Source organism: Vidua chalybeata, chromosome 3, assembly GCF_026979565.1.
Source record: "Vidua chalybeata isolate OUT-0048 chromosome 3, bVidCha1 merged haplotype, whole genome shotgun sequence".
In the NCBI taxonomy this organism is placed as follows: Eukaryota; Metazoa; Chordata; class Aves; order Passeriformes; family Viduidae; genus Vidua; species Vidua chalybeata.
In genome coordinates this window covers 52,639,652-52,845,959 of record NC_071532.1, presented here as the reverse complement: position 1 = coordinate 52,845,959, position 206,308 = coordinate 52,639,652, and the positions used below count along the sequence as shown (strand labels likewise).

General features: G+C 38.9%; 3 protein-coding genes and 1 long non-coding RNA gene across 20 annotated transcripts; 3 read left to right on the top strand and 1 right to left on the bottom strand.

Moving 5' to 3' along the window:
• Positions 1-1,591: 1,591 nt before the first annotated feature.
• On the bottom strand, positions 1,592-26,530 carry SERAC1 (serine active site containing 1). 8 transcript variants are annotated; one of them, XM_053937824.1, is made up of 18 exons: positions 26,492-26,514; positions 25,906-26,182; positions 24,160-24,251; positions 22,773-22,809; positions 22,316-22,452; positions 21,897-21,986; positions 20,871-21,002; positions 19,187-19,308; positions 17,013-17,141; positions 15,548-15,661; positions 14,100-14,262; positions 11,800-11,950; positions 10,862-11,003; positions 9,981-10,081; positions 6,917-7,014; positions 6,192-6,374; positions 5,686-5,829; positions 1,592-3,821 (listed from the first exon to the last, which is right to left on the bottom strand). In XM_053937824.1, the coding sequence occupies exons 2-18, from the start codon at positions 25,917-25,919 to the stop codon at positions 3,691-3,693; spliced, it is 1,980 nt and encodes a 659-aa protein (XP_053793799.1). In that variant the 5' UTR covers positions 25,920-26,182; positions 26,492-26,514; the 3' UTR covers positions 1,592-3,690. The 8 variants fall into 8 exon arrangements, with proteins under 8 accessions (XP_053793799.1, XP_053793801.1, XP_053793800.1 ...); XM_053937826.1 differs by having other exon boundaries at positions 25,925-26,182; XM_053937825.1 differs by lacking the exon at positions 25,906-26,182 and having other exon boundaries at positions 26,492-26,530.
• Positions 26,531-26,605: 75 nt separating this feature from the next.
• On the top strand, positions 26,606-32,747 carry GTF2H5 (general transcription factor IIH subunit 5). Of its 2 annotated transcripts, none has more exons than XM_053937833.1 (3): positions 26,606-26,699; positions 27,615-27,710; positions 30,688-32,747. In XM_053937833.1, exons 2-3 carry the CDS (start codon positions 27,676-27,678, stop codon positions 30,866-30,868), a joined length of 216 nt encoding a protein of 71 aa, XP_053793808.1. In that variant the 5' UTR covers positions 26,606-26,699; positions 27,615-27,675; the 3' UTR covers positions 30,869-32,747. The 2 variants fall into 2 exon arrangements, with proteins under 2 accessions (XP_053793808.1, XP_053793809.1); XM_053937834.1 differs by having other exon boundaries at positions 26,679-26,748.
• Positions 32,748-36,688: 3,941 nt separating this feature from the next.
• On the top strand, positions 36,689-42,729 carry LOC128785362 (uncharacterized). Its single transcript, XR_008429853.1, has 4 exons — positions 36,689-37,146; positions 40,643-40,729; positions 41,472-41,575; positions 41,825-42,729. It is a non-coding gene; the product is annotated as an uncharacterized LOC128785362 (long non-coding RNA).
• Positions 42,730-45,642: 2,913 nt separating this feature from the next.
• On the top strand, positions 45,643-192,265 carry TULP4 (TUB like protein 4). 9 transcript variants are annotated; one of them, XM_053937815.1, is made up of 17 exons: positions 45,643-46,701; positions 47,885-47,962; positions 48,681-48,705; positions 73,405-75,698; positions 144,197-144,325; positions 144,634-144,795; positions 160,650-160,830; positions 163,318-163,452; positions 167,792-167,958; positions 176,789-177,013; positions 179,500-179,734; positions 180,226-180,370; positions 181,240-181,387; positions 182,641-182,734; positions 184,072-184,215; positions 187,421-190,005; positions 191,741-192,265. In XM_053937815.1, the coding sequence occupies exons 4-17, from the start codon at positions 75,447-75,449 to the stop codon at positions 191,855-191,857; spliced, it is 4,719 nt and encodes a 1,572-aa protein (XP_053793790.1). In that variant the 5' UTR covers positions 45,643-46,701; positions 47,885-47,962; positions 48,681-48,705; positions 73,405-75,446; the 3' UTR covers positions 191,858-192,265. The 9 variants fall into 9 exon arrangements, with proteins under 9 accessions (XP_053793790.1, XP_053793787.1, XP_053793789.1 ...); XM_053937812.1 differs by having other exon boundaries at positions 48,633-48,705; XM_053937819.1 differs by lacking the exons at positions 45,643-46,701; positions 47,885-47,962; positions 48,681-48,705 and adding exons at positions 62,910-62,949; positions 64,625-64,768; positions 65,603-65,775 and having other exon boundaries at positions 181,243-181,387.
• Positions 192,266-206,308: the final 14,043 nt, after the last annotated feature.

Below are 206,308 nucleotides of genomic sequence, written 5' to 3'. Positions count from 1 at the left end.
CTCGTGTCTGTGGCAAGCTGCCCGCTGAAGGATGAATCCCGGCAGTTCGCTGGTTTATGCTATCGGTGACAGGAGATATTGCTCAGTCGCAGCAAATCAAGGGAAGGGGACAGACAGTCCAGCTGAAAAGGTTACAGCACAGAATGAGGAATCTCCTGTCTCAATAAATTACCTTCCACACTGGTGCCCAATGTCCCAGCCAAGTGTTTTTTCAGAGGCAGGAGCTTGTGACCTGCATGTGATCTGGTTCTAGTTTCAATGGTCAGAGGAAGCAAAACAGAGCCAGACTTGCTCCATGTTTAGGAAATTACTACAGACAATTCAGACTGCAGGAAGCAGTGATTCTTTCCTTCTCATCTGGGATTAAGCCAGGCCCCACTATGTGAAAAGAGGCCAAGTAACCTGAACCCTTATTACCTGATGTCCATAACCAGGGAACCCACAGCACAGCTCTGTTCTCAGCTCTGCTGCCCATCCTCATTGGGACATAATCAATGGAAATCAGTGTCCTCAGGGACAGCTATCAGTCTTCAGGGACATATAATGAGTTGTAGGGAGTGGTTATCCTGTGACATTCTTCAGTCATGAACCTAGCAATGGCAAAAATTGTTGATGGCAGCTGTAAAGCCAGGTATGAATGATTTACCAGACACAAGTGTCTGCTGCTTTAATATGAGAGACTTTGGCAAGACACCACTTGAGTTTGCCCAGTATTGCAGCTTCAAGTTGCAGTAGGCACCCTGGTGGCTCTGCTGCATTCGTGTTTGGGGTGGGTAAGTGGTTCTCCTTGGTAAAGCAACTGCCTGATTAGCTTTTTTAGGGGGGTTACCACTGAAACAAAGAAAGAAAACCAAAACATTGGTTAGAATTTTCACTCTGAAAAAACAACATTTTTGCTTTTCCCTTTTCATCCAGAATTGGCATTTTCACCAGATGGAAAATTTCTCATTTCCAGCCAGCTACTCCGGCTGGCACCAGGAAGCACAAATCACAGCAGAAGCCAGTTCACAGCACTGTAATCACTGCAATTGGTGACTACACACCTACGTGGTGGCTGTTGTTGCTAGAAACACCAACACCAGACTGCTGGACAACAAGGGCAAGAGGACTGACCAACTCCTTTCAGGCCTCCCTTCCTGTCTCACCATTTCCTCTTGGATGCCACAATGCAGATGAAACATCATCTCCTCAGACAACTCACACACAACCTGCCTGCCACACCTGCAGCTGAGTCACTGGATGGGATTAAAAGAGTACTTTGAGACCTGAGAATTTACACAAAGACATTACTCTCAATTAATGTGACAGCAGGAAGCATAAAAGCATCCAATTCCTGATGGGAAGCAGACATGAATGCTGGGCCACAGACCTGCTGGCCCTCAAACTCATGTCTGCACATGCTTTAGAAGACACTGCTGCAAACTCCAAAAGCACAACTGACAAACTGCTCAGTTTGGCAAAACATGCCTGACCAGCCACCCCCCCAGCACAGTGCCACTTACCCAAGTGAAGGGTAATGTTACATTCTCCCAGCACAAGAGTAACTAAAAAATATGCAGATCTTTAACAAAAATGAACATGGTCCAGAATATTCAGCTGGCAGATCAAGAACCTTTAATACACAATGTGGCATATCCAAGACATTTTTAGATCACATTTTATTACTATATTCAAAGAAAATAAAGCCCAAACCCCCAAACCCAACAACCCCCACCAAATATTAGTTTTAGAAGTTACACATATATAAATACAGTTACAAAAAGGAGAACATTGCCTTAAGAATTCCAGTTACAAAACATAGATGCATTTACTAAGATTAATATTTAATGTCACTGATCTGAATCTGTGCAAGCCAAGGGAGTCTACTAAAACCAATAGATTTAGTCACATGAAACAAGCATTCAGCTATTAGAAGTCTTGTCTATTCACCATGAATTCCACATACTCTACTTTGTGAATACAAAGTATACTAATATATTTACACTCTGAAGTCTAAACCACAGTGTAAAAAATATAAAGCTCTTCAGAAATTGGGACATTTCTGTTACATTTTCTATACAAAATACTGCCATGCAGTGTTATTACCTACATTTCAGTTAGGGGGGGAAATGCTCTTTTTGCCAGTGTAGTGCTATACAGTCTCTGTACTGCTGTTGTGAATTCTACTTTGCAGTTCCCTCAATTTCCAGAAGTGTATTTTGAGCTGCTTTCAGGACCTGGCAGGACTGCAGTGCCCACAGAACCAAGCCCATGCAGAACTGCAAGGTGCATCCCACCTCCTTGGCAGCTTTCACAGCCATCATTTGAAGGGCAGCAAAACTGGATCCATCTCACAGGAGTAATATGAGGAGACACCTCAAGTCTGTCATCAATATAGACCTTATTTAACAAATGGTCAGCAAAGGCAGTACAGCTTTACACAGCCTATGTTTGTTTTCAGAGAGGGATGCAGGTAAAGAAAGGGAGTAAAGAGACCACAATAACATGAGACAGCTTTTAACCACAGTGCGAATTATCTAAGACTTAAAACAGTGACTATGCACTGCCATTCTTTTATCTAAAAATACTGATTTTTCATCAGTACTGTTACGGTATCCTAAACATAAACACAAATAAGACACTGCTGGTTTTCCCTGTATCTACACCAACAGATATATTTGAGCCCCAGAAAACCAAAACATTTGTGGTAATTCCCAGTGAGGCCTTATAATCACCTGATTTTCTTCCTGCTTTTTTCTACCTCAGCTCCAAACTCTAAGCATTAGCTTTCTTGTCAGGGCCTACATTTGTTGTGCTCCACCTGCGCATTTTCAATGCTCTTCTTTAAATCAGCTACAGAAAAGTTTCTGTATGAGTAACACAAGCCAGGGATTTGAATGTACTAACTTTTTGGAGTGTCCCAAGAGCAAAGCAGAAGAGCTGAGCTCATCAAACACATCTTCAATGTGAACAAGCACAGAACTGCCCTGTCTGACCAGATACACACTGTCCTAAGGAAAGCAGCCTCACAAGTTGCTAAGATTAGAGGGAAATGTACAAGATGAATATTTCTTTCCTTTTGTTTTCATTAATACAAACAGACTAAAACAATTTTCTAAGCAAGGCAAACTACCAACCTGTCTCTTTCTCATGCAGAAAAACAGATGCTGTGTCTGCTGACCAATCTGGGTGATCTATTAAATGAAAAGGCAAATGACAAAACCTCCTAAAATTGGGCCACTAGACCAAAATGCTACCTTCATTCACTTGAGTATTAATTTTTCAGGCTCCAGTCAGGTGACCCTAACATGGACAGTAAACCAAAACTTTGCAGCAGCCACATGCTGCTTCTCCCCTTTGACCCAACAAATAACCACCTCATTTAATTGTTTATAATCCTGTCTATAAGACTTTATCTCAGGTGTATATTTACCTGCTTTCAAGGCAAGCTTGGTTTTTTTTTTTTTGCTAAAAGAAGATAACCTGGGCACGCACTTTCTTTTTGCCAAGTTTGTATTTGTTTTGAATGTATTTTGAGAAATAAATTGGACAGGTGTCTAAAATTCAAGATGTACAGGAAATTATTCAGCAGCAGATACTATTGACACAGCACCCTTGTAATTCTGCAGATCCCCTAGCAAAGGTTAGGAGAAGTTTCTGTGTTACACCAAACACAGGACACAAGCAGGAAAGGATGGCAAAACCTCAGTCTCACAGTTCTTGGGCTAAAACATCCTGAATGAACTTCAGTGTACGTTGATACAGGAAAGCATCCTTCTTCTTTGGCTTGCAGATATTTAGATGATTAACATCCACTGGAATAAGGTCTCCAATTCCTATGTCTGGGAAAGGAAAAAAAAAGAAAACTACCAGAGTTCGTAAGATGACCTAGACTCAAAATAACATCTTGCACTAGCAATTTCTCTCTCAAAAGTAACTTCTATCTTCAGTAAAACTCTTTGTTCATCATTATTTTTTCATGTGCTAAAAGCATCAGTACACACAGTTATAGCCTCATAGAGCTTTGTGTTGCCACAAAACCCACACTGACACACTACACCATTAGGTCAGAGTTCTACTGTCTTTGTTTGAAATACACAAATGTACATTTCTCCATACAGACAACTTTGCTGAAACAAAACTTCATTTACTGATAGCACAGTCCTGACTGAGGTTTAAGCATTGATAGGACCAGGGATGTAGTTTAATGCATAGTAACTTGAAACTGATCACCCATATTCCTTACACAAATACTTTGACATGGACATTAAAATTTGGACTACAATGAACCTGAAATATGCTGCAAATCACTATGCACATTTCCAGACAAATGAAATATTTACATTGCTTAATTGTAGAATAAAAATATTCCATTTTCAGCTACTGATTTTGGGCACACTACAGCATTTATTCTTTATTGACAGCCATCACTACTAACTTTCCAGTTAGGATGCTGTGACTGCCACATTCCAGTTTATTGTCTATGCACTCATCATCTAGAGAAATCCTCCATTTTGCTTTGACTTCTGTATCTTTAACCAGGTAAAATTTTATAAGAGCAGGATGAAGCTCCACTTTCATGAGACCAAGCAGACATGCAAGAAACAGGGAGCTGCCTGCTTGTCAGCCTGTGTTTTGAACAGAGTGGCCTGATACTGAACTGCCACGTGCCCTCTAAAGGTTTTCAAGAGCGCTCATGTGCTGCACTAGGTGTCATCCCTAGAAGAGGTGAGACACACCACAAAATTACAAGTGCACAGTGCTCATTTGGGCTCTGTTATTTAGCCCTCTTTTTAACCTTATTTTGCTAAACAATAGCAAAAAAGGTCCAGTTTTTGGGTCCTTGTCAATAAAACTGCATCAGCAACATTTTTGCAAAACACTGCTGCTCAAGAGGACATACTGTAAAAAACCTGCTAAATAGTGATTCAGAAAAACAGGGATGTATACCTTTTTCAGAGTATCTAACCTTGCATTCAAACTAGTGGATTTAGCTGGTGGTAAACCTGGTCTAAAACCTAACAAAGCAATGGTTTAGGACTTTACAGATACCTTGGGCAGTGCAGAAGAAAGACTGAAAATATAAGACATAAAACAGTTTAAAAAAAAAGGAGAAAAAAAAAAAGCAAGGGAAAAAATTGCCTGGCTTCCCCTTCTCCTAAAAAAAGGCAAAAAGATGGAGGGAACTCTTTAGGAGGCAAACTCTATTGCTGGAATTCATGAGATGTGGAAAGTAAAGGATCCTTAACACTGAAAACCAGCTTTGTGACTTTCTCCTTCCATTACAGTTGACTAATTTTCTTTCTTAGTTTTTTAAAGGAGAACATAGCTGGAATTTGCAGAAGCATCTGAAACACTATGCAGCCTACCTGTACAAAGATAAACCACAACTAGTCATAATTCCAAAGGAAAGACTCCAACATTAGACCAGGGTCTATCCTGCTTTTTTAACAAACGTTACTCTCATTTTGAAAAATCAAAACAAAGAACTGCTATTCTAAGATCTAAATGTAGATCTTCTGATCTCAGCAGGGATGCTCAGTCAAAACTTTAAACCAAACCCCCAGAATGTAATAGACTTATTTTTCTAGGTTTTTAACCATAATATTTATAACCTTTTCTTGTTATTGATGTTTACATCAATATATATCAAATTATATCAATATATATAAAATTAAATAAATTAAATGGCTATTTCTCACTTACCTGCTGACTCCACAGGTACAACATGTAGTTTTAGCATGCTGCCTATGTGTGTTGGTAGGGTTTCTGCAAAACTCAGCACTGAAAATTTCTTGTCTTTGGCAAAAGACAAGAAGTCATCATTCAGCTCTTTAAGGGCAGGAGAATCTGAGAAAGAGCAACATAATTTTTGTAGTGTTATAAGATTATAGCATTTTTCTGGCAAGACTACATTGCTAGAGATGTTTTCATTACTATGACAGTAAAAGGTATAGCATTTTGTTTGTAATCCCTTCTACCAACTAGCATATGCAACAATTTCTTCTGACTCTCCCTTTTCCCCTCACCTCTGCAATCAAATGAAACAGCTACTCAGAATTACTTGCAATAATTCAATACACAACCCAAAACATAAAAAGGAGGTTTGTTGTTTTTCCCCAGCTTTCTCTGACAGCACCATGAAAAAACCCAAAGCAGCAAGAACAGATTAGCAGAGCTCCTGTTGCTAGATGGTAGCAAAGTGAACATACCCTTGCTGAGCTCTTTAACCTCCACAGACGGGAAGAGGAGATATCTGGCATTTATAGAATATTCAGCCAGCTGGGAACCATGGTGAGGTACGCTATAAAATACAATTCCTCTGGTGTTGTTTACAATTTTATCCATTTCTGGATTCTTGGAAGCATCCACCAGCATCTTTTTGACTAGAAGACCTGGCAACAGAAGCTGAATTAATGCAGGGATTTAAATCACTGGGAAATAATGACCATGCTATATTAACCATGAAACAACTAACCATATTCTTGCCTTGGTTGATTAGTCCTTATACTGTCAAATATGTAAGATTAACTTGAAAAAATCCCAAATCACGCTTGAGGAGGCATCAATACAAAATGTCAATGAATGATGCAAATCCAATTTTGATTTGTGTTATGTATTGCTAATGACATTTACTATATGCCTGATCATGGAGAAAATTTTGCCTCTGGATTTCCATTTACATGAATTTCAACTCATTGAGTTTTTAAATCAACACAGTAAGAACAAATAGCAATAACAATCCTTTCAAAATGTATATTCTATTAAATATGATCCATTAAGAAAGAAAGAAATCTGGTTTTCATTTTTAGGTTTTTGCCAATTTTTAAACTAAACTATTCTGAATAATTGTATTTCTACCTGAATTTGGTTAATGGCTTATTCTGAAATCTTTAATGCAAATAAATGCTTTATATCAAACAGGCAACATACTTACCACCCATACTATGGGATACCCACACCAGAGGTCTGTCTCCAATCCCAGCAGCTTTGAGCTTGTCAAGCAGCTCACTGCTCCTGAAAGCAATAGACTTCCTGCAAAGAAAAAACAAACACAAGCATAATGGAGCGTGACAGGTTAAAAGGCAATGTTAAAACACAATGAATTTCAGTGCTGTACATTTATGAAAGTGAATTAGGTAAATAAATAATTATTTAATTATTGTTTCTACATTGAAAAAAGTCAAGAACTTCTGTAAGGATCACTTCACAAGGACAATGGGAATTGAGCTAAATTCAGTTTCTTGCTCTTGCTAGAAAGTCCTAGTTTAATTTTGCTCAGCAAACATTTCTATTTTCTTGACAAGTTGTTTTATGGAGTTTTAAATAGTTTCATTTACACATTGTAGTAAAACAGTTGTTATTCTATGAAAGCAACATCAACACATAATGAACTTTACACCCTGCAACATGAACAAACCTCATACACTTCGCTAAACAATGCTCAAAAAGTGAAGCAATGCACAGAAATTTAAAACCTAAGTGCATGATCAACCAATATATTTAAAAAAATCACAGCTAATGTCAGTTACACTTGCCAGACAATCTCCAAATGCTTTGTACTGGAACAGTATGAAAGCACAATAATCTCCATTTTATAAATTAGAAGCCTGAGCTCTGGAAAGGATAAGCTAGACATTAAAGTTTGAAAATGAATTTGTGGTAGAACCAAAACAAAACCAATGCCGATGCCCAATCCAAGCTTGAAAGCGCAACACTTGCACTGTACTTTGTTCCTTGCAGTGTAACAAGAATCAAACAAAGGCCCTTGGGCAATGAAAACATCAGGATACGGGGGCAACCACTGTGCAAAATAATTCAGTTCATCTCTATTGGTCTCAGCATTCTCACTAGAAATTGCTTTATAACACATATGAAAAGAATAATCAAATCTGTCTTTTCAGTTGAACACTACACTCTAGGCTAGCAGAGAGACACAAAAATTCACTTTTGAAACAGTGAATGAGACTGTACATTTAAGAGCAAACATAAGGTTGTTTTTTTACTGCAACCTCATTGTCCCTGCTAGTTAAAAATATCTTCAATATATTTCATTTATTATTAACCATATAAAACTATAAAATTATCAAATATTATGCTTGGGTGATCATAAATAGCAGGTAATGTAATTTTCCATTTTGTAATGAAAAGGATGTTATCTTTGGGAAAGAAAAAGGAAATATATGTTTACTTCTTTTAACATACTTACTCCAGACAGACACATGAAGAGTTTTCTTAGAATCATTGAATCATTTATGTTTAAAAGACCTGTAAGATCATGGAGTCCAACTGTTAGCCAAAGGTGGACAGCCAAGTCCACCACAAACCCATGTCCCTAAGAGCCTTATCTGTCTGTCTTTATACTATCTTCAAGGATCGGGACTCAACCACTTCCCTAGGCAACCTCTTCCAGGGCTTGATGATGCTTTTAGTGAAGAATTTCTTCCTAATACCCAATCTAAACCTCCCCTGGTGCAATTTAAAGCCAATTCCAGACTTCTTGGACCTGCACAGGTAACCACCTACATGCTCCTTACTGTAATTTTTCTGCCTAATTTCAAATAGGCACATTAACAGTCATGTGTTCCTCATTTTCTCCCTGCTTACATGTTTTCCTTAATGCAGTAATTGCACTGATCTTTCATATAGCCAGAGAGAGGAGGGAATGAACAGGTACCAACTTCTTGGTCTATTATTCCTGTTGAATGTTTTTTTCTTCCCTGCACAAAAAAACGTAATTAATTTTCAGATTCTGGACCTGTAAGCAGCCATGCACATGCCCCTGCTACAGTACACAAGTTTAATTTACAGTACTAGTTACATGCTTAAATATCTGCATAAATGTTTCAAGGATTCAGATTTAAAGATCACTGAAACTAATAACCAAATTCTATTCAAGACAAAAAACTTTTACAGGCTCAAAGTGTTTTTATTTTTCAACATGTTTGGTAGTAGCATCTTCCTCTGACCTACCCTGTTCAAGGTTAGTAAAAACAGCATTCCATTCCTCTAGCAAGGGCAATTACACTCTGATTGAATCAGATAGTTATTGTATTTTACCATCAAAGTAACATTTTTTGAATAACAGTATGTTTGTATCAGAAATAGGACTAGGGAAGGCATGGGTGAGGCTGCACCTCGAGTCTTGTGTTCAGTTTTGGGCCCCTCACTACAACAAAGACATTGAGGCTCTACATGGGGTCCAGAGAAGGGCAATGGAGCCAGTGAAGGTCTGGAGCACAAGTCCTGTGAGGAGAGTCTGAGGGAACTGGGATTGATTAGCCTGGAGAAAAGGAGGCCAAGGGAAGAACTTACCACTCTCTACAACCACCTGAGAGTGCAGTTGGGTGGGGGTCAGCCTCTTCTCCCAGGGCACCAGTGACAGGGACAAGAGATAATAGGGAAGGTTTAGGTTGGATATCAGGAAAAATGTCTTCATCAAAAGGGTTGTGATGCTCTGAAACAGGCTTCCCAGGAAGTGGTTGAGCTTTTAAAAGGCATGTGGATGTGGCACTTAGGAACATTGTTTTGTGGTAGCCTTGGCAGTGCTGGGTTAATGATTGTACTTGATCTTCTGAAGGGTCTTTTCCAACCTAAATGATTCTATGAAAATATATGCTTCATTTTATCAGGAATATAAAGACACAGTACAGTAATTTTTTTTTTGCTGTGCTTATGAAGCATTATTATGTCACTTTAAAAAAGACACCCCGTAAGATATAAAGTTGGTGTTGTATTTTCATTAACTAATAGCATAACTTAGTGTCTCCCTTAACATGAGGCAAAACAGATTGTAAGAATTCATGAAATTGCCACATGTAGCTATCCATGAGGCTAAAAACTTCAGCATACCATGACTATACTTAATATTTTTCCTAATTTGATTTTTCAAAGCAACAGGAAAAGTTAAATTGACTCTTTCACACTAGGTGATCCCAAGGATCAGCTTTACAGGTCTGTGTCCTACCCCCTCTCCAAATTGCAGATGCTGCATTTGTTACCTGTGAGCCTCAACAGGACATTTTGCTTTCCAGTCACTCAAATGGGTGTCATACTCCACAGATATGATTCTAAGGGAAGGACAGTCTGAAGCAAGCCATGTCTAAATTAAAGAAAAGCAAAACCAAAGGAGCTTATAATTTATGTACTTAAACTCTTGAAAGTAATGGAGAAAAGATGTTACTATGGGGACAGTATCAAGCAAGACTTTTGCTCTTCAGTTAATCCCCAAATTTATGTTACACCTGGATTATCATTCTTTTATCACATGCTGAACTCTAGATTGTTTCTGAGCCACAAAGCAGGCAAAGAATGAGGATTCATCTCTAACTCGTGCATGCCTGGCTCCCTCTCCTGGGTGAAACAAGTTACTAAGATTACCAACAGGACTGATCAGCTCAAGTTTCAGAGAGATACTTTAGTGGCTATACCAATGTGAGTTTGCTTGGAGCAGTAATTACTTATTCACCAACAATATTTAAATAGCAATCTGAACAAAGTAAGGTACTCAGACACCAAGGTAAGAAAGGGAACTTAATTTAAAATGTTATTCTATAAATCTTTTCCTCAGCAATAACATTCCATTAAAAAAAAGAAAAGGAAGAGAAAGCATAAGGAAAGCAGCCATTACCTTCTCTTTCACTAGCATGTGAATGATGTTGAGAACATAAAACTAAGCAGGGATTTTTCCTTGCAAGAACAACAAACAAGTCATTAACAAAAATTTAACATTAGGAACTTGAAAACTGCCACTTGTATAACAAACTACAAGAAATTGACTTAAAAAAAGACATCTGCCAGACAGTGTCCTTCTAGATGCTCAGGACAGCTGTCATGAATGAGAAAGCAGCAGCCACATGTGAAAACGTTACTGTCTTTTTACCTTTGGCCAGCACTGACTGTAGTCCTCTTCCCCCTCTGAGGCCTTTTTATCCCAACGCCGGTCAACATCTTGCTGTCGCCAGGTTTTAAATGCTGCTCCCAAAAGACCGTGAACGAAAAGGATGTCTGCTCTGATAGGCTGGCTGATCAACCAAAAGGAAATTTTAAGAGATACGTAGTACGTGTTCTTTTAACAAATTGGAACTTTTAACCTAAGGGATGCCAAAATGCTTTTTTTAACATTACATGTGACTTCTCACCTTATGGCCAACGTTTCATGATATTTCAAAGAGCATACTCAGATAAAAACAAAAACTAGGGAACCACACAAAAGAAAGATAAAATGAGGTATGGAAGGTTCCCACCTCACAAATTGTAATTTTCTATAATGAAAAACACCTTTCCCACCAGCTACTGTACATGTGGCATGGTAGCTCCAGCCTTATCAACACATTAGATCTTCACTGTAACCAGAGTAACACCAATGACCCAGGGAATACTTGCTGCTGACACCCACACTGGAGACTGCTTTAGTCCCAGACATACAATCACTATTACTGAGGATGAAAATTTACTGCATCTTAGGCCAACATGTGCTGTTGCCAATAGAATAATTACAAGGCACTGTATCCCAAGAAAAAGTGCAAAGGTTAAACAGTTGCAACCCACACAAAACAGTAATTAATTTCATGTTTTGTGTTCAGATTTTCCATGCATTACAGTAATACTCTATCCACACCTAGGGACTGCTTCAACCACTTCTACCTGTTCTTCTACTTGAGAATCTAAATTCAGTCTTTTCAATCCACTGAAGAACAGGAGGGGCAAGGTAACATCAGTACAGCAGCACTCTGATGCCAATTCTTCCAAAGTTTTGTAACAGAACAGCAGAACAAGTAACTCTAAGTACAGCATGTACAATGACTCCTTCTACTTTACCTGCTACGATATTGTGGATGTAACACATAAACACCATCTGGATATTTTTCTTTCACCATGTCCCTGTCTAGATTAGCCAAAGCTCTGGATGCATGAGAAGACTGAATGATGTGTGGGGATTTCATTACTTCAGCAAGTACAGAAACCCAACCTACATTGAGAAAAGGGGCAGGTCAACTAATAGAAACATCATCTGAACAAGAGAATTCAGAAACATCAACCATCAAACCATACATCTGAAAATAGATGTTAAAACTTAAGAATGACAACATCAAAATAAATTATTTCAATCTACTCTTTACCTCAGGAAAGTCAAGGCTAGCTAAGTGGAATCTCCTAAATTCAAAAATTTAGATGTATTTTACTACTCTTCATCTTATGATCTGAAGGAGAACCCCTTCTCAGGAGAAAAAGAAAGTGTATCAGCAGGTCAGTACAGCTGTAGCAAGAACAGACCTCAGATCTCTTTTTGCAGGTAAAGTGCCAGGAAGATGGAGTCAATGAAGCTTAAAGCATAAGAAAGGCATAGAAAACAACCTACAAGAGTAACGGTAGGTAAAAAAATTGATGCTTGCTGTGAAAGTACAATAATTTCTAATTTTAAAATCCAGCGTAATAAAAACTCTTAATGTGACTAAAATATCTTTGCCATTCTAAAATTTGTATACTATTTATACATAAGACAATTAAACTGGATACAATCCTCAATAAAATTTTAAGTCAAAGATACTATTACTTACTTACAAACACTTTATGATACTCTGCCTAAGGTGTAAAATTTTCTCAAACATGGATGGGAATTGTTATAGACTACTGAGAAATGTAAAGGAATATCTTTTATATCCTGATAAATCCTGTTGCTAGCAAAAACAGCCTATAAATCACAGTTACATAACAGTCAAGTCCATAAATAAAACCTGGGAATTTACTTCATGAGCATTGTCTCAAAACCATGTACATTATGTTGCTACTAGAACAGTCAGTAAACTGCTAATTCAAAATCATTTACGGTAGACTGAGGAAAAGAAAAAATTGACATTAAAGTTTTGCCTTAAATTAACAAAACTACTAGACCTTTGAGGATTGTAATCTTTATTTAAGAATAATGAATTTAAATTATGTTTCTAAGCAGAATATATGCTGACCATTGTGAAAGTTGTACTTAAGAAGAATACTACCTAAAGTCTACTTTCAGTTCTCCAAACACGGTGGAAGACTGCCAAGATAGTCTGACTAAAACTGGTTTTGTCTCTGATTTCGCATTTCTCTTAAATGAGTCAAGATGAAGAGTCAAAAATAACTGTTCAGAATCAAAATAAGTGTTCTGCCCCCAGAGACCCTACCACAGCTACTACACAGTTCATTACTGTTTTTCTTCTTGTGCTAGCAATTTTTGCAAGAAAAAGAGCTTTAGAAGTTCCTTCTTCTTATGCATCATCCAGCAATAAAAGAGAAGCTTTATCAACTCTGGACTAGCAGTATCCAACTGCTCATCTCTGGAGTTTGATTCACTGTCTAAAATTCCTTTTGTACTGAGAGCTCTGTCCCAGGGAGCTGCTGGCTCTCCTGTTTCCATCCCTTCTTCTACATGTATGGTTTCAACAATTATTAAAATTCAAGAATGGTGCCAGAGCCCAGGACAAAGGCCTTTATGTCCAGCTGCCTTTCTTCAGAAGTGAGCAGTATGAAAGCTGCAGACCAATACAAGAATAGAGCAATAAAGGGACAATTACACAGTTCTGATTCTAGTCTATACTCTTGGATTTTCTGCAGTCAACTGTTTCCATTTGTAGAACTTTATGGATTTTTCATTTCATGAATTTGTCTCACCACTCTTTGAAGCTTTGTGAGTCTTCAACTACCATAATGTTTTGTGACAAGTTTTATTTTGGTCATACAATATATGGAAAATACTATTTATTTGTTCTGTCTCTTTATAATTTAATGTACAAGAACCTTTGGTCTTGCAATACAACAAACAGCAGATAACCATTCCCTCTTTGCCTTCTCTATGCCAGTGAAGAGAATTTAATAAATCTCCATTGTATTCTCTTTCAGTTGCCTTTTCCATGCTAAGTGTCTTAGTCGAGTTATTTGTTCTTCATATCACAGCCATTGCAAATTTTTTATCACCCTCACCATCTTTTCCTGTGCCTTTGCTACTTCTGTATAAAAATGCACTCTGTATTTAACATCAGCTTGGATTTACAGAACTGCATATTGACATTTTCTATTTATTTATTTTATCTATCTGAAACTTTTGGAGTAGATATCTACCACTGAGACAGCTTTCTGTTTACCTGCACGTACTATGGATGAGTGAAGACGTTCATCCAAAGCCATGTTCCCAATAATGCGGATTATGTTCCTCTGTATCTTTGCTGAATCTTTACGTAGCTGGTATATCCTCTGCAGCAGCTGGAGGCCTCCTTTAGCTTCAATTTTATCACAGTGAGACGAAATCTGGCATTACAAAGTAAATTACAGTGACAATAAATAGACATTCTGCAAAAGGTTTTTTAGACACTGTTAATTCATAAATTAGGGAGTTTTAAGAAGCAGGTATAACACAGCCCTTGTTGCAAAGAAATTACATTAATCTAGAATTTATTATGCTATATTTGAAGAGGAAATAATGTTTTAATATGCAAAATGCATAATTCCTATGAATTGACAACTTGAAAATCTTTGAGTACCACCTCTCTACCCTTCTTCATGTCTGAGAGAGATGAAATGATCTCCACTTGGCATGATCAAATTTCAACTCAAGTTCGAGAGTCTGAACAGGTCAATTGTCTGCATTTGCTAAAGCACTATCTCAACCACAGCCACTTGTTCATCACCCAAAATGCAACCATTATAATTCCTTCTCTTCAAAATGAAAAAGTTTTTTACATTCCAAATAGTACAGCTATCATTACTGATCCTAAGGGCAACAATTTAGTCCAGATGAATATGCAGAGTAGCTTTGGAATTGCTGATATCCTCAAGCCTGTGGCTTTCAACAGGCATTTGGAATGAGTAGAGTCACAACCTGCTTAAACTGAAAATCTAGAAAATAACAAATTCTAGACTAAGTCAGTATTTCTATGAATATGGAAGATGTGAAAAGAATACCAGGAAGCCGCACTTTATCCATCCCAACTATCAGTAACCATTTAGCATTCTCAACACTGTTTTTCAGTGTTCTAGGCTTCTGAACAATTAAAGTTACAGAAGAATGTACCAATAGGAAACAAGAAGCATCACTGTTATAAAATGTCTTCCATACTCTTCATCTGTGTCTGCAAAAATCAGACTGGTCCCAGGAAGGTCACTGTATTAGCTGCTTGCTGTGCAATATTCTGCCCAAAGAATACCTTTGTTTATGGGTAAAGTTTGCATTCTGTTCTGGTTTCTGAGTAGAGTGAATTCATGACACTATTTTGCTTCATGAAAACCTGGCATTAGAGCCTCAGAGCTGCCCTTTTACTTTTTCAAAGATAAACACAGGTATAGTACAGGGGAACTTGTAAGGGTGAATTAGAAACAACAATGAAACTTAAATACTCTTCCTCATGAGAAAAAAACCCTACTTTGTTACAGGAATGTGTTCATTTCACACCCATCTCAGTTGTTCAAACATTCTTACAGAAGGACAAAGGGGTAGGAGACAGGGAAATGGCAACTCCTTCCCAATACATGAGAGTGCATCAGAAAGGAATGTCTATAAACGTAGCTTTTTAGTTACAGTTTAAAGACAAATTACCTTAGAATGCTGTACTAAAGCCTGTAAGCAAAAGAGTTCCACTGTCTCTGAAGGGATTTTACTCAATGTGTCACAATATGGAAGTCCATTTCCTCCAAAACACCATAAGCCTCCCTGAAATGAAAAACCATAAAAATAGTAACACATTTCAAATGGCTACATAAAAAAAGGATTTCTAATCTAGAATGTTAAGTGCGTAATGATCTATAGAAATTGCTTTAAAGAGTGCACAGCATGCATGCACTTCTCAAAACGTACAAATTACACAACAGTACATCCTAAAAGTATTTACTATTTTTAACTGGAAATATTAACTAGATTTTCAGTGTGTAGTCTCCTTAGTCTATTAACTTCAAAACATACAATAAAGGGGGGAACATCTAGTATTTTCATTTTGTTAATGAATGTCATCTTTTAAGATCATTGCTTAAGCATAAAAAAAGCAAGAATCAGCGTAACTCTAGACTTGCAAAACTTAGAAGAGGAGGAAGAAAGGTCTTCAATATGTGGCACAGCCTCAGAAGACCAGTCTCTCAATCACGCAGCAGAAAGACCAACATAACCTCAATAAAAATCAAAATACTTCCAAGTGTGGTGTCTTACCAAAGCTCCCTTTGTAGCACGAGCTCTGGCTGTGAAAACAGTAAAGGAGTAATAGTGTAAAAATAGCACACATAACTCTGTCATAGAAAATAAAGAGTTATTGCACTCTGGAAACTCTAAATGAAGACTGACAAGCATTGTTATTAAAATGACATTCATTTTTCTTATTGCATCTTATAAAAAATAACAATCACTGATTAAGGAAGTCAGAACTTTTAAACAACAAAATGGAAAATTCACAAGCGGGAGTGGATGCAACTGACATAAATATTACTTTTAAACAATAATGACACTTTAAATGACATTCCTAAAGCCACTTAGGAAGTTGTTGCACAGACACAGTTGGAGAATTCCTAGATCCAGGTCCAAACAGACCATAGACTACTACAATTCTGGCTTGGTAAAAGGGACCTATTTCAAAGAGGCACTTCCATGTGATGTAACAAAGTTTACTATTTAAGGTGTGCTAACAACCTACCATTTTACTAGATACTTAAGAGAGATTTAATAATCTCATCAGTGAAAGAACATTCAAACAACAGTAAGATGAAATGTGAGAAATCATTTTATGAGCAGTACAAGGGGAAGGAATGTTTTGGACAGAGTGTTGAAATGCCTGCCTAATGGGAAAGCTTGTAAGATACTTTAGCTGCACCTTTCAACTAGCATAGCTGGGAAATATAAACAAGCTTTCATGCAGACAGACTGTATTTGCAAGAGATTTTGCTCATGTTCTACAATCACTAAATGTCTGTATTCCTCTTCCTCTTACAATGATAAAAAATATGGAAAAATATTTGTATCTTTGAGCTCTGCAGGAACAAAGGACCCAAACAGTTCTGTTCTGCAGATGGAAACTCACCCTTTGTGCAGCAAGAGTCTGGCTACTTTCACGTAATGCAAGAGATGTGAAGTACTGGACACATGGATCAAGACCAGTCTGTGGTAAAGATACCAATAACAAGCGAAGTTCATCTTCTATGGGATAGTCCTGTGAGAAGTAAGCACAAACAGCTTTTGGGTTATTTTGTTCAAAGCATGAAGCAAAATGCAGAAGAGAGAAATATTTGAAATAATGGAATCCGTCATACTAGTGAGGACATAAAATATGAACCTTGAACTCAAGTGCTCTGCAACTTCAGTCCAATAGTTTTATCTGTAAGGATTTTGGAAACTGATAATTACAAAACCACCAAATAACTGATAAAAAGCAAGCTTTACACTTCGTATTTTGGTGACATTATTCTAATGGTTCCAAAGAGCAGAAGAAAAACCAGTTCCTCTTGACAGAGGAAACTTAAAAGTTCACCCATAACTACATAGAAATTTTCATAGAATCATAAAATACTCAGAGCTGCAAGTGACCCACAAGGACCATAGAAGTCCAACTCCTGGTCCTGCACAAGACCACCCCAAGAATCACACCATTTGCCTGAGAGCATTGTCCAAAAGCTGCTTGAATTGTGTCAGGCTTGGGTCCAGGACCCTGGGGAGCCTGTTCCAGTGCTCAGCTACCCTCTGGGTGAAGAACTTTTCCTGATATCCAACCTAAACTTCCCCTGAAAGAGCTTCAGGCCATTCCCTCAGGTCCTGTCACTGGCCACCAGAGTGAAGAGATCAGTGTCTGCCTCTCAGCTTCCCCTCATGAGGAAGTTGTGGCTGCAATGGTCTCCCCTCAGTCTCCTCCAGGCTGAACAGACAAGTGATCTCAGCCACTCCTCATGTGGTTTCCCCTCAAGGCACTCCACCATCTTTGTTGCTCTTCTTTGGACACTCTCTAATAATCTAGTATCTTCCTTATACTGTAGTGCCCAAAACTGCACACAGTGCTCAAGGCAAGGCCACACCAGTGCAGAGCAGAGTGGGACAATCACCTTCCTCATCCACCAACTTGTGATGCTGTGCTTTTGGTGCTGCTCCATTAAAACAAATGCATAAATTACTAGTAAAAAATAAAGACTTTTTTTAATGTTTGGTCTGAAAAATTAATACAAGTATTCATTTAACAATCCATATACTGATTGTTAGAGTCAAAGTAGTTTTCTTCCCCCACCGTCATTGAACTTGCTGTTATTCTAATTCTTTGATAAAATCAGAGATGGAGACTTTTTTGCCTAGAGTTGCCACAATGATTTGCTTCAATTTCCTAAGCAGCAACTCTTAGCTTCAATCACCTAGCAATCATACTGCTGTAAAAATATATCCACAACCATATACTGGTGTAACCTAGTATTTAAGGACTGACAGGTACAGATCCACTATCACATAATGTTACAAAGGCAAGGAAGCAAAAACTGAGAATATCACAGCCAATCAAAGGTGATATTCAGAATTCTGTTGGTTAAGATACACAGGTATTTTCTGTGGGCCTTCTGGCCCTCTTCATTCTATTAGCATTTCAAAACACCTTGAATATTATACTTCATATGCCAGTTCTCTTTATTGAAGAAGCTGATGACATGACTCCTCAGACCATCATATATATAACATATACACACACATTTAAGATGTGTTTAGTTTAAAATTAACTTAAAAATAAAATAAGGCCAAATTTATCCAATAAGGATCTGCTGGCACCCAAAAGCTGGCAGTGAAGAAGTGAGCCTACAGCAGAGCACCACAGTACTACTGAGGAGGCAAAGACCTCCAGGAGCATGCCTTGTGTGTAGGATTCTTTCAGTGTCAATAAGGCAATCCAGGATAATTTCTTCACATTGCCTGCTGGATAGAGACAAGCAGTGTGTCTGTCCGACTGGTAACTGGCTCAGCTTCACTGCTTGTAAATATGTCATGTGGACATACAGTCCAAGAATAATAATTGATCAATACTTCCAACCTTATTTCTTTCCATCATGCCACTCCCTAATGCAGATACACCCCAATGGTGTATCACATATTACAGTTTTGTATTTTGGTATTTCGCTACTATTCAGTTACTTTAGAAGAACTTCACTTTCAACAAAAGTTAACAACAAAAGTAGTAAAAAAGAAGTAAGCAACTAAGAATCATCTAATACCTACTTTTCCTGTACTTACAGTCTTTATTTTTGGCAATGGTGGCGGAGGCAGGAAAAAGCGAAGGTCAACATCTTTGGATCGAGCCAAACCTATAGCAGTCCTTTGATCACAGGTTTGAGCAACTGTGACATACTGATAATCTGTTGTACAAGAATTTCAATGTTAGAGTTAAAACTAACCTTAAATACTTAATTTTGTTTTAAATGTAGTTTGTGACCTACTTTGTAAATATACTTGAAAAGAAGAACCATCTCTCTGCAGTCTACCTAGAAAAACTCTTTGATTTTCTAACCACAAATTCTAGAAGTTAAAAACTGCAGATGTTAGACCAGTACTACACTGAGCTGAAATACACCTGGGCACTAACTGTTCATTATAGGCCAGTTTGATAATTCAATGGCAAACTGAAGGAAAAGAAAATAAAACCTTGAGGCAGATCAACACTGTTTTCTACAAAAATTTGCTTATACTCCTGTTACTGTTATACAATTCTAGAACAAAACTGACAAGCCATTTAAAAGATACTTTTCACAGTCATAGATTGGCAACACTTTTCCTTTGGTGGAGGTGATTTATACCTGCAAACCGAACTCACTGGAGCTGAACACTTTGGTCGTAGCTGAACACTTTGTCCTAGTTGTGAAAAATTAGCACATACTTTGAGTCCTAAACTTTCTTGACTTGGTTTTGAAGCACCAGGCTTAAAAGAAGACTGTTTTCCTCATGAGACAGTTGGCAAGAATAATTAGTGCTTGTGAAATGTCCAACTGACTACAACAATGAGCACTACAGAGAAAGGGAGATAACAAAAGGCAACTAAATTTCTGATACTGGACATCTTGTGCTCCGAAATCACCTGCTAACAGTATTCATCTACAAAGGACAAAGCTCAGTTTTGGTACATCCTAGCTTTCAAACATTTTCAAACACAGTTTGCTGGTGTAAATTCTCAGTGGAAATTATTTAGAATTTTAAAAAGGCTATTTGAAACAAGATAAATCCCATGGTGTGGAATTGCGCTGGAAAAGTGAAAGATCCACAAGTGACTAGAATTACCAAAATTAGAGTCCAGAATAGAATGCCACCTAGTTTATGTAGCCTGGTGATAGAGGGGAGAGGAGGAAACACAAATATACATACACACCCCCTTTACTTGGGGTTTCAAGGATATTTGCTCCTAAAGCAAGAGGGAAAACTCATTACTATTAAATAATAACTAGGACAAAAAATGGCTTACAGATAATGCTTGCACGTACAAGCCCTCTACCTCTGGTTTGTCATTACTACCTATCAGCTCCTAAACAATTTTTATTAACTTAACCACAACCTCAAACTCGCTCTACAGAGGCTTATAAAAAAATCACTGCCAAAACTTGTGACTGCATTAGCAATCCCAACAGAAAACCTAAGGAACTAAAGCGCATGAACTGCTCTCCGCAGCACAGCAATGGTTACAATCCTCTGGTGGGGAAACAGAGAGAGGCCTGCACTGCAGACACTCGCACTGTGTCAGGGAAAGACATTAGGAAATAACAGCTACTTGAAATGTAAATAATTCTCCCATGTTTTAGACCAAGTTTCAGAGCATATTTATACTTCTTGCAGCTGCTAGCTTTTCGTCATACTATCAGCAGACTTGGAACAGCTAACTGAGATTCTGTGGAATTTCTGGGACAAATTAGGCTACATCAGCATACATTACCATGCCAGTGACTGTTGCTTGCCAGGTCTTGTACAGCCTGCAGCCGGACTGCTTTGTCTTCTGACTGACTTCTCTTTAAGAGAAGCCATAAGGCACACTCATGATCTTCACCATCAAAGGTACTGAATTGTTCTTTGACCAGGAAACAAATGAAATCAAAGTTATTCTTAATGAGCATTTTAACCAGCCACATTTCTATCTGTGGAGTGAGGAAATATGTAGTTTTTTTAATACTTGAATATTACTTGTTTAAGTAATTCAGAGTGTAAGACTTTAACCTTAAATTAGTACAATGAACAAAGACAGAATGACATCAGTAAAATGCTGAGCCTAAAATGGTGAGTTTGTCTCATTTTAGTGGCACCAAGTTTATATTTCATGTATCTATGTGACACACACAACCCCTGGCTGGCACTTACCAACCAGAATTACCAGTAGGAACTGCAAATTATTAACAACACTTGAGGCTCTGATCTTGAAGAATTAGTTTCATAAGATGACAGTGGAGATGCACATTGCTATAATCATTTAACAGAGAGTTAAATGAGAATAGACAGTATGCTTCAGGAGCCCAGTTTCTGATACAAATGGAAATTCTTGTTTCAAATTACTTGAAAAAGCAGCAACACTGATCCAAAAAACTGTACTGCTTTCAGTTAATACTGTCAATTTTGATGAAAGCATACATACTTTTCTAAAATGAGACTTTGAGAGTATTTCATCCCACAAACACCTTTTTTACACAAAAATTATACCAAATATTAACTTGATATCTTAACTTATAAATCTCTTCTGGAACAAGTTAAAATCTAACCGTCAAATCTTCTCTTAACCATCACTTTCATTTATTTTAAGAAAAGAAATTGTTCCAATACACAGAAAATAGACAGTTGACTGATAATCCATTGTTTCAAGAACAAAAGAACATGCTAACTTTGTAAGAAAAAATGTTTTATTTCCTAATTGCCCTACTTCTTACTGTTAAAAATCAATAATCATAAATAAAGTCCTGCTTTCAATACCTACCATTAAAAGGCCTCCGGAAGATTTTAGCTTCTGTTTCTAGAATTCTCCTCACTGCTTTATGGATTTCTTTTCTGGCTTTGTATGTAACCCCTACGAGAGTATTTTTATATTACTGGAAGTCTGAAAGACAGTTCCCTCACCTCACTTCTTGCAAAAATATTGAAAAAGAAATACACACACACACACATATATATAGATATTATATAAAGAGAATTGTCTGATATACAGAGAACTATGTATAGAAAGAACTATCTTGAAAAAAACCCCAAACTAGTCAGAAGCTTAAAATAAATTTGGTGACATTTCTTGGTAACAGACCTCAGGAAATACAACTTTACTTGTTATATAAGGGTGACTTCCAGAAACATTCTATTCTCTTAAAATTCTGTTTTTAGAACTCATACAATTATGCATCTTACCTTGATATTCACTTGGACTTAGAGAAGCTGTACGTACGTATACATAGGATTTAAGTTTTTCTTGATGTAGAGCTTGAGTATCAATTTGCAGTAACTTATTTAAGGACAGGACTTCATATGTAATGAATACAAAGCCTCTTTAAAGAAAAGAAAAGCTGCATATGAATATCAACTAAAACAATTTAATAAAAAAATAACAATCACATTGGCATAAATCATTTTACAAAATATATAAGTCTGTAGATTATTTTGATTTAGCAAAGTAGAGAAAAGGCTATAAACTACTTGAAATAAGTTAAAACTACCAGAAATTGTGCTTCAAGACTATCATATTCTATCACTACTATATTCTACCATGTCTAACATCCCATAATATTATCACATTTTCAAAAGATACACATATCAAAATTTTAACTGTATCCATAAGTTACATATATGCTCATTAGTTACAACTTACCCTAGTATAAGTGATCCAGTTACCTTTGCAATTTTTCCTTGAAAAAATCAAAACCAAATGTCAAACAAAGTTGTATGCATGACCTCAATATAAACATAGTTACCATTTGATTATCAGACAATAAGAATACCAACCATTAAGAACAAGCTTTAAAAAAAATATCTATTGCTCTCTAGCTTTTAAGAAATTATTAACCAAAATTTACAACTGGAGAAAACATTACTTGATTCAGATTTCCTGCTCTCCTGAGCAAGATGATAAAACATGTACCCTGCCAGTGCTATTTACTTTGAATATTGCTACCTCTCACTTGCATGCACTGCTCAGCTACCAGAATCAACAGTAAACTTTCTCTGCCTGTAACACTAGCAGTGATTTGGAACTCGAAATAATTGTAAGGAGTTAACTTTTTCTTACATGTTGCAGCTATTTCTTCAATGTATATTATTACATACAGAACTATGCATACTTTCTGAGAAGTACTGCAGTCTCCATAAGCAAACACATTAAAAAAAAATTCAATTTAATCTAATTTATAAAGCAAACAGATAATAAATACATGCTACTTGCAACAATTTGCCTGTTAAACAAAATTGTTCCTTCCAGATTTCAGCTATTTTGTATCTACAAAGTTGATCTGATTATCTGGATATAAGGATCTCTATACAGAGAAACTCTTATCATTACCAGCAGCAGCAAACCCAATGTAACACATCTCACCTATCATGAACATTTCTTTTCCTCAGCATGAATTGGGAGATTTGCCCCACAACCACTGCTACCAGCTTCCATCTTTGTGAGGCCATAAGAATTTTGCATGCAGACAAGAGGCAGCAGCTACATGTTGAAGAAATAACTGGCAGAGAAGTTTGAAAAAGAAAAAAAAATGCAATGCTTCCTGTAGAGCAGAAATTGAAATATCCTATCTTTAATGCCCAGAAATAAATTTCAGAATTGTAAGAATTGTCATTATATGCCAAAGACACCAAAGAAAACAGAAACTAAGCAGAGCTTGAAGTAAACAAGGAAAAAGAAATAATAAAAACAAGCTTTATTCGCTGTTTATGAATGTAACTATTTCATGGCTCTAGAGATTAAAAAAAAAATATCAGAATACAAGTGAAGTTGAAGATAGTTTAAGGAGATCACATTTAGTTAGGGAAAGACCCTCATCTAGCATTTGTATCTGTTCCTAGATAATCTGCTGGTGTCATATTACATATCACTATGCAAAGCAAGGTCAGAAGCAGAGAGCAGGGACAAACAGAAGCTTTTAATCACTAAGCATTCAAGGGCTTAAAAACTTCAGTATCATTTAATTATTCACGGTGTCATGTCATTCCTTTTTATTAACACTTCAGATCAATACATAATGAACTGTACTTACTGATATCATTCCAGGGTAGGTGTTTTTTTGTGGCTGGACCAGAAGTTCCAATTTTTCTGTAGCAAAATACACAGTAAGCAGCCACTGACATTCTGCATATTGAGGGGGAAAGAAAAAAAGTAATGACAGATTAGAGAATTACAGCAGAAATCCTGTAGCATTTTTTCCTGTCTTTTTACAGCAAAGGTCATGATGGCAAAGGTCACAATAAACCATGTTTGTGTCATTTCGCTCCATATAAAGCACTCCGACTAAAGAACTCTATAAATTTCTCAATTTATGGGCTGAATTCTCAATTTATGGGCTGAATTTAGGTTATGAGAAAAGCTTAAAGCAATTTTTTAATCAATTATGTTACTGTTGATTTTAGTGACTAAGTATGTCCAATTAACTTCTCTGCTTCTAAGTTTCCTTTCCTACTTTTTAGTCACTCTTCCCTAAATACCAGATATGGTCCTATCTCCACCAAGACATTACTCAGTATGACATGGGCTTTAATACAACTCAGTAACCAACCCCTTTTAAAAGTTCATCATTTATTGTGTTGGCAAGTAAATCTTTTATTTTGACTAACAAGACTTAAAGAACTACTACATAAAAACAAACACTTTTTGCATACAGTGCAGAAGTAACATGAAACTCCTATCTTCTAAGTGAAATTTTAATGTCTGCATTGGTGCAATTATACTAATTGAAATATTGAGTTAATGTGTTTATAGGGGTGTAAAAACACACCAGTATCTCTCACATACTAATCAAATTACTGTCAAATTAGGTCTCTGTTACCACAATCACAATTAACTCAAAATTATAAGATGTCACATGTGTAAACCTGATGTTGAAATATGGAAGCCTGATAGTCTCCTTGAATTTAAGGTAAACTCTGCCGACCAGGAAAAGTGTTTATATCAGTTTTATCATCAGTGTCCAACATCTCTGAACAAGGGGACTCTTTTTAACATGTCTTCCCTCTTATTTCCCAAAAAGTTTTGATTTTTCCCTTCTCTCTTGTTTGTGTCTGGGATATTTTTGAAAAACATCAGCATTACCCCAGCACTGTCAAAATCACTGCAGACTGCTTTTTGATTTCTGTCATTTCAACCTTGTTTATCCATTCACTTCAACAGAGTACAACACACTGTGAAACACTTTTAAGATTTTGATCATCAGTCCTCTAGGACACCTCTCCCACCTCCAAACTCCCTGTCTCATGTCAGTTCCTTTACTAGCTTGGTTCACAGAATCACAGTACTCACATTTACTCTTCTCTCTAACCACAATCTGAAATAAACATGTGGTCCAGTGACAGCAGGTGCCACAATTACTAAAATTTAAAACATGCACCTGCAAACACAGGAGGCTAAAGTGAGCAGGAGCCAGGAGCTCCTGTTCATGTCCAAGCGCAAGCATCAAATCATCAAATGTTAAGGGTCTGGAATGGACCTTAACGATCATCTAATCCCAACACGCCTGCCATGGGCAGGGGAACCTCCCACCAGGCCATGCTGCTCACGGCCTTTTCCAGCCTGGCCTTGAACACTTCCAAGGCTGGGGCACCCACAACCTTCCTGAGCAATCTGTTCCAGTGTCTCACTACCTGCACGGTCAAGAATTTCTTAAAAAACACCTAAACTAAATGTCTCCCCTTTCCGTTTGCACCCATTACTCCTTGTCCTATACTACAATTCCCGATTAAGTGCCCCTCTCTGACTTCTCTGTAGGACCCTTCAGACACTGGAATGTTACCGTGGAGTCTCCATGCAACCTTCTCTTCTCTAGGCTGAACTGCCCCAACTTCCTCGCTCTGCTTTCACAGGGGAAGTGCTCCAGCCCTCTTATCAACTCCGTGGCCCTTCTCTAGACTTGCTCCAGCAGCTCCATGTCCTTCTGATGTTGGGGAGCCCATGTGAGGTCTCACCGGAGCGGAGGAGAGGGGCAGAATCGCCGCCCTGGACCCGCTGCCAGCTTCAGCCGGTTGCTCCCGGGGCTGCGAGCGCGCACTGCCGGCTCACGCTGAGCTATGCTTAGGCACATACAAATATAATGCATTTCGCACCGTTTCACAGCTGGCCCAGGCAGCACCGGGGTGCGGTCCCCACCTACCCGCCCCGCGACTGCGCAACTGGGGCGTATTAAAAAAAAAAAAAGACAAAAAAAAAAAACCACCGCAAACCCAACTTCAAGCAATGCAACACGTAAACGGGCAAGGAGCCAGGCTGGGGTGGCTCTGTGCCTCTTTCCAACGGGGAGGAACAGCGCAGCCTGAGCCCCGGCCCGCCCGTCCAGCGCCGCCCGCCATCCCCGCGCCCCCAGCCCGGGCCGCCGCTCCCACCTTCCGCCTGCGCCGCCGCTCCCTGCGGCGGCCCCCGCGCGCCGCGTGACGCCATCGCGCCGCCGGCCGCCCCGGCCAATCCGCGGGCGCTGCCGGGGGTCGGCGTGCGCGTGCGCGGGCGAGGCACTTCCGCCGGCAGGGAAGCGACAGGGGGGAAGGGCGGCTGTGAGGGATCGGAGCCCGGGGGAGCCCTCTGTGTGCGGCGGAGGTGAGGGACCGGACCGGAGCCCCTGGGAACCTCTCTGTGCAAGGCGGAGGTGACGGGCAGCCGGGAAGGGAGGGTTCGGATCCCTTGGGAACCCCTCTGAGCAAGGCGGAGGTGAAGGGCAGGACGGGCCAGCAACTCCCCTGGGGAGTAGGGTTGTCGTAAACAGTCTTTGCGTTAAACCGAGGCGTTGTTTATTTAGATTTGTGTGTTGGGGGTGTGTGGGGCGTGTTGTGCTTTCAGATTTCCTGTGATCGCCAGTGCTGTTATAGATGATAATATAATACTGACTTTCACATTTATAGATTAGCTTTTTGCATCACAGGTATTTTGATACGGTACAATTTATACTTACTTTTAACTGCTTTTGTATAATATGACCTGTCAGTTTATGTATGCACTGTATAGTTCATATGAATGTGAATAGTGTGATAAATATATTATATTGTAAGCTTTAGCAAACTGTTAAAATAGAGACTAAAATGCTTCAATGTAGCTGACTCAGGGAATGGTGTAAAACAATTATTTTATTTCTTACATCTGTGGACTGGCATCTCCAAGTGATAACAGTGACAGAAAACAGAGCATAAGCGTCCGGGAAGGATTTATCGATTCTGTGCTATCAGGAAGTGTGAAACAACAGGGTAGAACTAAAGAAAGAAATAAAATATATGGACCTAATCTACAGAATGTCCTGCAGACAAGTCAGAGGTTAAAACTAAACAAGAGAAACATCAAAATCTCAAAGGGATGTTTGAATAATGTATAAACTAAGGAATACGCATGTAACACCAGCAGTGTAACTGTATATAGAGAACAGAGGTTCCAGAGGCTACCTCCATGCTCTGGAAACTTGTCCTTCTTTTATCCTTTATTAAACTTCTAAAAATTCTAAAGAGCGAACTCTGTTTTTCACAGTGTGATCCAAAGCAGGGGTTGCTCTTGCTGACGCTTCAGCGTTCATAAGGGAGCTGGGAAGATGGTGAATGTTCTGAAAGGTGTTCTGGTTGAGTGGTGAGTAATAGCATTTACTGCCTCTCCTTGTGTCAAAGACTCTGTTTCTTTAGACGTGGAACTAATCTAAGTAACTGAAGAGTCCAGACAAAAGGAAGTATTGTGGGGAAGGGTAGTGCTGAACAAGCAGAGAAAAATGCGGCCTTTGGGGGAAGAAAAAGAAGGCAATTTAGGATAATCTTAATGCCAAAGTCCCATTTTTCTGTTCAAGAGACTATTTTCCACTTATGCCTAAGCCCTTTAAAGAAAAGAAAACTGCATATGAATGTGGGGTAAAAAATACGATGGTGAAGAAGTTAGCAATCACATAGTTATAAAAATCCAGGTTTTTTTCAAAATATATAATAGTCTGCAGATCATTTTAATTTAGCAAAGTAGAGAAAAGGATGTAAAACACTTAAAATGAGCATTAACTATGAGAAATTATGCTTCAAAGCCATATTCTACCATGTCTAATGGTCCCCTAATATTGTCTCATTTTTTTGAAAGGTTTACAAGTTAAAATTTTAGCTGTATATGTAAGTTATCTGTATGCTTGTTAGGTACAACTTACCCTAGTATGAGCGATCCAGTTACCTTGGCAATTTTTCCTTGAAAATATTAGATGCTCCCTCTTGTTCTTTGTATTGCTTGCAAACAGAGTTTCTTGCTGTTGTTGTTTGTGAACCAAGTGTTTCTCTACTGATTTTTAAGGGAGACAAGGTAATCTTTCATTTCTCCTTTCCTGTTTTAATTTCATTTAATCAGCTCTAGACTGAATTTGGTGCAAGGCTAACGTGGTTCTGTTTGTAGATCATATTCGAAAGGAGTGTGCTTGGAGTTGGTAAATGTCAGCTTTTGGTGTAGGTGCAATGTACCTGTTTTCATATAATCTCATCTTTGGACTGAGACTCAGGCCTCCGGCTACCTCCAAAATTAAAGGAAGCATCACTCAAGATTTGTGGGGTCATTGTATAGCATTATATGATGTGTGAGATTTGTGCTGTTGTCATGGTTTGACACTGGTGCAATGCTAGCATCTCTATGAAAATGTATTTTCCTTAAATAAATGCTGTGAGATGTTATCAGGGACACAGCAGAGCAGGCCCAAGCTTAATAACAAAGGAAAAAAACTTTATTAAACTACTACTAATACAGAAAACACATAAACTAAATTTAGGATGAAGACCTTTTAAAACTACCCCTCCTCCTCCCAATTCCAAAAACACCCAGCCATGAAACATCACCCGGGATTCTTGATCAAATTACCACCCTTTAAGTAATCTATGCTTAAACTATCAAGGGAGAGAGAAGTCTCTCTTGCACCACAGGCCCCCCAGGAAACACAGCTGCCCCCTGTGTTTCCCTGTCACACATGGCAACCGCCCGGAAGAAAAATCTGCCAGTGTGACACTCTCCTTTCTATGTCACAGTGCTCTCACCACCGTGCATGGACAGACTGCTCGTAGGGCTCCTTTAAGGATGCTTTGCCACGGACCCAAAGATACAACAGTTCAGTTTCTCATCCTGGGACTACAGTCCCCCCTATTTTCCCCTGGGGCCGAGGGGTCTAAAAACAGGACTCATCTTCTTCCCGAAGACAGAGGGTATCACCATTCCCTCTTCAGCTCTTTTCGTTTCTCGCCATTCTTGTGCTGTTCGAAGCTGAAACAGGTCTCCCTGGGTCACCACTGCATCCCCTTAAAATGCAGTCTCTATTGCAGGAGATTTTGGTTCAGTCTATGGCTAACAAGAAGAGTCCAGCTAAAAGCTACTTCATCATCTCCTTCCACCTAAATATTTCTTCTTCTAACATCTCAGGTCCCGGACTATCTCTCTTCTACTACAAATCAAGAAGGAGTAATACTTTTAAAAAAGCTCTCATTCTTTCGAAAGGGTTAAAAGTTCAAACTCCCTGGACGGCCGATATCTCAGTCTGGCGTTCCGCCTCTCACGCTGGTTATTCCCCCCCCTTCTCCTTCTCCTCTGCCGGCAGATTTCCAGGTGCCGCCAGGCTCTCCGTCTCTTTCCCACATGGGGGGGGGGGGCAAAGGCATCTCCGCTTCTCTCCACCCTTCCGTCCACAGGAGCTGGCTGGGTTCCAGACCCTCAGCCCCCTCGGCTTACCTGGACAAGGCCGCGTGGCTTCCCCTCCCCCACCCAGCCTAAGGCTGGGCAGGGGGGGAGTCTGCACTCTCTGACGACCGGAACCAAAAAAGAGAGTTCTCCTGGGAGTTCTTGCTTTTAACCCCCTGTGTTCTCAGAGGCGTGTCCATACTTTCAGTAGTCACTCCAGGTGCTAATATCCAAACTTGACCACTGATTGGTTTGACCCAACTTCCAACTTCCTAGAAAAAATTCACTTCCATGTCAAACCACGACAGCTGTACACTTAATCTCTTAATATGTTTGCAATCTATAACTGCACAAAAGCAGTTCCATACTCCCAAAATGTTTTCTTCTAAACAATCTAAATTTTATTTAGAGGGTGATATCATGACTGTTCTGTTAGAGTGTGAGAAATGTACAATTCGTATATGAGTGCTCTTTCTCTGTGCTATACTACTTCAAGTGAGATCTGTGTTCTCCTATCTTTTGGTTATCCTTATGCTTTAAGGAAACATGTTTTTATGAGGCTATTGCTGAAATCAGAAATGTAAGTTCAGTCTTGCCTTATTAAGGGTTGGACTTTTGAGTCTTAGTTTTGGTTTGGGTGTTTTTGAATGTGCTTTAGCAGCAGCAGGAGCAAACGGAAACTTCTCTGCTAATCAAGCAGCTGGTTCTACTCATTAGACTTTATTACCATTTTATTTTTGTCTCTATAGTAACCAAAACTACTTGGAAAAAAATCAACTTTTGCTAAAGCTTCACAGACTGTATTTAAGTTGTGAAAATTAATTTTAGTTTTCTAAACCCTTTGGGAATGTCCTTGAATGATGTTTCTTTTGTTTGCATCTATAACTGTGAGGTGGAGCCTGATGTGTATTTGTCTCTACAGTGATCCGGCAATGAAGCAGTTTCTGCTCTACTTGGATGAATCAAATGCTTTGGGAAAGAAGTTCATCATACAAGACCTGGATGAAACTCATGTCTTTGTGTTAGCTGAGTTGGTCAACTTCCTCCAGGAGAGAGTGGGCGAGTTAATGGACCAGAACTCGTTTCCTATTACTCAGAAGTGAGACAAACCAGAGAAATGAGATTACTGCAAGCTTTGGAACAGTGAATTTCAGTAGTTTGGGTTGTTACTGTTTTAATAGATAACACTGTGGCATGTAAGTTCTACATAGAAGTGGCTACTGTAGAAAATGGATCATTTTCATAGACAAAATAGTCTGGAATTGGATTTTGTTTCTCATTTTGAAAGAATGTGGTGTCTTTATTAAAAGACTTAAAATTACACACTTGAGGAGTTCCCTTGAGAATTTTTGATGCATGCTCTCTGGTTTTCCTTTAGGTTTTTATCTTGCAAGATGATATGACCCAAAAAATAGAGTAGTGTTTCTGTCTTGGAATGCTGTATGAGGTCCTCTGTGGATGTGTTGTGTTCCTGTGTGTGATTCAATCTGATTATATTTCTATCTGACTGATAGAAAGAAAAGAACGTCTGTTGAAGAATGATCTGTGCTTGATGGAACATCTCTAAATTGGAGGCATGGTCAGATACTGTTCTAACGGGATGGCAGGATGAGAGTTGGTCTGTTTTGTTGTGTTGTTTGAGGTTGGGAGTGTTGGGGTTTTTTTGTTAAAACATGTTACAAATGCCCCATACTACTTGCCTACTTTTACCAAGGCTGTGCTTTCTGAGTTGTTCTGAGTTTGGGGAGAGGTGGTGGGAATTTGGAGGGATGTGGAAGGATTGGGACAACAAAATCTATTGCCCTAGACCATTGTAAACTAAAGGGGTGACAGAAATGGGAGACCAGTCCTATAGATATAATTGCTTGTATTTTTTCACTGAAGCCAATAGTCACAATAAGTTATGTGATCAGACTCCCAGGCTCTACCTAACAATCAAGAAAGCTGGGTTTGGATTTTTGGTTATGGAGGGATTTTTTTCAGCTTAGTTCTTTTTCCCATATTGTCTTTTGCTCCAAAGAAAAAAGCTTTGTATTGTCATGGTTTGATTGTTTGGGTTTCTTTGCACTGTATTTGTAACTTTAGCTCAGACACTGGCTTAGTTTTCAGACCTACTCATGTACATCAGATAGATGCCACCATTTTATCTTTGAGAAAAAGAAGTGTAAAGAGAAAGGCTTTTATAAGGAACAGTTTTCCTTACTGACTCTCCCACTACTGCTTGTTTTCTCTTGTCCAGTAGATAGCAGATTAATTGGTAGGTTTGTCCTTGTTTTTTGTTCAGATTGTTTTTTGGTTTGTGTTTTTTTCCTCAGAAGAAGGAATCTTCAGGAGAAAGTTTCACTAGATGTTTTTAATCAAAAAGCTGTCCAGAGAAAGTTCTGTAGAATTGTGTATATTCAGGCTCATGTGGATGAGCAAATAGACCTGTAAAATTTATCTTCATGACATTTCTGGTACCTTCCCTTTTCTCCAACTGTATAGAACAATGAGTTTGGGTCTAAATTGTTTAATCTCTTTCTTTCACAAGTGGGTGCTTCCCTGGTCATGTAGATTAAGAACCAGCTACATGTCTTTACCTGAAATAAGAAGTTTAAATCTTATTTATAAATGGTTTATGGTTTTTTATCTCTTTCTTAAGATTGATCTCAAGAGACTGATCAAACACTGACCTCATAACTTATTTTGTGGAAGATTATTGGGTGCTCATTTAATGGAGAAATAATCAGTAGTTTTAACATGGCATTATAGCTTAGTACAATTTATTTAGAAGTGTGTGTTTCCTTTCTTTGGAATCCTAGTTTATTTTCCATCTAGATTCTGCTGAAAGGTAAATCATCCATCACTCTCTTCAAATTACAGCATTTGAAAAGTCATGTTTGGAATTCCACATGTTAAGCTTCTCTGTATATCGCATGCCTAGTGCTCCATTTCTATTGTGACTTTCCTTTTCAGTCTATAATAAACTTCTTGCAGTTCTTGTCTTTTTCTCCTGGTTAACTGTACAGCTTTGCTGCTGTCTTCCCTTTATTTCAGCTTATATTTACAATTGATAAATGGCTTATGTTATACAGAGGGATAAAAGTAACCAAACTGAATAAACTAAACAGTTGGGTGTGCATTCTTATATTCTCTGCTCACAATTTGGATTTTTTTGAGCACACAAGTTAATGGACTTTTAACTTCTAAACCTGTCAATACTATTATTCCTTCCTGTACCCTAACAAGGCATAACCAATTATGTGCTGGAAGAATAAACAAAAGATGTAAAGATCTAAGTTGGTATCATCATATGTAGTCTAAGGAGCTGAGTTTACTGTAGTTCCTAGAGAAAAAGGATCTTGAATCAGGTAGTATGGTGAAGGCAATCCAATGAGGAAACTTTTAGAAATTGAGTATGTGTATGATTTTAAAAAGCAAACAAACAAAAAACCCAATCTAGGGTTTCTGTGATTTGAATAAACTTGGACTTCTGAAAGGTTTTGATTGTTTTTAAATGCATGTAGTCCTAGAACTTACATGCTTCAACAACAACAAAAATATTTGCCCAGATGGGAGAAAAGTAGATACTAGTGTTAAAAATATCTATACATTTTGAGATAATCAGCATTTACACTTGCAGATTTTAAATGTTTGTGCTGATTTTCATTCAGGTGTGAAATATTGGTGAGTACAGCTTGGAATGAAACAGTGCATTAAAGATACATTTTTTAAAGGCTGGAAACACTTGAGAATAAAACCAGTAGGAGATCTGTTGAAATATATCCATGCTTTGATAATAGAGTTGATAGGGTGAAAAGATCAGCTCTCACTGAATTTGGAATATTATATGTTAATTTAATGTTTGTATCCATAACTATTATGTTCACTTTTTTGCTAGTAGCTATCAAAGAACTACAGTCTTCTCGGGTCCTGCTTGAGCAGCAAAAATAGAGCTTGAATGACAGACTTGTTGCTGATTGTAAAAGCCCCAAATTTTATCTTGAAGGGCTTTCACTGCTCACTTTTTGCTTTCAGTTTGAGTTGAAAGTATTTTGTGTACTGGAAGAAAAGTATGATAGGACAATTACATAAAAGACATTTACTTCAACTTCATTTATTACTTGCTACTTATTTATACTTTGATCTAAATAAGATTGCAAGTTCACTTGTTAGCATTTTGTGATGTAAACAGTTGTTCTTGTGTAGTTATTGTAACTTGAACATGCTCGTAAATTCTTTTGTTAACACATGCAGAAGCTAAAGAGTTGTATTTGATAGAAGGATGAGACAGATCTCTAAAGCAAGGTAAGAGAATTTGAATAACTCAAACAACATGTTATATGGGAAGAGAGGGATGGAAACTGAAAATGATACTTCCTAGTGAAATAAAGCAATGACATTTCATTTTTATTGAAGATTATACTATTGGACATTTGGTTTTTTTATTTGAAACCTCAGATTTTTTAAAAAAAAATTGTTTATTAATGGCCTTCAGAGAAAGTTGTGTAAAAAGCAAGTAAGTCTAAATGCTGTCACGTATTTAAATAGTGTTATAAATTGTGGGATAAGCTAATTTTGGAGAGGGGGTTATTTTAGCAGGGGGGTTGGCAGCACAATGGGTATGACCCTGATTTGTCATTACAGATGGGGGTTGTAATGACTTGGTTTGCTTGTGACCAATGCCTGAGTCCCTCTTCCTTCTCTCTGGTACAACAACTAGCCCAGGAAGAGTAATTGTCCAGTACAGTAAAGGAGGAAATAACCAACAATCACTAGGGAGAATGGATGTGTCCTCTAGAAAGAAAATAGAGATTGCTGTTGAAAAAAAAAAAAAAATAGAGAATGCTTTAGGAAATTCTACCGTTTTACCTGAGAGAACTAGACTGAGTGGATTTGATTCTGTAGCTAAACTGCCTGTGTTTCACAAAAAAAAGTAGGCATCTGAATCCATTTGAATAATAGTGGTTTTGTTTATTTGTTCAATGTACTTATAATGATAATTGGGGGACTTGGGGGGGTTATCTTTGATTTTTGTTTTTTGTTGCTTAATGGTGAGAGCTAAATGGCTGTCTGATGTGCTGTACTAAACCTCCTCCAAGTGCTGTTATACGTTAAGAAATCCTGTTTTACTGTCGTTCCAGGTTTATAGGGTACATTCAAAATCATATCCTCTGATTCCCTCTTTTTTTTTTTTCCTAATGTGCCATAACAACAGATTTTACAGTTGTTTGTTACTCAGCTCTGCAGGGCCACCTCATGTGTGTGAGAACAATCCAGAGAACATGTATTTTATGCATTAATAGGATTGTTTACTGTGAGCTGAAGTAAACAAGATTGTTTACTGTGAATTAAAGATAATGGTATTTCATGGTGTCATAAAAATTACTTATATTTAACCTTTCTTAGTTGGCTTCTTCACCATAAAAGTTCAGTCAGCCCCTAGGCTGACATTACAAAAGTAGGCCACTAAAAATCATATATAAATGTGTATACATACATATATATATATCTATATCTGGATATGTATTTAACCACTCTTTAATCTTATAAACCAACACAGTCTGAGAGGTATATTTTGCTCTTAAAGTCAGACAGTAGGCCATTGAAAACAACAGTAAGCTTTCGTAATAGATTTTTTTTTTTTTTTTTTGCAGCTCCAAATTTCATATAAATTTCCACAATGAGTCCTTGATTATCCCAAAAATGATCCTATTGAAGCTGGTGGTGGTTACTGTGAAATGAGTGCATTGCTCAGTATGTTAGAATTGGGTGTTTGTTCTGTAATATAGACTGCGGTAAGGCCTATATGTGCTATACAAAATCAAGGATTCAAAATAAGTTGAAGTTCACAGTGATGGAAGAAAAATTTCTTCCTAAATTGAGTCATTATCCATGGGTTTATGACCTAGCAGCTAATCAGAAATGTAAACAATAGGATATCTGATATAAATTTGATGTAGATCTGGATTTTTGGGTTTTTTTGTGGGGTTTTTTTCCCTGAAATGTGGAATATAAGTAATGTTTTTACCCATCTTTGTTTCATATAAAAGATTTTCAGGACTGAAGAGCTGACAGTTTGAAAGCAGACCAGTAAGGGGAGCTCTTGCCAATATTTTAAGCTCGTTAAAAGGAATTGTTGCAGCCTGGGCAATGGTGGGTCAGAAACTTACCGTGCTTTGGACCATCAGATATGCTTTCAGCTAGAGATGAACATTCTGCTTCAAAGTGTCCTGCTAAAAAGATACTCACTGTTGGAGATTTTGAAATATTTTTAGTTCAGAAATTTCTTAGCTGTTTAGGTATCCAGTGTTTTCTCCCACAGCCGTGTTACATTAAAATGATGAGTCTGAAATGTGGTCTTGTCATCAGATGTTACTGGTAGGTCTGTGTATCTCCACACCATGAGCCTGCTTTAGAAGTTGCTCTATATTAAGTTACATAATTTTTAATGAGTGTAAATCAAAATAAGTCATTATTAATAAGGGGTAAGATTTATTATTTTTTTCCTCTTTATTTCCTCATAATACAAAATGCATGTGGTTGTAGGGTACCTGTTCTCAACTCACGTGCATCATACTGTGTAGAAGACCATACAACATTCAATCTTACTGTATTTCAGTCTGCACTGGGGATTTCTGCATTTTTCTCCTCACAGTGTTGCTTATAATGCATGGAAGTGAGACATGCAGAAAGTTTATTCCCTCCTTGGCCCCCAGATAAGTAGCTTTATTGGTTTACACATATGTAATGGTAAAATTCAGTATGTTCCCTAACCAAACAAAAAACTACAATACCTACCAATTAAGTTTTAATATGAGAGGCAACCCCCCCTAGGTCTGTGAATATTAGGGATTGTATTTTTCATATAGACTGAAAAACTAATTTTCTCACTTCTGATTGCTTAGCACTAAAAAGATTAAGACTACTAGAAGCAGACCATAAAATTGCTGCCCAGTGAAAAAAATTCGAAGTGGAAATTTTAGAGCATTAGTGCTAACTTTTAGCTTTTTGTGCTTGAGCAATTCTAGGTATTGGTAACAAGAAGTGTAAGGTTCCTGGAAGAAGTCTTAAGACTCATAATACCAATGCAGGAATGTGCTTGAACACACCAAAGAAAACCCATACAACACCAAAATGGACAGATGATTGATTAGCCACATAACTAGCCCCTCAGGAAAGAAACAGCAAAATTTCTGGATGACTACAGACTGAAGGAGTTGACTGTCAGAGCTGTACAGCTGTTCATTTTTCTATTACAGAAAAGATGGCCCCAGCTGTAAATGGCAGGGTGTGCAGAGCAATGGGTACCCTTGCAGCTGTGAAGATGTCACTTGCAGATGAGATAGTGTTGCCTGTTTCTGCAGTGTTTGCATAGCTCATACACTGTCAGCAGAGAGAGGTACGCACGCCAAGCAAATTGTCTCTCACCATTTCATGTGCTGTGCTCCTGATGTATCAAAGCTAGAGGGGTGAGATGGGAGGGCAAAAGAGAAAAAAGGCAGGAAAGAGGAGGAAGAGTATTTTAGGTTTGTAACTATTCTTTCCTGTTAATTCTGAAATTGAACAAGATCAGAAGGAGCATAAGGATCAAACAATTTACTTGCAATTACCTAGATCTTAATTGGCTTACAAAAGGCTCTGTGTTTATCCAACCAGAGACCAAACTTTCTTAATATGACACCTACTATTCATTTGCTCTGTCCTGAATAGGACCACTTTTCTCTGTGGAATTATAGTGTAGTTTTACTTCCTCTTAATCTCTTAATTCTCCTACACTGGCAACATTATTATGTATAAGACATGTTTTTTATGTGTGTCATATCATTAGATATACGGGTATTCCAAAAGCTAGAGTTTCAGCTGAAGTGAGTAACTCTGGAATAATGATGGCCTTCTGAATCATCAACCAGATATGAAAGAAAAATTTCTCTTCAGCTGTAAAATTAAGCATGCTTCCTATATTTGATTTTACTTCTGGTCTAAACAAAGACTAATTTTATCTTTTAATATTAGGGAAGTTATAAAATCAGTATAAAACTGAAGAAAAAAGAAGCCTGGTTTATTAATGAATATTTGAATTCAATATTGTTAAGCACAGCCACATCAAGGCCAATGTAATGAAGGACTGTGACAGCTTTTAGTGTTGGTCAGGTTGCCTTTTGGGCAGAGGGAGCTGCAAATAGCATTTGAGAAGAGCCCTAGAGGAGGGATGAGGAGTGGGCAAAGCTAAGCATCTGACCAAATCTGTCAGGAGGACTAGGGAACCTGAAGTCTTGGAATCAGTAAATGTTTCCCCTTTTGGTTTTGAGTAGGGTTTTTAAAAGCTATTTCTGCCTGTTTAGCCTGCTGTGTTACAGCAGGAACCAGAAGGAGCTGTAGAGAGTGGGAAGGAACAATTCTGAGGGTGGATGTGTTTCAGAAGGTGGTTTCTAAAGTATTTTGCTGCAAGTATGAAAAACTAGACCAAATTGAGACTGTCTTTTCAATGTGCAGTTATTCTAGCTCATTTTTTATTGTACTATAAAACAAAGAAACTGTGAAGGTCCAACAAAAAAATTTGTTCGACTTGGTAGCTATGAGAAGCAATCCACTACACTCTAAATTTGAAACAGTGAAGGAAGCTTTCATGTAATGCATTTTTTTCTTTGTCATTGTACTTACATGATTATCATAACCAAAGTGAGTCACAAAAATTTAGAGAAGACTGTGAATATAGTCTACCTGGACTTTAGTAAAGCCTTTGACACCATTTCTCACTGCATTCTCCTGGAGAAACTGGCTGCTCATGGTTTGGCCTGGTGCTGTTTGCTGGGTAAAAATCTGGCTGGATGGCCAGGCCCAAGGAGAGGTGGTGAATGGTGCTGCATCCAACTGGTGACCCATCACTTGTGGTGTTCCTCCAGGCTGAGTACTGGGGTCAGTCCTGTTTAACAACTTTATCAATGGTCTGGACAAGGGGATTCAGGGCACTTTCAATCAGTTTGCAGGTGACACCAAGGTAGGTGGGTGTGTTGATCTGCTGGAGGGCAGGAAGGCTCTGCAGAGGGATCTGGACAGGTTGGACCGGTGGGCTGAGGCCAGTGGTGTGAGGTTCAATAAGGCCGAGTGCTGGGTCCTGCCCTTGGGTCATAACAACCCCAGGCAGTGCTACAGGCTGGGGAAGAGTGGCTGGAAAGTGGCCTGGCAGAAAAGGACCTGGGGGCGCTGGTCAACAGCAGCTGTGCCCAGATGGCCAATGGAATCCTGGCCTGGATCAGCAATAGCGTGGCCAGCAGGAGCAGGGCAGGGATTGTCCCCCTGTACTCGGCACTGGTGAGGCTGCGCCTCGAGTGCTGTGGTCAGTTCTGGGCCCCTCACTACAGGAAAGATATTGAACCACAGGAATGAGTCCAAAGAAGGGCAACAGAACTGGTGAAGGATTGGAGCACAAGTCTTACAAGGAGCAGCTGTGGGAGCTGGGGGTGTTTAGCCTGGAGGAAAAAAGGCTCAGGGGAGACCTTATCAGAGAGACCTGCAGCAACCTGAAAGGAGGTTGCGGTGGGCTGGGGGTTGGTCTCTTTTCCCAAGTAACAAGTGATAAGAAGAAATGGGCTCCAGTTTTGCCAGGGGAAGTTTAGGTTGGATATTAGGAAAAATTTCTTCACCAAAAGGTTGGTCAGGCATTGGAACAGGATGCCCAGGGAAGTGGTGGAATCACCAGCTCTGGAAGTGTTCAAATGGCGTGTGGATGTGGCACTTGGGTATATGGTCTTATGGATACCATGGCAGTACTGGGTTAACAGCTGGACTTGGTGATCTTAGAGGTCTTTTCCAACCTTAATGATTCTATGATTCTACAGCATGCTTACTCTGCTAGAGAAAGAGACCTTTCCTTGCCCAACAATATTTCTTAAGATTTAGGGAGGAAAGGGATTTTGCAGTCCTTACACTGAGTGGCATTACTATAAAGGGGGGATCTCAAGGAGGAACAAACATAGAAAATTGAGTGCTAATAAGGATAACCAGACCTTTCACATCTATAATTTATTTTTGTGTCCTTCTAACACTAGGATTAAAAGGATCAGTGAAATCTCTAATCAGGTATTCATGAAAGTGAGGGGTGTTTCTTAAATAATTTTGTTTGGACACAGAGCTTCTTTCTATCATTGTATTATATTTTGCTAAAACCATTAAAAATGCAAAAAGTCATCATATTCTTGCAGTGTATTTTTCTATTCTTAAGTCTAGGTTGAAATGTGTTTTTTTCCCAGTGGAATAAATGAGCTTAAATATTTAGTCATGTTCCTCTATAGAACTACCCACAATAATGCAGGCATTATGCTGTAATTATACTGGGTTTAATTTGTTGGGTTTTTTTGTTTGGGTGTTTTTGTTTGTTTGTTTGTTTTTTTAAGAATTAACATTTGATTTTGCAACAGTCTCTGTATTTGTCATATCTTCTAAATGGAAGGTGATAGTAGAGAGTACACTAATTTGGGACTCTGGTGCTAAACTGTGCTTAAGACCTTGAATATTTTGGTGGCTTTTCTCTTATTATTTCACATTTTTCAAGATTTTTCTCTTTATTTTTGTATTTAAATTTTATCTCCATTGAATTTGGTTGGGGGGGGGCAGGGGGAAGAAAAGGATTGCTTAAGCTTTGCTGTACTGTCCTTTTACTTAAGCTGCTCATGAGACCACACTTGGAAATAAGAGGTTTTGAAGAAAATATGTATGGTATGAGTCTCTGTAGATTTAAGCTGAAAAAATATATAAATTTGTATCTTGGCCATTAAGGCACTTGTCTGAAAAGCCTAGGGACCTTGCAAGTATTTCTGCCAGCTGCTATTTGTTTTAATATTCTAATGTGCTCTTTGCTGAGAAAGTTATATTAATTGATCTTTTTTATATTGTAGACATATTCAAAAGGCTCACTTTGAACTAGGGTTTCATAATGCTAAACTGCTTGTGAAGTGCACAGAAAGGGAGCCTAACCTGATGCAGTAAGTGAAATAAGCAAAATTGCTCTGTTTAATAGCGTAACACACAGATAGAAATGTCTATTTCTCCTGGCCCTCCTTAGTACCCATTTCAAGTTTAATTTACCATTCTTCAATGTAATTGATCACTACTGTGATCTGTCTGGACCAGCACACTATTTTTCATATTCCAGAGCTCTCTTTGAAATTCTGGGAGTATTAGCTTCTTTCATGATGTCATCAAATACCTTATAGGTATTCTCTTGCTGACTGACAGGTGCAGATTTTTTTTCTCTTTTCTCTTGATGCCTTCAGTTTAAAATTTTCAAGTCCTTCAATTCATGACTTTGTGCTTTCATATTTAATCCTATTCTTTTTAGTGGTCTGCTTCTGGGAGTCATCCATTATTTTCTGAATTATGTACCTGTTTTTAGTCTAGACTGTATTGTTGACCCTCAGATTTGTGTGATTGGCACATTTTATTAGCACACTCATATTTTTGTTCTAAGGTCACCTAACAAAAATATTAGAAAGGACAGTATCATGATTAATTCTTCAGGGACTCCATTAATTGTATCTCCTCAGTCTGTTTTCTTTGGAGCACCATTCACTGCTACACGTAACTAGTTCTGATCCCTTGCTATCTGTACTAATCTTCATCTCTATAGTTATTATCTTGTGTGGCATAATTTGAAATACCATATTAAAAAAAAAAACAAAACAAAACAAAAAACAACCCACACATGAATATATTTCCCTTGTTTAGCATTGTAGTGGTTTGATCTCGGCTGGATGCCAGGACTCACCAAAGCCATTCTATCACATCCCTCCACAACTGGACACGGGACAGAAAAGAGTTCATGGGCGGAGGTAAGGACAGAGAGAGATTACTCACCAAATACTGTCACAGCCAAGTCAGACTTGAATTAGAGATATTAATTGAATTTTTTACTAACAAAATCAGAGCAGGATAATGAGAAGTAAAATAAGACTTTAAAAACACCTTTCCCCCCACCCTTCCTTCCTTCCCAGCTCCACCTCCTCCCCCTCAGTGGTGCAGGGAGACAGGGAATAGGGGTTCTGGTCAGTTCATCACCATATGTTTCTGCCACTGCTCAGGGAGAAGAGTCCTCCCCCTGCTCCAGTGTGGGGTCCCTCCCACAGGAGACAGCTCTCCATAAACTTCTCCAGTGTGAGTCCATCCCACGGGCAACAGTCCTCCCCACACTCTAGCAATGTGGGTCACTCTTCCATGTGGTTTGGTCCTGCAGGCACAGCCTGCTCCAGCCTGGGTTCCCCACAGGGTTGCAAATCCTACCAGGAATCCTGTTCTAGTGTCAGCTTCTCTCTGAAGGGCTGCAGGTCTTATTTTCCCTGTTCAGGTCTTGAAGAAGGGGGGCAAAATATATGTGGAAGGTTGGACCTGTTTCCACAACAAAAATGAGGCAGGAGGAACCTGGAGTGAACAGCCAGGCAACTGGAGGGTTTGATCAATCCTCCTTCAGCCTGGCTATTCCCTCAGCTACAGAGGAAACTCTTGCTCTCTAGGGCAATCTGCCTAGGTAAGCTGTTTATCCTTTTTCTGATGTGTTCCTCTGTGGTGGAGGAAAATTCAGGGTGAGGTACATCAAAAGGAAATGCCTTTTGGAGTCAGCTGAAGGAGTGGATATATTTGCGTGTCAAAAAAGGGAGCAACTTAGCATATGAAACTCTCTAATGCATTAAAAATGGGACAGTCATTCATGCTGTAAATCCAGACGGAGGTGAAGGAGGAAAGTAGAATAATGGAGGCATCTACAAAAGTAGCTTTTGCATTGCAAGACATTTCAGTACCTATTCTAAGTTCTGTGAGGTAGTGTTCTGCAAGGTGAATTCTATGTGCCTGCTTTGTTTTTTTTTTTCACCACCTATAAAGGAAATTTTTCTGTTTCTTTTAATTTAGGATATTTTGGCAATTCTCTGCTTCCCTTTATTTCCAGAAGGACCAAAAAACTGGAGTGAAATAAAGACATACCTTAATTTTAGTTTTTGGCTTCTTGATTCTATAGCATACGTAGATGAATTGAGCTTGTTGAACTCAAAGGTATTGATAAGTTTTTATAACAGTCAGACTTGTGTGGATTTAATCACATGCCAACACTAAACACTTTTTTGCTCACCTGCTAATGATTACACCTTAAAGATGCAAGCACTTTTTTGTTGTTGTTTGTGTAGAAATAGGTAACTGATTTTTGTTATTCTATAGTTATCTGGATTTAGTAGATCTGCATCTTAAATGAAACTGTCTTTAGGATGGGATTAGTTATGAAGAGCTGCATTCCAAATGATACTTAAAAAAACCCAAGCAAACCAAAAAACCAAACCCCAAACCAACAAACAAAAAAGTTCCATGTTAAACTAATGGATTCAAGAGGATCTTAATGATTACATTTGATTTTTCAGGTGTACTTTCCCTTTCTCATGAATCATATGAAAAACTTCTATTATTAAATAACCAACCACCTGTGGCTTTACATTTAATGAGATTATAATTAATTAAGATATAGAGAACTATTGGCTCATCAGTTCTGGGAACACAAAGCCCATGGCATTCACAGTTCTGTTCTTTGCAGTGCTAATGTTGATTGGATTTGGAAGGCAACAAAGTCCTGTGCTTTGTTTTCTGTCCCAAGATACCCAAGTTGTATAAGTGAGCATGAACAAAGTGAGCTTGTGAAAGGTGAAGAAATTATGAAAACTGAAATGAAATAGGAAGAAAGTGTCTACAATAAGGAAAAAAAAAAAAAAAAAAGATAAAAGAGTATGAATATTTTACCCGGCAAAAAAAATATGAGATGTGCTACTGGGCAGAACAAGGAAGGTAAGTTGAAGATTCTTTTCTCATAGTTTTTGAAATTAAAAACAAAAAGACATTAAAAATTTTTTGCACAGTTGCTTGTAGACAAATGGGATTTATCATCTGCCTTTGTGATGGTCATTACTAGTGTTTTTTAATGGTGTCTGCCTTTCAAAATAAAGGAAATATTACAAGAAAGTCCTTCTGAAAAAGAGGCCAGCCTTTGGTTCCTTAGAGGGGAATAGGGGACTAATGGACTACAGAAATGGACAGATACTAAAGTAGCTGCTTCCTCTCACAGCTGGGTAAAATGAAGAAGCATAGGCCTGGTTATGATTGAAACAGAGCTGAGTTCCTTCTGAAAGAACATGTCTATTTGCCTTTGACCTTAAATTCACAGTATTCCAATAACAAAAATTAACTTACAAACTTTTCTGTGCAGTTACTTGACTGATCTATATTATCCTGTCAAATTGGCTAAGTAACTAAGTTTTTCTTTAGGTCAGTAATACCAAGAACTGAGAAGAACCAAAGCATTCGAACAAAGAAACAAACAATCAAAAAACCAAATTAAACAAAAATAACCGGGGTTCTTAGGCTTTGCAATAAAATTAACAATGATGCAGGAGATTACGATTTTAATAACATAACTTTAGGTTAATGTTTCTATTAATTTGTACTGCTGAAGTTGCATTAAATGTTGCAGTTGGATTATTTACATGTTTATACTGTTAGCACCATAATCAAATGAACTGGTACTTTAGGTCAGATTTAGTAGACTGGAGGAGGAAGGGATGAGTGGGTTAGTGAAGGAAAAGATTGTCTATTTCCTTTGGGTTTTATATGTTTTGTACATATCTTCAAAAATATTGTGAAGTGTGAATTAAGTATGCTTTAAAATGCTTCATTATCCTGGAGAAGTACCTTTAGTCATAGTAAAAAAATGTTCAAAAAAGTACAAAGTAGTTTCACAAACCTGATGCAACACAGTAGCAGTATTTTCCCAAGTGTGATCTCCTGTTGCATTTATAGAGCAACAGCGTCCCATAGGCAAGTTACAAGACTATGTTCTGTTGCTATAAACAGTAGAGATTTTAACTTCTATTTCCACTTTGGAAGATAAGGCCTTGTCTCACCTGTAAGGATACCCCTAGATATCCACTCACTCGGATTATGGACTTCATCTGAGATTGCTGTAGCTTCCCTTCTGCACATGGAGGAATGCTGTAATCTATCCCCGCATGGAAAAAGATCTTAATTCACACATGCAGATGAAAAAGATGGGGACTTGTTCCTCTGTTGCAAGGTTTAAACACCTGAAGTATCTGATTCTAATTCCTGAGACTCTTGTGCATCTGTGTAAATTTATTTTTGGAAGACAAATGTGTTTTGTTGATAGAGTGAGATGGAATAAACATCTTCCCATGTATTTTCCTTCACTCCTCAACACACAACAGGGTGCAGAATGGATGGGATTCCTGAAAGGTATCAGTCATGGTCATGGTGTGTAGAGGCTGGTGAGCAACTACCAAACAGATTTCTCTTGTGATTATGAACCAGCCACAACTTCTAATGCAGCTCAGAAGGGACTCGAGGGCAACACTCTTGCACGACAGTTAATGTGCCTGGGGTGAAGAGGACAGGATTACCAAGGCAATTAAAGCTGCAGTGGTGTTTTGCAAACCTCTCTGATTTTTTTCTTTCCTACCTAAATTTATTTCTTATGATGGCCAGTAAACTAGGAATTGAGCTAAGACACAGACCAGATAGCTGAAGTCAGACACAAGGATTGAGTGAACAGTGGTTTGAACTATTCTGGCTCCTCAAAATTTTCTACTGAAATATGTGAAATATAAGCCTACCAGTGGTGGTGATGGCTGTCTTGTGAAGATATCCAGTGGGCAATTCAGGGAAGAACCTGTTCTTCACGGCTCACCATAACAACTCTGTAATGCACCCAGAAATGGACAGCTTTAATTTATTTAGCTATAGGATCTTTTAAGAGGTGTCCCAGGGTTTAGCTGTGTAGTGTAACTGAAAATCTTCAGTAAAAAGCAATTTTTTTCCTAAATGAGAATTTTATTAACAGACAAAATGTATACCCAGCTCTCACACATTATCTCAAGCTTCAGTCTTTCAGATTTTTGCACATGTAGCAGGTCCTCTGGCACAAAGTTTGGCCCTTTCTTGCTACAGGTTGTAAAATAAAATGCTTATGGAGCTTTGGGCAATGCTGTGAAAAATATTTACTGTTTCAGTTTCTGAAATGGTCTGTAAGTTTTGGTTACTTAAGCCAGCAGGGGGTAGGGCTTTTTCACTTCCTGCTCCCCATGTACTATTCGTTGGATGGCATTTCTAGAGCTGATAATTGCAGTTTGCTCGAGGTTTCCTTAAATTACTGAGTGCCTCACACCTTTTATGTTCAGGCATTTTGTTACTCCTTTCTGAAGAAAGTGAATGTGCATTGAATGTGATACCAGAAGACAGCGTCAGAGTTTGCTTTTACCTAGGCTCTCCCAGGTCTTGTAGCGTTGGTATCTCTGGATTGTATCCTGAATTTCCAAGTTTGAAGGATAAAGGCATTCCTTCCGACAAGACACCCCCTTGACCCATTACTGTAAGCATTATTTTCTGGGAGCAAAGGTTACGCTTAGCATGGAACATTGGTCAGCACAGTTAATTTTCGCTCGCTGTGGCATTTGGTGTGAGACAAAATGCAGGAATACAGCGCGTGTTATTCTTGCGGGGAGGAGTGTGAAGTACACGATGAGGCTCGATGCCCCAGATATTGGCACCAACTTACTTTCCTTCTTTCTCAGCCCTGGAGGCAGGAGGGGCAAGCTCGCTCTCAGCGCTTTGCTGTCACATCACGCCCACTATTGTGATTTCTGCTCCAGCGGGCGGTGAGGGGCTGGCGGGGCACAGGGACGTGCTGGCGACTGTTTCCCCCAGAAACGAACTGTCAGACAAGCTGTCCCCACGCCTCGCTGCGCTGTGTCCCGGCCACGGGCCAGCCCCGCGTCCCGGCGGGGCCCATCCCGGCCCATCCCGGCCCATCCCGGCGGGGGCGGAGCCGGGCCGGGGCAGGGCGGCGGTCACGTGGCGGGGTCACGTGGCGGGCGAGCCGGGCCCAGCCGCCGCCGCCGCCGCTCCGGGAGCGGTGAGAGACGGAGCCGGGAGGGCGGGCAGGGAAGGAGGGAGGGGAACAGGGAGCGGGAGGGAGGGAGCCCGCGGGCGCGAGTGGCCGCCGCCCGCTCCGCTGCTGCGCCGAGGTGAGTGCGGGAGGTGGGGCGGCATGGGCCGGGCGCTGTGCGGGGCCGCGGGAGGCTCCGGGGCTGTTTTCCTTTTGTTCCGGTGGGCGCCGGCCGCCGACAGGGCGGTCCCTCTCCCTGGGGGCGGTGGGGTCCCGGTGCGCCGCCGGGACGTGCGCGTCCGCCGTGTGCCGCGAGCCGCGTCCTTCCCGCGGCGGTTCCCCCGCGCCCGGCGGGCACCGGCCGGGATGAGCCTTCGGAACGCGGGCGGGAGGCTGCCTGGAGCCCCCGTCCTACGCGCACACCTGCGGCTTCGGGCCGTGGGGCGGGGGTGGTGCCCGCCCTCCCCCGGAGGTCCGGGAGCGGCCGGGGGGTCCGGGAGCCCCGGGCGGCGGCGGGGAGGGAAGCGCTGGCTCCGGCATCACCTGTGACTCTCCGTGCACCGCCCGTAGCGCTGCCATTTGTAAATATTTTTGTCTTTTTCTTCTATATTTTTCCCCTTCCCGCTACGTTCCCCCCGTGCCCCCGCCTTAGCGGGGTTGGGGGTGGCGGGGGGCGCACGGTTCGGAGTCGTGCCCCGCGATGTGCAGAGATCCGCCTCAGGAGCGCAACTCCTTCGCATTCTTTGTGTTGTGTCTTCTCGTCGTGCCTTTCATTAAGCGTCTGTGTGCGAACGTGTTCCAGCACCTTGGCTTCCTAAAGGTTTTCGGAAAAGTGCAGGAATCGTTTACCGGTTCAGTGCTTAAATTTGACTGAGATATTAGAGCAGGCGATTAAAACCAGCTGTATGGGGTGAGATCAAAGGTCTGTCTTGTTTGGATTGCCGTTTCTGCAAGTGGCACATAGCAGATGCTTAGGAAACACCATAACAACAGGGTGAGCGTGCTGTGATTCTTTGGGAAACCAGCCAGGCCTCCAGCAATTTGAGGTTAAGGGATTGCCTGAGTCAAATCTGATGTTATTGTATTTAAGAGTCCTTTTTTGCCCGTGGCTTAGATATACATGTTTTTCAAATGAGAACTAAACAAAGGCCTTTTAATAGAAAATGTTTGTCTTAAAAAAAATATAATTGCAGTCATATTATTGTCATAGGTAGTTTCATTTTGCCAGGATTAAATTTGCCTGTCCAAGGATTACTGATTCATGAGCAACGTCCTGTGTTTTGAATAGGTAAGGGGTATTTGCAATGGATATTTTCTATACTTATGAAAACTGTAAATAAAAAAAAATGTTTCTTAATGTTTGTTTTTGCAAATAATTTGCAAACTTTAAATCCTAAAGTAACTGTTTAATAAAATGAAGTCTAGTAAGAGCTGTGTCAAAATAGCAAGTGTTTTACCATAATACAATATTGACAGCTTTGGAGATGATCATATGAACCACTAACATTTAACTGTTTATACTTAAGCTTAAACTTAAATTGTTGTCTCATTGTGTCAAGATTTCTGGTAAAATTATATTGAGGATACCATCACAGATTTTTCCACAATAGCAAAATCATGATGATCCCCAGGGATGCTAGCTGTCAGCTTGATCCTGTAATCCTAATTCAAGAAATAGCTTCACGCCAGCAGTTCCTAACCTGATTGCTCTTATAAGGAACATTTGCGCGAGTGGGCCTCATTTTTCACAGGCAGTGGGAATGTCAGGCAAAGTAGAGCTATTTCAAAAAACTGCATATTCCCCCACGCCCCCAATGGAATTTTGTAAGAAGGTCATTAGCAGTTTCTTGGGGGCTGAAAGGAGGTAGTGGGTTGATAGTATATATAGATAGCTATTTATAAGATTAAAAATAGCTTAGAAAACTGACAGCTATAACTGTTATGAATTATTTTCATAGAAAGACAATTTATTTTTTTGTGCATTGCATCACTGCTTCTGACAACAGACTGGATTTATCACCTCGTCAACAGGTATTTATTGTAAAACCCTTAACACATTCATTATTCTATGAAAATCCTACTCATGTTGAACTATACTGAGCCCGTGGTGGACAGTTTAAAATATTCATTATATTTCCTTCAGTAAGGCAATGAATAGATTTAAATGGTTCTGTTGTGAACTTGCACCAAGAAAGCTGTTGTCATGCAGCTGATTCATTTTTATCACAAAAAATTGATTCAGCTGAACTTTCAAATAAAATCAGTTTTGTTTATAGCTAGCCTTTAGAAAAAGTTGTACTTGTTTTATGTAGTTATTAAGCATACTTATAATACACAGCTTTTAGCACTGCTTTTCATTAGTAGGTCTCAAAGCACCTTGCAAAAGAATTGTGTAATTATTCCCTTCTTATCTTAGGGTAATTATTATCATGTAATCTAGTGCTCATAAAGAGATCATTGTCTGCTGTGATTGCTATAAGGAGCTCTAATAGTAAAATCAGACCTTTTGATTTAATTCTTTTTTTTTTTTTACAATAAAACCGCAACAAACTCGTCTTTCTGTTTCTGTTATTCATTTAATGAGGACTGAGGTAATTTCATACCATACCTTCCATGCCAGTGTTGGGAGCTAAGCCTATGCTTTATAGAGGACAGACTTCTCTTCCTAATGTCAGAAGAAACCTTGCTGAAGGCTTAACTATATTCATTGATGAGTTAAAAAATGCTTCAGGACAGTTCCTATTAAGGTGATCCAGGTACTCATGGTGCACATCTCTAGTTCAGTCACCAGGGAGCTTGACTGCTCAGAGAGTTTGTCTGTATGTCTCTTGATATCGATCAGGATTTTTAAAAAGTGTGTGTGAACGAGTGAGTTACATGGCCAGCATCCTCATATCTTAGGTGTTTTGCTTCATTTCTACTATGGTAGAGTTGGTAGAAATGGTACAGAATATTTCATTTTTTAGAGTCACTATCAGTGTCTCATTTTTGTAATGCATCTGGTGGCAGAAAAACTTCTGATGTGCAATACACGTCTTTAAGTTGTTTTCCAACTCTCTCTCAGTTGGGATGTGCAGTTGTTTATTACTAATTACATTATTAGTGCATTTTCATAGTTACTTAGAACTTGAGGTCTTATGATGGGTGGATAGTTGGCAAAATAGAACAAAAAGTTGGTGTTTTTTAAAAATTCAAGATAATATATTAGGTCATTGTCATTTAGGGATAAAATACAAATTAGGAAATGTATGGTATATTTGATAATGGAAATATTGTAATTATGGTGTACTATATGCTAAATAATATGGGAACTGTCTTCCTAGACAGTGTAATGCTATCAAGAAACAGAAGCTTGTATAACTTAGATCTATGTCATAAACCTTTTATTAAAGAGAACGAAGGCTTAGCCACTGTAATAAAATGTTTGTCAGAAGTTGGGCAGGTGTGGACAGTGATTTCAGTTGGCTCTCTGTAGAAACAATGTGTTCTTGTTGGCAGACTTGCATCTAGATTTCACTTAGATTTGTGTGGTTTTGGATTATTTGGAAAAAGGTCCAAGAGGAAATGTTTTGAGAAGTCCAGTTTCAAGAAACTGCCTGTTGCTGTGCTCATTGTTTTTGTGACTCTTGTTTTGATCCATGTTTTTATTACTTGATCCATTGTTTCTCTGTTGTGTAATTTTTATTAATGCCTTGTCTACATCATTGTACAGTATTTAAAACTTTAGTATCTTTTAAATGGTTCACAATAATAGCTTTTACTTTGTGCTCGCACCCATGAAAGGCCTCAGAAATACTCTGCTTTGTGCCATATCCTTGATAGCTATAAGATATCAGATCTGGTCTGGAGAACGTCCCACTGGAAAGCTGGGCTGTGTACTGTGGAGGTCCTTTGATGCCTTCTGCATAGTTTGAGAGCTAACAGACCCAGCTGGTAGTCATACACTTTCCTGGTGCCCTGGGTTTGAACAGTCTCCTACATACTTGTCTAGTGCAAAATACTCTTTGCAAAACATTAGCTTGAAGGCTGACTCTCCCATTAGAATAGAAAGATCTAGCATTTCTCAATACTCTCATCAATCCATCCTATCAGTTCCTCCTCTGCTTTGTATGTGCCATGGAATAGATTCCTCTCCTTTGAAAACACTCTTTTCATTAAATATTTGTTGAAGCAAATATCTAGCAGCTGAACTGTTTTCTAAATAAAATCCTCGTACATCTCTTGTTTCACTAGTTTGAACAATAAATTTCAAAGGTGGCCGAATCCATGCATATAGCCATTTAAAGAGTATTGGTGCAAGAGAATTACCAGTGGTCTCTGGCACCACTTAAGCAGACAAAAGACATGAAGAGGAGCCATAAATGTTGGACACAATATGCAAGAAAAGAATCCGTCTGCATGTATAGCAAGAATATGATAGAAGAGCAGTATTTTTGAAGATAAGTAGCAAGTAAAGTTATTGGGAAAAGCAAAGGTTGACTGCCTGCTGTGATTGTGATGGATCACAGTCCACAGGAGACTCTTTAGTTGGAGAAAGACCATAACTAACAAAATTCTTGAATGAGGGAGAAAGCACTCTCACTTTTATTCTCTTTTGGATGCAGTATCTAATACAATGTGAACCTTGGTCTTCTGAGCATGCAAGCATTAGTAGCAATGTTATTGCTGTCTCTGCTTTATAAAGAACAGATCTCTCTAATGGAATGGTGGGATGACTTTTATTAAATCCTTTCAGTTGTAAATAACTGAAAAATAAAACATAACCCTAGAGATCTTCCTATCTAAAATCTGATTAAAATACACAGAAGGTAGATTGACTAACACAATTCCTGTCTTGCAGATCATGGAGGGTATGGATAATAGTTACTGTTGTATAAAAATAGAAAGAAATGTTACTCATAAAGCTATTTTAAGTATTAAGCAAAAGTTTTAAGGGGGAGTGAATTCAGCTAAGGAAGGAGGAAGAGTTGCATACTAGTGGTGTCTTCCCCAACTCTCACGAGTCATGTAAGTATATTAAGAACTGTTACTATATAAATATCTTGGCTGCCATACAAGTGCCCTACATAGTGTTTGGAAATGAGGGACTTGAGCAGTGTAGGTGTTGAACCAGCTTTAGATATTGTACCTTCTTTTTTTCCTAGGCACAAAAATACGGACCTATGAATGGCATATCAGCTCAGACTAGAGGTGTTTCTACATCAGTATCTTGTTTTTAACAGTGAATGACAGCAGATGCTCAGGGCAGAGTATGATAGGGTGTACAAATAGCTGGATGTCTGAAGGGAAGTGTGACTGGGCTCTAGCAGGGTGCAGTTTAGGGGTCTGTGGGCAGATGGTATTTAATCATTTGGGTTTTAATAGTTGTGGTGAATTTATGCCATCTTTTTTTTGAACCCTTGATAGCTTTAGCATCTGCAGTATCCTGTGACACAAGAATGGCAAAAGATTAACATGTCCATTTTTAGGTTGTCTGTTTCCAGCTTAAGAATTACAATCCTCCACGCCTTTAATTTGCTTGATGTAAAACCCTGTTATTTTTAATTTGTAAAATTTGATAAGAAACTTCTATGGATAAAGTTGAGTGCTTGATGAGAACATTCCATGAGAACACATGGAATGTCAGGCCTTGTATGCAAACTCCTGTTTACTGTGAAATATAAAGAACTGACTCTTCATAAAAGTTCTTTTCACTTTGAGTCCATTCATCTTAACATGGAACCTGAGAAATGCTTATAGCAAGTTTTGCTATTAACAATGTATCTTTTTGTAAAGACTGTGGACTTCCTATATACTGTATATGAATTCTATCTCTAGAAACATTTTGAGCATAAAAAGTTGGCCTGTGGAAAGTAATTGCCAAGTTTATAAGATTGAAGAAAGTTTTGATTGAGGTTTTAGAAGAGCTTTCTGTAGTTGCATAGTAAAAGACTGGTATTATATCCAGTTCCAGTAGTTGTTAAAAAAAAAAAAAAAAAGACATTCCTGAATAATTTGGAAACAGAACAATATGTAAATGAAATGGCTCTTTCCTATGGTCAGTACAGGAACTTTCACTTAATCTGTAAAGAAATAATGATGTAAGTCAAATGGGTTTGATTTGCATTTCCTGGCTTGGATTGGGCTGGAGTCTCTTGAGGACTTTTCTAGTTTGATGTGGACTTATCCCTGGTTAGGATTTCTGCTTCCTTCTCTTATCTGGTAGGGTTTGTTGGAAGATCTTTAATGATGTTTCATGCTTAAGGTTTGATGCTTTATGGCACATATATATATGTATTTATTTTTTAAATTTGTCATCAGAAAATGAGGCTACAGCTTCCATTGTCCAGTAAGTGTTTATGGATTCAATTGGGTATAGCAATTAAAGTGTTTGAATTCTAGGAGAGAATTAAATAAATTAATTTGTATTTTATATTGACGTGGGAAGCTATGCAGTGAAAATCTGCTAACTTGCATGAATGATCAAGGGATAAAATTAAACCAGCTCATGTTACAGGTATGCAGTTTGGAACCATTTGCTGTTTTTCCAAAGTGGAGATGAATATATAAAATAGATTAAAAATAGATTAGAACAGTGGGGGAAGGCATATGGTTCTTCTGAAGATACCTGTATGAAGTCTTATTGTGAATTGTAACAGAGCCTTATGAGCAGGAATTAGTCTGTTTCTCTCAATAGACAAAGCTTTGATGCAGCAATAGGGTTCTATTAAAAGCAAATACAAATCATAGGATTAAGTCCTCTTTCTCTGAGTTACAGACCTTTTAGAAGTGGATTCCTTCCAGATTTTGCCAGCCCACTGAGGAGACATTGTCCTCCTTTACACCAGTAGAATAACCCTGTGGAACACGTATTAAATCCAACAAAATTTATTTTCTGGTGTTGCAAAGAGAATTTTTGAATTTGAAAGTCTGTTCACTGGACCTGTAATAAGATTGAGGAAAGTATACTATATAAAAAAGTATCATTTGAGCTCAGTACTTGTGCTAGGAGTGTGCCTGTACAGTATTAGTCCCTCCTCCCAGAACCCTCAGGGGCTCATGCTGGGTTAAGTGCAGTGGCAGCATCTTCTGAAAAACACCTCAGCCTGCATGCTGCAGGTCTGATTAGAAAGGTGCTGGTATGCTCTTCTACAGAGGAGATGGGCATGGAGAGAAGACAAAAGTAAACCAGCAAAGATTAGGTATACTCTTGCATATCATCCACATATTATCACAAGAACTGTATATTATATACTTTGCAGTAGCAAATAGCTGACTGTGTCTTTTAGGAAAACTTATTCTATCAAAAAATACCCATATCCAATGGATGAATAACAATCCGTGGATGACAGAGAGATGGTGAAGGTGCAGGGGCAGGGGTGAAATGAAGCAGTATGAGAATTTAATAACCATATTGACTCTTAGGGAGGATTCACTATGACTTTTTAAAGAAAGGATTTTAGACACTGGCGGCTGTGGCTTTTGCATGGTATCTTTTAAATCCTATTAAGGAGTTATAGAGGACTTTGTTTGTTTCCTTAGTTGTTATGAATTAGAAGTCAGTAACAGAAACCCCCCCACAAACTAGTACTTACTTTTATTAATAAAGGAGTTGGAAATTGCTCTTTTTTTCAAGGATTTAAATGAGAAACCACTGAAGAAAGAGTGATGTTGTAGCCTGGGATTTGAGGAAGAGGATGTATAGAAAATTCTTACAATACAGTTTCTCTTTCAGTACTGTATTGGTCTGTTTTGCAGTCATTAATTCAGAAAGCAGATAACCTGAATGGTAGTTGCTCTGGGCTAAAAGTGACCATTAATGCTGCAAGATCTCATAAAAGATAGTCTCCTATTTCCATGAGATGCAACAGTAAAGTCTTTTGTCTCTGTCATAGCAAGTTTATGTTCCAAAGGTTGGATAGTTGTCTTCCCCTTCTCCCTTTGGAGTTTGCTTTAAATACTTCTGGTGGCTTGGAGAGAAAATATCTGTGATTTGATTGTCTGGTGCTGTGGTGCCAGAACAAGCTCTTGCAGTTTTAAAATAGTATTACTTGTTAAAGCTCCAGAAATACTAGGAAAACTTCGTTCCCTGCTTTGGATTTGAATTTGTGTCCATCCTTATTATCCAAAGATGCCAGGGAAACCATGAAATAGCCACCATTTGTTTAATAAAAATTCTCTTAAAACAATCAAATGACCTTTGCATGGGAAATGATAAAATCTTTATAGTGCCTTCAGAAGGAGATTTGCTATTTTTGCTATTTTTTGTTAAAAAAGATACAATGGGACAGATACACTGTGAGGATTTGGATCATAGTGATTTGCCTCCAGCGGCATTGTCACAGCTTTGACAAATATCATGCCCAATGTCTGAGTGTCCATAGTGATGTGCAACTGTCTGTTTTCACTTACATTTACTTGTGCTTTGTTTTGTTGGTGTGGAGACATAATATCTCGGGCTTTCTGAGCCTAGCACTTGCTCAAGTTGTGAATAACTTTTCTGCCTTGGAGTATCCTAAGAGATTTGGGTTGTTGCCTTCTTCACTGGCAGGACTAGTGTGGAAGGACTGAATGGAAAATCCTTAAGTGCTGACATTGCTCAGTTTTGTTTCTGTTTTGATTGTCTTTAATGACATCTTTAAGTGCACCCATCCACGTGTGGGGCGATAACACTTGATAAGAATAGGCTTGAGGTCATGTAGGTTTAATGGAGAAAGCACTGGAGAACCTACTAAGGAGTTCATGAGTTCTTTCAGTTTGTGCTCTTAATTAGGCTGTGAGCTTGGGGCATGTGGGGTGTATTGTTTATGTGTATTTTCATTTCTTTGTTTGTTATGGTTTTGATTTAAATTGTCTTTCAATGTTTAGGGCACTTTCTTCCAGTCTTTCTGGTTAAGAGTTAGGACCATATTTCCTGAATGTTGGTATTGTTACTCTTTGCCTTCACTGAAATTCACAATTTTGTGATTTTGTGGAATGCCAGGCAAGAGACTGCATTTTGTTACTCCTTCCTGATTTCCTCTACATCTTTATAGCAAATGTGATGAGGAGAGAAATCTTGGGGGTTTCTTTTGTTTAGTTTTAAAACTCCTCATTCTGTTAGCTGATCTAAAAACCTACCTGGAAAATTACTCCAATTTAAGAATAAATAACAATTGCATGCAGGCATACTTGGCTGCACAGCAAGATCTATTTTTAGAGAAGGTTTCTGCCCTGTTTTTTCTTCATTTCAGATTCAGAGTTTTACGTTCATTTGAGACATCCTAAGGAATTTTGGCTTATTTTCCAGTCCTTCATAATAGATAAATGCATGCATCCTCTGGATCAGATTTCAGAATTGTTTTTGTAAGGGAAGCCATGCTTATCTTCAGATAACCTCAGGTATTCCAGTAATTCCTAAGGGTGTGTTTGAGGTTCTGCCTCAGCTTGTTTGGTGTTTACTTGTGGGTCTTGTGGTTGGAAAGGTGAAGTAGGTTGTAGGAGGCTGCTGGCATGTGAGTACAGCAACTTAAAAAGCAATTGCATCCTCATGCAGATGGGTGTTCTGATGAAATGATGATTTAGAAAGAAACCAAAGCCATCTTATGACAGTCTAAAGTAACACCTATTTTTTTTTTTTTTTGCACTAGTTGATTATTACAGCAGCAGACTAGGAGACAGAACTCCTGTATTTCTCTCTCAATTCTACCATAAGCTTTATTGCCTTGAGATGCTTAAATTGTTCTTTACTTAGCAGTATAATGGGAATAATCTTATTTTACTACTTTTCTTAGAATCACTGACACTAGTGGAGCACTCCTAGGACACTGGATAAAGGATTCAAAATATCAGGGTCATGTTAAAAGAAATCGTGGTGTAGTTCGAATAGAGCCAAATGTTCACTCAACTGAAGATGACTAGTCCAGGTACACCTTAAGCTAAAAAGGTTGCAGAAAAGAGAGGGGCCTGAAATGGGGCAGGTGAAACTATAGATACTGTTATGCAACTCCTTGTTTCCTGGTGTTCTTGTTGATTCTTGAGACTGTGAACTCTTGGCTTATCACTTAATGTCTGTAAACCATCAGAACAATGCTGCTAAAGTTACAATACTTCAAAAATATGACTAATAATGGCAAAAGTGCAGTGGATGAGGTACTCAGATAGGGTATGTATTTGAACCTATCCAGTAAAGTACACTTGTATTGAAAAATTCCTCCACGTTTTTGTAGCAGACAGTGAATCACAGGGTCCACAGTGTTGCTTAGAGTACTGTGTGTTGGGAGTTTTGGGAGTTAGCAATGACAAGTCTTTATCACTCATTCATTGGTAAGGGTGTATTTGTGAAAAAAGGTTAGTGCATTTTATTCACCCCTATGTAATAGAAAACATTTCTGTGGAGTGTTCAGCTTTATTCATAGAGACACTTTTTGGCTGCAGATATTTATGTAAGGTTGTGGGAGTTTTCATTTTCACAGTCCTTTAGCAATGTTTGTATTTACTCAAGCAGTACAAATAAAGCAGGGATGCTCTTTTGTTGGAAAGTCTTAGCCTACCTGTTTGGGATTGTTTCTGGAGAACAGACTGCTAATTTGTTACAATTTTCTTTAATAGTTAACTCAGCTATTATGCCCCAGATTTATTTTTGGACAGTGTAGTATACAATATGCAAAATATAATTTATCGATGTCAATGTTAAGACGAAAAGGAAGCATTAGGGTTATGTAGTCTGAAGTTCCACACAGCACTGTCTTTGGATTATATATGAAGATGAGTGCTTACATTAAACTGGTGTTCTTTTCAGAGGCAGTAAGATGTAAATTCATAATACAGGTATGAGGCTTGCTCTTACACAGTCCACTGTTAATAGGCCGGCTGTTTTCTTGTATCTGGATATAGGTAGAGACCTTGTGAAGAAGAGAATTGTACTAGAGGCAAATATAAAATTACTTGGGTCACACAGAGGAGTAGGAAAAGTCAATAAGGTCCTTTTCTGTGGTTTATGGGTATTTAGGTGCAAATGTTTATTCAGAAATTCACATGAACAAATGAAACATGCCATGAAAAATGCAATGAACGAAATCACATTCTTTTGCATAATTTTCTTTGCTGTGTTTCTTAAGTTGTGATGCGAAGCTTCCTGTGTGTCTCACCTTGAGCTACTTGTTAGTTCGCATGTCTTGTTCACCTATCCTTTTTTCTTTCTTTTTTGAGGGACTTATTCTTTGTGTCTGCAGGTTTGCTTATATTCTTTGAGTAACTGAGTAAAGTCAGGGATCTCTCAGGGATTTAAATTCATCAGAAGATGATAGCACTGTCATTTTTCTTCCTTTTTCCCTCTGCATTTTTGAGTTGTTCTTTCAGGACAGGCTCCTGTGGCTATGTGAATGATAGTGTGCACAGATCCTCAAAGTGAAACTGTTAAGGTTTTTGCTGTCTAGACTGTGATGTTTGTTAGGTGGCCTTTACCATGGTACTCAGGTCTTCTCTTTCAAGCTTTTCTTGCAGGATATTTCAAAGCTATCTGTTTTAAAGTAGAATAAGTGATAACAGGGAGGGAGAAGTTGGGGGAGATGCTGGATTCTATACCAAATGAAACTCAAAGAAGTGCACAGCTTGTTTGGCAGCATTAGGTTCTCTAGTGCACTTTGCAGCACACTTGCTGTGAACTGAGAGCCAGAGACCTTTTGTTCACTGTTTTAGAAAATTTCAGGCCCAGAACTCTGGCCAAAACAGTATTTAGACAAAAAATGGCGTATAGACACTGCTCTGAAAGCCATAGTCTCCTTTCTGATGTTGAGGTTTTTGGACCATACTCTCTACTATTTGAAGGATCAAAGGCTTAATGGACGAGATACTTCAAATTGTGAATTACTTGCTCTAGCACTCATTCACATGCAGTACCTCCTGCAAAATTTTTCTGTTATTTAATAACAAAGTGAACAGATTTTCCTCAAGTAGGTTTGTTTAGTCTTTGCTTAATTTTTTTTTGGTCCCCCTCTAATGCGACCTGGGGTCCCCAGGGTCTATCTGACCCCGGCTGCTGTAGGTGTCCCGGATAGTGCTGGGCTGATAGGCACAACCTGTCCAGGTCCCTAGGCTAGCTCCCAGCCGTGGGCAATCTTAGCAAGCAGCTCAGCTCTTAAGTGAGATCAGTTCTTTGGTAAATTCAGTTCTTTAGTGATTTCGGCTCTTTGCTTGCTAAGTGCCACTGGCAGATGGGTAGGGAGAGAGAGAGGAGAAGGCTGTATGAGCTTCCACAGCAGTGTCTTTATTGGCAGCTCCTGTGAAGGGTTTCAGTGACAGCTCTTCTGCCAAACTGGGCAGAAATGGGGTTTTATATAGGGTACGGGGGTCTTAGAAATTGTCCAATCGCCAGGGTCAGGGCAAATATGACCTATAGCCTTACAGAGAGATAACAAGGGTTGGAGTGCGGAAGAGGGGCTTCTTTGGTCCAGTCATCACGACTAGGCATTTCTTATCTTAGGCGAGTGACCGCCAGGGAGGCCTTGCAGGACCTCTGGCTGCTACACCCCTCTAGATTCAAAATTTTTACTGATTATAAACAAGACATTCTCTCATGCTGGTGATAAGTCTGAATCTGCCTTGGGACAATTGCCTCTTTCTTAACATGATGTCAGTGGAAAGCCTGAAAATACTGCCACACAGCACTTTGCTTTCTCAGCTAGAAAAGCATTGTTGATTGTCAATGCTTGTTAGGTCCTTTGTATCATAGAAATTGGCTGTGTATAGCATAGTAGTGACATCCTTTGGTCAAATGCCCTGACTCTTCATGGTGATACCCACAATCAACAGGGTATCATGGTGTGTTCATGACTTGAGAATATAAAGACATATTTTGCTGAACCTAGGCTTTGATCAGCTGGAAAGATTTCTTCCTGCTTTCTACTGCTCTATTTGTTTTTGTTGCATGTTTGTGTCATGCAGAAATGAAAATGAAACAAAGGTGCACAGGTTTTGGGTTGAGACAAATGTATTGGTTGTCAGAGAGGTGTTTTTGCGTGTTCTGTCCTGTTCCCCCAGCCGTGTTTTGTGGTTACAGTAGTAGCCAAAAATATGTCTGGAAAGAATCCAGCATGAGGATAACACACTTCTCTTAGGAGCATGCAATCTGTATAATTTTTTAAGGCAAACACCTATTATATATTTCTATCAGTTGAGTCCTTAGGAGAATAATATGAAGAAAATCACTGCCTTCCTAAATTTTTTTCAGCATTTTCCTCTCTTTTGCTTAATTGCTGATTGTACATTTTTTTTTAATAAAACAGTCCTATCTCCCTATGTGGACTTAGTATCTGATTTACAGAGACAGGATTGTCTTGCATAGTGGATTTTATGAACATGTAATTTCTTATGTCAGTGTGGCATTTCATTAGCATACTGATAAAAAATGCATCAGTAACTTTGATTTTGTATAGTTTGGGTTTGGTTGGGGTTTTTTGTTTGTTTGTTTGTTTTTGGGTGATGGTGGTTTTTGGGGTTTTTTTTTGAGTGTAAAAGTGTCTTACAAACATTATTACTAGTCTGAAGGACGCAGAGTCTCCTACTTCCTTCCCCTCAAACCCTGTATCCCTACTTAGCTAATTAAACACCCCTTGTACTAGATGGCTGATGATGCTCTAATATGTGTGTACAGACTCTTGGCCTGTTGACTTAGTCCAGGTAATTGATACTGTGCCTGAAGTCTGATTTGAGCCTTTTGGCCGAGAAATTTAGCATCATAACTTTAAAATAAAACTGCATGACTTCCACATGTTAATCTAGTGCTCTTTTTACCTTATGAACCACCTGCCTCTTTTCAGTATGACCTTAATTCATCCCATTTTCCCAGAAGGAAGCTTGCTCCTTTTGTCTTTGCTTTCCTCTTAGAGGGATTCCCTCCAGCTCTGCCATCAGCTGCATGACTGGGACAATGCTTGTCCTGACCTGATGTCACAGCTGGAGGGGAGCACATCAGCCACTGATGAGGTTGGAGCCAGCTTCTAAAGATTGACTCACTGCTGCCATATGACACTGCACAGTTTGGCAAATAGCCATTGCAATTTTTCTTGTCGTATGCATATGTAGGTGGCCTTCAATGAGGGGAAGTAGAAATACAAATTTCTGCATAGCACGTCTTTTATGGACTGGATATATGCATTGCTCATGCCATATTAATCCATCTGAAATCTTGTGGATGTTGAGATTGGAATTATGAAGACTATTTTTTCCTGAAGCTTTAAGTAAATAAAACTAATACATCCAAAGGGATTTTTTTTTTTTGTCTGTAAAGCAAACAAAATGTGTTGAAGTCTGGCTTTGTCCTTTTAATATGTGTTCTCCTGCTGTACCTGGTAGAGACTATCACAGGTCTCCTGCTGAATGGTTAGAAGAGGATGTGTGCCTGTACCTCATGCAATTCACTTTAGAATTTGGCTTTTTTAGCTTGGTTTATCTTTATTATTAGCTTTTCAACTACATTTGGGACCTTTTTGTGTTGTGATGAAAGTGTTGTGGGTCTATAATGGAAGAGGAGCCTATGGCAATAACATTGCCAAGTTTTTTTTTGCTATGCTGTGTTAGAGAACATTTACAGGGTGGCTAAAAATGGATATGAAAAGATACTATTTTTAAGTAGGACCTTCTTTGTCTTAGTCTATTGTAGTAAATTTAGCCTTTCATAAAAGTTGTCAAATTAAAATAACTTTAATAATAAATAATGTGTGTATATATTGAGTATGTATTGCTTAAATGTTTTTGCTGAGATTTTAAAAGTGCCACAGATCACTAAAATGAGGGAAATTGCTGGGTAAATAACTGGTTTCAGTTTGCTGAAGGCACAGATCAGCTTGCAACAGATTTTCTTCAGGCATAGAGGAAAAATTGTGTTTATTTCAGTATAGTTTATGTCAGGTTTTTCTTCAAGGAGAAACTGAAACGGATTGTTTTCTTCTTAGAAAATGTAAAAAAAAAAAGAAATTTGATGTTGAGATCAGCTATTTCTACTGATGTAGTGATTCAGCATCTAAAAAGTCACCTCAGGTCAGAAGCTAAAGATAATTCTTCCTTTTATTTAAAAACAAATTAATTTTCAAGGAAAAACATGATTAATATGAATCCGAAACATCTAGTATGTAGTTTTATTAGTAACATTCTCTAAGTCTTCTAAACCTTAGATTTCTGTAAATGGAATTCTAGTTTCATTTGAAAGTAACTTGATACCATTGTGAGTTTGGAAGATAATCGTAAAATGGAATTCTTTAAAATACTGGTTTTTGGGGGGGATTTTTTTCTGTTACCCCAGCAGTGTTGGAGATTAGAGAGACATTAGATTTTGGACTGTTGTCAGCCTTGTTCTAGCCTGGGTCTTACAACACTTCAGGGTACCTTGTGTACTTGCGGTTTTATGTATGCATATATTGTGTCAGTGGGGCATACATGGCAGTTTGGAGAAAGAACATTGTTCCAGAAGGAAGGACCATTTAACCATTCATTTTTTGAATGCAGACTAGAAATGGACAGAAATGTTTTGAAGCAAGGTAGAAATAGACTGGAAAACATCAGATGAGCTATGCTCAGGGGTCGTACAACAGACTAGAAGCCAGTAATGTTAAATTCTGCCTTCTTATTTATGAAGAATGCCATTTTTCTCTTCAGTATTAAGAAAGTTTCTTCAGCTCTGTCGCAGGGGTGAAGTTTCATGGTGCAGCTGAGCTGAGCTAACATCTTCCTGTTTCTGAAATGTCTTCCTGCACCTCAGTCTTGTGCCTGCTCCTTAGCTGCAGTTCCACACTCACCTGACCCATTAGTGATTTAATCTAAAGCTAGAAAACCACAGAGTATTTCTCACTTTTTAAAACATTTATCTTGTGGTGTTGTAAGAAACAGAGGCTACTCAAGGACATGTTGGACGGGCACCTGGCAGTGAAAACAGGGATGAAGGCCAAGTGGATCTAGGAAGGGAAACTGGAGTGGGTCACTGAGGTGTCAGAGATTAAGAAGTCTTTTTACAGCATAGGTTTCTTTGAACAGTTTGCTGTCTTGCAGGCCTTTGGGAAGGAATTGTACTTATCTATCTGACAGAGCTGTTAAAAAGACTCTGTAGTGTGTGCATTCAAGGCATCATAGGGTGTGAGAGATTTTACAGGAGCAATCCTGCCTTACTGTGTATGGAATGTACTACTACTTTGGCTATAAAACTTTATTTCTCAAGAGACAAGATGTCATAAAGCTGTTGGATTTCCAGTGGTAGTGGTGACTCTGCCAGTCACGTACCAGCTCTTCTGTTGAAGATGGATGAAGCGCTCTTGTAATTTTGTGGTAAGAGCTGGGCTCTCTGAGTCATTGAAAGTTGCTATGAGAAACCCAGTAGTGTTTCCATAGGGCATAGCAATGTAATTATAGAAGCTTCATTTGAAAATGGGTGAGGTGTCAGTTATTTGTAGCTCTGCTTCAGAGCAAGAGAAACAATAAATGTTGCAATTATATTTTCTGCATCTGCATGTGGTCTTCCAGGAGATAAGCTTGGGTGTGCTTTTAGTCTGCTGGAGCTCTTGCTGATCCGGGTACTGTTCTGAGAAGCAGCAATAAAGCACATTCCCTATCAACCCAGAGCAATTGCTTTGTAGTTTGGCTTTTGGCTCTTGCAAGGAGAGCAACAGATCCAAGAATCACAGAGCACATTGCATGAGGGAATGTTATGAAACAGTAAATGCCTTGCTATGCTCCGCTTAAAATTTTTGATAAAATGTTGAAGCATTGAGAGAGAATAATCCTGCAACATCTGTAAGGCTCTACATAAGAAACACTGTTTTATTGTAGAACATCCCAGCATATGTGCTCCCCATCCCAGTGGGAGACTGACTGCCTGGCAGAAGATAGTCTGTAATCAGATCCTTGCAGTTCTGCATTGCTCTAGTGTGTCTGTTTAGAATCTAGCAGTGTCTTGCTTCATTTTATGGTTCATATTGCTTTCTGTGAGATGGATTTCTTAATCTGAAATGAAAATTGGTAAACATGCAAGTCCCAAATAAAGCTTGTGAGTTGGATTTATAAAAAACTATGTTACTGGTTTCAGTCAACTGAAAAATCAATTTAACTGTTTTTTTTTTGGATGTGAGCTCTAGTTTCTCAAGCTTTAATCAACATAACATAACAACTTTCCAGCCATTTTTACTAATATTGATTACAAGACTTCAGAAAGTATTTAACTACAATTAGCATCTGAAGCAAAATCGTAGGGATTGGAAATGATATTATTTTACTGACATTTTGCTCTTAAAGGGCATCCATGAAACTTGTTAATACTGCCTCCTACCTACTTATCCAATAGAAATAAAAAATTATATGCAAGGTAATTAAACAGACCAGATAGGTATTGCAGATAATTTATAGCTGTCTTAGAATACTAAGGGTAGAATATCTCAGTCTACGTGGATGAGAACAAGAAAGAAGTGTTAGAGATTTCTTAAATCTAGTGCTGTGCTTTGATCACTCCTGAGAAGAGGGGGAAGAAATTTTGGGTTTGTTTGCAGGCCTCTTAAATGTCACATTATTGTGGGATTTTTTTGTGGCTAAGTTGCTTAAGGACTTTGTTTACAGTAGGGATTTGACAGGAAAGAATGGAATATTTGTTTTATGGGTTATCCATCAGTAAAATGTTGTTTATTCCAATTCTTAGTGATAGCTTCTGGTAGAATTACTGTGGTATTGATACTGTGGGGAATAAAAATAAAACTGACATATTACATATCTCTCAGGTGCATTAATTTGTAAAATTATTTGTTCCTATATGATGATTGCCTTTAGGGGTTTGCTTTTTGCAAGCTTACTGTGGAACATTTATCCACTCACTTCTGTGTTAGGGTTATTTAACATTCTTGGAATGGTGTACGCCATCCCCTTGCACTGTCTTATGGCTTTGTGGTTTTATTAATACATTGAATTCCTCATCCTAGGAATGTAGTGAGAGGGTTATTATTTTTTGTCCTCATAGATAATCCTAGCAACCTTTCCGTGTTCTGTTTTGACCAGTGGCGCAAGCATTACACAGCCCCTTTTACAAGATAAACGCATTACAATGTAGATGTAAGGAGAAATAGCAGCAGCAGTAAAACAACTCTGCCGTGACGGTGTACAGGTATAAACAAGGCAGTATATTCATATGTAATGTAAATCTTGTTTTATGCCTTTTTAGAAAATAAATAGACTGATTTCAGGCAAACATATAATCTGTGAATCATATATTAAGTATAACAGACTTTTAAAATTTTTTTTTTTTTTGATCTTGCAGCATTTTAATCAAGCAGCCAAGTAGTGAGTTGTTAGGTTGACAGTCCAATGAAATCAGCATCTGTCAGATAATATTTGAGGTTTTAGAGTCACTGAGTAACTAGATTTTCCCATATTTAATTTAGGTATTTAATTATTTTAATAGCTAGGAATAGAATTTTTGTGTTCTGATACTGTAATTTCTGTATGTTCATCATCTTTGTCTCAGGCTGTCATTCAGTAGAAGAGTAAGTGAAAAGTAATATATTAATTTTAGTTATTGGGATAGAATTTTATTGAACTATCATTAGGTTACCTAATTTCAGAAGTATTGTATGAAAATACTTCATATGATTCCGTATTTTAACCTTTTTCTCTAATGTTTGTTGTGTGCATCCATCTGCTACAGATCAAATATAATGTCAGTTTCAAGCAGATGCTGAACTGTTGAATTCATTGTAATCTAGCTAATAGAGGTAACAACAAAGCATATAGTTTCTTCATAGTAACCTATTATTATGTGGTCTGTGAATAATACACAGTTAATGGTCAATGTATTAAGGTGTCAATGCAGCATTAGACACTGAAGTACTGTACTGTCTTATGTTCCTTGAATCTAAGAAGGAGCTGGAATAGCCTGATCCTCTTAAGCTACTGAATTGAAATCCTGAAAAAGATGTTTTCATGTAATTTGTTTTAATAGACTTTGTAAGCTCAAGGGGAAGACTGACACCGCAAGATTATGATGTTACCTTGCCAAGCTGCTTACCAGAAAAAGCAGCAGAATTTTCCTTACACAGTTTGCAAGCAGGCTTTTTTAATACAGATGTTGAACCTTCAGTACAGATGTTGAGTTTTACAGAGGGAATGATCAGGGTAAGTTATATGTTGTTTCTTTTCTCTGATTGTTCTGCTTTTTCACCTCTTCCCAAAACTCTTAATGTGGTAAATATTGGGCTTTCATAAAGCTCTGGAGGTACTTTGTGAAGTACTTATTTAATTAAAACAAGATTGTACTGAAATAGGCTTGTCTAAGTATATAGTAGTCTTAGGCATAGGAGGAAAAAAGTAACTAAGATAACTATAAAGTTTTACATCAAAATTATGTTATGAAATTACCTCAGATGCTTTTGTCTTATTATATTACTTTTGTCTAGAAAATGCAAAACGTGCTTGAGCAAATTGTGATTGCAGGACTCTGACCTATATTTGTCAGATTTAGCAGAAGCTGTCTGCTAAGTAGCACATCATGTACTGAATGCAATCATATTACTTTCCCAAATCCAAGTTTCTAAAATGAAGTACAAAGTGTATGAAGCTGATATCCTTCAACCAAATCAATCTTTCCTCTGGCTATTTTGAAAAATTTACTGTCTTCCTCTGAAGATCCCTGTGTTCCTTGGGAAAGGCAGTAAGGTGAAACTTGGCAATGGGAAAGAAGAAAAGCTAAAGGAAAAAAAACCCACACCAGCATTCTTTCTCTTGTTTAGTCATGCATAACTTTAGCTTTAATTGTATGCGAATGCATTAGCTCTGTGTGAGTGTTTATCTAAAAGATACAGATTTAACTGTGATGATGAATCTTCCCTTTTGATTCTCATGCTTTGTAGATTCTGAATCTGAGCTTTACAAAAAAAATCCCTTTTGGGTATAGGTTAGGTAAACGTGCATTTAGAAAGGCATTGAGAGTTTTTGTGTTGAGGAAGAGAAGTAGTTTGACAGTTACTTCATTTATATAACTTCCTGGGGATAAAAACAACAGAATAAAGTTAATTATAGGACTAGCTACCACGTCATGAGAATATTACTTTTCCTCAAAAAACCCACACTAATTTACAAAATTTGTTGACTTTCTTGATGAAGCGTGAACACTTGTTCAATGGAAGAGCATTTTCATAATTTTGTAGAGATTGGAATTAGAAGCAACCATTATCTGGTAGCTGTACAGAGGACATTGAATGAAATATTCAGAATTCCTACTTAAAATAACTTGTGTTGCTCCTTGAATATGCTTTTCCAGAGTTTTTGCAACTCTTTTTCTGTTCATTCATTTTCATCTGTGATCATTTTAACACATTGATTTTTCATGTTTAAAAAAATAGAAGACACAGTCATTGGTAGCTGTCCTCCCACTGAATACTTCTGTAACTGGCAATTTTTAACTATTATGGTTTCTTAATAGAAAGGTTGTAGTGTCCCAGTCATGCATGAGGAATAGCATACTGCTATTTCTTATCCCCACTTCAAAATTTTGTGTTTCAATATAACTGCTATTTCATAGACATATTTATATGAAATAGACATACTTCATATGTCTAGCAGGAGCTAGGCCAGTATGAAGGGAGAATTGTCAAGACATGTATAAAATAAAACGACTTGGACACAAGACTGCTCTGTGAATTTACCTAGGTGCAGATCTGCCTTCAGCTCACCCACCAGACCATGACTATGCCTGGTGAGCATAGTCTTGTGTCTTGCTGACCTCCTTGATTCTCTCTGGACAGGTGAGCAGTCAACACTTGGCATATTAATACAGAGCAGATCAAAACCATCATTCACCTAACAGGGCACATGTGTATGCAGCTGATCTCGTGCCCTCTGAGTCTTGGTGGTGAAACAGCAACTTTCAGAAGTCTTTGCCTTGCTCCAAGCATTTATTTAAAGCTCTTGACTTTTACAAAGGATTCTTCTTCAGTGATTCTTGATTATCAAGGTTGCCTCTAAAGCAACCACTCCTTGAGTTAGTCTGTTTCCATTCTATTATATGCCTCCTTTAACCCAGAGATCTTGACACGACCTTCCAGAACCATGAGGAAAAACCTGGAACTTGGAGCAAAAGAGGACAGGTAGAGAGAGGAGATGAAGCTGTTCTTAAGCTTTGCATCTCTTTACTCTGCAAGGGCAGAGTATTCTTGCTCTGCATCTGGACCTCTAAGCAGTGGTAGTGAGGTGAGTGCAGGTCCTCAAACCAGCCTGAAATCTTGAGTTCAGCACATTTGAGGGACAGCCAGGACTAGAGTTCAGTTCTTCATCCCAAATCCAAAGACTGAGAAACCCAAGCTGTTTGAAAAATGCAACTCCTGTCTTTTTGTATTTTTAAATACACACACACATCTCACAATCCATCTCACACCTGTGGTGCAGCTTGCAGGCATCACCAGGAGCTCCCTCTTTGCTGCAACACACTGCACTTGCACCACTTCTCAGCAATTATCAGGTTTCTGACTTAAATATGTCTTGATGTCCAAAAAAATAATTCTTGTTTATGAGGCTCTTCTGAATTTTAAAAACTGATGACATCTGTTGTTCTCTCCCTTCATCTCCCCTTCCTTTTGTTTTTTTTTTTACATACAAAGGTGTATTGGGATTTTTGAGGAGAATATCGAAAGTTCAGTGTATGTTCATAAGAAAGTATTAAAGAGCCTGTGGGCAGATATTGGAGATAATTAGGAGCTAGCTGGAACTGCTGCAGACTCGAGGGATGTTTGCAGGCTGCAGAATGTTCCTACGGGAAAGAAATTGCTCTGTAATTACAGGCAAGGTCAGTGCAGTCAGTTCAATGGAAAAGAGATAGTGAGAGCTGGGGCACCCTCCCATGAAGGTCTTTGAATGTTATTAGTGAGACACAGTTGTTGCCACTTTTTGAGGAACTGCCTGGTGAAGTATACATTGTCTAGGGCTTCTCTGTGCTGTGCAGATTGCAGCCTTTTCTTGAGAAAGAAGATTGACACTTTTAAGTGTCAGGAATTTCTTGGTCACACTTCACGTTTCTTTGAATCTGTAAAGCATTTAGATGTGGTTTTCAGTGGTGTGAATCTCCCAACTCTTTAAAAGGCTACTATGTGTTATTTGTGCATTTTTATTTCCTGAAACAGGTTTTTTCAACACCTGCCTGGAGTATTTCAGCTCACTTCTGTTTATTTGAAAATTAGGCATATTTTCATGGCTGATGGGTAGCTTTGGTTCCAGGACATCCAAGCCATCTTAAATTCATCCTCAAGAGGAAAAACTTTGCTTCCCTTTCTTTTAAGGACAAATCCCTAGGTTCAGAAATATTCCGTGCCCAAACTTTGTTATCAATAGTCCTCAGGTGGTAATTGCAGGTACTCCTCCCTTCTGCTTCTCACTTGTTTTGTACCTTTTCCAGTTTGCCAATGCAGCTGAATGTGGGACAACACTAGGACTGTCAGGGATTGAGTCTACTTAAAAGAGCAAAAACTTCTGGGCACAGCTCAAACTGATTGAAATTTATTGCCACAATTTCTAACCGCTTTGTGCATGGTGAGTTCAGGAAGGGAAGCTCTTTTGAAATCAGTTGCTGTTTTTGGAGACTACGTTTTCAGTGAGATCAACTTCCAAGCCAGTTATTTTTTTCTTCAGGTTTTTTTGGAAAGTAGTTAGCCTTGTTAAATAATTTTTTTCCCTTTTTTGATAGGATTGTTATAGATTTTTTCTTAATTTATAGATTGGACTAGATCAACAACAAATTGTATAATCTTACCAGCTTCTATCTCTGTAGTATTTAGCCTGTAATACAGTAACTCTATTACATGATGCGCCAATTTTGTACTGTAGTGTTCAGCAGTGACCTTGGAGGTTGCTCCCACAGTCCTTGTTTGATAGCTGGTGGGATCATCTGCCATCAGCTTGTGCCAAATCAGTTGTGGCTGGCACTTTTAAAATACCTTTAAAATATCTTCATGGACACTGGTGTACATTTTTTCCTTCTTAGACTGTACAGTTTCCTTTGACCTTATGCAGGTTTGGCAGGTAGGAAATCTGGTTAGGCTGAAAAATCCTGAAGTCTTTTCAAAGACTCTTTATCTTCTATTTCTTTCCTTAAGATGTTTGGGCCATCAGAATCTTCCAAAAGCAGGCTGCGAGTCTTTATTTGTTTTGGTTTCTTGGAGATAATAATTCAGAAGTAGAGTGTACTCACTTCAGTTTTCCTTCTTTGCTTTCCTTCCTTTTCCAGTCCCCTTTTATCCTCACCTTCAGATTCTCTGCTCTGGAGCCTTGAAGAGTAGAGGTTTGAATAAACATGAAATACTGAAGAGCTTGCTGCAGTATTGGTACATTTGTCTGTGCTTGGCCAACAAGCTGTTAGCCAACAGCGTAGCTGTGCTTGCTATCAACAAAAGAGACGCCTCAATGAAAGACACATGAGAACAAATATTTTTCTGGTTGCCCAACTGTGGCTTAACACACTTTATATAAATTAATAGAAACAGAAGATAAAAATGATGAGTTAAATATTGACACTACAATAAAAAAGCTACTGTTTATAAGCTCATTTTTTAAAATTAGTACCTAAATTTTCTGTCATGCAGAAACATAACTTGCTGCTGGGTTTTGCATTTGAGAAGAACTATGCTTTCAAAACAAAATGAAATAAAATAGTTGTGGATCCTGCTTTCCTGTGTCACAGGTCTAATATGTTTTTGTCTCATTATGTGTCCGTACTTAAATGTTTTACATCACTGGGCTTAGACTCAACAGTATTAGAGGATGAGTTCAAGTAGCATCTCCCTTTGTTAGAAGGAAAATCCAGAGAAAAGATATTTTCAACTACCTTCTTTAAGTGAGAGTGAAAGTAGGCAATTTGTTGATAGTTATTTCCTAGTAGTGTCAGAAATATTTTACCAGCAAAATCAACTTGTGGTGCACTTCTGTGATTAGTCCTTGCACTGTTGTGGAAGGAAAGGTGCATAAAGTTTGATTATAAAAAATCTTCAGTTAAAAATTAGTTTGAATGAGTTCCATCTGGAGGGCCAAGTTCTCTTTGTATGGTGAGCCCAAACTGACTTTGGGATAGTGGTAGGATTGTGCAGGTAACACCCAGCTCTTCTATCATGCTTTTTATCCTCTGCTATTACACACTTCACTACAGAGGTGGAAGCCATTACCCTGGTGTTCTGTGGTGGGGAAAAACAAGACTAAAAGCTTGGTTTCAAAATACGAAAATGAGCAGAACTGTGAGGCTGCTGTAATGGTGGCAGAAGGGGAGTGTCTAAATTACTGATTTTCTAGAGGGAAGACTAGCACTTGAATCTTTTAGTTAGGTAATTTCTTTGGAAATACAGGGTGCACGGAAATGAAGAAGAAGGGAATGGAAAGAGTTAATATATAATATATGTAATCTTAATTCAGCCTGTATTTTGAGTGTTTGATACTACAGTCTTAAAAATAATTTTTTCTTGTCTCTGAATGTAATGTAAAGGTAGTGTCAACCCTCAATGATTTAAAGGTAAAATATTCTCATAGGTTGTATTGTACTGTATTGAAAGCCATTTGAATAATGGCTGATATTATTACTTTTGTAGTTATTTTAGATTTTCATCTCTCCATGTCCAGCATTTCTAATGCAGTTAGGATACTTTTAAGAGGAGAAGCCTTTGGACTGTCTGATCTTGAAAGTGATAGTAAATGGGACTAAGGTTATTGACCAAGATGCAGATAAGTCCTTTTCTCAACCTTGTTAATCTTTTATGCAGTGGATAAGGACAGAAGTTGCATACAGATTTTATGCAAAGCCACTGTATCTATAGTTACCTGTATTGTAAAATCCACTTGTAAACTCATGATTCTTGTACAGTTCAAACAATTCGGTTTACTGCTTACCTCACTCTGCTCTGATATTTCAGAGACTTTGTTTTCTCAGTAAACATTTTTTTTATTTCTCTGTAGGATTAGTAAAGGCTTGCATCATAATACTCATGCTGCTAATATAAAATGTCAACTCTTGAATGTAGATGTCTCTTAGGAAAATTCCAGTGGGTATGGAAACAATGGCACTGATCCTTCAGAGGATCAAGTTTGCTCAAGGGATAAATGAAGAAGTTTGTCTACAAACCATTGTACTCTGAAAGTTTTTCTGTGTTTTCCTATATATGAACTTTCTCTGGGCTGTAATTGATAAGCACTCAAAATTTGGAAAGGTGACATTTCTCATATCATCATCTTGCCATGATGAAATAGAAATTAATAGCAGCCATTATTTTTAAAACTTCAGTGAGGTATAATGCTGAAGAGGTCTGGCAGTGACTCACCAAATTTCAGGGACAGTGTTTCTGATAAGTCAGCCAACTGTGTAGTGTTGTAAACTACTTTACAACTTTGCCTTTGTGTCTATAAATTCGTTTTCTTATCTAGTCTCTTTTTTAAAAACAAAATTAATTAACACGTCTATGCTGGAATGAAATAAGTGGTTAATTACAGGAAACATGAGGTTAGTATAGTGCTTTATGTAATAAAGGCAAGACCATTTTTACAGCTCTGATGACTGTTATGAATGCAGCTCTGAATTTAAATGAACTCTCCTTAGCAGTAACTGTGTAGATAGAATAACTGTGCATATGTGTGCACTTCAGATACAACTACTGGAATATCCTGAATGGCCTTTTGCTTGGTCTCTTGTGCTTTATTTGTATACACTCTTTTGTATAAAACTGACTTTGGGGAATTTTTCTCCCCTTTTTCAAATGGAGATTTAAGTAGGATTTGAATAGTTTTTAAATTCATCGTATTGATTCAGACTTTTAAGCTTTAATTTTGAAGTACCTTAGATCTCTTCAAAGCAGTAGTTTAAGCCCTGGAGGAATCTTCCCAGTCTCTTTGAGACTGATAAGTTCAGTACTGTATTTTCATGGTTTGGAGCATCTTTTCTATGAGGAAAGTCTGAGAGCTGAGACTTCAGCTTGGAGAATAAAAAGCTTAAGGAGATCTTCTTGTTGTGTACAGTTGATGGGAGGGAATTAAATGAGAGAGACAGGCTCTTAACGGTGGTATCCAGTGACAGAACCAGAGGCAATGAGCACAAACTGAAACACAGATGGCTCCCTCTAAACATCAGGAAACACTTTTCTGTGAGGGTGATTGAGCACTGGCACGGGTTGCCCAGAGAGTTTATAGGGTTTTCATCCTTGGAGATATTCAGAAGTTGCCTGCATACAGTCCTGGGCAGCTGACTCCAGGTGACCCTGCTTGAGCACAGTGTTTGGACCGGATGATGTCCAGAGGTCCCTTCCAGATCAGCCATTCTGTGATTCTGTTTGCGTGCCTCAGGGTCTAGCCTTGTGCCTGCTCTATCACTGACATCTCCCTTCCCCATCTTCACTTCAAAGTTGTGAAATCTTCAAGACTTTGCCCCAGAGACTGTGACCAGAACAAAGCTCTCCCTGCTCCTCTCCTCCCTGCCAAAGTATCCTTCCCAGATACATTTCATTAGCTATACATGTCCATTGTGAAAAGTTTTGGGAATTTTGGAAGTGAGAAAGAAAATTTTGTAGTTAGTCTTTGTGTGTATATCAAATACAAATATATCAAACGTGTATACTCTGAATAATGTTTTTATCTATATATAATACACTGTGTAGGAGTCCAGTATAAAATCCTTAATCATAATACTTGGATTACTGTAACAGTAGTACCAATATCTTTAACTTGTTTTGTGACTTATTTTATTCACTTTTTTCTTTTTGTGTGTGTATGTGCTTTGCCTCGCAGAGTTGGAAGAATCCAGGGGTTTCAAGTTTTGAGTAGCGGCCGTCTTACAAGCTTACCACACCTAAACTGAAAAGGCAGATGCAGCTCTGAGTACCCGATTGGTGTGTGCACTGCATGTACATGAAAACGCACATGTTTTTGTCATCACGTAGACTTGCTCTGGCATATTCCTGAGAGCTTTGCAATTGATGAAAATTAATTTGAGAGCCAGATGGAGCACCTTCGCAGCACAGGAATCAGTAATCCATGGAAAGACACCTGCCAGTAATGTTCAACTTTCCACATGGTCTTCACGGGTGAAAAAAGTCTGCAAGAAGAGAAAGAAAAAACACCCTCTGTGCGGAAAAAGCTTAATAAATACCTCCCCAGTCTAAATTGATAGCTGTGAGGGAAACAGACGAATCAAGAGGGCAGAGGAAACTGATTTAGTTCTAGCAGAGGAATAATGTATGGTCTTCGGCACATTTTGCTTTGGGCTCAGTAGATTGTGAATGGACAATATAAATCGTGACCTTCTGCTGAGCAATGATGACTGGAAGTAAATAAGTTGAGGAACTATGGGACAAGTCTGGGCATTGAACTGAGCAAACCTCGCCATCCTTCTTGAGTTAACCAGGTCATCAAACTTGCATATCCTTTCTCCCTCTCCTTTTTCCTCTTTTCACTTAGTGTGATATAAATACTAGCTAATTGAGCTCGTAAATGTTATTCAAATAAAACGATTGGAATACTTCATATGTTTCCTTCTTGTACAGCTGCAAATGTTGTGTCTGGAACTATGAATCTGTGCGGTAGACAAGCATCAAGAAGGAAAGATCCTATCAAACAAGCAAGGAAAATATCTAGAGAAATAGTGAACCCAGGAAGTCAGATTTTTAATGCTGCTTCTCTTTCTTTTTTAGATGATTATATTTCTTCCTTCCTTGAATTTTAGAAGATTTTGAGAGAGTGCTTACTTGAAAGAGTGCTTTAATTCTGGCATTTGTTTTTTATGGTAGAATGAAAAGTCTGTGATTCCTTGTAGCAGAAAAAAAGGGACAAGTAAAGGAAAAACAGCTTGACATTTTAGCCCGTTTCACAGGAAAGAGAACTTCATGGTTCACCTGAGGCAAATGTACCTACTTTAAAAGCTAAAAGCTTTAGAGCATTTTTGATTCTGCTATAAATGAAGAGAGGGTTCTTTTTCATTCGTGTGTGGCAGCAAAAAGTGGGAAAGCAGGCAAGATAGCGTGATAAACAGTTCAGGCTGTGTTGGGTCTCTGGTGGAAAAAAAGTGCTGCGATGAAAATTGGATTGGCTTTGGATTGCAAAAACTTTTGAGTCCAACGAGCGGTTCAGTACCAAGAGGGATTTCCCAATTGGCCTGGCACACCAGTGCCTGCACAAGTTCGGGTCTGTTGTTTCACACGGTTTGTGTGCCTTTTTTTCCCTTTATGCAATCTCTTTCAGCTTTAGCAGCAGAAATACATCAGATGGAAAAGATATGCCAGAGGGCAGCTTGGAAAAGAGGAATGTCATATATATACATATATATGTATGTGCGTGTGTTTAAATTTCTGCAACTGAACTTTTGAAGAAAATCTGACTGGAGGAAATTTTAAAAGCCTTAAGTTACTTGAAACCTACACATTTGCAACTCTTTGTCTCTGGAATTGCATTACGCTAAACTGGAATCTCAGGCTGAATAAAGATTATATCAAGTTGAGCAAAAAGATGACTTAACCATTTCTTGAGCGCCTCTTATGAAGTAGCTGTTTCTCCAAAGGATAAGTGCACCCCCACTCTACAGACTCAAAACAAAAATGAACCTGAATTTTTTTTTTAAGTGTTACTTTTTCTTAGCCAACTGCCATCATCTTTTATAGAGGAATTTTTCACTATGCATTTGGTGGATATTTATAAACACTGACCCCATCCTCCTCCCTTTCAATGATCTATCCAGGTCAGTCTTATCAATAAAAAAAAAAAAAAAAAATTTGATTTAAATTTTGTGCACTAGACATATTACTTTCTTATGTCAAAAAATAAAATATTTAAAAAGCATGTATGCAGCAGTGGAACATGGGCCTGTTCTTTGCAGCGATTCCAACATCCTCTGCCTGTCCTGGAAAGGCAGAGTCCCCAAAAGTGAGAAGGAGAAACCAGTGTGCAGGAGGCGGTACTATGAGGAAGGCTGGTTGGCAACGGGCAATGGCAGAGGAGTTGTAGGCGTCACTTTCACTTCCAGCCATTGCAGGAGGGACCGGAACACCCCTCAGAGAATCAACTTCAATTTGAGGGGCCACAACAGTGAGGTAAGCAAAATGTGTGTTACACTTTAAAGAAAATGATAGCTACCTTTTCTTTCTTTTTTTGTGTTTTTTTTTTTTTTTTTTTAAGTGTTTCTGCTTGGAATTTGACAGAGTGGTATGAAGGAGGCTCAAGCTGATCTAAATGTGATTTGGGTCAATTGGAATTTTTCTGGTAAATTCAAGTATACACGACTGATGGGAGGTTCTCTGGAAATGTGGCTTGTTTTGGTCTGGCCTACTTTCTCCTTCATTCCCCAGCATCTGCCAGTTTCCAAGAAAATGCAATAAATGCATGCTAATGGAAGCTAAAAGCTGTGATAGTCGACTGCTTTCACACAGGAGTAAAGTCTGGCCTGGAAGACTAATGGAGAGGCAGGGCAGGGCATGGGAGAAAAGCTTGGTTGAAGTCTGCTAGATTTTCAGAAGCTGCAAACTGGAACAGCCTCTGACAGGAGATAGCTGTTGTATCTGGAAAAACTTCTCATTTTGTTAGAAAAAAAGGCCAAGTGTGACCTTTCAGAGAAATGCTGAGGTGCCTTGCAGTAAAATGTTCTAACTTCAGTGTGCAAAGCATTGTCCTGAGTACAATGATACAAAAACTTTTCCATTCATGTTTTCTGAAAGGCATATAAATCTGTTGGTATAAACTGATATTTCAGCTGTGCTTTATCATCTTCCTGGCACCCATCTCTTTCTCTGTATAATGCTCCATGGAAAGTGCAGGTGATGCCCAGTAGCATACCAAGTGTCTTAGACAACAAGGAGGGCCTAGTTTGTTTCTGCTTTTTACTTAGGATATGTTCGAATGTGCTCTTTGAGAAGAAGCTGTTCAAATCAAAGATTTGCTGTTAGGTTGGTGGGTGGAATGACAGTTTAAGTACTGAAATGAAAACCAAAGATAAACCAAAGTTACAATGTGTTTTTTTTTTTTTTTTTTTTTTTTTTTTTTTTTGGTGTCTCTTGCTATTTTCTGGGTGGAATCTGGGAATGTATGTTGTTCTTTCAACCCAAGCTGCACTAAAGTTTCAGAAGGGGATAGTTTTGGTTCTTGTGTAACATTAGTAACAGTCCTCTTTTAAGCAAAAAAAGGGAGCAGCCACCAAATACTTAGTCTGAAATAATTGCTTCCACATGCTTTGTGTGTATGGAGGTGTGTGGGTGTATGGTAAATCATACAGACTTCTATATGTATAGATGAAAGACAGATTCATGTATATATTTGTATCAGGTTCATTCAAAAATATTACAGCCACATTTTCCCAAAGGGAAGAATGATATTTGAATCCAGCATTTTGGTTTGAATGACAGCTAGTTGTCTGTTTAATTTTCAATTACAAATTGCATTTTATTTTTTAAGTGTGTGTGACATAATAATCGCTTTTCATTTCTCCATATTTTGTAATCTAAATTTTCAGTGAACCTGGGCACTTGTTTCTCTTCTTTTGTGTAATGTATGTTTTGGGAACTATATAAGACGTTTCTGTTTCTGTGAAGTCTTATTGCAGAACTTGGAAATACAAGACTAGGTTTCAATATGTGCCCATTTAAGTGGAGAAGATGTTTATGTGCATGCTGCCCTTTGGGTTTGGCTAGTTTTGCTTTATTTACTCCGTTGGCCATTAGAGTCTCTTTCTGGGTCATTGCATCATTGCTGTGTCGATTTAGTTGTGCTGTTTGCACATCCTTTCAGCTAACAGTGATTGGAATGAGAGAGGGACTCAAATTAAATGAAACTTTTCTATTTGAATCTTCTTGTTGTTGTTGTTTGGGTCAAGCTGGCGATTAATAAAAGGTTGTGTTACTGTAAGTAATCCTCCTGACAGCAGGAATTGTGTCAATGACCAGAGTAGAGACTGCCAATTTATGTCTCTCTAAAACAAAACTGATATGGTGGGATGCAACTGAAGGAAGAGAGAAGTGGCTTTAGTGGGAGTAGCTTTCTGTGATGAGTCTGGCTGCTATCAGATTTTCCTACTGTCATGTTTTTTTGATCATCGTTGTAAGTAAAAATTCATTCTTACAAGGTGATGTGTTACAGAGCGCTCTTTACCAGGCTTACTGAATTTAATCCTTTTATAGGAGAATCCCACTGGTTTGGATAGGAATGTTAAAGATATATAGTTGAATGGACAGTGAGATTTTTTTCTTTACAAAAAATCTCCTTTTCTTCTAAGTCTGTCTGCTGAAAGATTCTTGAAAGAAAATATTGAACAGCAGTGCTTATTGCTACTATTAGCATAAAAAGAAGTAAATGTTTTGTTTTCTTATTCTCCTGTTAAAAAAAGCCAACAACAATGCTGTCTCTATTGTGTACCACCATTCATAATGGAAAATGCTGATTTTGCAAGCACATCCTGGTATGTGTGTCTGATTAAAGCCACGTTTGTTGCACAGAGTGGGCCCTTAGATTGTGATTAACTTAAAACTCATAAGAGTCTGTTTGATTTGCTGACCAGTTCTAGAAGCATTGTGTTGTCTTGTTCCCAGAAATGGTGATTTATACCTATTTTATAGTTTATTTATAAATGATGATTTATACCTATATTTTTCTCTGGGATAAAGCTAGGGTGCCAAGTGAAGTTTATTGCTTTTCAGTCATACAGTGCTACTTCAACATTAGTATGCATTCAATTATTAAGTATAAAATGCTGGAATGAACAGAATGGAAGAGTGACAATATAGAAACTACATGTTTGCCATTTGGGGTGTAATTAACAATATGCTGTGGGCAGAGCACTACATTGTATTTCAGTTTTTAAGTGAAAATCTAGAAGAAGAGGTAATGTGGCAGCGCTGTGCTTCTGGCAAGAATGTGAGACTATTTTTAAATGAGTCAAGAAGGTGAATGCTTGTGATGTATTTTTGCAATCTTTTTATGACTGCTGAAGAGATTCACTGAAAACTTTTTGGTTTATTTTCTTGACTCTAATAACATACTGGTAGCCTATCAGAACAAACAAGAATGAGGAATCCCCAGGACTGAATTACAGACATGCATATTATAGTGCTGGATTTGAATGACTCATCATGTTGAACAGTAATTGAGAATTAAGTGTTGTAGTGTGAGCCACACTTGTGTTTCTACAATTGTTTTGTTTGGTTGTTAGAGTTTGCAACAACCTCTTTTTTTGTAGTTACTAAGGAGAATCACAAAATTAAAATAAGCATATTCGCATTTATTCTGTGGCAAGGGGTGACAATATTGCATTTTGTGATACAAAATATGTGACCAGTAGGCTCTGAAGTGTGCCAGACTGAGTATTTTTTAATAGTGCTACAGAGATACCAGCTTTCAGCATCTGACCCATCTTGAGTTTTCTGGGGAGAGATTTTCAGGGGCCTCTGTGAGAGATAATTAGAAAAAAAAGCCCAAACTTAATTTAGAAGGCTTCAATTAGCCTTATATGGATTTTCCTTCCAGTGAAAATCTGTAAGGTTGGATGGTGCCATTGTAAGTGTTTCTTCTAATGGTTTCTGTTGTGTCTAGCGTATTAAGATGGTACCAATTTTTATGGCACTTAATGTTTCTTAAATTGCTAGTGCTTAAAAAAATGTTTTGCAGGTGTACATTTGCTTTTCACTGTGCTAACTAAAAAGACATCTTTGATATATTTAATAAGAATCAGTATGCTAATTGCTAGACTGAAGCATTAAAAAGTATTACAAGTATATGCAAATTAGATGCAGTGAATTAAGTAACAAGCTGAATACATTATTGAGCCTATATAACATTTTTTACTGTAAAGATAAAGGAAATTATTTATTTACATTTGTCATTATTTGAGTGTTCTAAGCACATGTCTACAGCTGCAAAAAACCCTTCCTGTTTCATTTAGCACAGGTTTTAGTAGATGGGGATGTAAACCTATCTCAGCTGGACTGTCAAATAAATTAGTTACAGCTTTTCAAAGGAACACTGTCCTTTAAAAATATTCAATACATGTTGGTTTTCATACTACATTAGTTATGGAAGTCTGCACAGTTCTTGATTTTGTTTTGGTTTAGAGTAGAAGGAGCTTAAAAATGTTTTTTCCTGGTTTTAAAAAGAAAGAAAGCTTTTCTTTATCCCTGTCCCATTTTTTTTGAGGTGGTATGTATCTTGCAGAGCAGATTTTTTTCCCAGCAGTCTATTGCTTGTTTAGGAAATAAATTTTAAAAACCCAAACAAATAAGCCTTTTCAGTAGTGTTTCTTGGTTTGTAGTGTCACTGGGAAGAATAAAGAAAAACAATACAGGAAAACATTTTTGTTTGTTGAAACTTTGTTTTAATGTAACTGGCATTTGAAAGTTAAATGTGATTTTTATTATGATTCTTGGACAGAAAAATTGAGTCAGCATGTGACTCTTTACAGTATGGATCCCTTGTATCAAATGTTGCTTTCAGACACAGCTGGAACAGTTGTTACTGGTGAATAATTAAAAAATCCTGAAGTAGAATGATGCCATGATGATGCCTTTTGGCTTTAGAAGTCTCAGTGGTACAAGACATACACTGTTGTAAACTGCAGTGGTACTGCAGATCTCTTTTCTGTTTTTCTGTCGCTGCACAAAGAAGACAGGACGTTTGTTGGCAGAAATGCTGTCTCTTTGTTAAAGAAAGCTAGTGTAATTGGAAAAGACAGACAAGCTTTTGGGCATACAAGGTTCTGAAGAAGGACTTGTATTTCTGAAAGCCTGCATGGTTTTTACATCCCTCCTACCTGATACAATGCTAAATCTGTCTACAAACCATACTCTTCCTCTGTCCTTAAACTATTATGGCTACAGAAGAATAATGCTGCAGAAAGGCAGAACTAGTGGGGACTGACTTGTAGGACAACAGGTCCCATGCTTGACTCTGCTGGCTCTGTTTCACTTGTACTGTGACTGGTATTGCCAGGCTGTTCTGAGTGCCTGTTTTCAGAAAGGACAGACATGTTGGGCTTTCATGCAGGCTCCTTAATGCACCTTCTTGAACCATCTGCTCTGCACTTAGTCTGGGTGCTTGAGTGCTTTTATTTCTTCAAGCAAATATTAAAAGAGCCAAAATACATTTTAAACCTTTTTGATAGTCTTTTACCAGTCTTTTCAAACTTTGCTGAAGTTTAAACGTGCTCCATGGTATGCAGAGGTGCCTTTCATAGCCTTCTCTTAGGGGAATTGTTAAAGAAAATAAATGGAGCAATAAGTTGGAAATGGGTGATTCTCTTCCCTTAAATGACAAATAGTAGTCTTGCTGTTTCCCATTTCTATGCCCTGTATCAATTTGCAAATGCCAAGGTATGGCCTAACCTTATGTACCAGCACACCTCCTGTAGAGTTCGTTCACTCACCTTCAGTGAGTCTTCTTTTTCTTTGTGGTACTGTTTTTTTTCCAGCCACACCCATCTCCTACTTTCACAAATATTTTTGTGAAAAGCCTTTTCTTTCTGTCCATTTTTCTCAATTGCCTCAGAATCCCAGCCTCTCTGCTCAATGTTTATTCTTATGCAGTTGTGGCTTTGAAACAAACCATCCAATATTGCCACAATTGTTGCTGAGTAATGAGAGTTGATAATGCTGCATTGATCTGCTGCTTGGAAATTGCTCTTGTAGGTCATGCAGCAGTTTGTTTCCTGCAAAGGTTAGATCATCAGCTTTGGAAAATTTTAAATTGCAGTTTTTCTGGTTTGTAGTAATAAGCATATAGCTAATTACCCTGAAAACTGAGCAAAAATTGAATATATGATGTGAAAAGAATACTGTCAGCTTTTAAACAAAATTAATTATATTTGTAAGTGGGTCATCCATGCAGTTAAAAAAAAATTATCATGACATAACATGTAGCTAAAGTTTTGTTGTTACATAATTCTACTCAAAAAAGTCTGAAGTGGAAGCAAGCTCACCTATATCAGAAATTACCCCAAGTTTTTATTAAAAAAATTGCTGAAAGTTAACAACTTGCATATTTTAAGATAATGACATGCCTGAGGGGCATTTCTTGCTTTTTGAATTGGGATGAAGATACTTTATTGTTTTGTATAGAAGCAGTTGTTCCACATGATAATTTGTGTGTTCAAGGAAAATAAATGCATTTTCTTTAACCTAAGTTTAATGATGAGGACCTATTGATGTACTGAATAGATGAGATTACTCACCTATTAGACAGTAGATACCTAAGCTTGGAATATGAGCACTTTCTGAGTAAAGTGTTCAATAACGAATTTAATATGAACTTCTGAAGGCCTTGTATAGCATATACATATTGAGCATCTGAATAGTGGAGAAATTAGGTTTTATGATGGCATTTCTGAGCCATAATAATCATTAAGGACACTGCCTTGGTTTAAACAGTTCCCAGAGGAGTTAATCAAACTACAGATAGTCTGAACAGGTAAGATATCCATTACAAACTATAAACATTTCACAATATAATTGAATGTAGAGTATCAAGTAACTGCTTGTCAAGTGTAGCTAGAATGTAGTAGGATGGACAAAAGATGTTTTATAGGCACTTATCCTTGGGCAACCAGCATCTCTGCTTTAATAGCAATCCTTTGTGAACATACATGAACTTCTGAGGAAATTCTCAATATCCTCTTTGCATTAGGAACTTCTTTAAAGAGAAAGTCCAGAAGAATCCACTTGTATAATACAAATGTTATGGGAAGTAATGAAAATGAAGTTGAATTGGGGAAATTCTTATGCATTTTCAAAAATAAATGCCGGTTTATGGTTTTCATTGGAATTGTGATATTCCAGTTCTAGAATGACTTGACAAATTAGGACAAATTACTGGGAAATAGTATCCTTATGCATTGATTTTTGTATTATTATTATTATTAGGAAGTGAAATGTATGTAGGTGACTTTACTAATGAATAAAACACAACTTTGTTTACCCTAATCAGAATGTTGAACGTGAGCGAGCTGTGTAACCCTTACCACAAAGAGGACAAACTGTGTCCTTGGTGGCATCAGGAGAAGTATTTATGCCAGCTGTTTAAGGCAGGTGGTCCATACTCTCTGCACAGCACTGGTGAGGCCACACCTGGAGAATCATGTTCTGGATTGGGGGTTCTCCAGTAAGAGAGGTCAGTGAAGGGCCACAAAGATGATTGAGGGACTGGGGCACCTCACCTGTGAGGAAAGACAGAGTGCTGGGATTATTCAGCCTAAAGAGAAAGTCCAGACGAATCTTATTCATGTATGTAATACCTGCAGGGGGGATGCAAAGAAGATGGAGCCAGGCTCTTTTTTGTGGTTCCCAGGGACAGAGGTAAAGGGCACAAACTAAACTGCAGAAGGTTCCCCATGAACATCAGAAAATGGTTTTTTTACTGTGAGAGTAGGTGGCTTAGATAGCCCAAAGAGGTTTTAGAGTCTCCATCCTTGGAAATAATCAAAAGAGCCATCTGAACACAGTCCTGGGCAAGCAAATCCATGTCCCTGCCTGAGCAGGGAGCTCAGAATTTCCAGAGGTTCCACCCCAATCACTCTGTGACTCTGTGAAATCTATTTGTAAGTCTAAGTGAAATCTCTTGTACAAAAATTGGTGAAGCAGCATCAAAAAACAGCTCTTGAAGGCAGGCAGGAAGTGCTAAGTATACAAAAATGTGGAGAGAATCCATTCAAGTTTGGCTAAAATGAGAACAAGCTGCTGTGCTAGAAGAGGAGGATTTTTTTTTTCCTGAGGAGAAATCCATATGGTTTCCCAAGTAGTCAAAGAGTTGGAGAGCATAGTCAAAATCCTCATGCAGATGTTATTAAAATACAGAAGAAAGTCAAGCTGTTGGATGTGAGTGACTTCATAAGAGAAACAGAATTTGGGAAGGAAAATTGTCATTGAGCTGAAGAGAAGGAACTGTTTAGATGCACAAATCATGGTGTTTGAAAAGGTTTAGAAGAAGTTACAGAACAGGAGTCTGTTGTAAGCTGTAGAAACCTACAGCCCTGCTTCAAACAAAGTGATAAAAAATGCTAAATGTAGACATTGAAAGATCAGACTTCTGGAGGAAATTGTATCACAAGGTACTATTGCCCCAGTTACTGAGTTGGCTCATCTGCTTGTAAATTGAGAAAACGGCAAGTAATTGTTTCATCAGGGAAAGACAAGGCAGGAGTGTGAACAAACCTGCAGTAGCAGATGCACACTGCCTAGGAGAGGTGTGTGCATGTACCTGCCCATGTGCAGGAGCCACAGGTGCAGCTGGAGTGCAGCCAGCCTCAAAATGTTGTCCGGGTGGAGAATGGCACTGGCTTTTGTGAAGCTGAGCAAACGTGTGGGGGATCTGGCATGCACTGACAGTCAGCAGAAGGCAGCAGTCAGTTCCACAGATGTAGCTTCCAGAGGATAATGGCCAACAGCAGAAGGCTGATTATCAGCAGTATGGTCATGTCCTGTTCATCTCTTGAGTGGTGTCCTGGAGAGGGGGCCAAATATAAGCACCTGCAAGAGATATTGGAGAAGTTGGGAAAGAGTGAATATTTCAGCCTGTTAAAGAAGAAATGCAGTCCTCTGAGTAAGATGGCAAAAAGAGAGTTCTTCCACCTTGGGAAGAGACAGCTCTAAAGCCTCAAACCTGAAAGAGCTAGAAGGGGTTGAGTTTTACAGGAAAACCAATTCCCCCAAAAGGAATATCAAGGTCATTCTTCAGGTAGAGACGCAACATAGAATTATGTCAGTGGAAAAAAATAAAAGTAGAAAGGAGACTTAAAAATCTTGATTATTTGATTACAAAATACTAAAAATGGGGATATTTAACCTTATATGTGCCTGGGGAAGTTTAGGTTAAAAACATTAAAAAAAAATTCTTCACTGAAAGAGTGATTGGGCACTGGAATGTTCTGCCCAGGGAGACGGAAGAGTCATTGTCCCTGGCTGTGTTTAGAAAAAGACAGGACATGGCACTCAGTGCCATGGTTTAGTTGTTAAGGAGGTGTTAGGTTATAGGTTGGACATGATGATCTCAAAGGCCTTTTCCAGTCTAGTTCATTCTGTGATACTCTGTGACTTGTAGCTTCCCTAATGAGGACCTTTCTTGAGGAATGACCTTAACTGTCAAGGGTGCACATGTGAAGATACCCCAGAAGGCTGTTTTGAGGACAGATTGACACTGCTTTCTGGTGCTCTGCTTTGGGTAAAAGGAGTGTTGATGGCATACTAGAGAACTTAGTTTATAAGGGGTACAACAGGGCATTTATGATAGCATGTTAGGGCTATCATAAAGAAAAAGGATCCTGTTTGTCCTTCTTTCCCTTTCCCCAATTCTTATTTGGTCCTGTGCAGTATTTTTTGATAATACACAAATGTCCTGCTCTTCAGTTGAGCAGTTTCCTATGAGCATACGATGGAACTGTGGTTCCAGCTGCTGAATGGAAGTGAGAATGTTGTATGGCTGATTAATTAATAAAGGGTGTTGTTGTGGAAGGAGTTGTGTTTATTTTAAGGAATGGATGCTCAAAATGTTTAGTTCCTTGAAATAAGGTGTCTTAGAAGTATGCAGATGATTAAGTGGCTAAGAAAGGCTGCAGTTTGAGGGTGCCTATCACTTCTTGTTCTGGTAATGTCTTGAGCTAGGCATATGCTTAATAACCTAAATGGGACAAGTACTGAATAAAATCTATGAAATGGAAGAACATTTGATGTTCTTCCTTCCAGGCTCAGATTGCTTTACTGTACAAAATGATGCCTTAGCATAAGTTATGTTTATTGGTCTCTAAGATAAATGTTTTCTTATGTACATTATCTTAGCAATTCTGCTTTTGCCCAGAAAATACCCCATTGATCACAGATGTTAGAGTAGGAATTACTGTTTTCTCATGAAAAATCATCATCTATGTGTTTAATTTACATTTCACTGCATTTCCAGCATTCTTGCTGTTTCCAGAATAAGACTCTCAACAGTTTCTTCAGGTTTAGTAGTCCTCCTACTAATTAGAGGTTCCAGACTCTGCATTTCACTTGTGAGAGAAATCTGATGTCATTAGCTTTCTTGAATATTAGCAACAATTATGCAAGTTATAAAAATACAAACCAAGGCTTGTTTATTGAGAAATACCTATTGGCATATATGTAGATGTTGTTCTCTTTTGAAGGAAATCAGAAGTCTTTTGAAGCAGTGCTTCAAATTGAGAGTTGTTCATAATGACAGAATTTGTCCTGCCCTAAGTTCTTTCTCCAGAAGAAACAAATCCAGCAGGGAGGTTAACAAATTAGATTTTGATATTGTCATTTTCATACATACTATTTATGAAACCAATTATACCTTGTTGTTATGCCTTATGGCTGCCATAAAGTTATTCTGCTGAGTAAACAGATTCGAATTAGGCTTTGACACAATGTTGTTATGTTTTATTAAAGGGCCTGTCTGAAGCTGGTGTTTCTTTGGGTTAATTGTGGTGAGGATTCTAGTCTCTGTGGTCACTTAGTGTTAAAATTGTCCTCCCTCAGCCAGCCTCCTCCTCAGTTGCCTCAGAGTGGAGGAGTGAGATGTAGTTGTGATTACACTGGTCGGGGAGATGACCGTATTTACTGCAAGGCAGTGGGTGTCAGGAATTATAGGTGTAGGTCATGTTTCCATCCTGAAGGTCTTGCTGCTGACAACTAAAATGAAACATCTAAAACATGAAAAGGGAGGAGAGGCTTCTCTAAATCCAGGTGATCCTACACTACCATTTGAGGCAAATATGTGTAATTTTGTTTCCATACATACAGAATATTTTCATAATGCCTCATTCACATTTTAATTGCTCTTTCTGCAGCTTTGATGCATAATTGTAACGGTAATCAGAACAGGTTTGCCAGATTTGAAAATCTTCCGTTTTGCCCATAAGACCAGAAAGCACAATATAAAGAATTTGTATTCTATGCACGAGGCATTTTATGACTTCATTTGAGATTTTTTCAATGTAATTTCTGAGCAAGAGACTTTTATACTGAGATGCACCGAGGTTTAGTAGCAAGTGTATCTCCTGTTTGAAAATAATGAGAGAGAGACTTAAAATCTTTTAAACTTGATGGGTTTGGGCAGCTGGTTTTTAAGTTTCTTGTGGCCTTTACATTTGTAATCTTAAGGACAGAAATTTGAAAGCTATTTAATACGAAAGGCACTCTAGTCTCCTAGGTTGTTTTTTTCTAAAACTACTAGTAGTATCAGAAATACCTTGCTATTAAAATTTTATTTTTAAACGATTGGTGCAAATACTACTAGCAACTGAACTGCTAGTTTTATTTCTACTCACTGTATTATTATTATTACTGTGCTATTGAAAAATAGATAGTATTACCTGGTGGGCATCCATTAGTACTTTTACTAGCATCTGTTCCAGCAGAGGCTTTTAATTACTTGACGTAGGCATCTAATATGTAATTCATTTCACTTTAAGCACTTTAAGTGATAGCAGCTTTTATGAGAATAGGGAAAGAGCTCAGAATTTAGGTAGAAGTGGGAGTGAGCCTGAAGTGTAGGTAGGGTGGGAGTTTTGGGACTGTTTGGATTCAAGATGCAGGAATACCTTGCGGGAATAGGTGGCAGAGAAGAGGGCAAGCCTGCCTGCTGCTTTTCTAATGTGGCTTTCTGCCAGGCCTTGGGGTTGGATCTATAGTTGTGATGTCCTGTATTCATAAACAGCTATCAGATGTTGTCACAGTATGTTCATCCTCTGCAGTGAGTGATCCAAACCAGAGATGACAACTTTAATAGCTGTTAGTTAAATGTAGATAGTAGATATCAGTCCTGCTCATCGCTTTGTGGGTTGATGGTGGATGTCAGGAGCAACATGTAGGTTTATCCTACTTCTTTTGTAAAACTTGAGCAAATTGTCAGACAGCCATTGTGTATCAGAGAAAGATTGAGCTACCAGAAGTTATGTAATGTCAGCAATAGCTGCACTTGATTTACCATGTCACTTCATTTCTTTGAATGTGTTGGTGCATACGTATTGTGATTCAGTTTTCAATTACCTGGATACATACTCTATTTTTTGACTCCTTGTCATTTTCTTCTATTCAATGCCTGTGCAGTTGCTGTGGGTGAGGGAAAGTTGCCCAAACAAGTTCCACATTACTTGTTTTGGAAAGTAGTAAGTATGTAGTCAAGGCCATGAAGAAAAACAAAGTCTAATGGTTCAGCAGCTCAGTGTTGCTGTGAAGGTTTAGTTTTTTTGGGGTGGTGTTTTTTTTTTTTTTTTTTTTTGTTTTGTTTTTGTGGTTTTTTTTTTCTTTTTGTTTTTTTTGGGTTTTTTTTTGTTTTTTTCCCCCACATAGCTTTTCACCATAACCTGGATGTATTTCTCATTTTCTGAAAAATGGTAGTTCTAATTTTTCTGTCTTTGCACCTGTGAAGATGAATCAATTAATTTTCATTAAATGATCAGATACTATACTTCTACACAGGTAGCCAACATTTCTTGGCATTTGTCTTTGTCAGTTTAATCTTGGTATTCTTCTGAGTATCTGACTTCACAAGCCAATTTAAAAATAAATTTTCATTACTCATCTTCAGTGTTTTATCATGAGTAATATTTGACCCCATTGAATGTGGGCACCAGTACAGTGAGGTTTTTTGGTATATATCTAGCTAATCTCGAGGAATTCCTCAATGGGCAGCATAGCTACCTTTAAAGCTTAAAACCTAGGTATACAGCAGTCAGAGTAAGGGGATATTTAGCTATGTTTTACATCCATCTCGCTGTGATTCAGTCAATTAATCAGCTTACAAATCACCTGTTCTGAGCTTTAGAACAATTGTAATGATGCGGATTGTGCCCAGAGGAGGGATAACATGATTCATGTCAATGACAGGCTTTAATAGTTGAGTTCAGTGTTGTTGATAATAACATTAGTGATGTCAGATCTAATATGTTCTTATTAAGCTTGACTTTTAAAAGTATGCTAAAAAGGAAAATAATCTGTGATGTATTTATATGCTGCAGCGATTATTAAGACTGAGAATTACAGGTATTTGAGTCTGAAACATGGTGTGTGACTCCCTTGGGTAGGCGTGAAAGCTAGAAGAAAGTCAGTTAGTAAATGAAGTTTCTTATTGCCAATTAACTCCAGAATCACTTGAGAAATGATGGGAAATGATGAGAAACCTGGCAGTTTATCAGCCAACTTAGTGTATCCTCACCACTACAGCAAATACCTCCGTGGTCCAAAAAACCAGGTTGAGCTTTTAATCCTCACCAGTAATGAAGGTTTTGTAGGTTAATGAGGGTTTGCTCTCCTAGATACTCTGTGAAACATGTATTTCAAACAGGTTTAAGTGTATTTAATGGAACATACTGTTGCATTTATGAGTAAAGTTATTCCTTTTTTTGCAAAAGAAATAAAAAAATGTTTCCTTTCTCTTTACTGTGGTAACTTTGAAGTGTTAACTTTTTATCTTGAATGTCGGTGGAAGTGAGTTTTGGATACACATAGGAACAAATTCATTGAGTATACATTTGCTACTGTTAAGTAAATCAACCTAAAGGCTGCATTTTCTAGTCCTTACATTGCCAAAATGAGGCAGAGGCCCATAAAATAACCTACAGAAGGTGCATGAACTGTACTGGAGACTTTAAAAAGAGGGTAAAATGTCTTTTAAAATAATTTTTATACTTCCAGGCTGTGGCAGAGAAAGCTTTTTCAAGGTCACTGTCCAATGTGATGATGGCTGGTTTTCCAAAATATTTTTACAAGTGTTCTTTAACAGTGACAGCTCCATCATACTGTGCTGTGGCACTCATGGGTAACTTCTGTCAGTGTAGATTTAGCTACTATTCTTGTGAAATGGGTATTTTCCCTAATAGAGAAAGATGGGTTATTATTTTTTAAATATTTGTGAGGATGGTACTGCTTTTAATGGAACATGTTAGATTCTGTAAAATTTTAGTCTAATCTGTTTTTAGTGACAACTTTGTTTTGGGTTTTTTGTGGTTTTGTTTTTACAAGTTGAAAGTATTTGAACTTTTCACTTAAAATACAAAAAAGCTTTCAAAAGCCATTTGCTCACTCCTCTTCATCTTTGCATTTTTGCTTAGAAAAACAGTCAGTTGCTTTCTTCATTCACTATTTGAGATGAGTAAGGAAGGGAAACCTTGAAAACACATCATATAAAATTGAAGACACAGATTTCTATTTATGTGAGCCAATAATAGTTGAAGATAAGAGGCTTATTTTGAGGTTTTTTAATCAGCTGAAAATTTTTGGAGCACCTCTAGTCACGACAGTCACAGAAGTGTTTGATGGAAGGCTGCTCACCAATTTGTATTCATTTTTGGGTGGTTATTAGCAAGCTAATAACTCTGGCTGCTCTTTTGAAATTTCCTGACAGTTTTTCATTGTTCTGGAAGCAGATGGACAAATATCTTATTCAGGCTTTAAGAGAAAATTAGATGCTTTAGCTTCTCCTCTGCCACATGACTGGGCTTTGTGTGGGGCACTACTGTGATGTCCTTCCCAGAAGCAATAAAAGCAAACAGGTACCTCGTACCTGTCTGTCCCTCAGGTGGAAGTTACCTGAGCAAGAGCCTGTATGTGGAGCCCAGGTGCTTTGTCACAGCCCTGCTGAGCAGTGAGGTCTGGCTGCCAGTCTCCTTTGTGCTGTTACCACCAGTGATGATAAATGGTTGTGCCTTATACAGCTGTGAGAGCCACTGCACGTCTCCAGTGGTAGCACTCTGTGTTGTAGGTAGCTGGACCTGTCCCTGGAGCCAGGCTATCCCTGAAGCTGGAGCAGAAGCTCTTTGCTTGCTTCCCCTATTCTGCAGGGCTTTTTTTCAGTGAAAGATGCCAGCAGTAAGTGACCAAGTCAAGCTACAGAGCAGAAAAGATGGAGGCAAGATCTCTCAGTCACAAGGATGCCAAACCTTGGTGACATCACAAAGCTCTTAAAAAATACAAGTGTATGACAAACCCTAGTAGAAATAGAATGCTGGATCTTTTAGGGTATTAATCTATTTTATGAGCTCCCTTTTATAAACAATGCTGTATAACAACAGCTCCAGGGTCCTTTCAGATGAAAGGCATTAGATAATAGCACCTTTAGATTTTACCTCTTGTCTGGGCCTGTGAATTCCTTTATCACTGAAATGCTTTATTGCAACAACTCTTCTTGCCCATGTGTAGTGTGAAATTATTTGAATGTCAGTTATTTATTTTAGGTAACTTATTAAGTTTCCTATTGAGGGCTCTATGGCCTGAATTAAAACACGAAAAGGAAATCTCTACGTAAAGCTGCCAAATAAAATACATAGCCAGGCAAGATTAAAAATAAATAAATAACTAAATAAAAATCAGGCAAGAGGTCTGTTGGGCTTGTCCTTGTGCAAGCCACCCACAAAGGGATTAGTTCCATGTTACTGAAAGGAATGGAAAAAATATGAGTAGCAGATAAAAGAGCATAGGGAGGGGATGCAAAATAGACAAAAATAGCTCAGTTGAAATAAACAAGTCTTGCAGAAAAGGGCAAGAGAAGAAGTGCATGCTGAAATGTTAACACAAAAATGTGAGTTGTTATACAGGAGTGGAACTCGTGGTGCAATGCATCCTGGGCCTGGATCTGATCCAGAGCAGGCAGGCTGCCTTGCTGACAGGCAGACTGCCGGTTGCAGTTTGGTTTTGCCTGGCCCTTCCTACCTGCCCATGGGTGACCAGCTGCAAAAAGGAGATGGAAGTGCTGATGCAAGTAAGAAAGCTGCTTTTCTGAAATGTGAGTTTGCTTGCTTTGCTTGGAATTGGTGTATTAGGACCCTTATCCACCCATTAAGCACAGAATACTCAAGTAAGTCACTGTTTTGTTGGATGAAGCCCAGAAGTGTAAAGATGCATCCTTTTGAGGTTTTGGATGTTACTGGCCTGGGTGATATCTTCTTGCTGTCTTTCCCAAGGAAAGCCTTTTGGAGCTATCAGAATGCTATAGGCAAATGAGGATCAATGACAAGGGCTTATTTAAAGCATCCTGGTTTTTACAGATTTGTCCATAAGTAGATCTTCCTTGATAGAAGATACTTTGAATGAAATCTGTGTTGCTGCCATGTTTGTTATCTGAACTGTAATCCTTTACCTGTGCCAAATTATTGTCTGCAAACAGGTTAAATTATTGAGGGCAGAAGAAAAGTCTATAACATGACTTAATATTTTGGAAGAGTCCACCCATGCTCTCAGCTCTAAATTTCTAAACAAACACACCCTGAACATCATGCTGTGCTTTTATTATACCTTCTGGCAACCCATGATTGGCTTCTGCATTACATGGCTGCCACTTCATGATGGCATTATTGATGGTTTTTTTTTTTCCATATGGCCCTTTTAGATCTTTATTTAAATGGTACAAATAAACAAATGATGATGATAGTAGCAATAATAATAACAGTGACAATCATCATTATCATCATTGATTTAACTGCTGCTTTTTCTCAGGTAACATTTCTGTGATCTTCTCTTCCTGCCTCTGTGCAGTTTCATCCTTTTTCTTTAAAAATATTTTAATAACTAAGTTACCATATTTTACCTTTTCTTCTTTTATTCCTCTTGAATCTCTTTATGTGAAATCAGTGTTTGTGAAAAGCTAGAAGGTGACTTTCTGAAGGATAATCAGAGAGATACCAATTAGAGAGGATATGCAAAATGTGACAGCTGTAAGAATTTTTTTCAGCCTTTAAGGTTTATACTCACCTGTTGCCAGCAGTCCTGGTGGAATCCCTAGTGCCAGTGCTGAGGTGGCTTCTGTGTGGAATTCCCTATACATCAGGATCAGGAGCACATGTATATTGTCTTCTGAGTGAAAGATTTTGTAAACATTCTGGTTTGTGACCAGTATCCAAGGGTTGTTATACACAGTATGGCTGAAGGTTTATAAAGTAGGCAGACATTGCAGATTTCAGTTTCTCCTTACTAATGTGTGTTTGGTGTTTGTAAGTTAAAAATAGAATGGCTGTTTTAATTTAAAATGTACATTAATTGAAATAGCTAAAAAGCAGAGTGATAATTTCTGTTGTATCAAGCAGAGCTCTGACTCTGTTGAAGCTTTCTTGGATGCTGTAGTTGTCTTTTTCAGTCCAAACTTGTCATACCCATGCAAAGCATCCTTTTTGTTATAGATTTAAATGGATCTACAGATGGATGCTATTCAGGGGTGCAGGTAAAAGGAGTGTGATCAAAGAAGTCTGCTTTCCACCCTTCTGTGTAATCTGCTGTTTCGCACTTCTCAATTTGTGGTTTTCACTGGTATACTGTCAGACTTCTGACAGAAGTCACTAATACTGGTCTACTGTAGTACTGGTTTTATGGTTGTGATAAAACAGTCTTCTGAACCTTCTGAGAAGGTGCTGTTTGAAAAATTGAGTGGTTTTTTTCTCCTTTTTAAAATCTGTCAGAACCACACTTTAATTTTGCATTTCTGTTTTCCTAGTATTTTTCATTTTGAAATGAAACTCTTCAGCTTTACCTCATTCTTAGTGCTACTTTCTCTGGCTTATCTGACTCCTTATCTTAATTACATCTGCTCCAAACCCCATCTGTATTTCTGAATTGGCTCAGTCCTACTTTGTTGTGCCATTTAGGTGCCCCCTGCTTAATTGTTTGGGCCAGAGGTTTCTGCCTGAACTTTATGGTGTTAAGACAATTTAAGGACTTTCACAAGGTCTTCAGGTGCTCATTGCAATTGTGATTTGAGCATTTGGTCTGGTAAGGCTCTATGCTGTATTATAGAAACAGAAGTATGTTAAGCTTCCTGTGTATACTAGCTTGCTAATAGATCTACTGCTCAGTGTTCTTAAAATGACCCTTGACAGAATTTTAACTTTATTATTCAATTGAACTTTTGATGTGATGGGAAGATAAGAGATATTTAAAACTTCAAATATTGACCTTTTGAAAGCAGGAGTGAAAAGGAAATACAGAGCTGATTTCTCTGCCAGAGGCAGAGAGAGAGAGGAAAAAAAAAGGGTTACTGTTGGCTTTGGCAATTTTTATAATTAATTTAGAATTAATCCTAGAATAGAATTAATAATATAATTAATTGTCACTTATTTGAGACAGGACAGCATGAAGTTTTCCATGGTAAAGGCTTTGTCCACAGTGGTTAATAGCATCCATAGAGGATCAGGTCAAACATCCAGATGGCACGGTGTCCTGTCTCTGACAGTGACTGGTAGTCAACACACAGGCAAGAGTTTAAGCACCAATAGGATTATAATTTTGCTTTTCTGATACAGATCCAGGAGTCTGCAGCTCAGGAGCTCTCTGGGCCAAGTACACAGGTCTTGTTCTTATTATTTTCTTTTGTGAATTTGCCTTACTGCTATTTGCAACAAGTGTAAAATTTTGACCCATCCTGTATAGTGAATTGTACAATTTACCTATGGGTTGTGTGGAAGAAGTATGTCCTTTGTTGTTTGAATATCCATACTTCAGATTTTGTTCAATGATCTTTTTTTTCTTCTGCACTGGAAAAGGTCATAACAGTTGTTAATTATTTATTCCATGCCACTCCAGTGTTTTCCTGATTTGAATCATGCTAGTCTGTTGCTCAGACAGAATAATGTACCCCTACATCTGAATCATGTGTTTTCCCCCTGTTCTGAGTGTTTTGAAGTTGATTTATGTGCATTTTGAGACTAGAGGAACACCAACTACACATATCAGTAATGAAAACCCATACAGTGGCATAACGCTGGTCTCTGTTTTCCCTTTCTCCCCCCTGCCCCTCACAGTTGCTAATGAAGGCCAATATAATGACAGTACCACTCGTTATAGTTAGGGCTGATGTGTTTCTTTGAAAGAAAGCCTAGTGGGGAACATTTTAACTGGTGACAGATAAAGGACCTGACATGGGCTCCCAGTACAATTCCTGCTTCTTTGTTCCACATAATATTTGTCAAAACAGTGGTGATGAATGATGATACTTATTTATTTTATTTTCAGCGTGAAGAATGGCTGCATTCAGCATGCACACAGGCAGATAAAAGAAGTTAAACAGCTTCAAAAGCTGTGTCAGTCATACTGTCAAAATCACACTGGCAGACCTGGAGTCTTGTATGTACAGATGGGACCTGAAAGTGAGATCTGTTTGCTCATGGGGGTAAAGGGAGCTTGATTTGATGAGACTATTGCAGAGAACAGCTGGCTTGCTTGGCTGTAACCGCATCTTCACATGTCTCGTAAGAGGCTTGCACTAAATATCTGTTTTTTCTTTTTCTTTTACTTTTTCTTCTGCAAGCTGTGTTTCTCTCTTGGAGATGTGCAGCATTTGTGCACCCTGGCCTCTCCGGGGCACCAGCTACCTTTGCTGCCCTGGCCCTGCCCCTGGGGTGCTCCTGAGCTGCTCACTGCCTGAGGACTTCACAAGAGGGGTGAACAGGCAGGAAAGCTGCTGTCTCAGTTTGCCTTCGCCAGTGCCCTGGAGGGCCTGCAGAGAAGCCAACACAGGGACAGAGGCCACTTTTCCATGTAGTGGAATTATGGTGGGAGAGCACAAAGCAAGCAGGTCTCCGGCTGTGAGCCCTTGTTCCTGAGCCCTCCCAGGGACCTGAATTCTTAGTGGGTTTTGTGTTGAGGAGATGTATGTCTGTGCTCAGCAAATCCATCCTACATCCCTTGGAGAAATCTTATTAAGTGGCATCAAGCCTTGAAGCTATAGCAAAGTCAGCTACCTGTTTGACGGGGCTCACCCCCAGATTGAGGTGACCCCGGGAGGTGGTAAAGTCTCTCCTCCAACTTGGGCCTTCAAAGAAAGACTCAGTAGTCTTCAGTCGTCCGGTCTCAAGGTAGTTTATTGCATGTTATCAAAAAGATTTTCTTCCTGAACTGCTGCGGTTCTTTCAGCAGGTCAGGCAAAGGCACACGCTGATACTGTCTCTGACACCCTCTCACTCTGCATCTCTCACCGCCCAGGGGGCTGGTGCCATCTTTTATATCACACATTACATGTTAAATGCTTATAGTTTTTCCCCGGTGCCTATCACCTATGTTGAACAGTGACTTTCTACTCTAAACCAATCTGTGAGTGCCAACACCACCAAGAACATGGGGAATAGGAAGAAGAAAGAAGGAGGACAGGGCACGCCCAAATCCCTCCATCTTAGAACTTCTGACCCCCATGTACAAAACTCAGACCCCTCTGTACAAGGCCTAACACCCCCCTGTACAGCACTCAAAGATTCTTCCTTTCACTTTGTGACTACTTCTACTATAATATCTAAACTTTTGTGATGTCTTGTTCTTCCTGCAAGGTTGGTAAATTGTTCCATGGATCAGATTCAAAGCCACAGGGGTTTCTGGCTGCATGCCAGGGTCTCAAGTGCTTCTGACCTGGGCCCAGAACATCCAAGAGTGTCTGAGGGACGCTTTGGGTCCCGACACCTGTTGGCTAGAAGATCGGGGGTTTTTATTATACAGTTGTCAATTCAGAGCAGCTCTTCACCTACCAAGAGAATGGAAATACGTGTATTTGAAATGTTGGGAGATTCTTCTTTCTGGCATCTGTAGCCTTTATGTATTTAATGTTGTTGTATAATCAGTTATCTGTATCTTTTACTTTTGTCATAAGAAATAAGATCATCTTTATTCGTTTTAAAATGTGAGCAGTAAAAAATTGGTGCATGTAGGCAGTATATTTGACTTCTCTCTCTTGACTGGATAATAGGTATGAATTACTTTGCTAGGCTTGGTTCATGGTAATACTGGTGTACTGAAGTATTGTTCTGTTTTCTTGTGACTGGTTTTTGTGATTGCTTTTCTCAGAGAGATTTCATGCATTGAGGGAAAGACTTCTGGGTTTTACCGGAGGTGTCCACTTTCCTGGCTTTGATCATGCTGCATACAGTGCATACTCTGATCTCAGTTAGCAGATCAAATAATTCAGTAACATTTGTCCTCCTGGAAATGGTGAGCATTTTAAAAAGCTTTTTTTAAAAATTTTAGTGAGGAAGACATTAAATGTCAAATACCTGTGTTGTTGAATGTAGTAAAGTAAATATGTGGAAATGATGCAACTTAATGAGCATGTTTCCTTGAGAAGATACTAGAATGCAAAGAGTAGGTAAAACACACAGGCACCTACAAATTATAGCAAATGTACAAAGGAACGAAATTGCCATAAGATAAAGATTTGAAAAGAACTGAAAAAAACCAGGACACAGTAGTAGTTAAAGGGCTAAAGTCTATAAAGTCATTGTATTGGGAAATGGAAAAAGAAATTTTGCAAGGGAATGCAGACATTAACATAAATTAAGTTCTCATAGCATAATTGCTACCTAAAATGTTCTTTAAAATGTCAGAGGCACTTATTTTTATTGTCCCTTAAGTCTTGTAAATTCTAGTTTTTTCAATGTTTGGATTTTGTCTGAGTAGAGTTATGAGTTGTGTGCAGTGACAAGCCCCAGAGGTGATGGCACAAACTGAAAGGCAGAAAATTCTCTCTAAATATCAGGAAATGCTATTTTATTGGAAGGGTGACTGAGCTCTGGGACAAGATGCCCAGAGAGGTTGTTAACTTGGAAATACTTGAAAGCCACCTGGACATGTTCCTGGGCAGCCAAATCTAGGTGTGACCCTTCTTGAGCTTGGACCAAATAACCTCCAGAGGTTCCTTTCAACTTCAGCTGTGCTATGATTCTGCATAAAAGTCCTTTAATTTTAAAAAGGAACTTTTTTTTTTGCTATTTGCATATAAAGTGCTCAGCCAACACAGTGGATACTTGTAAAAAGATACATTCACCTGTAGATACTAAAATGAGCTTTCTAATCAAATAAATGTTTCAAACTATTTATTTCAGCGATAAACTGGGGCAAAAGGGAGGCTTCAGACCAATGTGAATTGGGGGTTTTAGGTTCTGTAGCTGCAGGATAGAGGTTTTGCATAGCACTGTTGATTAAACATCTTATTATGGAGGATAATATTCAGAAACAACCTTGCTGGGGCCTTGTTAGCAGCACTGAGTATTCAGTGTTTGGCTCACTGGGATGCTTACTAATGTATTCCTGGGTGAGATCTAAAGCCTTTTGTCTGAGAAATTATTTTTTTAAAGTAGAAATGCAAAATTAATGGAGAGATTAAATGCCAACCAAATCTGATTATTTGGCAGGACTTCATGTGTAAATCCATTGGCATCAGTGCTTGTCTAAAATTATTATGACATTGACACTAAAATGTGAGGCACTGGCATTTTAAGATGACTCACTTTAGGAAGAAATACTCTTTTAAAATCAATCCTTCAGTCTGAGCTGTGGACTGGGAGAATATTATTTGCTTTTGATAAGGGATATGAAAAAATAATTGATTGAAGGTTTACTGAGGGACAGAAATGTTGCAGGCATCCAAAGTTAGACAAGGTAAAGCCCTCTGAAGAGGACTATAGAGGAAAAGCCTACTTTCCAAGACACAGAATACTATGTGTGATCCAAGACAGATACAAGCTAATTGGCTGACCTTACTGCATTTTCTGTGAGGTTTGACTTGAAAAGCAGAGAAGTAACTTCCAGTCAAAGGAAATTTTGTGTCAGCTTCTTTGAACTTCGTTCTATGACTTGCATTAGTAATTATCAATGTAGCTTGAGCTGAGTTGCAACTTTTTAAAGTGGTACAGTATTTTTTAATTCTACTTAGTTCACATTTTCATTGCTTTGAATGTGAAAGAAGCTGTGGAAGTGTAAAGTGTTGTTGTATTTTTGGACCAGTAGGCCTAATTTATTTACTTGCATTAATTTGTTCTCCAGTTCCACTCTCCCTGTGATTTCCCTTTATCTTTGGATCTACATCTTATGTTGCTTGGGATAGATGGCTTAGCTGGGAATAAAGCTGAATATTTCATAATTTTTCTCAGAATCACTTAATGACTATTTGTGGTGCTAGTTTCCATAAGGGATGCATTCATATTTTTCTTAGTTTTTTCCTTTTTTGAGATTATTCAAAACTTTACATTGTTTTGCTCTGTCTAAATCTAAATTTTAGTATTTCTTTACTTTTTTTTTTTTGAATGGCAAAAGTATCTTTTTATTACTTAAAAAAAAAGCCCCATACCCAATATGAAATGCTATCTTAGCTCCCTGATATGTGACACAGCAGTAATCAAATATATTGTGTTTCATTCTCCATATCAGAGATTTACATAACACTTGCGTCTTCTGTGACTGTGGAGTTTAATAAAATTTAAATTGCATCTTTGCTTTGATATAGAAGTTATTGTTTTTGAAGATACTGGATTTTGCTTCTTGTATTTCCTCTCCACATAACTGTAACTGATAGATGCAAATCCATCTGCAGTTCAGCTCACTCTCTTGCTGCCTGCTACAAGATAAATTTGATTTTTATGGAGCAACTTGAAATAATACTTTAATAAGAAAGAATGGTTAAGTTTATGAAAAGAATATTGCTTTTTGCTGTCTGAGAAACAGACTTTGCCTTTGTAGATATCTTTGAAAAAAGAAAATGCCATGTAAACAGAAGGTCGTCTTAATATTGGGGGGGGAAAAAGAGGAAAATTGGGGTAAGCAACATCTTGGTTCCCATTTAGTTGGCGTATTTGGATTTCAGCATTTATGGGAAAAGGTGCTGTCTACAGTTTTTAAAAGTTAAACCATCCAATTACAGATTCTGTACTGGTTCATAAATAGAAAAGATTCAAAAACTTAATTGCAAGTAAAATTAGTCAATTGGGATTAAATTGCTTCAGTCAGTAGGAAAAAAGAAATGATTCTGGGGAGTCTGACATACGTTTGCTTGGAAAAAAAAAATGTGGTAATAATAATGTCCATTTAGCAGAAGCTATTCACAGCAGGAACTTCACTTTAGAAGTCTGGTAGCAAGCACCATGTAGTTAAATGGTTTGGCTTGCTGGGGGAGCATACAGGATGCTCTCTCTGGCTGCTGTGCCGTGGCAGCGGTGTTCTGAGTGTGGTGAAAGAAATGAGATGGGAGAACACAGCAGAGGAAGAAAGATTAAAGCAGAACTGCTCACTTCAATAATAATGAAAAAGAAAATATCCTGCAAGACCCCTGTTCTCTTTGTCCCTCTTCCTATTTGATGGTATTGAGTAGTGTTTGAACCAGAACAGGAAACAGACTTTCAGCAGATGTCTTCCAGGAATTTCCAGTAGTGAGTAAATAGATGTGTTCAACACTGGGGCTGCATGTTTCTTTTTATAGGCAGATACTATTTTTTTTTATGATCTATTTATAATGCTTTACTTTTTTAGTTCACTGGAGAAAGGCTTGTTTTTTGTATGAGCATCTTTTGGTCCTGACATTTTCCATGCCTTGAGAGGCTTCTGCTGAGTTGTTTCAAAAGTTAGGGGTTTTTATTGAACAATTTTTTTAAATTGGTTGGTGGCTTGAAGCTGCAGTGACTTCTAGGTAAGCAATCAAGCTGTTGGGTTGTTAATAGGCTTAATTTTAGGTGATTTTAATTTTCTTAAAAGATCTGTGATGGCCAGCACTGTTCAATTCTCTCATTATTTGTAGAACTCTGCTTTTGAATGTTCTTTTCTAGGAGTCCAGTAGGAAGAAACCAAATAAGCAACTCTGATTTTTTGCAAACATTAGAGAAATTGTTGAAAAAAAAGAGAAGAGACTGAAAGCTGCGAAAGTCAGTTAAGTTTATGTGATCTCCTGGAGAAAGAGTGTAGATGTGCTCTGCAGGTTGTCATTTACATTAAAAAAATTTTGGTACTAGTACTATTAGTATGTCAGTGCAAGCTATGATGATGAGTTCTTTTAATCATCATGTCAGTGTTTACATCATGAGTTGCAAGGATTAAACTCTTCAAAGCTGTAGGAGCCCAAAGAAACAGGACAGTGCATAATCAAATTTGGCCACCAGTAGGTCACAAACTGTAATACCAAGTTCACTGCAGATTTCAATAACTTGGGAATTGATCACAGAAGTTGTGTCAGATAAAAATTCTCTCTTGCAGTTTAAAAATGTCCACTCCTTTTGTCTCAGATGTTGCAAGTTTCTGTTTCATTGAGGAAATGAAAATTGTAAGTCCTTGCGATTTTTTTTTCTTACCTCTAAATGAATATCTACTGGCAACATCATTGATAATCTGTAATTGCTTCAAAGTACTACTGAAATACTAGCCCTCTCCCATGTAGCTGTCAAGAGAAGTGCAGAGGGCTACTTGATACAGATTAATTGGTGGGAGTTAATGGGGCCCGAGGGCTGTGTGCTTGTAACTGTGCACAGAGATAACCAGATGCTCCACTCCCAGTATTGTCTTCCTCGTGGTGTCAGAAGGCTTTTTAAGTGTCTGTTATTGTTCTAAGGAAGGACTGCAGATATTTCACAAAATCAATTATTTCAGTCTTTTCCTCTGGGCAAAGGGAAATTGAAGTAGTGTTTCATGTGATTGCTGAATTTCTACCAAAAGTGCCCCAAAATCAATTGTTTGTGTGAGATGTCTCAACACATGCTGCCTTTTTCCACTTGTATATGGACTGTGGAGAGATCAAAATACAAGTGCAATGCAAATTAGTTACACCTTTTAAACATAGTAGGAAAATCACCTAAATTATCTGAAGTTTGTAGAATATTAATGCATTCAGGTTGGGTTATGAAAAATAAAAAACTTGTCTGCATAATAGCTGTTCTTGGAAGTATATGTTTACATGAATCTTTGTTTTATATGTTGCCTAATTTTTTAGCTTAAAACAGGTGCAGGAATTATCACCTACAGTATTTTTAGGCTTTAGGGCACTTTCTGAAGCAAGAAAGTAAATTGTTAAATCTAAACACAGAACTCATTTGTGAGGAGCTCGGTGAAAATCTATTTAGTTTTGGTCATCCTTCTTAAACTTGATTTCTATTCTGCTTTTAGGGGAGCAGTACTACCATGTATTTTAATAGTGTAAAGGAAGTTATTAATTTTGGAGTGTTAACTTGATAGTATTTGTATGCAGTTCTGTTGCTACCTCTTATGAATTGGTTGTGTCTCTTTTTTCCTTCTCAGTCTAGCAATAGGCTGGGGATTACTTCAGAGCCTGTCACCACTGGTTCATATTCAAGCAGAAGAATGACAGCCCAGCTGAATGCTGGGCTGAGAGTGCAGCTCTGTAGCAGCTCCAGCTCCTGCAGTCCCGGGCAGGCAGACTGGGAAAAAGAGCCAAATTTTCCTCTCAGGAGAACCTAAGCCACATCAGTGAAGCCACTTGGATTGAAAGCTGCTTAATATTCTGTAAATCAGGTTAACTATCTATGCCTCCTCTTGGGCTATGCTAAACTGGCCACTTCTGCACAGTCTGTACAGTGACAGTTGCCATAGATAAAAGAATTACATAATTTTTTCTACTTTTCTTGACACACAGTACCCAAGCAAGACACAAAAATTGGCTTCAGAGCCACAGGAAGTATGTCAGCCCTCCAGATGCTCAATGAAAACAATTAAAATTCTCTTCTGATTACAATAGAATCAGTCATGGTTCTAGCTTCACTGTGAATAATGTATTTGTGAAAGGATACATAGCCTTAAAAACTATTACATGTAATAATTATTGTATATTAGGATTTTTCTTCAGGAGGATGAGCTAGTAATAAAAGAAACATTGCTATATTTTTATGTAATGTTTTATTGCTTACAGCATATTAATGACAGATGGCAGTTGTCACTAATTACATTACTACAGAGGAAGCAGTCTAGAATGAGCTTCTTTTTTTTTGTTTCTTGGTTATCTTTTATTCTGAGAGGAAAGTCCAATGCCCAAATGGTTTGGTGTATTGAAATTGAAAGCATCTGTGCTGGTAAGCCATTTTCTTACTCATTAAATGCTTTCATTTTACCTAAAGTAGGATTGTACTCAGCTGTTGCTTGCCATGTTGCACCTGTTCTAGTGTTGAAATGAGTGGGTACAATATGTATTAAAAAGTGTGGAAGAACACTATGGCAGTGCCCAAACACTGAGTGCCCAAATGTCACAAAATTCCTGCATTTAATTTGTCTGTGACACGAGGTTCTACTTTATGCGCAGGCTTCATGAACAAGTCTTTAACTACACAACCACATAATGGGATTTCCTCTCTTTCCTACAGCAGAATACTTACCCTGCTTACATTTACCGTGGAAGCCTCCAAAACCAGATTGGCATCATCACTTGTTATAATGGTGCTTAAAAGTAAAAAGACTTCCCATGGAGGAGAAGTACCAGCCTATGTTAAATGTTTGTCACTGCCAGTTGTCTGAGATCGGATCCCTGGCAAATGGTTTAAAAATTAGTGTTTAAATCCCTGACCAGCATGCAGTAAGAGGTTTGTTAACAAGGTTTAAAAGTTAGGAAAGGTGTAGCACATAGCCACAGAAATTTATGTCAGGAGTTTTGCGGCTGTGAAGAATATTGCCCATTTCACATATCAAACTGAAAGGTGCTAAAAATACAAAACCAATTGTGTTTCTACTTTGTATTATATTTAAAGTAGCATAAATTTAAAAAGTGTAAGTACAGGCTAATGATGAAGAATCAACTTGAGTAGGTGTTGAAGGATTAGAATTGCATTGTTAGTAATAGATTATAATAATAATTTCATAATGATAATAAAAATATATAATATATAATACCTAATATATAATAATATATAATGGGAAAATATACTATATGCCCTATACAATATATATTATATTATATTATATTATATTATATTATATTATATTATATTATATTATATTATATTATATTATATTATATTATATTATATTATATTATATTATATTATATTATATTATATTATATTATATTATATTATATTATATTAATAATTATTATAATAATAATATAGGCATTGATCTCGTAGTTGACCTTGCTTTGAAGATACTTGCAGTGATCTCTTCTGGAGTCAGTTTCTGGGCTGATGCTGCATTCTCCAAATGCTGCAGTGGAGTGAGTGTTTGTACAGGCTTCGACACAGGAGCAGAGATTATCTTAAGGGGCAAGAAGCTGGCTGCACTTACCAGTTTTTCTGCACCAGACCTAGTGCTTGGTAGCTCTGAGGAGGGTCAGATGAGCTGCCTGAGCCCCTACAAAATTAATTTTGTGGAGGAATTAGTGTAATTTCTTCTCTTTCAGTGGTTGCTGTCCATTTTACTTATTCAGATTATTGTGTGCATGAGCTGTTTGCTGATTCTCTCCTTGGGTTGTGCTTAGCAGTTTCTGGGCTCTTCAGTCTTGTACACTGCAAAGATTAACCTGTAAAGCTCATCACGTGGATTCTATGTGGCAGTGATGGGGTTTTAACGTGGCCTTGTGTTTAGTTCAGAATGCCATTTGAGGAGAAAAGAGAAACACAAAGCCATCATGTATTTTAGAGGGAAGTAAGAAAGGAACTGAAGGACGGCTGTGTGTGAAAGCAGTTTTATAGGAGTTGGGATCTTGGTTACTCTGGCTGTTCAGGGTAAAAGAAATAATGAACCTATGTTGCTGCAGCCTAGAAAATTAAAGGTGCATGGATTGAAAATGGAAGAGCAGTTATCCAGTAAACTAAATTGCCAAGGGAGATAGTAGAATTGTTATTCCCATGTAATCATAGGACAGATGAGACTCCTGTCCAATAGAGTTGTCTTAGGACCAGTGGCATTGTTTCTGAGATGTGGCAGCAAAACAGCTGGCTGAGGAGCTCTCCTAAAATTAAAATAAGAAGCACAATAGATATCAGTTATTTGATGGCTGTGGTAAGCATGAAATTTGGAATAAGCTTCTCTTGATTTAGGTGCTCTTATTTGAGCTGCATCTTTAGTGTCAGCTCAGCCAAGCAGGTCTGGCTTATAGAAAGAGTGGAAAGACTTTGCTTTTTCCAGTTTCAGTCTTAATGTTTTGGGGGTTAGAGGACACATTTTCTCAGTCATTTACGTGTAGTGAATTGTTTCTGCTCTTTTCATTCACTGCTGTGTTTATGTATAGATAAAAGGTTTGGGTTCATTTAGGCACCTTGAAAGTTGCTCCTTTATGGCCAAGAAAGGCAGCAAGTAGCAAGTGACCATGAGTTCTCAGCATTATCTATAAAAGCTTGCTAAGGAGGATGACAGTCTTTCAGTAACCAGTAGCTGATGATTTGGTACCAGCTCCATCAGCACAGTCTTTGGTAAGTGGTTTTAGTCAGTCACTTAATCTTTTTCTGGTTTGATTTTCCCTTTATAAAGCATGAGTAATATTAATTCCCTTGTTGTACCCTTTTGTTCATATATAGATTTTAAACTTTTGGGATGCTTTGTTGTAGAGTATTCGCCCAAAATCTAGCACTGTGGGATCCTTGTCTTAGTTGAAGCCTTAGAGCACTATCATAAGTAGTGGCTGAAATAATAAGCTCCATTCCCTATTTATAAACTTCACAATAAGTAAGAGAGCTCTTTAGGTTGTTATTAGTGTAAGTCCTCACAGACTGCTGAAGGCTTTAATCAGGAGATTGTTATCATATGAACTCAACAGAACAAAAGTTGAGTTTATTAGAGAGTTAATTTAGGAGAATCTACAAAAATGTTTTAAATATTGGAAGCTGTACAGCCTGACATTAAGGAGAGAGTCCCCCAAACATGAAAAGTCCTGGAGTTAATGTTAAATTTCATGTATTTGGCTTTCTTCGAAGCTCAGAAATTTAAAATCTATGAACTACTGGTCCTCTGTGCTGTGCTTTAGTGGTCAGAGAGCTGTGTCTGTGAATAATAGTGTTGTATTCCAGTTCAGATCAGGCTGACTAATTAAAACATGTAGAAATCTGTATTTTCTATTATTTTCCCCCCAAGTTTATAGCCAGAGAACAAAAGGAAGGCCTTACATGTTGATTGGCAAAGCCTTTCCATGTGGCATTTTTTCTTCCCTATGAAGGATGGTGATTGTGTTGAAAGAAAGGGGCTACCATCTTTCCTAAAGCTAGATCACATCACTGTTCCTTCAGGTGCACTGGGATGTGGCCATCCCTCTGCATTGAGGTTCTTAATGGAATTTTCTGCTACAGAGCAAAAGTCATCAGTCCCTGTTAATTTAGAAGGAGTGGGGGAAGATGACATAGCCATTAATCCTTAAACAGATAAATAGGCAGAATTTTTGAATGATGCATGATATTTCAGGAAGCTTTTAGAGTATGTGAGAGATTCTTACAGTGAGATCCCGTGGGACACAGGAATGATTTAAAGCAAGACTTTCAGCATTTTAGTAACCCATTCTTAATGTGATTTATATCTAGGCTTACCTCTGAGTTCTGCATTTTGTGCAAGTGTTGCACTTGCGGATGTTGGTATATATGGTATTATTCATATCTAACTGTGATTGGATTTTTGGTTTACTTGGAAAGCCTTACAATGTATAAAAATGGTATTTGGTATTTCTGCAGTGTCAGAAAAATAAAAAAAAAAAAATTTAAGATAGAAAAATTTGTTTTTTAAGATAGACATAAATGCTCTCTTCCCCTCCCCAAATATGTTTTTATAGACAAATTTTGAAATAGTATTTTAGTGCCTGCTGAAACAAAACATGTTAGTAAATATTTAATTTTCTAATTGTTAGGCCATTTTATAATCTCATTTCATAAATGTGCAGTTCAGATTTTGTCTCACTTAATTACTAGCCTCATTTCTCATTTTTAAAGACACAATCTCCTGCTGAGCTAAAATGTAAGTTGCCTGGTGGATAAAATCTGTTAGGGAAGCATCTGGGCAGAACTTCAATATATCTACTTATTTGAAAGACAGAGATAATCTGATGCAGAAATAAAAATAGCATCTGAATTACCCAGAGGAGTCGGGGAATTAAGCTACTGGGTTAGAATACTGCTCATTTGTATGTAAGTGTACTGTCTTTGTTCCTGAATTTGCTCCTTAAGTTCTGTTAATATGGAAGAGTAAGGGATGAAAACCATTCTTGAAATTGATCAAGATCGGTGCACTCAGGTTAGTGCTGTGTGGCTAAATCATAATGTACACAGTGGGGATTATCTGGGGGAAAAAAAACAAAGTATACTTGAAAAAGCCAAGGTGAATGCCTTGGAAGAGCCACGAACTGCATCTTTGATTGCTGAGCCTAGTGATGCTCCATGACTTTAATCATATAAAATTTATATTTGCTAGCAGTTTAAGTACCTAGAAAAATCAAGTGGCAGATACCTGCATTTTAGCAAATATACATTGCTGTTTACCAGTGAACAAACATTACTCAAATGAAGAGAAATATTTTGTGGAATGTTTTGGGTTTTTTCTTAACTTGGGCACAGTTGTTGTTTTTTTTCCTGCAGAAAATTGAGGGAAAGAAAGCAGGGGGAAGAAAGAAAGGAAAAGAGACCCTCTTAGAGACTAAGATTTCAGCCAAACTTGCAAATAGTTATTTGCATATTTGAGTCTTGTGGTAGCTCTATGGCTGAGTTCAGTTACCTGCAGCTTAGGCTCTCATAACTGAGTCCTGATGCCATGTACTTCCAGGCCATACTGAAGTTGTCATTTAGAAACTTGGTGTCATGGAAATGTACCTAAGTAAGTTTTCACACCTGGCTGTGTGGGCTTTACATGGCATTCTGTCCATACCTAAAATTATATAGATTCAGATCTGCTGTCATGGCTGCTCATCATGTCATGAAAGATAGTTCTGAATCTTTCTGTAGCAGAAAAAAACCAGGAAACAAAAATGAAGAAAAGCAGAGATGCTTATTTGGAAAAAAAAGCATGGATATGAAATCAAGAAATTGAGACGTAATGTTAGAATTAAGACTGTTAGTCTTCCTCACATCTTCTTCTTCATGTGTGTTAGGGCTGTCTGCTTGCAGAGGTAGTACATTTCACAGGTTTGTTCTTTGGATCCTTTGCTCTCACCAGGACACATTTTGAGCCATGCAGCCAAAGGGAGAAAAGTGGGTAGGTCACAGTTCCAGACTGGCTCTGATGGGTGCAGGGGTGTGCCTCTGGAAACTTTCTGCCCCGTTGGACAGGAACGCTCTGGTGCCGGTGAGCAAAGCAGCTGGGAGCAGGTGCGCACGCCCGCAGTCCTGCCCTTCCAAAGGCAGGTTTCTCCACAGCCAGGAAATGTTGCATTCTTATAGTTTAGCAATTTTTTCCCCCTGAAATTATGTAACTTTCATAAATTGAATCTGATGTTCTTAAATGAGATGCTGAGAGAGAGATTATTTGCAATGAGTTTTGGATGCATTGGACTGTTTTGTCTTACAACACAGAATACTAAAAATACGTAATTAGGCAAATGGCAAGAACTTTTAAACAGTTGGAATTTCCTAATATTTGCATTATTGTATGTTAGTTTAAACTTGCAGTCAAGTTCTTGCTTAACCACACTTAATCTGTCTAATTAATAGAATTTTTTTATATCTTCCCATTCAGTACTTGCAGTAGTCAGTCTCTGGACATGCTTTTTTGCATAGAACTCATATTTTGCTGATCTCTTTAAGTTACATCGTTATTGGTCTGTAGCATTTGGTGTAAAATTGAGAAAGGTCATCTGAAAATAATTGTCTTGAAGGAAAAAAGCACGCTATGTTTGTTTTTTTCTTGGCTGGTGCACTTCACAGTCCGTTATCTCTTCCATTTGCGTGACTTCTTTCCCACTTAATTTCATCTTTTACCTCCTGGCAAATAGCAATATGCCTCAGCATAATGATGAGGAGCAGCAAAGGTAAAAACAAATATATTTATATTCTTCCCTGCCTTCCAAATTTAGAACTGAAAATAAAAACTTGCTAATGTCTACTGTTCAGAAGGGTAATAAATAAACATGGTTTGGGGAAAAGACTGGATATACTTCAACATTTTTTTCTATATTATGCTTTTCTGTAGTATGGAAAGATTTTTGTAAAATAATTTAGGAGTCATGCTGACAATAAAAAGATAAGCAGGAAGATAATTAGGTTCTGGAAACAATGTGTAGGTTTTATTTCACTGAAACTTCAGAGGCTCAAAGCTGAAATACACTGAACTGTTTGCAGGATGAAATGTGTGACACATAAAAAGCAGCATAGTGCATGCAGAGTATTTGGAGTCCATCAAGGCTTGGAATAACATCTTGAATGCACGTATCCACCTACTGCTGTTTAATAATTCTGCCATCAGTGCCTACTGTTCCTCCTCACTATTAAGTTAGCCCTCTAAATACTGCAGCACAATCCTGTGTTTCCATTGTCACTTGGGTGATCAGATGCTGGAGGATGTTGCCCACAGAGGCAGCAGAATGTCCATTCTTGAGCTACTCAAAACCTGACTGGACACAGTCCTGAGCCAGAGCAGGGGTTCCAACTGACCCTGCTCTGAGCAGAAACAAGGTGATCTCTAGAGATCCCTTCCCACCTCAATTCTGTGATGAGGTAGCAGAGAGGGTTAGCTTTTAGTGAAAAGTGCTGAACGTGCTGGGTCATGCACAGACTCTGCCTACAAGGGGAGCTGGGGTTATGTAAGGGCAGCTTAGAAAATGTTGGCAGATCATGGCCATAGATGGTTTTTTTAAAAAATATCTCCAGAACATCTGTAGAACTAGTAATGCTAGTAAGTAATCAAAGGCAGGATGGGTGTGACAAGAATGTTATCAATAATAATGATCAGTTTATCTGGCTGGAATTTTTCACATACCAATCAGTGGTTTAATTCAAAAATGGTTGTTTTAACATTGCCTTAACAATCAAATGTTGGGGTGTTTTTTCGTTCTTTTTCTTTCCTTTTCCCTTCTGGAAAGGCTGAGAGGCAGGATGGCAGCAGAAGCAGTACCTTTCAGCTGGTACCTTATGTTCTCCTGGCAGCCAAATCTGGGCAATTGAGTGAGCAGCGCAGCCATCTCTGCAGGGTCACTGAGGGTCGGTGCTTGCTCGTCACAAAGATGGCTGGGGACACGAGCTGTGCCAGGACTGTTGTCAGCACAACTTCTCCCCTCCCTCTGGAGGGCCATGAAGTCATGGGGCAGGAACTCTGAAGTTCTATTTTCTCTCAGGTTGTTTCTTGGCCAGGAGTGCACAGGCCTTTGAGTTTAGAGCAGACCATCGTAAACATTCAGTCAAATCTTCTGTACTCTAGGCCTTGGGGCATCTTTCAATTATTGTATTAATTATATTCAATTATTAATTATTATTAATATTCAGACACGGATTAGTTGTTTTTAGGAGCTTGATAGATTGGCTGTAGTTTAGCCAGGTAATTATCATCATATTACACATCTCCTCCTAATGATTTTCTTGCCAGAATTTAACTTGTGATGGATTTTCACGAGTGTATGTGGATGTTGAAATAAAAAGCTTTGAGGACAAACTATGTTTGAGTTTGAGGACAACCTATGGCAAAATAAAATATACATTTATGATTAAGTAATGGGCTAGGAAATGTTTTCAGGAAAATTAGGTTTAAAAGGTAGACAAATAGTTCTATAAGCCTTTAGTGTTTTAATCCTTGGTGATGTAATTCCAAGGCCTGATGAAGAGATGTAGCCGAGAGTGATGATGACAGTCATGACTGTGAGACTGGATGTGGTCTCCTGTACAGTGTTGCCAAGTTAGTGGCTGGTTACTGGCAAAAAGCAGGCACCTCTCCTGCCCCCAATTATTTTTTCTTTTTTTTTTTTTTTTTTTTTTTTTTTTTTTGGCTTTACTTGTTTTTCGCTTTCCTGCCAGCTTAGCTCCTGAAGTAGGGGTTATGTGAGTGCTAGGGTGCTAGGAGAAAAGGCTGGACAGGAACAGTTCCTTTCTGGAGCAGCCTTCAGTTAGGTGGGCTCAGCAGTGTCATTCTGGTCTATGGGACCATAGCAAACCCTGGGAACTAAGGATCTGACTAGGAATAATATAGTTTTGTCTTGCAGCAAAGGTTTGAAAAATCTGTATTTTCTGAGGTTTCCATTCAGATTTAGATGCTTTGGCTTTAAAATATTGAATTGAGAATGCGGAATATTACTGTGTTAGGGCATTGCTGTGGGAGTACATTGTTAGTGTGGAACATGCAGAGACACTGGAGTCACAGGATTGACACTGGCATGTCCATGATTTCATAACACGTCCTGAATAATGCATGTGATGGGTACAGGATGCACTCACTGCTGTTGTGTGACTGACATGGATGTGAGGAGAGGAAAAAAGGTTAGGGTAGCACGACACCAGAAATGTGCTTCTGCCTATTTGGCTTCCTGATCTTACATATCAGGAACTGGAAGAAAAAGGAGGAAAAGTGGATAGTGCTTTGTCATTTTGTTTCACAAAATGGTTAAAATTAGAGTATGCTTCTACAGACACATGTACATTAGGGAATTTAGTAACACCATCATGTCAAAGGCTGCTCTGTAACTAGGCTTTTTCTGAGGAAGCTGTTGACCTGAGTTGGACCTTTTGAAGATAATGTAGAAGAGAATAAAACAGTTTATTGCTATTTCTTTTTTTTTTTTTTTTTTGTGTATATCCTGAAGTATTACATATTTAAGAAAATTCTTAGAGATACATAATCCTGTTTGTCCTTACTTTACTTGTTGATTGCACTGGAGAACCAGGTAATTTGTGCTCTTTCAAACATTCATGAAAAGCAGAAATTGCATGAAACATTTAACAAATAAGGATTTTTTTTCTGGAATATTGTCCAGCCTGTATTTGACTGTAGCCCATCAGAAATAAATAATGAGGAGTTTTATACACTGAAGGAAAAAATAACTCCTCTTCTCAGATCTTTGAATTGTGTGACATTCATATCTTATACACTGAAGGGAAAAAATATCTCCCCTTTTCAGATCTTTTAAGTGTGTGATGTTCATATATGGATATATCTTTTATAGTGGTATAGAAGGCTTGGCAGTTCTGATATAAAAATGCATGGGGTATATTTTAACATTGAGCACCAGCACTCCAGTCATCCCCCCCCCCCAAGAAAAGCCAAAATCAAATCCCTTTGTTTTTGTGTGCATGAACGTGAAATGTGTATGCTTATAATGGGGCAGAGTGACCATAGTGGTTTCCTTTGTATCTGATTATATTTCTGAAAAAAGCCTTTCCACTCCAACACCGATATTTGAATGGGATAAAGCCTCATTCTCCTGAGTTTACTCAAATCTGTAACTATGCAGAAGCACAGAATAATCTAGTTTGAAGGGACCTCTGGAGATTGTCTAGTCCAACCCCTGTGTTCAAAGCAGCATCAGCTGGGGCAGACCAGCACTGTGTCCAGTCAGATTTTGAGCATCTCCAGGAATTGTGATTCTGCAACTTCCCTGAGTCCAAGTAGTACAGTGTGTGGTACAGAACATTGAATATGGGACGGGAAGGGAGATGAAGAGCCAAGTTTTATGATCCACACTTCATTGAAGCATTTGAGCATATACTTCAGTCTTGCTACACTAAACACAGTTAATGTTTAAGTGCAGTACTGAGCTAGAGTAACTGGTAATGTTTATTTACATTTAATGGCGCTTTTGTTATTCTATTCAATCGCAGAAATCAGATGGACAATTTGCTGCCTTTATTCGTGCCCTTTTATTTTCCTAATGTCAGAAAGGGCTACAGTTGGGACCCAGATACAATCATGTAACTCTGTGGGCTTTGGTCAGTTTTATGACTAGTGACTAGGAATATGTTTTCATTTTTATTACTGTAATACTACATAGAACTGTAGGAATTTATAATGTTTGCATAGGTACAGGTGTCATTTATTTAAAATGTGTGCAGTAATATTTTTTTTATGTCATAAACCATTTACATAAAGCCTTTGAAAAAGTAATAAGGCTGCAGCAGGCCTGTGCAATAATCTTGTCATCCTTAAATTATTTTTCTGAAGCACTGCCTCTCAAGCTGTCATAAGGGATACTTTAATCTCTTTTGCTGATGGCATTCAGTGTGTCCGCTTCCAGGGCAGCCAGAGGCAGACCTCTTTAGAAAAACAGATGAAGCAGTTTATATATAGCATTCCATTTATTCCTAATGAAATCAAATGGCCTTGTGGCCAGGACTTGGTTTAAAAAGAGCAGTTTATTGACAACCTCTAAATAGATAAAAAGAGTAACAAATGGTGCTGTACTCCCAGGCTAGTTGCCTTTTCAATATCACATGGAAAATTTCCTTCTGAAATGGAAAGAAATCACCACACCCTGTTTATGTAGAGGTGAGTCAGTACCTCCTTGAAGATTTTTTGAATAGTAAAAAAAAAAAAAAAATATATATATATATATATATATACCCTCTGTGGCATTGGATGTCAGAACTTGGACACCAGAATAATTTACATGTTATTTTTATCTGGTTTCACAGTGTCCCTTCATACGCAGATACATCTGACATGTGGATGTTATTTTTAATTGAGATGAAAGGACAATTAAAAAAAAATAATGAAATGGAATTGCAATAACAAATTTGGAGGGTAAACCTGAGAATTATTTGTATAACTGCAGGGGCACAAAGACCTACTGACCATGATTCCTCATGGGCAGAGCTCTAAGTAGAAAGTGTGCTTTTATCTGTAAGTGCCTGCACAGTGCCCAGGTGTGTAAGATTGGACACATTTACACAAATACTGGTGTTGGTATGCTGCACTTACCAGCTATAAACAGTGCTTTTCTGTGGAAAGACATTCAGGGCTAGGATTGCCCCTAGATCATTAGCTGGAAGAGATGCTGAAGGTGTATCAGTGTTTCTTGGCAGAATGATGCATGAAATTCAAACATATTAAGTCATCATCTATTCACCTCATTGACTGTACTTTTATCTTGATAATACTGGGTCTAAGTTTGTTTCTTGTAACTGTAATATTGGCACTCTGACTGAAAAGTCTGCTTTAAAAGTTTGTTCTTCTAATAGGCTTCTATTATAATATAATTCTTTCAGTTCAGTTAGTTCTGTAATATGGCTTAATGGATGAAAATGATAAAAAAACCTGTGAACCAGAGTAATTTTACATCTCTGTAAATGTTTGTGCTGGTTTCAGCTGGGTTAGAGTTAATTTTCTTCACAGAACCTAGTATGGGGCTGTATTTTGGATTTGTGTTGACCAGAGCTGTTAATATAGAGATATTTTTGTTACAGAACAGGACGTACACAGAGCCAAGGCCTTTTTTGCTTTTCATACTGCCACACTGGCAAGGAGGCTGGGGATGCATGACAGTTTGGGAGGAGACACAACTGGGACACATGACCCAGACTGACCAAAGGGATATTCTAGACCATATGACATCGTGCTCAGTGTAGAGAGTGGGGGGAAGAAGAAGGAAAGAGGGGATGTTTGAAGTGATGGCGTTTCTCTTCCCAAGTCACCATTATGCATGATGGGACCCTGCTCTGCTGGAGGCAGGTGAATGCCTGCCTGTCCATGGGAAGCAGTGAATCCTTGTTTTGCTTTACTTGGGTGCATGGTTTTCGCTTTCCCTATTGAATTATCTTTACCTTCACCCACAAGTTTTCTGCCTTTTACCCTTCTGGCTCTCCCCCTGATCCCACTGGCAGGGGAGTGTGCAAGCTGCTGCCTGGGGCTTGGTGGCTGGCTGGGGTTAAACCATGATGATGTTATATTCCATCTTGTGTCTTTGTTGTCTGTCAGTCTTCCACTTTGCACCTGCCTGTATGCCTCTAGGCTAATTTCCTAGATAGGAATGCCTTTTCCCTGGGTGCATTTTGTCATACATTTTCTCCAGGTCACCACTGGTTTTCCACCTCTTTCTTCACTCTTTACATCTCTCTTGATTTTTAGTACATGGACACTTAGATAATGTTTATCCTCAAGGGCCAGTTGATTGAGACAGTTGACTTAGATTTCAATAAGACTTGAGAGAGCACCTTCCACAAATGTGTGCCTAACTATAATAAGCCTGTAAAGGAAAATTATATGAATTTTGCCATCTTTACAGGTGAAGTGGTAGTTATTATTTGAAAACTATATTTTTCAAGTGCTAAAAAAAGTATGTATTTTTTTAAAGTGCTTGAATTTGCAGATTCTGGATGCTGAAGGTAACTTTTCATTGACCCAGCTGAGTGTTTTGGCGGTTATTGGAAGAAAGGAATGTGTAGGAAGTTGGTCTTTATTAGCTACCATGGGCAATCCACTTTTTAAAATGTTGTAATACCAGAATTTACTGAATGAAAAAATGATTACATGCATAGATTTTATTTGGTTTCATTAAGATTTATCTTTTAAATGTGATACAGTTTTTTGCTAATTTATGTTTGAACACAAACTTCCTAGCCTTTAACAGCCAAAGGTGGAAGTGGCCTTGGTTTCAAGAAGGAAACAAAAGTATGGAGAATAGTAGAGCTCTTCTTCAGCCACAAGACACTGCTCTTCCACTTGTCCTCAGCTTTCCAACCTCACTTTTCCAATGGTATTGCAGGTATTATTTCTGAGATTTCATCTTCAGGATTTCTTTTAAAAACTGAAGGAGGCCAACTGCAGAGAGCAAAGCCTGCCCTGTAGCCAAATGTAAACTCAGATTGTTTATCCCTTTCCTAGTCTATAAAGCTTTAGTTCTCTCTCATATATTGTTCTTCTCTGCTTGTCAGCCCAGGAGCCAGATATCAATATGAACAGTACACTGTGTCATGTAGAAGATACAGGTGAATACACCCACCAACCTGTACAGAAGGGACTGGAGCCTAAGGACGATAACTTCGGAGTAATGGAATAAGATATTTTAGTGAAAACAAAAGGACTGTCGTTTTTATTTGTCCTTATTTTTCTTCTTAAACTTCCTAAAAGTATGTTTTTAAGCAGCTGATTCCAGATAGTTTTATGACACTGAGACTGTGCTCCTGGGCTGTGCTCAGCAGAGACCTCCATGTCCGCATCCCACCGTGTCGTTCGTGCCGCATCAGTCACTCGGCCAGAGCCTGGCAGAGGCACTGCCATCCATCTGGGCCATTTATCAGCTTTGACTGTGGTTGCTATTTTGGAGCTTTAATATAGGCACAAATAACAAAAAGAAATTATTTTGTGGTTAATCATATGGTGCTGAAAAGCAAGTAAACCGTTGAAATCATTGCAAGAATCAAAATGTAGAGAAAGGAGAGGTGGGTGAAAGAGAAGTGGGAGAGACATACACAGATAAAGGAGATGAAGGGTCACAGGTGTTAAATAGATTAATAAAGGTGAAGAAAATACACATGCTGTAGGAACTTGAGCTTTAAATTAGTATCAGTTTATATTGTAATGTCAGGGTTATACTTTATAGCTGGAAAAAGAACTCCATCATAAATCCTCTTTAACCTGTTTGGTCTTCAAGAAATGGACTGATGAATGACTCACTCTTCCTCAGAATTTATGTGCTGTTATTGTTAATATAAGAATGTGTTGCCTGTTACACTCTTTGGAAATGAAGGTGCTTTCCTAAGAATTTTGAATGCCATGTTTAATCCCTAACCATGATTTCCAGGGAGGAGGTTTGCACTGGCCCATGCTTTGAGCCACCTTCCTGGAATACCCTGGGAAATGTGTTGAAATATTGGTCTGCTACCTCCCTTCCCAGCCATTCCTTTAACTTGCCTTATAATTCACATGAAGTCAGATTAGGGTAAAAACAAATGTGATTTTATTTATGAAGTTTTCTTTATACAACACAATGTATAATGTACCCCATAGACACGGGAAATGTAAAAATTGTCTGCCTGTTAAGTTAAATCAGGGTATTCCTCCTAGCCTTTATGGAGCAGCTCACAGCTAGCTAGAAATTCATGTCCCCATGGCTGAGGAGTTGTTTTACAAGGAAATCTCTGGTCTTAGACATAGATGTGGAATAGGCTTAAGGTTAAATATAAACTGCTAGAGCCCAACCATTTTTTGCTGTTTATTGGGGTTTCATTTGTAGTTAAATCTTCTTTCCTTCTCTCTCATCCTTACACTTGTGTAGGAAAAACTGATCCATGGTTTATTCAGTTATAGATGCCATCTGCTCTGTTAAATAGGGTCACTTCTTCGAAACACAAGGATCTCTTTGGCTAGATTTCCTATAAGGCAAATGGTTTTGGTAGATGATTTTCTCTACTTGATTAAACTGTTGCCAAAATGTTAATTCAATGAAGAGGAAAACCGTGGTTCTCATCTGCAAAGGAAACAGAAGAATATCTATATAGTGCCTTTTCATGCTCTAGACCTCATGAGGATTCAGTTCAGCAGTTTCATACAGTTACATAAACCAAGACTGAGGTATGTATTGCTGAGTCTTGAATTAGTCTATATGTGACTCTCTATAAACCACTTTTGGGTAAAAAAGGGTTTGAGACAGCTGTCTTTTTTTTTTTTTTTCCCTCCTTAAAACTGTTTATGTTTTGTTTTTTTTTTTCCCTTGCTCCTTTTCCTGCAAGTCATAGATCTGAGTCCTTTGCTTCTCATGTGATGGCAATGAAAAGGTGCAATCCCATTGTAGGCTTAGTTTCTCAGTCTGTGATGTTGGACATTTTCTGATATAATGAGTAATTTCTAACTGTATTAGCGTATGGCCAGAGCAGTGGGTCATGCACTTTCCTATAGTAAGCTTTTGTAATTAAGGGTGCCAGGTTTTATTTTATGGACTGAAAACTATTAGAACTCCAAAGCTGGTTTCCAGAGGCCTTGTAGGAGACACTGCATGAAAATCTGGTGTCTTTGCGCAGCTGCATGATTGAATTCAGTAGGTTTGCACTTTGAGGGGAGTCATTCTCATGTTACTATTTTTAATGTTGTACAAATCTTTTGATTTGCCATTGCCTTAACTTTTGTAGAGCTAATTAAAATTCCTTCTTTCAAGAAGCCATTATAATAACTGGGGGGGAAAAGACCTGAAAAATGTATTGCCACCCTGAGCTATAAATGCACTATGGAAATGTGAAGTGTCATGCATAGATCTGTAATCCTTCAGGGAAAGAATTAGCCTTTGATGGGATCATGCAATGAAACTGCAGTGCGAACAGCTCTTTAAATTTAAGATGGTGAGATTTTAAAATAGATTTTAGAATAGTTTGTAACCATTCTGACTGAAATGCTAAATTCCTATTACCGGGTTTATTTTTACATCTATTGCTTGTCTTTAGCAAGCTTTAGAGAAGTCCCATCTCCTGATGTTTCTTAGGTATTTGGGTGACTGCAGTATGTGTTTATGTTTTGATATGTTCCCTGTATTTGTCTTGTCATTTGATGCTGGCTTGAAGGAAAATAGGAGCACACATGAACCTTTGCTGAATGTGTCTTTGCTCTTTTGCTCAAAATCAGTGTGGAGGTAATGGGTGTTGATGAAGGAAAGCAGCTGCTGCTCTTGCTGCTCTCTTAGGAGGTATTTCGTGTTCCTAACAGTAATGCTGAAGTCAGGCAGGACTTCTGCAGGTCAGCAAGGCTTCTCTTTGAACTTGATTGTAGGCTGTCCTACAATAACCCCAGTGCACTGTTTCATTAGTCATGGCAGCATTGCTAAGAGTATTTTTGGTGTCTGTAAAAAACAGCTCCTTACTTGAATGATTGCTGGGTTTGTTTGTTTATTTTTTTAGGCATACTGTTGGATGAATAGCCTCCAATGCCTCAAGCACAAAAGCACAGATATGGTTATTTGCTGAGCTTTGGAAAAGAAGAATCCAGCATTGTTTTAATTTACACTGTGTCAATCCCAAGCCCTTCTACTAACTTCATCCATGTATTGGGTTTTTTTGTACATAACTTTTTTTTTTCTGAGAGTTTCTGAGAGCAAAACACAGCCTGTAATTTAACACCAGAAAGACCCCTCTGAAGTATTGCCTTTTAAAGTAATTTACTTGCACTGAACTGTTAAATTGAGAACTCTATTTGGCATAGCTTTAGTTTTTGATCTACAACCAGCAAATACTGGAAGTTACTTAATAGTTATGCAGAAAGCAAAGAATAAATCAACAGCTGAATAATGTCGTCCTTTAATTACTTTTTGCTCTCGTTTTATATTTAATTTTACATCAAATGAAGTGTTCCTTAGAGTAAGTCAGATGTTGATTAGTTAAATGGATTATTCATGACTGAAAAAAAATTAATTGAAGTGAAATCAAACATCTTTGCATATAGTGAACAAATCCAGGCAATATTTTTTTCCATCTAATTTACTTTTAGCTGACTTACAGCAGGAATATCACAGCTCACAAGGTAGTTTTTGTCATGTATATAGTTACTGAGTTCTCACTTGAGAACAAAATTTTATTATTTTTGGTATACAGTGTTTGTACTTTGGCTGCTTACTAGAGAGGAACTGCTGGGGAAGAATGTGAGGAGGATTCAAAGCCTCTGATTCTTGGTGCTTGGCAGGAACAGAGCCTAGAAAAAGAATACATTAGGTGATGTAACTGCATGGAATACTTAACCTGCATTGGGAGCATTATGCTGATTTTTTTCAGAAGTGTTTCTTTCTTTCCACCAAATTTTTGCCCGAAAATGAGGGTCCTTGACCTTTCTTCTTATGTTGTAGCTGTTTAGCTGTCAGGAAAGCAAAGCAAAGTAATTTTAATTTCAGAATTTTTTATTGTTAGATGGCTTTAAAATTAATCTGTCTAAAGTTGTACAGTAACAGTGAATAAACGAGATACTGCTATGGAAACTTCACTGGATAGAATATAGAGAGATCTGCTTTGGTACAGTTGCATTTAGCTTGGAAAATCCATCTTGTGAGTTTTCTGTGCAGAGGATGTATTTCAGGAGCAGAGCAGACATGAGGTTGTTGGGTATAGTGTGTGAATCGCAGAGAGGTTTGGGTGCAGCCGACATGTCCTCTGCTGCTCCTTAGAGCAAGTACAGGCTGAGTTAACAGCATAGATTTTGCTGGGAGGGGAATTTTATTTTAATGTCCTGAGTACAGCAGCAAGGTAGTCTCTTAGTTGAAAGGCTTGCATGTTACTGAGGTGGTCTGACACCTCTTGTTAGCCACTGTGCTTTACAGTGCTTACAGGTTTGTCAGCTGGGACCTCTTGGGCTGAAATTTTTATTACTTGTTTGTCTGGTTTCAAGTTGATACTTCTTTTTTCCTTGAATACTTCTGTTATCTCTGTATCAAGAAATAGGGATTTCTGTCTCCATATTCCCCAGGTCTGCTTTTAGACCAGTTTATAACTCCTTGAAATCTGAGGGAAGAGATTTAAATTGTAGCAGTTAAACATTTATCTGGGCAGGTCAAACTGTACATTCATCCATCCCACAAACTGACTCAGTGCAATGGTATCTGATGCTCCAGGGATGAGGTTGGACTGAAGGTTTCTGCTTCAGCTGCTTCTGCATTGAGATAACAAAGCTGAGGGTGGAAATAGGGAAAAGAGAAAGCAGGTGAAATGAAAGTGATGTGTATCATCTGAAGGCAGAAACAGTTGGGAGGGGGGAGCAGAATTCATGAGGAAGGGCTATGATAGGAGAAGACACATTAATTTGTCTGGGAAAGGAGACTGGAAGGTGAGGAAAGGCATTGGCTGAAGGGGAGTTTGAGATGGAAAGCCCATGGAGGAGACTGGGAGTGGGAACTGTCAAGGGGGAGAGAAAGGAATGGTGCTTCACAAGGGCACGAGGAAGCAGAGGAAGGGGAACTAGAATGAGGTTGTACAAAGATTTGGTGGTGGGGAAGAAACAGGATGAGTTTGGATAGAAAGGGGCTAAGGAAATTTAAGCATGGAATGAAAGGGAAAAACATGTTAAACACCATGGCTTGCCATTGCCATGATAAGCCCTGCATTCATGAGTCTCTTGTCAGTAAATGTCTTTGAAGGCCACCAGAAAAATCCCCCAGCACTGTGCAGAGGGGGGGATCTGGGGTACAGCAGGTCACTAACATTCAGTGTGAAAAAATAGAAGAATTTAGGTAGTTCTTTTGACTCAGTGAGACACAGAAGAACCTGAAAATACCAGCAGAATTATGACTACTTTATCCACTTGATCCACTTGGTGCTATTTAAAGGCCAGCATTTGCCCTCAGCAGTGTCAGCTCCTTATTCTCACTGTATGGTTGATGTATGAACCTGCCACCCTGTTGGAGATGCTAGTGGTTTGGGACTCCAGATGCACGGGTTTAATCCCAAATTGGCGACTCACAGGCTGTGTGATATTGGACTAGCTAATCTACCAGAATGTGCTTTATTTTCCCCAATAATTTGGGGATAATGATTGCTAACCACCCTCTGTAGAGGCCATTGAGCTCCACAAATGCCACATATCACAGAAGAGCTGAGAAGAGCTGGTTGTGCTTTTAATGACAATTTCTTTCTATCTGACTGGTGACTGTTTCCTTTTTCTCTTTGGACCATTGTGTGACTGTATTAGGACAGAAATTGAGAAGAAAGAAAGGAACTGCTGGGGATAATAGGTATGGTGTAACAGGGACAGCTTTCTGTCTTATTATCCAGACTCACTGCTTGGCCAAAACTGGATGCATTTGTGTCTGCAGGCTGGACTGACTCAGACTTCGCAGGGAGTCATTTCAAACACATACAGACCTCCCTAATGACACTTAGTTTATATGAAATCATTCTAAAGACTCTGGCTTTATTAAGTAATTGTGAGCAAGTTGGACCCTGGCACCGAGTGCTCATTTTGTAGCTGTTGTGATAGTGCTGCATATGCTGTGATCTTTGGGCTGTGGGATCAGGCAGCGCCACGGGAACATGGAAGGGTGAGAGACAGGACTAGGAAAGGGGAAACTGTAGAATAGCACATTTATTGCCATACATTGTTACATGAATGTTTTAAGAACTCTGTGCATCTGCCAATCTTTGAACAAGAGAGCTTTTATGTTTCCTGTTTATTCTTGCTGTTCTTACTACTTGCAGCTCTCTTCAAGAAGAGAAGGCACCTCAGTGCTGTACTGTAGATGATTCAGATGCTGATTTGTGGTGTATATCTGTATGTATGAATTTGGATTTGAATTCAAATGAGAAACTGTGTCAATGTCATAGGTATCTAACATTGAGAAGCAATTGCCTTTCAGTGGTTGATGTGCTATATTTAGTACAATTCTTATGAATATTTTCAACCCTTGTCATTCTGTCAGGGTTGTCATTGAGGAACATGCTCAGGTCAGAAAACTTTTGGTATGTCGTATTGTTAGAGGAGAAGACGATATCATATGTGGCATAGAGATCAAGAAAATTCTCATTTACTTCCAGTTTTTGAAGTAGCAATCAGTGCATTTTTGCATCATTAGGAGTCTGTGAAGGCTCAAAAGGCAGTTGGCTGTGAAAGTGCAGAGCTAATTCTATTAAGGTCTTGCAGTAATACCGCTTCTATTAGATGAGAATCTTTCCTTCTTTCCTGCTCTTTTTGGTTGTTGTTTTTGTTCTTGAAGTTTAGTGACTTTTTACAAGGGCATGTAGTGATAGGACAAGGGGAAATGGCTTTAAACTGAAAGAGGGTAGTTTAGGTTAGATAATAGGAAGAAATTCTTTACTGTGATGGTGCTGAGGCACTGGAACAGATTGCCTAGGGAAGGTGTGGATGCCCCAACCCTGGAAGTGTTCAAGGCCAGAATCAAGGCCAGTGTTCAAGGATGGTGCTCTCAGTGACTGGGTGTAGTGCAAGGTGTCCCTGCCCATGGCAGGGGGTTGGAACTAGATGGTCTTCAAGTTTTTTCTTCCAATCTCCAGTCACTCTGAGATTCTATAATTCTCTGTTCATGCGCGTGAGCCCAGCAGGAAGCCAGCAGATGGTAGACTGGCTCTGCAGCCCAGTATCTGCACTGCTGCTTTGCTCCCAGAAGCTTCTGCAACTTTGGTACTCAAACAAGCCTCCAAGCCGTTCTGGGAAGCTGGTACAAGAGCAGATTAAAGTGCTTAGATGTTCTTTTCGCAAACAAGCCCAATTCAGCTGGTTTTGAAGAACCAGCCCGTGAACTTTAAAGGCTGATATCTTTCTCAATTGCAGTATTTCTTTAAACCTCTTTCTTTAGTTGTTTCTGTCCTAGCTCTTCCAGTGCCCATTGGGTAACAGAAGCCAAAACTTGGATAAAAGTATTTTGACCTTTTTTTGACTCAAATCTGTGTGAAAAGGTACAGATGCAGATTTTTTTTTTTCAGGGAAACTTTCACAAAACATTATATTGGAAATATATTAAGTAAATATATATTTTATGTTGCATTTCCATGTAGGGTGGCATTACCTCGAGAGAGCTCTTGTCTTTGTGCCATATGACACAGTTCTTCCTTACAAGCCTGACTCTGGGGCTGAACCCCTTTCTTACAATATGCCTGTGGTTATGCTTAGGAGTCTTAAAACCCTCCCTGGCAAATTGATGTTGTTGCTTTTATCATACTTACCTGTTGTCATAATATTTGCCTCTTTGCACTGCTGGTTAAAAATAGTCCCTTAAGCCACTCCAGATTGTTCAGTCCAGTACTGTAGAATGGTCTTTCTACACTGAGCTCTCTTTGAAAAACATTGGGTTTGGATCACCTTCTCTCATCGGTTTTCAGAAGAATGTTGCTGTAATTCCTGAATGCTCTTCATGATTCCCCAGCTTAGAATTTCTGTCCTAGCATAAGTACCTCCAATGTCTGCCATTATCAGTCATGATATACCTTGACTAGTGAACAAAATACAGTACTGTAAATTGTGGTTAATATCATGCAGTGGTGATATAAAGTGGACTTTATGCTTATTTTTAACTACAAAATGTAGTTAGTGTATGCTTCAGGAATAGAGAATGTCAGTAGAAAAGATGATTTAACTGAATTGGATTTTTTTTTTTAGCAAGAGAATTAAAAAATCAAAAAGGTTAATGAAGTAATCGTAGTTGTGGTCCATGGGAGCCTTTTAATCTTTCTTTCTGTTCTTAAGAGTAGCACTGCTGTGTCCTTAGTGTAGTGACTGTAGACTTAAGATTAAAAAAAAGTGGGGTTTGTCAATTTTACCCTTATTTCTGAAGCTTGGTTCTCATTTTGATGGATCATGATAAAAATGAGAATTACTTAAATCCTACATCCAGAGAGTCAGGTTTTGGACCAGAAATGGCTTAAAAGTATTATGTAAACTTCAAATGCTTGGGCTGAATGAGCAGGGATGAATCTCAAATGAGAGCTTTGTTAAATAGTAAGAGTATGCACAGCCTGAGTCTTAGAACAGTGTGGATTTAGCTCAAAAAAAAATTGTGAAGACAAACTCTTTACTGTGGATGAATTGTCATATCCTCTAGATTTTGGATACATGGTAAGAGGGTAAATTAGCCTGGATCACACAGCTGCCCAAAAAGAAAGGGGTTTTAGGATCTGTTTGTGGAGTAAATATATTTCTGGCCTTCAACCTCTTTTAATTCACTTCACATGAGAATTGTGCATTATTTATAGTGAGTGTGGGAGATGGAAAGACTACTGTGGAAGAAAGAAAAATAAACCTTTCAATCATGAATTCTGTTTTTGGCTGTGATGCCAGTTTAGAGCAAGATGCCAATAATTTTACACCCAAAATAGAAGTGCTAAAATCCCCCAAAATTCACCAGTCTCGCTCATGATCTGAATATTTTCTCAGATTATAGTCAGGAAGCAAAGCACAGAGTCTTGAGGCATGCATCAGCCTCGTGATGAGAAGAGCAGATCACCCTCTTTTAACTCATGTCCTCCTGCTGCCTTTAATGGCCAGAGACGACCTCTGTGTTTGGGGGTTGTGAAAACAAACCACAGACTCCTTGGGTTTTGTTCTCCAGTGCTTGGTGCTCCAGCCTGGGCTGTACACCAGCACAGGCTTCCTCTTGCCTGGGGCCAGGCGTGCCAAGAGCTCCCTCAGATGGCACCCGGGCTTTGGAGCTCTGTGGGACTGTAGCCTGTCTTCGGCTCCAGGGTGTCGCTCTGGTTATCAAGAGTTTTCTAAAGCCTTCTGAGTTTACATTCTTGTAGAGAACTTTCTCACACAACTTTCTGTAAACAACCTATTGTTTTACATTCTTTCATAGAGGCGGAGAAATTTGATGTACAGGTAGTTTGTCCAGTGTCGTTGGAGAGGTGGCACGTTCACCCTCCAATCCACTGGCATCTTTTGAGAACTATAAAAGATTGGAGTCAGAAAAAATAAATTAGTCTCTTCATCGTGACCAAGGCTGTGGTGCGTCGTTTTTGCTTGTGTCATCTGGTGACACCGGGGTTTAACAAGACAGCTGAAACTCAGTGTAGAAGTTGACCAACACTGGGCACAAGAGGCCACAGCCATCAGGTGAACGTGCTGTACTGCACAGCCAGGCTGCTTCTGTCACTGCTGTCAAGGGGGCATGGATGCACTTCCATGGGCAGCCTTGTGGTATCACAACTTATTCAAGGAGTTTATTTTCCTGCACCGTAGTTTAGCAACAACTTAATAGTTGTGAGGCATTCTTTCTGCAATCTGATTGCAGTGTAGCCACTCACACAACTGCATTGGCACAAATGAAGGAACAGTAAGATGGGAACCAGCCATGGCAACAAGCAGCTGAAGTAGGAATTTTGCCCACTGAAGAAAATTTATACAGCAGCTCTTCCTGAGTGTCCCACAAAGAATGATGCTTAGAAGAGTTCTCTCAACCAGCCTGAGAAGGTCTGTGTAGATCCTAACACTGGCACTGTTCAACAGTGCCGACTTCTTCTTGAAAGTATCCATCATGTCATGCCATTTCATGCATTTCTTGTTTCACTTACAGCTGAACTGCTCATTCTGTTTAGTGCTACGCTAAGAATTACTTGAAGAGTTGTTTAGAAAACAGGAGGATTGCATACTGTGACTGTCAGCTCAGGTTACTTACAAGGGAAGGCAATGCTCTGTGTTCTTAAAGCAAGTCAAATGTTATTTATTTTGGGCCTCATTACAGAGTAACCTAATAAACCCCTGTTCAGCCTAGGTAACAGAGAATGTAAAGACATGTAATGCTTGAGAGGAACAAAAAGATCAAACAACATGGGCAGGGTTTTTTGTTGGGTTGGTTTTTTTTTTGTTTGTGTTTGGTTTGGTTTTTTTTTTTTGGTATATGTTTTAATATACTCTACTTGCTCTTCCATGGCTTATAGAGACTGCAAAGGGACACTGAGTGTTTAAAGTATCTTAGATATAGTCACTATATAGCTGTGATGAGTAGGGCAGAGAGTAAGACACAGTGATTCAGCCTGACTCTCTTGTGGAGCTATTAACTCTCCTTATCTCATAAAAAAAGGTGAGAGCAGGTCTATAGGAGATAGACCTTCTCAATAATCTCATTAATTGTCTTAATTTTCTTAGTTAATATCTATTGTGTTTATTTACTCAAGCGTTCAAAAGTAATCCCAGATGCAAAATTTACAAGTTTAAACTTAAAAATATTAAACTTCGACAGGTTTTTGTCTGTTGAACTGTTAATATTTGTTATTCTACTCCTGACGACCACATTAAAATACTTGAAGTTTTGGTATGTTCAACTACGATTGAGATTATTTTGTAACCTTCTGGTGTATTTTGAAATCTGACAAACACAGAGAAAGTTACAGTAAAAATATTCCCTTACACAGGCTTTAACACCAGGAGCATTTTTCCCTGTAGTCTTGCAAGTGAGAGAAGCAGGGAAGGGAGAATCTATTCTTCCATCCACAGTAGATCCTGGGCAGTACCTCTGCCCTGAGGTCCTGGGATCCAGCAACTTGATGGTTTTTTGTGTGCTCCTTGCCTGGAGAGAAGAAAACCACTGTCTTCAGAAGGTGATTAGCTCTGGGACCCTCAAAGGAAAAGTAAGCCCAAAAAGTAATCCTACTGCACATAAAAATGAACCCCAAAAGACCAAAATGCTGGCAGTGGAGCACACAGCTGAAGGGAAAAAGAGGAACAAATAACAGAATGTGCTTTAAATGAATGAGAAGCTGGACATTGGTGAGACAACTGATGGGCCTGCTGGGTGAATTGCTGTGCACAGAGGGAGCAATTCAAGAATGCAGAATATTGCAAAAATGTTAAATTATTTATTAGTACCAGTCCTCACCACGGATTTGTGTCCAAATCTATTGAGAGCTCAAGTATGAGGTGGCTGAGGTGTTAGACAAAATATATACAGTCTTGTTAGAAACAGCATAATAAGAATGTGGAACTATAAATGCGTTAGAAGGCTCTAGGAAGCATCTAGAGAATTACATCCCAGTAAGCTTATACTGGTAGTTGGCAAATTAGCTGAAATAAGAATTACTTACAGGTCACAATTCATAGCTTGCAGCTGCTGAGATTGCACAGAAAGGAATGATGACAGGCTGACAGGGAGAAAAGTGTTTTGGAATATGGAAAGTCATTTGATTCAAATCATGAAAGCTTTTAGAAAGTTTCATTGCCCTTCGTGGATGATTATTAAGAAACATGGTATGACTAAGATGGCTCGAAACCTGTACTGAACATAGAACCAAAAGGTGCATTACCCAGTTAGATCTGTTAACAGTGCTATGTTGATAGATCCTCACTTCAAACTGGTGGGGACTGTTCTGTTCTCAGAAGCATGAAACAGCACTGTTGTGCCATTTTGCCTGCCCCATTAGCCCTGCTGAAAGGCAGAATTGGGAATTGCCTAAATGGTGTCTGATCCTTGAGCATGGAGAGCTATGAGGCTGTCAGTCCTATACCCCCCCCTTGGAGAACTCCACTTAGGAAGGAGCTGGACCTGAGAATAACAAGCTCTTTTTTGGTGTGTGGCTGACTTGAAAAATGCAATAGTAATAGAAGCAATCCAAGTAATTTTGAAAACACATCATTAAGAATGGCCATTAAGAATAGGAAAAGTAATAAAAAACAGCGTGGAGATTGTTACCAGAAGTAAAAGCCGATATATCTAGAACGCCCTTGTCTCACCTCAAAATAGCATTTCAAGAGTTAGTGGGAGTTCTGGGAACACAAGATGAAACTGAAAAAGAATTCGGGAAGTCTCAGTTGGGGAGCCTAACTGAAGAAAATTGTGACTCTTTACCTTAGAAAGCAGATGAGTCAGAGAAGAGGCGTGCTAAAACTGTATAAACCAGCAAATGGTAATGAGAAGGTAGACTGGGGTAAGGTTCTGTTTGCTTGTCTTAAAGCACTAAAGTGAGTGACTATTTAAAGAAATCAGGAGGTTGCAAATTCCAAACCTGATAAAAGGAAATTCTTGTTCAATCTGTGATTAAAGTGTGTAAGTCGCTACAGCAGTAAGTTGTTGTGCTGAAGAATTCAACAAGGTTTTTAAGAGGTTATCTTAATGGATATCAGAAATATTTACAGCTGCCATAATCCATGTTGGCCAGTTTTGGAGGGAATGTTAGACTTAAGTTTTTAAGACTAGCTACCAGGAATATCTCCATATTCTGTTGCTGGTTGTCCTTCTTTCTTAACATAAAGCATTAGGTTAGTGGTGTAATTCATTAATAGCTGTATGCAAGGTGTGAAATTACTTCTGAGTCTCAGTAACAAGCTAGAGAGCACTCCTGTGTGGGTGGTGCCTGGATTCAGAGCAGCTTGGTCTCTTTTCAGGCATTGAAACAGAGTGACCCAGGTAAGGGTTGTTCCCAGCATCTCTTGAAGTTGCCAAGATCTGTGGCTAAACAGGTGCATGCAAGGATGGGATTCCTGAAATGTAATCAGGTCAAGAGCTGATGTGATTTTAAATTTGGGTAGAAGGTGTTGAGTTGCTTTTTTTTGGTCATATGTGCATTATATGTGTGAGTAGAAGATCGTTGTCTCTTAAAAAGGCCCTAAAGCAAGAGATCTTTCTGCACTTGTGTTCTGGAGTTTGTTTCATTTACAGTGACTAGAAGACATGATGTAAGGAGCTGTTGTCCTTGCCTGAAGTCTTCAGTTAAACAGATGAAGGAAATAATCAAATCTAAGCTAAGAAAATTATTGGTTTTGTTTGCCTGCAAAGCACATCTTGCTGGGGCAGTTCCAGTGCTCATGGTTTTCATGGATATGCATGTATGTGATATGTATGTGAGTACATAGTGATGAGCAGTTCATGATTTTTGTCAAGATTTTGGTTGGATTAAATTATATTTGTCCGTATGTGAATTTGACGCTGGCAAGACATCAGCTGATCAGGTTATGAAGTCCTGCCATTTTACCTGATAGTAACCTCCCCAGGAACAGTACCTGCAGTCTTACATTCAGCTCAGAGCTAGTGTAGTTATTATCTTGATTTGTGCTTCTTTGTAGGTGACATGATATTTTAGGATAATTCAAAATATTCCAAACAATAATTAATGATGTCGTATACAGACTTCAAAGGTATGAGTTAGATATTTGAAAATACCTTGGAAATCAAATCCTTCTGAGAAGGGAAAGTTATATATGCAAAAAAAAAAAAAAAAAAAAAAAAGAAACTAATTTCTGCTTAATTGCCAGAAGATAAGGTAATTCCAAAATGTTAATGGAAAATGCTGATATTTGGCCTTCAAATGGCAAACATAATGCAAACCTGCTGATTGGAATCAGTGAAATGGTATGGAAGAAAACCATCCCTCCTTGAGAGTTTGGGGAAATCGATGCCTGATAAATTGTGCATACGCCTTTGCAGTAATAATAACAGAATTCTAGAAAGATTAAGAAGGCTGGCATGATTTCTGTTAAAATAGTGTTAACTAACTGGGTCATAAATGCAAATAAGATTATTAACTCTAGATGATTGGCTTATGGTTACAGTATCTCAGCTACTGGGTTTTCATGGCATTAACAACAGACTCTCCAGTGCATGAGTCCACATCACATGGTTTTATTTTTAGTACTGATAAATCTAATATTTCAAGATCATGTGAAGCTGGGCACTGAAGGTTTCTCAGAAGCTGCCTCTTCTGCACCCCCTCACTGTGCAGGGAGACACTGCCCAGGGCTTCCTGAATTGTACTCTGTCCTGCTCAACAAAGGTGACAGCTTTGACAAATGCATGTTAGGAGCAAAATCATTCTTCTGATACTGAGTTTGGGATTTGGTGATTCATGCAGTCTCAGGACAGCTGGGGGTGTGGCTGCAGGCCAGGCAGGATGCCCTGCTATGGGCAGGGCAGTGGTTGGGTTTGAGCATCATGGATACTTGAGCGCAACATTTTTGCTGTACAAACAGAAATGCATTTTGAAGGAATTACTGTATTGAGATGATGGCAAAGTAGGATATAACTGCAAGGATGTGGTTGGTGCTGACATGGAGGTTTGCTGAAATACTTCTGGCTGGTGGGCTGTGATGGCAAAGCAGGAGGAGGCAGCAGTTGCCGTGAGCTGCATATCCAGCTTCCAGCTGAAGCTCTGGGATAGTGGATGATGGAGGAAGCTAGTAGGTGATAGCTGTGGCTGAGGGATCTCTGTGCTCTACTATTTGGGGATGCTTAGGTGGAGCCTTCTCAGCCCAGCTTCATCTCCTGCCCTGTGCTAGCTGAGCTTGGTCATGAGTCAGCTTTCTGGGATTCCTTCCCTCCTGCATCTAAATGTTGAGGTACTTCATGGTCCCTGTAGTACCCTTGAGTCCAACACAGAGTACTCTTTGGTACTGCATAAAGAACTTGGTGAAAACCACTCTGTTGGATCTAGGGTCCCAGTGTTGATTCCATGCTTTTGATCTGTGGCCCTAGCACTCCCATCTCCCTGCTTTTGGAGAGAGGGAGACTGCCTGATTTCTCTGTTATGATACGATGCACTCAGGACTACCTATACAATTAGTCTCCCTCCCAAGACCACTAGCTGCTTGATACGAACAATTTCCAAGTAGAGCTGTTTGATCATCATGCTAGTGATGTCACTGCTCTAATTATTAAAGTGTCTGAGAAAGTTAATGTTTCCTGGGCTGTTTCACTCCATTGCTCTGTAGGAAATGTAGGCAGACAAATGTTTCAAAGTGTAACAAGAGCAAACACAGAGCAGAACTTACTGGAATGAATGATTGCTTGCAGACGTGAAAATAGCTCTCAGACCATCTAGACAGCCATCCTCTATACCCCCAGACTACAGACACACACAAAAATGTGCTTTAAACACAGTTTTAGAAAGACACAGATCATTCCTCTTTACCCTCCTGCATTGAATAGGACTGTTCCATATGCTATATAGAATAGGACTTTTTCTTTATCACATACTTATCCTGAAATAATGTCTTTAGTCCATGTATGTGCAACACTTCAGCACTGAAATGAGTTTTAAAGTCATACTGTTCTGTAAGAACATTAGAAAATTGAAGTAATTTATGTTCATTGATAAACCACAATTATTTTTCTTAACTCTCAGTTCATGAATAAGAAAACAGTGTTTTAATAAGAGAACCACTGAACTGCAATAACCACATCAGTTAAAAAAATTCCCTGCAAAATACCTTTTTACAATATGTGAAAATTTGTATGAAGTGTTTCCAAAGGTTGGCTTCATTCCACCTTTTCTTTTAGAAGACCATTCAACTATTCCATTCATTGCTGAAAGCTTTACTTGATATTTAACCTAAAATACAGTTTCCTGAATATCATCCTATTTCTTACAGTAACATTTAATAATATCGTGCCTTTCTTGTTTTTTCATGTCATTCCAGTACTTGCTGACCCTTTGCATGACTACTTTGCCAGTATGCGTTCTTTTATTTTATTCTTTACCTCTAATTCAATATCTCAAAACTTGGATTGCTTTCCATCCTTTAAAATTCTTTGAAGAAGGATAAAACTTACTTTTAAATCTGTAAATCACGAAGAAATGGAAATTATGCATAGAATGAAGGCAAGTGTTTTCTCCAGCCCTGTCTGAAGTAATGCTGTAGATAAGGGGTCAGTGTTTTCTGCTTTTGAGTTTGAATTCATTGGACTGTGACAGTCAAAGAGACTTGTTGGCAATGCTCTTCCTAAAGCACCCAGGATGCCATTGGCCTTCTTGGCCACCAGGACCCACTGCTGGCTCATGGACAGCTTGTTGTCCACCAGGACCTCCAGGTCCTTCTCTGCAGAGCTGCTTCTCAGCAGGTCAGCCCCCAACCTGTTCTGGTGCCTGGGGTTATTCCTCCCCAGGGGCAGGACTCTGCATTTGCCTTTTCTGAACTTCAGACAGTTCCACTCTGCTCCTCTTTCCAGCCCACCAAGGCCCTTCGGAAGGGCTGCACAGCCCTTTGGGCTGTTGGCCACTCCTCCCAGCTTTGAGTGTCAGCGAAATCTCCAAAGAGACATCTGTCCCTTCATTCAAGTCATTCATGAACAAGTTAAACAACACTGGGCCCAGTGAGGGACACCACTAGTGACAAGTGTCCAACTAGACCCCATGCCACTAATTATGACCCTAACAATGTATTTTGAACATTGAATATTCCATATGCTCGTTGACATGCAAGTGACTTGAGATAGAAAACATCTGCTAATTTTGCCTAGTGAAATTTTCTTAAGGATTTTACTGAGGGAAAAAAAAAAGAACAGAAATGTTATATTTACTGCTTTTCCTCTCTCTTTTTTTCTTGAGTGAAGCGAAGGATAAACTAGACTATAAAAATTACTTTCAAGTGATGAGTGCATATAAGCTAGCTGGCTCAGGCTCTTGGATACAGATCAGACAACAATTAGAGATTATCCCATCTCTAATCTGTGGTTCCTATACTGGTTGAGTTGGTAAAGCTTGGATACTGTTGCTCATTGGTCTCTGCAATTCAGTTTTACCTCAGTTCCTTGAAAACTGCTTTCTGAACCACTGGCAATCAATACATTTGTTAATATTTGCATTAGATGAGGTGTAATATTGTCGTACTTGGTTAGATATGTGTTACCTATCACCCTTCCTGCCAGTACTCTGATAATTTCACGGTGACCCTTATAGCCCAGGGATTACCTTCCCAACCTATAGTTTGCCCCTCCTGAGGCTAATACAGTCATTTTACAGTTCTGTAGAGCAAACCTTCCCTGCAGAGCTTCTCTAGCCTGGTTTTTGCATTGTCTTCAAGCCTATAAACTCCAAAGGCTTGATCATAACATGTGCAGTTCCAACAACATGGGGGTCAATTTTAGTTGAGACTTCTGTGTGCCACAGTGGTAAAGAACAATAGCAGTGATTTGTGCTTTTTGGGGTTGTCCACTTTGCCTGTTATTATCCTTCTGTCCAAGTAACTAATTTAACCCTTGTGTTCTCTGGAAAGTCAGGCAAGTGATGTTATTTGTCACTTGGCCAACTGCATCATGATACAGGTTTTATTTCATGGAGAAATAGTAAATGTAGATAAAACTTCTTAAGAGAGGTTAGCTCTGAAAACAGTCTGTGCAGAACTGCAGGTCAGCCAAAGCAAGGATAGCATTTTGAAAATCTGCTATTTGGTATTTCTTAGAGTATGGCATTTCTTTATCTGGTATTCACACTGTCAGAAGTTTGTATCATACTATTGCAAATTAAGTGGGCCAGTGTGTCTCAAGCCTGAATCAGAGCTTCCATGGGGGTAATATATGTATGTATGTATTAACAAAATAATTATTGGTAGGTATCTGTTGCCTTATTTATTCTAATAGGCTATGCTGGATTTCTTGCATTTAAATATTGGGATTTTTAGTTATTGTGTTGTTAATTTATATACCTTTGTGTCCTGAGAAGTGCAGGTGCTGAGTGGCTGTTCTGCCCTTTCGCATTCCCTGTTTTACAGACTGCTCCCTCCCTTACATTGTCCTTCTTGGAGGTAGACAGTATTTCATTTTCCACTTTGTTTTCTATGTCCATCTCAGCAATTTTACAGTCCCTTCAATAGCTCTCCTAAATGCCACTAGCTGAACATTGTATGAGTGACCCCCTGGGGTGGCCAGCAGATGGGGTTCAGGTGGTGGCCTTGGGCTGGAAGTCACAGCAGGTGTCCTACCTTTGCAAAATAATATGGTGGAATTTCCTCACTCTCACAAAAGGATTAGGGATGCGTGGTCTCCATGAGTCACACAAAGACAGTCCAGGTAGTCCAATAAAAATGTATATAATTGCTTTCTTTTCTCAGTATCTGTGACTCATTTAATGTCACCAGTATTCCTCAGCTGGCCAGAAATGTTCTATAATGGCATGTAACTCACACAGAGGTCATATGGGTGGGCTTGATGATTGGGATAACAACAGTTGGGTATTTCAGATAGCAAAGTAGTCCCACTTCAGCAGTGAAGTGCGCAGCTGTACCATCTGTCTCAAATCCACCTTATAACTCAGCTTAATTACATTAGTGCACAGTTATTATCACCTGGGAGATCATCAGCTCGTGAAGAGCTGATCTGTGCTTCTGCTGAAGTTTGGTTTATTTTTAGTTCCTTGTGTTTGAAACAAATAATTAGGGTTAAAGTATTGTAGCTCTTGGAGAAATAATCATGCTTGGACAACACTCTCTGACTTGTGAATTTTAAGGTCTTTTCTGTTTACATTGCTGACAAAAATCAAGTTTTTACTTTATCTCTTAAGGAGTGAAGTTCATCTCCTTAGAGAGGGCTTGCACAAATTTTGTGCTGCAGTCAGGTTCTATCTAAGACTTGTTTGGTGGAACTTTACAGTGATTTCATCTAAGCCAGTTTAAGCTAAATTATAATCTAACCTGAAAAATCATGAAGAGAGTCACTGATCAGCTTCTGATTATAAAATGTCCACCATAAATGCTAACGATGATGTTCAGAAACCTGGAATAATGTTGCTTAATTGTTGTGCTGTATGAGTTTGAATATCTGATGAGCAAAAAAGGATCTGTCACCTTGGTATATTTGAGATAGACAAACTTAGTGTATTTGATAGGGGCAGATCCTCTGTGGGTAGTCGTGAAACACCATTATTTTTCTGGCACTTCTCAGAATAGACTTCAGAAAGTGAAGAACTTGTGTTACCTCTTTCCTCTTGTTAACTAGCACAGTTTTTATAACAGAATTTATTACATTTTTAAGAGTTTTCTCTTAAGAGAAAATACTACATTTTAAGAGTTTTCTTTTAAAAATTCCTAGTAGAGTTTTTTTTTTCTTTCTTTCTTTAATAATTTTTTGTGGTTAATATATGCATGTAAAGTTATAAAATTATATTTCACTATTATATGAACACTTGATCAGGAATTTTTTAGCCACCGGATTGGGAAGATTGAGTATAAGGAAGAATGTGTCTGTCATAGTCACTTCACTGGCTTTTTCCAGCAATTGCCCTGGGGATATTCCTGAACAAAACACCATTTACAAGGTGGGAAGATAGAACAGGAATTCCTAAGTAGCTGTTAGAAAGTTGAGTAGAGCTAGTTGATTCTGAGTTGGAATGGTTTTCAGTAGTGTTTATTGTTAACCTGTTTCCTCTGTTCTGTTTTGTTGTTGGTTTCTTTTTTCTTTAATTTTTGGGTTTTTTTTTTAGGGGGTGGATATTTGGAAATTTTTAAAAAGAAGAGAGACAAGAAAAGCCATAGATTCTTTTACAAGGTTCTGTATCTCTGCATCCAATATTTTTCTCTATTTTTAGCCAAGTTAAAAAAAATATAGTAAGTATTTTAAATCTGCTTTATGTTTGGAGTGTTTTGGTTGGATTTTTCCTTCCCTCAAAACTTCTAACAAAGATGTGCATGGACTCTGAATTCATATAACACTGATGAGGCATTGGTGAATGTCAGTGAGTGTTATTTTTGTTCTTAAAGCATGAGGTTCATTTACAATGAGCTTCTTATACTCAGTCCAAAAGTGAATGTAAATGTGGAGGTTTTTGAAATGATCTTGATTTATACCATCTGTAATATAATTTTGTCAAATGTTAGTTAAATGAGCATTAGACTCATGTACTTTTAATTTTGTGTAGACTAAATAACAGAGATTTAAAATCTACTGCTTTTTTTTTTTTTTCTTGTGGGAAAATACTCCACCGTAGATGCTCAAACCCAAGGAACTTCCAGCTCAGCACATTTATTGCATGTGTCTTATTTTAACAGGAATGAACCTTTCCTAATGGTACTTGTCAGCGGTTTGCTAGAAAGATGGGGAACTATATTGTTCTTGATCTTTTGATCTTATAGCAAAATGGTTGTTCATCTTTAGCTAGAATAATCGTCTCTGCTTTCTTTATTACCGTGTTTTATCTGTTTGGAAACTACAACAAAGCAAAATCTTTTTCTTACAGAGGAAGGCAATGAAAGTACTATTTTATCCTTTGCTCATCCTTCCCAACATTCAGTTTTGATTTATTTTTATTTAACTTGGACTTGCTCTTGCATTTATAGGGAGTATGTATGGGCAATTAAACAGACATATCTTACAGCCTACATACAGGATGACCATTGACAAGAGACAGTGGTAGTAATGTGCATGCTATAAAGGAATTTGCCTCAATGGAACTGAGTGTGGCATAACTTTAAAATGATGTTTCTTTGGAAACAGCTGTCTTTTCTGTGAAAGAGCTTCTGGGACTTGAGAATCCTTGTGAAGGGAAGGGAGTCAAAAGCACACCACAGACCTTCTCACTGTCATGCTGTTGTTTGCAAGATGGGAGTGAAGCGATACGCGGAATAAATAAATAGACTCCATAACCTGGGGTAGTTATGAAGTGGGTATGTATGTCAGCACCCGGCACAAGTGAGATAGCTCTCCAAAACTTGTGCCCCGAACCTCAGTCTGACCCACACTTTTATTTCCAAAGATGTTCCATATGCAATACATGGCACAACTTTTTCATGCATATTCAACCCCTGGCCCCGCCTGTCCTTGCCTCTCATGCTAAGTCCACGCCCTTCTGGGCATGCGTGGTTTGCTGTGGGGGTCGTACGGGGGTCTCTCGGTGGTCCTGGGGCTGAAGATTGTGGTCTTCCTCATGACTGAACTTTTGAACTTTTCCTCTCTGCACGTGCGCTTTTGGTCCTTTGGTGCTTATCTGAGTATGTCTGTCAGTCTTGATAGGCTTGGAGACAGAGGAGCTTCTTTATCTGGGTTCTTTGCCTCTTCTGGTATTGTTCTTTATGCAAGAAGCTTTAGAAATTTGCATTTTCCTATGCCCTTTGTACCAGGCAGAGGTTTCTTAAGTAAAAGGTTAAAATTCAATACATAACTCTACAAGCTACATTATAAATGCTTAATTCATTTTGTTTACTTAACTCTAAAAATCTCTGTTTCAGGAGAAGAGCAGCCCTCCACCAATTTCCCTTTCAGGAACATAATAATGTGCAGCTATCTTGTGCATATGGGTGAATAAGTCTTAATTTTTTATGCCTTAATTATTTTTCTTCAGATTATAACCAACTATTTTCTTTAATAGCCCTTGAAGGAATAGTTAACAAACTTACTCAACTGAGAACCACTAGTTAGATACCAACATCTTCTAACCCATGTTAGATTCATATCACATGTTATTTTTCTCATATGCAACTTTCTGTTCTGACCTGTCAAATCTTCTGCTGCCCAAACATATGTGTGAGATATACTTTGGATACAGCTAATTTCTGTTGGTGTGGGGTTTTTTTTAATGTCCCACAAAACTGTGGTTCTCTGAAGTCACAATTAAATGTGGTGAGTCAAAGTGAAAAGAGTTGTTCCTTTAGAACTGTGAGCCACTTCATTCATAGGAGCATTATACTTCTTGTTTGGTACCTGTGAGGAGTCTTGGGCATGTTTTCCTCTGAAGTAGGCGATAACGTAACACATTCTGTGTTCTGTGAACAAATAAAATGGTTATGTGGCAAATCCTTGGGACTAATAGACATTGAGGAGGTTGTATTTCTTAAAATGAAGTGTATCACTTCAGGAGACTTGTAAAGCTTTAGAGCCTTTCTGAGTCTTCTTCTTGGCAGTTTACTATCAAGGCCCCTAAATGTATTCAGTGAGATGTTGACTGTCTAGGTATTTTTAAGACAACATCTTACACTAAAGGCATTCCTTCCTCAAAGCAGTTCTCAAAAGAATTTTTTTTTTTTGCCATTGTCTATTTGCCAAAATAATTCCCTCAAGCTTTTCAAGATCAGACTGGCATCCATTGGGGATTTGATGTCAACCATATGATACCTTTCAAAAAGAGGTATATGTGGTGGGTTGGATGCCAACCTCAAGACACCTTTTAAAAATAGGTGTGTTTGTCATTCATCTGCAAGAGAAATAAACAAGACTTGCTGGGGAACATCAACATTCTTCCCAATGGGTGAGCAACCACACTGTTACTTGCAGAGGCTACCAGCCACTCACACACAGAGTTAAGTGAGCACAGGGGAATGGATAACTCCCCTGCACATACTCAGAGGGTTGTTGCTGGTGAGCTGCTCTGCTCCTACCTGGCCACTTCTCCTTCTGCAGCTGCACAGGTGATCCGAGTCTTTGTCAGCCTTGTGTGGCCCTGAGCATTATGAAAACAAACACTAAGGAGAAAGGGGGGAAAAATTAGAGCAAGTGCATCCAACAAAATGGCACAGAGCTTCTGATGTATCCTTACATTGTACTTAACTTCAGAGCTTTACCTGAGTTGTTTGAGTTAGGGACTTGGAGTAGGATTTCACAGGAAAGCCACAGAGAAGTCTGTGGTCAGAAGAAGGTACAGGGTTGGACCTGGACCTTTCATCTCCATTAAGGTCAGCACTTTCTTGCTGGTCCAGCCTTACCTCTGATTTCATTTAGCATTTAGCACAAGGCTAAGTCCCCAGGTGACATGCTTAGCTTATTGACAATGTTATACCATGAAATCAGATTGTAAGCTTAAAAAAAAAAAAAAAAAAAAAAGAATTGAAACTCCCTTTCAAAGAGCAGAACAAGCGAGATGACAGCAGCTGCAGAATAATACACCTCTTTCAATGAAAATGTAGGATCCTGGGATAAAGGGTGTACTGGTGGCAGTGGAAAGCTGTGCCGGTGGCAGCAGCCGAACCCCCAGGGGTTGTGAGCAGCTGCCGTGCCCTTGGCACAGGGCACCACTGACCAAAGCTTATCCCGAGGCGTGGATAGGGATATTATATAACATCTGTCTCTCAGGTATCTAGAGGCTGCTCCAGCCCTTCTAGGAGAGCTCACTTTTATTGTTTAGTCTAGAGAAACATGAAGAATTTGGAATTTTGGTGTTTTCTGTCTCCCAGAACTTCTTTGCCATTCATTTACGCTCTCTGTAACCTCTAGCCCCTGTTGTGAGTTGGCAGTTTTTCTCAAGAAATGTAAATGCCATTACAGATTTGCCATTCTTTCACTGCAGCATGATGTTTGTTATTAATAGTAGTAATTTCTTCTTAGTAATAATAATTCCTTGATGGGTATCATACCTAGGAAGGTGACAGCTCCATATGCAAATGAGGCACTTCCATCCAGTTGTAATGTCACTGGAAACAAAAAGTCAGAGCTCTGCAGGTGTGGGAGAGCTAAGGAGTGTATCATTAGAGAATGCAATAGAAGAGGAGGATAGGAAAGATGGGTGATGCCAGCTTGCTGTCTACCACATCTGCTGCTTTTTTGTCTGGTATTATTAGTAGGAAAAATACTTGCTTGATGCTCTTTGTGTGATTGAATTAGTTTGAATGGAGAGAATTATCCTGACATTATTGTAATGGCACAAAATAAAGGTCATAAGGGAAGGAGAAAGTAAGCAATTGCAATTGCAAGCAATCTGCAGTGTGAGAAATTAGGAGAGAGAAAACTTAGATAACCTTTATTTTAAAAAAGTACTAATATTTAAAAGACAGTTAAATGTTTCGTTGAACTAAACATATGCAGAACCATTTAGAACTAAATACTGGTTATAGGTAAAGTATAGTGAGAAGCAATAGCTCATTAACTACAACTCTACTGCTTATTCTGGGTGCTTGTTCCAACTTTCAAATTATATTTTAGTTACAAAAATCCACTTCATTTAACTAATTTGAGTTAGTTAACTAGTGAATGTACAAAGCTGGTACAGGATCCTCAAGGATTGATAGAATTGTGTATTCACGCACATACCCATGTTATATGTATGTAATGTATATACACATATGTGTATATACGTGTAGCTGTATCTCTCTGTACAATGGAGGGAGAGGCACTGAAATACAGTAGCATGTAAAGGTGATTTCTCTGGTTCTTGTACTTCAGTGTTCCATTTCTGTTCCCACTCCAAACCTATCTTTTTTCTTTGATAGATATACTTACAGATTTTTTCAGCTCTGTGGCCATTAATAAAATGTAATGTGTGCCAGCCAGTGTGTTGCACCTACTGTATGCACATATTTATCCTTAGTTGTAACCATGAGTAAAGATCAATGTATTTATTAGGGAGTTGCATAATAGGACTACTTGTTAAAGCAAATAGGTGATGCTCAGTGACTCCAGGCAGATTGTCCAATCCCTTTTGTCAGTGATTTTTTCAACTTTTATATATTCCTTTAAAAAGTTGAGTACTTTCCTAAAAGCTTAGGATTGGAAGAGCTTTTGGATAGACTGAGTTCTGTACTCTGCTGCTGTAGGCAATAGCCTGATCTCTTTTGTGATTCTGTCCTGGGAACAGTTAGGTCTCGTGCTGTCACTGCTTGGAAGGTGGAACTATTTCAGTAACTTTCAATAGCATTAGAAATATAGTATGATTTATCTGGAAAGGGAAAGGCCAGCTATTCTATATGCTCAATGGATTTATAATGCATCACATCCTGTGCACCATGCAAAGATGTCAACTTCACTTGTAATTGCAGAAATGCTCATGCCAGATACAGGAATGTGGCTCTTCAGGTGTAGCAAATTGGGCAGTAATCAAGCACTGGCATGGAGTATTCTCTGCTCTCTATTGCTGTGGCAGTCCATCTGCAAGCACATATCCATAGCATATGTGAAAATGAATGCTGGAGAAGACCTCTATCTTTAGAGCATATGCTTCTCCCCAGTAAAATGGTTAGAGGATCAGAGATTTAAAAAATGAGTCACTGTGACTCACTACAGTATATCCATAATAAAATCTATCTAAATTTGGCAAAGAACTCTAGGAACTAATTGCCCTAGTTACTTACCCCTTTTATTTTTTTGTAGATGTTTGTCCCTTGCTTCTCTAGCAATTATGCACTGTATGTACAGAAATAAGATTTCAGTAATGACTGTTGTGTGGTATTCTAGATTAAGGACTTCTGCTCTTGCAAAACTGATTTGTGTAATATTTTCAATTATCTCCTTCAAAAACCATATAATAAATAATATGAATAAATAATAATATTCATAAAAAATGAAATTAGGAATAACAAAAGCTCTCCAAATGTTTTGGATTTTAGTGGTCTTGTATTGTGTTAGAAAATGTGAAAAAAATATTAAAAATGTCAATAGCATGTAATAAATTTAGATTATCAAACCTAGTTTCTGTTGGGAAGAGATCATGTTTACTATAACTCACACATTTGCTACTCCGAAATTGCAGTTACTCAAAATTTCTTGCCTAAAATCTTAACTAGATAATAACATTGTTAGCAGCATTAAAGTATGCAGTCAGTTCTTGGGTAGAGTTTCTAGCACATTTAGGATTAATTTAATTCCTAATCATCAAGATGGCAATTAAACCAGAGGTGTTGAAGGTCCTGAATGTTGAACTTTCAAAACAAATTTTTTACCACTATTCCTTGTATAAAAAGGGACTCAAAGAAAACATAAGACTGACTCAAAAGCTCATAGCTTTGTGGAAAGCATCCTGTTTAGGGGCAAATTGTTGGCCTTTACATTGTGCTTAATAAATATCTCAGGCCAAGTTTTATTCATGAGAGATCCTATCCTGTGTAAGAGAGTGGTTTAGAAGCTGATTAATACCTGTGATACATTTTTTTCAAGAGTAGAACGACCAAAATTTGTATTTTATATAGAATTAAAAAACCCCACAACCAACCAACCAACAAACAAAAATAAGTAGACAATATAGAAAGGCTGTGTGGACCACAAATGGTCCACAGCCAGCTTAACTTTTGTGTACCAGCATTCTCGCTCTTTTGAGTACAACATAAAACAGTTCAGACGTTCAATACCTGTGTGAAGATGCTAAGTAGAAAGCAGAGGACCATAAAGGCAGAAGTAAAAATGGGTCCTCTGTGACTTGAAGCTGTTAGTGAAAGTAATGATATCTTTGCATTTATGGGTTAGCAGTAAAATTCCTCTTTGTAGAGGGGTAATTCAAGCTTATGCGTTATTTAAGTGTGCTATCAATGGGACATGTTTTCATATGCTTTACATTTCAGCCAACATAAAAGCCAAAAGTCATCTTAATACTTAGGGCAATCCTTCCTTTCTATATCTCTTCTTCAGCATGCTAAGTGTCTAAAATGAAATTGGAAATACTCAAAGCAGTTGTGGACTCAACACCTGTAGTCAGATGTTAAATGTAAATTACAGCATCATCTTTAAAATGACCTCGTAAAATAACATTTGCTCTGTGTTTAAATGAGTTGAATTTTCAAATTACAAATTTGCTTCCTTATGAGGCTGTTATCAGAAGGCATAGAAAAATCATTGTCTCACTTTCATTTCTCATTATAAAGCAATAAGTTTATTTTGGAAGTTACTAATTTGTATCTAATTGAGACGGATGGAGGCTCTAGTTAATCTTGTTTACATTCAAATTTAGTCTTGGATGTTTTATCAATTCTAAACAAAAGACAGGTTGTACAGAATCTGAATGAAAATTTTCAAGTTTTAACAAGATTCCTATTTAAAATAGAAAAGAAAGAAAACACAACAAAGTAACTGTTGTCACTTTGCCCATAACTCATATTACAAAGTCAACTTGTGTGTCTAATCTCTAAAATGGTGTTTTTATCTCAAATCTTTGCCAGACTGAACAGAGCAATTTTAAGACAGGTAGTAGCATTCTTAATGGTGTTAGCTAAAGCATTCAATGTTATTTGAACAACTAGTTCTCTTTCTTTTCCTAAATTTTATCTAGCAGTTCATTCTGGTATGATGCAGACTTCATTTGGTATGATCTGTGAAACATGAGCAGTGTCTTAAGTGTTTAAAGATTGATATTTTAGGGGTGATAAGTGCCTTCCACTCTTTAATGGTCATCATTAGCCTCAGCAGCTCCCAGCTTTTAAAGATGAAGATTTTTTTCAATGTTATCCTTGATTTTTTCTTCACTTCTTTCATAATACTGCTAGGTGTTGCTGGCAAGTACACTTACTTCATTGTTGCATTTTGCCTCAGGGTGAATGAAATTATGGCTCTGTGCATTTGATTTATACCAAAATGAAAACAAAATTTTGACAAATCTGTGCTGTTCTTGTTTAGGTGGAAGGAACAGAGTGAAATCTCCAACAAAATGTATCTGCTTGCATTGCTATAATGGAATATTTTATTTACTGCTCTTCCACCATAAGAATTTTTTTTTAAAGCTGATATAATCCATCTAGGGGCATTGTATAATTTGCCCAACTGGAAACAGGAGTGGTGTCTTAGAGTGCAGCTGCAAGGTTATATTAAGTAGAATCCAGTGTTTTTCTGCAAAATCTCAAATGGGATTCTTCTGAGCTGTGTAACAACAGAGAGGTGATTTGTCATACTTGCTTCTCCCCATAAGCTTTACATATGAACGAAGAAATGTTTTTCCTGTGGTTGTTTAATGGTTCAAGGGTTGATGCTTCAGGCTGGTGAGCTCCACTGATAGACATGTTCTTAAGCTGTGACCTTGACACTATGAATAAGTGTAAGATCATCCCTCAGCTGTCAAGTTTAGGTTTTAGGTATGCATATTTATATCCTAAATAGTTCTGGAAACGACTGCTGATTTCTTTATGAAGTGGGAAGGGTCTGTCTACTTAGAGCTCATCTTGGGACTGGAATCTTTACGAGGATCAGTCTATCTCTGTAAACAGCAAAATATATTTCATGGAAAATTTTGCCTGCTGCTTTTAGAAGATTAATTATCTATTTAGTTTTATGAAAAAGTGTCATTACAGCTGGATGTTTATTAAGTAGTTGAAATAACACTCTACTAATTGAGTATTTAATATATGTTTACTTTGTTTGCATACTCTCTGTCACAGTAAAATAGCTGGGGGAGTTTACTTGTGTGTGAATGTAAGTGTCCCATATATATCTGGATGTTTTTGAAATAAAACTAATTTGGAAAAAATGCTTTTTTGAGAAAAAATTAATTTGGAAAAAAATATTTTTTAAGAAAAAGTCACTAACAGAAGGTAAATGGTTTTATTGCTAATTTTTGCTTCAGGCACTAGGATGACATGCTTTTTCCAGTTTTATACTGAGGTCTCAAGGGATACTGTATTTGTTCAATTGGGATTAATTAAAAATGAGAGAGCAATATGGTTGGTTTAGACTTGATTAGATTCTCCAGAAAACCTCAGATAGCTCTAATGTGAAGAGAAGAATCAAAAGCTGCTTTGTATTCCTTCTGCACTCAGTAGCAAAGCAACTTTCCTATGAAATTTCTATTTTTTAATAATTTGAGATTCTCAGGGGTTGTTTTGAGTATGAGTATTCAATCTGAATATTTAAATTGTGTGCAGAGCAGGCCACTTTATTTGAAGTCAGCAAGAGGTGATGATTTGATGAAGAGTCTGACAGTCTCTGAAATTACAGTGGGGGAATCATTTGAGGGAGTGTTGGATAACCTGTGCAGGGCTTCCAGTTTGCAGCTTCTATAATGCAGTCCTGTGTTCCAGTGTTCCCTGTGATTTTATTGAAAGTGTGCAATGCCTTCCAAAAAGGTCTGACTGTGAGAGATTGTGCATTTCTTGACAACTGTGGCAAAATGATTCCAGCTGTTCTTGAGAGGCGCCTAATGCTGGGCCAAAAATTGCTATTTTGTGCATCTTTAGGGTTTAAATGCAATGATATTTATTTGGCAGTGTTGTTTAACTGGTTCTTGTTAAATAGCTGTTAGCACAACATGCAGTTTCAGTAATGCTGTTTTTGTTTGTAATCTTTTAAGGTTGTGCTGGTGAGATGGAATGAACCATTCCAGAAATTAGCAACCTGCGATGCAGATGGAGGAATATTTGTTTGGATACAATATGAAGGCAGATGGTCTGTGGAGCTCGTGAACGATCGTGGGGCACAGGTTGGTATGCATGTTTTCTCTGCAGTCAAGAGTGACCGGGTCCTGAGAGGCCAAATGAAGAGGACAAGGAATGGGATTTTTTACCTTTCAAAAAGCACAGGAGAAGATGAAACATTTCTTTATTGAAAGGAACATGCAAGAATTGTCACAAAGGCACTTGGCAAGCTTTCTCCATTATGCATAACATCAGAGCTTCAGCTGGGCTAATAGTTGGCCTGTCTCATTTTGTGCACTGCTGCCTTTTATTAAAACAGCAGAAAAATCCTATATGGCTGATACATCTATTTTCTTGTCTTTGATTTGTTAAGGTAAGCGACTTTACATGGAGCCATGATGGGACTCAAGCACTTATCTCCTATAGAGATGGATTTGTGCTGGTTGGTTCAGTCAGCGGACAAAGACACTGGTCTTCAGAAATAAACTTGGAGAGTCAGATCACCTGTGGCATATGGACTCCAGATGACCAACAGGTAATGAAAATAGGGCATTTAGGGGTGTCAGTTGGGTTGTATTGGTGTGCTATAGAATACACCTCTTAAAAAGTTACCAAGTAAAATGGTCATCAAAACTGCTGCTCCCGCTGATAATGAAAATTTTGTTAATCCTGTTGTTCTTTTTAGGCGAACATGATAGCGTATCAAGTTCCCTATCATCACTTTTCACCCTGATTCACACAGAGTCTTATTCAAAGTTAGTTGTTTGAGACAGGAATCTGTTAATTGTACCCTTAATTTGTTGTTACAGCTATCTTATAAATGCATTTGAGCAGAGATACAGCCTGGACTATTAAACATCTGACTGGTCATTTCTGTGTAGATTTGTCCAGTCTGCGTGGGCAGCAAAAGCAGATCCAGCAGCACATATAGTTATGTTTTGCATTCACATAAGCAAATGTATGTAATTGAGTGTTGAAGAGATGTCTCAACCTTATGCAAATAAAATTTAAAAGAATAAGTTTTGCTGAGCTTTGAAAAAGCCAGTTAAAAAAATCATTACCATTTTTTCTGCAGAATTGTACAATAGTGCACACAGCAGCATTTCCAACATGGCTGGAGCTGGGGTGCTGGTTTCATTTGCAGGATTTACACTGGTCCCTTGCTTTTCACTGCTGAGCTGACTGGATTGGTCTTTCCTTCCACATGCTTGCTGTCATTGTGGTTGTGTATGTGTGTATAATTCAGTGCTGAAGGAAATTGTGGCCATGGAATAGTGCAAAGAGAAACCCTGTTAGGATCACAGCTGGATTGTTTTCCTTCCTTCATTTTGTACCACTATGAAAAGATTCTGGTTCAAGACTCAAGGTACCACTCAATTTAGAATACTATAAATTCATCCAAGGTAGAGTTATTTTGGGAATTGCTAGTGGAATATAATAACACTAATAATATACATTTCTGTAGCAGTATCTAATAATTTTAGAGTGCTCTGCATAGAGTAATGAATTAATTATTGCAACACTGCTTTTTAAAGGCAGGGAGCCTGCCTGCCTCTTTTTGAATCTAGGGAAATGTAAATCTTGACAATAAATAATTTACTTGAGATCAAGATGAAGAGACAAGCAGCAGAAGTAGGAGGGGAAGCTAAGATCTAATAGCTCTCAGTCCTATGTTTTAAACATGAGGCTACCCCATTTATGTGATGCTCAGTTGTTGCTACTGTATTTGGAAATATCTTCACTTGAGTGTTTAATTTGGAGTGGCTGACTGCCTTTAATTCAGTTTAGCCAATATGTTTGTACTTTCTAATCTGGATGCTCCATAAGTGGTTATGCCAGGAAACAAACACTTGTTCAGTGTCCAGATAAATGCTTTCGAACATAATGGCCAATTCCAGCTATGTGAAAATGACTTGCTTAACTTACATACTCTGCTGCTGACAAACTCACTGAAATAGAGACCCAAACCAGCCTCGAGTTTGATGTTGCTCTGCACAGTTGTCCCTGTGTGGTTTGCCGGGGTTTGCATGTTAAGTGATGATGGATTTTTGTAGTATTCTCTGGAGCTGGTGGAAAGAAGCGATTTTCTAAAATATATTTAGATGTACTTGCCTCTGGAGGCACGAGGAAACATGAATCACAGAGGTGCTGGGTGAGAGACTATGCTCAGTTAAAATTAAAAATAGCAAACGGGGGGGAAGGACGCTGCATACATTACACATAAATAAGTGTTTATGGAAATGGATACCCTTACTAGCTTATTACCTTACCCAAATTTTCTCCTGATTGGTATGTGTGCAAATGAGAACAGAATAGTATTCTAGTATTCTAGTCTAGAGTAGCTTCAGCATCTTCCCTATTGCTTAATGTACTCTGCTTGTCAGTATAGTGACTGAAAGATAAATGTTGGCATTTAAATTTAGATTTTTCTACTGTTCTTTTTGTTACCCCTCTGGCACCTTGAAGGTTGCTAGTGAAAGTATTACATTCCACGGTCCCATGACCTTTAACACAATAATCTTTAAAATTTACATTTCCAGGGGGATTGTATTGTTCAATATCAATTTTCTACTGTCCTGATAGAAACTTGTTTAGTGTAGTGTGTCTGTTCGCTTCACTCTTCAGTTCTCTTGACTTTCTCCTTCACTCCCTTCTGCATGCATCCTGGTGGTTTCTCCTGTCTCCTCCATCTTTTCTCCTGTATATTCAGCACTAGTAAGCTGTCACCTCTGTCACTCCTTGCTATGGATGGCTCTGTGGCAGCTCTGCAAGAGGAAGGTAATTTCCTACCATCTCCTTTCTGTTGGAGACAAGGAAAGGTTGGAGCCGCAATATTGGCACCATTGTCTTGTTTGACAGTGTGTGTGGCCTCTGTGTTTGTGTCGTTACTGTGCTTGAAGTAAAGCACCTTTGAGGTAGTGGCTAATGTGTAGAGATGGGATGAGAGCTAGAGAGGTGGCCAGGGTGGATTACAGTCCTGCTGAAATTGAGCATATAATTGTATCTTTTAACTGATGTGGTACATACCCTGCCCTGATCGAGTTGTCGGCTGATTTTATTAATACTAGCCAAAGTTGTTCTGCATTTTCTTTTAGGAAGAGAGTGTTATGTTACTATTCTTCTTGTGGCTCAGTTGTTTTTCAGGTTTTTTGAGCTCTCCTTGTTTGTCAGGGACAAACTTATTTTGAGTCACATGGTTGATTGCAGTGCTATTTCTCAGCATCATCTCTCTCAGATGAACTTCTCATGAAGGTCATTGGCAGATTTCTGCTGTAGTTCACACCCAGATCTTGAGTATGGACTTGGAGCTGTGGGCTTCTTCAGCTAATTCAGTACATAGGCCTTTTGAATGTGATTCTGCATGTTTATTTTAGAGGACTAGAAGTCAGTTTTCTCACCTCACTGTGTGTCTGTAGGCCCACTCATTCAGGCATTTTCTCCTCCTGTACCCTATAACCAGAGCACACATCTAGCCAAGCCATGGCCCCATTGGGCTCTTGGAGATGTACAAATGGAAGACTTTATAAGACTGTGCTGTCTGTCTCTCAGGCAGAGTCCCATACTTGGATGGATGGGATTACTCAGGAGTGGGACTTCCCTTGCAGTTTTTAAATTATTTTTTTCAGGGCTACAAGAGGCTGTAGGAGTCATGTGGAGTATTTTTCTGGTGAGCAGGCTCACTTATGATCATGTAGGGATGAAAAGTATATTTGAAATGAAAAATAAATTTGAAATATCAGAGAATGCTGTGTCTTGAGACAGTTTTGTGGCATTTTCCTATGCTTGTTTTCAAAGAGGGAGTGTACATAGCAAACAGATTGAGGACTTTATAAGTGAGAAAATCTTGACTTTTGTCTAACCAAAGGGTTTATTTATAATTATAGAAGCAATGTCAGTAAGTAATTGAGGATTTTTCCTAAACCCACAAGTTGTACAAAACATCTTTCCAGTGCTTTATCTCCCTTCCTGTGTGTTTGCTGAGCTTGCAGTGACATTTTTTGTGTCAACCTCTGCTGCCCTCAGGCCACCCTTTCCCTCTTCTTCTCCCTATACTTTACCCATTAAAGAGATTATCTCTCTTCATGATGGAGAAAGACAGTGTCAGAGAACTGGGTGAGAACTGTAGAGGATTATCCCTTTGTTTATAGCAATATTGTAACTCCTTGAACTTCCCTGGGATTGTTGCTGTTTCTGCTTGTGAAAAGGGAAATCACTCTTCAACAGAGGAAACCCTCAATGAAAATGAGTTAATGTATTTTAATTCCTGGATATCCCAGGAGGTGCTAGTAACCTATATTTGTTCCCTGCATCTCTGCTAGTACAAATTATTAGACTTTTCTGACAGCTGTAAGGGCCCATTTCTGGTTTCCCCCCCGCTCCCCTTTTCTTGTTGTAAGCTTTTATTTGTGGAAATTCAGGGACTGGACAGGATTCTGGCTAGAACATGACAGGTATACGTATACATGCAGGTATATATGAACTTTGCCAGCATGCTTCCTTTTTTGAAAATAAGTATATAAGCAGGTGGGCTAATTTGATTTGCATCCTGCTGGGTACATTAACTGTTGTTCATGGTCCCATTGCAATGCAACATTCACCAGTACAAAAAATGAGTAAATACAGGCCCCAGGGTTCAGCCTCTTCTGTGCCTAATCAGACAAAATGGTGCTCTTGGTGAAACAGAAAAGCAACACTGTGTTAGGAACAGATACACTGTGCACTGAAGGTCCTGTAAGGCACTGGAAGAGAACAGTGAGACCAGCAGCAGATGAATTGCATGGTATCAAACACAACGCAGGGTGCAGGAGCTCTCTGTGTTGTTTCTTTCGAAGTCTCTTGAAGCTTGCAGTAGCTGTGCAGGGAGGCAGTTTCTAAGCTCTTACTCACTCCTGCTCCCAGCACTTGCCATCCTATTCCCATGGCAACCACAGAGACGCTTCAGCATCTTTTTTCTGTGACAAGCAGGAGGCAGGGGCAGGCTTCAGCTCCTTTCCCCTGCCTGCAGTGCATCAAGGTGGAGTCAGAAGGGAGCTCCACGTGAAGCAGGGGATGCGGGCTGTTCCCGGGCCCAGCGGTGGAGCAGGGTGGCATCCCTGTGCTAGCACAGCGCGCGGTGCCAGACGTGTCCCTGCAGCCAGATGGTAACCGGTGGCATCCAGGTGTTTCATGAGCTTCTCTCCCAGAGTTCTTGAGTTTGGTATGGCTTTAGTCCTTGGCAGGAATTTTACCTAATAAATCCCCTTTAGTACAGTCTGCTTTTGGATCCCCTGTTTTCATCTGTGAACTATGATTTGCAGTTGCTACTACTTTTTCAAGGAAATGGTGTTCTGAACAGCTCCTAAGCTGAAGCTCCTAGCTTCCAGAACACAAAACCATAGAGTTTATAAATGTTTGAAAATGTTGCATCTGTTTAGGCTCTGCTGTTGCCTTCTCACCTACATCTGCATTTACCTGTGGCTCTGAAACAAGATGTTTGCGCTCCCACTCACCCTCCTGTTTTGGTTTTATTCAGGTACTGTAGCACACATTTAATTTGGGCAGTCCTTGCTGTTATGGTAGTCACACTGGTCAAATATAATTATTCTCAGACATCTGGAGTTGTGGAAAAAAGATCTTGAAGATGGTCTTCTAATGAGTTGACAGAATGATGAAAGGGAGCTACAAAGGGGCAACTGGGGCAGTATGGGGAAGGTAGCTATTTACCATAATTATTATGAATGAAGAGAAGGAAGGACAAAATGAAAAAGGTTACAGCCTATAAAATTTGAAAATGTAAGCAATTATTTTGGTCCTTATTAGAATAATTCTTGTTCCTATTAAGGATTTATGGGTTCACATAAAGGGCCCTTAAAGATGCCAGGGAATAATTGTATTTTTGTGTCTTAACATATAAAAATGCATTGTTTTCTCACAGCAATTCTGGATGTAGAGGCTACCAAATGATGGTTACAATGACTTGGGCCACTCAAAATTGCACTGTAAGATACAGTTGTTGAGGAAGATCTGAAAGCCTTATATTCATTGATGGATGAATTACTCAGATTACTGGGAAAAATGGCTGGAGACTTTTTATAACATTGAAGACATGTCATTAATTAACTAGGCAGTTTATTCAAGCCACAAGGACTGCAGACAATGGTTAAATCGCATATAAGCATTTTAACATTGCATGCTGCATAATTGAGCAGCAGCATTAAAATGCAAAAAGAGGACAGGGGAAGGAGACTTCAGTTGTCTTTCAAGATAAATCTGTTTGTTATATAAAACAAACATAAAAACCTTCACAGCTTAACTGTCTAATATTTTAGACTGTTTTTAGAAGCATTTCAAACCTTTGTGGCAAACTTGCTATTAAAATTAATGATTTCTGCTTACTTGTGCTAAGGGGTCTGTAAATATTTACTAAGCTATTTCAGCCTTTTGTAAACAGAATATGTGGGGGGGTTATATAAACTGAAAATGTTTAAATATTTTTTGCAGAGTTTTATATATTTATACATGCTGGAAGACAGTAACACTTTGTTTTTGCTCTTTGCTTGGGGGACTTGATTTTTATGATGATACATAATAGTGACAGATTTTGTGGGAAAAGTAATGTGAATTTTAAGTGGTATTTTGCCTTTCTTTCTCCCATCTCTTTTTATTATGTTGTTTTCAGGCTGTATTGTGCTATTTCCTAAATAATAGATATCGCTTTTTTCCTCCCCTTTTTTTCTGATAGCAGTGTCTGGCTATGTTAGCATTGTTTTTCCTTTGCCTTTTTGTCTCAAGTAGGTTTTTATGCATCATTCTGCTGAGAATACAGCTTCCAGAAAGAAGGAGGGAGAAAACTTAGCTTGGTGCACTGTGTCATTCTTGGTTGCACTTTCCTTTTTTTCACTAGCAACGAGCAGCTACACTGCAGATTTTTGTGCTCAGACGAGGACATTTTAGGTTTCGCCTTGAGTTTTGGGGAGGGTAGGCAATAAGGATGTTCTCATTGCGCCTCTAGGGCTCATCCACAGCTTCAGGAGCTATGGCATCTAACTGTGGGTTTATTCCAGACAATTTTTTCCTGCCAGAAAGCCTAGTCTGTACTGCACAGTTACTGAGCGGGTAATTGGAGGAACAGAGCAATAAGGTGATACTTCAATGTACTTTCTTCTTCCCACTCGCTTCATCTGTGCCTTGCCTAATCTTTCCCTGGATGCTCTTCATCCAGCCTGCAGAGGCAAGGCACTGAGAGAGCTAACGAGATGGTGCCATTTGTTCTAGTCATGAGAGCTGTAACATGGGGGTTGTTTATGGGCTGACAGCATCATGGCTCGTTTTTGCAGTAGCTCCTGCAGTGTTTCGTGTCAAGGCTGTTTCAGATGAGTCTTGCACAGAAATTTTTCTCTTAACGACTCTGTCTGAAAGGAGTAATACAACTGTTTTAATGTTTTGCTCGTCCTTGTAGACAGGGTGTTAGTGCAAAATCAAATGCCTGAATGGATTTCTACATTCCTTTGGAAGCACGGTGTACTAGGATATACAGATCAGCCTCAACAGTGCACCTTGTAACTCTTTCTCTATGACTCTCAGGTCATAATATAGGTATTTTAGTTGTCTGGAATCTGAAGTTTAAATGCTGCACATTCTACCACATTTTTGCCTCCCTCAGGAAAGATGGATGTCGATGGCAGTGACAAGCCAGAGATGGAGGGAGAGATGAAAACTTGTGCTATACAGTTAATGTGTCCACTTAGCATTTTTATGCCCGGTGCTGTTTTACATTTTTGAAGCATCAATGTTTGAGTCAGCAAAGTAAAGATGAGTGCAAATAGAAACAAGACAAGTCTCTGTGTGGGAGGTGTCAGGTATGAAAGAAGTCATTTGCCTCTACTCTCACCTTGCTGGCACTTGTACAGAAAGATTTTGCTTATATAGCCTGAAGTCTTTAGTTCTCTGAGACAGAGAGTTTACTTAAATTTGTGGTTTTGAAAAGCTCTGTGCTATGCTTCAGCCCTGGGGCAAATAGTAAGAATGAGGTTTTGCAGTGCACCTCTGCAAGGGAGCAGCATGCACTTATGCTGTATTTTAGGCAGTGTAGGGAAAAAATTGAACCTTCTGCAGGAAGGTGCTCTCTAAGGAGAGGTCGTATGTAGGGTAGGAAAATTTCTTTGTTTGTTCAGATTTTGAACTGGTCAGGAGAGGGCACATGAGTGGAAGTGTAATTCTTACAGAGGGAAAACTCTCCAAACTGTGAAGGTTTTACAGCATTTTTCAGGAAGAGTCCATTATTCCACTGCCAAAGCCACTTGGCTGAGAATACTTACTTTGGCCCCAGGATCGCTTTGGTTCATCTAGAGCTTTGTGGTCTTTTCACTTCAAAAGAAATGTAGCTGACAGTGTGGTTGATTTGAACTTTATCATCACTGGTACTTAATCCATCAATTTTTTGCAAGTTTAGTAGGAAGACCAGGAGCCAAATGGGGTCTTGAACTTGGGGTCAGATGTCTTCAAGCCTGCAAATAGTCTGAAACCTTGGTGCAGAAAACAGGGATTAGAGTGATTGAATCTTGAGGAGGATATTTGTGGATTTCTGCACTAGGTTTTGTCTGGGAAAGCAAGGCCAAGTTTCATAGTAAGTGGCAGAGGAAAGGTGATATTTTTGAAAAGTGATATCACATAGTCTTTCCATTGATTTGACAAAAAGAGATAGTATACCAATGGAAAGCAGGAGCAGTATCTCTTTATTCTCCAAAACCTTTCCCATCAATGTTTCATCCTGCATGGGTTCAACTTGAGCTCTCTGTTCTTTGTCCAGGATCCAGTTTCTTGTCAGCGTTCAGATACTGAGGGATTGTTGGCAAGCTAAAAAGGAATTAATCCTTCCTTACTTTCCTTCCTTTTTAAGAGAATAGTCATTCTTCTTCAGTGCCTCATTCGGTAACAGTTTATTACTCAGCCTGACTCCATGTTGACTCAGTTACACTTGACCTCACCCATTCCACCTATTTCCTGTCCATGCTGAGTTACTGCTCTCTGCCAGCACACAAGACCTCGAAGGAGAGGGCAGAAGTTGAGGGACTAACTTCCATTAGTGTATAGCTTAACCCAGGAGCATCTTCATTTTATGTTATGAAATTCAAAACAGCAACGACATTGCTTCTAAACTGCTTTGTATTGCATTTTCACTGGTTGAGAGTGTTGTCCTTGTTTCTAAATAATACTATTTTCAATTAGGGGAAAAAGCAAACCACAAAACCCCAGCAGAAACTCTCAGACTTCTAAAGCTCTGAATGAAATTTTAGCTTCAGCAGTCAGCATATCTTTCAGGAAATAACTAAAGCCTGACTTGGAAGTAATGCAGGAGACTGCCAAGTGTATCAGTTGACTTCTTTTCCTGATTGAGTGTTTGTTGGTAAAACTAATTGCATTTTCCCACCAGATGTTGTTTTAGTTGCTATGTATAATTGCATATTTGTGAAGAATATGTGTTTTCAGAGACAGACTTTCCTGGCAATTTTGTGGGGAATCAGAAAACAACAGTGCTCGAAGAATATCCCAGAGTACTTCTGCTGTGGGAGCTCAGTGGTTCAGGCTTGGAGTCCTGTCCAAGTTAATTGTCACAGATGTTCTGTAGAAGGTGTTTGGCTGTTGGCCTTTTATTAATTTTGAATGCTGCTTCAAATGTGGTTTTTTTTCACGTTTTAAGTAAACTGAAGCATATAATTAATGCTGTGAACACTATATAGGAGGGCAACTCTTCACTTAAAAATCTAATTGCTGTAACATGCTTACTTGAAAAATGTCTTTGAGAGTCAAGAAAGAATATAGAAATGTGTGTGCCTGGAATACACAAGTCAGAATTAGTCCAGGTATAATTACAAGAATGTATAATGATCGGTCTTTCTGTGATTTGCAAGAATGCTTTCATATAGCATTTCATATAACATCTTTGCCTGTACAATTGCTTCTATCCCCATATGTCCAGAGTAGTTAATAGCTTGAGACCCTGGTTTTAAGACTACTTATATTTTTGGCTCCTGAAGAGGCATGCAAGTATCTAATTTACAGTCATTCAGCTACATTATACTATTTTAGAGAGAAATAAAGCCAGTGCAGTTTGAATCCCCAGTTTTTAGTATTTCAATATTTATTAAATGGATTTGTCACCAAGATCTCTGACGGATTTACTTTGCCTTCTCATTTGATGGCTTTATAATAGTTACCTAGATCCTATGGACTTGGTAAAAGAGAGAATGAACAAGCCTGAAAGTAGGTAACTCAGCCAGTGCTGCTTTTGAAAGGATTAATGACCTCAAATGAGAATTTCACCACTCTATGTATATTTATATATGCAGTTAGCTGAATGATCCTGGGCTGTACCAGCCGTGTGTGGGGCTGGTAACTCCTCATGTCCAAAGGAAACAGAGTCTTCTAAGATTTTTGGACATAAAGGCAGTCAAGAAAAATCTAGTGTTTTTCCCCAGAGCTTGTATGTGAATTTTAGTGATGTTTTTTTGTGTCAGTTCAAGAAATCATTTTACAGTGGCTGAATTTTTAATGGAAAAAAAAGTACTCAGCAGGAGACTATCTATCTCCCTCACTCTGCTTTTCTTTATTTCTCTCTGTATTTTGAGGTAAAAAGAAGGAAAGACAGAAATATGACACTGAGAAAAACAAACTTTCACTTTCTAATGTATGCTAAGAGGAGTTTGCTGCACTGTCTCCTGCTTTGTGATGGAGAAATAGTAAACAAGAAAAGCCCAAGGAATGCAAAATGCTAATCCTATATCTAAATGGACTGCAGAATGCTGGAGTTAAACCTTGGCAAGACTGACGTTCTTTTGTTCGGCTAACGAATGAAAATAATTAAAGGCAATAATTTCCCCTGTACTTCCTTTGTTACTAAGCCTACCTGCATAAATATAAGGTCGATCCACCATTTTGTGTATTTATAACTTTATAGTTCAGTTAATTTTGAATCAGCAAAATAGATTTATCTCTATTAGTATGATGGCAGTATGGTGACAACTGTGAAGGCTGTTCCTAGAATAAATACTAATGTTTGTCCAGGTGGCTAAATCAGAGCAAACAGAACTAATTCAGCTTCCTTGAACTGCTCAGCATCTTCTGACAATGCTAATGGTTGACCTTATTAGCATTTTTGCAAAGTGTACTTTCTGAGGTGCCTAGTTTTTCCTGTGGGGGAAGATGGGGGAGAAGACTGAAGAAGAAAGCATAAAGACAGGTCTAAATTTTGAGAAAGTGAAGGTCAGTGAAGCAAAACACAGAACGAGACAGCTGCGAATGCAGAGCTGTGCAGGGCAAGTTGTTAAGTGGCAGCAGTGCTACTGCCTGGTACAATGACACCAAGATTTCAGCAGGTGCCAAACGCGCACACAAAGGCAGAGAGTAAAACAAAATACTGAAAGGGTAAGATTTGCCAAGTGGGTAGGAAGAGGAATCCTTCAATCTTTGGAAGTTCAACCCTGGAGAATGTTAAAATCCAAAAGCTGCTACCTGTCCTGTGGGAGAAGGAAGATCTGTAACTTGAGAAATTGCTCAGTGGAGTTACTGACAGCTTAGCCATGTCTTAGGCAAGATTAGAGCACTTAAGATTTAATGACAGATTATGTTCATTTTCAGAATGTTTCAGTTTGTCCAGAAATTTAGATGCAATCTGTTCATGCACCTTGCATAGTCCTACAAGGCAAGTTCTGTATGTATGTGAAAATTTTGGGTTTTAAGGATCAGATTGTGCTAGGGTGGAGTTTGCTAGATTCATTTTCAATGCTGTTTAAATTAATAGAGTCTATGAGTTGTTTTGCGTTTGTGAGTTGTCAGATATTTGTTCTTTGTGAGAAGTCAGAGAGGATCTGTTAAAAATCCTGAGCCAGCAGGAGTAAAACAGACACATGTTCTTTTTTTAGCATTCCAACATCACGATACTGGAATATCTCACTTGAGAAGTGCTACCCTAAAGTAGCCTCCAACAGCTTTGTATTTCTTCCAGCAGCTATAGCAAATCTAGCTTCTAATGCTTTAACTGTAGCTTCAGCCAAAGCTTTGGTTGTTTCCCTGATGCAGAATGACAGTCCCTGTTCTGAAAATGTATTGATTAAATTTCCTGGGAGTTTTGTTTAACCAGCAACATTAGAAACCTTCAGTGTTAGTACTAAATGTCATGAAGAGAGGCATCTTGTTTTATCGATATCTTTCTGTAACAGTATTGACTGTTCAGTTAGTACAACCAAAACCTGAGATTGGGAATAATTCTGCCTTCTACTCCTCATATGTGTTCCAATTATGATACAGCTTGAGCATTCTTACTGTTGATGAGTTCTATTTACTTACATTAAACCAAATTAAATAGCAACAAAATGTGTTATGTGCAAAAAAAAGCACCGCTCTTAGAAAATTATACTTCTGCAAAACAGTGGGCTTCCTAAACTGGACCTTCAATGTACCAGGTCTTTGGTCACTCCACTGTAGCTTTGTGGATCTTGGTGCTGCCAAACCACTTTCTGCTGGTTCCATGTCTGGTCCAGAGCATTGCAGCACCACAACAGATCTTGCAGGAACTGCGGAGTTCAGTGCTATATTATTACAATTTATGTAGCAAAGCCACCCAGCATGTCCAAGCTTTTCCTCTTGAGCTGAATTTTTAGCTTCTTGGCTGTTGTAATATTAATTTCTTCATGAGAGGAATACTTCAGAACAAAATACCCATCTTTTGCTTACTATATGTCTTTTAGAAATTGGTGTATTTCAGACTCCTAGTTGAAGTGTCTTTGAAGATTTCTTGGACATTTAAGGGGATTGCAATCTTGAATGCTAAGTTTCATAGGTGATAGTTCAGAAATCTTTAGTTGAAAAGCCTATTAATTTACCAAAACTAGGCTGTGAAACTCATCTCAAGTTAGCACATAGACTAAAGAGGTCAGCACATTCCAGAGAGGGGCATTTTTCAGGTATTCAGATTTGTTATAACAGATAGGAATCACCCCAAGCTTGAGTTTCATAGAGAACTAAGACACTTGTGTTTCAGAACTGAGCCCACCTTTCCTCTCTTGGTACACTTGGAAAACTGTGTGTGCTTTCCCAGTGCTGTTTATCACAGATTCCCCTTCAAAGCACAAAACATCTGGGCACTACTGGAGCCCTGCATTTGTGTGACTTTTAATCAGCTACAGCTTCACTGTAGTGTAGGCTTTGTCATGTTTGATATTTTGTAAAGACATACTGTATTTATGTTGTGGTACTGACTCACACTCAGAATGTATTGGGTGATTTTAGGTATTTGATTATCAGATTTTCCATATTCTGCAAATGCAATTCTGCAGTTGGTAATACATGTAAGATCAGTTGTAATAATAAGCAGTACGAAAGGAAAAGAGATGAGTCAAGAGAAGATCAGAACAAGGGGCCAAAGAACCACTGCTTGGGTTTTTTTAAATTATTCTTCTTATCACTTAGCTTTTGTGTTCAAGGGTTAACAAACCACTATAACTTGTTACCTTTTTCCAACATTCTGTCTGACCTCCTAGATCTGTAAACACACACACAGAAAATTAAAGTATCTAAAATGTAACTTCTTAATTCCTCTGTTAGATCCTTTAGGGATATCTTGTGGCTCAACCTTTTGTCTGAAGGTCAAGAGAGTTTTATTCATCTGACATAAGTAGCTTGAGTGTGGCATTTATAACCTGAGTAATGTTATGGATGATAACACCATTAGACATTTTTACAGCTTCAGCAGGAGTTCAGCCAGCAGGACTATCAGGCTGATAAATGCTTTCATCTTAAAGGTTGTATTGCTACAATAACCCTGAAACTTAAAGCTGTTCCTTGAAACCTACAGCCTGGCTGAAGAGATGAAGTGTGCCCTCTGATATTTCTAGGTTGCTAAAGAGCTCTCTCAAGTTCCAGTGCAAGAATTAAGATGCTGACATGCAGCTGTTCTGAATTGGAAATTACTGAGGACTTCATAATTTTAAATTATTTGGGGGCAGTGCTACTCAAAAGAATTAGCTTTAGATTGAGATGAGACTTAACTGTTGAGTGATGAATCCAAAGATTTTGTTCCTACCCAATTATAAAATGTTTCTGCAGGGTTTTAGGAGGCAGACTCTGGTACTGCTATTTTCAGAAACAACAGAGACTCACCTCCTCTGTCTGGGTATTTGCAGTTATAGAACTTCTTGTAGACTAGTTAGAAACTATTCTCTAGTAGACTGAGAGTGGTGTGAGAAGCTAACAGTGACAACTGGTAGGATTTTGCCTTTTTAAAAGTTTGTTTTGTTGAGACCAGAGAGTAGCTGTGTTTTGAAAATGAATAGTGAAAGTGGCTGTGCACTGATCATGCATGTGAAAACAGTGGAAATCATGAACAGTCTGAAAGGAGATGTGATGATACAAGTGGAAGAAGAATAGAATAAGAGATCACAAGGGAGGAGAGTGTGAGATGAACAAAGGTTGAGTTCTTGGTTTTACATCTAAGAATAGTATTCTGAGGCTCATAGCAAACTTCAGTTGCTGTTTTAACCCAACAACTATTTAACACAAAAATATTTGTAACATGTAATGATTACAGTTAAGGCAGCCAGATAATGATTTTTTTCAACATTCTTGATAATGGGAAACAACTCCATTGTTTTTCTTAAGATTTTAATGTCTTTATGGGAGTTCTGTTAAATTGCCATTCTAGTTTAAAACCTTCATTGTTGAAGGTTGTAATGAAGGTTACAACCTTCATGTTGATCATAAAAATAACTCTAGTATTTTTTTTTGTTTGGTTTGCTTTTTTGTTGTTGTTGTTTTTTGACTAACACTTAAGAAGCCACGCTTCCTTTCTGAAGCTTTCAAAACTGCAATAATGACTATTGCTTCTTAGGAGACTGCTGTTGTATAAGTCTGATACAATACACACATTGCATGCTGCAAGTCTGACACAGCCTCTCAGTAGGAAGATAGAAAAGAAGATCTCTGACAGCAGAAGTCACCGAGGGTGATTGCAGGCTTTGAACAACAGCTGTACATGGAGATCCTAAGTAGGCTATGATTCTTCAGCTTGGGAAAGAGATGACTAGGGAATTACATAATAGAGGTCTGTAAAATTGTGACCAATGTTAAGAATGTAAGTAGGGAACAATTATTCATGTTTCTTTCAGTGTAAGGAGCTAAAGGTTGCCAGATGAAATTATCAATTATCAGAGAAGAGGGATTGTGGTTTTTTTTTTTGTTGAAAGCTACAGGAGTGTGCAGGGGAGATGCTTGCTCAGTGCATCCTATTCTTTTACTCTTCTCCAAATACTTGACCACTCTCAAAAGTAAGATACAAGGCTATGTGAATTTCTGATCTGGACATATAATTGTTAGAACCCTAAATTTACAAGTATTGGAAATAGGTGGTAGACTGAAGAGCAAGTGTAAGATTTGACCTTCCTTTTAGCTTCATTTTTAATGCTGGCTAGTTTTCAAGTTGATGGGTGCTTTTAAACTTGCTTTAAAGTGTATTTGCCTCATACAGAATTATGTGATGGCAGCAACAGTCTTGGCTAATGCATTTATTGCTTTAGGATTTATTAGTCCTTATTTCCTGATTTTTTTACTAAAATTCATCAAATATGCAGGATCTTAACTTTCTTAAATCCTCAAGAAGAATTTATTAAAAAAGAAATTGCAGGTTCCAATCAGTCTGACTTCAGTCTGTGTGATTAGCTATGGAGTTGTTTAAGGGCAAGAAAAAACTTGGATTATCCATTTTGTGTTTGAAATGGTGGGTGGAAGCTCTTCTCATCTCTTCCTGGATGTGCAGCACATTGCCTTCTCCTTGGCCTTTGAGACTCTACTTCCAGCTGACTGATCATACTGCTTTTGCTTTTTTAATTTTTTTTTTTTTAAGGCATTCTCCTAGCTTTTTTAGCTCATCAACTGAATAACCTGTCCTTCTCTATTCAGCTTTCTGTTTCTCATGAGCCATTTGAAATTTCTGCTAGGATCTCGCTTTTGTCAGCTGTGTCTTCTCTTTTGATATTGTTACGACTGATGCACACCTTTCCTGCCACCAGGTTTAGGAGTTTTTGTATTATACAGGAATACTAAAGAATCTGTGATAGACTTTCTGCCAGCTCACTTTAATTGTAGTAATGATCATGTATCAAATGAAGATATTAAAGTGAATGAAATGCATCCACCATGAAACATTACTTGCTCACAGATTTTACAAACCTACCTGTAGACTCTGCTGCTTTAACTTCATTTATTACATTCATCTTTGATTGCAGGGTCCTGTTCTGGCACCCTTTCACATCCATGACTGCTTTGCTTTCAGTTAATTTCCAGGGTAGCTAGTTAATTATAAGATGTATTTGAAGGCTGTACATTTGGCAGGACTGAGGGTTGTTGTGTTATTTTCAGGTACTGTTTGGCACTGCTGATGGACAAGTTATCGTCATGGACTGCCATGGGCGAATGCTGGCCCACGTGCTCCTTCATGAGTCAGATGGCATCCTCAACATGTCCTGGAACTACCCCAGCTTCCTGGTGGAGGACAGCAGCGAGAGCGACACGGACTCCGACGACTATTCCCCACCACAAGGTAGGGTTATGTGCACATCCTTCTGTTTCAGCTTTGCACGTGCTCATGAAGACATCTCACATGCCAGGGCGATGTCATGCCCTACAAAACCAGCAGGGTGGCTGCAGTTTCAAGCTCTCATGGAGCAGAGAGCTGGTATGGGAGAGTGGGTTTGTCCCCAGCTCTGCCACCAGCCTTGCTGCAGGTCATACCTCATTTGTGCTGCTCTGCCTCTGTTTGCACAAATGAGATAACAACACAAAGCTCGATAAGTTTTCAGTGAGGGTGAGTGAAAAACAGCAGACAGGGACATGTCAGGTTTCACTGATAAGCAGGTATGAGGTATTGCAGTGGTTGGTGTGTATGGAGGTACAGAGTGCAGCCACAGGAATTAATGCACTACTATATAGATTCATGTGAAAAGACAGCAGTACTAGACATAGTGTAAAGTACTATATATTTAGTTTTATCTCTGTTTTGTAGGATTTCTGTAATGCTCATCGTTACAGTCCCATCCTTCATAGCCCTGACATAAAGAGTTCCATAAATACTGCAGAAGGCTCAGAAATGAAGATATTTCCTGCAATTACACAGGGTAGAAGCAGGGTGACTGGAGTTGGCTGGAGTTATTAATTCACATGCTTCAGAGCACATTGCCAGTTTGAGAGTCAGGAATAAATCCTTTCCTCTCCTAAGTTTCAATACACCTAGCTTGGTGAAATATTTTGGTTTTAAAATCTTTGGAAGTCATCTGTAGTGAAGACTTATGAGGCCTAGGTGTCCATGCACAGTCTGTCCCACCCTTCTCATTGAAGTAATGATAATACTTCCTGTTGATGTGATTGATCAGTTTATAAGCTCTAGGTAAGCTGTTCCTGTGTTCCAGTGTATGAAACCTGAACTACATTAAGAACTAAGTTTCTATAATAGTCAGTGATTGTACAGCGGAAATTTTAAATATATAACAAATACATAACAAAATAATTCTGAATTTGCATCTTGGATCTGAACCTCTGAATTGAGGACTTTTGCAGTTTTAACTCTTAATTTGGATTCAGACCAAAAAATATACATTTTCCAGAATATATGTCTATATAATAAGATTATGTTTTTAACAAATATTGAAAGATGATATCTGATCACCTGCCAAAATGTTAGCATATTTTAAAACTGGGTTTTGTTTTGGCTTTCATGTCTCACTTCTGCTACTGGGTAAGATTTCTTACCTTAGAAGGAAAGAAACAAATTTCAACCTAGCAAGCTCCTAAAGCAAGACAGACAACAACAATAAATTGGATTTTTGTTGTGTTTTTTTAAAAATACTGAGGTTCCAGTTGGAGGATGGTGAAATTGCAGAGTACACAGATGAGAGCTTAAATGATCCAAATGTGTGTGATAGCTTTTTCTGAGTCAGTCAGGGGGTGGGTGGACTTGTTACAAGCCTATTTTAATGATTACCCAAACATAATGTGTTTTCTTTAGAGCAGATGCAGCATAAACCTCTCAAAGGTGACAAGCCTTTGACTCACACAGATGTGTAGGAAGCACTAGAAGTTTATTGGGATTTTCTTATTAAATTATATACACACAGAGGTGCCAGTTACTAGACATCTTTCTCCAGAATGCTTTCCTATCAGCTTTTTTACAAGTTCAGGAAACAATACTACTCTTAACTGGTTCTGCCATTTTTGTTGACTGGAAAGATGTTGGTTGGGCCTTGACAGGCACTTAATCAGGGACCAGTGGCATCTCCTCTCAGAAACTGTAAACAGGAGTTAAACACCAAAATTTACAGTTGGCAATATTGGTCATGAAGTATTTGAGCGAAGGAATTTTAGTGAATTGCTGAAAAACAAGCTCAGAGGACCAGAGACTTTGCAGAAATTGTTTTTAAAGCCAAGTGTTCCATTTGGGCTCACGTCTACTTTTGGGTGCATTGAATCCTGTTATGCAGAATGGCAGGTATCTTTTCATGCTGCTGCCTAGATGTTTAGGATGCAGTAATTTGTGAAAGGTCCATATGTTCTCTTAGAAGTTCTTAAAATGTCTCTGTGTGACTTCAGGACGAGTCCCTGGTACCTGCCCAAGCAAAAAGGGTACAGAACAAATCGCTTTTAATGTCATTATATTGTTCATCATGCTGGTTTTCAACTGGGGTTCCTAGAAAGTCTTCTGAGGCACTGGTTTTCCATTTCTTTGTCACTTTGAGGAGTTGGGAATGGAGAAAGACTGAAAAACACCACTATGTAACATAATAGTATATGCATAAATCACTGTGGATATGTGCAGTAGAAATTGACAAAGTAAAAGCACTGAGGTTTCACAGAAACAGAGAAGCTTAACTAGCTAAACCTGCTTTGCTTGTGCCCACAGATGTTGCAGAAATAAACAGGTAGGGAGGCTTGGAACAGCTCCTGATGGTGGTAGGCTGAAGTACAGTGTGTTTCAGCCTGGATGTGATTATTTTTGGTTGTTCACCTTTTGCTCACTCAGAGCCTTGTTTTGCAGATGGACCAGCTGCCTATCCAGTCCCGGTGCAGAACACCAAGCCACTACTTACTGTCAGCTTCACGTCAGGAGACATCAGTTTAATGAACAATTATGATGACTTGTCTCCTACTATCATCCGCTCAGGGTTGAAAGGTACAAAAAAGAAGCCATTTCTCCCTCTCCTATGCCCTGTTTTTCTTGCATTTTTGATGATGTGTGCATAGGTTACATTTTTGTGCCTCTCACTCCTTAACCCAGGAGCCCTCAGCACTGTTATTGTTGTTTCCAGCAGTGACACCTGCTGGAGGAAGAGCAGCTCTTGGCTGATGGAGTTTTTGTGTTTGAAAAAATGCTTCACAATATTTTTGGGATTGTGTTTTTGTGGCAGTTGTGTAGGGCAACTGATTTGTTTTGCAGTTTTCCAGCAGAATGCATTAATAAGATTATGGTTTTTTGTGTGAATATCCCTGTTATGTAACACTTTCTTTGCATGCCTAACTCACAAGGGCTTCCATGCTTTTAGTAACCTGGTATAAATTGCAGTGTTCCTTTGGTTCTCACAATTATTGAAAACTTCCTAGAATTATTAATTGTCAAGAGACAAGTTATTTTGAGAGAGAACAAATCCCAGTGATTAATTACTATACATTTTGCTAAGTGATGTGCATGAATGTTAGTACAATCAGTATTCCATGTAAAATCTTTAACTCACATTGAAATTTTTACTGTTCTTGCCTATTAAAAATGTCCTTTACTTTGCCAGCATTCTCTGTGCAATTTACTGTGCATTGCCTGCAGAGACATTTCAATTCAATACAGCACACATGCACATGCTTAAATATAGGTTCCACCAAAGCTTCTTCATCTTCACAGGTAAATTAGTTTAAAATTAGATGAAAAGAGAATTAGGCTGTTGGAGCAAACTCTTAGCTGTTCTGAAATAGTGGGATGTTTTTGGTGAAAATTTGCCCTAACACCAGCCCCACAGGGTTTGGGTGATCCGTTACATACCATAGTCTTGGGAGGTAAAAACATCACCTTTGAGGTTTCTTTTCTGTTCCTTTCTCCATCTGTGCCAACACAAGAAATGTGCGAGTGGCAAAACACAGCATCATGAGACAGCCCTACAATCCAGAAAACTTCATCAGCTGAAAGGATACCAAAAGTGTGGAAAACTGGAGCCAACTTAAAGAAGCTCTTGTGATAATCACCAATGGGTCTACGCAGCATTTCTACAATATTAGAGTAATTAGGGTACTGAGCAGTCTTGAGTTGTCATCTAGTCTAGCTTTCAGTTGGGAACAGTAGGAGAAACAGCCCTAATCTTATTCTCTGTTTAGAGTTGCAGGGCTCTGTCTTGCTGAGGATGTCTGTCCTGTTTCTCCTTCCCCATTGACTTTCACTAGTGCAAAAAAGATCCCTTAAGTATGTCACTTTCCTGTAGCAAAATATTAATGTGCTAGATAGGGTAGGAATATTTTTATTAGTTATAAGCTGGACTACATTTTTGTTATCAGACAAAATAGACAAAAAATATGCAGCATCTTACTGAATTGGGAATGTGCGTGAGACAGAGAAAGATGATTGGGATATTGCTGTCTGTTATTTTAAGCACTGTACAGTAGAAAGTATTTTATGTCTGGTTTTATCTAGATGTTCACACTTCCTGTATCTTCATTTTTTTTTCAAGTGACTCTAAATTTTACTGGGTTTTATCACAGACAAGAATGTGCAAAAACACCAAGTAGGGTCTTCAGTATTGTCTACAAGTCCTTGTTCATGTGTTTGTGTTTAAAATCTCAAAGTATTGCTCTGTGATCTCTGCAGCAGATATCCTTGCCTTTATTGGCTGCTGTAGGCTACTCAATGTATTTTTAAAGTAGGCAACTATGAAATTATTTCAAGCAGTAGCAATATATTTTTAATATATAGAGAGTATATATATTCTACTAGTTTTGCAGAGTTGTCATTTTACTGATAATATTTCTGTTAAATTGACAGAGGAAAAACCTTAATAATTTGATTACCCAAATAAAAGTTCTTTTGATCCAGTTTGAACAGTCCCAGTAGTTTTGTCAGTCCTAGAGGAGGTCCTGAACTGTTCAGATTTTTTTTACTTTTTTTGTCCTTTTTAACTCTGTGATTCTCAGTGCACTGCTTCCTGTAGAACTGCTGAGCTACATCTATTAATTGTACTAGTTAGCCACAACTACTGCCTGCAGAGCTGTTTCACGTTTACAGTGCTCTGTGTTCAAGGCTTGCTGATATACATACCTGTGGTGGCTGGAAAGTAGTTTTGAGGGGTGACTGATCCACTGATTCACTTGCAGACCTAAATGAAACCTCCATTTGATTTTTAATGTCTGTGCTAGTGCTGAGAACAGCATCAGTTTTTTTCAGTTTATTTCATTTTTTTCAGTTTTATTCATCAGTTATTTTGTGTAAAGGTCCAGTAGTCATTGAAGATCCTGTTGGCAGTGCAAGTCTGTCAGTACAGCCACACTGCCCTGGAGGGATGCTGCAGCCCACAGCCACCCCTTTGCTGCCTTTGCAGCAGTCTAATTCTAGGACTTTGAGAGAGAGGGGAAACTGCTGGACACTCCTTTTCCTTTTGTCATGGGGATCAGCTGAAAGTTTTACCTGAAGACATGTATCCAAAGGAGACAGTTTTTTTCATTATGGTAGTTCCATAGTTATCCAGTTACCAAAAGTGGAGCTGATCAGCTTGCCTTGTTTATTTCTAACCTGCCTATCTTTTTCCTCTCCAAGAAACATGAATTAAATCCCATTGTAGGTTACTAAGAGGGCTGAAAACTAAGAGAAAACAAGAGGCATACAGTGCCTGGCTGTGGAAGAATTACTTTGAGGAACATGCGGCTTCCCTCTGATATGTACAGAAGCATAATTCCCATGAGAAGTATCAGAAAGTTGAAATAATACAAAACCATTTTAAATTGCACATAAGTCTCTGAAGATGACAAGTTGACAACTTGAAACAATTTTGAGATCCTTCCTGCCAACTCTCATTTCTCTCTTGCTTCTTCATTTAAAGACAGCTTCTCGCCCACAAGTGTCTTCAAAGGGTTCTTGGCAGATTGAGCATCCCAGAGCACAAAAGCTATGTCTTTACCTTCACTTTGTCTCAGCACAAAATAGCTGCCTTTCACCTCTGGTTTAAGAGTAAAAAGATTTAAAGACTAGCTTGGTATTCCTTAAACATGCAAATCTGCCTTTGGAACACAAGCAGAAATCCAAAATACTTTTTTAGAGTTACTCCAGAAGGGTGACAAAGAACTAGAGTATGTAAGGGTTTGAAATAAGCATCCCCAAATTAAGCTGTGGGTGTCCCTCATCATGAGGTGCCTTTAAGAGAAGTAACTGATATGTAAATTCATATCCATGTATATGAGAGTCTGAGCAGTCCCTGTGTGATTCCAGCAAAGCCCTGCTAAACGGCTGAGTAGATTTTCACAAGTCAGAATCACAGAATCATTAGGGTTGGAAGGGACCTCTGGGGATCAGCCAGTCCAACCCCCCTCCCAAGGCAGGGTCCTCTAGAACAGGTTACACAGGGACTTGTCTTGGTGGGTTTTTAATGTTTCCAGAGAGGGAGACTCCTCATCCTCCCTGGGCAGCCTCTTCCAGTGCTCTGCTGCCCTCAGTGTAAAGAAGTTCTTCCTCATGTTGAGGTCGAACTTCTTGTGATTTAGTTTTGGCCATTGTTCCTCATCCTGTCACTGGGCACCACTGAAAAGAGTCTGGCACCATCTTCTCTGCACAAACCTTTGAGATAATAATGAGATCTACTCTCAGGCTGCTCTAGACCAAACAAGTCCAGCTCCCTCAGTCACTCCTTGTAAGAGAGATTCTGTAGAGCCCTCATCATCTTTGTGTGATGGTGGCAAAAGAAAACCTATCATATGGAGGCCATATGTATTTATGGACAAAAGTCCAAGTACTTGTAGTTTCATGTTATACTGTTGTAACTCTAGGTTGAGTTATGCTAAAAGTTCCATTGACAGCCGTGAGAACATGAGGCATTGCCAGATATTCTGCTTTTTTGCAATTTAGGCCTTTCCAGACAAACACTCTTTGCTGCTTTCTTAGTAAGATTATTTATCTGCATATTAACTTGATTCCACTTATTTCCTGCAAAGCTGTATGTAGGATCTTCCATATCAGTTTCAACATCTCTAGCAAATTCTTGTCCTTAGGTGTTTAGGAGCAACTACTGATTACATTCTAGACACACCATAGAGTGAAAAGAATGTTTTTTACACATTTTTTTTTCAATGTACAAAATAAAGAGTCATTCTCAAAAGTGCATCTGTGGCATATTTTCTACTATTTCAATGAAAGGATATAGGTTTCTAAGTACTTAAGTAACTTTTGAGAGCATGTTTTATCTGTTCAAGTCACTTTGCAGCATATGGAAATGCTGTTCCTGTTGTTTCTAGTCAGTGGTTACTGCAAACCATCTTTGTGATTTCAGATGTGGTGGTACAGTGGTGCACACAAGGAGACCTGCTTGCAGTAGCAGGCATGGAGAAGCAGAACCAGCTGGTTGACCTCAGCAATGGTTCCCTGCTGAAAAGCGCACTTGTCAAGTTCTACAACGTGCGTGGGGAGCATATCTACACTCTGGAGACACCTGTGCAGGTAGGAGGCATTTTTAAAAGTCTGTTCTCCATGTTTTGCTGACGTGTTTTTCCCACATTAGCTCATTGCTGTAGACCTGCAATGTGGAAAACATTGCAAAATGTCCCCAGTCCATCCTAAAACACAATAGAGATAAAAATGTGCTATAAATAATGGTTGTTTGCATTAAGGTAGACATGCAAGACTGCACCTGATTCTAAGGTCCATTGTGCTAGGTATTGTGGAAATACAAAAGGAGAAAGTCTGTTTCCCAAATTCACTGGGCCATGAACAGACAGATAGAAAAAGAAAATTCCATTGTTTTATAGATAAGTGACTGAGGAGAAAAAAACTGAATTACTTCCTTAATGTTGTAGTAGAGCCAAGAGCTGGACAAAAATATTCCAAGTCCAGTATCATAACTACAAGATTATTCTGTTATTGTAATTTTCTAATAATTTGGTGTGATGCAGTAACCTCAATCATGTAACTTGTCAAGTAAATGCTAGCACGTGGTCTGTGAGCTGCTCAGGAGCACAACATGCTTCATAGGTCTTTGCTGGTACTTCAGAGCCCAGCTGAATGTAATTCTGGGTCATTTTCTGCAGAATAGGGATGACTCCATTCTGACTTCTGCTGCTAGTAATGAAACTTTATAATAGCTTTGAAATCTAAAAGTGAAGGAAAATGCTGTAGATATATTAATTATATTTAATGATGATACCATGTATTATCATTTTTTTTCCAGTACCCTGATCTGGAATGGATGCAAAAGGGTGACATAGTAAACCACCTGCTAAGCCTTTGTGTTTGCTTATATTTAGCATTAACCTGTGCTTATTAACCTTAGCACTCTAATTTAGATAGAATTCTTTAGTTGTGTAAAGTGTAAAACAATGGTCTCTAAAGCCAACCTAAATATGTACAGTGATATCTAATGCTGATTTAGGTACCTAAAGGACTTACCCATAAACACAGCTGTATTGTCTTAAACGTAGCCCTTGCAGCAAAGTAGCACAGCCCTTTCCTCTCTGGATCACTTCTGAAGAAAACATATTTATATCAGTGTTGCTTTTCCCAGCCCAGGTGAAAGCAAATCTTGTCCTGTTACTTTAGTACCATAACTCAGTATGTGCACATCAGCTGTTGAACCCTCTGGTGCCAGGCTGGGAAATCACTCTGTGGTTTGAGCATCAGAACCCATCAGGTCAGGTTGTGACCTCTGTGTGTGCAGGCTTTTCCCTCACTGCTTTGTTCCCGCTAATCTCAAGTTCTTCTTCATTTAAACACTTTCATCTCCTTTAGTTCTCCATGTATAGCTTCAACTTCTTTTCATGTTTTCAGCTTTTCTCCTTTCTCCTCTACTTAACCAGCTGGGAGAAAGCACATATTGTGCCTGACGTGGGGGCTAATTATTCTGCCATTATGTGAGTGCTTACAGGGCAGCTGAGAGGTCAGACAGAACAGGTGAATGCCAAGTTTGTACTGCAGTATTTCTAATAGTGGAAGTAGTAACATAAGCCTTTCTGCTCTTTCCAGCTGCTATTTTTGTTTGGAATAGCAATATTTTAATGTAATGGGGATTTCTTCCCTCATTGTCAACTGCAGACTAAAAGCCAAAAATTTCAGAAGTTGTAAGCCAGATTGTAAGTGAAAGATGAGGACAGGGAAAGGCAACCACCAATTAATAACAGAATCAAAGAGTCTAATTTCCTTTGGAAATTAGGATAAAAATAACATTCAAACTGATATATTTATGTTTATTAAAAAACTGTGCACATAAACCTACCTAAAATTAGAGCCACCCTTCTTCTCTTATTTGTCAGTGTTTAGTCTCTTTATTTAGTGCATCTAAATTCATATTTACTCAGCTGCAGGAGGAAGTGAGTGGTCTTTCAGAAGAACACCTGTGTCTGCTCACATGGACTTTATTCTCCTATGTATTTGAATGCTGGTCTAGCAGTATTACCAGCTAAATGACAGGTATGCTAGAACATTGTTAAGTATTTGGTTTACTGACAAAACCAGATAAAAACCACTGTGGCAAAAAAAAAAAAAAAATGCTGGTGACTTCTGTTATGCTGTGCCTCTGCTCCAAAGATGTACATGCAAAGATGAGGGTGAGTCAGTGGTCCTAGTAATTTGTCTCATGACAAATTCGTCAGAATAAATTAATTAGTTTTCTGTACTATGGCAGTCAGCCTTGTAATGGGATTTTAAAAGATTCATCACTGGTTACTGAACTAAAAAAAAAATGAAGAAAATAAAAGAATTTCCTCATCTTGAACTCTTCTGCTAAGGCTTTCTTATGAAGAAGCAAATGTGTGACTGGACAAGCACATTGTTTACAAATAAAAAATAAAACAACCATCAATATAAAAAATAATGGATTACAGTTACAATTTTCCATGAGGTCCTCTGTCCCAGTTCTTTGACACAGCAAATGTTTGAAAATTTTATCAGTAAAATATACTGAACTGGTTTTGTTTCTGCTGCTTGTCTGTCTTGTCTTTGGTAGCATAGTCAGGAAACAGATTTTATTGTTTATAACAAAACTCAGTCTAAGACTGACAGGATTTATATGCAACTTGGCTAGAATGTTACTGACCATAAAGTCACTGCAAACCCCAGTGGTAGAATAGATTTGGGAGCTGCAGGTAACTCATCTCAATGATGACTGCTGTCATGGATCCCTTCAAGATGTTCTATATGCTGCCTTCTGCTCCAGCTTTAGTGTGGTTTGGCATCCTCTGTCTCATTTGATTAACTCTCTTAAGCTTTTACCTTCAGTGTAGAAATTTATAGTTCATAAACTAGTTTGCTGCCTATAAAGCTCTAGATAGGGATATCACACTTGTTTAGAAGTATTGAAATAAAAGCAGTAGCTTTGCTTGAAAAACAACATTCATAAAGAGAGTGGTAGAGTTGGCATAGTGTAGCAGTTGCTCCTGTTCCTGGCTCTGGGGCTTCAGCCTGGCATCCTGCAAGGATGTGTTTGCAGAATAGAGCGGAAAGAGGTGAAAAAGCATCAGTAAGGGCTGGTCAAATATTGAACTGAATTCTATGCAGAGAGTATATTTTACAGGCTGGTGCTCAGCTGATGACTATTCAAAAGTGTACTATCGGTTTCTGTAAAATTTATCTCTTACAATGCCCATCCCTGTATACACCATGAACACCAACGTGAGGTACCAAAAATATGCCCAGGTTTTTCATGGTCCTGCTTTTTCAACATTTAAAAATGAAATTGCAACAGCAGCCTGCCCTGCTGGTCATAATGTTTTTATTGGAAGAATGTTAATTTCTTACATTGTTTGGTAAGTCCTCACAACCTTTCCCTGGCATCAAGCAGGGATGAGAATAATCAACTCATTTAAGACTGTTTTATAGTCCTGCTAAAATTGTTTACCAAATGCTGTAACCCAGTTCTGTCACTTTAGAAGATATCATCTAATGTGCAGACAGGTCTTTATTATATCAACTAACTGTACCTGCTGTCACTTCTGATTGGAAAAAGATGCTTCATATCTTTCTATATCCTGAGCTTTGAACAGGAGTCTCCTACAGGATCTCTTCAACATTATCTAACTGCCAACTTTAACAAACTTGAGATTTTTTTTTTTCCTAATGGTTCAGTCTTGTGTCTTATATTTGGTCCCTTCTTCAGTTTTTATGATTTTTTAATATGCTTCAGAGAGGACCAAGGGAACAAGACCACAGATTTAGAAGCTACAATGCAGATCTCCTCCGTACACCTTTAATTCTACAGTAAATTTACATTACTTTAAGGTTTTATATCACTGTGTAGCTGGTGTGAGTACAGATTACATCTCGAGTGCAGCAAAGGAGGATGAGAGTGAGCTAAGCTTCACATGTAGTATAGAACAAAATTAAAAGCAAAAAAATCATGTTTATCAGTGTACTATTTTTAAACCTAATTCAAAGTGGTGTACCAAAGACTAAATCTTTATGGAAGAAGTTTCCAGAAGTCTTTGAGAAGTCAACCAGCTTGCTATAGACGTGCTGCTGTCAGCATTTCACAGACTGCTTCTCTGTTGGAAATGTCCCAGCATCTGAGTGAATAGATTTAAGGTTATATGATCCTGCAGAAACCAGTTAGTTCTGTAAAGATTAGAGAAGGAAGGTGAAATTTTAGGTTTAATTCAGATCAAAAGGTTCTGAAAGAGGCTGCTTTTCATGTTACTCAGCCAAGCAGACCTTACTTACTTTTCTTCATTTATTTCACACAGAGTGTTCAGGTTCGTTGCATCTGAATTAATGTTGTCTTTCATTTATATTGCCTAAAATCAATTTTATTTAGTTGTTATAGGATGACAACAAAGCTTCAAGAGGAGTTTGTTTTCTTACAGGAAAAAAAGCAACACTTTAGAACTAACTGATGAAACATGCTTTAGTATATCAATAAGGACCTTGGTGTTCTTTATATAGGCCACAGGATCTTCTCTCCTGCAGGAATGGATTTTGATCAGCACTGGAAATTTTCTAAGCAACTCTTTCTGTTAAAATGGACTCTTGTTGTACTGACTTCTTAAAAAAATACTGTAGAAATAGAAAGGGTATAAGAAACAGCTGCAAATCAAATAAGAGTTTATGACATCAAAAATCATATCAGGCCACAGCAGTGGCAGATTTCTCATCATTTGTCACCATCAGTTCTTAGCAGTTAATATTTTTCCCACTGTAAATATGAGGAGCAGAAGAATGAAGGAGTATTAGGTTGCTTCCCCACACCATCCAGGAACGCTGTGGCAGTACAGAGGTGTGCACACGCAACTCACAAAAACCAGGTGGGCACTGCAGTCATTGCACCTTTCAGCTTGTCTCTGAGAGGGAAGATTGTGCATCTCCACATCAGCAGTCTGGAGTGAGAGCAAGCAAGCAACCTACTTACACAAGCTGTTCACTGGATACTATTTTGCAGTTGTGTTCTTCCTCCTGAGAAAAGTCCTGCTAGTTCCTGGGCTTTCTGCCCTGGAATACTATTTTTATTTCATTACCAGTGGGAGTTCCAATGCCAACAAACAAGGGATTAGTTCAAGCAGCAGGCAGACCCCATGGCTCAGGATTTCTGAGCTCAAGGCAGGCAGCAAGAATCAGCTGGAACAGTGTTTTCATTGACTGAACTGCATACAAGTGATGGAATGTGTATAAATTACATTCCCTCCTGTAATAGAGACAGTAGAGTGACTCATAAGAAGCAACCACAGAGCTTTGAGTAGGAATACCCATTCCTGCAGGCCTTTCTAAGGGGAATCAACATCCCAGCTGGAGGTACAGATTTGAGTAGCTGTAGCTCACTTTCAAGCCCACTTGGAAAGAAATGGCAAAAGAGTTCCTTGTTGGTCACTTGTTGAGATGTGTCTTCAGTCAGTATTTCTCCTGATGAATAATCTTTATTTTTTTTCTTGTGCTTAGCCGATGGTTTCTAATATATAATTGTCATAGAGCTACATGTTGGTATTTAAACCCTGGAATTCATTCAGGTATTTACAGTTTATGCTGAGATTTTTCAAAACCTGATGATATTTTTATATGCAAAGTGAGATTAGAAATTCTCATGTTATATTTGTAGCTGCATTTCTTTGTTCCTAGAAGAAAAAAAAACCCAACTGTGTAAACATGAAAAATAAAATTCTTCTGTCCTAGACTCTGCTTGTTCATTTTTTAACAGGTGGATACAACAACAATTTGGATACAACAACTTTTGTCCTTCCTTGTTTTCCTAAAACAGTGCAAATAAGTGGATGCTTTATGAGGAGCAATACTTTTTTGTTGGATGTTGGAGGCCAATTGTTTTTTCTCAGTAGAGTTTGAAAAGAAAGCTGTAGCCAGCTCATAACTGACTTGCTGCAGTAATTGATTCATATCTCTTGTCCATCTCTTTCCAAGGGAAAGACTAGGAAGCATAGTTATTGAAAAATATTATTGGAGCAGTACTTTAAAGGTCAGGTCAGATCTGGCACTTGGGTGATCTTTTATTTCTCCAAGCCTGTAATGACAGGCTAATTTTCCCTGAAGCTCATCCGAAGTCTTAGCCCTTCACTGTAAATTAAATGTTGCTGAACACTGGGCTGGAGGAGCACCAAGGGTCTAACTACTTCAGAGAAAGGAAGGCAAGGTGTGTCTGGTGGTGTGGTGCAAGTGCTCTTTATGGAGGTTGAAAATATTAAAACATAATAAGGTATGTGGGGAGACTAATTGTACAAATGAAAGAGTAGAAATGTCATTATTTACAAACAGTACAGCACTTGTAGGTATTGTGTGTGTGTTTGTTTAAGCAGCCACCCACTCACATATTGTTTGCATATACATTTCATAAACAAAATATAGGAGTATCATACACGGAGAAGTTTAGAAGGTGACTGAATTACAGTTGCATGTTGGGAAACAGTGGTGAAATTTTCAACTTCTAACTTTCTACTCCTCAGAGCTCCACAGTGCTGTATTGCCAGAGGTCCTACCCTGTGTTTCAAAGCTTCTGAAAAACCTTTCTTTGAGACCATGTTTTAGATTGCAAAGGTTCCTGCACTGCTACTATCTGCACCTCTGATGTTCTCTGTATGCAGCAGTAACCCGAGGAAAGAGGTGGTTTTATTTGACTCTATTTGGATGAAGAATGTCCTACCTGAGTGTGATATACTGGGTTATAATAGCTGCAGTATGAGACATCAGGTCTGGGCATGCTGCACTGGATTATGATAGCTGGGCTATTCGACTTCTGCCGTTAAAGTCTGTCCAATAAATAAACATTTGTGTACCAAATCACATTCTTGTCTGTTCCCTCACTGTGTTTATAGGTAAGCTGTAGCTGATGCAAGGTGAACAGCAGGATGCAGTTTGGATCCCACAGTAATGATCAGGTAGACAGTGCTGCCCATGCTAGGATTCAGCCCTTGGGGAGAATCAGGGTCACTTCTACTGTGCTGTTCTCAGGCTGTCATAGAGTAGATGTGGCAGGTACCTACCTTGTGCCAGTGCCTTTTCAATTGCATTTATTTGGTAAGTAGCTTGAACTGTCTCATTGCTGCCAGACAGTGTGAATGCTGAGCCACACTCAAAAATCATAAAATACCAAACAGTAGGGGATACTTCATGTAACCTCTCCTCAAATGTAAGGCTGTATCCCACTGATTATAGTTATGGCAAGCCATGTAGAATTATTGATGGTACACAAAGATCTTTTGAAGTTCTCCACTACAAAATGGACTCAGCAATTAGTGTGAAAATCACATGGTTCGCATGTTGCTTCCTTCTATTTGCGTATCAGTGAGCCTGAAGATTTGTGCCTTTGTGGAGGTGTGTGTGTGGTATTGCCTAGATGTAATTACAAAGAAATTACTTTAAAACCAGTATTTTCCTTGAAATTTAAATCTAGGATAAGGTGACATAGTAGGGAAGATTTCTTATGTGAGAAAGTTTTTCATCCAATGCTTTATCTTGATGATAAACGTTGGTATAGTGCTGTGCCAGCTGCATTTTGCTTCATATCAGTCACATAAAACCATCTCTTCCCAGTTTCTTGCCTTTAAGCATCTTGAATTTGTAAATGGAAGGGAAGCTTTTTCCCCAGTCCAGGTGATTAACCTCTTGGCTGATCTAGCCCTGCTATCTGGGTACCATACTGTTAATAGAGGAGTGAATAAAAGCTCTTATTGGTGGTGTCTTGACCCTGTCTTCTTGTTTGATGTGTCTTGTGAAAAGATATTCCAAAGATACCCTGACCTTTCAATAAACACAGTTCATTATTTAGATGAAAAACATGTTTGCTTAAACTTCTGAGTGTCACAGATGGTGAAAACAAGGAAGACCTTCACAGAAAGGAGTAAATCTTTTGTACTTCACTGATGACAACCTGCTTCATAGCATTCTTCATGGAGTTAGAGCTTCATCTTTACGCTGCGTTATTTGCACAGAGGTAGCAGATGGGATTGAAATACCACAGGGTATATAAGTGTGTATATAAGCAAATACAGGTGCTTTGTAACACTGAAAGCAAGAGATGACAGGTGGGTGCAAGTAACACTTAAGGGCAAAAGTAATGATGATAGGGCTAAAGGAGGTCACAACAGACTGGTACTTTACAAGAAAAGATGAGATTTAGAAGGAAAGTTTTGGGAACTCCTTGCAATCAGGAAAAAAATGTTCTAAGCAGCAGTGTTTGATTATCATTATTCTGTTCCACATTCTGACATTTAGCACCAGTTGGCCCTGACTCTTTCTGGTTTTACTGTTGTGATTTGGACATTTCTGAGTGTAGACAAGTAGAAGACAAAAGGCCATTCTCTGTTGCGTTCCTGGTGCTCTTTCACAGTTCAGTTCCTCTGGGAATAGTTCAAAGGAAGACTTGCAGCAGAAGACTTGGCAGAAGACAAGAAAGCTGATTGGGTTTTCTCTACTTGTTTTTTAAGTATCTCTGGGCATATAATTTAACTTTTCAGTTGTAAAATATGAGCTGTTACCAGTGGAGGAAGACTGATTAGATGACTGAACAGATCATTTGGATGGGGTATCAAAAGATCCTACTTCTTAACACTCTGTGTCTTTAAAGTTACTTATCCTATCTAGGTACTGAATTTGGTAGCTGATTCTTTGTGTAAAGGGTTTAAGCATCCTGAGTAAAAAACACTGAATAAGCATCAACTGCTGTTTTTGATGATTTGAGATGTTCACATTCCTCTTCTGGGGGCAGTGGTGGACACTTTAAGTTTCTGGAAGAATTAGCGTAATGTGATCGGTCTGAATTCATGCGATCACTTGTTGTGCAGCCATCTTGGAAAAAGATCTTTTTCACAAAATCTTTTGAAGTTGTATCCTTTTGCTCTTCATGCAGCGTCCCATCATCTCGATCTGTTGGGGTCACAGGGATTCCCGCCTGCTGATGGCTTCTGGGCCCGCGCTGTACGTTGTCAGAGTGGAGCACAGGGTCTCCAGCCTGCAGCTGCTGTGCCAGCAGACCATCGCCAGCTGCCTGCGGGATGACAAGGACATCAGCAAGCTGACCCTACCCCCTCGGCTCTGCTCGTACCTCACCACTGCCTTCATACCAACAATCAAGGTAAAAAGAAAGACATGTGTGCATTGTGAAGAGGAAAGTGTTACTAGATTGTGGAGCCTTGCCCTTCTGAGGAGGCTGTAATCTGATCTTAAAACTTGCCAGCTCTGAGAGCAGACCCAGGGCTGTGGGGTTTTATCAGGGTGCTCTGGGCTCTGGCCAGGCTTTTCTCTTTGCTCAGGCTCCCAGGCCTCTGCCCCCCTGCTCCCCCCGGCACGGGGGTGCGGGGGGGGGGAGGGGAGGGGGAATAAAATGGACTTCCCTGCTAAACAAGAGAGACTTGTCTCATCTCTTTTCCCTGTTGCTTGTAGTGGCCTCCCTGGATCATAATTGTGACTGTAGCCACACGCTGCTACACTAGATCTCCCCCCTCTATGGTGCTCCTAAGTGGCAATGGCTAAATGATAAGATTTTATAATTTTAAAAGCTTTTACATCCTCTTCAAGACCTCACTGATGCATTTTGTGCCTATCAAAAATCTGAAAAGAAGGCTCACACATGCTGATCTGCATTATTCCATGGAGATGGCCTTTCCAAGTACATAACAAGGGCAGAATATGCTGGTGACTCACAAAGACTTCTGAAGAAGCTCACGCTGGTGATAATGCTCTGTCACAGTTACAGGAGGGATTCATGGGGTAAAACTGTTGCCCCTCCACATTTCACATGAGTGCTTATATTGCCAGGAAGCTTAGGTGTAAGACCTGGGGCTGCCCAAACATTTCTACTAACACTGAGTTCTGCTAATCTTACTGCTCCAACAGTGCTATGGAATAATGAACCAGGTATCACAGCTTCTACTGTACCACCAGCAGAATCATCTGCACAACCTGTTTGTTTCATGCTTTTGCCCTCAATAACATCTTGGGATTTCCAAGCTGTTTATTACTGCCTATAAACAAGAGTGTTAGCTGGTAAATGCTTGACATTCAAACACACATTCTTGTTATTTTTTGTGTATGTGTTACAGCAGTCTCTTGAGCCAGAGGTCCTTGTTAAAACAATGCAGAGCTAGAACAACTAATTTGAAATCGGTGGGGCTGACCCAGATTAAATGAGAACAAATTATACCTACAAAATAATAATTCAGCATGGTTCTGTTTGGGTACTGCTAATCAGAGCAGTTTGTGCAACTGTAAATAATTTCATTTGTCAAATAACAATAAATGCCTTGCTGTAACCATAACTCCTGGATCTCCAAAGATGCAGAAAGGAAGTCTCCAGTTCTTTCTAGTTTTTTCCATCCGAGATTCTCCCCAGGATGCTTTCCATGTTGTTCTAGAGTCACCCTTCTCTAAAGCATCAGTGACAATTTCCTGGCTGTCAAGGAGGACAGGGGAGGGGACAGAATGGGCTAGATGAAGGCAGCAGTTGGCTGGGAGCCCTGGTGGGGATCAGAGGGCAGTACAGGGACACATCGTTGCCAACAGTCCTTGTGTCACCTCCTAGAGGAGATGCAAGGATGCAGAGCGGTTGTGGTGCTGTGTAGCTGAGAGGTGGGAGCAGCATTTCCAGAAGCCACGTGCCTGTCCTGTTTCATGGCTGTTTCTGGAGCCTCATCAGCACTTATACTTGTCCCTGGCTCATTCCAGTCACCCACTGAACCTATGTTGTCAGCCATGCCTTCAGTGCTAGGCAAGGCACCCTCTCCTTGTGTACATTCCTCTTCCCCCTCCAGCTTGTGGACCACATTATAGGTCACTTCTCAGCCTATACCCATTTGCCAGGTATGGAAGCCTATCTTTTTCCCTACCTTTTTTTTTTTTTCTTATACTTTCATTTTGAAAGAAACTCTGTTGACTTATACACATTAATAGTATTTGTGTCACATAGGTCCTAGACAAAAGCAGTCCTACTGCTTTAGGACTGAGTTTTTCATGGATTAATACAATGTGCTGGCAAGCAGGGCTAAGTAACCCAAGCTTTGTGTTTGTATTTCTCTACATGGCACATAAATAGGCCCTCAGCTAGGATGGGACATGTGCTTGGATGTGATATAAAAAGTAGAAGCTTCTTCCAGAGTTGACAGCATTGTAGCATAGTGGCATAGCATGTACCAGTACTAACCAGGAATGGGATCTGAGTGTCCAGGTTCACTTCGAGGGCTTGCAGGAGACAAGATACTCTGATACTTGACTTGACCACATTACTCAAATTCAAAAAGAAATTTCTGATAAGAGCTGGAACTTGAAGACAGGTTTGTTGTCTCATTCAGTGCTTTGACCACAGGTTCAACCTTCCTTTTTTTTGTAACTAGTTTTAGTTTTCATTTTCTGTGTACAACTGCTTTTGACCTAACTAAATAACACACAAGCATTGTGTCTTGTATGTGGGTCCTGCATAACTCATGAAGTAACCTATACTAATCTTCAAATGCCAAATTAGAGTTGGGTTCAAGTTCAGTTATTTGTGTTGGGATTAAGTCACCGCAGGAAAAAACCCCAACCAATATTGGAAAACTTTCTCTTTCCTTCCTCTGTTTAATTAAGCCTCCAATCCCAGACCCAAACAATATGAGAGATTTTGTCAGCTACCCAACAGCTGGTAATGAACGGCTTCACTGCACCATGAAGCGGACGGAAGATGACCCAGAGGTTGGTGGTCCATGTTATACACTGTACTTGGAATACCTTGGGGGACTGGTGCCCATCCTGAAAGGACGTCGTATCAGCAAGCTGCGGCCGGAGTTTGTCATCATGGATCCTAAAACAGATGGAAAAGCAGGTAGGATTCAATTGTTGCTCTGTGTAAAAATGATTCAGCAATACTTTGGATGTTAAATCCTCAGGAGTTTTAAAAAATACATATATGCAACATGGATGGTGGCATTCTGATATTTTTTTCTAGTGTGAAAAAAATCTTTAGCATGACCTAGAAGCTTCTGAAATTATACCCTGCTGCTTTCTGTTTTACAGAAGAGAACTTCTTGTATTCTGAGTAATGGAATATAGATTGCTAATTAGCAGAAAATATTCTTTAGTCTCAATTTCAAAGTCAGTTGAATGCTATTCATCCCTCTGAATGATGTTCACTTGAGTTCAAACCATTGGAAATTTGGAGTTTGAAGGCAGAGTGGAGAACATTTAATTTTACTCTGCAAAGTTTTATTTCAACTGCTGCCTGTGGATCAGGTTTATGCTTCTAATGACTGAGAGTTATAATTTATACCAGTTTTCTGAAGCAGCACTTAAATTTTCTGGGGCCTGTCTTGATAGATGAAATCTATGGAAACAGCTTGATTTCCACTGTGATTGACAGCTGCAACTGCTCTGACTCCAGCGATATCGAACTCAGCGATGACTGGGCAGCAAAGAAATCTCCAAAAATCAGTCGAGCTAGCAAATCACCTAAACTCCCCAGGTAATAACGTCTTGGATAGTTCTTCTTTTTCCCCAAGAGGCCTCTCTTCCTCCGTGCCTCTCCTTCCCTCTCTTGACACATTGTAAAATGAAAAAGTAAATTCCTTGGGCACATAGGAATTCTCTGTAAGACTGGGGTCCTCTACAAGGTGCAGTTCTGGGGTGATCTCAGAGATTGGCATAGAGCCGGACTTTGGGAAAGATTTCTGGGACAAAATGTAATGGGAAGCAATAGAGCACAACTTCTCCTCAGGCAGTCTCAAAGAAAGATTTTATAAACTCTCTCACCTTTTCTTTTTTTACTCTCTTGCCACCATGGAATATATTTTGTCCTTCAAACAGACTGCTTTTTACTTTTTTTTTGTTACATTTCTGCCAGTGAGCTCTTTAGGTGCTTGAGCTGGTATTCTTGACCCCCCTTGTATAGCAGGAGGTAGAAATAACTTTTGGTTTTGGGTAGGAACACTGACAACATTTGTGGAGCCTTTGTTTGCTGTATACTAATGTGAAAATCTGTCAGCTGATTTGTCATGTTCTCATTTCTTGAGACTTTGCTCAAAGTCTGCATAGGTGAGATCATTTATCTCTACACCTTTTAGGGATTAGTGGAAGATATATTGTATCTGGCAGAACTGCTGTAAGCTTTGTTAGATTAATTAGAAAGCATCTAGTATCAGTTACTACAAGTGTGTCAGGTCTCTGCGTCTTCAAATTTGACCCGTAATTCTCCATCCTATAGGCTCTACACTCTTTATTAGTCACTTCGAAGACATCCTACCAGTTGTATTCTTCTTACATCTTTCCATTCAAAGATATGATTTTTGTGCATTTTAGCTTGTCCATTGTTGATTCCAAGTATTGCTTTACCAGCAGAATCAATATAGAAGCTCGCAAATCTCCAAAGATGTCACGAGCTGCACAGGAGATCTCAAGATCACCAAGGTTACCAATAAGGAAACCCTCTATTGGTTCTCCAAGCCTGACACGAAGAGAGTTTCCTTTAGAAGATATTACTCAGGTACTGTGCACATTGTTACCATACCTGATTCAAATGCATTTTTTTCATGAGGCAGCATGTTGTGATAGAGATCCAATGATCACCAATGAAAATTTGCATTAAATTACAATAAGTAGATAGATCTAGAGAATTGCATCTTCCAGTTCAGCACTAATGTTTGAAAGTGCCAGTTGAGTATGAGGTGTTGTTTGGTAAGTACCAGGACCAGTTACTTTTGTCAGTGTGAATCCATGAGAGAGGTTTTATTCTAGGTGATGTTGTTGGCTTTTTGAAAGTGTATATGAAAACACTTCATCAGTTTCTCAGACCCGTCTTAATGCCACCATAATTCTCTGCTTTGCTAGGGATTGCAGAGATGAGGAAATGTTTGCTTCAGAGGACCACATGATCTGTTTCAAAATTAACATCAAACAGTCTTAATTGGAAGGAAGGAAAGGAATTACCACTTTGTGCTCTTTGTGGTGTTCATGTCCTCTGGGTAAATGAAACTTAGCAGGCTGTAGGACTGTGTGGGTTGTATATTTCATTAATAACAGCCTGTGTTATTTTAATTTTCTTTTGTTTGGTTTGTTTTTTTTCTGCTCTCTTGTTTTGCTTTTTTCCTTTTTATGAAAAATTTTAAACAGTTATACAGAGGTAGGACCAAAAGCCCTTCGAATAGAGCAGAAGACCTGAGGCTTAGATCCTGCTCCTGATACAAGCAGCATAACTCCTGGCCTTTGAGAAATGTCTCTCTGTCTTTCAGACCCATAATATGTGTACCTTAGCAACAGTGGTTTGGGAAGTCACTTTAGGAGTTGCAGGGGAATATATGTTTGTTATTCTGAGTAATTAATTTCTGTCTTGTTTATTTTCTATAAAGTGATTCATGAGCATAGAACCAACGGGCAGGGTGTATCACTCTCTGAAATACAGAAAAGCCGTGGTCCTGCTGGGCAGGAGCAGCAAGTGCCAGAAAACAGACTGTTCTCACTAAGCAGTCATTCTCCACTAAGTGTTGTTCGGATCTTCAGTAGTTCTAATCAGCCTTTGGCTGATGCATACATCATTTCTGATGGTGTTAAGATATCAGAATGAGTCCTAATGTCTGGGTAAAACTGTTGCTACATAGGCACTTTAGGCTGTTTCAATACAATAAAAACAAGATAGACTGAAATTGCATTATCACTTGCAATAGCTTCATTGCTCTGCAGCTTTTTATTAGAGCTTGATACAGATTTTATCAGGTTTTTTATCATGTTTTTGTTTTGCAGCACAACTATCTTGCTCAGGTCACATCTAATATCTGGGGAACCAAATTTAAAATTGTGGGTTTGGCTGCTTTCCTACCAACTAACCTTGGTGCAGGTAAAAGTAAACTGTTCATTTTTTTGCGCATCAATTTCTTTCTAACAAACAAGAAACTTATGCCATGAGATTTTTTGTGAGTGATCAAAAGGCTTCTTTAACAAAGCACTTATTTTCTGTGTACAATGGGAATTAGATTTTATTAAATTCTAACTAAGGAGATTAAAATCTATAAATACAATAATGAGATGATTAATAAAATGCTAAAAGTCTCACTTGTAATAAAAAAGTAAATCAACGTTTGAGCCCAGACCTCTATTTTTACAATTTATTTGAACAAAACCCACACAAATAAAAAAAGGGTTTTGTAAGAGGACTATAGAAATAATAGGCTTTAAGTTATTACCACAGAAGTATTTTTTAAAGTCATATTTTTATAGTTATTCAGCTACAAATTATACTAAAAGGCTATTATAGCCTCATGCTTAAGATTCTTCAAGTCAGTGCAGAGCCTCATCACATGGTTCTCCTGCTGGAGCATCAGTAATCTGGTAGCCATCATTAACAGCAGCAGTTTTCTATCATCAACCTCTTTCTGGGCAGGCCAGTTCTGCCCAGTAGTCCTGTTGGGAAGGAAGAAGGCTGGGTAAAAAACAGGGTACCACCTCACAGAACTGAGCTCTGAACTGAAATATGAACACAAGTGTAGCAGTTTAATGATCTCTTTAGAAAACTTACTGTGTCCCAAGTTGCATTATATAGTTGGGTCAGGAGTACATAAAGGTGCCCTGGATGCAGAATTAGGTGGATAGCTTTTGTGGCTATATGGACTGCTATCAGCAGTTGAATGAACACAGGTCATTCTAATTCTCTCGCTGCTGGTGGCAGATAGGGAAGGATATAAGTGTAGAGTAAATGTATAGTGTACTTCTTTCAAATGTTCTCCCAGTCTCCAATGGTTTGGGTCCCAGAGATTTCCTGAGCCCAGTGGGATTTCTTTGTATGTAGTAACCATCAGCAGATTTCCTTCCTGAGAGCTTTCCAGGTTTCCCCTGTAAATTGGTAGCATCCTGTGGTGAAAAGTTTCAAAAGTATAATGGAAAAAAGTATTTTCCTTCCATAAAAATATATATGAATACAAGATGAAGCAATTAATTATTTAATTACAGAGATGCTGCTTCCATTTGAAGAGAAATAGCTGAAAGCAACAATCTCTTTTATCCCATTTATGCTAAGTGTTACATAGTGATTTGACAAATAATGGCTCACCCATGCAGATATATACAGTAAATAACAGTATTCATAGCCCTTCTGTCTGCTTTGAATTGCTTCTTCCTGAGCTTTACATGCTATTTGTGTAACAGACTTTTTTGTTTCCTGTTATGTTCTTTTTCTAGTAATATATAAAACCAGTTTGCTGCATCTGCAGCCCAGACAAATGACAATATATCTCCCAGAAGTGCGGAAGATTTCAATGGACTACATTAACATGCCTGTCTTTAATCCAAACGTTTTCAGCGAAGACGAGGATGATTTACCAGGTAAGGAGGAGCTGGAGAGTTGCTTGTTATGGATTAAGCTAGATGGAGGTCAGGTTGGTTGTGTCATGGTCCCCTCTTGTAAACACACACTCAAAGTCCTTTAGTTTGATGAGGTCCTGTAGAATTGAGTTAGAATAAAGCTAATATGAATAATGGGCATTGTTTCCTATGATGTGTGGAAAATATAATCCATAAAGAGCTCCTTAGTTTCAAGTTCACTGGGAAATTAGTCATCTGCCAATTCATCTTAGTTTACTAGGAATTCTCCACAGACTGAAGCCTTGCATTCTGCACCTTGATAGGACAGAATTCTACTCTGTTGGAAACCTGAACAGGCTCTTCTTGAGACCTGATGGCATCAAAGCACAGACGGCTGATAGGAGCTTGGGCTGGAGAGCAGGTTCTCGTAAAACTCAGCCACCTGTTGCCAGGTCACAGGTTTTTGGAACTATGGAAATGGCTGTCATGCCAGTACCCTTTAAAGAGGAAGGAGTGTGAGCACTGCAAAGCAATTATGATCAGTGCTAAAATCTACTGAAATAAATGAGAATGTTCTCATTATTTCAGACCAGGGTTTCAACTGCTGACCAGCAGCAAAGCTTTTGTCTGACCCAAGCATCAGAGTAGTCCTCTGGACTTCTAAAGAAATACTTGTATGTTTCAAATTAAGCCCTTTTTTTTTCCACAATCTGGGGGGCTTGGCTTGCTTAATTTCTGTCTACATGATACTCACCTGTAGTGTCTGAAGAAAATAATAGAGACATTGGTGACCATATATATATATTATTAATAGGAAGCACACAACATTTGCTATTATGAAAGACGGTCCAAGCTGTCAGAAAGTAATATAAAAGCTAAATAGAAAAGAAAAAAATTAATACAAAGTTTTCACATGTCTTCCTGAAAATTGGGTTGAATCTGCACTAAGAGATGAAATGGTGCTTATAATTGCAGGTACACAGAAAATTTTTAGAGACTCTTGTAACAGCTCTTTGAGAAGGCTAGTAAAAGGATTATACTACCCTGTCCTTCTAACAGCCTTTCTCTTGTCCATTTTTTCCTTTCTAGTTTCTTCTGAAAATGTATTTCTGACTTAGTAAATGGTGGCTACTTAAATCTTCAAAAATGTTTTGGGGGATATTCTTTCTAAAGCCTACATATAAAAGAAAAAGTACCATCTACTAAAGGAAAAAGTATTGCAGGGTAAATAATGATTACCTGATAGATTAAAAAAAACAAAGTAGAAAGCTGCTCTTGGGCAGTGCCATGTTCATAGTGAGGTACACTTGGGAAAGGTGTTTTTTAATGTAGTCAGTAAAGATTTGGCAAGACAAATGCACAGTGAATTGATTTAACTTACAAAGCATGCAAACTAATCAATTAAAAACCATTGGAGAAATGAAGAAAACATTGGATTTAAACACTCAGGAGTAATAAGCATCACCACAACAAATGATATTTTGTTGGGTAAGGCAAAATGACAGCAAGATTTGGGGCTGCTCAAGCCAAGCTAACAATTAAACCTCAGGCTCTGGCAGCTAAATTGCTAAGCCTGCAGGCATCAGGGTGAAAGCATGGCCTGCCAGCCAAGCACAGAACCACAGAACTGCTTTGGGGTCAGTTAAGTTTGGCTTTTGGTCTTCCTCTAAAGGAATGAACTGAACTACCAGAAGTACTCGCCAGTGTAGCCGCAGTGCTATCTGTATGCCTCCCACGTTCATGACTGATGCTGGTAAAAGCCTGATGTTACCAAAAATGTAATCATAGGGCATAGGTAGATGGCTCGAATTTTAATTAGAAATTAATTAGGAATGGGGCAGCATTTGGAGGAGTCCTGACTAATGGATCTCTTACATGATCTGGTCTTTAAAATCAGAGGTGTCCACAGAATTTGGCACACTTAAATATTGATATAAAACTGGATAAAAATTGGATATGACACTAGATCCTTGGTCTCTTTTCCTTCCACAAACCTACTGATACAACTCACCATTTTCTGTGGGTTTTTTACAGGAAGTTTAATATAAAATAAAGAACTTGCAGTATTCTTGGATGTTCTAATATAGTATTTACTGTTTCCCCCCTTTATTCTGTTTTGTTCTTTTTTGATTACTGCACCTCTACTTGGACCCAGTGTCTTCATTTTCCTGCTCCAGCTTTTCAGTGGTAGTTCCTATTGGAATCAACCACTTTTTGCAAAAGGAACTGCAAACAATTGAGCACTCTTCATGGTTCTGCTCAAAATTATGAGAATTTCTTCTTGTCACATTTTCCCTTTTTCAATGCCACCACGTGTGGGAAATTTTTCCTAATATACATATGCTTCTTTATACATTTCTGATTGCAGCCTGTCCAAACATTAATGCTGCAGTTGCCCTGACTACAGTATCTACTTCTTGAATAATTTTGGCTTCCCATCTATTTCCTCACATTTTCTCCTTAAAAATCTGAGAACTTTTATAAATTTTGTCTGCATTTCATTCCATCATATTCCTCTCTCTCTGTTTCAGCTTCCTTCCTTTTGCATTGCTGGTTGGTTTGTCACCCACTATACTCAGCTTTTCCCAACTGTTGTCTGTATTCTCCAGTTCTCCTAAGCTCAGTGAGTCTAGGAATACTAGATATTATACAGTGTCTTCAGTGCAAGTCTTCAACTTTATTAGCCTCCACTTCTTTTGTTTATTTGCTTGTTTGCTTTGTTCAATTGTTTGTTGATTTGTTGTATTTACTATCAAAAGTCCCTCCTTGAAAACTAGTGAGTCCTGATTTAGCAAAATTTTTATTGATTTGAGCAGAAGTGGTTAAAACCTGATGACGAGTGAATGCTAAGTGATATCATGACAGTCCCTGGCAATCGTAGTGTAGGCTGAAAGCATGCTCACAACTTGACCTCTGAAGTGTCACTCCCAAGAAGTGGCTTTAAAGCTGATCACCAGCTGGTGCTGGTACAAGTAGCTCTCGTTCGATGGGAGTCACGGGAGATGGGCTGGCTTACGTGTTCCCACTGAGGTCTGATCCACCGGTTTTGGGAACAGGTAGCAGCTCCTCAGGGCGCAGCAGAGCCCGTACAGGTAGCAAATAGTTTGAAAGACCCCTCTGTGACCGGGGCAGGCCCCCGGCCCAGGCCTGGCCATGGCAGGGGAGGGATGCCGGGGCGGGGAGCGGAGGCCGGGGCGGCGGTGACGCTCTGTGTTGTCCCTTGCAGTGCCCGGCGCCCCCGGCGCGCCCGCCAGCAGCCCGCCCTGCACCGTCAACATCCCCATCGCGCCCATCCACAGCTCGGCGCAGGCCATGTCGCCCACGCAGAGCATCGGCCTGGTCCAGTCGCTGCTCGCCAACCAGAACGTGCAGCTGGATGTGCTGGCAAACCCGCCGGCCGAGGCGGGGAGCGACGGGCCGGGGCCCTTCCCGGGGGCTCCGGGCCGCTTTCCCGGTCCCGGGGCGGGGGCGCTGGCCGTGGGCGAGCTGGGCCGCCCGGCCCCGCCGCCGCTCGCCCCGCCGCCCCCCGCGCCCCCCGCCATCGCCCTGGCCGACCTGCGGGACCACGGCGACCGCGAGCATGAGCCCCCGCCCAAGGCCAAGGCCCCGCGGCCGGGGCCGCCGCTGGTAGAAGGGGACGCCGTCATCTTCGGGGCCGCTCAGGAGCTACAGCTGAACAAGATGAACCCGCCGCCTCCCTACCCCGGCACCATCCCCGCCGTGCCCGCCACCCCCCTGCCGCCCCCGCCCGGGCCCCCGCAGCCGCCCCTCGATCTCTGCCTCAAGAAGGGCGAGTTCTCCCTCTACCCGGCGGGGCACTACCAGACGCCCCTGGGGTACGAGCGGATAACGACGTTCGACAGCAGCGGGAATGTGGAGGAGGTGTGCCGGCCTCGCACCAGGATGCTCTGTGCCCAGAGCACCTACACCCTGCCGGGCCCCGGCAGCTCCGCCACCTTGCGCATCACAGCTGCCGAGAAGAAGATGCAGCAGCCCTGTGCCAGCGCCACCTTGAACCGGCTGACGGTCCCCCGTTACTCCATCCCAGCCGGGGACCCGCCGCCCTACCCTGACATTGCCAGCCAGCTGTCTCAGGGCAGAAGCATGGCGCAGAGGCTGGACAGCAGTATCATTCATGCTACTCTGCGCAGGAACAGCAGAGAGGCAGCCCTGAAAATGGCTCAGCTGATGGATGGTCAGAGAGCCACCTTGCAACTTCCCCCTAAGGCCAAGAGCAACATTGTGTCAGCACAGTACCAGCAGAGAGTGCCCACAGCCTTGTACACTTGCAGCCAATGCAGCAGTGGCGCCACTGGCAGCAGCAGCAGTGCAAGCGCTGGTGGCGCGGGCAACATCACTAGTGCCAATGCTGGTAGCAGCACTTCCAGCATTGGTGGCATGAGACCAGATCTGAGCACAGGGAGTGGCTCCCAACACAGCTCTGTCATTGCTCACTCTGTCAGTACTTCACCTCTGGCCTCCCAGTCCTCCTACAGCTTGCTGAGCCCGCCTGACAATTCCCGTGACCGAGCGGATTATATCAACTCCGCTTTCACAGAGGATGAGGCCCTTTCTCAGCACTGCCCAGTGGAGAAATCAGTGCGGCACGTACCTGTGTCCTTGACAGAGGCTACCCTTAGTGTAAAACGGCCACCGCCGTACCAGTGGGATCCTCTGGTGAGTGAAGAGATATGGGTTCCTCAGGAAAGGACATCTCAGAGCTCAGTGCCCAACCCTCTAAAACCTCCTCCGCTCATCATTGGTCAAGCTCAACATCTGGATATGTCTCGAGTGCCATTTGTTTCCCCCAAGTCTCCAACCAGTCCCACTGCCACTTTTCAGACGAGTTATGGGGTTGGAGTACCTTACCCAGGAAGCTACAGTGCCCCACCCCTTCAGGGAATGCAGGCCCCCTGCTCCCCCAAAGAAGCTCTGGCCCCAACACAGTTTGCACAGCAGGAGCCCACAGTTGTGCTTCAGCCAGGTTATTCATCCAACCTCCCCTATTGCCCTTTGCCGCCCATGTACCCGGGAAGCAGCACTTGCTCTAGTTTACAGCTGCCACCGATCGCCTTGCACCCGTGGAGCTCCTACAGCGCCTGCCCACCCGTACAGAACCCCCAGGGCACCTTGCCCCCCAAGCCGCTCCTCGTGGTGGAGAAGCCAGTGATGTCTCCCCCGCCAGCAGAGCTGCAGGGCCACGTGGGCACAGAAGTAATGGTGGAGACAGCAGACACTTTTCAGGAGGTGCTCTCCTTGACAGAAAGCCCTGTTCCTCAAAGGACAGACAAATTTGGCAAGAAGAGCCGGAAACGCCTGGACAGTCGAGCCGAGGAAGGAAATGTGCAGGCTATCACTGAGGGCAAAGTCAAAAAGGAGGCAAGGACACTGACTGACTTCAATTCACTGATAGCCAGCCCTCGGCTGGGGAGGGAGAAGAAGAAGGTCAAGAGCCAAAAAGATCAGCTTAAGTCCAAGAAACTAAACAAGACAAATGAGTTTCAGGACAGTTCAGAGAGTGAGCCGGAGCTTTTTATCAGCGGAGATGAACTGATGAACCAGAGCCAGGGCAGTAAAAAGGGTTGGAAAACTAAAAGGAGTTTGAGGACAGCCAGTGAGCTGGATGAATTCAAGTGCCGGAAGGCCAGTGAGAAGGAAGATGGGCGACTGGGAAGCCAAGGCTTTGTGTATGTGATGGCCAACAAGCAGCCACTGTGGAACGAAGCAACGCAAGTCTACCAGCTGGACTTCGGAGGGCGGGTGACCCAGGAGTCGGCAAAAAACTTCCAGATTGAGCTGGAAGGACGACAGGTAAGAAGGATTGGCGCACACTTGCTGGAATGGGGGCCAGGATGTGGGAAAGCTATGCCAGGAATAAGCTGTCACTCATGCTGCAGAGTGCCTCTTCTGTCAGCTGTTCTGTGAAAAAAAGCTTTGCCATATGGTTGATAATAAACAGCTGTCGAAGGTCTAAGTTCAGCACGTAGGGTGAAGTTCAGTTGTAAAGTAAATATACAAAATATGTTTGGTCTTATTGCAGTCAGACATGGGAACAAGGGCCTCCTTTAATCTGGCTGCCTCTCACTGCTGAAGATTTTGTAATAAACACAGTAGCTCTGTGCAGCGGTAGCTGCACTTGCCATCAATGATGGTTGTGGATGGCAGCTAATTGAGTGAACACTGCTCCCTTCTTGCCTTCACAAAGGTTAGCCAGGCAGCATGTAGCTAAGGCAGTTAGCTTCCCTTCATGCCAAAATTTCCACTTGTGAGCAGCTATCAGGCCCCTGGGGTTAATGGCTCTTAATGCTAGAGGAGGGAGACACTGACCCACCCTAAAGCAAAGTGCTCCTGGGCCACTTTTGAACCGCCTGTGGATAGAAAAATCAATGGCTACTTCAAAAAAATCAAAACATTTAATTTTGGCCAGAGTAGTATGTTACTACTTCTGCACCAAACCCGGGCTTGTAAGTAGTGCTAATTAGCAGGATGTTGGACTGACATTCAGGAGACTCCTATTTATTTCCTTGTCCAGTTGTAAGTCACTTTTGGTTTACTAAAGATATCAAGGCTCTCAACTTCCTCTGATTTAAGTTGGGAGTTAGATGTCTTTAGTATCCAACATGCATGACCAGTGGAAGTCTTTTGGTTTTGCTTGTATGAAACAACAGCTCAAAGGCAACGTTGTACCCCTTTCCTCTTCAGTTAAATGGCTGTGGATATGTCCCCATGGGCAGCTGTGCAAAACCAGCCAGCCAAGGGTTTTTTTCATGCCAGGGGTAACATAGCCTGCCTTGGCTTGCACAGTCAGTCCCCAGTCTAGCTCAAGGATCTTTGCTGTAGAGCAAATAAAATCTGGATTTCCAATGAAGCGAATGAAAAAACAGTAATAATAGCCCAAACTTCAGATATTCCCTGTGGAAGAGCAATGAACAACCTGACTAGTTTTGCTTTTTTTTTTTTTGCATTTCAAACAGCTCTCACTGCCCCTTTGCTAATTCATTCTTGCTGTAATTATGTGCTAGTGAAGATATTTATGCAGAGGGAAACAGAACTGCAAAGAATGAACACCTTATCAGCTGTGAAGTGCTAGAGTAGGGAAATTGGTTATTCCCCTTCCCGAAAGCTCCTTTCTTTGAAAACGAAATCTGTTTTCCTGATGGGTGGATGATAGGATATTTCCAAGGGAGAGACTGATACTTTCCTGCAGGAAGCATGATGCTGGTGTTCCCACATCTGCTGAAGTAATTGGTGACAAGCTACTTAAACCAATGCTGTATGCAGTCTAGCATATTTTATCAGTTTACTCCATGGAGTGCAATATTGCAGTCAAATACTCTATACAGACAAAAAGTACAGTGCTCTCACTATTCTTTGGCATCATGCCCCATTCTGTCTGTAGCTCCAAACATATTAACTGAGAAGTGGAGGTGTTCCTACAAAGCAGAAAAATTTCGCTCTTACTCTCTTCTGTTTCCTTTTCTGTGGTTCATTTTTTTTTTGACCTTGTTCTCTTTTTCCTTCCTTTTCCTCTTCCCCTGGTTCCCAGGTGATGCAGTTTGGAAGAATTGATGGCAATGCTTACATTTTGGACTTTCAGTATCCATTTTCTGCAGTGCAAGCCTTTGCTGTTGCTCTGGCTAATGTGACTCAACGCCTCAAATGAAAAAGCAGAGACTGGAGAGAGGAAAATGTTAACCTTCTCATAAAGTCCAAACCGGAAAATGTCAGGGCAGCCTGCTTTAGGTGGGCAGAGATGCCTGGGAGTTAAGAAGGCAGTAAAACTGGAAAAGTCTCTTGATGCCCACCAGAAGGGCATTAACTCTAATCAGTCATGGGGTGGAGGGTGGGGGGCTGTTTTCTGTTTGTTTGTTTGTTTGTTAGCTTGTTTGTTTTCTGGTTTCTTTTTCTTTTCAAGCATTGTGCTGGGTCTCAGAAAGAGCGAAGGGTTGAGAACCATTCAGTGTTACGTGGAAAAGTGTGGCTTTTGGCTTGTTGTGGTGGTTCTGCTGTGTGTGCTACAGTAGCTGATGTAAGCTCATGGGGGAATTAAAACAGACTGCTCTTTTTGATAGATTGCCTTATCTCATGCTGTTCTTTTTAAAACAGGGAACATGACTTTTTTCTGCTTCAGTTTGTACTTCTACTACTAAAACATCAGTGATAGCAGCAAAAAAGTAAAAAAAGAAAAGAAGCTATAATACTTGAAGACATGGGTTTCTTCTCTGATATCTGCCAATAACTGAGCTCCACAGGTTCCAAGGAGGTTTATGTAGGTAAACGTTTAATTTATAAACAGCGATGTATTACTCAGAGGAGAAAAAATGGTTGCCAGAGGGTGTTTGTCATGGTTTAGGAATGGTATTCTCCAATTTAGTCTTTCCATCAAAACACTCCAAACCATGCACCACTTGCTCACTGCCCCCTCCCCTTTTCCCTTCCCTGAGGTAGGATGGAGAGGAGAATGGGAGGCACAAAAGGTAAAGATCACAGGTAGAGAGAAGAACGATTTACTGCAAACAGCAGTGAAATAAGAAAACAAACAGTAACAGCAGCAATGTTAATAACAGAGTGCATGAGAGGCGAAGGATTCACACGTGTGTGCTCATCATAGGGGAGCCTCTGCCAGTACCTGACTGTGCTGCCATACTATGGGACCCCTTCCCATGGCCCCAGAAAATAATGGGAGGTGGTATAGAATAACCTCTGGGTTCTAGCCATGCCCTCTCCTGGCTACTGCAAAAATTAACTCTGTCCTGACGAGAACCAGGGTTTAAAAATCCACTGTATCAAAGAAGTTGATGTCTGCTTGATTCATGTGCTGTTAAGGAGGATAAACATCTTTCAGTAGGTAACAGAAAACTGGAGAGGAAATAATCATGAGCGCTGCTTTTTTTGTTCACAATGTTCAGCAGTATTCTATGATTTGGCCTGTGGCTGTGAGAGGTACAGTGTGATCGGATGTACCTCTGAGGCCATGCCTGTGCTTGCTTCTCATTTCAGTGTGTTTACACCTTGTAAACAAAGCTTTTCCAGCAAATAGAAGACCCAGTGTATTCAGTCCTCTTAGCAATCAATATCAGTCAAGTTCTACAGGAGTGCTTGAATTAGGAAGGAGACAGAAGTGTAGCAAGTCATTACAAGAAGAAATCTCATCAGGGAAGCAAATTCATTTCAGGAAACAGCATCATGGCTGGCTGGAGAACAAATGAGTTGAAAAAGGAAAAACTGGTCAGAATCATGTCTTTTGTCACCTACCTTGCTACTTGCTCCAGCTAAGAGCAGGAAGCCAGTGTCTACATGGAGTGTGACAGAGGAAATCTTAATACCAGTAGTATGACTGTGCAGTTCTCTCTGGTGCACATGTGGACATGTTGAGCATTTCAGAAGGCTGCTTGCACAGAAGAGTTTCTTTGTTGTCCATGTGTTGTGCACGTTTACTTGCTTTTTTTCTTTCCTCCTTGTCAGCAGTTTGCTACAGAATATGTTTTGATATGGCAGTAGTTTGACCAATAATATACAAACTCCCAAACTATTAATATAATTATTTGAACATTAGATTACAAAACATCACAGCAGATTTTTGTAAGTTAAAGGCCCACTTTTGAAGTTAAAGGCCTGCTGGGAAAGATTTGCTGGTTGAGATGTCAACAGCTGCTTTGTCTTTTGTCCATGGTTTGGCTTCTTTACTTGAAAAAGTCCGTATAACTTAAGATGAATATGAGTAATTTTCTGTCTTTGTTTTTCTTGAGTCCTAGTAGTAGGGCTACAAATGTGTGTTGCATTTGATTTATTCTAGAGGAACATTTCACATAAGACCCTGCTGTAGTAGAAATTACCAATATGCAGTGAGGTTCTAACTTGTGCTCTGCTGAGGTTTCTAGAGCTGTACAGCACACAGGAGCAATGCCAGTAGAGATGTTTCAGAGAATTGCCAAGGGAGGTGATAAGTTAGATCAGATAATGCCCCACAGGGTAGATCCAGGAAAAACCACCTGTGAGATGGTGTCATTGGAGGGAGGAAGGAGAAGTAGGAAGGGCGGAGTGGGGCAGTAGATGGTACCATGCCTGTATTATCCCAAATATTAGCAGCTTCTGCTTGTGTGTGGGAGTGGTCGGGCTCAGCATTACCCTTGGCATCTATCAGATTGTTGTTTTATTTAATTAATTCATTTTGTTTCCTTTAATTGTCTGGGCCCACTTGTGTTCTTTTTCATGTGCTTCATTTATTCAGCAGTTAGAGTGCCTGTATGTATAATGTGTGTGGAGCACTGGAACTGAAATAGATTTGGTTCTGGTCCCTTGAAAATCAATGGAAATGTTTGACTTGTTGGTTTTTATTGAGGAAACACTATTAAGCTGTAAAAACAGTAGGTTGAATTCTTAGTCCACTGATTCCAGTACACAAGGAGAGAAGTTGGCTGATGAGAAGCCTCACCTACCCTAAGGTCTGTGCTAACCAGCTGTACTCTAATTAGTGTTTGACAGGCACACATTGAACACTGTAAGACAAGAAACGTACCAGGGCTGGCTTGTTTGCTTCCTGAGGGAAGGGCCACTTAGTTATATGTCAGAAATACACAGCTGGAAGAACATCACCAGCCAAAACTATGAGGACGTGGAAACATGGTGAATGTTATTTTGTGAAGAAAATCTAATCTAAATAAGGCCTTCTGCTTGCAGTTTCTTTAACCTTCCAGAGAATAGTATTCCGCTTCACTTTGTTCATTGCCAAATTTTGCCAGTTATCAGTAGTTTTATTCTAATGGAAAACCAAGAGTTGAAACCAATAAAAGGAGTAACAGAGTTAGTTATTTGGTTTCATTGGTCCAGGTCATGATTGCATCCTTCTGATGGCACTCACAAAGAGCCTTGGCATAGAAAGAGCTCTGGTTTCTGCCGCAGCAAAGAACAAGAAATAATTACCAAAAAATTGGGAAAATAAATGCTATTTCCAACATCCTTTCCATTTACTTGTCAGAAAATTCTATAAGATAAGATAATCTTTTATCTTTTTGAAAATAATTTAGCCGAGTCTCTTTAATTAAGGATTTTAATATGTAGAGAATCCCCAATATTAGAGAGAGAAAATACTCTAAAATATATAGAATTTTAATGAAAGGTATGGTAAATACATAGAAATCTGAGTGTGCAACTGTATCCTAAATTATAAAAAGAACAAGTGAAAGTCATTTTATTTTCAGTTGAGATACATTATAGGAAATAAATGTAAGAATATCCCCACTTAATCACTTAAATTGTGAAGACTGATATTGCATTCAGCCAAAAGATAGATGTTATATTTTCTATTTTGTTAGTAAAGCCCAGTTTTTCTGTAGGTAACTTAAGTACTTCTAGGAATAATGTCGCAAAGTGTTCAGAAATATCTAGTTCTTTCATACATGCAGTAATTTCCACTAAAAGGATGTTAAGGATGTTTTTTACAAAGCTTTTGTATTTTTTTTCAGTTGTGCAATAATTTTAACAGTCTAGGGAGTTTGTTTTACTTCTGTTGGGTTGTTTTTTTGTTTTGTTTTAGTTTGGGTTTGATTTTTCTGTAGGGAGTTTTGAGTGGTTTTTTGAAGATAATTTAATGCAAATTTCCTGTTAATGTCCAAGAAACTTTTTTTTTTTTTTCACATAATGTAATGAGTGATTTAGGGATTATTTTTTTACTATGTATCAGTGAGTTATACACACATATTTGTATTTAAAGAGCATCTTTGTAAGCAGTTGTTTGCTAGCAGTTATATTTTGCTGCGAGAAATTAAAAATGCTTATAGGAAGACCTGGTTTTGCTGGATAATATGTAAAAATTTTATAATGCAGGCAAAAATATTTTTTCGCAGCTAAATGCAATAAGTTTGCTGTGGAGAACTGTGCAGACTACAAAGAGTCTAGGTGAGTTCTTTGGCACCTGCAGAAATCTGTCCTCTTTTTTCTTTCTTTATTTGTAACTATACTCTGGTTGGGAGTGGCTTAAAAATTAGAAGGCATGGTTTGCTTTTTCTTGAGGTACAAGATAAGGTGGGTTACATGATAAGAGAGGGTGTAACGACACGGGCTGTTTGTAAAGGAGGTCACTGTAGTTTAGTAGGGTTTGGCAATGGCATAGTTCAATGCCAGGTGGAGGTACAGGCAAACTAGCTTGGAATAAGCTGAGGCACAAGGAATAGTGTAGCAGTTTCCTCTGAAGCATTTTCCTCTGCTCAGCCTAAAAGTGCTCCTTCTGCAGCTGGGCTCAGCTGGTTCCAGCACTGCCACAGTGCTTCTGGCAGGTGCTGCATGGAGCTCGTGGAGCTGTGCCCTGATGTTGTCTGCATCAGCTTTGCCTCTTCAAGATGCTTCATAGGAGACCTGTTGGAGCAGGTGTTCCTCCAGTTATCCTTCTAGGTCTGCTCCAAGAGCAGCATGAAGCTGCCATGGAGTTTGGCTGCAGCAGCTTTGAGCAGAGAGAGCCCTGATGCCAGCCAGCAGCCACGGTGTCCATCTGAAGTCAGAATCTGCTCTGCTGGAGTTGCAAAGGGATGAAACTAAAAACCTGGTAATTTTGAAAAAATAATGGTGATGTCCTCGAAATATTATTATCTCTCACAGAATCTAAAAATTTATATTTAAAGTCTGGCATAAATGGAGTGGCAAATTTTAGCTTTAAACAGTAAGAATACATATTTCTGCAACATACTGAGAAACTATGAGAAGGTGGGGGTTAACAAAGGAAAGAAAAAGGAATTATCACATTAACAATTTTGCACTCGGTTCCAGAGATCAAGGTAGCATGTGCCATGGGCTGCCTGAATATCAGTAAATCTGCACACAGATTTATCTCAGTTATGAAAGTTTCCTGTGACGCAGCCGCAAGTAAAACAGTGTTTTTATGAAGATGCATGAAGGTCTACACATGTCAGACAAGGATACCTAACTTTGCTGAAGCCTTCAGCCTAAACTTTCCATAGATCCAGGCTTTCCTTGAAGTGTCTTTTTAGTGTCCTCCCAGAAATTACAAACAGATTTTGGAGCTTGCCTGATTGTTGCCTCAGACAATTTCAGTGCATTTGCTTTTTGCAGCCTTATGTGTGTGATCCTATGTTACCTTGGTGCCCTCTTACCTCTCAGAAACATTTTACATCCTCATATAAAAACAGGAGCAAATGCAAAAACTGATTTGATTAAATGAAAGGGGAGAGAAGACACAGTAAATTTTCATTAACTTTTAAGAATGTGTTTCCTAGAGCAGCAGTTAGGAATTGCATGTCTGCAGGGCCCAAATTACTCCAGACCAATAAACCAGACTTAGAGATTGGTAAGAGATGAGACTTTTGTGTGGCATGCTGACAGAGGGCCAACTTCCAGCCTCACTACATGGTTACACCAAGATACATAAGAGATCAGAATCCAACCCAAAAGGTACTTCCCCATTACTGTGTGATTATAAGGTAAAGATGACTTGTATGACCCATACGTATCCACTCAAGGAAATTATAGAGCATTAGCCAATAGCCGTGTTGACAGCTCAGTATAAACCCCCCTGAAGAATGCTAGAAGTAAAATCCTGGCCACAGAGTAGTCATTCAGATTTTTGACTTTTATTTCCGTTGCTAGGTTCCATCACAGGAGAGGAGGGCAAGCTGTTTATGTTATTTAGAGATGGGCATAATAGTTTTCCCAGTGTAAGAGAGCAAGTCACCTATACTGCTTACAAAAATGGGAAAATTCTAGTAGACAAATTGTTTTTTGTGTTCACGTCTCTTCCCCTTCAAGGCACAAACCTTCATTAGTAAATACCAATTTAGAGTCTTGCTGCCCTCAGGAGTAGTCTGCAGGGAGGCACCACAGGTCTTCTTTACAGGATTGGAATTTACATGCACCATTCTCAAAGGAATAAAATTAATTACTACTTGTGAACAATGGTCTATGTGAATTATTTTGTTTTTGTATTTATTTAATTTTCTTCTTAAGAAGTCCCACAGAGATGTTTTTAAGATGAAAAGACTGCTTTACCTATTGCCTGATATTACTGAAGATATATCAGGAGTTTCTTTGGGCGGTTTGATTGTTGCTGCATCTAGAAAATTTTTAAGGCAAAAGCAATTAACAAAACAAAAGAATGAAATAAGATTCAGTGAAGCGATTCTTGCTAAGAAAACTAAAAGCTTCACCCTTTAACTTTTGATTTTGCAAATGAATCGGCAATGAGAAATTTGTGTTTCAAGGCAAGTTGATTGTTTGGGAGCACTATGCAAGTGCACTGGTTTGCTGACACAGAGCTGACTGCAGGATCAAGAAAATATGATTTTGTGAGACAAAATTAAATAAATGAAAACACCACTTACCTATCCAGAGTGTTCAATGAAAATTTAGATGGTGTGATGTTAAACCCTGCCAGTCTGTTCTTAATCCTCTGGTTTACAGTTTTAAAATATGAACTGATTCAGCAATTCTAAATCCTGACAAAGGTTGTCTATTTTTTTTTTTTTAATTTTATCTGACTGGCCAAGTAGATGGCTTAAGATACAGATAAAGATTAAAGTAATAATGAAAGAGAAGCATTTTGGAACAGTGTGTAGACACCTGAGTTTCAAGTATTTCACAGGAATAATGCTCGGCCAGTAATTCTTACCAATGTTGTTTGAAGCTATTTGTTCAGAACTTTTCTAACTTGCCCTTTGTTTCTTTAGTTTGCTTGATACTTGATTTGCCTTTGGTTGCTTTTCATTTCTGTTTCACTATTTCAGCATTTGCTGTTTCTTTTTCTGTTTGTGTGTTGTGTGTTTGGGGAAGGGTATGTCTGTTCAAGATCTCATTGTTTATTGTAGATAAAATATATGGTGTTGTGGAATAGCATGGGGATGCATTCGATTGAAAAGGCACTGTAGTGTTTCCTGAAAAAGAAGGGGAGTTGCATTTGTTCATAAATGCATTATTTTGGTACTATAACTTTGAAAGATTTTTTTTCTTTTTTTTTTTTTTTTTGATTGTTTTTTTAATTTTTCTTTTAAATTTAATGAGCATAGAGTCATGCAGGTGCATGCATTCTTAAGTGAGCAAGCCCAGCATGTTTTTCTTAAGGCTTTTGAAAATTTGGTACACCATTTGTGAACTTTACCTACCTAGACTATTTTTAATTATATTTTTTAATCTCCTTTTTTTTTTTTTTCTCCTGAATATACCATGGTATACTTGGTTTCCATTGTACTTAAAAACTACCCTGATCTGCCTCTCCTTTTATGTATCTTGTGAAACAGATTTTGCAGGAGGTGCCTAGAAAGTATTGTTGGTTTCCCTATAAAAGTGTGGTTTGTCCAGATTCTTTACTGTCTACATGATTGAGAGATGGACTGATTGCCCTATTTTTCCTTGATGATTTGGAGTTGTAAGAGTTGTCCAGCTGTTGCTTAATAAAATTTTGCAGACTAGAAAGTTGCTGATTTGTTTCCGTTGCATTCTGCATCTTGTCAAGCACCAAAATACTTTTAAAGTAGATGATAAATCTGTGCTGGAACAACCTGAATAAGAACCAGCCAGACGCCATTACACCTCCTCTTTTCAGGAACCGTACCCACAAATTCCACTGAATGTGGCATGTGAACCAGCCCCATCATACCTTGTGTCGTTCACGTGAGAGGATGGATGGCAAAGATTTTCTGGTGGTAATGTTCCTATCTGCCTGGATATCAGCTGGTTCTTGTGATATTTCTACCCTGCTTGCTTTCCTTTTTTAGGAAATTACTTTTGGGTTTTGTGGTACTTTCCATCTTGTCATTGATAAACTGAAAACCTTTACATCACCACAAGGGATTTTCTCTGTCCTGTCATCTTTAACAACAAATGCTATGATGGCCAGTGTTTATTCTCTGGTTTCTTTTACAAAAATCATTTTGGGAACAAAAAAAACAAAACAAAACAAAAAAGGTGGTAAAGTAGCTTATCTTGCCTGATAAACATCCCAGCTATGGCACAAATGAAAAAATCCTAGCATGGATCCTCATAATGGACCCAGGTTACCATTGGAGTTTTGCAGGGGTCTGTGCTGGATCCTCACCTCTACACCATATTCATGAGTGGCCTAGAAAAAGTTTGAACATTGAGCTGCAAAGTTTATCGATGATGTGAATTATTCAAAATAGTAAAGGCAATGGCCAATTGTCAAGAATCTCAGAAAGTCTTCATGAAACTTGACAATGAAATGGCAGGTGAAACACAGCGTAGGTAAATGTGAAGTGATACATGGCGGGGAAAAACAATCCTAACTTCACATTTGCAATAGTGATCTCTCTGACTCAGGGGAAACCTTTTGACAGAATGATAGTGCTCTGAAAACATCAGGTTGGTGCCCAGCAGCCGTCAAAAGAGGAAACTAAAATATTGGTAATGATTGAGAAAAGAGCTAACAGCAAAGCAAAAGATACAGGATCGCTGTATGAAATTGCAGTTCACTGCACATACTGTGCAGTGCTGGTCCCCTTGTCACAGAAAAGAGAGTTATCTAAAGAAGATGAGAAGATTTACAGAAGTGCAGCAGAAGGCACTAATCAACATCTACATGAGAAGTTAGTGTGAAGTCTAGAACCCTTCACCCTGGAAAAGAAACAGTTTAAGAAATTGCTAGAGAACCACCAGGACAGTGGAGTAGTGTTGAAAGGCGGATAGGGATTACCTGTTGTCTCTTCCTGCAGAAAAACGAGGAACTATAAAATGCAAATAAAGTGAAATACTAGAGGGGCAGAAAAGCAAACAAAAGGAAGACGTTCTTCAAGGAGGTGACTAGCCAAAGCCACTTTGCCAAAGGATGCTGTGATATAAGGAGTTCACAAGAATTCAAAGGCTGGGAAAGTATATGAATGAGATATCCACTGGAGCATGAAGCAAACTACCATTGGAGTTAAAAGTTCCCTGAGCTAAGAATAGTCAGATGCTGGGAGAATATTATGGGAAATACCATGTGAATTTGCTCTGTTGTCATTCTTCCCAAGGAATCTGCAAATGGCAATTGTAGGAGACAAAACACCGGGCTTTATTGGAATTTCACTGTGAATGATTGTCACTGTACATCAGCCTTTCTAAAGCAGGTCTAAACCTGGAGTGTCAGGCTCTGGGGAGAGGAGAAAAGGAAGACTCCCAACCTCATGCCTGAATGCTTTGCACTGCAGCTGTGAAAAGTCCTCTTCTAGCTCACAGGAGGAGTGCTGGGGCCCTGCCAATGTTCATTAAATCTTCCTTAGCTCAGCTAAGGCATATACTAGGGTTATCTGATGAGTTTTCAGAACAAACTGAACTTCTACTAAAATGCAGAAAATAAGAAATTAATTGTTAAGTTTGGAGACAGAGAAATGGAACAGAAATATAGCTTCTGGTCATGGCACTCTGCTTTGGTCTTTTGCTTTTTTGCTTTGGCTATAGTGCCAGTGTTTACCTGAATTAGTATGTGGCCAGGTGAGCTGAGCTGATTATCACAGTTTCCTTATAGATCAAGGTTCCAGAAGTTTTCCGTTTTTTCCTTCTTTGTAAAGGATATTGACTTAAAATATAGTCATCTTCTGTTTCCCTGCCCTTTTTGTGTTAATTTGGGGGTGTTCTGGCAGCTACAGTACTGGTAATTGGTTCAGTCATGGTAACAATCTCTATCTGCTTTGCTCAAGGGAACTGAGCAAGTGCAGTTTGGTTTGTTGTTCCAGAAGGTCGATTTTGGAATGCCCCTTTCTGCTGGGTGCAATCAGCTAAATTAACACATGTTGTCACTTGCAGTTTGTAAATAAACATCAGACTTGTTGCATCACCTTCTCCATGTGTTGGAACAGAAAATGTGAATAAAAGAACACTGGAGCTGTAACTGGTCTGGAGAGAGAGGAGGCATGAAAGGAGGCAAACAGATCTGGGGAGGTGGTTTGTTGTGGAGAGACAGCTATTGAAACATGCCTGCCTGGAAATAGCAGGTGATGCAAATGCAAAATTTATCAGTAACAGGGGCTGCAGCAAACAAATAAAAATATAGACTTTTAGGAAAATACCCTAGGAAGGTCCTGTGATTGTTTTCTTGCCTTGTAGCAGGACTAATAGCATTTACTTATTTATATATATGATTGTGGTTGTTGTTGATAATAATACAATCTTGTTTTTATGATTTGAGTGAACACAAGGGTGATTTATGCCTACTGCTGCTTGTTGCAGAGGTCAGGATGTGCAGGTGCTAAGGGAACAGTATTTAATCTGGAGCTTTTAAAAGACAATCAGGTAATACAGCAACTATATATATAATTAAATTTGTATATACAATTTAATAATTACTGTCTAGATCATAAACTTTTTCACCAAGACAGGTTATTGCTGTTGATGTTCTCTCAGCAATGACATATTCCATTTTATATTGGCATTCCTACAAAAATAACTATCAATAATAAAATAGCAATCTTTATTTTCTGCTAGTTTTTTCAAAAGCAGCCCAGCTTTCATTATGCAATTTTAATGGGATAGGAAGCTAAGTAATTACCTAGTTGTGAGAGAGTTGTACAAGATCAGGAAAAAAAAAAAAACACCAACAAAACAACCTGGAGCACACGATTCATCTCAGACCTTTCATCTTGCTCCTATCCATTATAGATGTCTATTGCATATCCTCATTTTCTGTTCTGTTTAAAACTGACAAATTTCAAATCTTTGTTAGATCAAAGGGAAATATATTCATCTGGGGGAATGTTTTGCTTTCTTACATCTCCTGATACTTTCATCCTTTCCAGCTGTTCCATATTTTCTTCCATTTATCACTTCCCCATGGATAAGGAGGAAAGTTAGATTTGAGCTCTAGGAAGTAACATTTTTTTGTTCCCCTTTCTCATTGCTCTCTGTGGCAATACTCCTCTCTCTTAAAACAAGAGTTTAGTCATTCCCTTTGTTGCAGTTTTTGTGAGACTAATTTCTTCCTTTTTCTTTCAAAGCCATTTAGCTATTTTTAACATTTTTGGATTCTGAAAAATGTTTCTTTTAGAGAAGAGTCTGTATAAGGCAGTTATAGCCCAAGGAAGATGCTAAAGATGATTTAAATGTCATGGAGTTTTCTAATTGCCTCATGGAGGGGCAGCCAAATGCAGAGTCTCATCTGCAGAAGTCATGTAACTGTGATTTGACTTTTAAGTGACTTCTCTGTCTCATTTATGATTTTTCTAATGAGGGAAGCATCCTTGTTTTCATCGGATCTATGAACATACCTTAGGATTTCTGTCCTTGAGCTGATGTGGCAGCTAGCGTCATCTGATGTGGCAAATAGCATATGTTGTCACTTGTAGTTTGTAAATAAACTTCAAGCTTGTTGTGTAATTTTAACAGATTTTATTTTTATGGCTTAGAGGGTTTCTAAAGCCAAGATTCCAGTTTTGTTCATAAACCCACTGCTAGTATCATTTATATATGATACTAATAATTTTATCTGAAGTTTAAACAATACACAGATTTTTGAATTTTAGTAGATTTGTGTTAAAAGAATACTAGTGTGAAAAGAGAGAAGACATCTTTCTAAAACCCACTGCACATATAAAATTCACATTGGAAGTTCTGCGATAAACTTCAGAAGTTCCCAATGCTGACAGTGTCCTCTCAGGCCATAAACTGAGAGAGCATCATCTGGAGAACTGCCAGAATCCACAATTAGATTTCACTTTTGGAGATTATGGAAAACTCAAGCAAGAGTAAAAATGACACAGACTGAGACACTATCATCAAAAGCACTGTAGTTTGTGCATGACAAAAAAGTTCTCCAAAGAGCAAGGCAGTAAATCTTGAGAAAGGAGAGGTTTCTGGGAAGTCAGGGAAGATGTGGGATGGGGGACCAGTAGCATATGAGGCAGAATGTCAAGTAAGGACAAAAAAACCTCCTGAGTGGAAGCATGAGCATAAATCACTTGTATTCAGATATATCAATGCAAAATGCACAATGATGGTCATTCATGACATCATCACTAGAAAGATAGTGGCCATGGAAGCTTTTTTTTTTTTTTTTGTGGAAACTTTTACTGTGTGAATATTAAATGTGAAAAGAATCAAAATACAGTGGTAGATGGAGAGAATGATGGCCTCAAGTCTAAATATTCTGAAATAGAAAATGTTGCATACTAAGAGCAATTCCCATTCCATAAGAAAATATCTTTATTTATTCATAGATAATAAAAATTAACAACCTCATAGAAAGATTGCTGGAATCTCTGAAATTATAAGCAAGCCAATGAAGAAAAGATCTTAGATGTGCATCTGGATAGGTCTGAAAGATTAAAACATGGAATTCATGAAGATAAATCAATATTTATGATGTGCCAAAAGCTGTTGCATTAATCTACTATGTGTGGATTCCTGTGTGCGAGACACAAAGCTGAAAACAATTTCATCAAAAGAAAAGATGATTAAAATTATTTTGATAACTGATGATGTCAAGTAATCAGTCTTTAAATTGGATCACTACATTCTTTTGGAAGAATCCTAGTGTGGCATGCAACTGAGAAGTAATCAGCTGAAGAAATTCAAAGAGCAAGATGTACAATGACATTTGCTCTCAAGATTTTTATGTTAGGTGATAATTATACAAACGAGTTAGTAATCATACAGTGAAACTGACAGCCATGGTTTAACTGATTAAGATAACTCATGAAGAGTTAGTAAATATGACTTCAAAGTATCAAGTGGTTGTTAAAACTTTGCTAGAAAAGTTTGAGGGCACAGTGGTATGAATGAGGCAGATGCTGTTAATCCATTTACTGCTCAGCCAATTTCCTCTCTGATGATGTTGGTAAAATATTAAAGTTTTATAACTGTAAAGTTAGGGAAGAAGAATGTAATGATACCAGGAGGAATTGTTTTAGACATGATTCAGCTGGACAGAAACATCATAAGTAGATATCCAAGTAGAAAAATAAGAAGTTTTCAAGGACCAACAGAAAGAATGGAGATGGAAAGTACTTGGGAAAGGACACTGGAGGAATTTCCTAGGAAAAATATGAATAATTGTACAACAAAGAGATTACGGATTCCCTGTGTATTCCCTAGGTACTGGTAACTCTGGATTGTTACAAGTGTGATTCCTGCTGATATCATCGTCTCTGTAGCTACAGAATGAATTTAATCCAAAGAATGAAGTGATAGCTAAGTGTTGGCATCATCAGGCCATTAGCACTAATCAAATGAAGCTGCAAAATCCATGGAATGTTTGATATTTCCAAAAGATGGCAGAAGAAAGAGAAAGGTTCAGCTTGATGCAACAGAGGGTGCAAAGCATGTGTTCATTTCAAGAACAGAACTGTGTAGCAATGGAAAAAGGTTTTTAATCCCATCAGCAACCCAATCCTCATCAAATTTATGGCAAAACAGCCACAATTACCACTGAAGACTTATTTGTACTTGAACTTAGCCTGAGATGCAGCAATTTTATATCTTAGCCAGAACACCCGATGATTGAAGTACAAGCCTGGACAAGATTCACAGGCATCTATGAAGTTGAATGCTCCCTTGATGTTTGTGGATCTGAAACAAGCCTCTGTGTCTTGTTTGGGATGTTAACACTGCTGGGAGTAAAGAAAAGTTGGGAGGCAGAAAACTCATGCAGGTGTAGTACCAAGAACAGCAGAGTTCATCAGGTGTCTTTGAAATGTACGTGAGGTGAAATCCTGTGGTGGGCAATACTTGGTGTCACTTGGTTTCTTGTACTAGCCTTTCTTCCAGAAGGGTGAAGTAGGTTCCGGCTGTCCGTGGGCATGCGCTGTGTACAGTTACACTGGAATTTGGAGGCAGTTCCCACAGTGCAAACCTCTTGCTCAGTCCTGTAAGGTGTGTCCAAGCAACTGGCACCCAGAACAACATGGACAGGGAGTGGGTGTTTGAATCCTCCCCACCATGGTTGCCCAAATGTATTGTCAGGTGTGGAGTCTGTGCTCATTGTACATGTCAAAATCGGTAATGCCGCTGCTTGAACAAAGAGCTGTAAACTGCAGCCCTCTGCAGGTGCCAGCTGCAACTCTTTGCCTAACAGAAGATCAAAATAAATATTGAAAAATAACATAATTTCATTGAGATTTTTAAACAATACAGGTGAAATATTTTGTTTGAAATAGAATCTTACAAGTGTGTTATACTTTATAAA

Coding starts and splice junctions, on each gene's coding strand:
- TULP4 (XM_053937814.1), top strand. CDS start 75,447: ATGTATGCAGCAGTGGAACATGGGCCTGTTCTTTGCAGCGATTCCAAC. Junction 163,453..167,791: donor CATCCGCTCAGGGTTGAAAG/GTACAAAAAAGA, acceptor TTGTGATTTCAG/ATGTGGTGGTACAGTGGTGC. Junction 184,216..187,420: donor AGACGAGGATGATTTACCAG/GTAAGGAGGAGC, acceptor TGTCCCTTGCAG/TGCCCGGCGCCCCCGGCGCG.
- GTF2H5 (XM_053937833.1), top strand. CDS start 27,676: ATGGTGAATGTTCTGAAAGGTGTTCTGGTTGAGTG. Junction 27,711..30,687: donor AAAGGTGTTCTGGTTGAGTG/GTGAGTAATAGC, acceptor TTGTCTCTACAG/TGATCCGGCAATGAAGCAGT.
- SERAC1 (XM_053937824.1), bottom strand. Junction 10,082..10,861: donor ACAGTCAGTGCTGGCCAAAG/GTAAAAAGACAG, acceptor TCTTTAATTTAG/ACATGGCTTGCTTCAGACTG. Junction 3,822..5,685: donor TGTACCTGTGGAGTCAGCAG/GTAAGTGAGAAA, acceptor TTCCTTTCCCAG/ACATAGGAATTGGAGACCTT.